Consider the following 288358-nt stretch of genomic DNA (forward strand, 5'->3'; position numbering starts at 1 on the left):
AATATTTGGGGGAAATGGCAAAAAAAATGCAAAGCAAGACCAAAAATTGAATAGTAGAACTATCAGCTTTAAAACTTAAGCAAACAGGAAAGAACCTAGGAACCTGCCACAGAGGGCCTCTGAAAGCCTCTGCCCTGCAGACTATCAAAGCAGATGCTGAGCCTGATGGCCAACTGTCGGGCAGAATGAATAAAATTTTATGTAAGAAGTGGGAAATAGCAAGAGCTGGAGAGCACAGGAACTCCACAAGGAGAGCAACAGAACAAGAAAATTTGAACACAGAGAACTTCCCAGAGACTCATATTCCAACCAAGGACTATTCATGGAGATAACGTAGAACCCCTGCACAGATGTAGCCCATGGCAGTTCAGTGTCCAAGTGAGTTACATAGTAATGGGAAGAGGGACTGCCTCTGACATAATCTGATTGGCCTGCTCTTTGATCACCTCCCCCTGAGGGGGGAGCAGCCTTACCAGGCCACAGAAGATGACAATGCAGCCACTTCTGATGAGAACTGATAGACTAAGATCAGAAAGAAGAAGAGGAGGACCTCCCCTAACAGTGGACTTGGGGAGGGGCATGCATGCAGAAAGGGGAGGGAGGGTGGGATTGGGAGGGGAGGAGGGAGGGGCTTATGGGGGGATACAAAATGAATAAAGTATAATTAATAAAAGTTAAATAAAAAATAAAAAAGAAGCCAAGTCCACATAGAACAATCTAAAAAAAAAAAAAAAAAACAAAACAAAAAAACTTAAGCAAAGAAAACAACTTTTCTCATAAATAACAGAATGATAAACAGAACCCAATTTGGAGTTTCACTACTCTTTGCGTTCAGAACTAGAAATCATATTTGTGTAGACATTGATCAACTTGAGTGTAAGAACTAAGTCAGCACAGCCTTTGGTGTCTGGTGACTTGACAAGACCTGAGAGCCCTCTAAACACTTATGAGCGAGGTCTCACTCCTCCTATAACACATACTTGCTTGTCAGCTTTCTATTACTGTTCTGATTACTATCTTGAGGACAAATCCTCATGCTGCCCTGAGTTACCAACATTTTGAATGAGTGTATAAATGTTCTTCATAATTGGACATGCTTATCTCAATTAAGAGATTTCAGGGTACCAGATTTGTTCTTATGTTTCAGATAACAAAAACTGAGGTACAGAAGGGAGAAATACTGAAATAGTCAAAACAGTCACAAGAAATTAAGGATTTCTGTGTCTGATTCCAGGCTCCATCTACATGTGCCTTCTTGCCAAAGAGATCCACAGAAGCAAAACCAAAATTTTAAACTTATTTAATCAGATTTTTGAACTAGAAAGTCATACCAGTTCAAATAAGTGAATGAAGAAACTTTTCCAGAACTCAAAATCAAACAATATAAATACCAGAGTCAGGGTTAGCATTATTGTTTGTTGTTGTTTATTTTTTCAAAGCAAATACTTTTGTTTCACTCAAATTTTTTCATTTTTCCAATCTGCTGTGTCAGTTATCTCTTCAAACACTCACATTTTCTTTCCCCTTACTATTGAGTTATTTACCTTTCTAAAAGGTTGTAATTACATTCCCTTTTTTTGGAAGGGGCCTATTGAAATAATTTTCTCTGTAACACTTTAGTCCTCTGCCACTGCAGAGCAGCAAAAGAACTATAACTCATATTGTTTAAGAGTGTGTACAAAGTTGACACATGGAATGAAGAAAAGGTTATGAAAAAAATAAGTAAAGAAGGGAAAATAATGAGAAACAGAATACAGTTTTAGTGGGCAATGTTTTTTCCTCCCCTGCACTCAAATTCTACTTTGACGAAAGATCAGAGCTTGGGAGGTATAGATATCTGTCAGGCAGGTGGGCAGGCCATACTGTAAATGCACAACTCTCTCCAACTCTGCTATCACTACCTCAGCACAAAGTTTCTACTTTCTATACTCACAGGACTGCACCGTCCCATAAAAGGCTGTATTTGCCAAACATGGCTTCCTTTATAATTACTGTTGGCAACTTGTCAGGATCTAGAATCATTGCGAAGCATTCTGAGGGAAGTTTTTAGATTAGGTTATTTGAGGGGAGAAAATTCATGCAAAATGTGGAGCATACCATTTCACGAGCTGGGATATAGGGCAGAAGGAGGAGTAAGAGGATGAGGGGGAGGAAGAGGAAGAGAAGGAGGAGGATGGGAGAAGAGTAAGAAAATGAAGAAGGCTGAACACCAGCATCTATCTCTTCCTGCTTCCTGACTAGATACCAGCTACCTCACAATCCAGCTGCCATGACTTTTGTCATCACGAAGGACTATACCCTTAAATTGTGAGCCAAATAAATCCTTCTATCTTAAGCTGCTTTTCATCAGGTTTTTTATCTCACCACAAGAAAAAAAAAAAAAGCTATACACCTCCCATTCTACAGGCTCTTCTAGAGTTTCTTTGCTGCCTCCATTCATGGAAGAATCCCACCCCCTTTCTCTAAAATTATTGTGGTGTATTTATTTTTTCTTATGAGTGATAAAATCCTGTAACTGTCACTTTCCAGGGTGGATGATAAAATGTGATTTTATTTCCCAGTTCTTTCTAAAATATCTACCCCATAATTTAAGCCCTAAGCCACCATGTTAGAATGCAAGCTAACCTCTGGCCATTCTTCAAGGTGCTCATGCCATATGGGATAAACACACACAACTGATCTTATGATTGTCACATTCTCCTACTTCTCTGAGCCAGAGAGTAGCCAGATGAGTGAAGGAGTGTTTACGTGGCTTCCCGCCTGCCACTATCAATTCATATACAACACTAACTGCTTCCAAACCACAAGGCCCCAGGCATCGTGACACAGAAATATGCTTTTTCTGACAGAATCATTCTTTATCAGGAACTCTTCGCTTAACATTATAGCTTTGTGCTTACATCCTCAACTTCATTATGGTTCAGCAAGTCTTTAATTCATCCCAGGTCAGTCATGTGTAATCACTATTCTAGAAACTATTACAGAAAGTTATACTGTAATTGTCTGGTCATAAAGAAAATAACATTTAGGAAAAATTACTTTAACTATTAATATCCCCTCCCACACCTAAACTTAGCCGCACACACATATATCTTTGTTCCTTTCTCTTCAATCTTAGATAAGCACACATTCTCCTAAACCTGCAATGGGGTATGTCCTGTGCTTCCTAATTTTGTTAACTTGTCACAATTTAGATCACTAGGGAAGAAATCTACAAGGAAGATTTCAATGAAAGACTGTCTAGATTAAGTTGACTAAAGAACATATCTGTGCAGAATTATCTTTCTTATGTTAACTGAAATCTGAAGACTTTCCCATTGAGGGTGACATCATGCCCAGGGTGACATCATGCCCTAGTAACTGAATTGCACAAGAGTAGAGGAATCAAGCTAAGCATTGATATGCATTCATTAGTTCACTGCTCTTTGCTCTTGACTGTGGAGGTAGTATTACTAGCTGCTTCATGTTCTGCCATTACAACATCCTCACATCATGGCTATAGCCTGGGACTGTGAACCAGATAGATTCCTTACATTGCTTTGGTCAAGGTATTTTGTCATAAGAAGAAACGAAACCAATGTGTATGCCAGTAACCCATTCAACTTGAAAATGTACATTGAAAATGCACCGAATTTCTCTATCTACTATCTACAATACATCCTCACTTAGCAACAAAGCACACTGTGGATTAAATGGGGATGTGCCTCATAACGAGGTGGCTGACAGGGAGCTTCCACTCAGTGTTTCTTGCAAGAGACCATCCTCAGAGCCAAAGAAGAAACTTCAGAAAGCTGAAGATGTGAAGAAAACAAAAATCTTGCTGAGAGAATCAACCAGCGGTAAGATATGCTCAAAGCAGCAATAGGGGTCATAAGAAATAAGGATCGGGCCAGAGTAACGCCAAACCGGAGCAGGGTAAAGATGAGATTCTGTTTTAGCTTCATATCCAGCATCCAGGGCAGCGTGTGATCTCCAAAAAGGTTAGGTAGCTTGCTTCTACCAGCTGTACTTCATGGGTTAGGTAGCTTAGGTCTTACCAGTTTTACCAGTCTTTGGCGGGGCGGCTTGCCTCAGCAGACTTACCACCTTGCTTTAACATTTATCTTTCTATATAAGCACAAGGAATTACTTTTCTCCATTACATTTACATAAGAAAAAAATCCCAATTTCCATGTTCATTAAGTATAGAGATCTGGCTTTGGAGTTTCTTTCATCAACTCAAAGATATCCCTTTCTGATGTATACATTTGAAAGCTTTTCTGCTTTGTTCTTGCTATTATGTGAAACATAACTATTGAAGTCAAACACATACGTGAATAATACATATTTATACTTATATATGCCTATATATAAAGGAAAAAGCATGTAACAATGAAAATGTAATGGAAGAAAGGGAATAATTAAGAACACAAACTGACTATAGATAAACACAGTGCATCTGGTAGCAACCACTGAAAGAATTTTTAAAATCCATTGTTGTAATTTGTATTCTTTGTTAATTAAACTATCCACATTGTGGAGGTAAACTGATAACTGAGTGCTTCTTTCTTTTCAGATGTTTGCTGTCGTTGGGTATTGCTTATTTGATAAACCTCTTCAATGCTGAGAAACTTGTTTGAGTGTTTACAGTTCATAGGGCTATACCTTAGAATTATCTACCTCTCAATTATTGTCACAAATGCAATTATTTTTGTATAGTCTATAATTTCCTCATGCGAAAATGTTTGCATTCTTCATCTTAGAGCTACCAGAGGTATCACTTCCTATGTCATCTTAAGACAGGTGTTCTTTACAAATTAAGTCCTTGGTGTACATGGTTGGACTTTAGCTTTCTCAGCTATCACTTTTCTTTGATCCCTAGACACACCCAACAGCCAGTAAAGGACTCTGCCGTGACTCATTTATCTTTTGCTGTGTGATTCATGTCGGCCATACACACAAGCTCAAGTTATATTTTTAATATTGGCTTTATTTTGCTTCTCAACAAAAAAATTAGACATTTGCCAATGTCCCTAGTCATCTTTATTTCATTCTGAAGCCTCATCAAAATAGGTAAAGCAAAGGCTCTACCTAGTAGTGTGTCAAAGCAGATGCTAAGACTCATAACCAAACTTTGGGCAGAGTGCAGGGAATCACATGAAAGAAGGGGGGATGGTTAGTAAGACCTGGAGAGGGCAGGAGCTCCACAAGGACCAAATATATCAGGGCACGGGGGTCTTTTCTGAGACTGACTCTCCAAACAAGGACCATTCATGGATATTACCTAGAACCCCTGCTCGGATGTAGCCCATGGCAGCTCATCATCCAAGTACCCTAGTAAGGGGAACAGGGACTGTCTCTGACATGAACTCAGTGGCTGGCTTTTTGGCCACTCCCTCCAGGGGGAGGAGCAGCCTTTCCAGGCCAGAGAAGGACATTGCAGCCAGTCCTGATGAGACCTGATAAGCTAGGGTCAGATGGAAGGGGAGGAGGACCTACCCTATCAGTGGACTTGGAGAGGGGCATGGGAGGAGATGAGGGAGGAAAGGTGGGAGTGGGAGGAAATGAGGGAGGGGGTTACAGCTAGGATGCAAATTGAATAGAATGAAATTAATGTAAAAAAAGAAAAAGAACAAGAAATGTAATAAGGTGGGGGAATCATCAATGAATAACACAGGCTAAAGGAAAAAAAATACATAAAGCAGAAATCCAAGGACTGCTCCTTCAAAGCTGTTGAGACTGTGTGAGCCCCTCATCCTCTTTTAAGTCAAAAAGTCTGAGTCCTCTCTTTGCATCTTCAGTAAAAAATGGCAATGCACCTGGACTCAAGAGGTAACAAGAAACCCACAACAGCTGCTTGCAGGCACTTCAGTCCCCACAGCAAGGGAACTGCACTGATGGCTAAAGGTTGATTCCTTTGAAGGGAGAGTTAAGCCTCCTCCATCTGACACCGTCATGTGACTGTCACCCAGTGCCTGGGTCTCTTGCCATGCAGCTGCTGGAGATAGAGAAATTACGTGGAACCACATGCCAAGAGCATAGACAATGTTAGGGCAGGTTCACACTGTTTGGTTTTTTTCTGAGACTAGAAAGATGTAGTAGCAGAAAAAAGAAATGAAAGTTTGTCTTTTGGATTTGCATGCAGATAGTGGAACAACTACTGATTTGTAAAAGACATGGAAACTTACATACATTTTTTGCAGGCCGTCTGTGAAATCATCACTGAGAATAAGCAGATATTTCTAGAAAATATTAAAGGAAGGAAAACCTTTTATTTTCTCAAAGGAAAAGTCAATTATATAGGTTTATAGGTTTAGCCTATATGTATTTTATATCTTTATTTATATATTTACTCTATTTGTGAGTGTTTTAAACCCAGAAGTTTCCAAATTACTCAGATAAAACATATACTGGTAAAAACTTAACTTTCAAAGAGAGTAATGCAATTAAAACTTTCAAAATGCTTGGTGGCTTTGTGTACAGGGATGCCCCCTCACCATAAATCTTACTGTACTTGACAGCTTAATGACAATAAAGTCAGCTTTCCTGGTTTGTTTTCAACTTTTCTGTGTATTTCAAAGAAATTCTAATGAGATATATGAAATATGGAGAAATAACATGTGTCAAAACTGAGAAAAATCATGTTTTTAGTTACACCAATTATCAAATCTCTAGCTACCATCTTTGTCATTCTCCTTTTCTAGCATTACTACTTTGAAAATATTTGGACACATCACATCTTAATGAAAAACAGAATCATAGCATTGATTTTGAACAATGTAATGTAATACCTGTCATACTGAATGAGGTGTACAGAGCCAGAGGAAAAAAATTGACATTATTAATTTTAGAATAGAAAATGGTAAACATTTGAGGGAAATAGAAGTAGAATAAAGGCATGTCGACACTTGATATGCTCCATTCTTTAACAGATTGCCAGTTTCAGATACCTGCATTTTCACTCAAGCAATTCTGTAACACAACTACCCTCAATGGTAAAATATTGTAAAAAAAAAAAAAAAAAGGATTAATTTGACAAGAAGTTGGAAATTCTGAGCTACTACTTACCTTGATTGGGCATTAATATAATGGTTAGACCAGCCCAAGAGATTTGTATTGATTGGAATAGAGAGAAAGAACTTAGTAAACATACTCATGATTTGGGCTAGATTCTACATGTTAGAATATTTAAATTTGTAATAGGAAATGGCAAATATACTATTTAGATAAATACTGTGTCTAAAATTACACATGCACACCTCTATAGCATCACACATGTATCTCTGCATATACGGATGGCTGGCTGGATGGATGGATCAATGATTCGGGCATGAAGAAAGATATTTGTTTCTAGATATGCTAGGAATGGCACACCTAGGTCCTTGGAGTTGAAAACTTGCAATAGATGCAATAGATATGCATCCTGTGGAAATAAGCACAGGCAGGAGACAACTAGAGTGTAAGGGATTTATTAATTGCAGCTGGCATGTGTAAAGTTGGAGCTATTTCCCAAATACATCCTTTTCACACAAAGTATGAGGACTTTATGCAGAGAGCCTACACATATTCACATGTGTGCTAAACCATTTCTAACTATGCTCAGTTAAAGAGTGTGCTCTTGAGCATGCTCGGTTAAGAAGCTAGAATGTTGTAATTTAATTGTAGTCTCAAAAACAAAATAAAGATATAGAATTACGCCCCTGGGCAAGTGCAGTTTGAAACCATGGTGCAGATGTTTAAGAGGGTACAGTAGCCACCATGAGTGTGTGGGGCATGCTCAGATTATACAGTGAGATATTAGCTGAAAATAAAGGAAAGAACATTTTGACATTAAGATAGGAGTTTGCCCCTGAGGGTGTCTGCCTGGCTTAATGCCTAAAAATCCTTGTTTCTAGATCTGAGTTCTGTCCTTTGCCATATTTTTCAGCATTGGTATACAACTTGACCTTTAAGATTTAGTTTTCTCATCTATAATGCCAGAATTTTATTTACTTGAAGAGTTCATTTAATGAAATTTCAATGGCCCAGTAAAATAGCTTACTTCACGGGCTAAATTGGAATCATTGTTTTATAATATTGGCCATCATAATTGATGCAGAAGGTGGTGTGTGTGGAATGCCAAGGCCTCAACTAAAAATAGTACATTGACAAATATTTTTCCATTTTCTGTGGCAGTATGACTTTCATTATTATATGAAACTCAAACCCAGGATTACTTAAAAGTGAAAATTAAAATATTATAATACTCCATGAAAGAAACTATAAGTGCATTCAAGAGAGTAAATTATGATCAGAGTGAACAAGAATATAGGATAGCAAAGAAATAGACTCAAATACAAAACATCAAAAACATGTAATGAAATGACATGTAACTTCCTAGAGTTGGCTCATCCGAAAATAGTAGATTATATAATAAAATAGACAGTGAATTTGAGAATAAGCAAAATGTCCATCCTCAATCTAAAGCAGAAAGACAAACGAGACTGAAAACAAAATGAACTATGCCTTAGGGAGCCAAGGAACAATATCAAAATTTGTAACGTATGCATATGTATGTATAGTCTGCCTGGGGAAGCAGAAGAAATTCAATAGGGCAAAATTATGCATTAGAAAAATAATGGCTGAAAACTTCTAAAGTTTGATGGAAAATATAGATTTCAGATTCAAATTCTTCAATGAGACCATAGTGGAAAAAAAATCACAAAGAAAATGAGGCAATAGAGGGGGGAAAAAATCACAAAGAAAATACACAACAGTTAAATTTAATGATAAAGAAAATGTTCTGGAAGCAATCCTATTTTAAAAGCCATGTTATACACTGAGAAAGGGAGAGTTAATTAAAAATGTGAAGGACGACAGAATGTATAGAGTGGGAAAATGATTACCAAGTTTGTGCCTCAGGATACCCTGTAGAAACTGACACAACTACAGCTGTTCAAAGTCCACCACAGATATTTATGTTTTAGTCGGCTGCCTTCTAATTTCTGAATTGTTTTAATAGTCATTAAGGATTATTCTCTGTGTGGACTTGCTCATGATAATTTTTAAAATTCCTCTGATTATAGTTACACTGAAATTTCTCATTATTCTCAAAAATATACAAGTATTATGTAAAATGATTATTAATGTGGATATAAATAAATAAAATTAGTATGGTGGCAGTATATTTTTAGCTAGCTAGTCTCCCAAATAACTTGGAGACTATGATTAATTTCATCAGCGTTGACCACAATACTGAGCAATTATTACTCCATCCTAAGCCTCCCAACTAGTCTAACTTCCTCCCAACCAAATTGTGTAATTTTAATCCTCGCCTGGCTCCATTTCTCTTCTGATTCTTCCTGGACCTCCCCATGACATAATCTCCACTTTCTCTTTCTTTCTCCTCCCCCCCTTTTCTGGACCCAAATATCCCACCCTCTTCTCTCTATTGCTCAGTATTGGCTGGTCAGCATTTTATTGACAAGGTAGAGACTAAAAGGTGAACATATTTAAACAAACTTGAGACAGGAGATACTTAAACATAACAAAGCCACATATAGATTGAAACCAAATAGTGGGATAGAGAAATCAACATTTGAATAGTACAAAGCTAACCTATACACATGCAAAAAAACATGATCCAATAATAGAAGTGAGCAATTGGTCAGATAAAGAAGTGGGTCCTCCTTAATTCTATTTCCTTTAAACACTTCACATCAACAATTACTATCTGCTCTATCTTGATAATACAACCCAGATCAAATCTTATGTCTGTAATATCTTCACTAACTCCAGCCCCATCCTTAGTCAGCAAACTGCTTATATATTCCACAAATTACTTCTTTTGCCTTATAGTTGGTAGTCTTTTTGAACATACATTCATCTCAATATAGTTTTACCAGGAAAAAATTAATGGTGCCCTCGATGACTTAACTTTAATAGCTCTGATAGCTGTATTTCCTCAAGACACACAATGCTACAAGTCATAAAAATCAATTAGTAATTTTTTGTCCATCTATCTAATTCTCAAATCCATATCTTTTGATATATTTACTAATTTTACTTAGGACATTTTCTCTCACACATGCTGTCTGATCTATAAATGACCATTGAGTTAAAAGTCCTTGAATAAAAAGAAAAGTATTGTGGCATCAATGCATATATTCCGTTCAAATTTTTTTATTCAAATCTATGATGGGAATTACTATAAAATTTAGATTTAAAATGTCAAGAACATTCTGACATCTAGCCATTTCCTGACAGGAATAATTTAATGTGGTCTTGACAGGACTAAACCTGTGCTGTGATTTTGTTCACACCAGACAGGATCCAGGTCATAACGATTTGAGGAAGTGCTGTTCCTGTAGGATCATATTTTGCCTGATGGGGCCACAGTTTATAGAACTGTTTGAGAATTAGGAGGTGTGGCTTTGTTGAAGAGGCTGCCCTCTTTCTTTTCCTTGTGTCTGGACCAAATGTAAGATCTCGGGTTCTGCTTCAGCATCACGCCTCACGTGCCTCTCATTCCTGCCTACCCTGATAACCACGGACTCTAATCCTCTGGTACCATAAGCACTCAATTCAGTGCTTTCTTTTATAAGCTGCCTTGGCCATGGTGTTTTCTCATAGAAATAGAAAAGTAACTTAGCTACATACTAGAATAAAAATTGTCAAAAAGTCCAGGAACTAACAGCACAAAGACAATAAATCACAATCATAACTCTGTGACTCTTTCTGAAATACATTTTCTCAATGATGTTTCATTTATTATACTTATTTTCTTCCTATCTGCTGTTCATATTTCTTGGTGATACTTATCTAGAAATTAGTGTTAGCTATTACTGTAGCATCATTGGTATCAGTAATGTGATTTATGCCATTAGCAAAATCATAATTGCAACATTGTTTATTTGTTCATCCAGCTATTCTTTATTAAATGCCTTTTCTGCACTCAACACTATGCTGAGCCACACAATGACAATGTTAATATAAAAAGGGATAGTTTACCATTTGTAATGTACGGTATCTAATCACAAAGACAATAGTACCAGAGAATTGTTAATTTTATGTTAGCTAATGTATCCACATCGGTGTGGGTACAATCCAGCATATGCATTCAAGGAAGGCATTTCTGATACTATGATGTAAAAAACAAGGGCTGAAAAATGGTGAAATAGGACAAGGAACAGTGGTGGTTGGTGTCAGGTAGACAACAATGGTAAATTCTTGACAGTGTGAAGAGTTTTCTAGCAAAATCAGAAGCAGGAGCTACAAAATCTAAACCGTAGGAGAGTCAGAAACAGGAGTTTGTAAAATGAACTGAGAGACACGGAATTCGTTGCATTTTGCTAACTAGTGCTTTTTGTTAGTAAACACACTGAGTAATTTTATTCAGAAAGAAAGCATACTCTTTTTCTGTACATTAATTTCTTCACATGTAATTTAAGTAATGTGGCCTCTTGTAGCATTTGAATCCTGTGAGACATAAATAAGAAGTCTTGGCAATTTGAACAGATCACAATTTATGCAGTTATGACACCTAAGGGCCATGGGCTTGGATGACAAAATTCACTACCTAAGATCAGAAGAATGTATGTGGAGAGCTAAGGCTTTTGTGGAGAAGACATTATGGCATTCTCTTATGTTTCCCTAGAGTAAAACCGGTAACAGAACAATGAGGCAATCAGAAGCCCGCTTCCCACATGTTATCCTGTCCGATATCATAATTTATCTGTTAATATAGCACATGTATATTCATTCTGATGGAGGACAAGAGGTTATATCCTTTTATCATCGAGAGTACGAATGCAACAGTAACAATAGGAATAACACAACCATTCGTATTGGGGCTTCTAAATGTTCTTTGTGGTAGACTATCTCATGACCTTAATCACACGTGTGCAAATTTTGAACCCTTATCATTCTTAATATGAAGATAGAAAATCCAGACAGAGCTATTTCTGTTCTCCCAGTTAATAGCGAATTGTGAAGTAAGATTTTACCCTACAACCCTACCTATGTAACACATAGGACAATGCGTTTAATAGCACATAATTCCCACGTGCATCCCTGTTCCATTCAGGTTCTGTGTTGTGGAGTGAAGCACAGGGGAATATAAAGGTGTCCTCAACAGACAGGATTTATCCAACCCCACATAAACACAAATAAGTCTCTGCCTTTATCCAGCAATGCGGCTACTCCCACCTAGAAACAAATGCTATGAAAAGGCACATTTGGAGACTAACCACTGCATTATAATCCCAGTAATAAGACGATCTACAAACAATAAAAGATACACTGAATTTGCATAATATTCAGAATTTTACTCACTAGAATCACTTTCTCTTGATCTGGCTGGAAATCTTTATTCTAACTCCAGGTGCCAAAGCAGCTTTTGTCATCTGAGGTTTTCCTGTGGGTGATAGGGCTGCATTCCAGTAGAAAGCTGGTGGGAGAAGAAGAAATACTCATTAAGAGAAAGTTCTATTCACATTCTCCCCGTGTGTGCTTTCATGCTCACACACTGTAGACTTCCAAGGTAGGAACAAAGATGTCGTGATTGCTTTATCTTTTGTTGTCATCATCCATTCCCTCCTCTGAAAAAAATGGAAGACAGTGGGAACAGTAGACATTTCATGCGTAGTTGGAGAACTCTCTGTTTACACAGTCTGACCATCTGGAAGACTGAAGTGCAACTTTGCCATTTCACATGGTCCCTTCCTTGATTATGAAAATTCTCATGCATCACTAACACTCATGTCTCCTCTACATTCCTTTCCTTCTTAGGGGGGAAAAAAACAACTCACTTAGTATTGGGATGCAAACACGTCTGTCCCAGTGGTGTGATCTGTGCCAGTACAAAAACATTCAAAATTAATGAATGATAAAATATTGATTACTAGGAAGATAATACATTTGGGAATATGCATTTAATTATCTTTAATAAACTGTTGAGAAAATAGTATGATTTGGATTGTAAAATATTTAGAACAGAGCTAAAGTGAAAAATGATATAGCAAATTTCATAATAAACAAAGAATGAGAAATGCATAGGACACAAACACATAATCTCAGTTGCATACCTTACATAAAAGACCAAAAATTAATGAGGTTATTATTCAACTGGCAAAGTTAGACAAGTACTAGAAAACTTAAAATATTAAGAATACTAAAGAATGAACATAATTTAAAAAGTACAGATTACTAAAATGAAAATATCAATACAATGTATTCTTTGACTGGAATAATAAGGTATACAATATCTTATTAAGAAATACAAGTAAGATATTTTTCTATGATGGTTATCCCATAATGGGGAGGGGCATGCGTGAAGAAGGGGGAGGGAGGGTGAGATCTGGAGGAGAGGAAGGAGGGGCTTATGGGGGATACAAAGTGAATAAAGTGTAATTAATAAAAGTTAAAAAAACTGAAGATAGATTCTATATCAGGAATGTTATTCAGACTACAACTATTCTGTTCTGAAACATTATTTACAATGATGGGATACTACCCAGATTCATCTATATTTCATGCAAATCTAACAAAAATTCCAGTGGTGATTTACTTAACTTTAAATCCTTGTACTAAAGGTATTTTAGCAATACAAAATTAACTTGACTCGATAGAACCTGAATAAGAATAAAGAGGTAGAAATGAAAAATATAACAGATAGAGAAAGAAAAACAAGAAGTGACAAGAGCTATTACCAGATGGTAGAATTTTTGAACGTGTATTTATTTGTTGTATGAGCAGGAGTGTCTCTGAGAGTGTATGTGCCCTGTGTGGATGACCAGTGCCTAACAAAGGCCAGAAGAGTGTATGGGCTCCCCTGGACCTGGAGTTTCTGGTTACTGTGAACAACCATGTGAGCAGTTCAGGGAACTAAACTCTGGCTTTCTGCAAAAATGACAGCTACTCTTGATTGTTGAGCCATGTCTCCAGCCCTTAAATATCAGAATTTCTACAAATGAGCAACAACTAGAAAACAATATTCATACAAGTGTAGAGTGGGTTGGCAATCCTAAGCTCTGATCTCTGAACATAGGCTGATTGGTATATAATAGAGTTTATATTACAGATCAATAATATATCAAATAAGAACAAGCCACAAGTGAAAGATAGCTTTAATAATTGCTAAATATTAACCTAGTGAGCAGTTTAAGAGAAGTGTGAGAGCGACTAGAATAAGAACCAATAAGCAGATAAAATCTTTATCAGACAATTTTATAAATCACTAGCCTTCTGAAGATGAGAAATGGAGCTAGAGATGGCCTGGGTCAAAGAAGTTCTTATAAATTATTCAGAAACTCAGAATTAACTCTTGTACTAATGAAAATCATACACCGTATGAGACACGGCTGAAGCAGATTCATTGCCAGGGAATCTTTGCCTGGGCTAGAGCAGAAACGCTACAGCATACTAGTAGAGGAGTGTACTTAGAAGGATGGTAAATAGTTCTTTCCCTGTTAAACAAGGAAAGGGAACAACGCTGAAGCAAACAAACTTGATGTCAGGAGAAGAAGGGGCTCCTTATTTGGATGCAATGTGTCCTTACTAATTGGGTGATGGTGAATAAAATTAATTAATTAGTCAATTAATTAATTAAAAATCTCTACATTTCTGAGCAGTACTTCAAACTGAATTGGAAATAAACAGTATTTCAGATAAACAAAAAATTTAGATTTGAGAGCCACAGTATTAATCTAATTATGACTCTAACTTCTCATCTCTAATAACACATGAATTAGAAATCACTAGTATTATATCACAGTTTATGGACTATGTGATTATGTAATTAGTAACTGGTATTTAAAATCATACCTGACACAGCCATTTCACATTTTAAATAACATATATATAAATATTGTACCAATACATCATATAAGCAAAAACTATAAATTAATATTTTATAGTTCCATACATAACACAAAACACAACAAATACAGTATTTTATCAGTTGTCTATGTTGCTATATAAATTTTCTGAACACATAGGAAAGAATGGCCTATCATAATTATGTATCAAAGTTAATTCTTTCTCTGTTATGTCATGTGTTTATTTATTTATTTATTATTACAATTTAGTTACTTTGTATCCAGCTGTAGCCCCTCCCTCATCTCCTCCTAGACCCACCCTCCCTCTCTCTTCTTCCCCTATGTTCCTCCCTAGTCCACTGATAGGCGAGGTCCTCCACTACTATCTGACTCTAGCCTGTTACGCCATTTGTGTCTACAGAGTTTCATCTCTGATTTAACCGCAGTGACAATCAAATGGTATTCAAAACGCACAAAGTCATGCCTTCTATTTAGTGATGCTGAGTTAAAAGATCTATGTTAAATATCTCAGAACTGTCTGGGCCCTGAAGTCACTCTGGCTTGGATACTAACAAAGCCAACGATAATTTCTTAGTGACTCCATTTCCTCCAGATTGGAGAACTGTAACAATGGCTGGGAATTGAATTTGTGGTCACATACTCACATTAGTATGTATATTCCTTGGCACATTGCAATCACGTAATAACTAGAGAGAAAAAAATCAGCTTACGAGATAATGAAAACAGAATTTAAGTCCAGGTTTTCAATGTTCCCTTGTAGTTCTACACCCTGACTCTATAAAGACATGGGACATATCTGCTTATCTGGAGGTATCTAACCTATCTGACAGGCAAACTGACATTGGACCCTACCACCCCATCCCTGCCCTCAGTGCTTGCCGCTACCAGTTTACCGTGCACATTCTTCCTCTGCCTTCTGCCAAAGACGGTGGAAAATGCCGTTAACATCTTTGTTGAAAGGTTCTATGAACCCTGCATTTCATTCGACATCTGCATAGAGACAAACTCTCATAAAGGACTCTGTCAATGCTATTTTCACCCTCTTCTCTTAAAGCAAGGTTATTCAATCACTTAACCTGAAGCCTTTATGTAGCAGAAAAGAAAAATGATAAATCCAAGTTCTTACAAACAAAACTCTTTGGAGTTCAAGTGCTTGGAAATGTAACACTGTTGGTCTTTTCATTTTCAGCTTCTCTGACAACAAGAGCTGAAGGGCTCTTCAGTCCCTTAGTCCTGCTGCTCTTGGAGTTTGATTTTCTATTTCAAAGATCATAAGAAAACAAAGGAAAACACATTTCATATCTGATATAAAACAGAGAAATGCTTGGCCATGGAAGTTCTATTTCCCCTATCTTTAAAGCATATGAACTGATGTCAGATAACTTCTCCAAAAAACACAGGAAGCCCAGAGGCCACTACATATTTTTTCCCAGCTTGCCTCTACTCCTTTTCTGAAATGCTTTCTTGCACTCCCACCAGAGGTGTCTGATGGAAGTGGTCATATTCTGGCTTGCCTCTGGACCAATGCACTAGATGGTTCCTCTAGCAATGGGAAAAGTTCAGAAAGATAATCATGAACACTTCTTGATGGTTTTCAAGATTAATGTGAGAGATGAAACACCGTAAGTTTAAGACTGAAAATATATGGAGGTAGATACCTTGCATTTATATCAGTCTCTCCACTTAGGAGAGTAACAAGAGCAGATACTGAACATCATAGTCTCTGATTGTTTCATTAATAAAATGTGAACACAAATAAGAAACTAATAGTGGCAACTCTCTCTTGAGAAGCAAGCCAGTATACTTTAGGGGTACTACCGCCCTCTTACATACCTCTCTCCTACGCCATTAAAATTTTTTAATTAATATTTTTTATTTTTTATACTAGTAACAGTTTATTAACTTTGTATCCCAGCTTTGGCCCCCTCCCTCATTTCCTCCCAATCTCACCCTCCCTCCCTCATCTCCTTCCTGCCCTTATTTTGAATTGTGAAAAGCAAAAAAGGTTGATTCGTTTAATGTGGTCGCATTACAAAAAAAGACAAAGATACCCAATAACCACATGCATCAAGGTGTTCTTCCGGGACCTGATGTGAGGGTAGGTTTAAATAGAAAGCAAGAGATGTGCATAACTAAGCAGGCCAGCCAGGGCGTGGTCCCCTGCCTACCACTGTGTCAGCTCTTAGTCTCTCCTGCAAGAATTATTAGACACATTGTAAATCTCTTTCCAGGAGATGATAAGTCCCTGCTCTGCATGGCCCAACACTTAGCTATGTCTTCTCCAGCTGAAGATTCCTGAGAAAATTCTGATTTCTTGAGTTCCATTCTTTCAATAGTCTAATAGCCAAAAAGGGAAGCACAAAGTCTCTTTATATTCATTCCTATGAGAGAGTCAGACCATAAAAGTTGAGTGACTTCATACATAGAACACAGAATAAGCACATACCCTCTCTGTGTGTGTCTTTTCAACTCTTGAAACTGAAAGGAATATATGAGAATACTCAACTTCTCAGATTCAACTCCTCAAACCTAAAACTAAGGACTTACAGTGGAGTGTCCACACATGAATAAATGTGGCCTTGAATTTGGAATCACTACTTCACATATAGAAAATATAAGGCAACAGTAGTAAAGCACATTAAAAAGAAAACTTTCGGGTCAAGGGGTAGAATCTTTAGCCTGGGTGGAGACCTACTATTCCAAGATACCTAAAATATAAAGGAGTTAATCCAGCTAGGACAGGCAACCACCTACCTGAGCAAAGGATTATCCTAGAGGGTGGTATGGTGACTTCTAAGAAGTCATGCTGGGAAATAAAGGAATAATTATCCCTTTAAGGAGCTAATGTAATTTTTCTTTTCAGAATCCCCATCCCATACCTCAGTGCAGTTCATGTAAGCTGCCATGAGGTTTGGCTTGGACTATCTAACTTTCTGAATCCTGATTCAGAACATAATAACAAGTATTTCTTTTATTATTATTATTTGACTCTTTCTCCCTGATGCTGGTAGAAGCCCAAGCATGCATTTCCTGGTACATTGTGTTTCCTTTCTCTTTCTCAAAGTTCCCTTCCCTGACATAGGGATGCTTACCCATCATGTGGCTAACCTTCATAAGAGCTTCACTCAAATGGCCTGACTTCTTTCTTTCTCTCCTCAATTATCCTTCTCCTGCAAGTAGCTGAGATTTAAAGATTGCCTGCTTGCCTGCCCTGGGGTTTTCTTTTAAATGTTAAAGAAGTTGTCCTTGTGAATAAACTTTGCCTTCACTTGGATTTTTAGCTTTGTAACTCTGATAAAATTCTCCTCTTTGAATAAACTTTGGTTTTGCTTAACTTTTGACTTTTCTTGGATTTCAAACTTTTCCTGCCTTTTAATTCTTTAATCATCAGAGAAAACAAACCTTTCTGCACTCCTGGATGTTATCAGGATCATCTAGTAGGCTGGTTAATGAGGAAGAAGTACCTCTTACGAGTGTCCTGTACCCCAGACTTTGTCAAGATTAAAGATGATCTAGTATCTCTCAGACCGGGGCTATATAGCAAGAGAGCACTATCTCAGTGTTCATAGTTGGTCTTAGAAAAAATGCAAGAAAGCCAGGAGTACACGAGTTGGGAAAGGTGGATGAAGAGGGCCCATGAAAGCCAGCAACATCAAGAGAAATACATTGTGCAAGTACTCAGTAGGAAAGCCCCTCCAAAGACAGACAAAAGCACCACAGAAGAGTTAAGCTCATCTGTGCTTCATCTCTTCTGGGCTCAAAATGCCAGAGTCACTTTAGGAGATGATGGCCAAGTTGGCAAAATCATCTAAAGAACTTTCCTTTCTTCATCCTCAACCTCCAGCCCTTACTTCAAGGAAAATAAAGAGAGAGATGAGGGAAAACAAAGAAAACCTAGTGACTTTCCTACTAAAAAAGTCAAGGGGTTTGCTTATGTTTCCAACGCTACTATGAATAGCATGAACATATTTTTAAAGCAAAACATTGACTTTATAGAAAATGTGTAGCTTATTTAAAACTGAGATAAAATTTTATCATTTGAATTTACTTTTCAAATTTACTCTATGTTCTCTCACTATGTGTATGGCAGTGTTTCTTTGCAGGGGTTGTATACATGGGTTTGGGTACCCTTGGAGTCAGGGACATCAGATATGGAGTTATAAGCAGCTATGAGTTACTGGAAGTGGGTGCTGGAATTAAACTAAGGTCCACAGCAGGATTAGCAAGCACTTTTAAGGGCTGAGACACCTCTGCAGCCCCATCAAATTCTATCTTTTACTTTCTTTTTAAATTTAGCTGTCTTGATTCATTACTTCTTAATGATAGAAGAAACTGTTCAGTGGTAGCCTTAATTCTAAAAGTATCTCAGAACAAAGATACAAAACATTGAGTTATATCACACCTTTGCAACAAAAACTCTAGTGGAAATAGTGTGCATACCACAGGGCATATCAAGAGATCATTCTCCATATCCCATAGAGAGTTATATTTTTTAAATGCTAGTTAGCAGAGTAATAATAAAATATTCAAATGAAATCTGTTGCACATATGTAGGCATATGCCTGGAATCCCAGCATTATGGAGACTCAACTAGTGGGGTCATGTGTTCAGGACCATCCTGAAATATGAAGCAAGATATTGTCTAAAAATGTTAAATGAAATAAGTTAATAGTTTATATTTGGCTCATTGAAAAAACATTTTATTTTACAATAGGTCAAATAATTATCTCAGAGGAATTTGCTAAGGCAATTGGATCTAAACGGAAAACACGTAAAAAGTAGATGTAAAAAAGCACCCTGAAGGGGGCGGCAAGATGGCAGCACCGGGAGGACTCTCATTCTGAGCAGCAGCACAGCAGGATCAGCACAGTGACCAGCAATCAGAACTCGCGGCCATAAAACACAGTCATTGTGTTTCCCAGATGAGAGGATACCCCACGGTAGGGGATTCAATCAGCTTTTAACTCATCCTGCTAAACTGCAGAAGAGATCCCAGTTCCGCCAGACACTTGGCTGTCGGCAGCCAGCCCCAGCCCAGAGCCACAAGCCAGTGTCTCTGGTCATGGTCCCAGACTGAACCGTGTGGGCACCACACTATCAGAGACTGGAATTTTCAGTCGAGGGATAACCCCAGGGTATAGGAAACGATTGGGACCGGCCTTAGGTCACCCAGACATCCCCTGGAAAAGACTCGGGTGGGTTCCATGGGCACCCCAGGAGCCAGCCCGGAGCCAGAGCCGGGGACCCAGGTTCCAGCACAGAGCCCTGCCTGCCTGCGCGCCTGATTCACCGCCGGAAATAGAAATGGTGGGTCTAATCTCAGAGCACTCAGCTCACCCCCAACCTGAAAAGGTCCCCGGAAAATTACCCAAGTTAGGGAGGCACTCAGGTTCCCAAAGGCCGCAAAGGCAGACACAGGCAGTTTCTGTGCACCAGACAGCTGGCAGAGACTGAGCCGCCATCACACAGCTGTGCCCCAGGCACAGGCAGCTTCTGCGGCCAGCCAGCTGGTGGACACTGAGCAGTGTGCACCAGGACAAAAAAAGACACTAGGAGTCCGTGTCTCCAGAGAATCCACGGGGAAGGAAGGAAACTGTACTGATCTAAACCACCCAATCCTTCCCTAGAAAGAGTCTAGCAGTCTAGTGGGACCGAGGCACCAGCACTCAGCTGTGCTCCAGACACAAGCACAAACAGTTGAGGCGCGCCTGATGTCCAACTGGGTCACAGCAGCTGATCATTAAATTTACAACAAAAAACCAAGAAACAGGGCAGCTGCCCTCAGGACTTCCCTGGGTGAGAGGAGAACCCTCTCGACTAACAAAGACCACAGTTACCACTCAGGTCTATATCCCTGAGGTGAGCAACTCCTGAAAAAACACCAGCCATCCAGGGACTATACCCAAAAAGCTGAGAAGACATCCTTCAGGAAAAACCAGCTTTCTGCAAAGGGGATTCTCTCCACCACAGGATTCCCAGGAACCACCAGAAAATAACTCCAAACACCTAAGATAGCACAATGGGTAGAGGCCAGCTTAAAAGCTCAAGCAACAAAAGACAGAGCAATATGGCATCTCCAGAACCCAGTTACCCAGGGGCAAGTAGCCCTGGACACCCCAGCATAACTGAAATCCAAGAAGATGACCTAACAAGTATTCTCATGAAGATGATAACAGAGGAAACAAATAAGATATGTAAAGACATAGAGGAAGATAAACTCAAACAGAATATTGCCATCCATAAAGAAATAGAGGAAGCTGCAGCCAAACAGTTTATGGCCTTTAGAAAGGAAATGCTTAAAACACTGAATAAAATAAAAGAAACAGAGTTGAAGGAACTAAAAGAAAAACAGGAAAGTACAATCAGACAGGTGAAGGAAGTAAACAAAACAACTCAAGACCTGAAGATAGAATTGGAAAAATTAAACAAAACACAAATGGAAGAAAAAATGGAAAGGAAGAATCTAGGGAAGAAAACAGGAACTACAGAGGTAAGCATAACCAACAGACTACAAGAGATGGAAGAAAGAATCTCAGCTGTAGAAGATACAATGGAAGAAATCGATGTATCTGTCAAAGAAAATGTTAAATCTGAAAAATTCCTGACACAGACCGTCCAAGAAATGCAAGACAACATGAAAAGACAAAACCTAAGAATAATAGGTATAGAGGAAAAAGAAGACTCCCTTCTCCAAGGCCCAGAAAATATTTTCAACAAAATCATTGAAGAAAATTTCCCCAAGCTAAAGGAGAGGCCAATTAGAATACATGAAGCCTACAGAACACCCAACAAATTTGACCAGAAAAGAAAATCCTCCCGCCACATAATAATCAAAACAGTAAGTATACAGAAGAAAGAAAAAATACTAAAAGCTGCAAGGGAAAAAGGCCAAGTAACATATAATGGCAAACCCATTAGAATCACACCTGACTTTTCAACAGAGACTATGAAAGCCAGAAGGGCCTGGAGGGATATCATGCAGACCCTAAGAGAACACAGATGTCAGCCCAGGCTACTATACCACGCAAAACTCTCAGTCTTCAGAGATGGAGAAAACAAGATATTCAATGACAAAAACAAATTTCAACAATACCTACAAACAAATCCAGCATTACAGAGACACTGGGAAGGGAAAATACAACCCAAGAAAGCTAGCTACATTCAAGAAAACACAGGAAATAAATAACCTCACTTCAGTAAAACAAAAAGCAACCAAGCACACAACCTGATGACCACAGCCAACATCAAAATCAAGAGATCTAACAGCCACTGGTCATTAATCTCTCTCAACATCAATGGACTCAACTCTCCAATAAAAAGACACAGATTAACAAAATGGATACGTAAACAAAACCCAGCAATCTGTTGCATACAAGAAACACACCTAAGACACAAAGATAGACATTACCTGAGGGTAAAGGGTTGGAAGACGACTTTCCAAGCAAACGGACCCAAGAAGCAAGCAGGAGTAGCCATTCTAATATCTGATAAAATAGACTTTCAACCAAAATTAATAAAAAGAGATGGGGAAGGACACTTCATACTCATCAAGGGAAAATTCCACCAGGAAGACATCACAATCCTGAACATCTATGCCCCAAATACAAGGGCACCCACATTTGTGAAAGAAACATTGATAAAATTTAAAGCACATATAGATCCCCACACATTAATAGTGGGAGACTTCAACACCCCACTCTCAACAAAGGACAGGTCAACAAAACAGAAATTAAACAAAGAAACAATGTCTCTGACAGAGGTCATGAATCAAATGAACCTAACAGACATTTACAGAACTTTACACCCAAACACAAAAGAATTTACCTTTTTCTCAGCACCTCATGGAACCTTCTCCAAAATAGACCATATAGTGGGTCACAAAGCAAGCCTCAACAGATACAAGAAGATTGAAATAATCCCATGTATCTTGTCTGATCACCATGGAATAAAGCTGGACCTCAACAATAACAGAAATAACAAAAAGCCTACACACACATGGAAACTGAACAACTTGTTACTAAATGACAGCTGGGTCAGGGAAGAAATAAAGAAAGAAATTAAAGTCTTTCTAGAAATCAATGAAAATGAAGACACAACATACCCGAACTTGTGGGACACAATGAAAGCAGTGCTAACAGGAAAGTTCATAGCACTAAGTGCCTTCAAGAAGAAATTCGAGACATCTCATTCAAGCACCATAATGGCTCACTTAAAAACCCTAGAAAAAGAAGAAGCAGACACACCAAGAAGGAGTAGATGGCTGGAAATAATCAAACTCAGGGCTGAAATCAATCAATTGGAAACAAATAAAACAATTCAAAGAATCAATGAAACCAAGAGCTGGTTCTTTGAGAAAATCAACAAGATCGACAAACCCTTAGCCAGGCTAACTAAAAGGCAGAGAGACACCACCCAAATCAACAAAATCAGAAATGAAAAGGGGGATATAACTACAGACACTGAGGAAATCCAAACAATCATTAGGACTTACTTCAAAAGTCTATATGCCACAAAATTTGAAAATCTAAATGAAATGGACAATTTTCTTGATCGATTTGACTTACCAAAGCTGAATCAGGACCAGGTAAATCAACTAAATAGTCCTATATCCCCCAAAGAAATAGAAGCGGTCATCAAAAGTCTCCCATCCAAAAAAAGCCCAGGACCAGATGGCTTCAGCGCAGAATTCTACCAGACCTTCAAAGAAGAGCTAACACCAATTCTCTTCAAACTATTCCACAAAATAGAAACAGAAGGAATATTACCAAATTCATTCTATGAAGCCACAGTCACCTTGGTACCTAAACCTCACAAAGACTCAACAAAGAAAGAGAATTTCCGGCCAATCTCCCTTATGAACATTGATGCAAAAATACTTAATAAAATACTTGCAAACCGAATCCAAGAACACATCAAAGATATTATCCACTATGACCAAGTAGGCTTTATCCCAGGTATGCAGGGGTGGTTCAATATACGGAAATCCATCAATGTGATCCACCATATTAACAAACTGAAAGAAAAAAACCACATGATAATCTCCCTAGATGCTGAAAAAGCCTTTGACAAAATCCAACATCCATTCATGTTCAAAGTATTGGAGAGATCAGGGATACAAGGCACATATCTAAACATAGTAAAGGCGATATACAGCAAGCCTATAGCCAACATCAAACTGAACAGAGAGAAACTTAAAGCAATCCCACTGAAATCAGGGACAAGAAAAGGCTGCCCACTCTCTCCATATCTCTTCAACATAGTGCTGGAAGTCCTTGCTAGAGCAATAAGACAGTTGAAGGAGATCAAGGGGATACAAATTGGAAAGGAAGAAGTCAAATTATCACTATTTGCAGATGATATGATAGTATACGTGAGTGACCCCAAAAACTCTACCAGGAAACTCCTACAGCTGATAAACACCTTCAGCAAAGTGGCAGGATACAAAATTAACTCAAAAAAATCAGTAGCCCTCCTGTATACAAAAGACAAAAGAGCTGAAAAAGAAATTAGGGAAACAACACCCTTCACAATAGCCACAAATGACATAAGATACCTCGGAGTAACCCTAACCAAGGAAGTCAAAGACTTGTACGAAAAAAATTTCAAATCTCTGAAGAAAGAATTAGAAGAAGATATGAGAAGATGGAAAGATCTCCCATGCTCATGGCTTGGCAAGATTAACATAGTAAAAATGGCCATCTTACCAAAAACAATCTACAGATTCAATGCAATGCCCATCAAATTATCAACACAATTCTTTACAGACCTGGAAAGAAAAATTCTCAACTTCATATGGAATAACAAGAAACCCAGAATTGCTAAAACAATCCTCCACAATAAAAGATCTTCCAGAGGTATCTCCATCCCTGACCTTAAGTTGTACCATAGAGCAACAGTTTTAAAAACTGCATGGTACTGGCATAGAAACAGAATGGTGGATCACTGGAACCGAACAGAGGACCCAGAAATAAACCCACACACTTATGGACATCTGATCTTTGACAAAGACGCCAAAACCATACAACGGAAAAAAGATAGCATCTTCAACAAATGGTGCTGGTCTAACTGGATGTCTACATGTAGAAAAATGCAAATAGATCCATACTTGTCACCCTGCACAAAACTGAAGTCCAAGTGGATCAAAGACCTCAACATAAAACCAGACACATTAAATCGGCTTGAAAAAAAAGTGGGAAATACCCTAGAACTCATTGGTACAGGGGAAAACTTCCTGAACAGAACACCAACAGCACAGGCTCTAAGAGCAACAACCAATAAATGGGACCTCATGAAACTGAAAAGCTTCTGTAAAGCAAAGGACACTGTCATCAAAACAAAGCGACCACCTACAGATTGGGAAAGAATCTTCACCAACCCTTTATCTGACAGAGGACTCATATCCAGTATATATAAAGAACTAAAGAAGCTGAAAAGCAGCAAACCAAGTAATCCACTTAAAAAATGGGGAACAGAGCTAAACAGAGAATTCTCGACAGAGGAATATCGAATGGCAGAGAAGCACTTAAAGAAATGCTCAACCTCACTAGCCATTAGGGAAATGCAAATCAAAACAACCCTGAGATTTCACCTTACACCCATGAGAATGGCCAAGATCAAAAACTCAAGTGACAACACATGCTGGAGAGGTTGTGGAGAAAGGGGAACCCTTCTCCACTGCTGGTGGGAATGTAAACTTGTACAACCACTCTGGAAATCAATCTGGCGCTTTCTCAGACAACTAGGAATAGCGCTTCCTCAAGATCCAGCCATACCACTACTGGGCATATATCCAAAAGAGGCTCAAGTACACAAAAAGGACATTTGCTCAACCATGTTTGTAGCAGCTTTATTTGTAATAGCCAGAAGCTGGAAACAACCCAGATGCCCCTCAACTGAAGAATGGATGCAGAAATTGTGGTACATCTACACAATGGAATATTACTCAGCAATGAAAAATAAGGAAATCATGAAATTTGCAGGTAAATGGTGGGATCTGGAAAGAATCATCCTGAGTGAGTTGTCCCAGAAGCAAAAAGACACACATGGTATATACTCACTCATATAGACATACAACATAGGACAAACCCACTAAAACCTGTGCATCTAAAGAAACTAAGCAAGAGAGAGGACCCTAACTAAAATGTCCAATCCCCATCTGGAAAGGCAAAGAGGATGGACATCAGAAGAAGAAGAAAACAGGAAACAACCTAGGAACCTACCACAGAGGGCCTCTGAAAGCCTCTGCCCTTCAGACTATCAAAGCAGATGCTGAGCCTGATGGGCAACTGTTGGGCAGGTGAACGGAATTTTAGGTAAGAACTTTGAAATAGTAAGAGCTGGAGAGGACAGGGTCTCCACAAGGAGAGCAACAGAACAAGAAAATTTGAACACAGGGAACTTCCCAGAGACTCATACTCCAACCAAGGACTATTCATGGAGATAACCCAGAACCCCTGCACAGATGTAGCCCAGGGCAGTTCAGAGTCCAATTGGGTTACATAGTAATGTGAAGAGGGACTGCCTCTGACATAATCTGATTGGCCTGCTCTTTGATCACCTCCCCCTGGGGGGGGGGGAGCAGCCTTACCAGGCCATAGTAGAGGACAATGCAGCCACTTTTGATGTGAACTGACAGCCTAAGATCAGAAAGGAGAGGAGAACCTCCCCTATTAGTGGACTTGGGGAGTGGCATGCAAGCAGAGGGAGGAGGGAGGGTGGGATTGGGAGGAGAGGAGGGAGGGGCTTATGGGGGGATGCAGAATGAATAAAGTGTAATTGATGAAAAATTAAAAAAAAAAGCACCCTGAAGCACTGTGTACCTGACATGACATTTTTTTTTCACACAGTATTCATGATTACCTCAAAGAGTCATTCAAAACATTAAGCAAGTTAAACTTTTCAGCTTGAATCATGGAGGGATTAGCATGGCTTGCTCCTAGCTGAGGCGCATTGATCGGTGGCTCAGGATGGAGTAAGGGTAGATAAGATCAAAAATTGGTATATGTATGTGTGTGCAGGTATGAAAGTTTCAAAGAGTAAGCAAAACATGTTATTTTAAAAAGTGAACCTGATGTGCAAGCAAAAGTATCTTTTTCAATGACAGGAAAAAAGGACTTAGTGAGGGAAAGATACCAAAGGAGATAGACAGCACACTGATACTCCCGTGTAGGTCCATGCCATAAAGTGTCGTTAGAATCACTTCATTTTACACTTACAAGAACAAAGACCAGGGGAAATAAATTAATTCCCACATGCACAAATAAAATTTGGTAAATTCTGGCATCAAACATACAGCTTTTGATTGCAAATGCCCGAGATACACTTATGAGATAAATCTGCACCTGTAATGTTTTCTGAAGTTCCATATGTCAAAAGTTTGGTCACAAGCCAGTGATACTTAAAGATGTAGTAGAGATGTCAGAAGAAGAGTCTTTGAGTCTCAGGGAGTCTGTTTATGCAGTAGGCTGTTTTATTTCATGTAGTTTGTGGAGTTTTATGTATCTTAGATTATTACTTCTGGTTGTGCTTTTCAGATTTTCTAGTTTTTTTTCTCCTATTTCTAAATTTATTACATTGTGGTTAGGAGAAATATTTGATTATTTCTGGTACCTCCCTATTTATTTCGGTCAGTTCTCAGATCGGTAATCCAGCTCTTTGTGTGTACAATCCTATCTGTGGTTGTCAGAGCCGATTTTATTGTAGTGGTCAAGTAATCTATAGCCTTGGTAATTTGATTGCTTAATCAATATTTATTGACATATGTATGCTAAGTTTTTGAAAATATATTTGTTACTTTTCCAATTTCTTATTGGAATTTTTGCCAGGTATGTGTTGAAGCTTATTATGAGAGCCCTGATAATAAAGACTTAGATTGTCTTTTAAAAATTTTTCCAATTATTAATAATTCTATAATAATGTTTTACATTCTGAAGCACACATGCTTACATGTCAGTGAGATAAAATCCAGAAAAAAAGTCAAACTATTTTCATGTTCTTAAAAATTAGAAAGATTTTTCACCAAGAATCCATCCTGAACTTTAAAAAAAAAAAAAAGAGCTGAAAGGGCCTCATGGGAGCTGAGTATATCCTGAGCACTAATAATGACTATCTTAGGAGAATAAGGACTCAAATCAAACTTGACGATTCCTTGAAGAAAGTTTCGCCATCTACTTTTCCAACTCTGAGTCTCTGCGTCCTGATGGCTAGAGGATCACTAGAGGATTCAGAAATAGTTCCATTTCCATTTTCAGAAAACTTTGGGTTTTGCCCCTAATATATCTATATTTCACCTGTTCTTTTGACATGCATGGTTGTCAGTATAACACAAGTGTATAAAAAAGAGTGAGAACTAGTACCATCTAGCTCACAAATCAGAGCATACTTCTCAAAATGAGAGCATCAGAGATAAACTGCCCCTCTCTTGACAGCCACTGTGAAAAAACACATAATGAAAAAGGATCCTGGAGTCTTTGAAAAATATCCTCAATAAATTTGTGCAAGCTCCAATTTTGATCTTCTTGAGAAATATTACCATGTTCCCTCTGATTCACCAGTAAAAGTTGTTACCTGTGAGTTCAAGGTACCATTTGGTCTATTTGAGGGCAAAGGTTAAAATGCAGGCATCCAAACTATACAAAATGACGGTGTTTTTCTCTTGTGGGCTGGCAGCTGAATTTCTTTTGTTAAAGCAGGAGGTATGGTGTAGAGCTATCATTGATTACTACTCCATGGCACTCATCATAGAGGAAAAGAATGTCTTCTTGGGGCAAAGACAGACTGAAAAGGCAAAAGAGTACAACTTACATTTAGAATTATTTTTTTTTTTTTCTGTGAGGTTTGCTCACCTCTATTCAGTTCGGACAGTAGGCTCACTTTGGAGGTCAGAGTTTGAGAGAGAGAGCATGGTAAGGTGTGTCTGGACAGTGTAAAGAGCCTGTGACTGCTGGTAGCAGCATCTCAGAACCCAGTTTCGAGTGGTAATGTAATGATTGAGTCCAGATACCTCATCATCTGGTACCATAATTCTACTTGAAACAAGGGAGCAACAAGATCCAGACACGCTAGTTGATATGACTTAGCCCACAAACCCTCTGTTCAGCAATTATACCTGAATGCATTAACCCAGGTGTGCTGACACCTAAAACGTAACTTTGGAAGATTTAAACCTGATTTTATGGCTTAGGTTTGATGGCATTTATGTCTTCCTGGGAGAAGGATAGCTTTGATGATAGGGGGTGTGAGGAATGCCAACAATTTATAAAGACAGGTAAAAAGAAACACCTAAGAAACTTTAATACACACACATACCTATGTGCATACACACATATTTGGGTGTGTAGAGTCTTGGTCAGAGCCGTTAGCCACCCTGCTGTTGAAATTTCTGGCATGTTGAGTGGAGATACACCACTTTCAGCCCATCCTTAGGTAAGGATATATGAACATCAAGAATTCCCTGACAGACAGTCAGCAAATGTATAACAGTAACTTTGCCAAGGTGTTGGCGGCAGCAGCCCCGTTGCATGGTGAGAGCACCCGGGAGAGCAGATGAAGGTAGTATGTGGAGTGGCTCGTACTTGGGTTAGCAGGCTTCGAATAAGCCATAGATTCAGAACTGTAGCCCAGAGCAGGCATCGCCAGGCACTTCTCTAACATCCCAGGTGAGCTTCTCTCCTGAGGTGGTTTCTCCTGGGCCCAGCTGTATACCATCTATGAATTGTGACCTCCGGGATACCAGAGAGTTCTTTACAATCCCACATCTTATCTTATGCTCAATCAGATATGAATACGAGAGCCAACGGGTGATGTTTCCTCCATGAACTCAGTCTAGCAATGACAAGAGCATATGACATCCCTCCCCTGCCTAAGACTGAAATTCTCTCTGGCCCTAGTTAATTCCTTCCTGTTTCTTAAGAATTTATCTGGTGAAAAATTCTCCTAGGAGTCTTTACTTAATTTGTTGATGCTTTAATTCCTTCTCCTATGGTAAATTTTATTTAGCACTTTGGCTTGACTTCCATCCTATTATCCAAAAACCACTGCAGGCATGACTGTGCAGGTATTCTGTGGGGTAAAAATCTGTGACACTGTTTAAGGAAGGAAGACTATCCTGCATTATCTAATACCAGCTCAATCTGCTGCGATCTTAAGCAAGAGCTGACTGGTTCTGAAGAAGAATATTTCTACCATGAACAGCAGCTCAAACCTGTGTCTGTGAGATCGGGTCAGCTTGCCCTGATACCCTCCTTCGTAGACTTCAGACTTGCATAATTAGATGTCACAAACTCGTGAAAGAATTAGAACACACAAACAACACACAATCTAGCAATCAAGTGATGCATCAAAGAATAAGTTAATTAATGAGTCAATCCATTAAGAAGCAAATAGTAGAAGTTTCTATTTAACCTTGACTGATAAAAGTTTCCTGAGAGACAAATTAACACTAACATACTATTTGCTGCTCTTAAAAGATAATTATCTTTATTATAATTATTTTTTAGACTAATAGATAAACTCTCCTTAATAAAAGAATGCTTGTCATATGATATTCAACATTCATTGATTGTAACAACTCTTCTTGGTTATCAACTTGACTACATCTGGAATGAACTAAGACCCACGCCACTGGGTACAAATATGAAAGAATCTCCTAATTAAATCATTTGAAGTAAGAAGAGCTACCTATAATCTGAATCTGTTGAGGTGGGAAGATCCACCTTTAATCTGAACCACAAATTCAGGTGGAAGTTTATATAAAGGACATGTAAGAAGGAAGCTCTTGATCTTCGCCTGATTTCTCTGGCGGAACAGTTCATTCCTTCATTGGCATTAGAACCAAATTCTTCAGGATTCTGGCATACATTGAACACCAGCTGAGACATCCAATCTTCTGCACTGGACAACTACTGGATTCTCAAATTTCCTGTTGGCAGACAGCCACTCTGGACTAGTTGGACCATAGATTGTAAGCCACTCTAATAATAGATCCCACAGATGGAGAGAGAGAGGACAGACAGACAGACAGACAGACAGACGGATAGATAGATAGAGAGGATACAGAGACAAAGATGGATTTATTCTATCAGTTTTGTTCCTCTAAAAAACACTGACTTATAAATTGACCTAATTTCATAACTCTTCATGAGTAAATATCTTCTAATGATTAATTCAACAGGACCTAAAATCTGAAAAATATAATGTGGGGTTTTGCCTCTTATCAACTATGGAGCCCTGAACATCTTTTATGCTTTCAGGTTTTAGACTCCTTTGCTATTAAAAAAGAAGAAGAGACAGCAAAGGGAGTATACTGCCCACCATGTAGAACTGTTAGAAGACAAAGAAGTGAGTACATAAAATTCTTTAGTATATTAGCTGGCATCTATTGAGAATGTAATATTTAAATTCTTGTTCTTTCTATGATTTGAAATTTAAAATAAAACTCTGTAGCCTTCTCTTGAGAAATATCCAATTACATATATGAAAACACTCAGCCTGCATACCTCTGCCTCATTCCTAATGCTGAAATGCCTCAGAGAATAGAGGCTTATTTTGGTTGTAGGTCCTGCTGACCTTAAGCTCTCGGATGAACAGCTGAGATCTGATGTGCTCCTTCACCTACTGAGAAATCCATGAATGCATGCAAAGGAAAGTCAGTGAAGTCTCAGATCAGTATCTTCAACTCTTCAAAAAAAAAAAAGCCAAGTCTGTAAAAGGGTAAGCAATAATTTTACACTCAACTGTTTCCTAAAGAGATAAGATAATTCCTTCTTTGTCTCCTAAGAAAAAGAAATAGCAAAAACAATAAGGGCATCCATATTCAGGTGATCTTATATACCTCACAACATGTTCTGCATTATCTTCCTTGATCTTTAGAATGATCTCGCAAGCACATAGGATATTGTCAAGCCACTTTGGATGGTTGATGACATAACTTATTTATGTGTAAATATTTTCTGAATTTGTGAAAGGGTTTATAATCCATGAATTCCAAATGAGAATTTCAAGGACACAGCCCACTTATAGACTGCTGGGGTTCTTTTCCTTAGAACTTAGGTTTTATTTTTGTCCACTTTACATCCTTGTTGTAGCCCCAATCCTCCCCCCTTCCCAGTCCTTTTTCTCCCTTCCCCCTTCCCTTTTCCTCAGAAAAAGGGAGCTCCCTTTCCCATCCACCCCAGCTCATCAAGTTGCATCAGGACTGAACATGTCCTCTTCCCCTGCAGCCTGGCAAGTGAGACTCACATGAAGCCTGAGCCTCCCATCTTCTACATGTTTGTCGGGGGCCTAGATCCAGTTTGTGCATGGTCCTTGGCTGATGCTTCCATTTCATCAAGCCCCTCTGGGCTCTGGTTAGCTGGCTCTGTTGGTCTTCTTGTGGAGCTTCTGTCACCTCCAGGTCCTTTTCTCTTCCTTCCCACTTTTCCGACTCCCTACTTGTCCCCCAGTGTTTGGCTGTGAGTCTCAGCATTTGTTTGAGGCGCTGCTGGGTAGAGCCTCTCAGAAGACAACTCTGTTGGGCTCCTGTCTGAGAGCTTAGCAGAGCATCATTCATAGTGTCAGGGTTGGCACTAATGTGCCTCCACAGACAGTCTTTGACCTCATATTTACAGGAAAGAAATAGTTCCTTGAGCTTGGACACCAAATGGATGAGCTACACATCCATTTTCAATTCACTTAAACTTGTCGGATTCAATTTCTTTAATGGGAAAGTTGCCAACAGTAATATTTACCTGTAAAGGATCATGAGGGTTACAATCATAATAATATTACAGGAAATGTTTCATAGAACTCTCCCTACATTGACTTTCTTTTGAACAGACATCAGCGTACCATGTAAAGAGAATGGGTTGTCCCAAATGCTTATTCCCACCCAAGTTCAACAGGCTGATAAATTCAGCCACAATAATCAATGGATGGAAAGTGACTACAGTAACCCTACGTCTGTGTTGTCAAAGTCCTAGTTACAGAGTCTTCATTTCAGAAACATTTGCAGCAGTAATTAAAGAGGGTATCATTTATTTTTGGCTTTCTCTTATCTAAATCTGTGTCAGCTCACACAGTCTGTATGCTGAGAACAGAGTCAACTAATATAAATATAATTACAAAGTTTTTAAGTAATAGTTAAAATAGTAAAAAAAAATCCCAAATATTTATATCTCCTAAAAACAGAATGAGTGTTTTTTTTTTTCTCTTGAAGTGCTGTGTTATGGTAAGCAGAAAGATGGCTGAACAGTGTAACCCACATTACCATTTTCTGAACTGATCTCTTCATTTTATATCCAAACTTAAAGCTGAGCTCTAAATGACTCAATAAGAAATGATATATAAGACAGATTTGGAGATCTTATTTTCTGGAGACAATAGCATGGCTCATGTCTTTCAGCTGATAATACATCCAAAATTCTTAAAACTCTCTTGGAATGCTAAAGTATCTTTATATACTAGACCATTGAATACATTAAATACATTGTCTTTGAGGAAATTTGGTCTTGTCTCATTTCTACACCGCTGTCTTGAATTACGGCTGACACAGAGTGTTGCACACACTTAATGTCTGCCACATTAAGAAATCAGTGTACAGAGGGTGCTCAGGCCGTAACATTGGCGCTGCCCAAGCATGAAGAAATGAGTTTGGATCCTCAGCGCCCTGTAAAAGCTGTGTGTGGCAACACACACGGCTGTGACTCCAGCAACAGAAAGGCAGAGGTGAGAGGACACATGGAGCTTGCTGGCCAGCAAGGACAGTCAAATGAGGGAGCTCTAGATTCAATGAGAAATCCTGCCTTGAGGCATAAGGTAAAGAACAAGTTTAAAAAATATATCCAACAGCAACTTCTATTCTCTATACACCCAAAAACATAACTCTACATACAGAAACATATACACAGAGAGAGACAGAGCGAGAAACAGAGACAGAGAAAGACAAAGAGAGACAGAGAAACAAATGAACACACAACGAAAACATCAACAAAACGTATGCACAGATATATTCATTTCCTCCCAAGTTTCCCCTGCCTTACTCACCTGTAATTTGTGAATATGTGTATAAAATATTACTTAACATAAGATTAATCCTCCAGGAAATTTCTAAGTATACACACCATTTTATTAACTTAGGGGTTCTCTGCAGTATAGACCCAGGACTCATGTTACATTATGGAATTTTTTACCCCTTAACCAAAACCTTCACCAGACTTTGGAAACCATGGTTCTACTTTCTGCTTCTATGAGCTTGATCGCTTTGGAAACATGTAAGACAACTCATATTACATTTGTTCTGCTGTGTCCCACTTATTTCAATTAGTATATTAGTATAACAGTTATCCAATTAATATATTTGGACACATTTCAGCATATTGTCCTCAAGTTCCAAAGACAGTATTAAAAATAGGATTTATTTCTTTTTTAAGAAATGCTGATATTTTATTTACATTGAGTCATCTGTTTATGAAAATTTAGGTTAATTTATATCATGATTGTATTACTGTTATGTTGCTGTATTGAGTCCCTGAGAGAAGTAACTTTAAAGTAGGGGATATTTATTTTGGCTCCTGGTTTCAGAGATTTTGGTCTTTAATGGGCTTACTTAATTGTTGTGGACCTGTGTTGAGGCAAAATGCCACAACAGGAGCCAGGCATGGTGAATAAAATCTGCTTAGCTCATTATGGTCAGGAAGCTGAGAAGTGAACAAGAAAAAGATAAAGTACAATACATCCTCCAAAGACACAGTCCAACCAGGACCCACATCCTCATAGTCTGTTTGATTTGAACCCATTAATGGATGAACCTGTTGATAACGTGAGTGTTGTTAACACATGTGTGTATGTATGTGTGTATGCACATGTGTGTATGTGTATGCACATAGGTTATAGAAAGAATAAGAAAGTTAATAAAAGAGCAGAGACTACCAAAGGAATATAAAGACTTTCAATACCACTATTAATGAGAGAAAATTAACTTGGATGGTATATTGAGATATTACCAGATCCCAATAAGATATGTAATGGGAACCTGTAATATATATAATGAGAACTCATACTCCTTTAGGAAAATGGAAGAGATGTACAATCACACGACTATTTGTTAAGCAGATTATCAGCCCCTTTAAATTAAACATGAATCTATGCAATGCAAGAAGTACTCAGCAGCTATTGACCAAAGCAAAATGAAAGCCCCTGTCCACATCTAGTCTTTTATGAAAGAGTTATAAAATCTTTAAGTACATATCCAAACAATGGCATAAATAAGCACACACAAAATTATCATCATACTGAGGGAAAGAAGACTAACAAATTAAAGAATATTCGAAGTTCTCAAAAAAATTATACAAAACTACAGCCACAAAGAGACTTTCAAATTTCCATGGGCCTGAAGGTAGGGTGAACAATGAGAGAGGAAGCAAAGATAAGAAAGGGAAGTTTTAGATTAGAGCCTGAACTTACACGGACATTAACCCATCTTTGAATAAAATGTACCCAAATATTAGTGGTCTGCTTTTTGTTTGTTTTGTGAGATAGACTGCCGTTCTGTCCAGGCTGGCCTAGAATATACAGCCCTATTTTTTTTTTCAGCCTCCCAAATGCTCAACTACAAATGTGAAGGATCACAGCTGCAAGTGGAAACTTATTTTGCAATTTCTGATTTGAGAGCGATGGAGGCTATTTACTTGTTCCTGGGCTACTGTGATTGGAAACTCAAATGGCACATGGAAAATAAAACTAACATTTGGAAATTTCTATATGACATTGTATATTGGTGTACCTTATAGTTCAATGGTTTAATTTTCAAATTAAGAAAGTTTTGGACAGGATATAATTATGACTTTATAATTTTTCAATTAAGTATGAATGAAAAGATGAATTATTACTACTGTCCATTACAGTATGTGTTAAGAGTACATTTGTCAAGGTGAAGAAATTATAAAAGCTAAACTTTGACAGAACCTAATTATTGTTTTATAAAATGTACAAAAAACAAATAATTCAGTAAAACATATTATAAATTGTCAGATATGAAAAAATAGAAAGTATGATAGAGATATATAGTCATATATGTCATATGTAGTATGTTTTATATACTCTGTAATATTATAATATATGCTGGTGCTTATCCATACACACATATATTCTTCTATTATCCCCAAACACTACACACACACACACACACACACACACACACACACACATGAATATGTGTATATATGCATATAGAAGATAGAGAAAGAAAGAGATACTTAATAAAAGATCATTGACTGCTAAAGGAACATAAAGAATTTTTAATATATGTTGGGAAAATGTAAGCAATGTACAAAGGCACAAGTATTTGTTAAACTGATCATCAGCCTTTTTAAATTAAACATGAATCAAATCTGTGTGTGTATATATATATAAAACATGAATCAAATATATACATATATGAAATATATAATACATATTACAGTAAGCTGAATCCAAAACGATCTTTCAGACTTAAATTTGCTCAGAAGAAAATTTAAGGGTAAAGGCGTGAGGCTACAAAGTCCATTGGTGGTAGAGGCTAGGAGTCATGGATTGGCTCACTGTCAGCACATCAGAACAAATCTGAGGATTGGTAGATCTGGCTCCTATATATTTATGTCATTCTAATTCCACAATACAGATTTCCAGAATACTGTGTACCCCAAAGGGTGGCTTGAAATTTTGCCCTTATCACTGCTCTAACATCTTGTTAGCACAACTCTTGGGTGTAGTTAGGACACTGACTCATGCCCTATTTCCTATCACTGATTCTGAAATATATTTTCACTGTCTTGCAGAAGACCAAATAACCCGAAGTGATGGATGAGAAAATTCATTCATGGCTGAGTTTACTGTACTGAAAGTGGTAATTGTATTGCAAATTGGATAACTCAGAGAATGGGAAAATTAATCTGCACAAATGAGTAAATCCCTGATAAAAATGCAGATATGGGTACAGAATGCAGAGATGTACAGGCAAAAACCAGAGACACAGCATTATTTTTTCAGATGATAGAATGAAACCCATTCCCCTTCACCAGGATCATCAACTCTATAGTCACTAATGAGATTTTGTTCCAGGGAATTTAAACCTACATCTGTCATGGAGAATGTTGCTGGCTCCCCTGAAGCTGGTATGAATTACTCTCACTAGCCTGCTTTATTAGCCCCAGCTATTTTTGTGCCTGTGTTTTCTGTCAGTCTTTTTGTTAATTATTTCTACTGGAGAATATTATTTCCTGGAATTATCCAAGGAATCTGAAAGCAAAACATTTCCCTGGCATGGCAGATGGATTCTGGTATTCTTCCAAATGTTTTGTCATTTTTATTATGCCTTCCTCCAAGTGCTTATCCTGGGAAATCCAGCACCATTCCTATCTGCAATATTTCATGGGTGCTCTGCTTTCTGGGAACTTCTACATTCAATAATAGTGCTTTTGAAATTCTAATGATTCTCATAGTGTGGGTTAATTTATTTTTATCAGTTATTATTGAAACATTCCAATGTCTTAATTCTGTTCATTGTTAGAACCTCTAATATATATATATATATATACATACATAGACATATACATGTATATGCATATATACACATGTATGTGTGTATATATGTATTTTACTTTTGACAAATTAAATTATTTTTATCTTCTCTTCAAATAATTGTGTGTACAGTGGAAAATCAGATGAACATCCATAAGGCTCAAGTTGCTTAGCCATATTTTTGTTGATAACATTTCATGTCATAAGGGGGATCTTACTGTCTTCCTAGACCAGTGAGATGGCTCAGCAGGTAAAGGTACTTGCTGCCAAGCCTGATGACCCAAGTATTATCTCTGAAACCTACATTATAAAAAGAGGGAATGGACTCTTGCAAGCTATCCTCTGACCTCCATATGCATGCCATGACACATAGATGTAAATTAACAAGCCTTCATGCTTGTGAAAATGCACACATACACAATAATAGTAAATAAATGTTCAAAATATTGATTAATTATAAGTACATAAAGATGGAATTTTATGAAAGAAAGGGAGATAGAAAGACCTAGAGGGGGTAGGAGCTCCAAAAGAAGAACAACAGAGAGAGAGAGAGAGAGAGAGAGAGAGAGAGAGAGAGAGAAACCTGGGCCCTGGGTCCCTGCAGAGACTGATACTCCAACCAAGGACCAGAGAGAGAGAGAGAGAGAGAGAGAGAGAGAGAAACCTGGGCCCTGGGTCCCTGCAGAGACTGATACTCCAACCAAGGACCATACATGGAGAGGACCTAAAACCCCTGTTCAGATGTAGTCCATAGACTCAGTCTCCAAGTGGGGTCCCTAGTAAAAGAAGCCAGGACTGTATCTAGTATGAACTCAGTGTCAGGCTCTCTGTTCATCTCTCTCTGGGAGATGCAGCCTTTCCAGGATAGAGAATAACACAATATAGTCGGTCCTGATGAGACCTGATAAGCTAGGGTCAAACAGAGGGGGAAGAGGACCACCCCTATCAGTGGACTAGGGGAGGGGCATAGGAGGAGAAGAGGGAAAGGGCCACAGCCCGGATACAAAGTGAATAAATTGTAATAAATAATTAATAAAAAAATTAAAACAAAGAATTTCACTGGCAAAGGAGGATTTAGATGAATACCATTTCCAAAATAAACAGATTTGTCTACTTACTAATAGTGGTTGGTGGATTCAATATAATATTTGGATAATTGTAATCCTTTGCTTAAGTGAAGTTGACTGAAATACATATTTTTAATTTAATTTTATTTTATTAATTACACTTTATTCACTTTGTATCCCCCCATAAACCCCTCCTTCCTCCCCTCCCGGTCCCACCCTCCTTCCCCTTTCTTCATGCATAAGGGATAAGGGAGGTCCACTGATAAGGGAGGTCCTCCTCTCTTTCCTTCTGATCTTAGTCTATCAGATCACATCAGGAGTAGCTGCCTTATCATCTTCTGTGGCCTGGTAGGGCTGCTCCCCCTCAGGTGGAAGTGATCAAAGAGCAGGCCAATCAGATTATGTCAGACAGTCCCTCTTCCCATTACTATGTAACCCACTTGGATACTAAACTGCCATGGGCTACACCTGTGCATATTTTTTAAAAATGCCACCAGTACTTCGTAGGATTGTATCTTGTTTGTACAAACCATCAGCTCTCATATCCAGTGCCCCCTCTCTTCTTGGTGACTGTAAACCAATCATTCAATTTCACCACAAAATTTAAGGAGGTTCCTTTAGTAAAGCCTGAGGTATTCCATCTTTATTTGGAATCTATCCCTGGGAAGTAACTCACTAAGTCACTCTCAGTACAGGAGAATGGAGTTTTGATTCCAGGTCTCCTTGCTCCTGTGATATATGACATAAGGAAAATCACTTCACAATATCAGCTTTAATTTCCATCTGAAAAAAATGCAGATTATAAGATATAAGTATACTATTCAATTACAATGAGACATGGAAAGATAACTTAGTCTTAAAACATTCCAAAGCTCTGGCTTCTAGGTTCTGTATGGTCCTCTCTCTTGTAGCTCAGGAGGACCGAAAAACATAAGAAAGAGAACCTTGATTGTATCTGCATGAGACTCAGACAGCATGCACATAGACCAAAGTGGTTGGCCAATTAGCGGAAATGGAAGTGGTGCTTTGGGTACCTACTGGCACTGATAATTTGAGGAACTGCTAAAACATGTTTAAAAACATGTGAGTATACTTAATGATCCAAGGAAGAACAGTAAATGAATCCTTAAACCATCTGAACTTTTAAAATACATGGAAATCTGTGATTAGTTAGTCGATGATGACATGGCCTTAACCATCTTATCACTTAACTTTTCAAATACTGTAACTTACATGGGATTCACAAAAAAGAAATTTCAAAACTATAGGATTCCACATATGCTACCATAAAGAACAGACATATCAGACATATCATTAGCCCTAGTGAGAAAGTATTTGCTTATCTCTCTAGAATAAGGGGGTCTTTTTAAAACTTTTATTCACTTATTTTTATTTATTACAATTTATTCACTTTGTATCCCAGCTATAGCTCCCTCCCCCGTTCCTTCCCAATTCCACCCTTCCTCCCTCATCTTCTTCCATGCCCCTCTCCAAGCCCACTAATAAGGGAGGTCCTTTTCTATTAGATGACCCTAGCATATCAGGTCTCATCAGGACTGGCTGCATTGTCTTCCTCTGTAGGCTGGTAAGGCTGCTCCCCCCTCAGCAGGAGGTGATCAAAGAGTAAGCCACTGAGTTCATGTCAGAGACAGCCCTTGCTCCCCTTTCTAGGGAATCCATTTAGAGACTGAGCTGCCATGGGCTACATCTGTGCAGGGGTTCTAGGTTATTTCCATTCATGGTCCTTGGTTGGAGTATCAGTCTCAGAAAAGCCCCCTGGGCCCAGATTTTTTGGTTCTGCTGCTCTCCTTGTGGAACTCCTGTCCCCTCCAGGTCTTTCAAGAGACTTGATATCCACACTCCTTGTTCCTTTATATTTTGTGGCTACTCATTCATGCAGAACATGAAACCCAACTCAACCCTAAGACTTATGATCTGAGCTTTGGGCTTTTCCATTTGCCTTTTACAGTATAACCCTATCAACAGCCGTCAGTGTAATTCTCTCATTATTAATATGTCCTAATAATAATTGTCTGTTCATATACTGAAAGTTTGAATAATTACTATAACGCTTCTTTATGTTTTTCTGCAGTTTCTTATTTTTTTTCTCAGTGTATTGAAATCCCTTCCAGGATTAGAAGCTTTTCTGCATTGTTCTCATCAAATTGGATACTTCCTTCAGGTTGGGAACGATAAGGAAACAAAATGGTACAGGATTGTTATCCCTATGTTCTGTCCATCAAAAGATAAATAAACATTGATAAGAAAATAAGCACCAATGAGTGGTATAGATGGTAGTTTTTAAGCAAAACTAACCATTGCATCTTTTCTGTAGTTCAACATTTTAGTTACCCAGGTCTGACCTTCAAAGACTAGTAACAGTGGAGTTAAGCTGACTCTTGGGCACAGGGTATCACTGTGAAGTTTTAATTAACATTTTAAATATACTGTTAAGTTGATAAAGCAGTTGCATAGCATTTGTGAAGCTCAAGCTTTGTCTCTGAGCACTACAAACCAGCAGAGGTGACACACACCTGTAATTCTACCACTCTGGAAACAGAAGAACAATGATGCAAAATTCAAGGTTATCATTAGCTATATAGCAAGTGTGAAGACGGCCTGGAATGGATATATGGCACCCTATTGTGAAGGCTATTCTCTTTGTCTGATTTATTTATATTTTCCCTCTAAGAGGAAAACCACTTACAAATTTTTCAATTCATATGTGCACAGAAACATACTGTTAATTGATTTTGTGCTTATTAGTACTGAGAAAACAGTCCTTAAATTTACACACACACAGAGCTCCAAGATGACAGCGACCAATGCACACCTTCTCGGAAGTGCAGAAGATCCGAAACTCCAAAATTGGTGACGGGATGGGCTGCTGAAGCCAGATCATCGACTGTGAGGCTTAGGGGAGAGATTCGATCCAGCTCCTCCCTTCCCTGCCCGGACATCTCCAAGATCTGAGAGTAGCAAACTATGGATCCTCTGCGCTTTCAGCTGCACCTTCCTTTGCTCCACTTGCCCTGGAGGAGCAGCAGCTGCAGGAGTGTATAAACCCAGGTACCATGTGCCTGCTTACTCTAATGGTCAAACCGGTGATGCAAACCTGAGAGCAGAAAACTGTGAGCTCTCTGAGATTACCACATATGCCAGCCAGTGAGTTCAAGGGCCCTCTGTGCTTTCCGCACCCACCTGTGAGGAGTGTGCCCAGTCCCACTGTGCTTTCCACACATGCCTAAGTGAGTGCTTCTGCAAGAGAGTGCTTACAGATCCTCAGTCTGGGGTCCCTCTAGGCTAGCTGCCAGACGTCAGATCCCATCCACCCACATCCCCACTGTGGGCAACACAGGGATCTTTGGGACAGCATTCTCAACAGTGAAGCCCTTGTTTTGTGGGTCTCCAGTAGAGTCCAGTCAAACAATTCCTGGAACCCAGATGGTGCAGCTCAGGCCTGAGTCACTGAAACATTCAGGGCATTAGCACATGCGCACTACACCTAGGGCCAGCAAAAAGCACCTGTACCAAAACTGCACTTGTGCTCTTCCCTTACACTTCGCCCTTCTGGGCAGGCACACCTCCACATACAATCTTGCACTTGTGAGCTTGCACACTTGTGCCTGCGGCCATCCCTTAGCTTACCAATACCCATTCTCAAAGTAGTGGACCTCTCTCATCTTCTGGAAGAATACTCCAGACTTTCGAGACAGCCAGACCCAGTCTGCAGTAGAGGCTCCAAGAACAAACAGCAAAGGCTAATGACTATCAGAAGGCTAGAGGCAGGCAGAGGGAACACATTCAACAAAAATCAGGACATTGTGGCTTCACCAGCAACCCCCAAAATCAACAGATATTTTAACTCATTGGAAAAACAAGAAAATGATTTTAAAGCTATGCTTATCAGGTTATTATAAGCACATAAAGAAAAAAAGTAACTAAAACTCTAAAAGAAATAAAGGCAAATATAGCCACACAAATAGAGACACATAAAGAGGAAATGTATAAAAAAATAGATGTCATCATGGACAGATAGGAATCCACATTCAACAGATGAAGGAAATGGTGCAAGATATGAAAACAGAATTAGAATCAATAAAGAAAACACAAAAACAGAACATCCTGGAGCTGGAGAACTTAAAGAAGAGATCAGGAACCACAAAGGTAAGCATCACCAACAGAATACAAGAGATGGAAGAAAGAATCTCAGGTACTGAAGATACAATTGCAGAAACTGATACTTCTCAAAAAAATAAAGTTGGAAAAGTTCCAAACACAAAACATCCAAGAAATCAAGGACACCATGAAAAGAGGAAATCTAAAAATAATAGAATAGACAAAAAAGAAGATTTCAGGCTCAAAGGCCCAGAAAATATTTTCAAGAAAATCATAGAAGAAAATTTTCCCAACATAAAGAAGATGTGCATAAACATACAAGAGGCTTATAGAACACCAAATAGAAACAAATGACCAAAAAAGAAACTCTTCACATCGCATAACAGTCTAAACACTAAATCTACAAAACAAAGAAAAAATATTAAAAGCATCAAGGGAAAAAGGCCAAGTAACATACAAGGGTAGACAGACCTATCAGAATCACACCAGACTTCTCAACAGAAACCATGAAAGCCAGAAGGGCCTCGACAGATGTCATGCAGACTCTAAGGGAACCCTCCTCCATTCTGGTGGGAATATAAATTTAAACAACCACTTTAGAAACCTATCTGGCGCTTTCTCAGACAGCTAGAAATAGTGCTTCCTCAAGATCCAGCTTTACCATTCCTAGGCATATATCTAAAAGATGTTCAATCATGCAACAAGGACATTTGCTCAACCATGTTCATAGCAGCTTTATTTGTAATAGCCAAAACCTGGAAACAACCCAGATGTCCATCAACAAAGGAATGGATACAGAAATTCTGGTACTTATACACAATGGAATAATACTCAGCAATTAAAAATAAGGAAATCATGAAATTTGCAGACAATGGTGATATCTAGAAAAGATCATCCTGAGTGAGGTATCCCAGAAGCAGAAAGAAACAACAGTATATACTCACTTATAAGTGGGAACTAGACCTATAAGATAGGATAAACATACTAAAATCTGTACACCTTAAGAAGATAAAAAGAAAAAGGACCTGGGGTAAGATGATCAATCCTCATTTAGAAAGACAAATGGGATGGTCATTGGAAGTAGGAGAAAACAAGCAACAGGAAAGGAGCCTACCACAGAGAACACAGATGTCAAACCACACTACTATATCCAGCAAAATTTCAATCAACATAGATAGAGAAAACAAAAAATTCCATGACAAACTGAACTTAAACAATATCTACACAGCAACCCAGCCCTACAGAAGATACTAGAAGGAAAACTCCAATCTAACGAAATCAACTACACCCAGGAAAACAAAGGACATAGATAACCTCACAACAAAATTCAAAAGAAAACAAACATTATCACCATCAATTCAACAATAAAAGGAACTAAAATTCATTGGTCACTATTATCTATCAACATCAATGAACTCAACTCTCCAATAAAAATCACAGACTAACAGAATGGTTGTGGAAACAGGATCCAGTATTCTGCTGCATTCAAGAAATACACCTTTGCAACAATAACAGACATTACCTCCTAGTAAAGAGCTGGAAAAATGTTTTTCAAGCAAATGGACCCAGAAAACAAGCTGGAATAGCTATCCTAATATCTAACAAAATAGACTTTCAAACAAAATTATTCAAAAAGATGAGGAGGGACCCTTCATTGTCATCAAAGAAAAAAATCGCCATGAGGACATGACAATCTTGAACATCTGTGCCCCAAATACAAGAGCACCTGCATTCGTAAATGAAACATTATTAAAGCTCAAATCACACATCCATCTCAACAGCATAATAGTGGGAGACTTTAACACTCCACTCTCACCAAGGGACAGATCATCTAGACAGAAGCTAAATAGGGAAATAACGAAATAACGACACTTACAGAGGTCTTAAATCAAATGAACCTAATAGATGTCTACAGAACTAAACTCAAAAGAGGATACCTTCTTTCAGCACCCCACAGAATCTTCTCCAAAATTGACCATATAGTCGTACACAAAGCAATCCTCAACAGAGACAAGAAGGTTAAAATAATCCCTAGTTTTCTATCTGACCACCATGGACTAAAGCTGGACATCAACAACAGAAATAGCAAAAAGCCTACACAAACATGGAAATGGAACATCTCCCTACTCAATGACAGCTGGGTTAGGGAAGAAATTAAAGACTTCCTAGAATTCAATGAAAATGAAGGTACAACTTACCCAAATTTATGAAAGCAATGGGAAGAGTGCTAAGAATGAAAGCAGTGCTAAGAGCAAAGTTCATAGCACTAAGTGCCTTCAGAAAGAAATTTGAGATATCTCATACAAGCAACTTAAAAGCCCTGGAAAAAAAAGAATCAGGCATATCCAAGAGGGGTAGACAGTTGGAAATAATCAAACTCAGAGCTGAAATCAATGAATTAGAAACAAATAAAACAATTCAAAGAATCAATGAAACCAAGAGCTGGTTCTTTGAGAAAATCAACAAGATAGACAAACCCTTAGCCAAACTAAACTCTAAACAGGCATGTGAAAGAATCGTATGAAAAAAAAAAATTCAAGTCTCTGAAGAAATTGAAGAAAATATCAGAAGACAGACAAATCTCCCAATGCTCATGGATCAGTAGGATTAACATAGTGAAAAAGGCCATCCTGCCAAAAGCAACCTACAGATCCAATGCAATTCCCATCAAAACACCAACACAATTCTTTACAGAAAATAAAAGAACAATTCTCAATTTCATATGGAAAAACAAACAAACAAACAAAAAACAGAATTGCTAGAAAAGTCCTTTACAATAACATATCTTTTGTAGGCATCTCCATCCCTGATCTCAAGCTGTACTATACAGCAAGGGTGATAAAAACTGCATGGTACTGGCATAGAAACAGAATGGTGGATCAATGGAATCGAATAGAAGACTGAGAAATTAACCCACATACCTATTTATACTTGATTCTTGACAAAGAAGCAAAAAAAAAAAAAAAGAAAAACAATGGAAAAAAGACAGCATCTTCAACAAATGGTGCTGCTCTAACTGGATGTCTACATGTAGAAAAATGCAAATAGATTCATATTTATCATCCTGCACAAAACTAAAGTCTAAATTGATCAAAGCCTACAGATTGGGAAAGATTTTTCACCAATCCTATATCTGAAGAGTGCTAATATCCAGAATATATAAAGAACTTAAGAAGTTAAACACCAACAAAACAAGTAATCCAATTTAAAAAATGGGGTACAGAGCTAAACAGAGAATTCACAATAAAGGAATATCAAGTGGCAGAGAAAAACACTTAAAGAAATGTTGAACATCCCTAGTCATCAGAGACATACAAATCAAAACAACCCTGAGATTTCACCTTACACCCATCAGAATGGCTCTGATCAAGTACCCAAGTGACAACACATCCTGGAGAGGATGTGGAGAAAGGAGAACCCTCCTCCATTGCTGGTGGGAATGTAAACTTGTACAACCACTTTGTAAATCAATCTGTCGCTCTCTCAGAAAATTAGGAATAGTGCTAAATCAAAATCCAGCTGTACCACTGCTGGGCACATATCCAAAATACGCTCAAGTACACAACACAGATATTTGCTCACCCATTTTTGTAGCAGCTCTATTCATAATAGCTAGAATCTGGAAACAACCTAAATTTCCATCAACTGAGGAATGGATACAGAAATTGTAGTACATTTACAGAATGGAATACTACTCAGCTATTAAAAACAAGGAAATCATGAAATTTTCTGGCAAAGGTAGGAATTAGAAAAGATCATCTTGAGTGAGGTAACCCAGAAGCAAAAAGACACACATGGTATATACTCACTCATAAATTAATATTAGCCATATAATATAGGTTAAACATACTACAATCTATACTCCTAAAGAAGCTGAACAACAAGGAAGGCCCTAGGGAAGATGCTCAATCCTCATTCACAAGGACAAACACAATAGACACTGGAAGCAGGAGAAGACAGGAAATAGGACAAGATCCCACCACAGTCAGCCTCTGAAAGACTGGTAATCAAGGTAACAAAGGAGAGGCTGGGACTCATAGTCAAACTTTGAGCAGAGTGCAGGGAATCTTATTAAAGAAGGGGGAGATAGAAAGACCTGGAAGGGACAGGATCTCCAAAAGGAAAACAACAGAGGCAGATAGATAGATAGATAGATAGATAGATAGATAGATAGATAGATAGATAGATAGATAGATAGATAGGTAGATAGGTAGGTAGATAGATAGATAGATAGATAGATTAGATAGATAGATAGATAGATAGATAGATAATGAAATGAAAGAAACAAACAAACCTGAGCCCTGAGGGTCCAGCAGAAACTGATACCCCAACCAAGGACAATGAATACAGAGAACCTACAACTCCAGCTCAGACATAGCCCATAGACTCAGTTTCCAGGTGGGGTCCCTTGTAAGGGGAGCAGGGACTTTGTCTGGCATGAACTCAATGACAACAGGCTCTCTGATCACCTCCCTCTACAGGGGTGCAGCCTTGCCAGGCCACAGAGGAAGACAATGCAATCAGTCCTGATGAGACCTGATAGGCTAGGGTCAGATAGAAGGGGAGGAGGACCTTCCCTACCAGTGGAGTAGGGGAGCAGCACAGGGGTTGAAGAGGGAGGGAGGTTGGGATTAGGAGGAGAAGAGACAAGGGAGGGAGCCACAGCTGGGATAATAATTTAATAAATTTTAATAAATGATAATAATAAAAAACCCACAAAAGCTTGCATATTGCACTTGGTTTTAGCCAAAAGGCCAGAAAGCACTGCTAATGGGTATTGGTTTATTTCAGGTGCAATAAAATGCAAGAAAATTGATTTAAAAATTACACACACATGCACGCACACACATGCACGCACACACATGCATGCACACACATGCACGCACACACATGCTACTGATAATGTGCGTGCACACACATGCTACTGATAATGTGCGTGCACACACATGCACGTTTTCAGTTTTGACTGTCTGCTACTTAGATATCTTTGAAGAAGAATTTTCAATAACAGAAATGTCAGAACCAATGTGGATCAGATAATGCTAGTATGAAGCATATGATACCAGAAAATATGTTAAGTGGACTTCTCCCATATTTCTACCTATACCTATTGTCACATAAAAATCTTTGTATACTTTGTATACTTTCTATAGAGTACTTTTAAAATTATAATATTAGTGCAAAAATACAAAGCACGAAATTAACAGAGAAATTCATATTGAAAGAGAAAAAGACCTTTAAATTGAATAATACTAACTAACAAGACTTCATTTAGTGGAGTACCTACTGTGTGCAACCTACTGTGGTCCATACTTCGTTGCTGGCCAATCCTTTGCTATAGGTATAGTTGTGAAAGTGTATAAAACTATTACTGATTATTTGGGGGAGTGTGCCTCTAATCCCTAAACTCCAGTATGAGATAGTTAAAAGTTTCATTATTCACAATAAAATGAGCAAAACAGTAACTCATTATGTTAAGAGAAATAAGCCAAATCAAGAAAGACAAATACATTATCTCTTATACTCAGAGTTTTGAGTTAAAATTATATATATCCTTATTTTGCGGGGGAGGTGGTGAGACAGAGTTTCTCTGTGTGGTGCCTTGGCCCCCCTGGATTTACTTTTGTAGACCAGGCTGGCCTCAGACTCAGAGAGATCCACCTGTCTCTGTCTCCCAAGTGCTGGGATTAAAGGTGTGTGCCACCACTATCCGGACTCATAATTATTTTACTCTATAAAAAATGGCCTTTTTATTTAGACAGAGAAGGGGAATTGCTGGGGATTGGACTGATGCTTATTTTTATGCTAACTTCTGGCATCCTTAAGACCTGGTTACCGCCTGATACACCTATCCTTGTTGCGTAAACCTGCCTAAGACGTGATACCTGTTTGGGCAGAGTGCAGGGAATCTTATGAAAGAAAGGTAAGAGAGAAAGACCTGGAGGGGACAGGAACTCCACAAGGAGAGCAACAGAACAAAAAATTCTGTGCCCAGGGGTCTTTTCTGAGGCTAATATTCCAACCAAGAACCATTCATGGATATAACCCAGAACCCTGCACAGATGTAGCCCATAGCACCTCAGTCTCCAAGTGGGTGCCCTAGTAAGGAGAACAGGGACTGTCTCTGACATGAACTCAGTGGCTAGCTCTTTGATCACCTCCCCCTGAGGGGGAGCAGACTTACCAGGCCAAAGAGGAAGACAATGCAGCCAGTCCTAATGAGATCTGATAGTCAGAAGGAAGGGGAGGAGGACCTCCCCTATCAGTGGACTGAGTGGGGGCATGGGAGAAGAAGAGGGAGGCAGGGTGGGGTTGGAAGGGGTTGAGGGAGGGGGCTACAGCTGGGATACAAAGTGAATAAATTGTTAATAAATAAAAAATAAATTTAAAAAAGTTTTAGGTTTCTATAACCAAAAACAAAGAAACAAACAAAACAAAACAAAACAAAAAACTTAAAGCCTGAGCAGGGCAGGATGGGGTAGATATGGCTAAAGTTCCCATGCTTTGGGAACAAGAGAATCATTGGAAACAGACAGATGGACAGGAAGAGGAGAGGAAGGAGGAAACCAGGATGAGTTAGCATGGAAAAGAAACCATGTGGGCCAAGAGGAAGGACTCCAATAATGGTATGGAAAGGCCCAGATGAAGAAAACAAGCAAGTATTTATAAGATTGTGCATGGAAGATAGCCCAGATGAGGATGATTAAGGAGAGGATGGCACTGGATGCAGGCTGGGAGGAGGATGGTGAGGTTATTGAAATAGCACAGATGGAATTATCTGCCCAGCCCAAGGTGTTTTAGGGCAATTATAAAATCTTTAAAAATTATGTATGGATGTGAAGTATTTGTGTGTGTGTGTGTGTGTGTGTACACATATATAAAGTGAAGGTTAAGAAATAGCATTAAAAATGAGGACTGAAATGGCAGGAAAGTGATGGTAATAGACTATATGTGACATGCAACCAGAAGGTAGAATCTACCTGGTGGGGGGAAGAACTAGACAGACTGAGATAGAGGAACAAGGGGGAGGGGTGCACCCAGGCGAAGGCATGAATGAGGATGGAACACATGAGCAATCTGCATGGCAATGCTACAGTGGATTCCACTAACTTGTACACTAACTTCAAAATTAATTAAATCCGTCTCCATTCTTAAACAATCAGGCTACATCTAACTCTAAAGCCTTGATACACTCACAGGATGTTTATAAGAGTTAAGGTCTAAAAGGCTTGGGAGCCAGGATCATGAGTAAAATGCTGATGTGTTAAGCGTGTTGAGGGTGATATGGTTTCTTTCTTTTGGCTTCTTGAGTTACTATCAAAGCTGTCACATAGCTGGCACCTACTAAAAAATGCATGAATGCATCAAGCCTGTGGGCTTAAAGCATCTTAATATTGTATGAGATGGGGAAAGACAATATATAATCATGATAGAAGTTAGATATATTATGGAGTACTCCTATAAATGACACAGGAGAAGTAAAGCATGCTATTTGGCAAGGAAACAATCAAAGCTGAAGCTGTTCGCAATTCCTTGCAGTGAGAGAACAGGACGCTGTAGAAGAAAGTTTGGCCCGAGTTACAGGGGCTGACTTCTTCAGAGCAGCTGGAAACTCTAGTTTATTATTCAAGGTTTGTAATAAAATTGTCATAAATCTAGAAAGAGACGGGAACATGAGTTCCAGTTCTCCATCTATAGTCCTTCCTGTACACACTCTAGATGGAAAATAGATATTTCCTTTCTAACTAGAAATCAGACTATCACTCTGATTTCACTTTATTTGAAAAGCTTGGTTTGAATAATTTCCAACCTCTGTGTTATATCTCTCACTCGTCTTAGGAAGGTGACTTCCATAACCAATCAACAAGAGTAATTTTATTGAATTTAGCTATTTGACATTTTTAGACATGTATGCAGTACATCTGATTACCTTTGCCCCACACACTTTTTTATTTCCCTTCTCCCTACTTATTACTTCATAGATAGTCACAATCCGTTCATCACACGGGTGGCCATGGTTAAACTAAATGGAACAAAATACCAACGAGGGTTTTGGATATCAAGTAGAGGATCCATGTTTTTTGAATAATAATGCCTCCAAACAGCTAATAGAATCCAGAGACTTGGTTGTATGTGTCTTTAAATGTAGTTTTCAGATTTCTAACTTTGGAACTATTTATGATTTTAGAAAAATCTAAAAAATATTATGATTTTGTCCTCATCCCTTTCATTATATAGCCTTGGCTGACATGCAAACCATAACTCAGTCTGAGTCTTTAATGCTCATAGCCTCTGTTATAATCAGAATATTCTAGAAAAACTTGGGTTGCGTCATTATCCAGAGTCAGTTTTACCTGGGCTAGCCCATATGGTAATAAAAATCAACGATGATTATGCTCCCAGAGACATAGCAAAAAGAGCCATCATGGGAACTTAATGCTACTACAATGGGATCATCAAAGTCTATGGCATTCAAGGCAGAATGAGTTTTAAAACCACTGTGTTTGTGGGACAAGGATGGGGAAAAACAGACAACTACAACATTAACAAAGACATGTAAATGGTTGTTTTCAGAGAGCAAATCACCAAATGACAGTAATATCTGACATGTTCACACGTTTGAAATTGTATATGAAAGTCTTCTAGTCAAATATTCTGAAGCAATGGATGTTTTGGAATTCATTAAACAAACTGCAACCACTTGTAAAATGTATAGGATAAAAAAGACCTTATCTTCGAGAAAGTTCTAGATGAGATATAAATAGTAGAATGAATCTGAAATATCAATAGTTCTGATTTCCCTTCTGGTTGACTCTTTCTAGACCCATGTGTTATCCCAAGGGGGTTAAGATAAATACAAAAAGTAGCATCCTCTATCAGGTTCTATATAATTTGGGGAACTAAGACCATTTGTACCCAAATAAAATAAATTTTTAAGTGTAAAATTGGAAGGTACTTGTGTGCTTGTATGAAACTGAATTTCCCCTTTATTCCAGAAGATTTTTTTTGTCATAGATAATAAGACTGTAAATAACCCTGCTATTGGATGTAGGAATTTCTTGGGAGGCACTATATTTGAAAAGAATCAATTGTTTTAATGAAAACTGTTTTAGGATACATAGATTACACACTTGAACAATGGGCTCATTTGTCAAATGGTTGTTAACTTCCATCAACAAATTTGTCACATAGTGTTCACCAAACCAAAATCACATCATGACTTCTGCCTGTGTCAATACAGTTTATGCATTAAGACACAGTCCTTCTCACTTGTCTTTCTGAGTGAGGACTGATCATCTTGCCCAGGGACCTCCTTTTTGCTAAGCTTCTTTAGGTGTACAGATTTTAGTATGTTTATCCTATATTATAGGTCTAGTATCCACTTATAAGTGAGTATATACCATGTGTGTCAACAGGAAACAGGACAGGAGTCTATCACAGAGGGCCTCTGAAAGACTGTACTCAACAGTATATCAAAGCAGATGCTGAGACTCATAACCAAACTTTGGGCAGAGTGGAGGAAATTATATGAAAAAAAAAAGGGGAGATAGTAAGACTTGGAAAGGACAGGAGCTCCACAAGGAGACCAACAGAACCAAAATATCTGGACACAGGGGTCTTTTCTGAGACTGATGCTCCAACCAAGGACCATTCATGGATATAACCTAGAACCCCTGCTCAGATGTAGCCCATGGCAGCTAAGTATCCAAGTGGGTAAGGGGAACAGGGACTGTCTGACATGAACTCAGTGGCTGGCTCTTTGACCACCACCCTCATGAGGGGTGAGCAGCCTTGCCAGGCCACAGAGGAGGACAATGCAGCCAGTCCTGATGAGACCTGATAAGCTCTGGTCAGATGGAAGGGGAGGAGGACCTTCCCTATCAGTGGACTTGGAGAGGGGCATGGGAGGTGATGAGGGAAAAAGAGTGGTATTGGAAGGGAATGAGGAAGTGGGCTACAGCTGGGATACAAAGTGAATAAACTGTAATTAATATAAAAAATAAAAATTTAAGGTCAAAGAAAACAAAACACAATCCTGTCTTGAACTGAACACCAGAGACCAAACTCTAAGAAATATCTACCTATGCCCCCCATTTCTGAAACACTTCTCTGATTTGTTGAAGGTGGTTCACATTCTTACTAAAATATTTAATGAACTTGGCTGCATGAACAGCAAGCTATCGTAAAGGACCTGTCGAAAAATGATGGCAAATCCTTCACATCTACATTAAAGTTATCTGTAATCTTTCATCTTTCTCACTGTCATGGATAAGTTTAAATAATCATAATGAGAACACAGGAGAGCAAGCTACTGGTGAAATACATAGTAAACTGTAAACCTCCAGGTGTTTCAAATAAGCTTGTCAAGAGACCAGGGTTTTGTCTATAATCAAAAGAGGAATTTTCTCACATATGTGCTTTCAAGAATTATCAACTATCTATGAAAAAATGTGGTCAGATTTTTTATTCAAGTAATGTATTTCCAGTATGAAGTAATAAAGGAACAAGTTTGCAGCATACATTTTATGCTCTCAGTAATTCCTTGACTTTTTTCCATCACCTTCAATACATTATTTTTCTCCTGCTAAACAGCTTCATGATATCCAGGCATCAGACAGTGCTAGCTCTGTTATTTATGGATGTTCAGTTACACTCTGGCTACATTTATGTTACTCAGAAAATGTTCTTTCTCTCCCCTTCCTTTGGTTTTTGTCTAATTTGCCTCTTTTATTGCTAGCAATATATAAATAATGCTGGTGATGTGCTGTCATGACACACTAGTGAACACTTAAATATGATGTATAAATTTGTAACATTGCAAATCGCATATTCATACAAAGATGTGTTGCAATTTTGCATATTCGTGTCTATCCAGCTTTGTTGCACCATTCACCATCATCTACTATTACAGTAACTGCACATCCTAATTCTTCTTTAAAACTTGTATTGAATGATTGATTGATTAATTGATTGATGGATTTGATTTGATTAATTATTTACCTAAGTCTTCTCACCTTGTTCAAACTAATAAATTTTAGTTGTGATTTATCCCAGGAATAATTTATAAACATACTACCATTATAAATTTTACTTGATTCATTATATTTTATTAAGTTATTTATTTATTAATTTATTTATTTATCTACTTTACATACTAATCGGAGCTTTCCCTCCCTCTTTTACTCCTGTCCCTCCCTATCACTTCCCCTCCCCCTATGCCTCTCTCTCTTTCTCCTCGGGGAAGGAGAGACCTCTCACTCCTATCAACCTACCTTAGCATATCAAGTTGTGGTAGAATTGGCACTTCTTTTCTGTTGAGGCTAGACAAGGCTGTCCAGTTAGGGGAAAGGGCTCTATAGGCAGGCAAGAGAGTAAGAAACAGCCCCTGATCCTCCTGTTAGAAATCTGACATGAAGACCATGCAGCATATCTCTTACATGTGTGTAGGGGGCTAATTCTATTACATGCATGATTTCTGGTTGATGTTTCAGTTTCTGTGAACCCCTGTGGGCCAAGGTTAGTTGATTCTGTAGGGTTTCTTGTGGTGTCCTTGACTCTTTCAGTCTCTTCTCCCCCTCTTCAACAAGATTCCCTGTGCTCTGCCTAATGTTTGGCTGTGGGTCTCTGCATCTGTTTTCATCAGCTCTGGGTGAAGCCATTCAGATGACTGTTACGCTAGCATCCTGTCTGCAAATACGGCAGAATATTAATAGTGTCATGGGTGGGCTCTCTTGCTTGGCATAGGACTGAATTTGGGCCAGTCATTGGTAGGCCCTCCCCTTACTTTCTGCTCCCTCTTTATCCCTATGCTTCTTTCAGGCAGGGGAAATTGAGGGTCAAAGGTTTTGTGGCTGGGTAGGTGTCCCCATCCTTCCACTGAAAGCTGTGCCTGATTACAGAAGGTAATGCTTCATGTCCCATATTCCCTATGCAAGGAATCTTAGCTGGGGTCACCCTCATAGATTCCTGGGAGTTTCCACTGCCCTGGGTTTCTAGCTTGTCCAGTGATAACCCTCTCACACTGATTCCAGTTCTCCCCCACCACACTTAATCCCCCCACGTTTGATCCGTCCTGTTCCCTTCCCACCCCTCTTCAACACCTTCTTCAGTTGTTCCAGATTCTGGCTATTACAAATAAAGCTGTAATGAAAATAGCTGAGCAAGTATCCTTGTGGTATAGTGAAGCATCTTGTGGGTTTATGCCCACGAGTGATATAACTGCGTCTTGAGGTAGAACTAATCCAAATTTCCTGAGAACGCACCAGAATGATTTGTAAAGCAGTTTTGCCAGTTTGCATTCCCACCAGCAATGAAAGAGACATCAGAATAGGGAGAAAACAGGACAGGAGTCTACCACAGAGGGCCTCGGAAAGACTCTACCCAGCTGGGTGTTAAAGCAGATGCTGAGACTCATAGCCAAACTTTAGGCAGAGTGCAGGCAACCTTATGGAAGAAGAGGGAGATAGAAAGACCTGGAAGTGATGGGAGCTTCACAAGGATAGCAACAGAACCAAAAAATCTGGGCACAGATTTCTGGGACTGATACTCCAACCAAGAACCATTCACAAAGATAACCTAGAACCCCTGCACAGATGTAGACCATAGCACCTGAGTCTCCAAATGGACTCTCTAGTAAGGGGAACTGAGCTGTCTCTGACATGAACTCGGTGGTTGGCTCTTTGATCACCTTCCCCTGAGGTGGGGGAGGGGGGGCAGCCTTATCAGGCCACAGAGGAAGACAATGCATCCAGTCCTGATGAGACCTGATGGCTAGGGTCAGATGGAAGGGGAGGAGGACCTCCTCTATTAGTGGACTGAGGAAGGGGCATGGGAGTAGAATATGGAGGGAGGGTGGGATTGGGAGGGGATAAGGGTGAGGGCTACAGCTGTGTACAAAGTGAATAAATTGTAATAAATAAATAAAAACATGAAAAAATTTAAAGAAAAAAGAATTCTCTGTTTAGCTCTGTATCCCATTTTTAATTGGGTTTTTAAGTTTGTTGGTGTTTAATTTCTTGAGTTCTGTATACATTTTGGATATCAGCCCTTTGTTGGATATAGGATTGGTAAAGATCTTTTATCATTCTGTAGGCTGCCATTTTGTCCTTTTAATGGTGTCCTTTGCCTCACAGAAGCTTTTTTAGTTTATTGAGGTCCCACTTTGTTGATCTTAAGCTGTTCTTTTCAGAAAGTTGTCTCCTGTGCCAATTCATTCATGGATATTTCCACTTTTTCTTCTATTAGATTTAGTGTGTCCTTTTTTTTTTTTATTTATTTTGAGGTCTTTGATCCCCTTGGACTTTTGTGCAGGGTAATTAATCTGGATCTATTTGCATTCTTCTACAAGCTTCTTTGTCAAACAAAACAAAACATAAAGAAATGTCCACAGGTGTGTGGATTTACTTCTTTTTTTTTTTATTAGATTCTACTGATCAACCTGTCTGCCAATACCATGAGGTTTTTATTAATATTGTTCTGTAGTACAGCCTGAGATCATGAATGTGATACCTCCAGAATTTGTCTTTATTGTACATGATTGTTTTAGCTATCCTGGGTTTTTTATTTTTCTATGTGAAGCTGAGAATTGCTCTTTCAAGGTCATGCTAATTTCCATGTTGAGTGGAGTGGAAAACAAATGTTTTACAAATGTTTGTTATAAGTATGTTTATTGTTACAAATACTTGAGTTTAACTGTTTATAAATAACAGAATTCTCTACACATTTAAATTTTGATCTATAGTTTTTCTGATGGATTCAGAATGAGTCTTTCATGAGGTAAATATTTTGAAGACATTCTTTCTGAGAATCAAATTTGTCTACTGCATTACTTAATAAGGTCTTTGATGAACAAAAAACAAGTTTGACATTTTTTAACCTTTTAAATTGGTGTTGTTTTGAATCCTTTTTAGCAATTATTCACTGACCTCAACATTATAAAGTTATTTTCCTGTTTGAGGGGAAAGAATTTATTGATTTTTATCACTTGTATTTAAGTCTGTAGTTTATATGGATTGATTTTTGCAATTTGAAATGAGATGGAGACTTCTATCATGAAAACTTCCTTGCTAATTTTGCAGTAAACAAACCGTTCATGAGCTCATGAAGACTATGACAGCCCGACTGTAAGTCTCTTTGTCACCATAGACTAACTTGCTTTCACACTGCATGGAAGCAATGGCTCAAATGTCTTGTGACAAAGCAAATACACTCATGAAAATAAAGCCAACACAATCTAAACTGAGGATTCAGATGCACAGATATATCCGTGCTGCCATCTGAAGCCTACTATTTCTTGAAAATTCTTTTTAAAAATTTTAAACAGTTGTCTGCATTTGGTCATGATTTTGTCCTGGTTTACTTTACAAGATTTTTCTTATTAACAAGTGTTAAAGCCTGAATCTATGTGTGTTCCCTCACAAACTCAGCAATGATGAGTTCCTTCATTTCCTGTGTTTTTATGTCAAAAAAGTCTCTCAACATTTCCCACCCAACTAACTGAGATAAATTGTAGAATATTCTGAATATTCTCAGTTGTTTTTTTGGCATCTGAAAAATTTGAAAATTTAAGAATGTATAAATAGAAGAGAATGCATAATTTTTATTACAGAACTTGAGATTTATTCACTTACCTAACCTATAGTAAATTCTGCCCAAACCCTGGAAGATATCACTTTGGAAATCTGTTATATGCCAGAGTCCTTGACAAGGAAAGAAAAAAGGGGTAACTTTGAATACAACATTGTAACTGTTTTCTCATAACCCTTCATTCTTCAATAAATACTGTCTTCTTCCCTGAAACCCTGGGTTTAAACAAGAAATTCATCCCGATATCCTTCTTAGAGCTTCTACTGCAAGTGGAAAATAGGTTGAAACAGGAGGTCGAAAATACAATCACCAGCTGTATGAAGCTTAATAAAGGAAAGAAAGCCACTGAAATAGCACAGAGTCATGTGTTGCTTGGGTTTTAAATATTCCCCAAAAGCTTACATGCTAAAGGCTTGCTTGATAGCCCATGGTGTTATGGAGGTATGATGAAACCTTTAGGAGATGGGCAAAATAAAAGGAAGTTCAGTTGTTGGCAATGTGCCCACAACAGAGTTGGTGACCCTCAAACTCTGCCCCCACCTCTCTGTCTCTCTCTCCTCCCACATTGTATTATTATCCACGATCCATTGTCCAATCAAGGCTCCCAAATAACAAAGCAAACCAACCGTACACTGAAATCAGGAGCCACAGGAGCCATTCAAGCTGATTGTCTCAGGTATTTGTCACGGTCACAGAAAACTGACAGTGTGAAGAACTAGCAAAAATTTCAGATAATAATAGATAATCCAGAGGACCTCTGCAAGATGTATAGAATGCCCAGAGAAAAACTAAAGGAGCCCTAAAAATTACCGAAGTCATGTCACATGTGAATGGCTTACTAAGACAGAGGTGAGAGGGCAAACTGATAGGAGCAAGGTGCATTTCTTTGCTCATTTATTAAGTCTTCAAATATAGGAAAGAGAAAAAACACAAGGTATAGACACAACCCTAAAACACTGTGAATGAAGAATCAAGGTGACCCTACTTAGTAGTCCTCCTCAGGAGACCTGTGATACTATCACAAGAGTCCTCTAAGCTTCTGTGTCTACTAACATTAATGAATAAAATATAAGCCATCCCTAGTGGACAACAGAGATTCAGCTCACTGCTGTAGGAAAACATCCAGGGACTCAGGCCGACGGTTTGGCCTTGTAGACTTTGATGTGTCTGACCCAGAGCCATGGGATATAAAGTATTCCAACTTTCACTCTGTCTCTCTGGCTGGAGTTTATTTTAGCCTTTGCCACTGATGTGGTGTGTTATATTTAATGGCATTCCATGCAAGAATACAGCAAACATATTATTCTTCAAACATGCAGTGGTGGCTTACTCCACAATATAATTCTGCTACTTCAGGTGATTGTGAAGCCCTGTCATCTACTTTAAAAAGAGTTTAATGCTTGGCACTCCACATTATTTTAGAAACAGTGCATTCTACAGGGTGTGTGTGTGTGTGTGTGTGTGTGTGTGTGTGTGCAAGCTCCTTTCTGTAGCAGAAAGAAAGAAGGAAAAAAAAAAAAAAAAACTCCAGGGATGTTTTTTCTCTTTTATTGGGTCCAAGGTAGAAAAAGAAACACTTCTAAGGAATATTTTTTTATCTCCTTTGATTCTTTTTCTGTGAATATTCTGTGCTGCTTCTCTTACAATTAAATAGAAAACACCAAAAAAAAAAAAAAAAAAAAAAAAGCGTTCTTCTAAGAAAGCTCTTGACTCTTTTCACTGGGTAAACTCTGAATTTAAAAGTTGGTGGATGAGGAGACATATAAATTAGGATTTCTGGAAACTAGGTGGTGTGATCAAAACTTCTTGCAGAGGCTGTTTGGTGAGATGACATCTTGAGGACCAGCGTCTAGTTGCGACAGATAAAAGGAATGCTTGCTGAATGGTGGCACTTACTTTCTGCTTCCTCCCGCGAAGGCTAAAATGAGAACTGTCGCTAAATAGATACTGCTCTTTAGGGAATGTGCTGGTTGGGTTTTGTTAACTTGACATACACTTAGACGTATCTGGGGAGAGGAGATCTTGAGCACACGCCTCTGTACATTAGCCTGTAAGGAAGTCTGCGGGTATTGTCTTGATTAATGACAGGCGTGGGAGGTCGAAGCCCATGGTGAAAGGCGGCACCGTGGGCAGGCGATCCCAGATGGCATAAGAATTCCTCCATGGCTTCTTCATCAGCTTCTGCCTCCAGGTTTCTGCCTTGAGTCCCTGCTCTGACTTCCTTTGATGATGGATTGTGTTGTGAAAATGTAAAATAAAATAAACCCTTTCCTCCCTAAGTTGCTTTTAATCATGGCATTTTATCACAGCAATAGAAACACTATTTAAGCAAGGGAATGATATAATCAGCAAACACATAAAGTTACTCCTACTGAATTAAAACTCTGTGTCTTAGAGAATATAATAAGACATATAAAAATGGTTTTAAAGTTCAAGCCAGCATGTAAGATTACCAAGTGCTCCACTAGATTGTACAGAGACATCCCAATAGGTGATAGAGGATAGATCACAATACTATCTACATTAAATACATATACATAAAATCATACAATAAAATGTAAATTCTCAAAAATCTATATATATCGAAGTCCTGATCCTAATACCGCAGAATAGTACTATCTGTAGAAAATAAGGTCTTCAATGGAGTAATTAAGAATAAATATGTTAGCATAATAATTCAGCATGACTGATGTCCTTATTATAAGAGATTAAGACTCAGGTAAGCACACAAGAGGCAACATGCAAAGACACAGAAAGAAATCAGCCAAGGAAACAACCTTGCTGGCTCTTTGATTTTGAACTTGGGACTTAGTTTCTAGAATTCTGAGAGAATGCATTGAACTACCCATCTATGGTAGTTGTTATAGCCCATCTGTGTGTGTGTGTGTGTGTGTGTGTGTGTGTGTGTGTGTGTGTGTGTGAAAGAGTGTGTCTGTGTATATGCATGTGTATACATGCTTGGGTGTGTGCATGAGTGTGAGTATGTTTATGAGTGCATATGTGAATGTATACATGTTTACATACTTTGAATATAAATGCAGGCTACAGATATTTCTTGAGTGTGGGATTGGATGTGTAAAACTTAGAGGACACATCAGTTTTCTTTAAGACATGATTTATTTCTTATAGAATACCTCATAGCTACTGTGGGATTCCGACTATATTTTTTAATTAATTGATCGATTAGTTATTTAACTTTACATTCCAACCACCATTTTCCCTTCCTCCTCTCCTCCCAGTCCTTCCCCACCCACTCCACCTCTGTTTCTCTTCAGAAAAGGGGAGGATATTAACCACCCATGGATATTAACCTGGTTTATCAAGTTAAAGTATATTAGGTGCATCTTCTCCTCTTGAGGCTAGAAAAGGGAGCTCAGAAGGGGGAAAGGGTCCCAAAAGCAGGCAACAGAGTCAGAGACAGACCCTGCTCCCACTGTTAGGAGTCTCACATGAAGACAAAGCCTAGGTCAGTCCTATGCCTGCTCCCTGGATGGCAGCTCAGTCTCTGTGGGGTGCTATGGGTACAGGTTAGTTGGTTCTGTAGGGTTTTTTGTGGTGTCCTTGACTCCTCGGCTCCTACAGTCCTTCTTCCCCCTCTTCTGCAGGATTCCCCAAGTTTCGCCTAATGTTTTGTCTGTGGGTCTCTGCATCCATTTTCATCAGTTTCTGGGTAAAGCCTCTCTGATTATGATTATGCTAGGCCTCTGTAGGTAAGTACAGCAGAATATCATTAACAGTGTCAGGGGCAGGATCCCTCTCATGGCATGTTTCTCAAGCTGGACCAGTCATTGGTTGGCTATTCCCTCAATTTCTACTCCATCTTTACTCCTGCACATTTTGTAGGAAGGACACATTTTAGGTTGAAGTTTTATGGCTGAGTTGGTATCCCAATTCAGGCTCCATTTCCTCAATGCTAGGAGTCTTAGTTAGCCCCCCCCCCCCACCGTCAACACACGCACACTATTAGATTCCTGGAAGTTTCCATTGCCCTAGGTTTCTAGATCATCTGAGAGATGCACTCTATTCTAGTTGTATCTCAATACTTTCTTCCTCTCTCTTTCCACCCACCTGATCCCCACTATTGCCATTCTCACCCTCTGCCATCCCAGTCCATTTGTCTTCCCTGATCCACTAACTACATCTATTCTATGTCTCCTTCTTGGTGAGATTCACAGTCCCCTCACCCCTTGAGTTTTCCTTGTTACTTAACATCTTTGGCTCTGTGGATTTTGGTGTGGTTATTCTTTATGGATAATAGCCACTTATGAGTATATACCATGTTTTTATTTCTAGGTCCGGATAATATTTTCTAGTTCCATCTATTTGCCTGAAAATTTTATAATATCATCCTTAGCCACCAGAGAAATGCAAATAAAAAATAATTCTGAGATTCCATCTTACACCTGTCAAAATAGCTAAAATCAAAAACTCATGCAACAGCTCCTGCTGACAAGAATGTGGAACAAGGAAAACATTCCCCTCCATTGCTGGTGAAAGTGAAAATTTGTACAGCCATTTTGGGAATCAGTTTGGAGGTTTCTCAGAGAATTGGTAGTAGATCTACCTCAAATCCAGCTATACCACTCTTGGGCATACATTCAAAGGATGTTCTGCCATACCACAAGGAAACTTGCTCAACTATATTCATGGCAGTTTTATTCATAATAGCCAGAAAATGGGGACAAAATAGATGTCCATCAACTGAAAATGATTACAGAAAATGTAGTACACAGTGGAGATTACTGAGCTATTAAAAAATCAGAATATTGTAGCATATTTTGAGATTTAGGTTGTAACCATAAATCTTTTGATTTAAACCATAAAGCAGGTTTCTTCATAATACGTGTGGTAGGCAGCAGAGTAACTCTTTTTTTTCCATTAGAATGCCCCCATATTTTTTTAGCCTCCTTCCTCCATGTCCACTGCGATACCCGTGTCCATGATACTATGTTATTCTTCTGTCTCTTCAAGAAGTCCAAGATGATGCCAATGCTGCCAGATAACAGCCTTAAAAGCATCACCCATTTCTTATGTTTCAATTTATAACCCATTCCATTATACAAAGGGCAAATCCACAGATCTGCGCATAAGATAGTTTCCCCTCTGAGATCTGTGTAAGGCTGCCATGTACGTCATCCTTACATTCTTGGAAGCAGAACAGAGGGCCTGTGAGGTGTACCATCGGAATGACTTCCTGCCTAAGAGTTATGAAGCACTACCTTCCAGTGCTTCTAAGATCCCAACAGAATGTTTTATAGTACCTCTCAGAATTCTGTTCCTTACACTCACATTTTCCTGATAGTGCCCTGGGCTTATTTTATCTGCTCTGGGAGAGACTGATGGTGATAAACAGTTGTATTTTCAAACATAGAGTTTTGGGGTCTTTTATGGTTGCTTTAAACAGCTTGAGAAGTAATCCCTTTTCCTGTTTATAGTTTATTTGTCTCTCTGCAGTCATAATGTGAAGGTCAAGCAACCACTGAATGCTTTTAAGATTCTTCCTTCTTAGCCAGATCCTTTTTAATTAAGTATACTTTCTAATATCTTAGTTCCGACTCTTCTGTGTTACTTAGCTTTTTCCTCACTGCTATATAATGCTTGGCACACCGAAAAAAAGAAAAAGCAAAACAAAAAAAACTCAGAAAACTTCAAACATTAGAGCTGAAACTGTTAGAAACAGATGTAGGAGAATGCTTTAAGATATAGGCCTAGGCAAGGAGTTGCTGGGTAGTGTTCTTATCTTTCAGAAATTAATGTCAACAAATGACAACTGGGATCTTGTGAAATTAAACAGCTTTGTGCAGCAAAGAAAACAGTTAATCTAGTGAAGAGAGAGCATGTGGACTGGGAGAAAATCTTTCTCAGCTCTACAACACACAGAGGATTAATATCTATAATATACCAAGAACTCAAAAAAAATTGAGCAAATAAAAAGACAGTTCAATAAACCAATGGACTAAAGATATGATCAGAGAGTTTATAAAGAATGGCTAAAAAAAAAGCTGGGTATGGTGGCATACACCTTTAATCCTAGCACTCAGGGGCAGAGGCAGGCAGAAGCAGGCAGATTTCTTTGAGTTAGAGGACAGTCTCATCTACAAAGTGAGTCCAGGACAGCTAAAGCTACACACACACACACACACAAAAAAAAAAGCCCTGTCTCAAAAAAAAAAAAATCACAAAAAAAGATATTTAACCTTACTAACAGAAAGAAAAAGAAAAATTTTAATTTGATTGAGATTCCATGCATGAAAATGTCCAGTTTCATTGACATTTCAATTAGAATGTCATTCACTAAAAACACACGCAACGAATACGAGCACGCATACAAAGGGGAACTTGAGGGCCTCTGAAAGCCTCTGCCCTTCAGACTATTAAAGCAGATGCTGAGCCTGATGGGCAACTGTTGGGCAGAGTGAATGGAATTTTAGGTAAGAACTGGGAAATAGTAAGAGCTGGAGAGGACAGGGTCTCCACAAGGTGACCAACAGAACAAGAAAATTTGAACACAGGGAACTTCCCAGAGACTCATACTCCAACCAAGGACTATTCATGGAGATAACCCAGAACCCCTGCACAGATGTAGCCCAGGGCAGTTCAGAGTCCAATTGGGTTGCATAGTAATGTGAAGAGGGACTGCCTCTGACATAATCTGATTGGCCTGCTCTTTAGTCACCTCCCCCTGGGGGGGAGCAGCCTTACCAGGCCATAGTAGAGGACAATGCAGCCACTTTTGATGTGAACTGACAGACTAAGATCAGAAAGGAGAGGAGAACCTCCCCTATCAGTGGACTTGGGGAGTGGCATGCAAGCCGAGGGAGGAGGGAGGGTGGGATTGGGAGGGGAGGAGGGAGGGGCTTATGGGGGGATGCAGAATGAATAAAGTGTAATTGATGAAAAATTTACTACCTCCCTGTAAAGTCATCACATTTAAATTGCTCAAGCGATTAATCCGTTCAGTAGGCCAGAGTCTTTATCATTTAATTGTCACAGGAACTAGCGACACAGACACACCCAGTGGTACGCTTTTCTTTTTTTTTATGATATTGAATTTTAGTTTTTTTAATTTTATACTAGTTTATTTACTTTACATCCTGAGGGTGCCCCCCTCCCCTTCTCCCAGTACCCTCACTTCCTCTTCTTCCTTTTTCCCCTCTCCCATTTCTTCCAGAAAAGGGGAGCCCCTCTGTCCTCCCCCACACCCTGTTAACCTTCCCCAGTACATCAAGTCACATTAGGACTGTGCATATCTTCATCTCCTGAGGCCAGAAAAGGCAGTCCTGCCAGATGCAAAAGCAGGCACGTCCACGTTAGAAAGAGCCCCACCTCCACTCGCCAGGCAGCCCATTCGAAGACCAAGCCTGCCCACTGGCTACATGTGCACAGTGGGGCCTAGGTCCAGATCATGCATGCTCCTTGGCAGAAGTGGATGAAGAGAGGGAACTGGGCAGGAGATGGAATGGGGAGGAAAACAAGGGTGGGGATCAGATGTAAGGAGAATCGGGGTGGAAGGTGAGAAGGCCTGGAGCAAGAAGGGAAGCTCAGGAGGGTCTGTCTCTTAGTCAAGCTGGAGGCCTGCTACAGGTTAGGTGCCTGGGAGGACATGGGTTGGACTCTAGCTGAGACTCCTAACAGGGGGGATCATGAAGACTGAAGCGACCTAGCCAGGCAGGACTAGTGGAAGGAGGGGAACAACAACCCACTGACAGAACCTTTGATCCAAAAATTACCCTGCCTACAAAAAGTACAGGTATAAAGATGGAACAAAGATAGATAGAAAGTCCAAACAATAATTGGCTCAACCTGAGACCCATGCCACAGTAGAGAGCCAGCCCCTGACATTATTAATGATACTTGGCTATACTTGCAGACAGGAGCCTAAACGTGACTGTCATCTGAGAGGCTCCATCCAAGAGCAGATCAGGACAGATGTTGAGACTTGCAGCCAAGCATGGGGCAGAATTCTGGGGGTCCTGGGGAAGTATTGGGAGAAAGATAGAAGGACCCAGAAGGGTCAGGAACCCCACAAGAAGACCAATAGAAACAACTTATCTAATCACATGGTGGCTTTCAGAGACTGAAACAAGATATACTATTCTATAACCTAGATGTTTCTCTATACAGTTGATTCGAAATCAAAATAAGACATAACTGTTCTGGTGACAGTGTATAATATTTTTCACTTCTGTATAAAGGCTTCCAGGTTGTAACTTCTCATTCATTTATCACAGCAACAGCTTACTTGAGCTCTGTCAGGGTTCTATCAAGATATCTCCCAAGACCCCTTCCCTAGTTTTCAAACACCGAAGTCTCTCAAAGGCCATGTTAACTCTTCGCATGGAGCTGGAGACACGGCTCAGCAGTTCAGCATGCGTTCTGATACTGCATGGGATTGGAGTCCAGTTCCCGGTACCCATACTCACGGCTTCCCATAGCCCAGCCTCAGGTGGTTCCGATGCCTCTGGCCTCGATGGGCACCTGTGCTCATCCATGCATACCTGTGTGCAGACACACACATACACACACAAAATTAAAAATAAATCTTATAAAACAAGTTAGTGAAATAAAATGACAATTATTTTGTTATGTTCGTAGACAATGTGGGTTGATAATGCAAGCAAAGGTAGTAGGAAAGCCTTGTGCCTTCTCTCTCTAAAGTGCTTACGCACTCAACTGGAAAGGCTTGAACGGCCAGGAATAGCTCAAAGAGCTGGACGCTGCAGTAAGCAGGGCTGAAGGACTCATTTCCAAAGTGCCTTTTCGGTCACATCAGGCACTGGAATAAAATGATCTGGAGATTCTGTATCCTTTGCTTCTTAAGTTGATATTAGAGGTTTTTACTGTTAATACCACAAAGTTTATCCTGGGGCAAGGCTCTCTTCTTGAGCACCTGATACAGCTCATGGGGCATTCTGGGACCCCCTTGATGCAGAAGAGGATAAGAGATAGGAAAGAGCTAGAGTGTTATTTTTCCCACCTCAGGAAGCTGATGATATCCACATCCTTAGCCTAACAGCTTTTCTCCCAGCCTGTCACACTTTCATAGCTTCAGACATCAAGCAGCACCACATCATGTGTTAACACACAAGTCAACCCAAACTTGAGAAAAGACATTCTAAGCCAGCATTCAATGGAGATGTGGCACACACACTTTGCATATGTCCTTACTCTCCAGTCTTTGTGTCTCTAATATATTTTCATTTGACATTTTTGATATAGAGACTACAATAGTCTTTATCTTCCTTGTAGAATATATTGGGGAAAAAAAACCCAGATCATCTTTAATCATCTTTCTCTAAGTAGTGAGTTAGTAACTGCTTTGTAGATGAGAGAGAAGAAAGCAATCAAAAGGAACACGCTGAAGTGGTTTGTCCACACAGTAACATCCACAGGTAGTGAGAATAGAAAATAATTGATTCCTACCTCCTGAAGCCCAGAACAAGCAGTCAAACTCTTGGTAAAGCTACAAACTTGCAGCAACTGTGCCTGTGCCTCATCTTCCCCAGGAGAAACCAGTTGCTGTCATATCTACCATGATGCCAACTGATTCTCTAATTAGTCTGCATTCCTTTACAGATGTTGTATGCTATAGCCCAGGGCTGCAGACACTGACCACCAGTGGCTTTTCCTTTTCTCCTACAGGACAGAACTGTATCCTGGCCTTGATGTGCTTTCTGTAGCATCCACGTGCTGTCCATCCCTATTGCTGTACCACATCCAGCTGCACCCTTCTCACCCTGAGCACGGCAGTGCTCTGACTGCTAGCCATACTCAGTGGCATCTACCCCCCAAGCAATAGCACAGGCCTGATGTGGAGGAGGTGATGTGGAACACCCACCCACGGTGCATGTCCTGCCAACAAGCATGCAGCATGCAGTAAAACATGCACTTTTCGACATCCCAAGTTCTCTGCAGCCCTATAGCAGGGGTGTTCAATGCAACTGAAAGTGGAGTCCCAATGCCTCTTTCCTTCCATTTCTCTGAACAAGAATTTTATGCACAAGTAAACATTTGCAATATTTGTTCTTTACACAAAGACACCAGGAATTTTGACAAGTGTTTTATGTCTTTCTTACGCTATAGTTATGTTTTAAAATAGGTTGCAACTACTTTTTTTTTTCTTTTCTTATGGACAACTTATGGCTTATGGACAAACAGAAAAACATGGGCTTTTACAGTGAATGGATGGAACTGTGTTTAAAATCTACCTCACATGCTTATGAGCTAGCCTCGAGCATATAAGAACACTTCCACATGTACTCTGTCTCTGAAACAGAAATGTGGATAATAATATCACTTCTCCTAAAACAATGCAGAAATAGAAATAATGTATATAAAGCACCAGGTAAATGTAAATTGTAAATTGTTGGGAAATATTCTTTGACACACATATATATGTGTGTGTGTGTGTGTGTGTGTGTGTGTGTGTGTGTTCTTTGGGGTCAAGAGGTCATCTTTTTCCTTCTAAAAACAACACTATTCAATTCTGTTCAATAATTCCCCCATCTTATAAGTTTTTGCTGTAGTGTCACACAGTGGTTAAAGATGGTCCCCAGATCATCAAGCTGTTTGAAGATTACTCTCAGCTCCAAAGCCTATAGTGGAAATTTTAGTTTCTTTAAAAACTCAGGTATGTTATGTAAGCAGGTTTTTGTTTTAATCCCAAGTGTGCGATATGGAGCTGCTCTTAGTTTATCCATAGCTGATAATTCTAACTTTTTCAAAAATTTGCAGCATGCATTGAGAGTAAATCAGAGCACAGCGCTCTTGTTGAACATAAAAGAAATATACACATTATGTATGAATATATATGTAACAATAATAATTAAGGAAAAGATCATTAATTTGAGAAGGAATGGGGGTCCCATGGGAGGAAGTGGATGGGAAGAGGGGTGAAAATGATATAAGTACAGTATAATATTACATGTAATATCAATATAGTATAATAAATGATATAAATACTCACATATGAAATTTTCAAAAAGGAAACTTCTGTAATTAAAAGAGTCCCAGTTCCCAATGGATTCATGAGAAGATGAGCAACCAGAAAAAGACAGTCTCACAGGTGGAGACTGATAAAATAGATCTCAAAAGCATGGTGTGCATTGCTTGCCTTGCAGATTAGGATGAAATTAGTGAAGTACTTTTGATTTCCTGATATAAGGACAAACACCAAAGAAACTGAGGGAAAGAAACAGACAAAGGAGGGAGGTATGGAAGGGAGTGGTGAGGGAAGGGAGGGGCAGCTGTATGCTAAGGTGCAAAGATCTTGTCATTGTCTTTAATGAGCATCTTCAGCCATTAAGTTTTACCTGGACGATGTATAGATTTAAAGGTCCACAGGAAGCTATTTAATACAGGCCAAGTGACTTCCCACTAGTTCACGAGTTGAAAGAAGTTCCCTAAGGTACTCCAGAGGTGAGCTTTACCGATGGCATATAAGTGGGCATTTCCTAAGTCATCACTTCCACGATTCCAAGCGCTCCTGGTTTTGAAGCAGCCTCATAGGAATCTTTGTTAAAAAGTTAGCATTGCTGATGTCGCTTATGAAGAGAGACCTAGCTTCATGGATGAGTCTGGTACTTCATGGAAGCTAGATGGCCCGAAAGGGGACAAATACAGCTTGCTTTGAGGCCTTGGATTTGGCTCAGTTGGAAAAGTGCTTGCCGTGCAGGCTTAAGGACCTGAATTGGGATCCAAAACACCCACTACAGTGTCACGTGTGGCCGTGTGTGCCGGGAGCCCGACTGCTGGGGTTACAGGCGTGGTCGGATCCCGGGTCTCACTGTTCAACCAGCCAAACGCAAACAGTGCGTTTCCGGTTCACGAAGAAGCCCTGTCTCAAAATAATGTGTGACTGTCTCTGGCCTCCGCATTCACATGCACAGGCAAACACTTCCTCACACATGTTCACAGCAAACACGCAAACAGATAAACAAGGTGTGCTCTGACTAGCGGAATCTTGGTTGTGTGCATGCTCATGGCTTGTGTGTGAGGTATAATCACTTCCCCCTGCCCCACCGTCTGTTGCTTGGCTTCCTATGGCTTCTGTAACCAGGTGTCTGAGAGTAACCTTTGCCTTGACCCTTCCAAGAAACCATGCTCATACAGCTTTCATCGTGTGCTATTTTCATGACAGTTCTACTTTGTCTTTAATGCCACTCACCTCCTATTATGCCCTAATTTACAAATTAAACATCATTACAATGGTATATACATGAGAAAAACATGACACAAGGCCGGCTGTTTTTCATGGTTTAGAACATCAGTGGGATTCTCAGAATAAACCTTTTGTGGGTAGGGAGGGATTACTGTGCAATGGGTTTGAAGAAATTGTTTTAAAAAACTGGGGAAAATCAATGATACAGATCTCATAGATTATTACTGAAATTAAATACGATAATTAACGTAGGGCATTTTAAAGTATGTGATATACAATACTCAACAGACACATTTGATTATACTGAAAAAAACTACATATATGTGTTTTTCCTTTAAAAAGACCTTTGACCTCTAAGAACACAGTAAATGAGCATCTGTTAGACCAGTGGCTAATATATCATACCAGGAAAGAGTGGCTAGAACTTTCAGATCAAACGCATACTAAGACGGACGGCATTAGATCTCCTATCTCTGTGATAAAATAGCATGACCAGATTTTTTTTAACCTTGCAATTCTGAGGTCACAGTCTGCTGCTGAGGTAAACGAGGGAGGGAACAGAAGCAAAGGCCTTTGGGGAAACTACTTACTGGCTTGCTCTTCATGTTTGCTTCTCCTGCTTTCTGATCCTGGCATTGAAAGCCAACCCCTCAGAGTGAGTGAGCTGAGCCTTCTCACATCAGTCCATCAGGAAAATGTCCTTGGGACTTGCCTGCAGGCCATCTGGTATTTTTTCTATTGAGGATAACTCTAACTTGTATCAAATTGAAGAAAAAAAAAAGCTAGTCAGGACCAACACTGATGAGAGTTAGAAACTCAGGGCTTCTTACTGTTTCTGCTATTTTCTGATGCTTATTCTTCCAAGGCCACTGTCTAGCTCAGGACTTTCTCGTTTCCAGATCTATGAAATGGGAGTCATGATAAAACCACCACATTTAACACACATGAATGGGAAAATCAAAGGAGATTGTGGATAGATAGGTGGACATAAAACTATAAGGCAATATAAATGTATAAATATAAAATATTTATATATACAATATTTATATATTTTATATGTGAAAATGTAAATATAAAATTAAATATATAAGATACATATTATAAATAAACTTATATAAATATAAATATATAAATATTTGATATGTTTATATTTGTATATTATATTTATTTATAATATGCATTATATATTTATAAACATACATAAATATATATTTATAAGTTTATTCATTTAAATATAAATATAAGCATAGAGATGTATAATATATTTATATATTATTATATTTATATATTATATATTTATGTAAAAATGTTTATATATAAAATATACAAAAATATAAATCATAAAGTATGCTTTGTTTCTTTGAATTAGTTTGTATCAAGGAAGGGGGAATAAAGCTCACACAGCAATTGGTTTTATTTTTATGCTGCAGGGTGTGCATTTTCTTCAGAATGGGGTATTGTTTTAGAAAGAAAACATCTTCACACCCATGGGAAAATGCTAATTAGCTATCTGTAAAAGTAAAGGGGCCTTCCCATTGCGGGAACTCTAGAATTTAAGCCCACACAAGTAAATCTCTGTTAAGCTCTCAGCAACACCATATTGTCTTATTTTATGTTTACTGATTATGATGCTCAACTAAGACGAATGTACAAATGCACGTTGTTCGGGAAAATGTTGTGTTCGTTTAAGGCTTAGTGAGGGTAGGTAGGAGTTTTCTGTTGGCATGGCTATGTAATGTGGCTTATTTTTATGCTCCTGAGAGCACAAGATGCTTTGTTTCTTAAATGTGTGGAGAGGAGGCATAGTGAGCAATTGTGAAATGTAATAGTAAGTGCACATTGTAGCCTTTTCCAAATTCTAATTATCAATTAACATAGAATTAAATGAAAATATGCTAATATAGAAGTTACCCAACATGTTTCCTTTACACATGCTGAGAGTACACGCTCTATAAATTCTCAAATCTGGACAAATATCATGACCATGAGGGGACAATGTAACAAGCGAAGGTGGTATTTTCTGGATTGCTTATGTCCAGTGCTCATAAGCTTGCAATTGCTGACTTGTCCAAAACTCATGCTAATTATGGCCTCTCTTTCCCAGATCAAGAAAGAGAGGTTAAGGTGTTTGTCTGCAAGGGTTCACCATAGGAAATAAAACACAAGGGTTTTAAGCAGAAACAATTTAAAAACTTCTGGCTAAATCATTCATGAGTTAATGAAGAAATTTTAATGGGAATTCACTTTTTCAAATATGAATGGTAATATTATGTACAAAACATGTACAATATTCTAAACACAGTAACTTTAAGATTTTTATACTCTCAAACAAGAAACATTTTAAGCCTCAAAATTAATCAACTAAATAATAACTCTAACAAATTAGTTTATGGGTCAAAAATCATGAATAAAAAAATGCAGTGGATGAAAATAAAACAAAAATTCATAATTATTTTGGAAGTCAAGAGAATTGGCTTTTTCAGCAAGAAAACCAAAATACTTTTTTGGATATATGTTTGTGTGTGTGTGTGTGTGTGTGTGTCTGTGTGTATGTGTGTGTATATGTGTGTGTGTATGTGTGTGTATGTGTGTGTGTGTATATGTGTGTGTGTGTATATGTGTGTGTGTGTCTGTGTGTCATGTCTGTCTGTCTGAGAGGACAAAGGCAACCTTAGTAGTAAAAAGAGCTATTCAGAGACAAAATGAACATGCAGTAAACACCCTGCATGATCTTGGCCTTGGAAACTGCTTTCGGTCTTTTGCCCAATTTCAATAGTGTTATTTTCCCCCATGCAACTGAGATGTTTTACCTTCTTAAATACTGAGGATGAACACTCAGCCCTTATTGAATGTACAGCTTAAAATACGTCTACCCATATTCTCCTCACTCTGTCAATTATGCCCATTACTGTACAGAAGGCTTTCCATTTGCTATCATTCTTTGTTTCTTTGTTTTTGAGGTGTATACTATTTATTTTTTGTTGTTGTTGTTTCTGTGACAAAATAGCTGACTACAAAAGCAATTTAAGGGAGGAATCGTTTATTCTAGCTTACAGTTCAAGGGGATACATTCCACTGTAGCATAGAAAAGTATGGTGGTGGGAACAGGTCTTCAGCTGGGCACACATGTCCACAGGCAGAAAGCACAGCATGAAGAGAGAGCAGGTCTCTCCTGACAGCAAAGCTCTACCTCATGAAGGTCTACAACCTTCCAAATAGCTGGGACCAAGTGTTAAAATGCACAAACCCACTGAAGGCTTTGCATGTTCAGACCACAGCAAGATGCAGATAGACACAGAAAGGGATAGACTCTATCCCTTGTCTAAGAGATAGTGATTGCCTAAAGGGTGGGGTGTAGGACAAGATTCAGGAAGGAGGAATGGGGAACAACTGATTGGTAATGGTTATGGAGTTCCTTGTTGGGGTGAGGAAACATTTTAAAATTGAAGGAGAGGATGGTTCAAGTCTATAAAAAAAACAAAACAAAACAAAACAAAACAAAAAAAAAAACCTAAAAACCAAGTGACTGAGTTGTATACTTTACATTGGTAAATTGTATGATATGCAAACTCACCTCAATAAAACTTAAAAAGAACTACATCCTAATTTTACAGAAATACTTACAAATATAAATAACACCAAAGAAATAAATGTAGAAGTCAGAAAGCTGGCCTCACACATCACTCCATGCTGCTGCCTGTAGCAACCAGGGTTCTTTTCAGAGAGCTCTACAAGAGTGGAACCAGGATTGGTAACTTCACCACGGAAGAAATTTCAGGAACAGGCAGAGTAAAGCACATTCGGAGTTTGTCAAGAAGATATCTGAATGTTTTCTTTAACCAGAATTCAGAATGAAGTGTTCTCTTCTCGTCCCACGCCCCTCCATTTCTCCATGTTTCTTTCTATTCTCATTTGGAAAAACGGTGGATTAAGAAGATGAGCAGTATAACAAGATACAGACTTTCAAGGCCTTGGCTTGATTTGCGTGATTGATTTCCATGTGTTTTACATTATTAACCTTAACTGAATGTGTAAATAAGCCTACACTGGGCACTGGCCAAAGAAAAGAGAATGAATAAGGAAAAAAAAATATATGTACTCGGTCATGAAAACTCAACAAAAACCTTCCCTTCAATACAGTGCAACCAGTCAAGAGTTGGGAGAGTGACCGGAGTGGCCTCCCCGCAGCCACTCCTGAACAGTCAAAGTGATTTCAGTTTCCAAGCAAGTTTTGCCCAGCAGTTCTTCCATCTTGGACCCCAACCATTCAGTTGTCACATGTACTTCAAAAGCAGCCAAGTTTCTGACAATTTAAATAACTTATAACCAAGAAGCAAAGCAAAGCCTGAAAACTTCAGGGCATCTTAAATCATCCTTAAGGTCACATAAGCATAATAAAATAATTTAAGGAATAATTATGAGACATCATGAGCTGAATGAAATCCAGCTAAACAATGGTGATGTCCATATCTTTTTCTTGATTCTCCATCACTGACATAGCATTTTAGCAAGTTAAATCAAGGAGAGTTTAAGCAAAGACCTCAATCAAATTGTCTTCCTAGGCACAGGACATGGATCCAGGACAGAATCCAATATGAAACAAAGAAGAAGATTGCATTTTCTCAAGATGTAATTCTTTTCACTTAGAGGAAATGTCCCTGTTTTATCAAGCTCATCAGCATCTATGAATGTGTTACAGAGTGAGAATGAGCCTGTCACTGGGTAAATAATCCCAGTCAATTTACTTCAGATGATTCTACCTTCCGTGTTATCTTCTCCTAGGGAGGCAAATGGCTGCCCGGCAGGAGCCCCCGCAGCAGCTGCTGTACACCAGGGAGATTATTTCAGTGGAGAAGTAAGCCTGCTAACGGGGTCAGTAAGCAATTTCGAGGCTCCTTTTATCACAGTTCCCTGTACAAGATAAGTTTAAGCTGTCTTTCAAATTACCAAATAGCACATAACATTTAGGTAAGGACATTGTAAGAAAGGCAAAAGAGGGATCCTTGCCAATGCCCAGACATGCATGCTGGGCAGGAGATACAACTGGCATTAAAGCACGTGCTCTCCAACAATAAGAGCAATGTCCTATGTTTCTCTGAAGAAAAATAGAACCACAATCTGATACATAAGCCTGATGCCAGTGGCTCTGAACTGGGGTCAGTGACAATAATAAATACAAAAGACAATTTAAGTCAAGAACAACCATCTGAATCTATTGCTAAAGGCTTTTATTAATTTATGGGGGTTGCCATGGTACATTATAAAAACCAGGTGACTACATGAATTTCTATTATCCAGAAGAATAGCTTTCTACTGGTTCAAGCCACCTGGGTTACCTAGCTCTGAACTCAAAGAGACTAAAAAATAGTTTATTCTGTAGCTGGATATGCATGACCATGTCTAGGGAACAGAGATTTGGGTTAAACTGTAATAGTTTAATGAAGTTTTTATAATAACAGAAAAATCATAAACCAAGGCACTTTTCAAATATATAAGTGAGGATATCAGGCAAGTTGGTCACAGGAAAAAGGAGAAATCTCTGGTGTAAATCTTAGATGTTGTCTGATGTTATTCTTTGCCTTTGAGTTAATAAAAGCTGGATACTGAAAGGTCACATGGATATTAGGTCAAGCACCAAGGTGAGAAATAAATGGCTTCCTAGGACCTTGAATAGCTCAAGATAATTTGGCTCTGGACCTTTCCAGCTCTCCACAGTCTCTGAAGATTTATGCAGTTAATCAGCCTGGTAGAATGTTCCACATATTCTCCTTCTGGATTCCTCACTCAGGGTGATCTATCTCTTCTAGATCCCACCATTTGCCTGCAAAGTTCATGATTTCCTAGTTTTTAATTGTTGAGTACTATTCCATTGTGTAAATGTACCACACTTTCTGTGTCCATTCTTTGGTTGAGAGACATCAGGTTGTTTCCAGATTCTGGCTATTATGAATAAAGCTGCCATTAACATAGTTGAGCAAATGTCCTTGTATATATCTGAACATCTTTCAGATATATACCATGTGGGTTCCCTAGTTAGGGGAGCAGGGGCAGTCACTGGCATGAATTCAGTTGCCTGCTCTTTGATCACCTCTTCCTGGTGATGTGGCCTTACTAGACCACAGAGGAAAAGGATCCAGACAGTCCTGATAAGACCTGATAGACTAGGGTCAGATAATAGGAGAGGAGGACCTCCCCTATCAATGGACTAGGAGAGGGACATAGTGCGGGAAGAGAGAAGGAGGGTGGAACCTGGAGGAGATGAAGCAGGAGGATACACCTGGAATAAAAAGTGGATAAACTTTAATTAATGATAATAAAAATAATGAAAAAAAAAATGGTTCCCACAAGTGTGGCTTCCTTCCCACCCCTGGGAACTTCAGTTCACACTCATCCTTCTCCTTCCTGACTCTGTTTCTCAAGTGGACTTCATCCTGTACCTCTTCACTGATTCCATGTTTTATATCTGTATTTTTACCCCTTCTTACAAAGGCACATGTTATATTGGATTAGAGTTAACCCCCAAATGAGTTTGACTTCACCTTACCCTGTTTACCAACACAAAGACCTGTTTAAAATTAAGTCTTATTGACCTTATGGGAGTTAGAAGTTACAAATATCAGACTCAGTTCATCCCAGAATACTTATAAATGGAAAACTTTGTGGCGAGAAAAAATAAAGAAGTACCACTATAAAAAAGTAAAATTCTTCTTTTGCCCTCGCATCACTCACTCCTGGTAACAATCAGTAGGTGCTTGCATTTTTCAGGGCTCTATGCCTCTGTTCCCCAGGTATAAATGACAGTAACAGTGGCACCAGCCTCGCGGAATGCTTGGGAGAACTAAGTTAGATATACCCAGTACTCAGTACAGGAAAGTTCTTAACATTACTGAGCTGTTTCGGAGGGGTGGGGGGATGAATCCTCCCAGTTAGGAACCATGTCCCTTTTTATGTCTGTACCTTTTGGATGGCTGGCAATAAATATATAAACCCCAAAAGAATTCCAAAGTCCTGAAACTGGAGCACAGGGGTTTCAAGCTCTTTTGTAAACTTTGGATGATAAGAGGTATGAAGCCCCCAGAGATTTAAAATGGAAAGAGAAACTGCAGATAAGATCTGTCCAAATGTTTGTCTCTGAATTTTAAACAGCAATGGCGTATACACAGAAAGAGATCTCAGCCTTCCCATTTCTTTTCCCTCCAGACTTCTCAGGTCTATTTGTCTCTAAGACAAATAGAAAAGAGTATTGCTGTCATGGAGCTTATATCACAGGCCAAAATATAGAGGTGAATTAGTAAGAATGAGAGGTCAGCCAACTATATGGTGTGCAGTGAGTGATGCACTAAGTTTTGAGGAAAAAAAAAGGCAAGATAAGCTGACTCCAGGGACCCAAAGGAGAGGCTCCAGCAGGCTCCAGCACACAAAGCTTTTAGAGAAGTGATATTCAGGCAAAGTTAAAGGAGATTATGGCATTGGTGGCATAGCTATCTGTAGAAACAAACCTGGGAGCAGAGGAATGACCATGGCAAGGGCCCTGCAGAAGGATTGTGGAAGAACAGAAAGGAAGCTGGATTGAGTACAAAAAAGGGAGAACATTCACTAAAGTCACAGGAAAGCTAGGAATTACTTTGTGTACAGCTTCTCTACCCAACCCAAGCCATATCTATGAACTTTCTGGTATCAGAATCTCCTTTCTACTTGTGGTTCTAAAGTTGAATAGTATATCTTATCAACCAGATTGTACATCTCCGGCTGCCAAAACTTCGTGGAGCCCATCCCAGACAGTAATCCAACTTATGTTTTGGCTCTGACCTCTATATTAACTAGACTAGGCCAGCTAATAATATAACATACAAAGAGCGTTAGAATAAGGAAGAGATCCATCACTCACTATAGTAGAAGCTATCTAAAAACTTAATTTCCTTTTCAGTACTATCAAAACAACTTGGTCAAAGGTCAATTTTCCAGCTACACTCCAATCCACTTATTTAAAGTCTCCCTGAAAGAAAGACACACTTATTCTTCTTCTTTGGACAAGTTTTCTGAATTACCCCAATAATGAACTGAGTTTTGGAAGTACTACTTTGGACTGAAACCTTCATTCCAAACGAAGAACCAAAACTCCCAAAGGAATTAAATCATTTTCAAAATGAAATCTCTCTTTTTCCCCCCAAATGAGAAGGGATTTTTTTTCTTCCTTTTTCTTTCTTCCTTTAACTCTTCTCATTTCCCCTCCGATGTATAGGAGTTAGGTGCTTTTGATCAATCTCCGAGAGGACTGGTGACACTTCCTAATCATGTCTCCTAGGAGAAGTGGCTTTGGAAACCTAAAACCATCCCAGGAACTGCTCTATCCTTTCCTCATGAAAAGCTCACCTTGAAACGGTGGCAGCCACTCAACTCCGGGAAGATGATTATTTCTTCTTAATTGGGACCATCTAGAGAGGCTTGGATCCACACAGGCTCTCTTTGCCGAGTTTAAATAAAAAGGCGTCCCTTTGTCCTTGTTATTTTCGAAATGATACATGTGATCTAACGGCTCTTGCACACCATGGGGCTCTCGTTGACTTCAATGGGCATTATGCATGGGAAGGGGCAGCAGGAGTGGGCTCATTATCTCCAGCCCAAGCAGAGAGAAATGCAATAATAATCGTTCTCTGCTTTTCCTCAAGCTTTTAACTGGTGTTGGAAATGTAGGTAACCTTCATGTTTTGGGTTACAGTAAGTATCACCTTGTTCAGTTGGCAGACAAGGTTCAATTCCTGCTGGATCAGCCACAGGGACGGAGGAAAGGAACACTGAATGACTGAAACTATTCTCATCTATAAAGCTGTGCTAGCTCATTCGTCTCTCAGAAGAGCTGTGGCTCTCTGCCAATACCTCCCACGACAGCCAAACCCTCGAGTAACTGAAGGCTTAGGTACCCACAGAATTCCAAGTTCCTATGTCAGAAGTGGCCATAGGGAATGCAGAGCTCACTCTAACGCACGTTAGTAAGTCAAGTCATCTTGTTTGTCAGAGGCTTTTGCTCTTCTCTCTGTTGTACATCTAGATCTTATAAGCCCAACACTCACAGTCAGCTACTTCAGGGAGAGATCTCCAACGTAGAACTGTGAAACAGCAGAAGGGGCTTAATCCTGAAAGGCATTCTGGTTGCTCATCAGCTTCACCTTTTGTTTTTCCCATATCCTTTATGATATCACAAGAAAGTTATCGGGAAAAAGTGTCACTTGCATGCATACCAGCCTAGAGCTGGTATCTAGAACTTACTCACTGCCCAGATTGGAAACTGCATAGTCATTGTATAGATTCCATTTATATATCTCCCTGTCTCTCTATTGCTACCGACTATCACCCCCCTGCAGTTCCAAGCATTTAGATGCTGAGATGCCTCAGGTAGCCATCTGCCTCTCAACATTATCATAATGTTGTTTAATCTATGACATCATATACAGCAGAATTTGATCCTTTTTAAGGATGAACGATATTCCATTGTTTTTATACATAACATAGGTTCTTGTAATAGCCATCCATTAAAAAAAAAAACCTATTGTTTGTTTCTTAGACCTTGTCTCTGGTGGGTCATGTTGAAATGAACATAAAAATGAGATTTTGATTTAATTTCTTTTGAATATGTACTAGGAGTGGAAATTCTGTAACACCCGTGTTACCTTTTTAATAATTTTTTTTTGAGGCCTGTCCATTCTATCTCCCATGATAGCTGTTCCATTTTGTCCTGTCACTAAATGTGTGCAAGGTTCCTACTTCTTCACTTCCCAAAGATTTTCTACCCACACATACTTTAGGTCTTCTGTCAAGTGCAAGGTGAGTCTTTGTTGCGTTTTGATTTGCATCTCTGTGGTGGTGCAGGCTGCTGAATGTCTCTGCACACACCTTCTTGGCATTCGTATTGCTCGTCAGACAAAAATGTCTGTTGAGTCCTTTGCCAGTTTTGTAATTGGCTCACATAAGAACTTGATCTCAGGGGGGAGACTTACTGTGGCTGTCTGTGCAGTGCTCCGGCCCAGTTCCCCCATCATCCATGTCAGCAGCACTCTTTAAAATGACGTTGGTTCCAGCCAGGCACCTCACCAAATGTAATAAATCACAAACTCTGTTAGGAAAGTGAAGCCCACCAAGGTCTCCATTTTCCTATGCTGTTTCCATGTCTCGCTGCCACTAAGAAAGCTTAGTTTGGGTTTTATTTTGGTTTGACTTTAAGCTTCTGGCTATGTTTGACTACATCTTTTTTCAAATTTAGTGAAAGACAAGCAAGTTAGCTGATCTTTGTCCTCCTAGGGCCATGACTCAGGTTTGATTGCCCATCTGCTCCACTATTCCTCTCTTGATTGGAAGACCAGGGTCGCTAAACTACACACCAGGCCCATGTGCTCACAGCTAGTACCTCTCACTTGCTGCTGGCAGTAAACATTCTCACTCCCCAATGCAAGTTTGTACCTCTGGGCATAGACAGAGAGCTAAAAGTACAGTACTTTGTCTTCTAATAAAGGTGGTAAAGTAAGAGAATAAAACCCAAGAGGAACATGGATATTCTGTCTCTGTTTCAAGTTGTCCTTCAAATCTATTGTTATTACTAAACCACATGGCACAAGCTAGATAATTCTATGCAAGTAAAGACGAGAGATAGCAACTGGTCTTTCCTTAGTTCACTGTCAGCAGCTTCTCACTCAGTGCCAGTCATACTGTGAGGATAAACAGATTCTTACTTAGGAGCAGAAAAATGTGATGAGGACTCCAGAACAAATCACATCATTTCAACGATTCTCTTCAACTATGCAAATACTTTCTTAATAAAATGTAACTTCTGAAGTCATAACTGGCCAGTGCCTGGCACCCAAGAATCAAGCAATCAGTCTTCAACACCTTTTGCTTTCTCGGTGTAGTCTTCATGTCTGAAATAAACATGTAACTGAATCTGTGCTGTCATTCTAACCTAAATAGCTCAAGAACTGACCCATCCTGGAGTGCTCTCCTGAAGGACATAGCACCCATTCAACTTCCATGGAACTGAACTTGAATGTCTGTGTTTGGAAGGAGCCATGTCCATGTCTCTGCTCTAGCGCTTGTCTTGTGTTATAGCCATGTTTACTTTAGGATGTAAAACCAACTCTTTTCTCATCTCTCACTCACTTTCCTGGTGGTGCCATTACATTCTCCTCAGATTTTAGTAGCCTTGGCTTTACGTGTTCCAATATCCTGGCCTTCTACAGTTAGCCAATCAGACTTTTAGGATGGTAATAATGATTTGAAAACATTTAATTCCGTATTTCTACTCTCATCCAGTCTTGCCTGTCATAAAGTCATGGAAGAAATCCAATCCAATTGATGTTTATTAAGCATCTTCTATTTACAAACATTAGGGTTACTCGGAAGAAAATATAGATGAATATATAATCTTATCTAAAATTAACAATATTGATGGCCCAGGTCCCATATATAGATCAGATACTATGAAATGGGTATAATTAATTAAATAGTAGCAAATTACAAGCAAATACTCTTTAGTTGATCTTATGAAAATTACATAGCTCCTCAAGAGACAACTTCATCCTATTCACTCACTCATTTGTTATTTTATCCAAAAGTATGTGTTGAACTGTGCTTTCAAGCACTCTTTCAGGCAACAAGAACACAAAAGTAAACAACTTCAAATCCTTATGACATATGACTTTGTAAATAAATAGAGGGGAGGGAAGTAAGAAAGAAGGGAGACAAGAAAGAAAGTGAAGAAAGAACAGAGATAAAGAAAAATAGAGACAGACCAAAACCAGAAGGACAACAGAGTAGAAAAGATTTTACAATAGAAGTCAGTTCTGTGGGAGATCATTAAAATGAAGGCAGTACTAAAAACCAAGAAAGTCAGTTCATGGAACATATTAAAATGAAATGCACACACTGAACAGCTGAGAGGGAAATATGGAAAAGGAAATAAAAAATCAAGGCAACAAATACAACACAACTTTAATTCTGAGTGTGAGAGAAGAAATAAAGGAGAGAGAAAAATTTTAAGTATTCATGAGGATTTTGAACTTTATCTGCAGGCAGTGGAAAACACTGAAGTGTTCTTGCTTATGAAGAACTTGATTGGATACTGAGAGAACTGGAAAGATGTGGCAAAGCCAACAGCTCCATGAAGTGAATTTCTAAGAACAGCAGCCTTTAATATACACAGGAGATGAGAAGGCAGAAAGGAAGGAGAGCCCACAGCATCCGATAGCAAGTTAAACTGAGGCTGAGAGAAGACAGAATAATGAAATCGAAAATATATCCACTGTCCTAATATGCAGAACTTGGAAATCTATGCTCTTATGGAGAAAAAAAGAAACCCTGTTAATATGAATAAAATTATAGATCTTAAACTTGGTGTACACTACATTATCCATGTAATTCTAATATAACCATATGAATCTTTAAGGATGGAAACTTTCTTCATTAGTAAGTATATATAGAGAGAGAAAGGAGGTGGACAGGTCATAGCTCAGGCCTGAGAGGGATTCAATTCTTTATTGCTAGCTTCCTTTATTTTTCTATTTAATCACTTTATAGTTGGATCCCAACCACCTTCCTCCCCTCCTCCCAGACCTATCTTCATTTTCTCTCCTTCTCAGGAAAGGGAGACCCCAAGGGGTGCTAACCCACCCTGGCACTTTGAGTCTCAGCAAGACTAGTGCATCCTCTCCCACTGAGGCCAGACAAAGCAGCCCAGCTAAAGGAAAGGTATCCAAACGCAGGCAACAGAGTCAGAGACTTTGATTGTTCCGGGACCCACATATCTGCTACTTCTGTGTAGGGGTCTAGGTCCAGCCCATGCATGCTCTTTGTTTGGTGATTCAATCTCTCTGAGCCCCCATGGGCCCAGGTTAGTTTACTCTCTAGGTCTTCTTATGGTGTCCTTGAAACCGCAGGCTCTTTCAATCCTTCCTCCCACTCTTCCACAAAACTCCCTGAGCTCAGCCTATTGTTTGGCTGTGGGTCTCTGCATCTGTTTCCATCAGCTGCTGGATTCAGGAGACATTTATGTCAAGCTCCTATCTGAAAACATTGCAGGGTATCATTAATAGTGATAAGGGTTGGCTCTCTCCCATGGGGTGGGTCTTAAGTTGGGCCAGTCATTGATTTGCCACTCTCTCAATCTCTGCTCCATCTTACTTCCTACAATTCTTGTAGGTAAGACAAATTTTGAAGGTTGAAGGTTTTTTGGGTTGGTTGGTGTCCCTCTCCCTGCACTGGAAGTCCCACCAGTTACCCGAGGCTGAAGGAGTGTATGAGCCATCGAGCGCAAGTGAGCACTATTAGTGGTGGACTGCCTTCAGCTTAGAGCCAGGAAGAAAGCAACAACCACAGTTCTAGAGCCTTGAGGAACTGAATTCTGTAAAATCCAACTGATTAGAGGCACCGATCCTCAAAAGTCTTCAAAGGGGAATCCAACCATGGTGACCCCTGGATGTTATCCCAGGGAATCCAATCAACTTCTAAAAACTGAAAAGGCCCACAGTTTAAGCTACTACTTGATAATTTATTAAGACAGCAATAGAAAACTAATGCAGACCTAAAGGTGAAAGAAAACATAATGTGATTCCTGGATGAGAAACTGAGGCCAAAACAAAAGAATTCTCTAGGAAGAGTGAACATAAAAAGTCAAAGAGGTATTGAACCCCAAAACTAGAGACATCACAATGAACAACCACAGAAAAGGAAGTAATCTTGAACTTTAAGTCTTTGTCAAAACCACTGTTCAGATTTCTTAGTGCAACCCTTAAAGGGTACAAAGGAAGAGAAAGCAGTGATGGCCATCAAGACCTGGAGCCTAGTGCTTAACTACAGTAAGTAGACAGGGGTCCTAGGAACAGTTAATGCATTTTCAAGAGATGATTTGTTCCCAGTAAGCCCTCAAAAAGCTAGCTATAGAGAAAGTACAGTTATGGAAATCACCCTGATCTTCTATCAGTCAGTAACTCCATGCTTTGTGAATATAAGCATTATTTATATGTACAACTTTTCTAAGTTCAAAATACCTACAGTACTATTTTCAGGAATAGAGAGGGTGGTGATGTCTTTATTTCAGAGATGTCAGCAGTGGCAAATGTGACTGCCAATGAGTTCAAAAGTACCAGTTATTCACTCTACTTCTGAATACATGCAAACATTTTTTTTAACTTTCTTTTTTATGTATTGGCATTAGCAGTATTAGTATTAGTATTAGTATTAGTATTAGTATTAGTATTAGTATTAGTATTAGTATTAGTATTAGTATTACTAGGCCACAGAGATAAAGGATGCAGACAGTCCTGATGAGACCTGATAAGCTAGGGTCAGACAGTAGAGGAGGAGGACCTCCCCTATCGGTGGACTAGGGGAGGGACACAGGGAAGAAGGAGAGAGGGAGGATGAGGCCTAGAGGAGATGAGGGAGGAGGCTACACTCTGGATACAAAGTGAATAAACTGTAACACATGCAAACATTTAGTGCTCATTTACCTTAGAAATCCCAGAGTTATTTTAGACTTTCATGTGCTACATGCCTGTAGGAACCTGCATTATTCATCTTTGTAACCCCAACACATAAGCACATAATATGTTGAGAATATTTCTTTCATGATTGCATCAGAAAATAAAATAAATTTGTAATAAAGTGAATGACAAATTCACCATAATGTCCAAATTTCCTGTATGGCTTTCAAAGCCTCCTATTACTATGCATAATGTTCACAATATGGGAATTTAATCCTTTTAAAACTTGCAACAACAAACACAAAAAAACTTTACATTAGCATAGAGATAATAGTCAAAGTGCTACGTGCTCTAACACAGCTTTGTTCCAGCAAATAGTTGTTTCCAAAAGTTCCTTATCCAGGCAATGGTGGTTTGGTTCCAATTATGATGTATGTCCTTGACTGCATTCAAGTTCACAGAACAGCTCGTATTTTCTCTTCTGAAATAGCAGAGCATTGTCTTGCCCCAAGCGTCTCTGAGAATACTTGGACCTTATTTGAAAATCATTTTGAGAGCTTTGCACACAGCTTTTTGTAATGGTTCTATAAGTAGGTCTCTAAGCATCCTCTTTGTCCAAATTATACCAACGCTCCTTCTTTCTGAGTATTGTGTCCCAATGAGGTCCTCAAGGCTCCCTAATAAACACCACGACAAAAGCCTGTGTTTATCAGTCTACCCTTTCAGAGTCCCTAGACTGAGAGGGAACTCAGAAGCCAGTTCAGTGAAATATCTGGGTGAAAAGATGGACAAATAGAGACTAGAAACTGAGAAAATTAGGTGAAAAGTCTGAGAAATGGGCTTGTTAGTGGCAGTCAGACATCAGCAGTTATCTTCTGATTCTGACGAATGTTCTTTTGCTAGTGGCATATGAGATGCCCAGACTTGCTGGAGGACCCAAGCATTTTAGGCTTATTTAGGCTTATTTTCCTGGCTACCTTTACTGAATGCTCCCAAGTAATCTCAAAAAATTAGGCTATGTGGTGGCTAAACTTGATTGATTATGAACCAAAGTAAGCCTTTCCTTCCTTCATTTATTTTTGTCAGAGGTAGTTTGTCACAGAGATGTGAAAGGTAACTAGCACAGAAAAATGGTACTAAGAAGAGCAATATTGCAGTGGTAATCTGAACCACATGGTTTTTAAGCATGTATGTGAGAGGTATGGAAACTTGTGCTGCAGGGTTCCAGGAAGCCACTGAGCCAGCCGATGTGTGGCAAAATAAGAATCTCTGCAAAGAGGAACTAAGATGCCACTATGTGGGTCCATTAAGATAAAGCCTAGATTGCAATAGGGGCCCGCAAGGCTGGAGATTTTAAAATCAATTCTTTTCCTTCCCACACATCCTCAGAGGCATGCCAAGGCATCCCATCAGACATGTTTCTTATATTCATCATTCATTGTTTTAGTTATTTGTCACTTATTCACTTGATGAAGAATCCATGTGCTGTTTGTGTTTGCCAATTTGCTTCTAAGCACTAAAAGTGATAATAATAGAGATTACATTTTCATTGTCTTTACATTTTATATTCTATGATTTTAAGCTTATGTTTGTTTTGGTTTATGTGTGATGTTTGAATTCATTCCAGGGTCTCACAAATACATGGTAAGTACTTTCCATTGATTTACACAACAGGTCTTTTAAATGACTGATCTCTTTTCTATGCAAAGTTGGATCCTTGATTTGTATAAAAACTAGAAAATTGAAAAAACAACTATATAGGTACAAACATGAATTTTATTAAGAATGATGAGAAGTTTTAATGAACAAAACATTTTTATGTCTTCCATGAAAGGAATGGGTGAACATGGAGAGAAGTAGGAAAGCAGACCAGCTGTTGTAAAATGTTTTTATTTTTATTTTGTGTTTTCTTTGCGGGAGGTTGCAAGGACAGAGGGTGGATATGGAGGGATGAGGAGATGAGTGGGATTGTGTGTGTGATGTGAAATTAACATAGAATCAAGAAGAAGAAGAAGAAGAAGAAGAAGAAGAAGAAGAAGAAGAAGAAGAAGAAGAAGAAGAAGAAGAAGAAGAAGAAGAAGAAGAAAGAGGAAGAATTATTTCCTTGGAAGCAAAGCACAGTGGTGCATACCGATAGTCAGCACCTAGAACCTAGAAGGTTGAGGCAGGATGGGGTTTCAATTCCTAGCCAGCAGGGGAAAATTGGCAAAAGCATCTTGTGAAACAAAAAATTTCTTTGATGACTGGTACTAATCTGGCTATGAGAAAAGAGCTTCACACTGATGAATGTCACTGTCTTCCCTGTGTCAAGAAAAAGGTTTGGTTTCCTCCTGCCAATAGGTAACTATTTAACTATTTAAAAGTGATGATGGCAGGTGAGGGGGAGATGGGGAGACAAGAGAGAGTAAAGGAAGATGGAGATGAGAAGAAGATAAAAAAGAAGGAGGGAGAGTGTCATTCCTGGTTTCTCTTCCCCACCTATAATGGCATGACCTCCTGTGATCACAAACAGGGTGGGTTCTGAGAAGGGGGAGCAAGGAGGGAACAGATTGGGGGGATGGATACCTCAGGCCAGTGGTGAGTGCTTGTGAAACAGACTTCTCCAGCGACACTCATCAGTGAGACAACCTTTGTTTTTCCCAATTAAAGAAGGGAGTGGATAGAGGCTTTCAAGATGAGTATACACCATTGGGGAGGGCTAAGGTCCCGGGAATGGCTTATTTGCATGAAGAGGAACTCTGGGTGCTTGCTGGAAATGACATTATAAGGAGAGAGAAAGCTTAACCTATAACCTGACCACCAGGCTATGTGACCACCTCGTTCGGTAGAGGTAAGGTGTGTAAGGCTATTTGTACTGGGACATGCAGGCCCAGGACAGGGAGGGAGAAATCCTACTCCTGCCTGTCTCAAGATGAAATTTTCAGGGTGTGGACATGCCTACACCTCAATCTTTCTCTAGTCTGACTCCCCTAGTTACACAGCTTCTTGGGGTCCCAACAGAAGAATAAAAGGAAGAGAAGAAAAACTAAAAACTGATTCCAAGCCAAAGACCAGTTAGATGATTTTTCTCTTTGTTATACTTAATTAATTGACTTGTTCTTTACAAAACATAAAATATAAAAAGTTCCCTATGGTTTCTGCATGAATGTTCCCTCGGCTCCCCCTTCTAGTGTCCTGCTTTGAAGTAGTATGTCTAGGCCACCAAGGAATTTGCCACATTACCCACACTTATGGATGCTCTATCTTACTGACCAAGCACACAGTTATGCTGAAGCTTGGCCACTGTTTCCTAACATAGATCCCTCTCTTGGTGATCTCTGCTCTTGGAATGAAATCACCTGACCAACATCCTCAGAACAGACCTGAGGCTCCTCTCTCATTACCATGTCTCTCCTGCTCATGCAGTCATGCTTACATCTAGGCTGGGAGCATCCGTATGTCAACTCTTGGTTGCCTCCTTTGTTGTAGTCAGAGACTTGAGGAACAAATCACAATCAAAGAAGCTTCTGCACAAACAAAACACTGATAGTGACTAATACCTCCACCTGTCCCAACAACTTCTTTTACTATATTCTTCTATATACTTTAAAATTCAGAGTGAACAAGAATCTTTCTACCCCTTATCTATCTTAGGAGAAAAAAGTAAAAAAAAAAAATATTGTTCACAGCCATGTTTGTGCCATGATACAGTCAATGCTTCACAAAAGGGACTTAAATAAATAATAGAGTGGCTGTATCCAATGATGCTTTTTCTATTTGTGGGTCTTCTTTAGTTATTAAAAAAAAAAAGACACTACAATTCTGACTGGTATGAGATGGAATCTTAGAGTCATTTTGATTTGTATTTCTATGATGGCTAAAGACACTGAGAATTTCTTTAAGTGCTTTCCAGCCACTCAAGATTTCTCTGTTGTGAATTCTTAGTTTAGCTTTGTACCCCATTTTCAATTGGATTATTTGATTTGTTGATATTTAATTTCTTAAATTCTTTGTATATTTTAATATTATCCCTCTGTCTGATATAAGATATAGGCTGCTGTTTTGTTCTATAGATAATGTCCTTTGACTTACAGAAACTTCTCAGTTTTATGAGATCCCATTTATTAATTATTGATCTCACAGTCTGTGCTGTTGGTATTCTGTTCAGGAAGTTGTCTCCTATGCTGATAAGTTCCAGACCTTCCTTCACTTTGTCTTCTAATAGGTTTAGAGTCTCTGGTTTTATGTCACGGTGTTTGATCCACTTGGACTTGAGTTTTGTACAGGGTGATAAATACGGGCCTATTTTCATTTTTCTACACATAGACAGTTAGACCAGCACCAATTGTTGAAGAAGCTTTCTTTTTTTTTTTTTCCATTGTATGAGTTTGGCTTCTTTGTTGAAAATAAGTGCCTGTAGGAGTGTGGGTTTATTTCTGGGTCTTCAGTTTGGTTCTATTGACCAACCTGTCTGTTTCTATGTCAATACCATGCATTTTTATTACTATTGCTCTGTAGTACAGCTTGAGATCAGGGATGTTGATGCCACAAGAAGTTCTTTTATTGCACAGAATTGTTTTGGTTATCCTGGGTCTTTTATTTTTCCATATGAAGTTAATGGTTGCTCTGTCTAGGTCTGTAAAACTCAAGTGACAACACATACTGGAGAGGATGTAGAGAAAGGGCAAAACTCCTCCATTGCTAGTGTGAGTGCAAACTTGTACAACCTCTCTGGAAATCAATCTGGCAGTTTATCAGAAATTTGGGAATAGTTCTATCCCAAGACCCAACTATACCACTCCTGGGTATATAACCAAAAGATGTTCTATTGTACAAGGACATTTGTTCAACTATGTTCATAGTAGCTTTATTTATAATAACCAGAAACTGAAAACACCCTATATGTACCTTACCAAAGAAATGGATACAGAAATTGTGGTACATTTACTCAATGAAATACTACTGAGCTATTAAAAACAAAGAAATCACAAAATATGCAGGCAAATAGATGGAACTAGAAAGGATCATCCTAAGTGAAATAACCCAGACCCAGAAAAAATGCATTGTATGTACTCACTTCTATGCAGATCTTAGACCTATATAAAGGATTACCTTACTACAATCTGCAGACCAAAGAAGTTAAGTAACATGGAAGACCCAAGGGAAGGCACCTGAAGGTCTCTCAGAAGAGAAAATGGAATAGACAGCAGAAGTGGATGAAGAAAGGGAACTAGGAAGGAGATGGAATGAACAAGGAAACAGGATGGGGATCAGACATGACAGAACAGGGTAAGGAGGTGAGGGGGCTGGGAACAACAAGGGAAACTGAGGGGGGCATCTCTTTATCAAGCTGGAGGCCTGCAACAGGGTAGGCTCCTGAGAGGATATGGGTTTGTGACTCTAGCTGAGCTTCGTAACAGGGGGAACATGAAAACTTAAGTGACCACCTCCTGGCCAAGCAGGACTAGTGAAAGGAGGGGAACAAAAATCCACTGACAAAACCTGTGATCCAAAATTGACCCTGCCTACAACAAGTGCAGGGATAAGGAGGAAACAAAGATTGAGGGACAGTCCAACAAATAATTTGCCCAACCTAAGACCCATGCCACAGTAGAAAGAGCCAGCCCCTTACACTGTTAATGATGTCTGCTATGCTTGCAGACAGGAGCCTGACTAGACTGTCAAATGAGAGGCTCCAGACAACAGCAGATTGAGACAGATACTAGGATTTGCAGCCAAGCTTTGGACAGAGCTCTGGGGGTCCTATGGAAGTGTTAGAGGAAAGATGGAAGGACCCAGAGGGGACAGGAACCCCATAAGAAGACAAACAGAGACAACTAACCCAGTCCAATGGGGGTTTTCATAGACTGAGACCTCAACTAAAAATCATGTATGGTCTGTAACTAGGCACCCTGCATATACGTGTCCAGTGGATGGTTTGGTCTACATATGGGGCACCCATTGAGTGGAGGATCACTTCCTGCTTTTGGATAACTTATCCCTGGAAGGGCTGCCTTGTCTGGCCTCAAGGTATGAAGATATGGTCAGTCCTGATGTGACTTGATGTGCTGGGAAAGGTTGATATGGAGAGAGGGGGCTTACCTTTTCTAGGAGTAAAGAGAGAGGAAGGGGGAAAAAGGTAAGAGGGACTGAGAGGAAAGGAGGAAGGGGGTACCCTTGGGTTATAAAGTAAATTTTAAATAGATTTGTAAGAAACTAAAAATAAAAAGATTATAAAACAAAAAGAAACAAACAAAAAAGACATTACCAGAAAGAGAAGCAAGCATGATTATTCTCTGAAGACAAGTAAAAGGTTGTTATTTTAACAACCTATTCATGCTTTTGCTTCCTCATGTCACAATTATATAAACTATCTTTCATAGGAAAAAAAGAGGTGGATAAGTCACATAAGAGATATTGTGGTGACATAGGGACACTGCTGTGAGCTAGTCAGTGCCATTCTCACATCCTCAAGTTTATATATTGAAGCCATATAAACTAAGGGCATGAATAAGGTTAAACAAGGACAAGGGGTGGGTCTAATCCATCTCAGCAAGAGGAAGAGATACCCGTGGCCCTCATCCATCAAAGCTTCTGGTCTTAGAACACGAGGAAGGGACACCAGAAGTGCCCCATACTTTCTTCTTTTTGTTCTCCCTCCCGTCCTCTCTTCTTCCATCTCTACCATACAAGGACACTATAACAAGTTAGATATGTCTAAACTAAGAAAGAAAAAAAGTTTCACAAGGAGACCTGTTTTGCTGATACCTGGTTCTTGGAATTCCAAGCTAAAGAATAGAAGAAATGTATTTCTGTGGTTTAATAAACCCTGACTGTGATGTTTTCTTATGGCAGCTCAAGTTGATTAATTAACAAAACTAAAAATGTTATCAAATCTTTTTCCAAATCAAATAAGCATCAGCAAAGGCCAGAGGCCAAACCTCTGCAGACATAGAAATACACAAAGATGTCTCTTAAGAAAAAAAGAAAAACATTAATTATTTGCCTTCAGTTAATTTCCCATTAGATAACTTTTCTTGCTCTTACATATTGATTAAAATATATAACTCTAGATTTTCTTAGATTAATTTGGAAATTCCTACAAGTTTTATCAGTGCCCAAATAGTATCTCAAAGGAAAAACATATTACCAAAAGGAATAAAGCTTTTGCTAACAACGGGAAGTTTAATTTAATAAAACTATGTGGGTAGGGTGGAAGAAAAGGGTAACGCATGAAGATGAGAAGTACCGCTGTGCAGACGTGTAGAAGGGGGGAGGGAGGCTTTGGAATGCCTCTAATTGCTAGCTTATTTTCCATTCAATTAAAAATAAGTTTAACTGTATATTCATGAATGGGAAGATGTCAGGAAGTGCCTTATTCTTCCATGGACACATCTTCTCATTAATAGTGAAAGTAGTCCTTTATCAGTCATAAAGCAGGGATGGGGGCTTGTGAAAAGGGAAGGCTCCATCATAGACGTCAAATAAAACCTTACAAACCATCAGTGGCACTCTGAAGCCTGAGGGTTAGACTGCCTTCCAAAGACATTTACATTAACGGCATTTACATTTTGTTCTGGGATTGATTTTTGTCAAATATGGCTCTTAAGAGTCTCTGAGATTCCTAGGGTACCTGGAAGATGATGGGACAGTACAGGTATCTAATATGCCCTTTCTATTATTTTGCAATGTGATGCTAAGCAGGAAGGGAAGCCTCCAGACTCCCAGAGATGTCCACGGCTTAGCGCCCAGATTCTGGGCATAGGTTGTCTTGTAGACAATGGTGGCATGGTGCATGAGTAAAGATTTTTTTGAGATAGACCTTAATTTTGAGAGAGGAAAACACACAAGGAAAGCAGACATCTGCCAGAAAGACAGGGAAATCTGAAGAATGTAAACCACAGGACATCACTTCCTTATTCCTTCCAGAGGGACTTAGCCCGTTCACACCTTCATTAACGCCCACAAGCAACCCATTTCAATCAACGAATTTGTTAGAATTTTTTAGAGTAACAAAGGAGAAAAGATTACATCACAGGGTTAAAATAATTATTTCTAAATCCCCATCAGTTTTACAGGGATATTTGTCAGGAGTCAATTTGAAAAAGCTTCACTCCCTCAAATGCTAATGGAGGTTGTCTGCCTGGAAGAGTAAGAATTTGAATTTTTAATGAACACATCCCTCTCCTCCATGATTCTGTCCCAGTGCTTCACAAGTCGCATTTTGAGAGACACTAAATAAACCCAGATTCACCACAGACAGTTCTGTAAAAAGGAATCGGAAACGGTAGGTAGAATCAGGTTGCAATAAGTTCCCATGAAACTGTCACCGGTTGTCCCCAAGGAGGGACACTATCCGAATGTGTAACACTGTTCATTGGGTCAAAGAGTTTCAGTAGCATGTATAATATTTCAAAGCAATAGCAAGTGTGGCAAAGAAAAACAGAGGACGAAGGGATGACTCGGGCAATAAGTTACTCAACACAGAAGCTTGGTGACCTAAGTTTAGTGCCCTAGCACTTATATACACCAGCTAGGTATGATGGAATACACCTGTAATACCAGAACCGGGGAGGCAGAGACGGGAAGAATCTTGAAGTGTGTTTTCCAGCCAACCTAACCAAGTCTTTGAACAATGAGAGAGCCTGTCTAAAATAATAAGGTGAAGAGCAAGTGAGGAGGAGAGCCAGTGTCGACACCTCATCTCCATACGTGAAACACACGCATGTGCACACCTGTCTACATTCACACACGCACATACCCACACAAACACGTATTATCACATTAGCTTATTTTTCTATTGCTATAGTAAAAACTCTTGACAAAAACAATGCCAGGGCAAAAGGATTTATTTCCACTCGCAGTTCACAGGAATAGTCCCATGGCAGGGAAGTCAAGGCAGCAAGTGTTTAAAGCAGCTGTTCACTTCTGTTTCATGATCCTGAAGAGAATGGTGAGTGCTTGTCCTCAGGGAGCTTCCTGCTTTGTATGCAGTTCAGACTGAAGCCAGGGAATGGCGCTGCCCTCCTTTAGGACGGGTCTTCCCACCTCAACCAAGATAATTCCTCACAAGCATCCCCAGTGGCTCCCTTAAATATTCTGTGAATATTCCCTCGCAGATATGTCTTGAAGCTTATCCCCTAGGTGATTCCAGATGTCAAACTGACAGTCATTGCCAACCATCACTCACAAACACACACACACACACACACACACACACACACACACTCACATGAAAGAATGAGTCTGGGTCTTGTAACCCAGAAACCTAACTCAGTCACTTTAGGCTTTGCCTAGATGTAAGTTTGTGTGAGACTTTCCCATCTCTGGATCTTAGTTTCCCTATAAGTCAAGAACTCATATTGTAACCTAAGCTGGCCTGAAATTCCCTACGTAGATCACTCTCTCCTTGAACTCTCTATTTTCTAGCCTCAGCCTCCTGAGTGCAATTATGCAACACCATATTCAGATTTAAAATATATGGTTGAGCTACAGAGCCTCTTCAGATCCTTGCCTAACAAGATCTTCTAAGACAGTAGCCCACTTGAGTTAGTCACCACAGATGACCTCTGAAAGACTCCACTGATCCAGGTACCGAAACAAAGGCTGAGACTCATGTCCAAACTCTGGGCAGAGTGCAGGGAATCTTATGAACAAAGGGGGAGACAGAAAGACCTGAAGGGGACAGGAGCTCTATAAGGAAAGCAGCAGAACCATAAAAACTAAGCTTTAGCAGCCCTGAAGAGACAGATAGCCTAACCAAGGACAATGCATAGAAAGGACATAAAACTCTGGCTCATCTGTAGCCTATAGACTCAGTCTCCAAGGAGGGTCCCTAGTATGGGGAGCAGGGACTTTCTATGACATGAACTCAATAGCAGGCTCTCTGATCACCTCCCCCTGGGGGGTGCAGCCTTGCCAGGCCACAGGGTAAAACAATGCAACCAGTCCTGATGAGACCTGATAAGCTAGGGTCAGATGGAAGGGGAGGAGGACCTAGCCTATCAGTAGACTTAGGGAGGGGTATGGGAGGAGATGAGGGATGGGGCCACAGTCAGGATACAAACTGAATAAATGGTAATAAATGATAATTAAAAAGGAAAACAAACACAAAAGGCACTAGAACTGACCTTGTTCTTCACCTCTAATCAACTTGGTTATTTGCTAAAGACATTTAAAAATGCAAGGCTTTCTTTTCCACTTTCAGGTCTCTATTTTCCTGAGAAAATTACATCCTTGCAAATGGAGGAACAGGTACACCCAGAATATGCCCAGTTTCAATGCTTGCTTCTGCACAGCCACAGCCTCCCTCCAAATCCAATTTAAATAAAAGCATGATGGCAATGATCCCAGCACACTGACAAGCAAGAAGACATTGAGTGCTGGTACTTGTCCCCTCCCATCCCCAGCCTGCATTGTGCTCATCCCAGAGGCTCTGGACAGGCACATAAGGCTCCACAACAGAGATCCTAAAAATGCTGCCAGAGAATGTGCTTTTTTTGAGCTGAGTTTCTGACTGGAACCATCACTAGGGATTTCTGCAATAATGCCTTGCTCCTGTGCTTTCTACCTGCCAACTTCCCGTTTCAGCCCTTACACATGTAGGACTTGCCTCTCTACCTGCCAGACACAGCTCTTTCAATTATTCCAGGCTCATGAGCCACCCTATTAATCATCTCATCCCTTTGTTTCCCAGCCTCTTTCTCTGGCTGCCTCTGCCTTATCAGTTCTTTAGCTTGGCATCACGTCCAGGACAAGCTAAGTGGCAACCTTTCTCTTCTCTGAATTGTTCAAGCCAAAACTACAACATTCTGCTCACTTTACATGGGTCAATGAGTTATCTCATCTCATAAAGGAAATTACAACATAGAGTGAAGAATACGTACTTGGAATCAGTAGACATCAGTTCAAATCCTGGCTCAGCCAACCACTAGATCTGTGGGTTTGATGGAGCTATTCATTCAACTTTATTCATTCAATACAAAGAACACTGTACTCTATCTATAAAACAGAAAAGACACAACGTAACTCAGATAATTTTGGATATTAAATATAATATTTGTAAGACACTCAGCACATAGTAAATGTTCAGTGTGGCAGCTTTTATTGCAATGATAATTATCAGCTAACTTCAAGGTCTCCAAAGCAATGATGCATAGGATGGCTAGATTAAAAATCACATCACCATAAGCACAGGTGCCATTGGGGATATTTAGCCTGGAGGAAGAAGGGAGCAGACAACAGGATAGCTGTCTTAAAATTTATCTTTTCTTCCAAAAAAGAAAGGACTTCACATATGTTTCTCTATCCAGTGGAAACAGGCCAATAGCATGAACTATAGAATTTTTATGACTGTTTAAATACTCTTTAAGTTTAAGATATGTGATTCTGTGATCATTACCAGCCCCAAAGCAGATACCAATGGAGAGCTGCTTTTTTTTTTTTTTAAGGTAAAAGGAATCTGATCAATTTGGCTTCCTTCTAGCAATTCTTGAGAGAGATAAATGAACTAAAGCTGTTTACAACATTAGTAAAACTAAGGATTGGGGATTGCAACACTGGGCACCTTCCCATTTACCATAGCTCTTAAATGTTTTTTCTCAGCTGCACATGTGTAATGCCAAGTTCATTATGTAAACCCTGAGTGGACGGATACTTGTGAAAGACTCTTTAAAATGTTAACTCAAAGCTAAGCCCATTACATGGAATTATGTCTACTTAATTAGCTGAAGGCTTAGAGGTAGTGAAAACAAGTAAACCATCTTCTCTCCAGCTGAGGACATAAAGATGGATGTGATGGATGATAAGGAGTAACCGAGGATTTGTAAAATGTCAACAGCACTGAGCTAGTGAGCACTAAAGAAAGGTACCTGCAGACGTCTTTGAAGACTTAATAAAGGTTAGCAAATTACTCTCTCAGTAGATTGCTCAGCTCCCTCAAAATGGTTCAAGAACCTCTTGTGGAAACAGGAAATTAGTTGTCTTGTAACCGAAAAAAAAATTGTAGTAAGCACATTGGAAAATATTTTTTTAAGGAGAATACCCAACAGAAATGTTAAAACAAGCCTGATTTTACACATAGAAGGAGCAATTTCACTCACAAAATTAGAGATAGTAGTCGCGCACTAAGACTACCAAAATCTGACCATGCTTCCTCGTCTTGACACCAGTCTGGGACCAACCTCGCTATATTATTCCCTTAGCAATTGTGTATGGCTGTGCCCCACAGTTTGCATAGAGCTATTTCACTTTAGCATCACTGAACCACCTCTTAGGTTACAGGGCAAAATTTAAGTATCACATATATTCTTTCTTCTATATCTAGAAATTTGTCACATATACATACACAAACACACACACGCAAACACACACATATATACACACAGAAAGATAGAGACAGACAGACACACAGACACACAGAGACAGAAACAGAAAGAAATATAAACAGAGATACAAAAGACAGAAACCCATAGACACACAGAAAGAGAACAGCTACGAACACTTATGAAAACATTAAAAGGCTCAGCCTCCTAAGATGCTGGCAACTTGGGGTGGTGATCATTTCAAGGACATTTCACACCCTCATATATGCCAACTTTAGAATGAAATATTTCGTTTTCTGGGTGCTATTTGAACAAATTTAAATGGCTTAAGTGTTTTTCAGTGGTGACATTTATTCTTTTCAGTTTGTTAAGTGTTTAAAAACAACATGTACACAATAAATATGAATTAAAAATTGCCCATTAGGGCTGGAGAGATGGCTTAGCAGTCAAGAGCAGTGGCTGTTCTTCCAGAGTTCCTGAGTTCAACTCCCAGCAACCGCATGGTGGCTCATAACCATCTACAATGAGATCTGGTGCCCTCTTCTGGCTTGCAGGCATACATGCAGGCAGAATACTGTACACATAATAAATAAATAAATCTTTTTTAAAAATGCCCATTAGGGCCAGGTATGGTAATTCACAGCTATAATCCAAGAATCACGGAGGCAGAGGCAGAAAGATCTCAAGTCTGAGGCTAGCCTGTGCTAAGACTTTTGCTTGAAAAACAACCACAGTAGCAGAACTTGACTGGAACAGGAAGTGTTGCTATAAACAGCATGTAATATGAGGACCTTAATAAAGCCCCATGACCAGAAAACAACAGAGCTGACCTCCTTTGGCGAGTTCAGATTGAAAATAATTTAATCTTTTAACTCAGGGGCTGACATTAGGCCTGATTAGATACAACAAAACAGGGTCATAAGTGGTATCACAGGCTTAGAAAAATGACTGAACAGACCAGTCAATATGCTATATTGTCACCAACACAAATGACTAAGGAGCAAAAGAGCTCTGTGTGTTTCTGCTGCATGAACCAGTAGGGCTGACTGGCATCACAAACAACCAAGAAGAACCAAAAGCTCCCCAAGCCTATGAATCAGTCACCCCCTGATAGCTCATGGAATGAACTAAAACGTAGACTGTTTTCTCTCAAAGGTAGTTTCACTTTCCAATTAGCATTCTGTGGAACAGCACAAAATCTTTCCTACCATTACTAGCAACAATATTATTTAACATTGACAGAATATGCACCATATTTAGGAATTAAAATCTGGTGCTAGTCATAATAACATTTCCTGTTCCAGTCAAAGGATACTTAGTATAGCATGAAAAAGAACATGTTTAAGATTTAGGCAGCTGCCCTGCATCATCACAAAGCAAATCTTAGGGCTGAGGCTGCAGCTCTGGCAAGAGCAGCTGCCTAGTATACATGAAGCCCTGGGTTCAGTCTCCAGCATCACATAAACAGAATAGAGTTCACACCTACATCCTAAATACTGAACAGTTGGAGGCAGGAGGATCAGAAATTCAAGGTCATCCTCAGCAGAGTTGGCTAGAGAGAGCCTGGACTAGCTACATGATGTCCTAAATAAATATAAACAAATGAATTGATTAAAAATTAAGAAAAGAAACACGAAAAGGCATGCCAACAAAGAGGATCATCCACTTCTGTTGAATTAAAGCAAAAGTGCTGCCTCTCCTGGAGCCAGGAGAGCTGGAGAGGCAGCAGCAGCTTCAGGACCAGGGAGAGCGACAGGGACTGCCCGCGCAGCTATGACACTCCATGGCGCTCTGTGGTAGTGTGAAGGAATTCTCAACCCAGCCACCCACAGTGCAAAGCTAACACTCAGCTCTGTGCAGTGTGCCCAGCTCCTGGTGTTTCCCCATTCAATAACTCGAATGTCAAGATAAAGCGTTAATAAGGGTCCAATAATCAGAACTTGAAGACAAACCACTATATTTAAATAGAGATACAGCCCTATGTATAGACATGGAGTCCGTGAGAGGCAGAGCTGCTTAATATTTCTCTCTTCACAGGCTTCCAAATCCCTACTCATTTTGCATCAGTGTGCTTTGTACAAGTGCCAATCCCTTCCAATTCAGCCCTGATGTCAAGTGACAAAAGGAAATACTCCCACTTGAACTCTGCCTTTCAACTTCTTTGCTTCCAGTCTGCTTCAAACAAAGGCCTTGCCTCTGATTCCTGGCTTGAGACCACTTTCTTAGATGACACATAGCCTGTGTGGCCAAGCAGTTAAAAATAATAAATAAATGGAAGGGCAATGTGTAGATTTCCCCCACGATGTAAATTAGAGAGCTGGAGCTCCAGGGAGGTCTTCCAACGATGTCTCCCACAGAGTAAGGAACTATTGGATTTCCATCTGTGTGTCTCATACCATTGGTGGCCATTGTTTAAATAAACATTACTTTGTATGGCTTCTTAAAAAAAAATTCAATACATGTTGATGCCTGGTTAAAAGGAAAGAAAATTGCAGTATTAAAAGACTAGTATTTTCAGAGTCTTGTGATGTAAATTGCTAATTTAAAACCCAAAATATTGTTAAAGTGTCTTTATTTAATAGCAGGTGATTGCAAGCTGTAATTTGCAAGCTGTAGATGCAGATGGTAATGTTTTTTCTCCCTTTTCAGCACTGCAGTACAGTATTTACTGCAGATCTATGCAGACGGGAAACAGCCAACTGTGAAAGAAAAACCGCTCTGGAGAAAGAAGACGAAGGCTAAAGTTTGTGAGGTGAAAATGAGCTTGGAGACCTGCTCAAGCCTCAGCCAGAGGAGGCTCCTCCTCTCCTCCTGCACCACAGGGTGTCTGCTCAATAAAAGAAGCAGAAGGTGCCATGCTGAGGCCTTCCAGCTGTTTCCAGATGTTAGAACATGGGTGAGAGCCTAATATTTAATTTGGCTGATTTATTTATTTTTTAACTAGAGGGCACCTAGAGGAGTGTGGGGTTAGGATGGACAAATAAAATGTGCAACACCAAGTCAAATTTGAAATTAAGATAAACAACAAACTCTTCGCAGAATAAGTATGCTTCATGCAATTTTGGACTTACACAAGCAGATTGAATGGGCATTCTCATACCCACTGGGAATCGTGTACTTTTAATCATAGCCTCACGTGGGGAGAAAGTTCACTGTGGTGGCAAGTAGAGAACAGGGGTTAGAGAATGCAGGACACAGCGGTTGAGCAGTGGCCTATACTCCCCCACAACAAATGATCAGGCAGACTTTGTTGTGCACATTTCAAAGAGCATAATCAAAACTCTGTCACCTTTGGTGAATTTACATGGTTTTGTCATTCACTTTGCAAGCGGTTTGAAGCTGTCAAATTTGCAAGTTATAGATTTGGTAGCCAAGCTCTCCAGTGGAGTTGAAGCCTCAGTTCTATCCAGAATACAATGATGTCCCATCTCTGCTCTTTTCTCTCCTATAATGTTGAGGAAATGTAGAAGAAATCCCATCTGCCAGTGATCTCCCAACTACACTCACCATACACCAAAGCAAACCCACAGGGGACAAGGAAACCACCCCACCGTCCCCCTCGTTAATTATCTCCTTCCTCCTACTCAGTGCCAGTGGTAAATGAAGGCATCGCAGGCCTGCTGAAGAGGAGCAATTCACGGTCTTCTCTCATTCGTATTATTCAAGCAATTTCTTCATAATCCCCACAACTCCTTTTATCTTATTGCAACCCATTCACAGAACACATGGAGTGGGGTGGACTTCTTTGCGTGTTTGCCCTTATTTGTGAAGAATTCTGGGAAGCTGAAACACAGAACTCAGTCAAGAATAGGGAGAGGGGCTGGAGAATTCACTTGGGAATCAGATTGTTCTTTTCTGCTGGTCAGTTCTTGTTGGTTCAGGGAGCAGCTCCTGCCTTGAGACTTTTAGAGTGTAAAATGCTAACCTTGAACATTACATCCTTGTCCTATTTAACATCTTATTAATATTTATTTTCAGAAAAGTAAAAATTGCTATTCTTCATCTACTGAAAGCTATTATCTGAAGCAATTAAATGTTATATTCTCTAGTGCCATCTAGGGGATATTACACTAAGGAAATATGTGGGCATAGTTGGGAGAGAAAAGCAAGCTGCGGCAGAAAAATAATTCTTATCCGTATCTGACCATATTCGGGTTTTATTTTAGCTTGAATAGCTGGGCCAGGTCACACAGGTACTGTGTCTGGAGAATGTATAGGTGAGTAAAATGTTATTTTGCCTCTGCTTTGTGGCTTGTTGTCTAGTACTGTAAGTGTCACCTCAAAGGGCAAAAAATATTTCTTCATTGAAATCATGTCTCTTTCTCAAATGAAACCAGGCAGTATTTATCCGTGATTTTTTAAAAATCTGTTCTCTGAAAACCCAGCATCCATACGTTCAGTGCTGATAGGTATGAAGCCAAAGGGGGTGGGAAAGAGTCCCATTTTTCAAATCTTCTGTGTCTGCAGCCTGGGCCCACGGCGTCAGTCTTCACAGACAGGTCACTGCAGGTGTTCCCTTCACCAAACCAATGGTACTGATGGATGGCATATGAGATACACTTTTCCTAGGGTCACATGCCACTTAATATAGAGTGCATCAGGGTGCACTCTGTTAACCTGAACAAGCACATAGTAGGGCAGTTCGCAGTCTGCTGTTGGACAGCTCTGTGAGAGGCATTTTCCCACAAATTATTACAATAATTCTTCTCCCCAACACCTTTATCCCTATAAACATGTATTTCTCACTATAGATTAGAAATGTAAAACCTCTCAAGCCTGATAAGCAGGCTTACAACCCACACTAGAGCCCCAAATGGTGTGTTTCTGCCACTGAAGAACACTTTCTACGCTATAGTTCAAAGTGACTATAAATGTCTTACAGAATATTTCAACAAAGAAAGGGGTACATACTAGGCCGAGCCATATGCAATTCCTGACAGTCATTTTTTAACTATTATTTAAAGCGTATGTAACTTACTGGGTAAAGTACTTTCTGTGAAGATATAGGGACCTGAATTCAGATGTCCTGCACATCCAAGTGAAGAGCAGTGTGTGAGTGTATAACCCCAGCAGTGGGGAGGGGAGTAGGGAATCATGGATCTCGGGAGCTCAGAGGCCATACATACAGTACAGCCAAAATGGTGATTCCAAGTTCACTGAGAGACTCTGCCTCAAAAAATAAGGTGGGGAGTGACAGAGGAACACACATGATGTCAGCCACCTCCACCAACAACATATCCACACATACAGGTGCACACCACGTATGCTCACACACACACACACAAACTCAGATGTGCATACACAGGTACACAAACACACATACGCACATACATATTTGCAATTTGAGGAAATACAGTTCCTATTTCAAGTCTACTTCCTTTAAGGGCTATAGAAAGAAGCTTTTGTTGTGCATCATTTGCTTAGCTGTGAGTTTTTCATGGTCTCTCAGCTCCTGCAAACACCAGGTAATTGAACTTCCAAGGAGAACAGCACTTCCTCGGGTATACATACGTGAGCATCAGGCCCAAAGCTCCTCACACATCACCGCTTGTGTTTCTGACAGTGGGCACGGGAAAGGATGCTTTAGCGCTGTTCATTCTCAGCCACTTTGTTTAATGTCTGCCTTGAATTAATGTTCTTTAGCAGTTGGCTCCTTTGGTTAGAATAAGTCCCCATGCCCAGATAAAGAAAAGAGGATTGTGGGTATCAGGAATGTATGATGGAGGCGGGTAGAATCATCAAATAAGAAATCATGGAACCTCCTTGTTTTATAAAAATAAAATGCACCAGTTGTTTTACAACTACTATCGGGAAGCCCAGATTCAACCTCTAATGAACTCTGCAAAAACCATGGGCCAGAAAGTAAAGATTAGATTTATTAACTGGCTTTTGTTTTTCTTTGCCCCAAAATATCTTTTTTCTACTCTTGTATTCCTATCATAATAAGGACAAAAGTCAGCACTAAGCAAATACATAGAGGTTTTTTTTTCTTTATCTTGGCTCATGCTCTACTCACCGATCCAACTTAGGAACCATTTGAAGTACAAAAAGGGGTTGGGAAAAAAGCTGGCACCCACAAAAACGAGTGCAGATATAATCACATTGAAAACACAACTATTAAAAGAAGAAAAAGTGGGCCATGTGGGGAAAGTCCTAGAGAGTCAGTGGCGGACAAGGGGTGACAATCTTGTCAACTCAAATGCTGCAGGTCATTGGGTAAGAGGCCTTTAAGTATGCTCTGGGGTGAGCTGGGGACCCAGAATTACTCCCTTCTGCTAACATGAGCAATAAGAGCAATGGCTAATGTAATTTTCTAGTGTAGACTGAAACAGGATGTTGCTGCCCTTTCTCATCAGCATCTTGGCAGTTGTGGTTTAACTTGAGTTCTTGATTCTGAACCCTGTGAAGCATCTTGAAAATACATGTCTCCACTGCTCTGGCACATCCTCTACCTTCAACTACTCCTCACCCCAGTATCTCCTTATGATACCAACTCTGACTTCCTTCAGGTGAAACTAGGGCTCTAAGAGGCATTTACACAAAGTCACACAACAACTAGGATTACAATTTTACTTGACTCTGTCTAATATAAAGTACCCATTTATCAGTGCCAAAATAGCTATTAAATCACAGAAATGCTAACCAAGCTTAAAATCTAGTGATTCCCTCCTCAATGGTGGTGAAACCCAGCAAGAAAGGGCTTGTGAGGTTTGAACAGCTGCTTTCTTGGTCTAAGGAGGTTCTTCTCTTTGTAACCTACTTCCTCATAAGCCTCTCTGCATTTGTTTCTTTCCTTTTATTTTCCTATTAATACTGTCTGAAAGAGAAGCACTGAAAGGAATTTGAAGATCTTGTTTTAACTTTTAAATGCCTAATATCACTTGATTTTGATAACTTGATTCACAAATTTTGGAAACTGAGGTTAATAAACTTGTCCAAGCCCTAATTTCCCGGTAGACAAAGTAAGGATTCCAATGTGCCTTCTAATATGGTCTTCCTAGACCCCTGTTGACATCAGAGAAGCATGTTGCTCCAACCAAAAATGGCTAATAGATTGCAGACATTAGATAGTGTATTTGATTTACAGTAACTTGTCATGTGTTTGCAATATAATACATTCAGGGATAACATGAGACTTGTCAAAAAGTTCCTGGGAAGGGCAGTTTCCGGATAGTCTACCATTACTACTTTTTATGCTTCTGTCTCTATGAACTTATGTAAGTAACAATTTGCATGAGCATAGTTGTCCTATTAGTAAACTGAAAATACAAACATTATATTGCTGAAACTAAAACAATGAGGGAAAAGGTAGGGCAACCTCAGAGGTTTACTATCCACATAATGGAAATCCTTGTTCACTCAGCATGAGTGAGGAGCGCCTACATACAGCCTTCCACACAGAGACCAAGAAACTAACGCCTCTGATAGCTTTCGGATCTACTTATGAGTAAAGGCCCAGACAGCAGATATTTTAGACTTGATGGGATATAAGTTAATATTCTTTGCATGTTCAATTTTATTGTAAAAGCAATCATTGAAATTATGCAAATAAGTAGCATGGTTGAATTCCAATTAAAACCTTTATTGACAGCTCAACAAATTTTTTTCCATAACTGACAAGATAAAAAAATCAACATGAATCCATAAGCAACCACACTTGTTTGGGTGCATATGTGTGTGTATTCTTGTATGTATATGCACATGCATACGCAGGTGAACCTAGATGTCTGGTTCGGTACAGGTGAATATAGGCACAGAAGCCGAAGGTCAACCTTGGATAATATTCCTTAGCTGTTGTTATTGTATCTGCTGAGATGTTCTCTAGCCTGAAGCTCACCAACTAGGCTAGGAGAGCTAGCCAACAACCCAAAACCTCACTTCTCAGTCTTCCCTGCACTGGGACTGAAGTGCCAGCCACCGCACTAGGGCTCGAGGAGTCTGTGGGTGAAACTCAGGCCATTGTGCCTGGGTGGCAAGCACTTTCATCATCTGAGCTGTGCCCCTCAGCACATTTGAAATTGTGTGTTTTGAACTTGCATAAGCTAATCATACGAACTATAACATTATCTCAAGATAATGATGCCAGTAAGAGCAGGCAGCAATAGCTTCTAGTTATCTGTGCAATGGTAAATGCAAACCACATTCTGCTTTGTTTACTATGCCATGAACTATTTCACCCACTTATGACATTTTGGTGCCTATCTGTCAGCTGTATTAAATTCACTTTTAACTGAAAATATTTTCATTAATTACAGATTTATCTGCATAAACCCAATGTCATCTGTAGACAAAAAGAAGTAGTTGGTAGCATTTAACCCAATGGCCATAATCTTTAACATCTACCTTTGCTTATTAATGCTCTCTTTCAGGTTATTTTAAACTGATTGGTTAATGTGGGTGATTATAGGTAAGAGCTTTTAAAAAGTAAACTGAAAAATAACATGTGTCACTTCTACCTGTTCCATAGACACAGTGCACTCCAGCGAAGCCTGGAAAATAGCTTGTGTTTACTCAGCAAGGAAAGAAAATAGAGCCTGGTGAACTTACAACAGTCTCTGCCAAAAACACTTTCTTCAATGGTTGTAGAGAGAGTTACATGAGATAATGAGTATGCAAAAATACTTTGTAAATTATAATCTGCTATGCAAATTTGGAGTTCTATTTTTATTATAATTACTATATGCAATGTCTCTATGAATCCCTCAGCACCAGGGAATGGTAGACCTTTTATAAATAGGAGGGCTTATGGGTAGAAAAGGCACTTAAATTTTTTGGACCAAGCTGATTATGACTTTCAAGCTGGGGAATCATGATCCTTTCCTCTAGCTTAGGTGCCTTGAAATGCCCTAGAATCATGCCTCACTCTGTGATAGAGAAAAGTTTCATATGCAAAGAAGCAACAATTGAGGTACTTTCCAGGTCGTTTCCATACTCTGATTAATCATGGGAAAACAGAATTCTTCTTATGATACACTTCAATGCCAGAAATAATAAATTGGAAATATAAAAAGTGAAGCTATCCATAGTATTAACTAATTAACTAAAACCCTCGTTTAATATTCTTCAAGAGTAAAGCTCTATGCTAGGGAGATAGGATGCATCAGACAGAATATAAGCCAAGATAAAAACAATTCTCACTGTGATCCCTTCAATCAGATTTTGAAGGTCTCACTTCTAAACCACTTAATGTCTAGGATAGGGTCATAGAATATTTTTCAAAAAAATCTAAGAGCAGCATATGCAATTATCCCACTAATTTAAAAAAATAATGTGTCTGCTTTGGTCTTTAAAATGATAGATTTAAACATGAAGACAATGAAAATGTGAAAGATTAGAATTAGTTATATTGACAAAAAGGATAAAGCTGGGATAATTCACTTATTTATCTAAATTTTAATAAAGTGACAAATTGAAGGAACTTCCTATGAGGCACTAATCTGCCTATCATTTGTTATTTACAACAAAGCAAGTGAAAAAAACATTTTAATGAGTTTGTAAAGACTTCAGGGAGTGTGAGAGATGGGATATGGGGACACTTACTGACAGCTGTATTGGTAAATAGAAACAATCCTTATTTGAAACAATGGCCTAGGATGATGTCTGTGTCTCCTCATTCTATACAATTTCCCCACTTCAGAATACCTGAGGATCATTATATAGGGTCTGTGTAAGATCCATTTTACTCTGTTATCCCATCCTAATTGTTAATAGTGCCCTCATTAGTTTTTCAAAGTGTCTCTGGTTTAGAGACTATACTGTAAGGACTTGTTACCCGTGGATATGTGGTCATAGGTTTTGTCCACACGTATATGGTCATAGGTTGTTCTCCACAGACATCTGGTCATGGCTTGTTCTCCAAGAATATATAGTAATGGATTGTTGTGCAGAACTTAGTGAGAGATCGTTCAGGCTGGCTTGTAATAGCCATCTCCAAGTCTGGAAACTAGAAAATGTTCAGACATAAAGAAGCAAGCAACAGGATCAGCGTTCCATGGTCCCACAACTAAAGATAGGGTTGCTTGTGACTATCCTCTGCCATGCACCCAGGGAAAAACTTAAGTATCAGTACAGTGACCAGGAGGAGTACATTGTAAGCTTCAGAGTACTGAGTGTAAAGTATCTTGGGAATCTCTGTGAGCTTTAGTCACCATTGAGGGGAAAAACTGGACTTTAGCTCCTAGAATATATTCTGGGTTTACAAAACTTCAGAACTCCTCCTCTCTAAATGAACAATAAAATGTATCTAAATATATTTTCAACTTAATCATTTTCTTGTATTTGCTGAGATGAATGTTCCTGAATATTTGCTGCCTCTTGATTGATTATTAGTTAGTAAACTTAATGATCACATTTCAGGTGACAGGAGGTCATAATGATCCCATAACACAGAATCTCCACATCCTCAAGATGTAGTATTCAATGAGAATTCATGCCCTGATCCACAAAGTGAGCCATTTACAAGCACAAAATGACGGCATTGCAGTCCCATACTCCTCACTGATACTGTTGCATCCAGCATCCAGATCATCACACACAACAACACACACCCCAGATGTCACCAGCCCCTGCAGCTCTCTCGTACAGTGTATGCTAGCAAGCTCAATGATTTCCCAGGAGACTCCATTCCCTAAGAGATGGAACAGGGAATGGCTCCATATCTTCTACAGTAAGCTTTTCTTTCTGACTGTAAAGGATATGAATGCTTTCCTTTCCAACCATTCTCAAAACCCATCCTCTTCTTGCATTGGACGGAAAAAAAAAAAATATCTGAACAGTAAGAAATTATCCTTAAATATGTTCACTCTTCTGCTGTAGAATCTAACCTATATTTGCCTTCGTAGGCATTTGTGAATATATTCATACATTAAAGGTAAATGAAGAAGATCACAAATATCCTGATAAAATAATAAGAAACAGTTGAACTATACATGCCCAAGAGCCAGGATAGGGACTGCTTCTTGCTTCTCTTCAGGATTTCTACATCTTGAGCAATCAATGAAGAATGTGTTCCTTGAAGGACTAACAGCTTTCCTAAAGAAGCAAGCTAAACAAAGAAGGAAAGGTTTGCAGAAAAGTTGACAACACTACAAAGAAAATAGACTCCATTCTGGGATGCATTGGAAAAAGATGCAGATAGTAGATTGTTTACTGGGGGAGGGATAATAACATTGAGGATATATAAGCATTAGGTGGAATCCTGGCAGCTACAGCCAATAGGAGTATTAACTCAAGCTGGCTTCAATAAGAAAACAATCTGTTTTCCGTCATAACTGGCTGCCCAACATAGGCAGATAAATAGGGTAATGTAGAGACTTAGAACTTTACTACTGTGGTTCACTGTTCCTCCTTTGACCTCGTAGAGCCCTCAGACAGAATGGGTGGCCTCTAAGTGGTAACACAATTTAGTAGTCACGGCCTGACACTAATGCCCAGAGCAAGAGGACAGATGATCTTTCCCTGCGACTCTCTCCCCATTTTATTTATGTATGTGTTGTTCATTTACTTTTGAAGAATGCATGCTCTTTATTACTATTAATGAGGCTTGTAGTCCCCTGACTATAGTATTCTCCCTGAACCTGAGCAGATATATTGTTTGTTTATAGGCAGAGTCTGCAGCTCTACTTCAGCAGTAAGAAAACTGTCCAACGGGTTTCAGAATCTTTCCTCCCACATCTCGTTGACCCAAGTCAAAATTCTGCGTCTGTTCCTAACACATTCCTCACAGGCAAACTGGGAATTCCCATGCCAGCCATATAAGAGCTGAGCTGTACTATGTCTGTTGCAGCATGTGGCTACACAGCGAAGAGTGGACACCTAAAATGTTAGGCAGGGAAGTAGGAGCAGAATCTGTCATATGGGCAGTGATGAGTTCTACAGAGGTGGAACATAATGGTAACTGAGCAACCATGTTAGCTCTGTGATATGAAGATATAATGAGAAATATATATATGGAATAATATATGAGATATAATCAGGAATCTATATTACATATATTCTTCTATATATGAGATATATATCTTTACAGATAAGAAAACTGGGCTTCTACTGACTGCTATGCTCCTGAGAAAATAAAGGCCAAGTATAGGTGGAAAGCCAAGCACTTAGTGACCGGCTATCTGAAAAGAATATTGCAAGTTACACACCATCTAAGGAGGTTGGATCTCAGCACTTTGGATGCTAGCCCAAGAGCGTCTTGAGTTCCAATCAGGCTCAGACCACACAGTGAGGACTTAACTTAAAAAACAAAACAGCATCAACAATAAAGTTCCAAGTCACAAAGTTTCCCGGAGAAAGTTCCAAGCACACTGAATACCTTAGAAAGCTAAGTGTTAAATAAACTTCTCTCACAATAACCAGATTCTTTTCATATATTTTTCTCCATTTCTTTGCTTACATGTTTATTCATTAGGTTATGTGTGTCAAAAAATGTTAGATACCCGAGGCTAAGGAGATTTAAAGAGTACCTCAGCTATGCCTGTACTCCTAAATTCATAACACACCAGATGAGACTAAAAGTTAGCAGCCTATTAGGTAACATGTGAATAATATCGAGAAGAGACATGTGGCATTTATAAAATGCACATACATTTCAGAATCTGCTGCTCCAGATAGAAAAGACAATGTGAAAAGGAGATGTGTAGAAGCACAGCATAACCTGCATTCATTAACAGGGCACACACGACTGACATCCCAGGAAAATGGAGGGTGAGGCGTTACAGCTTGTCCGAGTGAGTGGAGAAACATATGCTAGGGTTGTCAGGGTTGTCAGGAGAGAGGGGAGCTCATGAAGAAAGAGCAACACGAGCAAGACCTGGCTGTGAGGCCACAGTAGGAAAGATATTGTGGCTCTTTGTTTTTTTCAATGCAGTTTATTCAGGAACCTTGAACAATCCTCGGACCCTGGGGAAAGCCAGCCCACAGCTTAAATAGCCTCTGGGTAGCCAACCCAGGCGTGCCACGTGGGCTATGCAGATAGGTCCACATACATGGAAGCAAGCCAGATCCTCAGCCTTAGCCAAATGTGCAGTTGTTTGTGACAGAGAGCACTCACCATCGGGAAGGTGGAAGGCGGAAACCAGCTCCATCTTTAAGGCACGGCATTCCGCAGCTCTCTACAGTTCCCCCTTTTTGTTTTAGTCGCATCAGGCAAGAGTAGAGGTCTGATCTCTGGTATTAGAAATAAATTGGGACTTTGTACTGATGTTCATTTAGGTGTCATCCACCCAAAGAGCATCAGACCCATCCTGCTTCAATGGCTGTAAAGGCCTGAATGGTCATGGCTGCATTACGCTGTTGTGAGACTCTAATCTTGCATATACACCACAGGCAAACCAAGGAGACCAACACCAGAAGGCCTGCTAACGCTCCCATGCCCGCCCATTCCTTCAGATGATTCATGGCTGCAGCAAGTGGATTATATTCAAAAGATGACTATCCACTCAGCTACGAGGAAGCCAGGTTCAGTCAGGTGCCAACATATCCCCAGTGTTCAGAAGGTGCTATCAGGAACCCAGGAATGTTCTACGTGCCTGAATAAAAGGAACAGAGGTTACCAGGGGGTATGGTGCTGACGAGGACTCTGAGCACTCTTCTGAGGACTGGCCACTAAGAGCTGGCTGTGCTGAGGGGGAGGCAAGAAGACCTTCTGCATCATGAGGAGGATCTATAGTGCAATGCTCCTTAACAGAGGTGAGATGGCACATCACATTATCTAAGCCATAGGTCCAACTTAGAGTCCCAAGTGAGAATCTAGCCAGATACTGGCAGAGAGCATGGCTCAGGCCACTGCCAATGCACGGAGGTCAGATCTTGCAACAACCAGCCTTGATCAATGTTTGCACTGAAGACCAACCTCATAATGACAGCAGATGTAGAAGCTAGTGGAATTTCGGGTTTAATGGACTAGGCATTAAGTTCTTCTAAATATGTTCTTCGCAAGCCTGCTCTCCACCGTCTCTCCTGAGATGATGCCTTTGTCAAAGTGATTGGTGGCCTAATAAGGAGGTCACTCAGAGCTTCTCACCTTCTTCCTGCTACAACAGAAACACAGAAACTAGATGGGAGTTCCCCACACACTTTGTGTTCCAATGCCTCGAAAATGAACTGACAGCCTCCAGAACAAGCATCATGTTGAGGGACTTTGTTTCAGAACACCAAACAAAAACACAAGAAAAAGCTCAAGGGATATATATCAAATACTGGGAACAGAAATGACATCAGCCTGTTAATCAGAAAGCTCACACACGTTTGCAGAGCATGAATGCCAGAAGCAGAGACTGAGTCTGTTCATCGTTTCCAAAAATTATACTTCTAAAGAATTTTCACATTTCTTTTTTTTTCTTTTGTTCCTCACACCAATCCAATGAGGCCTCCACAACTGTCAAATAAGGAAACTGAGGCCTTGAGAATAAAACTTATACTGGCTCACTGATGGCCTCTTCTTCTCCATCAAAGAATCAGGAGAGAGAAACATGGCTACTGTGCTAAGCGCATATGTTCATTGGCAAGTGATGCAGATGTCTCAAGTAGAGACATGGCCCCAGAGCTGGGGAGACCACTGACTCTAAGAGGGTCTTGGTTTTTATGTGGATTTTGGATGTTGTAAAATCCAGTGATCTCTTCCCTCCCTTTTTCATCTGGTATCTGTATGTCCCTTCAAGCTTAGACCCCTGTCTTTGTCCAAGAGAAACAGAATTATTGATTGGTTATGGTAATGGTGGGAGACTTTGTTCTACAGACAGACTCACTACAAGTGAAGGGAGATGGCATATGATTCAAATATATGGAAACTTACTGTTGAAATGAAAAGAAGCCACTAGGAAATAGAACTTTACTGTCTATTTGCTGAAAATTTACCGGAAGGAGGAAGCAATAAAATATACTCAAACTGGGATTATGATGGCCTATACCTTCTTCCAGCCTAAGGACCCAAAGGCCTGAAAACTGTCTTCATAGGTTTAACTACTCTCAGCCCATATCCAGGAGCTTAAAGCTCTTGTTCAGCATCCTCTACAGACCATCATGTTATAGAATCAATAGGCAAATCAGGATTTTTGCGGTTGCCTAGAGCAATCTCTAGTGAACTGGTCTTGATAATGTGTGCACACCAATATTCATACAAACAGTATTAGACTTAATAAAATTATACTTAAATTTATTACTGGCAAGATTATGTATGTAACAGCTCACCTGACTACGTTCTTCCAAGGTTAATGTCTGGCTGTTAATAAAACAGTAGTAGCTAAAGGGTCAAGGCAACCTGGGTCACATTTGGTTTCACATTTAGGGCCCTGAGCATCTATCATCAGCACCTTCCTTTCTGGTGGAATGTACTAGGCATTTTTAAATGTCTCTGTGGTTAAATAGTGCCTAGCAACATTATCCTCCAGACACTCTTCTCTTACAGCCACAATTAGCCTTTTTCAAGGATTCTGCTCAGCTCAGATTTTACTGTTTTTTAATTATGTATTTTATGATATTTTAATTTTATGTTTATTCATTATTAATCATCTTTATTATATTTTAATTGTCAATGCAGCATCCTAAGCAGGGAGAGGGAGCACTTCACAAATAAAAATATTAATTTATATGCCTTAAAATAATAATTAGGATTTTAATAATAATTACTTCCTTTAATAGATCTCTATGGAATGTAAATCCCCACCCTCTAATGAACTAATGAGCTATAGTTGAACCTCATTAAGTAAGCAGTGTGCTCACGTCCAACTGGAAGATTTTAAACAGAAACAGTCAACTTCCAGAAGCAAGCTGTAGCTTCCCTGTAGAGGGCTGTGCACAAAGTCAGGGCACTGTCGCTTTATCCTGTGGCTTTACTCACATCTCTCCCATGCTGACATCTGGTGGGAGAAGGAATACTGTTAATTTCATGGTCGTTTCCAGAACTACGTTGACCTTGATTCTGTCCATTATTCCTGCTGTATAGACATCTCCTAGGGAAGGAGGAACAAATCTCTGTTGACCACAAACAGGGTACTGAGTACAGGGCAGAGAAAGTGCTCCCCACGAGTCGGCTTGATGGGCCAGAGAATTTATGGTAAGAATTTGTCAACCCATCATGGGTGATGACTTTCTAAAGTTGCATCAGGACAACGTTCAGGCAGCTCAGCCACTTGGGAAATTTTCTCTCCTGAAACTGTTACTGTTATACAACTTGAGAAAAGGACTTGTGAATCTTGTACATTTCAGGAGCTTCCTGTGCCCTCTAAAGTTCATTTACTTACTGAGTCTGATGAGCCACCTTCCTCTATCCAGAAAGGTTTGTTTCGGTTCAAAGGAAACTACTAGACAACAATGAGAATGGAGCTACCTCTAAAAATGCAGCTCTGAATAGCATCCTGGGAGCCACTCAAGGTACATACCTATCAGCCATTATGAAGATCACCTTCTGTCCAAGATTCCCACAGTGTTGTCACAAGGTCCCTCACCAGGTCCCTGCACATGGATGGCAGTGCTGTTTACCCCTTTAGATTGAGACATTGAAGAACCGAGAAAGGAAACAGCTTGTGAATTGGCTTTGGTTTGGTTTGGTTTGGTTTCACAGCAACCATGAAAAACCAGATGGAGGTGGAGCATACCTGATTTCCCTGACACACAGACCACCTTAGAGACTGCTAGATTTGTCCCTGAGTTTTTGTATTGTGTGTTCTTTCTGATGAACGCACTTCTCTGAATTGTTGACAGTGTTCACTTATAGCACATCCACTGATGTATAGCTTTCTTGTCAACTGACAGTTTTAATAATCTGTTCCCTTTTTGTAACCTGAGGAAGTAATTATTGGTTTTGGCAAGTCTTCTTCTAAGCAAAGGATGCTATAGCCATTCTAGAATTAATCTTGGATTCCACCAGCATCATTTTAAAATCGTGTTATTACAATAGATATGAAGTATATCTGTTACTTGCAAGCATTCAATGTATTCCTGTAAGGAGCATTAATTTTCTAAATGCAAAATGTGGTTTTTAATCCCACAAAAGAAAAACAAAAAAGAAACATGCACACACAAACACACACATACACACATACATGCATACACATATGTGCACATACATACATATATAGGTGGAACATTTGAGGGTTATTTATTGTTAGATTATTTTTTTATTAACTGTTAAGACAACTTCTTTCTAGACTCTCAGCTGTCCTCAGGCTTGTCCTCCAGGCCTCAGGAGCATACTCAATGAAGGAGATGTGACATAGGCTGACCTGTCAGGCCTTTTGGCCTCTCAGGTCTGAACTTGATCCATTACTTTCCAGCCCAAACTGTTCCTTTATCTTATCTACTGTGGAAAAGATCAGGTATGAACAAATACCAAAACTGTGGTCTACATCCATAATAGGGGGTTTTGTTGTTTGTTTGTTGGTTTTGTTTTCTCATTTTGGTTTTTTGAGATATGGTTTTTCTGTGTAGCCCTGGCTGTCCTGCAACTCGCTCTGTAGACCAGGCAGGCCTCAAAATCAGAGATCTGCCTGCCTCAGTCTCCCAAGCACTGGGATTAGGGGTGTGAACCACCACCTGGAATACAATAGAGTTTTATTTATCAATAAATTAGACTAAAACTATACCATGTTAATGAAAATGGCATGGTTGGAGTTTCTGAAACTACATGAACTAATTACAGAAAGACAGTTATCACATTTTTTTTTCCTCATACGTGAAATCCAGAGAGAATGGGGAAAGGAAAATGAAAGTAAAGAGGAGAATATTAGTGATGTGGAAGGAAAAGGAGGTATCAAGGAAGGAGTAAACATGAACAGAGTAGAACATATGTTTATGTGGAAATGTCATAATGACACCCTTACTTTGTACTGCCAATGGCTGTTAATAAAAAGAATCATGAAAATTTCACACCAAAAGAATTCTATGCTCTTAGCTTCACAGTCTTATATTGTCAATCAAGGGGCAAAGTCTGCTGAGTCCCAAGGTCATGACAAAGCCTTAACCACCAAATGGGCAAACCTGGGAACAGCAGGGCAAATGCAGGGACAGGGCATGAGATTCTCCTTAGTACTAAACACAGGCTGGGGAGCATCCCAAAACACACAGAAACTGGCTTATTAATTATTTCTTTCTTTTTCTATCTATAGGCCAGTCATTAACTCTGAGAGGAAACCAGTTAACTAAAATGTCCCAACAGGTTGAGAAATGGGCAAGGTAATGGGCAAGGTAAGAAATGGGCAAGGTCCCAAATTCTGAGAATTCTGGAACAAAACCAACACAAGAGATATAAGCTGTATAAAGGATGCCTTAGAGACAAAGAATGTGGAGGTAGGTAAATTGGTAGGAACATCAAAAGGATGTGACACAATAAATGAGGAAAGAGAAACCAGTGAAGAGATGCCAAAGCAGTTCCTGCCCCTAAGGAAGAGTCCAATGCCTCATGTTAGTAGTGGAGGGACCCTGATGCCTGGCTTTGAGCCCCCACCCCCAAACCTTGTGTGCCCTTCTTGTGGAGAAAATACCCGAGCTATCTTAATCCCAGGTTGGTAAAGGTGACTCAGCCCTACCGCTCCTGAAAGTAGAGGACTCTACTTTCTACTTGCTCATGCACATTATAGCTTTTCTACTCATAATATCCAGGTCATAGACTCAGCCTAAATTTACTTCCACAGATGAGTGGAAAATGAAATTATGGTATATATAAACAATTGAATTCTATTCAGCCATAAAGAAAAAAAATAACAGTTGGAAAAATGCAGGACAACAGAGGTAACTGTAGAACATATTAAGCAAAGTGATCCAGGCTCAAAAAGACAAATACTGTATGCTCTGTATTTGCAGATCCTAGCTTTTAATTGTCAAATTGTCTGTGTGGGAATACATATGAGTAAAAGACAGAAAAGAATAAAGGGGGCTAAGAGAGTCTTTAAGGGAAGAAGTGAAGAAGGTAACGTAACACATGAAATATGAAAATGGAAGAGGGAACCCAGAGTGTGGAAGGATGAGAAAGGGGGACGGCTGAATGGGGAAATTGAGGCAGGAGCTTGGAAAAATACTCTGTCAACACCAAAATTACATATGAAGAAACTCTTCCCTGAAACTAACTCCATTTACTCCATTTTTGCTCCCTAGGAAGTTTGTTCAATTTAAATTTACTCTCAGATTTGCCAGCATTCTAGTACAATTATATTGGTAGTTAACCTGATCTTGGCCAATTATTCACATTGACATTCTGGTTGATAGTTCTTTGCTTGTGATAGTTCTTTGCCTTGTGTAATTTATTGCATCTGAATCTAGTTTATAGGAACTACTGAAAAAAACTCTATGTGAACAGTTTAAGCCTCAAGCTGCATAAGACCATATTCCATTTTTCTCCTGCCTCTGCTCAGCATCCTTGTTTTCTCACTGGATACTTACATCTCTGATAATGGCTACTGACTCCTTATTTTTCATTATTACTCCAACTATGGTTATGGGTCCATTCAATGCAATTCTCTAGTCTGCTTTGATCAGGCGGGTAATGGCCACCTAAGCTTCTGAAAAGGGGAGTACAATAGAGTACATAAAAGCAAGAATCAGTCCCCACCACTGTGCCCTTCTTTACCAACCTCTTTCCCAGAATTAGCCAAAATATTTCCCGTTAACCACAGAAAGTCACCAACTTTACCTCCTACCACATCTATCAACCCTCCTATAATCTTAATAGAAAATGATGTCTTTCTGTGTCTTGGGACTTCTTCATAATTCTTTCATTAGCTGAATTTATCAGTGTAATCCTGTAATTCCAGAACTGGGGAGTCTGAAGCAGGAGGGTCATCAACTCCAGGCTTGCCTAAGCTCCATAAGAAAAGACTGCCTCCAAAATAAACGTCTACCATCTGTTACAACAGTAGAGCCTCAGGACCTTTACATTGCTTAGCTGGTAGATGATAACATACTTTCTGCCACTCTATGAATAGTATGCTGACAATAAATCCAGCACGGAGGAGATGGGTCTAGATCCTGGAAATAACATCCTGACGATGTCTGAGGGATACCTAGCCACAAGTAAGCCTGAAACTGGGCCCAGCTCTACATATAAGAATTTCAGGTGCATGAGTAGAAAAGCATTTTTGCTTATAATATTTTTACCTATATTTTTTATTTTTATTACTTACAGTTTATTCACTTTGTATCCCCCCTGTACCTCCCTCCCTTCTCCCCTCCCAATTCCACCCTCCCTCTTCCCCACCCATGTCCCTCTCCCAGTCCACTGAAAAGGGAGGTCCTTCTCCCCTTCCCTCTGATCATAGTCTATCATGTCTCATCAGGAGTGGCTGCATTGTCTTCTGTGGCCTGGTAAGGCTGCTCCCCCCTTGGCGGGGGTGATCAAAGACAGGTGAATCAGTTCATGTCAGAGACAGTCCCTGTTCCTATTACTATGGAAGCCACTTGGATACTGAACTGCCATAGGCTACCTCTGTGCAGGGGTTTCAGGCCATCTCTATGAGTGGTCCTTGATTGGAGTATCAGTTTCAAAAAAGACCCCGGTGCCCAGACTTTTAGGATCTGTCGCTGTCCTTGTGGAGCTTCCGTCCTCTCCAGGTCTTACTATCTCACACTTCTTTCATAAGATTACCTGCACTCTGCACAAAGTTTGGCTATGAGTCTCAGCATCTGCCTCAATACCCTACAGGGTAGAGCCTTTCAGAGGTCCTCTGTGGTAGGCTCCTGTCCTGTTCTCTGTTTTCTCCTTCCTCCTATGTCCATCCTCCTTGCTTTTCTGAATGGGAGGGGCTTATAATATTTTGAAGTCTGCCTTTCACCTGGAAGCACAAAAGCATATGATGCAATGAAGAAGTCTGTACCCTGGTTATGGAAAAATGATGGCCACTGTGAGCCTCAAAAGCAAAAGCTGCAGAGCAGAGTTTCCTCAACAGAAGCTCAAAGTCAGGACCAAGATCTGGGAAGGAAGCGTGTGTCTTCTCTGTAGCTCAATGTTCAATTTCTATAAATTCTGTAAATTCAATGTTCAATAAAGAAAATGTCTTTCTCAAAGGCAATATTAGTATAAGAATGCTAAATGATCAGTATCTGCCACTATAATATGTATATAATACTGCATCTTCTGATACTAGACATTGATTAGAAATGAGGATTTAAATTTAATTTAATTTGTGAACCTAAAGCATGGGTTTTCCTTAAGCCTCATAGGCCTCATTACTGACAGCAAGCTACACCAAGAAACTGAATGGCACCACCTCCTGGGAATGGATAGAAGAGGACATGTGAAAGGCTCTGAGAGTCACATGGAGAGTCCAGTCTTCCAGGACAGAGGGAAGACTGCATACACACGAGCCTTTGTGTATGCATTTGAGGTTGACTTTTTAGATGCTAGAAAATTCAGACTATATCAGGCTATGACAGCCAAAGTTGTAATAGTGGCAATTTAGTGATGGTAGCATGCCTCCACCCTAATATCTAGGACAATGATCTTCCTGGTTTTAAGGAAGTCACTTGCCTGGGGAGAATACGAGCCAGAAAGCCTACTGAAAAAAAATTCTGCTACTGAAAGAAAATCATTTCTTTATGGGAAAGCACTCAGTTGTGGGAATGAGTGCCCAAGATTGTTTTGAACTCTGCCTCTTCTTTGTTTGTGATATGCATAGACCTTGTAATTAATCACCAACATGAATAATCTATGATTTTTGGAAGTAAGTCAGAAGTTCCAAGGGTTTTATTCTCAGTTTCACACATGGCTCTTCAAGCAAACAACAACCCATTTTCAGCATGTCAGAATATATGGAGATAGAAAGGTTTGGTCCTGGAGGTCTTGCAGTTGGCTCATTAGCAAACAGATTGTGCAATCAGTAAGTGACTGACCGAGAGACTAAAAGTTTCTTATCTTTGCCTTCATATGCTCAAAATATCTTAGAAATATTGATGAGTCACTCTCTCTCTCTCTCTCACTCTCATTTGCCCTCCGTCCCAACTGTCCTCCCTTCCTTCTTCTTTCCCTCCTTCACTCCCTCTCTTCCTCTTTCCCTCCCTTCTTCACTTTCCCTCTCCCTCTCTGCTTACCTCTCTCCCCTCCCCCCTCACATGAATGTCACAATAATTAGTCAGAATGGAGTTGAGTTTTGCAAGGATATAATATTCTCTTAAGCCAAAACTTGGCTTCTAGTTCCTGGCCCTCTTTTCTCATGTCACCATCAGCTAAAGGTTCTCATTTAAGTGACAGGCCATCTTAGTAATAGGCTGAGGCTTTGCAGCAATTTGGAGATTTCAGGTAGGACATCCAATACTGCAAGGCATAATAAATGTCCAGTTAAGGATGGAGTTTGAAGTTCTGTACGGTAAATGGATATGGTTGAAACAATGGGCATTCTTTGTGCCAGCATTTGGCTAAGTTAAAAACGGTGACAGTCACTTTTTATGGCACGCTCATGAAGTATCCTTTTTTTAAATTTTTTTTTCTCATCGTTGACTGAGGAAGCTTGGTGGTAGATTGCATGCGTAGGCTAATTTGGTAGACCAACTGAATCAAATAGACTGCTAATGGATTATTAGCATGCTTGCAGGTATGAGGGAATAATTTTGGCTGATATTCATAACCTTCTGATCCACGCTCTTGCTAGTATGAAGGGCATGCTGGAAGAAGGGACACAATTGTTTGCTGTTTGGGATGACAGCTCACCAGCACTCCTGGTTCACGCTATACCTTGTGTTGGAGACCTGCCTCCTCTCAGTCACACGGAAGTAGGAGGGAAAACCACTGCATGTTGGTGGTTTCCTTGGCAGAAGGAAAAATCAATGAAAACATAGTTCTTTCTCCCTCCTCAATGTCTCCAGGGGGCAAAAATCTTATAAATCAAGAGCCACTAGAAGCAGAGACCTCGGCAGGTCCCAGCTCTACTATCCACTCACTGCTTTCTCCAACAAACCATTTCAGTTCTGTAAAACTCATTTCTTCTGAATGTCGGGCTTAATAAGGACTATCGCTCATGGTTCCTGGAAGAATGTTATATCAAGTGACCGACATTCAAAGGAGACTAAAAAGTAGAAGCTACTAATTAAAAAAAAAATCAGAGAAAGTAAAAAAGGGGACAGCAGAAGGGACTCCCTTGGCAAAGTACTTGTCCCACAGCATGAATACCTGAGTTCAGATCCCAGAAACCACATAAATTCCACAGCACGTCTGCAATGCTAGCCCTGGCAGTGTGGTAGGCATGGGGACAAGAGCACCCTTGTGGCTGCCCGCCCTGAGTCAGCTGGATAGGTGAGCCGCAGGTTCAGCAAGAGACCCTGCCTCAAGAACTAAGGTGGAGACCCCCAACATCAACTTCTGCCTTCACACTCAGTGTACATGTGTGCATGAGCTCCTGCCCCTCTCCCACATAAACACATACACAATGAAAACACAACAAACAGAAAAACTGAGGAAGAATAAAATAAAGTAAGCAAGAGCTATGGCCAGTCGAGTGTGTTAAACATGACAGTGGGAGGAGCATTGCGTGATACCAGCAGTACTGTTTAAAATTAACTTGGAGATTCTTTACATTGCCTGAGAGGTGAGCTAGCTGCCCATGACTCCTGCTCGCTGAGTGAGAGAAAAGTTTCCACCGTGCGGCTGCCCACAGGACCAGCATCACCCTTCTCAGACAGAAGGGCTGTAAATCCCCAAAGACTGCAAGTCCCCAGATGCTGGAGACACTTACAAACAGCAGACTCCAAAGCCAGAGCACTTGCTCTTCGATGGTATAACTGTGCTGTCCCAAAGAGCACACACTTGTCCTTTGTCCCCGTGAGCCGGTCAGGAGAGCACAGTGACAGAGGCACATTTCTTGACTTGAGGTGGCTTGTTCAGGAGTATGCCCTGGTTCTCCACCAAATCTCCTCAGGGTAATGAGAGGCTTCTCGCTTCTTTTCTCCCTGACTCTCTTTCTGTGGGTTTTCCCAGTTGGCACCTGCTCCTTCACCTGCACACTGTGATTCTGGGGAATTGGTCTGGAGTCTATTACACAACTGTTTAACTCTCTAGGTTTGTTCCTCTATCAATCTCAGACTGTGTCCTTGAGTTTGACTCCTATTGTCTATCATTAAATGTTCCCTGCACAGAGCTCTACTAACCTCAGGCAGGCAAATTAATTAAACACTGTTTCTACCCCGGAAGGCTCCGGCTTCTCTCATCCTTATGCTGTTATCCCGTACCTGTAGCAGAAAGAAAAGTGAGCACAATGTATTTAGTAGAACGGAACATAAATTTATTCTCAATAATCCCTGTGTCATCCATTGATTGAGTGTGAATTATGAACCAGGCACTCTACTGGCCACTTTATAAACAATGTTTCACAAAATCTCAGACTAATTTCTGATAAAAGAACTGCAGTTCAGAGAGGTTAAATCGCTTGCCTGAGGTCACACAGCTAGTGAGTGATGAAGAAGAGTCTTGAACTTGGAATAATAAGTTATCCTGATTTTTAGGCAACATGAATAGCCAAAGGGAAATGCAAAACAGATGAATTGGGCTGGACGGAACACCAGATCAGTCAGTTTTTCTCCAGTCACGAAAACAGCGCCCAAGGACCTGGAAGTCTGCCTAGGCGTCCGTAAATGGCTCACTTATTTTCAAGGAGGGACTCAGTCATTAAGTGAGAAATTGACATACACAATAGCAGACACACAAAGCTCTCTTGAAGGGACCTTTGTCCGCTGGCCATCACGCCTCACACGCACACTTAAGGGTCCGTGACATACAGAATCTGAAGGTGTCAGATGAGCCTTTGCATAGAGAGGCAGAAAGGCAGAGTCTCTGAAACCATGTCAAAGTGCACAAAGTATGCAAAAGGAGACAGCTGGTTTAATTCAAGTTTTGCATCAACTTCTTTCCATAGTCTTTCAAATACTTACTGTTTCCAGGACTCTATGATGCCATTCCCTTAAAACAGCCCAAAGAAGGAAGGCAAGTAATTGCTTATTGCCATTTGAATGTGTTTTACAACTCTATTAATGATGTTGCTATGATCAAAAGGCTTATGTTGCCCAAAGTGAGCATGTGTAAATGTTATTCGGACCTTGCAGGTATTAGGAAATGGTGCCCTTAGAAGGCAGTCACATTAGGAGGACCCAGTCTCCACTATAGGATTAGTGTCCTTAAAAAAGAGATGCCAGAACCTTGAGCTCATTGGCACAGGAGACAACTTCCTGAACAGAACACGAACAGTACAGGCTCTAAGAGCAACAATCAATAAATGGGACCTCATGAAACTGAAAAGCTTCTGGAAAGCAAAGGACACTGTTGTCAGAACAAAACAACAGCCTACAGACTGGGAAAGGATCTTCACCAACCCCATATCTGACAGAGGGCTGATATCCAGAATATATAACGAACTCAAGAAGTTAAATAACAACAAATCAAGTAATCCAATTTAAAAAAAATGGGGTACAAAGCTAAACAGAAACAGAGAAATCTCAATAGAGGAGTATCGAATGGCAGAGAAACACTTAAAGAAATGCTCAACATCCTTACTCATCAAGGAAATGCAAATTAAAACGACCCTGAGATTTCACCTTACACCCATCAGAATGGCTAAAATCAAAATCTCAAGTGACCATACATACTGGAAAGGATGTGGAGAAAGGGGAACCCTCCTCCACTGCTGGTGGGAATATAAACATGTACAGCCGCTTTGGAAATCAATCTGGTGCTTTCTCAGACAATTGGGAATAGCACTTCCTCAAGATCCAGCTATACCACTCCTAGGCATATATCCAAAAGATGCTCAAGTACACAACAAGGGCATTTGTTCAACCATGTTTGTAGCAGCTTTATTCATAATAGCCAGAAGCTGGAAACAACCCAGGTGACCCTCAATTGAGGAATGGATATAGGAATTGTGGAACATTTACACAATGGAATACTACTCAGCAACTAAAGACAAGGAAATCATGAAATTTAAAGGCAAATGGTGAGAAGTAGAAAAGATGATCCTGAGTGAGCTATCCCAGGGGCAGAAAGACACACATGGTATATACTCACTTATAAGTGGATATTAGACATATAATATAGGATAAACATACTAAAATCTGTACACCTAAGGAAGCTAAGCAAGAAGGACCCTGGGTAAGATGCTCAATCTTCATTCAGAAAGGCAAATGTGATGGACATTGGAAGAAGGAGAAAACAGGGAACAGGACAGGAGCCTACCACAGAGGGCCTCTGAAAGACTCTACCCAGCAGGGTATTAAAGCAGATGCTGAGACTTAGCCAAACTTTGGGCAGAGTTCAGGGAATCATATGAAAGAAGTGGGAGCTAGAAAGGCCTGGAAGGGTCTGGAGCTGCACAAGGAGAAGAACAAAACCAAAAAATCTGGGCCCAGGGGTCTTTTCTGAGACTGATACTCCAACCAAGGACCATTCATGGTACTAACCTGGACCGCCTGCACAGGGGTAGCCTGTGGCAGCTCAGTCACCAAATGGGCTTCCTAATAAGGGGAGCAGGGAATGTCTCTGACATGAATTCAGCAGCTGGCTCTTTGATAGTCTCCCTTGGAGGGGGGAGCAGCCTGACCGGGCCACAGAGGAAGACAATGAAGCCAGTCCTGATGAGACCTGATAGGCTAGGGTCAGATGGGAAAGGGAGGAGGACCTCCCCTATCAGTGGACTGAGGAAGGGGGATGGGAGGAAATGAGGAAGGGAGAAAGGGTAGGATTGAAAGGGCACGAGGGTGGGGCTAAAGCTGGGATACAAAGTGAATAAATTGTAATATATAAAAAATTATATTAAAAAAAAGAGATGCCAGACAACCGTCCTCCCTCTTCCACCTACAAAGGAGAACACACGAACACTGCCCTCACCAGGCACCAAATTAGCTGTGGCTTTGAGTTTGCACTTCCCACCTATATTAATCAGGATTCTCTAGAGTCACAGAACTTATGGAAAAAAATGTGTGTGCATGTGTGTATGTATGTATATGTGTATATATGTATATATGTATGTAGGTATATATATATATATATATATATATATATATATATATATATATGTATGTATGTATACATGGGATTTATTGGAATCTCTTACACGCTGCAGTCCAGCTAATTCAACAATGGCAAGTATTAAATAAAAAGTACAAAGATCTAGTAGTTGCTCAGTTGCACAGGCTGGATGTCTCAGCTGATTTTCAGTATATGCTGGATTCCTGAAAGAAGTAGGCTCTAATGCCAGTGAAGGAATGGATGTGCTAGTAAAGTGAAGTCAAGCAGGCAAAGACCAAAAGCTTCCTTTTTCTATGCCATTATATGGACTTCTAGCAGAAGGTATGGCCTAAATGAAAGGTATTTCTTCCTTAATAGCCAGATCTAAGGTATATGTCTTTCTGCCTCAAGATCTTCATCAAGATGTGTGTCTTCCTACCTCAAAGGTCTTGATTAGAAGTGGATTCACCCACTTCAAACCAAACAGAAAATTTCTCATGGGTGTGCCCTCCATTCTGGATGTAGCTCAGACCAGATATAGTGAAGCTGACAACCAACAACAGCCATCACACCATCTCACAAAATTGAAAATAAACAAGGTCCTATTGTTTGTAAAGCATTTAGTCTCTGTTATGTTACGGTAGCTCAACATAATTAGGACAGCTGGATTAACAGTAAAGACACAGATGAAAAGAAAAGGAAGAAGGAATGCACATTTGTTCACAATGGACGGTACGCTGAACTTCATTTGGGAATATAATTTCCTGAAGTCTTGCGATTCCATGAAATATTTATAATTACCTTGGGTTTCTATCATCTGAGTCCACACCCTAGGACTGTCATGTTCCTCAAAATGAGCGTTCTTTGGGTTTTGGCACTGATGCTGCCATGGTGGGTATCTTTCTCTCAAGTCTCTTGCCTGGGACTTTCCACATAGTTCACTGAGGGAACTTCTTCCGAACTTCAGTTCCAACCTCACAGAGAGCTGAGGGTGAGAATCTGGGAGGAGTTTCTGTTTTCATGGCCTAAATAAGTGAAGAGTGGGAAATACACAGCCTCTCTGAATTAGAGGAAGTATCATAATGCTCTTGTCTTGACCTTGGTGACTACAGGTGGTCCCCTGTGTCTGCAATGTTCTTTTCCAGCTGTCTACATAGTAACAACCCCTGTGTTCCTGAGTTCTCACTCAGTTAAAGGGCCATTTACTTAGAAAAGAGTCACTGACCACTGTATCTTGTCACAAACATACACACACACACACACACAGCAGCTAATCCTAATCCTCCATTACTTTAGGAAGCCCAGTGACTATAAATTTCACTCATTCATTTGCTTCTGTTTACTCCTTCCCACAGAACCTAAATTCTTTGAAAACAAGAGGGATTTAACTCATTTCCTCAAGAGACAGGAAAGTGGGTACACCAGAATTATTTGCTTTGTAAATAAAAGAATAAGCTAAACCCTGCTGAGTCTGGTACGGAGCCAAGGAGTCACATGGCTGAAATATTCTTATTCATTTAGTGTAGAAGATTTTGAAATGCCCACTGTCGAGGTCAGACAGCGACAGTGGTTTTACTGCTGTGCCCTCTGGCCTCACTTTCTAAGGCAGTGTCCAATGACTGATTTATTGCAACTTCAGGGAGGCCGGCCATATCTTCCAACATACAAGGGTATTGTTATATTATCTTGGATTCTAAACAAACACCCTCCCTTTCTACACATGCTACAATGAGAGGAATCTTGAGAGAGGTTTTTCTCAGTGGAGCAGAATGATCCCAGAGAGGAGCCTCAGGAGTCAGAGCTAAGAGAAATCCAGACCCTGACTCCCACATCTTCCAAATCTCACTCCTGCCAGGGTACACACACTTATTCATTGTTTTACATGTTGTTAGATGAGGAAAGGACTGCTGCAGGTGGAGGACACACACACACACTCACACACACACACACGCCTGTCTACCTCAAGTTCACTTCATTAGATTATTCACTAATTCCACATAACTTAAATCTTAAATTGCCCAGAAGAAGGTAATACCTGAGGCCAGGACACATTAGAAAAAGTCAATTCATTAGCTCACTTTCCTCAGGATGTCAGAGGAGTCGTGGCTCTTGGCAAGGGACAAGATACAGGGCAGTAACCATGAAATGAATAGAAAAGTTCTCAAAGTGGAAAGAAAACTGCACTGGAGACCATTGACCTACTCCAATGTCATCCTGAGTTCACAGTGGTCATTGGATAGCATTGCCCTATGTGAATTCCCCTGTCCCTGAACAAACCAATCAGCCTAAAGCTGTTTATGAGCTGGCAGCCAGCATGGCTTCTCACTGAAGACTGGCATGCACTCTGCCAGTAGAACAGATTTTCAATGGTCTCTGTCTGTGGGATATTGCTATCTATTCAGGGATAAATTTCCAAGCAGGGCAAGATAATGATTCCCATTAATGTTGATATTATTCATGCAGCTAAAATCCACATGCCCCCAGCTAAAACATTCCCCCGTAGAGGCTTCAGCCCTTATCTACTCAGAAATCCTTCATTACAGGTAGGTAATGTGTTTGCTCTGTACAGGAGCCTGATGCACTGTAATAGTTTCCCTTCTTGTGCCTGTGAATCCTCTAAAACACTGGGGGACTTTTACGTGTGCATTTAATCACTAAGCCCAGACTTCCACTTTGGAGCATCCTGCTACTGGGACAGATGTCAAGAACTGGTACTCTCAAGCTCAATGTGAGAAAGTATAATCCCTTGCAAATAGCATCCCACATAAAACAGGGCTCCTCCTACACAATGTTGCTGCCATTTTGAACCAGATAACAGTTATGCAGATGATAAGAGAGCTATCTTGTATGTTGCAAGTTGTTTAGCAGCACAACTGGCTTCTACCTGTGGAGACCAGTAGTTTATCCTTCTAGTTCTTTTAATCAAAAATATCTGGGGAACAGCCTTACCAGGCTACAAAGGAAGACAGTGCAGCCAGTCCTGATGAGACCTGATAGGCTAGGGTCAGAGGGAAGGGAAGGAGGACCTCCCCCATCAGTGGACTTGGGGAGGGGCATGGGAGGAGATGAGGGAAGGAGGATGGGATTGGGAAGGGATGAGAGGCTACAGCTGAAAGGATTAACCATAGGAATTGATTTGGCAACTATAGAAGATATAGACACTCAGGATTTGCTGTTTGCAGTCTGGAGAACTAATAACAATGGTGGTGGGAATCTGTTCAACTCACAAGTCTCAAGAATCAGTGGAGAGAAGAGAGACACAATGAAAATCTTTGTGTGCAAAATCCCAAGAACCGAAGGATCAATGTTGAATGGCAAAGAAAGTTGTTGGGGGTTGGTCTGGTGCTATGCACTCAGTTGTTACACACTGGCCCCAAAGATCTAGTTATGGCCCAGAGGAACACATTCTCACATAACAGGTGATGTTGTATAAACCTTGCTCCCCAATTTAAAGTTGGTTGGTTAATAAAAATAGGTAGAAGCCCATAACTGGACAGAAGAGGAGTAGATGGAGCTTAGGCTACAGGGCTTGAGGTCAGATGGGGACCACAAGGCAGAAAAGAAAGCAGGAGAGGAAGCTGGAGAAAAGGAAATCACTATGGAGCAGTATGGACCATGAGCATGTGGCCGGGAGGGCGGGTCTGATGGAATCGAAGCAGCCCAGGCAGGGACAATTATGGCAAGTAACATGTGCCATATAGCTGGAAAATAGCAAAATAGCTTTGAGAGTTGATATCTGCCTGTTTATGGTGTTGTAAAGCTTTTCTAAATCTAAAAGGTATCTATCTTGATTATTTGGGAACCGCTAGGGTAGAGAAGTTCTCAAGGGTCTAACAAAAATTCTACAATAGAGAGTAAATGTCTCAGCTTGAGCAAAGAATGAGCTCAACTCCCTCTCTTCCACCTTTTGGGCCTATGGAGGCCCTCAGTGGATTGGGTAACACTTGACCACATTGCTAAGAACTATCTGCTTTGACTGGTTCACTTTTTCAGATACATATCACTTCAGAAAAGATCCCCTTCGTCACACCCAGAAAGAGCATAGCTGTCTGGGAATACCCTAGCCCAGTTAAGTCAGCATGCAAACCTCACCACTGCACAGATACCATGACACATATCAACTGGAATGTTTGGAGAAGCTACTTGCCCATGGTCATTATGCTTCTCATATGACTAATAACTGTGTCATTGTTTCAGAAAACATCCACTCTAATTAGACACACACCTAAGAGACAAGTTCAGACTTGAGCATCATCTTGGCTAGATGCCCATGTGTTATAAGAAACAAGCTTCTTAAATGTCCCTGAGGCTAATTTTCTTCATCTGTACTGAAAGGATAATATTATAAACCTCTTGGATTTCCTCCTGTGAATGAATGACTGCCTGAATGGAAGAAAAAAATTGATGGATGCAAAATGCTCACTAAGCATTAAGTTTGACTCAATAAGAAAGATGCTTTGTTGCTGTGTTTATTACTGTTGCTTGGTTAGGAATAGCACTCGGGAGAATCAGCAGGACCTGTGTACCCTTCAGAAATACCCCTGTGAAGGATGAGGAAAGTGTCCTGGGCTGATCTCCACAAATGTCTCTTTCTCTGCGCCTGACAAAGTTAAAGCTGCTTTCTCAAAGCGCCCTGGTCCCCAGGGGCCCTTACTTACCAGCAGAGCCTGCTGCCTCCCTCCTGTGCTCTGATCCCTCCCACTCCCATCTGCACCAATTAGCAAGGAGCAGATTGCTGGAGACCCAGGAGAGCACCTTGAGGCTAGGAGTGCCATGCCAGGAATAGGGAGCCTTCACAGTCTGTGCAGGTAATGGGGTCGAAAATGAAGATGTATTAGGGAAATAGGAATTACAGGTCTGCTGATTAAGTGATGAAGTGAATGAAAATGAACAACGTGGCATAAATTATTACGGAAATGCTAGCTACTCCTGGCAAAGGCGTCCAATGGAGGAGGAAGGAATTGGCAAAGGTTAGACAATGAACCAGCACCCATTACCTCAGGGTCCGCTATGACACAAAGCTGAGAAATTGTATTTTTCTTTCCTTGTTCTTTAAGGGTTTCTATGTTTTCAAAGATGTCTTTAGTTCCTTAGTTATGTGGTTCTGCTCACTGAATAAATACTATAAGAAATGACTTGATATTAACATATAAATGCACACGCGTTTCTAATCAGAATAATTGAGCTGAAATATTCAGATATGCTATTTGGATTCTAGACAGTAAATTTCAAATAGCGGTTCAGAAAGCTGACCTCAGAAAGCTTTTCTAAGCAGCTTTGCAGGATGGTGTTCTCTGAAACCACTGTGGTAAAACAAGCCGAATCAGAAGGGAGAAGGAGTGAAGGGGGTACTGGGAGGTGGATGTTGGTGTGAATTTTGCCCCTGTAGATACAGCTGTGAGGAAGTCTTGACATAGTTTTCATTAAGGTATTGTGATAGTGCTCTCCAGTCCTTTCGCCCCTGTCCACAGGCACATGGCTGAACTGAATCCTCTCTTTTTTCCCTTTTCCTCCAATTCACCAGAAACAGTCTCTGGCCATTTACTAGAGCAAAGATTTTGTGGCATAGAAGGACTGGTGCGCATCATGTGAGATACAGTCAAAAGCAAAGCAGACAATGGAGAGATTCTTGCTCACCTGAGTTTGGGGACAGCATTCCCAGCTGCCTCAACCCAGCTCCTAACAAGCTAGTGTATTTCCTTTTTTGTTAAACGATTACAAGAGATCCTGCCAAGCAGTTCTCTTATCCTTGAACTAACATAAGCAAGGATCCCAAATTCCACAAGATGACAAGCTGGTACTTGAGACTTGATGTCTCCATCAGCCTCCTGACACATAGTCAAACACACTTTACTTGAATACCTCTGGGGACTGCAAACTCACTTCCCAGCACTACAGATCATGACATTTCTGAGCAACTCTTTCTAGTCATGTGCACATGTAGAGGTGGCATGTGTATTCATGAAAGTGAGCCATCATAGAATAAATCAATTAATGTCATTAAGTCAAGCCTGAGGATTCCTAACGGGCCAGAGCGTTAAAGAACACTTGCAACCCTGCTAAACAGCCTTTCCCCAAACCTGCTTGCATGCAAGGCAGGAAGCCATTCGTTCAAAGAAAGATCAGAGGAATGGAATAAAATTCAACACCTTACTGCTTGTCTCGGATTTGGCCTCCTAGAACACAGGAAAATGGAGATAAGAAATTATTCATAAAACAACAGAAAGACTTGTATCTGCCTCCTTTAGATTATGGTTGAGAATCTAAAAATTGCCTTTGTGGCTTTTTGTTGTTACTGTTCGTGTTGCCTTGTATAAATTGTGTTTTTATCCTAGTGACAGAGGTAATATACTTTCACTATAGAAAAATCTCAAAATATGATAAAGCCCACAGAGGAAAAGAAAACCCCTCACAAGTTCACAACCCACAAACGCACATGTCATTTTACCATACCTTCTTCCAAGGACTTCCAGTGTTTTGTTTGTTGTGCTCCATAAATTGGATTATATTTTTCATAGTGTTTTATAATTTTCTTTTATTTCAGGTAACATTCTATAATTTTACTAGTTATTAAATATCTTCTCCCTGTTCTTTAATAGATAGTGTGTTCATGTGCATATATGTAATAAAAACATTTACCCTACCACGTATGAGCTCTGTGATGATTAGCTTTAGCTGTCAACACAACTTAGACTCATTTGAGAAGAGAGACTTAATGGAGGATTTTTCTATGTCAGCTTATGGGCAAGGTTTGTGTGGTATTGTCTACATTAAGTTAAATGATATGGGAAGTCACAGCCTACTATGAGAATAACCATTCCCTAGGGAGGAAGTGCAGATCTGCATAGAAGTGAAGAAATAGAGCTGAGCACAAGAAGTCAAGCAAGCAGTAAGCCAACATGCACACTCTTAAGTCTCTCTGCCTTTGCCTGTGGATCAAGCTCTGTCTCTGCAACTTTCGCACCATGAGTGACTACAACTTGGATTTGTGAGCTCAAATAAACCCCTTTTCCTTGAAGTTGTGTTTTGCTGAGATATCTTTAGCATAGCCACAGAAATTAATCTTAGGACAGACACTTGCGCTGTCTGCAGCTCTGTGTCATTGACATATGATAGGGAAACACTGCCTGTACTAGGCCCAGACAGGAAGAACTCAAAGGATTTCTGGGAGGAAGAAAGTATTGAATGGTACTTTTCATAAGTCATCAAAGCCCACTGGATAATCCTTAAAATAGGCCAAGGTGAACTTGACAACATTTCTCTCCATTTCTTTCCTAACTTCAGAGCAGTTTCTGACTCTAAGCTCTGACCACCCTTCTCTTGGAACATTAAAAATTATCATGATAAGTTGTCTTTGCCCCTTTAACACACAAATTGTTTTTAAAACTTTGCATCCATTTTACAGTACTGAAGTACCATTCTCAAGAATTTAAGAGACATATTCTGGAACTGCAAGCATGAAGGAACACAGAATCCATACCTATTGGGCTTTTGTGGGTACTAGGAGTCTAGCTTCAGTAACTAACATGACCCAATTTATAAAACTACATCTGGCATGAAAACATAAGGTTTGTTTTTCTAATGTGTGAGGTCAATCAGAAAACACTGATAGCCTTCCATTCCTCCTTCCTTTTCTCTGAACATCTTCGGCCTTTATTTCTACATAATTAAGTTCAAACTGTGGCTTGGCCTGTCGTCCATATTTCCAGAGTCTCGAAGAAAATCCCTCCTGACTATTTAACTTGATCTAGCACATTTTTTTTTTTTTGCTTTAACCCCTTGAAAGTCTTAATGGATTTCAATTCTTGTTATGCAGGTGAGAAAAAATCAAGACAAAAGAGAAGTACTCAAGCCAGGAAGCCCAGAGCTTTGAGAATTGATATCGGTCAAATTTTCTTCTCTTTGAATTTTAATGTGTTACACTGATATAAAAGGTCAAGTGGTTTAATTATACTATTGAGAAGCATGTTGTTGAATGGCTGGATCATCTATGGCTTCTTCAGCTAGGAAATGGAACTAATGACCTGCAGGTTCATTGTGAAGGTTAAGTGAAGTAGGAAACGAAAAGTGTTGGTTCCCAGCACAGGAAGACCTCTGTTCTTAACATGCTTGTCTTTGTTAAAGTGGAGGAGCACTGGCCTTAGAGTTAGCAAAGGCTGGTAACAAATTTATCACTTGCAGATTGACTTAATTAGGTAATGAACTTATGTCATTATACATCATCCAAAGGTTTCAGCAGCAGATACAAGCTGAAGGCACCACTTGGTTCCTCAGTGGGCAGATTACATCATGACCTTTGAAAGTTTCTGACCAATAGGTATTCAGTCAAACACGGGTTTAACAGATTCTATGAATGAATATTCCAGATAGTAATTAACATCCTACAGACAACAAATTTCAGTATTATTCTACATGGGCTAGTGGGATCACATTTGAGCTATTTCTCTGTCTCTGTCTCTCTGTCTCTATCTCTCTCTTTTTCTCTCTCTTTCTCTGTCTCTCTAGTGCGCTACTATGTGGACACACAAGGATGCCAGGCATTCTTGTCAGGATGTCTTCCTCAATCAGTTTTTCTACCTTTTTTCTTTATTTTCACTTGCCTCAAAAAAGATTTTTAAAATTTTATTGAGAATTTCATGAATGCTTACAACGTGTTTGGATCAAATCCACTACATCATTCACTTTCCTCCAATTATTCCTCTTACCACAACAATTTTTACCTACTGAGTGTAGTTAGAGCTTTCTGTATGTACATGGGCACACGACCATCTACAAAAACATGGATAGCCTTTCCGGGCCCAAATTCCTGGAAAACAAACAAAAAATGCAAACAAATGACTCCTCCTCCATGAGCAGCCATCAATTTACAATGTGTCTTCAGCTCATGGGGGAATGTTATAAGCACCCTCCCTAACCACGCTGGAATTTGGGGTGCTTGTGTGGTTCTTGCACATACAGTCATGGCAGCACTATGAGTTCCCATGAACAATTGCCCGGTCCAGCAAATAATATTTCCGTGTAGATGTCTAACATTTCTCATTCTTTCAGCCATTCTCCATATTCTTCTGTGGTGACCTCGAAGCTTTGGAAAGAGAGAATGTGGTATAAATGCCCCTATTTTCTTCTCTCTGTAATAATCCAAAGACCCACAACTGGTCTCTCACTGAATCTGAGGCTGGACACTTCAGCTAGACAGCTCGTCCCCACCTACCAGCACTGGGAGAGCGCATAGGCACTACAATGCATTTACATAGATAGTGGAAATCTGAACTCAGGCCATAGCACAACACTTCGCTGGCTGAGCTGTTTCCCTAGCCCCATTTATACCCCTTAAAGGCAAAAAGGGTTTTCTGGTTGGGTCCAGAAGCCATAGTCAAAGAGATTCCAGAGTTCAGCATACAGTTGATATGTTTGAAGACAGACAGGGAATGGTACATGAAAGGGACCCAGAAGCAGCCTGAAGGCACCGAGGGTTAGCCCTGCTCAATATCCAGCACACAACTTACTAGCGTGCCTCAAGGAAGCTGCCTCCTAAGGAACCAGATTCTGGGAACCACCCAAACAAGTTTAGAAGTGGGTTCTTCTCCGCATATTATATCCAGTACTTTGTTCTGGGACTTACAAGATGCCGAGCAAAGAAGCCAACAGGCTCACCCCAACTTCTGACCCAAAGAGTGTGAGGGATCCAGCTGCTGCATTTGGGATAATTTTCTATACATCAATAGAAAACTAAGACAGACCTTTTATGATACATGCAGGTAGGATTTTTTAACCTCATCCTTTTCTACTGCAAATCACAAACCAGTGCTAGATGCAGAAGCAACGACACAGCTCAATTCATTTGTGTGTCCATATACTCTGGCCCAAAGTCAAAGCATGACATTATCCCCTGAGGACCACCACACTACCTGGAAAGACATCCTGGTTAAAAGTCTAAAAGCCTCAAGAGCCCCTTTGGAAATAGACCTGCTTTTCAGGCCTCTGCACCAATGCACTGAAGAGATCAGACTGGTTTTGAAATTGAGAAAAGCAGGCAAGTCCATTCGGACCTTTTTATTGACATTTCTGACCTTGCTGGAAAAGTGTTGTGCTTTGCTATAAAAATTATTGAAGAGTGCAGCTTGCTGAGTGATATTTTATATTATAGGACAAAGCACTCCAAGCCACCCTCTTCAGAGTAGTGGAGCAGCCCTGCAAAATCACCAGGATCTCAATGAGATTTTATTCTTTTAGCACTGGGTCTACAACGCTAGCTGATCCTCAATGTTAACAAGAGATCTTGTTGATACAACTATTGTGTGCTATTTCCTTGATTAGTAAATCAATCACTCCAAATTCAAGTTCACTTAGCTTCAGCCAGATCTCCAAAGTAAGCTAGAAGCCCTAGGTACTGTGTACCCACATGTATGCATACATGTACAAAACATATACATACACACATACATATAGACACAATTGTTAAGAGCTTTTGGTAAATATTGGGAGTACCTGTGAATGCTGTCAAAAAACCCTGATTCTTTGACAAAATTTTTAAAACAAAAATAAAGCAAAATTCAAATCAAGAGCAAATAGGTAAATCAAACTCTCGGCTCCAAATTATGTAGTTTAGGAACCTTTCCTCAGAGAGATGGCTTTGACAACACAAAAAATTCAACTACTTATTCATATACATTAGGGACAAGAACAGAGTCCTAGAATAAAAGTGAAGGAGTCATGCCCATGCATTTAAATATGGAGGGCAGGTTATAGGTCGTGAGTAGGAAACTGCAGCCTCTAAATATCCTTTCCTACACTTGGGTCACAACTGACAGGATAATTGGACAACTAGCTGTCAGTATCTGAACCTGTACTTACCATGTGTACACCCTTGGCAGCCAAGAACAGCTAGAGAAATTATCTTTTCTTTATTTTTTTTCTTTGTCTTTTTCGTTGTTTAATGAAACTTGTCCTACTGATTTTTGTCCTTAAAAAATTACAGCCAATGTTATATTTGCATTTACTTATAAATTAGTGAGAGTGATTTCAAAATAACATATGGTATGGGATGAATCAAAATTGACAAAAGTCAAAGTGCTTTACTCAGCTAAATTTTTCACTTCTGGCAGTGTAAGATTTCTTTTTAAGTTGTTTCTGAATTTCAAAGTGGAATATCACCTTAAAATGGCAATGAATACTAAAACCTGGGTTTGTTTTTGAATCAGAAGTGTGTTAAATGTGTTGAAGATGTTTTTTTTCTATTGTTTTCCATTCTTACGACTATCTAATAGAGCAAACGTGATGATGGTACACACCACTTGATGACGTTATCAACTTCAGAAGACTAACCACCACTTTCATCACCACATGATGCCTGGTTCTGAGAAAAACTTGTTCTCTAACATGAGGGCTCTAGCCTGTGTTCAGCAATTTCCTTCAAACTGAAGAATATTTTTACATTCATATGTGTACATGATGTGTGCCTGTTGGCATGGGTGAAAGGGCAATGGCCCGTACATGGAGGTCAGAGGACAACTCAGGAACATCTGTTCTCTCCTTACAGTGAGTGCGAGAAATCAAACCTGGGTCTCGAAGTTTGCCTTTACCTGCTGAGCCATCTCTCTGGCTCCTTTTCTCTTTTTATATCCTCATTAACCTGATGAAAATTTACTCACTGTGGCTAGAAGCACTTTTTATTTTCTCTCTTTTTATTTTTAATAAGCTGCAAGTGATATGCAGCACTGTGTTATAAGAGAAGATTGGTATTAGATATTTTGTTCATGAAGGTTAATGGAAGGGTTTGTTTTTTTTTACTTTCTTAATTTTTATTTTTTATATTAATTACAGTTTATTTACTTTGTATTTCAGCTGTAGCATCCTCCCTCATTCCCTCCCAATTCCACCCTCTGTCCCTCCCTTATCTCCTCCCTGCCCCTTTCTAAGTCCACTGATAGTGGAGGTCTTCCTCCCTTCCATCTGACCCTACTTTGTCAGGTCTCATCAGAACTAGCTGCAATGTCCTCCTCTGTGGCCTAGCAAGGCTGCTCCTCCCTCGATGGAGGGAGGGGGAAGTCAAAGAGCCAGCCATTGAGTTCATGTCAGAGACAGTCCCTGTTCCCCTTACTAGGTTACCCACTTGGATGATGAGCTGCCATGGGCTATATCTGAGCAGGGGTTCTAGGTTATATCTATGCATAGTCCTTGGTTGGAGAATCAGTCTCAGAAAAGTTCCCTGTGCCCAGATATATTTGGTCCTTGTGGAGCCTCCTATCCTCTCCAGGTCTTACTAATTCCCCCTTCTTTCATATGATTTCCTGCACTCTGCCCAAGGTTTGGTTATGAGTCTTAGCATTTGCTTTGATAATACCAACACAATTCTTTACAGACCTTGAAATAAAAATTCTCAACTTCATATGGAAAAACAAAAAACCCAGAATTTTCAAAATGATCCTGTACAACAACTGATGGTCTGGAGGTACCTCCATCCCTGATATCAAGCTGTCCTACAGAGCAATAGTAATAAAAACGGCATGGTATTGGCATAGAAGCAGAATAGTGGATCAATGGAACCAAATAGAAGACCCAGAAATAAACGCACACACCTATGAATACTTGATTTTTGACAAAGAAGCCAAAAATATTCAATGGAAAAAAGACAGCATCTTCAACAAATGGTGCTGGTCCAACTAGATGTCTACATGCAGAAAAATGAAAATAAATCCATATTTATCAACCTGCACAAAACTAAAGTCCAAGTGGATCAAAGACTTCAATATAAAACCAGACACACTAAATTCGTTACAAGAAAAAGTGTGGAAAAGCCTACAACTCATTGGCACAGGAGACAACTTCCTGAACAGAACACCAACAGTACAGGCTCTAAGATCAACAATTTAATAAATGGGACCTCATGAAACTAAAAAGCTTCTGTAAAGCAAAGGACACTGTTGTCAGAACAAAACGACAGCCTACACACTGGGAAAGGATCTGTACCAACCCTATATCTGACAGAGGGCTAATATCCAAAAATACATAAAGAACTAAAGTTAAAAAGCAACAAATCAAGCAATACAATTAAAAAATGGGGTATGGATCTAAACAGAGAATTCTCTGGAGAGGAATATAGAATTACAGAGAAACACTTAAAGAAATGCTCAAAGTCCTTATCAGGCAGATGCAAATCAAAATGACCCTGAGATCTCACCTTACACCCATCAGAATGGCTAATATCAAAAACTCAAATGACAGCACCTGCTGGAGAGATTGTGGAGAAAGGGGAACCCTCTTCCATTGCTGGTGGAAATGTAAACTTATACAACCACTTTGGAAATCAATCTGGTGCTTTCTCAAACAATTAGGAATAGTGATTCCTCAAGATCCAGCTGTACTCCTAGGCATATATCCAAAATATGCTCAAGTACATGACTAGAAGTACTTTTAATATCTATTATTTCATGATATAGCAACACCAATCTCAATAAAACATGAATGCATCATTTAAAATTAATTTGAAAATAAAAGCTAAATTAAAAAATGTAGCTACTGGAATAAAGCATGACGTTCTTTAAAATTCCAACTGAGCTTTATACCACCCAAGGCAATAACACATCACGTTATTTTCACCAACCACTTTAACATATGGCTAGAGACACAGTGAGCCCTTCCATACATTTTTTGTCAAAGATCTTCTTGCCTAAATTTGTGCAATATATTACCATGTATGTCTCAGGCCCACTACATCTATTGAACATGCTGCTTTAAATAGAGAAAGAGCCTACAGATTTAGGGCTAGAACATATAGCAAACTAACCCAAGCTCTGGGTCTAATTTGGCCATCTAATGAAACATGCGACCCCCATCAGCTCCTCCCCAATGTTCTGTACACCTGAGAATAGTAGCTCCTTCATCAGAAAGATTTTAAGACAAAGACATTCCTGTGAAACTATGCTATTTTACCTAAAGAGGGGTAGGAGGTTATGGCACATAAAACTTTCAGTCAAATATTTAAAAACATGAAAACTTTGAGAAAGAGCAAATTAGTTTTCTTACTTACAAAGTATAAGCGCAGGCAACTGATTGACAAGACTATACTATCCCTGCCCTTTATTTTATTTTTCTTCAGAAAATAATACATTCCCTGCTTGTACAAACATTCCCAAGGTATCTCTTCTTAGGCAGGCATTGGGCAGGTTGTGAAAGTGCGTAATACATTCAGTCCCTAAGCTCAAGTGACCCACAACCAAATTAAGAAGAATCATTAGCTGCTCTAACTTTCACATCTGTGCCTCTACTTACCTGTTGATAGGACCTACTTTCTTCTGTCACTGTGAGAGGAAGCCTAAATGAGAAAATGCACATTCAAGAACGAGTACAAACTCCAGGCAATTTCAGATTCTTCCAGGGACAGGTGGATACAGTGGCTTCAGCCCCTCATAGTACTGGTACCTCATACTGAGAAAAACAACTTTCCCAAACATTGATGTGACTGACAATGTAACAAAATATGGCAAGAAACGTTATCACTTTTTATAAAGAACTGAAGAGATCAAGGCAAGAACCAAAATAAGTTCCCTTCGTGAAAACCAGATTCTTAACCATTTTCTACTTCAGACTCATCAGTTCCCCCTTGTAAATGTTCTTCTCTTCTTGGCCATCATCTGCCTCTGGAGTAGCTCTTTAACCCCTTCCTTGTTAAGTGTCCCCAAGTCACCATGCACTTTGGTGTCAGGAGAGAGTGCTGAGAAGAGGGTAGAAAGAGCTGCTCTCCTCCGATAGAGGACAGTCCTTCCTATGATAGATGGTACAGATGTTAATCTAGGCATAGAGTTCTGTAGAGAGGAAAACACAAACAATTCTGGGTGTATGTAAATCCTCCTGGGTCTACTTTTCCCTGAGACTCTTCTGTTTCTCCAAGAGCCAAATACTAAAGATTCATTCGCATTCTTTGTCTTGTTCTTTTTTTTCCTTTCATGTTTCTTTAGACAGGGTCTCATGTATCCCAACACAGACTGACCCTGAATGCACTATATAGCTGAGGGTGACAGTGAAGTTCTAATGTCACTACTTTCCTCCCCTTGGTGCTGGGATTACAGGCGTGTACCACTGTGCCCAGATGATGAGGTGTTGGGGCTCAAACCTAGGGCTGCATACATGCTAATTAAGAAACCTACCACCTGATCTACATTCCCAGCCTTGGAGAGTCAGTTTCTAAATACTTCTAAAAACTACCCCATCTCTCTACTCTGCATGAGGCTGGACTTGTGCAATAGATTCAAATTTACACCTGTCTTGGGCCTTCCCTGCTGGCTTCCCTTCACCCCTCATCACCCATTGGATGTAGCTCAATCACACCTCAGTTTATAGAAACCTGAGATAATTCATGTAAAACCATAAGCTTAAAATCAATCTCTAAGATGTTATAAATGTTTCATAAACCTCCATCAGTTACTATTTTTATTTATTATATTGCGATTGGCATTAATACCAGTAATTTCACCTTTGCTCACCCTTATGTCAAGGGAATTTTAGGCCAGGGGTTATCAGCAAAATTTTTCTGAAGCCAGTTAGACTCTGAAAAGTCACAGCAGCCATCTCATAGTCTATTGTCCTCTTCATCAAGCCAACCCTTATATCTCTGGTTGCCTTATCAATGCTAAGCCACTAGGAAGAAAGAAACAGAGTGTCTGGTTCCTTGACCACATACTAGATGTCAAGTGTTACAAAATGCAGTGTTATCCATCATTGCACAATGATAAGCCATAATGAAATACAATTTCACTTTGTACTCAACCATGCATTTTATGAGAATCCCATAAAGTTTTACCATCAACCCCAAAAAGCAATAGTAAAGCCTTATGATTCCTTATGTTTTACTTTCCTGGGTGCCTTCAACAAAGAAAACTATTGATTTTGAGTTGTCAGAAGTACACTCTATAAAAAATTACCCTCAGACCATGGCTTTCTTTTTTACTAGGCTCAAACTAGGAGAAAATAGGAGATCCCACAGAAATGTACATGAAAGGAAGTTACATGGAATCTTGAGCTAATGACACCTTCATTTTAACTACACTCAAACTTGACTGTAAAAGCTGAAATCTTGAGTGATACCTGTTTCACAAAAATTCTATATTCCTTATAATAACATACCAAGTCACACAGAGGCAAGGATATTGCAACAGAACAGAGAACTTCTCTCTACAGGTTTTTAAATGATTCATTACTGTGTCTGATCCTTACAACACTCTCAGACTGTAGCAATTAGTCCTATTCCACAGATAAGCAAGCAGAGGTTTAAAAGCTGTTTAGGCAATCTGACATGATGAGAGTATCTTAGGGCAGTGAATAAACCCTCATTCTTCTGTGAGACTCCTAGAACTTTGTTCATTCCCAAGTACCAGCTCTTTAGTATGTGATGTCAAACTCAGGATGTGCCAGAATTGAGGGGCACATTCTGAAGAATCCAGGGCAGAAAAGCTACGGGATGGAAGAGAGAGACAAAGAAGTCCAAGGGCTTGAAAAATTACATCACAACTACAGTTTAATCAAAAATCAATGACAGGGAATAAAGCTGGAAAGGTTAACACCTTTAAAAAGTAAACAGGAGAATTTACTTCTGTAGTATCCAGGTTTGATGCCCTATTCTGGTCACGCTGCTACAACAGGCACCTGTAGACAATGTGGCTCAAATAACAGAGATTTGTTTCTCCTGGTTTGAAGGATTAGGTTCAAGGTCACTATAGCACCAAAACCAGATCTGCTGGAGGCTCACTCCCCACTTTGAGTCAATATTGTTGCTGTGTCTTCACATGACTGAAGGGGCAGAGTTGGTGTTTATTACCATCACACTGCAGATGAAGTTACAATATATAAATGTGGGGTGGACATTAGCATGCAGCTAATGTCCATTCAGGTGTGAGTATCACAAACACGCCAATAGAGCCAAAAGCCAGATCATCCAGACTGGGTCATACAACAAACACTATCCAAAAAGAGCTTGAGCCCTGTGGTATGTTATTCTGGATACTTCAAGGGGAAGGATGATCCCCACCCCCATTCAGTAAGCTGGCTAAAGTAAACTGTAGGTAAAAGTTCCAAATACTGTTTTCCCTCCTGCTTGTAGCCTGCCTGAGGTGATGGAGCCCTGTAGAAGATAGCATGCATAAAATAGAGTGTTTTAAACAGTGGGGTTCATTTCATTTTCTCCTTTATTGCCCTAAAATGTCTGCAGCAGAAAAAGAAAATCACCGTCTGAACAGCTGTGGACAGTTCACGAGGAGACACTTAGCTCTTCTTAGCTGATGGGAATTTATTTTCAGGTTTTAATTTCAGACGCAGATCTGACCCCAAACCCATCATTGCAGTCGCATGCTAATCCTTCTGAGATGTTGCATTTTCCTCATTGCTACTTGCAGCTTTTTTTTCTTTTGTATTTTCCTTTCACTCGCTGCTCAAACTCGATGTAGGGTATGGGTTGGGTGCTAGTGGGCACACATAGAGACATATGCATCACACCTGTCTCACCTATAACACCCATATCTCCAAGCCCATATCCAGATACAGAGTTAGTAAAACATCCCCAGGAGGCACAGGAGCTGCCTAGCTTTCCTGGAATCATTCGTGAATAGCTTTGCCTGTGTACATAGACACAGTTGCTTGGCTCATTTGCCGCCTCCCTGCTAACCCAGGTTCGTTCAAATTGTCCTTTGAAAATACAAGTTCCTCCTGAGCATGCATTACCCAAAGAATAAATGCTGTCATCTGTACAGACATGTTTGTATTCCAAGACAATAATAAGAAATGACGAGAAGGAACCAGTGGCAAGTCAAAAGCAGCGGATGGCTTTTGTATAACCTGTCTCAGGCAATTTGGTGATGGTGATTTCAACCCACACATGGGAGACATCAAGCTGGTAAATAGTCTGCCCCAATCTGCATCAGATCTTTCTGGCAACGGCCTCTCCCTGCCCCAAGTCATGCAATTGAAAAAGCAAGTTCCCACACCTTTGTCATTAGACCCTAACTGCGGTGCAGTCCTGTCTTAGTACCTGAACTCCTTGGTTTCAAGCCCAATATTAGAAAAAAAAAAAAACAAAAAAGGAAAAGGCTGCTTTCACTTTTCATTTGGGCTGTTATTGGAGTTTTTAAAGCCTCTTTTCTTCAACAAAGCCCTTAGTGGCTTGAAAAATATGATGTGTGAACGGGCTAGGACCTCATTAGAATCATCGCTGCTGAGATGCTGAACTTCATATACAGAAAGTCATTACAGACCTTACTTGATCACCAGCTCCTGGGCGGCAGGGGCACGCAATATTCCAATATGCACTCCCCCAAAAACAGGGGTCTACAGGGCATGAAGGATGATTTTCCAATTGAATCAAATACAAAAGACTTTATATTGAAATGACAAGAGAAGGACTCTCCTCCTAAAGGGGTCTTCTGGGGGATTCTCATTTTCTCTTTTGGCTTCTCCTATCTTTTTTTTTTCAAGTATTCTGACACGAGGACTTATTACCTTCATTTATTTGAAAATAAGTTGCTTAAAAATGAAGTCTCTTCAGAAGATCCTGGGAAACTGTCCACAAAAGGGTAAATTTATTCTAAAAAAATGCAGCCTTCCTCATGATCACTGTGAACTTAGTTTCACAAAATTATTATTAGGATGGGTGAGGAGAGAAAATGGGAACCAAATTTTACTTGGTTTTGCAACTAGCAAGGTAATGGTATGTAGCTGATGTATCTAGAAAGTGCACCTTATCCGTTGAAGGTATTTATGTAGGTTCTGAGAAGCTTTAACTATAGCTCCGGGGTGTTCATGGACACATCTAAACTCCGTTTCATACCTAGATAGAAAAGCAATCTAAATCTAGATTCTAAAGATGTATGTAACCTTGACAAGACCCCCATTGCCATTATTGCTAAAGCCCAAGGTTTTGTTTTGTTTTTTTTTCCAAGAACCAAGGATTTTTTTTTTCCTAGCAAAGTAGAGGAGATGGCTTCTGAGCTCTCCCTGCTGCAGTGGCCTCTAGCAATTGCCCTGTGCCATCACTGAGAAAGTTCACTGCTGCTTTGCCTTCGAACCTCTCCTTGTAACACTGGATTTTTCCTGCAGGAGTTGCTACCTAAATACACACACACACACACACACATACACACACACACACACACCACCACCACCACCACATACCACTGACATTTTTGCCTGTCTTAGGTTATCAGTGGACTACTAAAACAGACACTTGCTTCACCCCTGCCCTATATAATGTTCTCCTGTTCTGTGATCAAGAGTAATTAGTATCCATCAAATTATTCTGAAAAAAAAAAAAAAAAAGCTGTTGGCTTCTCCTGTCTTGTCTCAGTCTGGACGCTTGAATGGTGCTAAGAAACCCTGATGTAATATATGTTTCCTATGTTCTTGCTAATATTTCTCTTCTATTTCTCTTTTAATTGAAAAAATATACACGCAGGCAGAAAAGGATTCACTTAACCTTCATCTGTCTTTTCTTCTATGGAACAGCCAGCTCAGCTTGTGCCCTTCTGTAGTAGTTAAGGACTAATCTGAGAGCTTAGAAGAACTCCCAGCTTCAAGAACCATGGTGGAAACAACATGGAAGGCAGGGGATAGCACTAAACTCTGACTCAGTGAATAACACAAAAGCAAGAAAATAGAAAGAGAGAAATACAGCTCAATACAGGCCACACCCTCTTTTTCAGAGTTCTGGTTCTACCCGAGTACAGGCCAGTTTTCCTCTGTCTCTAGAGGCTTTGCCCTTGGAGTTCTAAGATCAATTCTTCAATACCCCAACTGCTTTAGGAGGAAAATCTTGGGCAGGGTCCTCACATCCTGAGGACTTAGGTTGCTCTAAAGTTAGTATTCGAAATTAAATGGATGACTATCATCTCAATGTGAACCCCACCACAATATTATGGAAATATTTTTAGCATGACCCTGAAGATGGAGATGATGAGGCTGTGTAGACTTAAATGATTTTTATTGTGGCTCCAAGTTGAGAAATGGGAACAGAGGTGACTGGGTACCGGCTGAGAGGAAGAGCCAGAGAGTAAGGATGAGTATGATGCAGTTGTTCAAGTCAAGACACTCTTTCCAAAGCACCTTTTACTTCCTACCTCATTTATCCTTCTAGAAACCTAATGATCTGGCTCCCCACCCCCATCATCACACTGCAGAGAAGAAAGTTGCTAGAGGACAGAAGACAGTAGCCTGCGCCAGGGAGCACCCACATGACTCAGCCACACATGTACTCTAAACTACTGACCAATGGTACTATCCTCTGTGCCTAAGAATCCATCAGAAAACACTTTGACAAATCAACTTCATGAAATAACAATGGTAAGCAATGTAGAACTAAATGATAATTTGAACAGGACAAACCATAAATTCTACAGGAATCTAGAATGGGAAAAACTTAGACCACAAGAACCTTCAGAAAATATTTCATATTTGAATATGAAATATTCCTTTTGCTGGGCTCCAAAGGATGCAGAGGAGTTAGTTAAACAAAATGATGAGGTAACATTTAAGGAAAGTGCCAAGGTAACAGCATTTAAATGTCAGCATTAATGACATAATAAGCAAAGGAATGCAGTTAAGAATAGTAACCTTGACATTTTGGAGGATGGAAAGAAGGAAATGAATCAGAAGAGAAAGGCCAGTCTTTGAATCTTCCTTGTCTTCCAATCAATTTGTCTTATTATTGTCATCATTATTATCATAATTCAGAATTACTTTCAGTATCTGATGAAGGCTAATGGTTTATCTTTTCCTATTAAGACATGTATACATCCAAAGTCGTCTTGGGTTCAGTATACTGTCTATAAAGACCTTTTTCCTGATGAGGCACATCTTTGATCCTCTGGCTCCCAACTCCTAGCCAAACTCTCAGACATTTCTAGGTCACATAAGCCCAAAGATGAGGTAGTCTGAGGTCTACCTAGGATTCTAGATGCTGCTAATCTCAGACTCAGTCTAAGAGTGTCGCTCGTATTCTTGAAGTACACTCTCCTTTCATGTGGAAAATGTTGTGACTGGCAACAAACAGTCTCAGGCCAAGCACTGCAGAGACTCGGGCCTTGGTTCTCCTCTGACCCTTTCTCCTTGCCATTCCTTTTGATTATGTCATTGCTAATCATTTGCAAGACTTGCACTGTTGCTTTGGCACTTCCTTCCCAAAGCCCATATACTTAACACACCTCACAATGGCCCATTAAATAAATCTTATAAAAAATAAGTTCACTCCGCTCTCTAAGGTATCAAAACTACTACAACTTTCTCTTGATGTGACCTCTTTCACTGTCCATCAAGAAAGTTATAGGGTTCATTGGAAGGCTGTTACCTTTAGAATTAAAAAGCCTAAAACTTTTTTTGAAAGCCTAAAATTTATATTTCCAAGCTAGAAAGTTTGAGAAAATAGAAAATTCTGTGGCCTAAGGTTGTGGATCCAACAACAACAAATCACAGTTCAATATTTCAGAATTATATTAAAAGAAATAGTTTATACATAGTGTTTAGCTAACCCTAGCATATATCTAGTTATTGTAATAAGTATAGTATACTTATTTTCTATTCTTATTGGCATATGGATTACATTTTAAATGATTCATGAGTAAGATATACTGAATTTTTTTAATTAAAGTTGGAGTGATCAGTCAAAGACTAAAAGTATACATTACTCTTGCAGACAAACTGAGTTTGAATCTAGCATAGCTCATAACTGCCCATAACTTCAGCTACAGGAAGATGGCTCAGTGGATCAGATCTCAGTACCCACTCAGGTGGCTGTCTGCCATTTATAACTGCAATTCTAGGGCATCTGATATTCTCTCTGTCTTGCACAGGCACTTTCTGGTTTCTATACACATGTGGAGTGCACTCACACAAAAACATACATACACATGAATAAAGAATAGAAAAATAATTCTTTTAAAAATAAGCAAAGCTAGAATCCCATTGTTATTTAGTTCTGGGAAATGAAATACGCAGGCAAATTCTTCTGTCCAAGGAATAATTAGTCGATATCTTCATTATGTAATACGATATTTAGTATTATGCCTGATTTCCACTATTGCCTGAATTCAGTATTCTACTTCAGATGAGAAACATGTACCAATTATTTGGTTAAGCATGCAATGAGAGACTTTTTTTACTTTTAAACATTACTTATGAGTCCCTGTGTTGCTAGGGATAGATTTCAGTGCCAGGGGACCTTGTTAGATCATTTCTTGTAATCAATTAGTGGGTGTATAGGCAAGGCTATAAATTCTTTAGCTTATCCTCTGCCTCTGGTCTTGGATAGCTTCCTTTCTTCTTTTCATTGAAGATAAGACACCCAGGAAACACCCTAAGCAGTTGTCACTGCACTTCAGATAGTTTAAAAGTTATATCCTCCCCTGGCTCAGCTTCTCACTCTGATGGAAAATGAGGGTCCACTCCAGCTCTCCCCACCTAATGATGACAGGCAAGCCCACTACAGGCTCCCTGAGGATTTTCCACAAAGCGCACAGTGCCTTGGAAAATTACTGTGGATGCAAAACACCACCATTAAAAGAGCTATTTTAAACTAAATTGATTCTTTGTTCTTTAGCCAATTGGCTAATCCTCCTCTTGAGACATGCTTCCATTAAGGGAAGCTTAAAAACACAGCTCATGACTGAGATGCAGAGGAGGCAAGGGAGATGCTGACATAGACATTAAGTAGGATAGAGCCAAGAGGGCAGCTGCATTCTGATGAGCTGTTTGAGAATTCTTCAGGATCTGTCATCCACTGTGCTAGGAGTATGGCAATTGGAGTGGGAAGGAGAAGCCAAAGGAAACTGGAAGAGCTGGTCTTGGTGTGGGCATTGGTGATGATATCAAATCCAGACAGTCTGGACACTGTATGCCAGCATGACCCTTGTTCCTGGGGGCTCTGACGTAGCTCAGCCTACCTTACCTCCGTGGAAGAGCTCTCTGATCCTGATTAAAGAGATCAGACCTTTCTGATCTACACAAGATAGTCATGAGGAGATTCCTTAGGAATGGAGAGCAAACCCACTAAATACTCCACTAAGCTCCAATGAGGAAAGAAGCCAGAAGTGGAATAAGCAGAGGGAAACACAGAATAGGAAAAACAGGAGCCTGGGAAGACAGATACATACATGGCCTGGGCCTTTAATAAATACCTCTCCAAAACATAACATTGGGGAAAAAAAACTTTCTTTTTTATATTTAGCTTTTATTATTTCATTTTCTTTCTTTCTTTCTTTTTTATTTGTTCACTTTACATCCCAATTGTAGCCCTCTCCCTCCTCTCCTCCCAGTCCCACTCACCTTCCTTCTTCTCTGTATCCTCCTTCCTTCCCCCTCAGAAAATGGGAGGGCCCCTCCCACCTACCCATCCCAGCACATCAAGTCATGTCAAGACTGAGTGCACCTTCTACCAGGATCCAGAGGGAAGTGATCAAAAAGCACGCAGGAGAGTTCTTGTCAGAGACAGCCCTAAACTTCTGTCTGTCATCAAACTACTGGCGAACAACTGCTTCATGGGAAGCACAAAGAGCCAGCTGATAGAACCCTGGTAAGGAGAGCTCAAGGAGGAGTAGAGATGCTCCCACTCCGTCCTGGAAGATAACCCATAACCGTGTGAGAGTCAGAAAGGAGTCCTCCAGCAGAACACAGAGCTTAAGCCATCAGTGTTCCCACTCGCATTCTAAGGTGAATGGTTTTGAATTCACTTTTCAGCACTGTGGGCTTAAGACTGCCTGGGTTGGATGACTGAACTGGGGAAATAGTGAGGTGAGTTGGTGAGTATAACTCTCTCCAATTAAAAAGTGTCATCCACAGAGAAAATAAAAAAATTCAGCGGCTTCTCAGGGATGTCAAATGTCAACTGGCTCATAAGTGACTTAAATGAATCGTTGAAAAAGAATCCTTTAATCTCCTGTATAGCAGGTCTCTAAAAAATTAATGTTGGAATCACAATTGCATTTTTAAAAGCCCAGCAACTGTACTAACACAAGTGCTTGTAACTGACAATGGTGGCTTTGGTGTGCACCACCCCAAGTCACAAGATGTTCAAGGATATAAGCTCTATCATACATGTGTAATAAAGCACACCCAGAAACATAGACGTGCCATTATCTTTCATGCAAAATGACAAGATTTAAATGAGTTTTCATCTCAAAGGAAAAAAAAGGATAAGTAAACAACCTTTAGATTATTTGCCTTCAGTGTATCTGAAATGGTACAAACACAAGGCTTGAGAAGAACTCGTTGGGAGTTGTGGTTGGCCTCAATTAATTAGGCTTTCCCAGAGATACTTCTGCTTTAGTCTCATTAAAGATGAGACTAGGGCACCTTCTGACGCCTTAAACGTGTTTGTGATGGTGCTCTTACAAAACAGACATTGAGGTCATGCCAATGGCATGGGCCAGAGACTCTCAGCAGTCACATGATCACATGAACTCTATCTGTAGCTCGTTCTCAGTGTTTAACACTTTAAAATCTCCTTTTGTTATGCCTGGCATGGTCATGCTCTCCTACAAGTGTTTATTTACTAAAAGAAATTTAAGGAATTCTTGTAAGACTAACCTTTAAGGTTCAAAAAGTTCTATGGTTCAAAAAGTTCAAAAGTGCTGAGGCAGCCTTGGCTCTAGGGTAGTCAAAGAATTTTGCTTCTGTTGTCATAGAGTTTCAGTAATATCTGTGTTGACATTAGAAATCCTTGGATCAGCTTCCATCACTTTGCAAAGAAACACAATGGATAGAATTTTTATGGCTGGCCCTAACCTTACAGTGATTGTTTCTTTTACTATATCCTGGTATCTCATTATTTACAATGAAGTGCTAACATTGTGCTGTACTAGAGGATGAGAAGTGACCAAGCATATCTGTGCCCATATCTGTGTTTGGTAATTCTTAGATACATATGAGTGAAGTTGGTTGTAGTGAGAGGATTCATACCATAGAAATTGTCAATTTTGATTTTTTGTTGTTATTGTTCTTTGGAAATTTCATGCATGTATATACTGAGTTCTCATTCCCTCATTCCCGTTTCTCATACCACACCTCTCTCCCACTAAAACCCGTTCCCAGTAAAACACACTGCTTTGTTGTTTTGTTGTTTTTCTTTTGAACCACTAAGATTTATTATGGTTTCTTGTGTGAGCATGAATAGAGGGTTATGTACTGCAACATGGCCAATTACTAGTGGTTCTACCACCGAAGAAAGTGATGCCCCTCCTATAGCAGCTCATTGTCTCTCATTGAGAGGTGGGCCTCTCAGAGACCTGCTTTCTGTGTGTGATAAAATGATGATGGGTTCAGTATGGTATGGTGGGTCCCATGCAGCCAGTCACAGCCGCAGTAAATGTGTAAGTGCAGTGGCCATGTCATGACCGGAAAACAATCTCACAGCACTCCCTTCCAAACTCCAGATGCTCTGAACCAGATCTGTTCTGCCTGTTTGTCATTTCTCAGCAACTGCCAGCTTCACACCCCAGCCAACAGCCCAACAGTTCACCTCTTCTTGAGCAGCAAGTGGAGAGGCCAGCCTCTGTCCACACACAGGTCTGCTCTTGGGAATATTTAAGAAGTATTTCTTTACTAATTAATAAAAGACTAATCTTAGACTGTTGAATGATAGGCATTGTCTTCTATCTTAAGAAAAGTCTGAAACTCTAGTTATAATTCGCATTTTTATTATAACATTCCCAAGACAAATTGACTCCTTGAACTCGCACATAAGTTCAAATGAGGAATTAAATCAGGAACCCTTGAGCAACTTATTATAAATTGTTCAAACATCCATTTGTCAAGCTATTGAGGTTTTCAGAATAGTCCTGACTCCTGGGTTGTTCATGTTGGCAAGAAGAACATGTCTACAAAGCATGACCCTGAAGCCTGGCTTCCCTAAACACTCAGTATCAGCTCTAGGGTTTGGTTCATATTTTACAAACTCCATGGTCAGATTCTAAGTGAGGGTTTCTCTTCTGTACTTGGGAATAGTTTCTCTCCGTGCGAGTGCAATAAATGCCCGCTGTTCATAATCCCACAGATCCGGAATTGACAGGACACAGGTTTAACGTTGATGGCTCTCTCACACCAGCAGGGTTTATGGCCCTATTAAACTCTCAGGATTAACATAATGCAAACTTTGCCATACTAACTTACATAGATCTCAGCACCTTCTCTGCCAGTGTGCTTTGCCATATCTTTTTGACTCTTTTCTTTTTTCATAGTAAACAAGAATAGAATAAAAATCAAAATCCCTAAGAAATACCTAAAATATCCCAGTAAAGACAATTGCTCACAAAAGCTTTAGAAACCAAATCCCTCTCTGTGCTAGTGCTTTTACAATAGACACTCTAAAACACAAGGCAGATGATAAAGAATTTTTATTTTTTTTTTAGTAAAAGAAAACAGGACTCTCAACTCTTAGTATTCTGAGTTCTTTTCCTCTTGATAATAGGTCAGCTTCAATAGGCACCTCTCTACTTGAACTCCAGTCATCTGTTCTAACAAACTAGAATAATCATAGTAGCAACTAAGCACAGAGATATTACAGGCTTAAAATTTCTCATTACTCAAGAAGGCTTGGATTTTGATGCATTTCAGATTTGGGATATTCAGACTAGTGATTTTCAACGGATAAAGTATATGTAAATGTTCTAAACTTTCAAAAACTCTAAAACATGTAGTACTTCTGAGCCCAAATATTTTGAGGTCCTATACCCAAGTCTTATATTACAGTTCTGAAGATCCAAAATTTATCTAACAAACCTAAAATCAAAGTATTAATGGAATTATATTCTTCTAGAACCTCTTGGGAAGGGAACCCTTCTTCCATTTTCAAATTCATTAGCCAATTTCTTTCTCTCTCTTTCTCCTCTTCCTATTCCATTTTAACTGCCTTCATAATTACATTTCTCACACTATATAACCCAGGATAATTTCCCCAGCTCAACATCCTCAGCTGTTTACATGTCAGAGTCTTTTATGTCCTGTACCTCAAAATGTTAAGATTATGGATCTGGAAAGATCATTGCTACAGACCTGTGATAGAAATCAGATAGTGAAACTGTTGCCTACCTTAGTGTAAAAGAAAGAGAGCGGATTTGTTCCTCTAACTAAGGAGACTTCCAGGCTGAGTATCATGTGCCACTGGCTGCCTTTCGTCTTAAGGAAGTGAAAGAGTGACTTCAGAGAGAAAAGTTAAATTTGTAAGCAGAATTTCAAGGAAATATATATATTTTTTAATTCAGTACTTTTACCTTTTTACTTTTATGTGCTGGGTTGGAAAATAAAACTGTTTCAAATCTTCAATATCTTTAGTCAGTAAAAGATGTTAAAATAAGAAGTAGCCTTGGGATTGAGATCAAATCAATGGTTTGTCTCTAAGACCTTTTGTTAAGACTTCAGAAAGACTCAACAGCACACCTAGTTAGAGCCTCCTAACTAGACTAAAGAGTTACTTAAAAATCTTAAAGCCAGTGTCCTACAGCCTAAAATAGACAGAGGTCTGTCTTAAAAAGAATTATGGAATGACTTTAGGGGCACAAAGTGAACCCAGACAAATTTATAAAATTCCTACTGAGTAAGATATATAAAGTTTTGTACCATCCTGAACTACACAAAGCAAAGAAATTTTGTGAAAAGAGGTACTGGACCCCCTAACATTCTACAATCAGGAAGCAGGTGGAGAAGAGCAGGAGACTAGAAATGCAAGCCATTAACTTTGTGCAAAGGAAGAGCAGAGGGAGAGCTAAGGGCCACAGAGAATAAAGAAAATAGTCCTAGCCAGTAACATTCTTTCCGCCAGAATGAAAAGCCCCAACAACATTACCCTGTGAACTTGAGAGGTTGGATGGACCTGTAATTGTCATGTGCCTTCTTCTTTATAAGCAGTGGCTAGGTTATTAACCTGACTTTATCTTCTATCTCCTCAGCGTCTGTTAGACAGAAGGCACTGGACACATTTTAGTTCAGAGGTCTCAAGATCAAGACAAACTACAACAAAAGCCCACATCCATACCTACACATGATTCATATCATAGAATCCACAAACATCAAATAAAGTTAGGTAAGACTTTGCTTATCACAGACATAAACGCACAGGCCTAGAGATGAAAACAGTAAACAGTTAGACCACGTTAAATAACTACACTGTATTCCCATAACCACACTTGCCGAGTATACTGCCACACTGACTCTGAGACTGAATTTCTTTTATTAATAAGACTAACAAACACAACATGTGTGAGTTTTCTTTGAATAACGTAGACAGACATGTATTCACCCAGAAAAGACACTACTAAAGACCAAATAATAATAATAATAATAATAATAATAATAATAATAATTTAATCTCACCTAATTTTAATTAAATTAACCAGTGAATTTGGTGAGGCTATTTTAGTGATAGGGGTGAGTAATTAGTGATAGGGTCATGGGTAATTCAAAAACAGCTTCATCAGCAAAAGCCCACACCCCAGCATGGGCAACAACTCAAAAATGTGCATCCCTAGAGCTCCCACAGCTCCACCTGAAGGAATCTTATTGCCCCTACATCTGATTATTGATTTTATAACCTTGCAATGGGCATTTTAAAGTTACAGGACTTTCCTGGGACATGTGTTTGACTTCCTGGGTCTTACGAGTTTGCTTTCTTTAGAAAAGAATGTTTCAACTCAGAGGAAACATCTAGTTACACAATATCCCAGACTTCCTCTGGCTCTTACACTTTTTTCTGTTCCCTCTTCCTAGATGTTTTCTGAGCATTAATTTAGACGTCTGCTTTTTTTTCCTTCTGGGCTTCTGTCAGCCACAGACTTGCCATGTTTCATATTAGATGTTAATTTTTCCATGCGGAACAGGCCACAAATCCAGTAAGAAAGCACTTGGTTGACCCTGTAACACCCGTGCCACTGTTGTCTAGAGTAAATAATTTTGAGGTATGTTGATACCAGTGTGTATATACCACTGTGGATATTCCGTAGTCACATATAAATGTTGGTCACAGTCCACCCTCAACAGGAAGTGTGGTGCCTTTCAGAACTATGAAAGCTAATGAACAGCAAGAGAGCTTTCAGGTCCCTCACAGCCTTTATTGCCCCATGACCTGCTTTCACAGTGTGCGGGATTCCCATCTGATATGCAAATGGGAGTCAGTCTTAGCAATAACTTCCTGAGGAACACAACAGGGATTTCCTCAGGCAACAGTTCACAGGGAGGCAGCTCACTCTGGGGCGGAGATTTTTTTTTTCTTTATTAATTACACTTCATTCACTTTGTATATACCCCCTGTTGTTCTCTCCCTCCTCCCATCCTAATCCCTCCCTCCACCCTCTGCATGCATGCCCCTCCCCAAGTACACTGATAGGGGAGGTCTTCTTTTCCTTCCTTCTGATCTTAGTCAATTAGGTCTCATTAGGAGTGGCTGCATTGTCTTCTTCTGTGGCCTGGTAAGGCTGCTTCCCCCTCAGGGGGAGGTAATTAAAGAGCAGGCCAATCAGTTCATGTCAGAGACAGTCCCAGTTCCTATTACAATGGAACCCACGTGGATACTGAACTGTCATGGGCTACATCTATTCAGGGGTCTTAGGTTATCTCTATGCATAGTCCTTGGTTGGAGTATCAGTCTCAGGAAAGACCCCTGTGCTCAGATTTTTTGATTCTGTTGCTTTCCTTGTGGAGTTCCTGTCCTCTCCAGATCTTAACTGTTTCCCACTTCTTTCCTAAGATTCCCTGTACTCTGCCCAAAGGTTACCCATAAGTCTCGGAGATTTTACCCTTACGACTCACAGGAGTGCCTTTTCCCATTCACGTCATTAAATTCCTTAACTGTTGTCTCTACTGTTCTTTCTTTCAGACGCTTTTGAAAATCTGTAAGATACTCAAGATTTAGCATTACATAAGAAGCTACTTCCTGAAGCAGATGGGAACAAATCCAGAGACCCACAACCAGACATTAAGCAGAGAGTGAGACCTTGGAACACATGACTCTAAATGAGATATCATAAAATCCCTCCCCTCAGAGCTTGTGGAACCCCACAAAAAAAGGAGATGGAAAAAATGCAAGATCCAGAGGGGATAAAGAACAGCATGAGTACAAGGCCATCTAAATCAACTGAGCATGACAGAGTTGATGTTTGGTGGTCCGCTTATTGAACTCAGTAGGACTGTGTTCACAGGCGGAATGAGAAAGAGACTGATTCAACAGGGACATTACATTTGGGTCGGTATGGAGTTTGAGTCTTACCCAACTCAACAAACTAATCATCAAGCATCATCTCTATCATGCTCAGGTTCCTTAGTAAACCTTATTCTTCCTCTGTGGCTTTCCAGTCCTGATGTCCATGAGAACCTCAGACAGTAACCTTAACAACCGTTCAGTATCCCTAATAATTTGTATGACCCAGCACATTGTAGACTAACATGCTCATATTTTTGCCTCAGATTATGAAGCCTTTAGCTCAAGGAAAGATAATTTTCCCATTCTTTTTTTTCTGATGACTCAGATGATAAATTAGTAGCTGGCAGCTGCCTGTCTCTTTGCTGTTTAATCCATCCCTTGTGTGGGCATTCTTTTTTTTCCTGGATATTTTTTATTTTATATTAATTACAGTTTATTCATTTTGTATCCAAGCTGTAGCCCCTTCCCACCTCCCCTCCCAATTCCACCCTTCTTCCCTCATCTCCTCCTATGTCCCTCTCTAAGTCCACAGATAGGGGATGTCCTCCTCCCCTTCCATCTGACCCTAGCTTACCAGGTCTCATCAGAACTGGCTACAATGTCCTTCTCTGTGGCCTGGCAAGGCTGCTCCCTGATCCAGGGAAGGCAGTCAAAGAGCCAGACACTGAGTTCATGTCAGAGACAGTTCCTGTTCCCCTTACTAGGGAACCCATCTGAGCCTCTGTTTCAGGTCTTACCACCTCTACAAAAGGCAACAAACCTGATATTACAACCTTCTAATCATCTCTTTCTGTATATGTTACTTTCAAGGTTGCAATATATTCTCTGCTATACCAGTCATTTGAATGCATCCTTCTATGCATGTGGTGGAATCCACTCACCAGAGAAACTTTCCATCACATACTGCAGCCACACTGGGCACGTACTCATGGATATCTTCTTGGACACACTTCCATGTTTGATCACCCATTAAACAGATTGTGCAGACAACCACTATAACAAGACATGCCATCCCATAGTACATGTGGGAAGAACAACTATGTCAAGATTGGTCCTGTGGATGCTCCCTGCAAAGATGGATTATCCTCAGTTACATGCCTTATCACACATTACATGAATCATTCAACTGCTCCTCCCCAGTTAATACTTGATTCTATTTGTTCCTCCCCAGGTGTCAACTATGTGTGTGAGCTTTCCTGGCGGAAGCAAATGTCTGTTCATCAAAGACTGGGCAGTGATGACAGACCAATCAAATTCTTCCACCAAAGTCTACTTAGTGAGCCAATGAGTATGCTGGGATTTTTGTAGAATAGGTGAGGCATTTCTTGTTGAAGCATAGCTGCCTTAAAGACAGGCTTGTCCCAAGCACGGGTGATGAGTCATAATATCTTCATCCCTGGAGTTCCCTTTAACTCAGATGTTTGTAGTGTTTCCTGCTTTTATAACCTAGGAAATTAATAACGCAAATTTTGTAGGTTTGGGGTGCTTCCTAAGTCTTGTAGATGTCATTTACTTCTTAAGACTTGCATATTTCAAAATGTTTACTTCCAGAATCTTATGAGTTTCACTCTTCCCTCCGTGAGGTAATATTTCAATTTGGAGAAAAATAGCTACAGAGTACACTATTACCAGGGTTTTAAATAAGCTTAAAGGTTTTTATTATTTATTTTATTTCTGAGATTATAATATAATTTCATAATTTCTCCTTCCTTTTCTCTCCAAACTCTCCCATATGCTCCCATTTTATCTCTATCAAATTCATAGCTTCTTTTTAATTTATTGTCATTACTTGCATATATATATATATATGCATATGTGTTCTTAAATATAACCAGCCCAGTCTATCTAATATTACTTGTATGCATGTTTTCAGAGCTGACCATTTCACATTAGAAAATGAAATGGTGTGCTTTTCCCCAGACACAGAATTCCTCCAACTCTGAGAAATCCTTAATTTCGTGTAGTTGTTTGTGTAGGACTGAGGCCTGTGGGCTTTCCCCAGTCAACCTTGCTGTACTTCTTCGGCTCATATATAGGCTGTCATATTGATGAGACTGAGACTTTTTGTGTGTCACTTCTGACACTACTAAGTTGTAAGTTCTCCTCTAAGTTCCATGAGTTCACCAGCCCTAGGCAGTCAGTTAGGCCTCCAGTACCAGGCATGTTTGCCCTCTTTCTGAGCAGGTCTTAATTTTAATTAGAGACTTTTGTTTGCCACCAAGATACACATGCCACTATTGGACCCTTAAGGTTATCATGCATGTTGATCATCCTTGTGGTTCATAGGCATTGTAGTTAAGGACTGTTAGTTGTTTCCCTCCTTTGGAAGCTTGCATGGTGTTATCTGATACCATGAAAGCTAACCTACAGGGAGGAGGCTTTCACGTTAGTTCTAGCTCAGAGGTTTCTGGACCCTTTGTCTGAAGTAGATAAAGGTTTAAGCAGCAGGGACTTAAACTTCCACTTCTCAGGAGCAACCAAGGGCAATAGCAATCACCTAGAGTAATTTGGGAGTATCTTGGACAACTTGTTTTATCCTTGACAAACAACTCAAAAAAGGGCTTCTCAGACCTGATGTGAGGCTTTTCTTAATCTGGTCTCTGGATCTTAGAGAAAGCTTTGTCAACCCAGATGGGAACTTTTCTTTTGAAACTTCTATATGTTATTTAACACAGACTTCTATGTATTACAGGGTTTTTTTTCCAGGTAGTTAATATGATTCCTTATAAATTTTTCAGACATCTTTACTGTTATTTTACCCTTCATCCTATTTCTTCCTCCCTTTCCAATTCTAGTTTTTCCCCCTTTTCTCCTTTTTCTCAGATTGCTTTTACCTGCTTTTCCCCTTCCCTTATTGCTCCTTCAACTCCTTATCCTGGCAATGGTCCCATTTTACTTTTCTTGTTTTAAAAAGCGCTTACATATATGAGGCTTACCTCCTTAGGATATTTTCCTGACACAGCTCAGTCTAGATTCTCTTAGGTTTAAAAGGAATAAGGAAAAAAGACTCTAGTCCTCCTTGTACGAGCAGAAGCAGGCCTCCGGTCAACATTCCCACCACTGAGTACAAGCATGCAGTGACAAACCTGCAAATAATTACACAGTAAGACAACTGACATAAGAGTTTAGGAAAATCACGTTTCCAGAAGTTACTGTGAACAATTAAATTAAATGTCAGCTTAATTGCTTCATTTCTAGCACCTGAAGCCAGCCTACCGCCTCACTCACTCTAAGCCAGCCTCTCACTGTAGCTTCATTTCCATCACTACCAGCTTGCGTCTCATAAATCCCATTCCTCACAGCCCCAGCCTCACTTGCCTACAGAACAAGACTCATGGATTAGTATGCATGGATTGTGGGTGATGAATGATGTTACCTGTTCAAAGTGGAATGAGTTTTTAAAATATCATCAGCCTTTCCATGATGAGTCCTTACTTCCTCTGTATCAAACAAACCCAATGTATAAGGCTGTGTGTTTGCCATGGGAATAAAACTTCATCAAACTAGTGTTGTGTCTTATTTTAAGAGACACTTCTCTTCCTCAAAATAGTTTGTCTTTTTGTGAAAAAAAAAAAAATAAGCAACTGGTGTTATTTGAAGCATATTTAGTTTTCCCTCCAGGTTCTTGCTGAGCGTGGACTCTTAGGCAAAGACTCAAGAAAATTAGAAACTCTCTGCTTCATAGATTGATGAGGCACATCCAAGTGCTTCCGTGCCTGAGTCCCTCCTGGGAAGTCACTTGCATGCATAGAGAAGGACAGTAACTCTTCCAAGGTAGCAGCTCACTGTATTGACTCCTTGAAAATGAAAGAAGGCAATGAGCCAAAAAGGCTCCCATACAGACTGCCAAGGACACTGGGGAGAATCATGCTTCTTCCTGTGTAATAAGGCTGCTTCTCTCCCCAGACCTGCAAGTGGACAGCCCTCCTGTGAACACAGAAGAAAACTGAGACTCCTGGAACACTGTTACGGGACAGGCTGCCACAGAATTCGTACATGGTAGGACTTAGAGTTTAAACTCCAGTCACTCTTTGGCAAAATATTCTAGTGATTGTTGCTTTTTTTAAAAAAAAAAAACAAAAAAAAAACTTTATTTTATGTGTACTAGTGCAAAGGTGTCAAGTCTCTTGGAATTGGGGTTGCAGACAGTTGTGAGCTGCCATGTGGGTGCTGGGAGCTGAACGTGGGTCATTTGGAAGAGTAGACGATGCTCTTAACCACTGAGCCACCTCTCCAGCCCTGATTGTTGCTTTGTTAAAGAGGCCTGGACCTAAGTCATTCATGTCTCCCTCTGCATTGCATTTGTGACTGGCATGTAGTTATGGATGACAGTAGTTGGAATGCAGAATTGGGAGAACCAGATGGCAAGAAGGAGAGGAAAGCAAAGGGACAAAGCACTGAGCTAGAACAGTAGGGTTCTGATCCCAGGGACTTCGAAGCTGCATAGTCAGAGGACAGCTGATTCGCTGTGCCTTGACTTCCATTACTTCACATTAAAGGTACTAACAGCAGCCTTTCCGAAAAGGATCTGGGTGACAAGATGCTAAATAAAGCTGCTGTGGTAGTAAGACTAATAGTTGGTATCAGCTCTGATGTTGAGTGGAATTCAAATGACTACCAGTCCAGAACACTTAAACAGAACCACGATGCTCTAAAACTTTAGAACTCACAACTTTCCTCTGATGTCCAGTTTCTGAATTCCTTTCAATTGACATTGTCAAAAGAAAAAAGAAATCTTTTTCAGTAAGATGAATGGGGACTTTGTCTTTGCTTTGTTGAGACACAGTGAAATTTTTTTTGTCACAGTTGTCTGTATTAAATAAATTATTTACTGTGACAGAGGAAAAACCTGAACATTTAAAAGAAAGAGAGAGAAGGGGAGGGAGAGAGACAGCCTCAGACTCACTCAGAAAGCGCCACGGTCCCCTGTGGAACCCAGTAGACACCAGAGGGATCAATGTCTCAGGGAACCCAGACAGTACGTCAGCCATTCAGCACACTGTGTCAGCATCTCTGACTCAGAGCCCTGAAGATGAAGGGGAATCAATCCAAAACCATGAATAAATCCTGAGGCCGAAGACAGTGGAATTCAAAAATACAGACAGAAGTCCAGAGGATAGTCCAGGGAGACCCATGCTGTGCTTGTTTAACCCTTTCAATTTGAAACATATGGCCTCTAGCAAAACAGAGCCCGACAGTGTCAGAAAGAAGTAGCTGCACACACAATTCAGTGAAGAACATCCTCCCGCCCCGACAGTACGCTGGGAAAGAGACCAGCAGAGACTTTTCTCTGCAGCCGCCCAGCACATCCCCGAAAGTGTCTGGTACAAACCACAGTGAGAGCAGAAGCTAAGCACAGCCGCTTTTTATAAATCTGCTTCCTGGTCCCTACCAATGTCCTCCCGTGGTGCTCAAGCAAAGGAAAGGACGTGTGTTTCAGCAGTGTAGAAAAAGTCGGAACAATGTTTGGCCCCGCTGAGTGCAGCCTCAGTGAGGAGGAATTGTCCTGTCAGGTGCAACTGCTGTGACCCCAAAGTTTACTTAAAAGCATGTCCTTTCTACACCCTTGATGTAAGTGGGGAAGAGACATTCCAGCCCTTCTGTAACACAAGAGACCCAGCCTCTTCTTTCCACACTGAACTTAACCGGACTGCATTTTGATGAGCTACAGGATTTTAATATTGTGAAAAAGAGGAAAACTGCCCCACCTTTCCTAGCCATGATTATGACTTTACCCCATACAATTCATTGTTTCTACAATCACTGGGCTTCCCCTGTGATGCAAAGAAAAGAGAGATGTTTGCAGTAGACCCAGCAGAGGGAAGGACTTGGAGAATAATTTAGCATAACTATAGCAATGTGCTTTTATCTTCTGATGTGAAGAGAAAAGTGTCTTCTAATACAGTCAGTGTGTTTGAAGTTTATCTGGAACTCATTTACATGGAATGGGCGAGGGTGTTGCTTTCTCTAGGAAGCCATGTGTTGTTGTGAGGGAAGGCGTGCACATAGAGACCTGTCAAGACAGAACTTTTTTTTTTTTTTTTTATGTTCAAAGCAGCTTTATTTTTTTTTTTCAATGCAGTTTATTCAGGAACATTGAACAATCCTCGGACCCCGGGGAAAGCCAGCCCACAGCTTAAATAGCCTCTGGGTAGCCAACCCAGGCGTGCCACGGGGGCAATGCAGATAGGTCCACATACATGGAAGCAAGCCAGATCCTCGGCCTTAGCCAAATGTGGAGTTGTTCGTGACAGAGAGCACTCACCATCGGGAAGGTGGAAGGCGGAAACCAGCTCCATCTTTAAGGCATAGCATTCTGCAGCTCTCTACAGTTCCCCCTTTTTGTTTTAGACGCATCAGGCAAGAGTAGAGGTCTGATCTCTGATATTAGAAATAAATTGGGACTTTGTACAGATGTTCATTTAGGTGTCATCCACCCAAAGAGCATCAGACCGTCCGATACCTTTTTCTCAGAGGCGGGACCTGGGGCATCAACCCGCATGCAATCAGACATGCTCTTCTCTGGGTCCAAAGCAGCTGACCCTGAGTGCAGTGCTTAGCCTCGCATCCTGAGCGTATCATTTTAGCTTTTTATGGTATCCAACCATGCTTGGGGAGAATGTCCTGCTTCAATGGCTGTAAAGGCCTGAATGATCATGGCTGCATCACACTGTTGTGAGACTCTAATCTTGCATATATACCACAGGCAAACCAAGGAGACCAACACCAGAAGGCCTGCTAACGCTCCCATGCCCGCCCATTCCTTCAGATGATTCATGGCTGCAGCAATCCATGTTGATAATCCTGTGGCTAGTCCTGCGAGACAGAACTTTTTAACACTCGAAAGAAGTAGGCATATGCAACTTTGAAATTAAAGTAAATCTTCTTAGGCTTGAAATTTTATATATATAAATAAAAAATATTGCATTCCCTTCATTCATCTATTTATAGTGTATTACATTCAGATTTTATTACTTGACAGACTCAACCATCTGTGTAGCGAATTCCCTTCTCTCACCCCTTCACTCTCCTGCAGAAATCCTTTATCTCAGCAAGTCCCTCTCCTGTGCTCTTGTCTTCACGCATGTGACCCACTGGGTTTTCTTAGGAGTGTGTAGCTGGAGTACTGGTTGGATGTGCCTGACTATAGCTTTTGCCTAATATATGTTAACAACAACAAAAGAAACAGTTAAACCAGTGAAAACAGAAAAGGATGCTGGATTGACAGCTGCTGGATTCTATTATATTACACTACATTGTATTACATACAGTAGCACGTTCTGCTACTCTAGAAACTTAACACACATGGTCTCATTACGATGCCCCTGGGACTGGACAGAAATATCTAACACCAAAGAGTTTTTTTTTTTCATATTATTCAGTTCTAAACCACAGATCACAAGAAAGCAGCTAGCTTCAGTCTCATCCCACAATCATTTTACTAGGATCATGCTCATTAACAATAAGGAAAATGAGTCAGAAGTACAAAGATGCCCTGTAGTGGGTGGTGACTGCCTTAGCTAACATCTCAAGCATCCCAGTGATACTGCATTACCCTTTCTAGGGCAACCAGCCTTTTGTTCTTGACGATTGAAGCAAAGTAATGTCACATCCTAACCAAAATCAGAGCAAAGACTTTAAAGACTCAAAATGCTCAACAAAGCTAAATCGAGAAGTGTAGAAATGTAAAGACGTGTCACAGTGAGAGAGGTTTTAGGGTGCCGAGGAAACTGCTGCACACTCAGCATGCAGGAAGCTCTCTGCTTGGTGTATCAAATTTTCAGGAGTGTCACCTGTCCTTCTGAAGAGCGGCAGCCTCCACCTCCTCTCCGCCTCCGGGAACCAGCAACCAGAATGTGCTGGCAGCGGTACATCAAAAAGACCTGAGTAAGTGGAGATTAACTTTCTGTCCCTCTGGCAGAAATACGCAGAGTGGTCAAAAAGCAAAAACACTTAGAAACCCCTTACCACTTTCATGCAATCTTTCCCCCAGATTTTCCAAGTCTACTTCGCAGCAGACAATGGCAGTGTGCGTTTTCGTCCCTGACCACAGAGGAAAGACTTCCTCAGCAAACACCCTGATTTTCACACACCTTGGTTTTCCTCTCTTATATTTTTCAATTTTCTAATCCATTTCTCCCAACAGCTTTCAAGAGAAAGAGTGGGGGAAATCTTTCAAACTCTAACAGTAAAAGTACACAAATGAATAACCATAGGCGTGTGCACTCCTGTGCGCATTTAACTGAACATTTCAATTCCGTTGACAAAGCACAAAAGGAACTAGATTCCAGAAAATAAATTCATTCCTCGGGCATAATGCAGGCCTTCCAATATCAGGGAGAAGTTCAAATTATTTGATTATGTGAACTTGATAAAAGGTAACCATGTGGTGATGGTCAATTACGTGCAGGAGCGGCTGTGCCTCTGTGTGGACTCTTATTGCAATCTACAACGCAACATTTAGATAGTGAGGATAGGAGGAATACTGTACTTTACACTGGCTCTAAATAATAAACTTTCTGATATACAGCTGATTTCAGTGCATGACAAATGGATTTAAACGTCCCCAATATCCTTTCAAGCTAAGTGAACTGTGAATTCTTACTTATGACAAATGTTAGTCAATAAATTAATTTAATGAGATAAAGTATTGGTCAAAATCAAGGCAACTTACTAATAACATAAAGTACCTTGGTGTGACTCTAACCAAGCAAGTGAAAGACCTGTTTGAGAAAAACTTCAAGTCTCTGAAGAAAGAGATCGAAGAAGATATCAGAAGATGGAAAGATCTCCCGTGCTCATGGATTGGTAGGATTAACATTGTGAAAATGGCCATACTGACAAAAGCAATCTACAGATTCAATGCAATTCCCATCAAAATACCAACTCACTTCTTTACAGACCTTGAAAAAAAGATTCTCAGCTTCATATGGAGAAACAAAAAACCCAGAATCTCCAAAACGATCCTGTACAACAACAGATCATCTGGAGGTATCTCCATCCCTGATCTCAAGCTGTACTACAGGGCAACAGTAATAAAAACTGCATGGTATTGGCATAGAAACAGAAAGGAGGATCAACGGAACCGCATAGAAGACCCAGAAATAAATCCACACACCTATGAATACTTGATATTCGACAAAGAAGCCAATTCCATTCAATGGAAAAAAGACAGCATCTTCAACAAATGGTGCTGGACCAACTGGATGTCTACATGCAGAAAAATGAAAATAGATCCATATTTATCACCCTGCACAAAACTAAAGTCAAAGTGTATCAAGGACCTCGACATAAAACCAGATACCCTAAATCAATTGGAAAAAAAAGTGGGGAACAGCCTAGAACTCATTGGCACAGGAGACAACTTCCTGAACAGAACACCAACAGCACAGGCTCTAAGAGCAACAATCAATAAATGGGACCTCATGAAACTGAAAAGTTTCTGTAAAGCAAAGGATACCGTCATCAAAACAAAACGACTGCCTACAGATTGGGAAAGAATCTTCACTAACCCTTTATCTGACAGAGGACTAATATCCAGTATATACAAAGAACTAAAGAAGCTGAAAAGCAGCAATCCAAGTAATCCAATTAAAAAATGGGGAACAGAGCTAAGCAGAGAATTCTCGACAGAGGAATATCAAATGGCAGAAAAACACTTAAAGAAATGCTCATCCTCATTAGCCATCAGGGAAATGCAAATCAAAACGACCCTGAGATATCACCTTACACCCATCAGAATGGCCAAGATGAAAAACTCAAGCGATAACACATGCTGGAGAGGTTGTGGAGAAAGGGGAACCCTCCTCCACTGCTGGTGGGAATGTAAACTGGTACAACCACTCTGGAAAGCTATCTGGCGCTTTCTAAGACAAATAGGAATAGTGCTTCCTCCAGACCCAGCTATACCACTGCTAGGTATATACCCAAAGTTTGTTCAAGTACACAAAAAGGACACTTGCTCAACCATGTTTATAGCAGCTCTATTTGTAATAGCCAGAACCTGGAAACAACCCAGATGTCCATCAATGGTGGAATGGGTACAGAAATTGTGGTATTTTTATACACTGGAATACTACTCAGCAATCAAAAAGGAGGAAATCATGAAATTTGCAGGCAAATGGTGGGATCTAGAAAAGATCATTCTGAGTGAAATATCCCAGAAGGAGAAAGACAAACATGGGATATACTCACTTATATAGACCTATAAGATATGATAAACATAATGAAATCTATACACCTAAAAAAGATAATCAATTGAGCGGACATGGGGTAAGATGATCAATCCTCATTTAGAAAGACAGATGGGATGTGCATTGAACGTATGACAGGAGTCTACTGAGCTCATCTGAAAGACTCTAACTAGCAGTGTTGTCAAAGCAAAGACTCATGACCAAACCTTTGGCAGAGTACAGGGAATCATAAGAAAGAAGGGGAGTTAGTCTGATGGGGAAAGGATAGGAGCTCCACAAGGACCAAATATATCTGGGCACAGGGTCTTTTCTGAGACTGACATTCAACCAAGGACCATGTATGGATATAACCTAGAACCTCCACTCACATGTAGCCTGTGGTAGCTCAGTAACCAATTGGTTTCCCAAAGTGAGGGGAACAGGGACTATTTCTAACAGGAACTCAATGACTGGCTCTTTGGTCTCCCCACCCCCGAAGGGAGGAGCAGTCCTGTTAGGCCACAGAGGAGGGCTTTGCAGCCAGTCCTGAAGATACCTGATAAAACAGGATCAGATGAATGGGGAGGAGGTCCCCCCTATCAGTGGACTTGGAAAGGGGCACGGTGAAGATGAGGGAGGGAAGGAGGGAGGGACTGGGAGGGAATGAGGGATCGGGACACGGCTGGGATACAGAGTTAATAAAATGTAACTGATAAAAAAAAATAAAAAATAAAAAAAAAATAAAATAAAAAATCAAGGCAACTTGGTTCTAATTCAAGTGTTTTGACTGTGAGTTCTCATCTATTAGTGCATGAAATAATTACATTTAAAGATATAACAACAGAAATCACTTGATATTATTCCATCTCTTAGATGGATGAGTCAAAATCAAGTTTTCTAATAAGACTATAATCACACGCTGGCAGGGACTGGAGTTACAGCCAAAGCATTCAAGTCTGGCCCTTGATAGTAGGTCTCAGCTGGAACATCACGAGGTGTCACCAATCTTCTTCATGTGGCAAAACCCCAGTGAAGCATTCAAAAGCTGGACCCTGTCTGGAATGCTGGCTTTTAAGACCTATTCAGGGACACTACCGCTCCATTTCATTCAGGATAAGCAAATATCTCCAGTTGTGTCCGTGTTCAGGTGGAGAAATGAAATGCAGCCACATTTCTTGGTAGGAGGAGCATCATAAAATTTACAGCATGATTTTTAAAACCATCACAATTGCTTTGCTTCAATTAAAGACACAGGGACTCTTATACTTGTCCTTCTTCCTGTCTAAAAGTCATCAGTAGAGAAGCAATGAATGCACCTACATTCCTCCAAATACTGATTTTGTTGCTATTGTAGCTGTTGCTATTGAGATGGAGTCTCATATATACTTTCAAAATTGGCTTCCAATTTTCTGTGTAACCAAGGATGTTAATCTAGTTAGCATTAACTGTTAACTTGACACAGAGCTTAACACACTGAACAACAGCATCTATTGAATAGTCTTTATAGTTGCAATTGAATCTGTCTATGGACGTGTCAGTGAGGGATTGTCTTTGTTGATGTAGGTGGACTCAGTCCACTTTAAGTGAGGACATCTCCTTAGCAAGCTGTGCAGAAGCCTGTGAGTTAGCCAGAGTGAGTCAGAGCATGAGCCAGCAAGCAGTGCTCCTCCATAGTTTCAGCTCCGAGTTCCTAATTAGCTTCCCTCTTTGGTTTCCCTCGGGGATGGAATGTGTGACCCAGAAATGTAAGTTGAAATAAACCCTTTCCTCTCCAAGTTTATGTCAGTCACAGTGTTTTATCATAGCAATAGAGTGAAACAAGCCCCTTGAATAATATCTGATTGTTCTGCCTCTACCACTCAAACACTGAGGTTGGAGACATGCATCACTTTACTAGCTTTACACCTTGCTGAAAAGGTGTAAAAATGATCAGACGCAGCGCTTCGTACATAGAAGCAAGAACTCTACCAACTGAGCTCTATCCCAAGCCCTCACATCCTTGAATGTCCAAGAGAACAACATTAACAATAATGGTCACCATTTACTTGCAATTACTACATTAACTGCCTTAATTATGTTTAACAGCCCTTATGTAATGGATACATTTACCAACCCCTCTAATGCCTATGGATGGAACTTCATCTCTGAGTAATAGTTCTCTTAAGCTAACAAAATCCATGTGTGTTATTCCCCATACAAAGAAAGGTCACCAGCTCTTTTATTCAGTTTGTTGATAGTAATATTATTTTTGTTTAAGACTATCTCCAGTACACTGGTCACTACCAGGGAAAGTTGCCTATTCTTTATATGAATCATCTGTGATGGAATAGCCTTTAATCAGAGAATGCAGACATGTTAGGCTTTGGCCTACAGACCCTGTCAGGAGCAATCTCAAAACTACACCTAAGTAAACTAAGACAAAAACAAAACACATCCCTCAACTAAAGCACTCAGTGCTCAGGGCAGGCAGGCTGCTCTTAAAGTCTGAAAGCAGAACTTTATAAAATACCAGAGGCCAAGCCCAAGAATTGCTGATCACTGAAGAAGCCTGTGCTTTGCGCCAAGCACTCTGCCCTGACTGCTCTCATTATTTGAAAGCACGGCCACCGGTTTAACAAGAGGAGCATGTGGAGGCTCTGCCTGGCATGATCAGGACCTCGACTGCAGAGTAGTGCAGGGGCCAGGGGTGAAGAGAGACGAGCGAGCACCCCCACTGATTATTGACATATTGACCGAGGCAGAACAGCCAGAAAGTCAGGCCATCCCTGAGTCTTCTGAACACACACTACTTTATCATAATGGAAAAGAGCTTTGCAAGGCAGCCTAAAAGCACGGTGTGATGGAATCAGACAAGTATGGGCCCAGGTGTCGCTTATTGGTCATTGTTTCCAAAAGACCAGGATGGCAATTTGGAAGAAGTCAGGCTTAATCCAACACAGTCACGGACACAGAGCCTGGACCTTGTTCTACATTACCCTTGAATTTTAAAAGAAAAAAAATGAAGAAATAATGGGAAATGAAAATAGAAAATTCTTAAAGAACAGAAAGCAAAGGACAGATAGTGTTTATCTTTGCTCTCAGAATGTATTCTGTTATAATTTTCCCATGCACAGTCAGCACTTAGGGGCATGAGGTTTTCCTGGACATCAGTAAAGCAATAAGTGCATGCAAAAAGTAAATCTACAACTGAGGTTGCTTCAGTGAAAATATGCTTAAAAAGAAACAATCAAACAGCCTCCCAAGAAATGCAGAGAAGGCCAGATTTACTTAATAAAAGGGATTATGGGAACGGCTGCTGTGCTGTTAGATTTTTGCCAGCTTAGTTGTAGTCACTGCTATGTTGTTGAATTTCTGTGCGGTAATTAGTTCTGACTGTTGTTGTAAGTTCTTCAGAGGGTAGTTTGTCAGACTTGGGAACTGGCCTACTTCTCAGGGAGAACAAGGGCATGAGTGGGGTGTCTAGGCTGCAGCACTGTCTTTGGTGGTGGGGGGGAAAACAGGATCACATTACAGCACACAAAAATAGATCTTAGGGCTAGACAGGTACCTCAGCAGTTAAGACTGCGCACTCCTGTAGCAGAGGACATGGGATGGGACCACCCTGCTTCCAGCGGTAACAACTAAAGTGAAAACGTGAGAAGCCCGTAACAGTGTGGAGATGGATGAGTACTGAGCTATTCTGCAATCGCTGTCTTTAAACTGACCTCTCCTCGGTACCTGTGGGGTCAGGTATCACTTCTGCCCTGGGAAAGCCCCCCCCCAACATAAAAAAAGTCAGCTTCCTTAGAGAAGCTACAAGGATGTAAGTACACATTTTAACCTTCTGTTTCCTGATGAAATGGATAAGGGCTATAAATGTTTATGACATTTATAAATTCAGACACGCATGAATTTTTCAACTAATCTCACATGCAGGAGGGACCACCTGAGGCAGTGTAGATAGCGGGAGAAATTGGTATCTTCTAACTGTTATCTGGAGACAGTTTCCCAGGCCTAAGATTCCAGTCATTTCTAATTGATAGCAATGTCTTTCGCCACTAGCAAAACCACTAAATTTTTTTTAAAAGAATGCATTTGCCTTTGTTACCTCCACCCTAAAATTACATTTCCAAAAATATTGCTAGCTCAGCATACGGTGATGGTGTGCAAACTTTAGATAGGAGGTTGAGAGTAGAAAGCACTAAAACTCCACTAGCGATTCCCTTTGGATGAAAATCAAATAGGGCTTTGGAAAGAATTAGAAAGAGAATTTTTTAAATGTTGTCATGACCTCAGACACCAAGATAAATATTTCTGGAAGATGAAAATGTGGGGAAAGAGTATACAAAGGGAAAATGCACTTCCTATTTAGGTATTCATGCTAGGGAGATCATGTGACACAGATTCTGCTTATAATCACCACATTTCCAGATTGTGGATTTGGTTTTGTTGTATACCAGTAAGACCCTGAGCCCCAAGATTTGTCCCATGTTCCTGGACAGACGGGATTGTGACCTGAAGGAGTCAGTCTTCTATAGGAGCTGTAATCACCTAGGTAGAATGGAAGCATCAGGGCACAGATACCAGAGGGATATACAGGACAACAGCTCCATGAAGAGACGCAGCTTGGGGTGAAAGCAAAAGCTCTAAGTGGGGAACAGAAAAAGAAAAGCAGAATGAAAGTATTTTCACCAGGAAAGTAGAAAAATGCTGTCAGACACAGAGTCACTAAAATGTTAGTAGGAAAGGCAGTGCATCGGAGGGCACCGCTGTGCGGTGCTTACATGGAGGACCAGCCCTGTGCAGATAAATGACAACCACACACCTTGCTGGAGGAAGTATGTCACTGGAGGCAGGCTTCACTAGTTAAAAAGTTCATGGCGCTCCAGGTCACTCTTACTGCTTCATACTCTAGTCTTCCTTGCTCGAGCCACCAAACCTACAGTCATGCTTCCATGATGGACTCCTATTCCTCTGAAACCATGAGCCCAAATGAACCCTTCTCTCTGTAGGTTGCTTTTGGTCAGGTAACTAATAATGCAGCTAAGGAGGCCATGGGCCCTTAGCAAGGCATCTTCAACTGGGATGTTTTGACAAATGGAAATATTCCCAAACTCCCCTTTATGTGTTTGCGTTTATATCTACAAGTTCATGCTGCTTTCAGAGTTACCCTGAGAAGCGCTCATTTCCAATGGGCAGCAGTGAAGGCAGAAACTCCTAACAGGTCCAAGGGATAACAATAGTAAGTTACTCTGCTGAGCTTACCTCAAAACAAAGTATCTATGTCACCTCTTCGAAGGCTCAGAGCACATCATAGAAGAGGGAGCAGAAAGAATGTAAGAACTGGACCAGAGAAGGTATCGTGAAACATTGTCTTCTAGATGTAACAAAGATACTGTATCCAAGAACTCATGGCAGCAGAGGTTACACCCACAAAACATGTGCGAGATCGGGCCCTCTAGCATGCAATTATAGATCAGGAAAGGGTTCATGAGGCTCCAGCCCTCTATGAGGAGCTATTGAGAGTTAATAGTTGCTGAGTGTTCTAGTTTGGTTTTTGTTGCTGTAATAAAACACCATGACCAAAAGAAATGTGGGGAAGAAAGGATTTATTACGCTTCAGGTTAAAGTCCATCACTGTAAGAAGACAGGCAGGAGCTCAAGGTAGAGATGTGGTAGAAAATACTGAAGCAGAAACATAAAAGGAAGTGATGTTTACTGGCTCCCTCTCTACACCTCGTTCATACTTCTGTTATACAGCCCAGGACTACCTGGCCAGGGATGGACGGCACTGACCATGGTGAGGTGCCCAACTGTTAATGGAGAAAATGCCCCCACAGATACGCCCACAAGCCCGTCCGATGGAGATAATCTTCTAGTGACATTCCCTCTTCCTAGGTGACTCTAGTTTGTGTCAGTTTGACAAATACTAACCAGTACGCTGAGGTAGGAGACATTACATTCCTCAGTGGGGTGGCCATTAGGTATTTGCCCTTGTTCAAATAATAACTTCCTACTCATGCTCATACAAGCAACCCTAACTAAATGCAGCAGGTCCCCACACGCACACACACAAAAAAACCTCTTAAAAGTAAGAGGACTTACTGTGGAAAGCAGGTTTGGTGAGAGTAGGGACATAAGAGAACAGGGAAGGGATATGATCAAATTAAGTGTCTATATTCTACACCATGTAAACATACATGCATACATGTCAGATATACATGACATTGCTAAACAATAAAGAAACAACCAAAGACATCCTTCCTCCTGACTTTCACTATCCCTCTTCTTTATTTTCTACAATCTCTTATTTTCTTTGGTTGTAAAAAAAAAAAAAGTCTTGATATATGTACAACCAATCAAAACAGAACATTTACAGAAAATTTCAACATATGGTGCCTGTTCAGTCTAATGCTACCTCAAAGAACCTCGTATTAGTAGCTTTATGTGTTTCATTCTACACTTTTCCCATTACAGTACGTGCCAATCTATGCAATACTGTCAGCATAACCTGAAATACGCCTGTGTCAACATACAGCGATCATGTTTCTTACAATTAATCTCTATCATATATATTACTCTGAAACTTAATTTCTTTCATGTGCTCTCTAGAGGTATGTTCTTTAATTCTCTTATTCATTCTATCCACATTTGTGCCATATTCTATAAAATATCATAGAGCAGAATCCACTGGGCTATAGTACTCTGGACAAGTTTAACTTGATCCTCTTTCTATCAAGTTTTACTGCTACCTAGCAATTCTCATTTTAAAACATATTTTACGTATTCTACAACAGAGTGTTTGTGATGGAGACTGCAAGGCTTTAAGGCTAATTTTCTTAATTTTTCATTTGTCTTTTTATGAAAAGAAAACATCTTTCCGTATGTCTGTTTTCACTGCATTTTTTCGGCTGAGTTTCCAGTTCAATTTCGCTGAACATTTTTAATATGTTGGTAAGAGAGAATGCACACAGACACTAAAGAGATGATTAAGCATGATTTACTCTGGATACTACTGAAATTACCTGGAGTCTTGGCTCTCAAACTTCTGAGCTGTGCTATTGGATGTGACACTGTCTTTCTCTGTGCATCAGATTCCATTAAACTGAGTGTTAATGATACTTGGAATTATTAGAAAGGGACAGCCAGGAATGTGGTGATAAATATCCCTGTTATTCCTTTCTCTTCCTAGCATTTTTTAAGCATCTGTCTCATCAAACAGTAAGAGCTTTTCTCAGATCTTTACCTCAAAATCATTAGGATTTTCTGAAACTGTCGATATGTGGCAGCCTCCACGGGAGGGCAAGGCAGCACACAACTAATTGGAGCAGCATATGCTGATGGTGAGATTATGGATGGTGTGAGAATAAATATTGTATTCCCTTTCTTTTCGTACAAGCCTCTATATGTCAGCTGAAGTATGTGTGGATCTTGCTGTAATGAGTGAGGTTTCTGAAATGCTTCAAGAACAAGCTTTTTACATCAGCCTCACTGTACAGAAGAGGGGAGAGAGTCCAAACTCTGCTGAGCCTGTGATGTAGAAGGTTGATCAGTGAGCACTAAGTAATAGAGAGTGTGGTGGTTTGAATGAAAATGGCCCTCAGAGTCTCCTAGGGAGTGGCACTGTTAGGAGACTTGGCCTTGTTGGAGTGGGTGTGGCCTTGTTGGAGGAAGTATGTCACTGGGAGTGGGCTTTGAGGTTTCAGAGGCTGAACTCAGACCCTGTGTCTCCCTCTTCCTGCTGCCTGCTAGTCCTGATGGAGAACTTTCAGCTACCTCCCCAGGACTATGTCTGCCTGTATGGCCTAATGCATCTCAGAGCGACAATAATAAACTTAAACTCTGATCCTATAACATACCCCCAATTCCCCAATTAAATTCTTTCCTTGTAAGAGTTGCTGTGGTCATGATGTCTCTCCACAGAAATAGAAATTCTAACTAAGACAGAAGTTGGTACCAGGGCCCAGGGTATTGCTGTGATAGACCTTACCATGCTTTTGTTTGGAGCAATGTAGACTTTGGGGCCTTGGATTAGGAAAGCAGCAGAATGCTTTTGTGGGGCTTACTGGGCCGTACTTGTAGGAGCATCATGTGATTGGAACTATGGGGACCTGGCTCAAGTGGGTTCAGAAAAGAAAAATATTAACACATGGCCTAGAGATTGTCCTAGTGATATTTTGGTGAAGGGTGTGGCTGCTGTCTGTCCTTGTTAAAAAAAAAAAAAAAATCTGCCTGAGACTAAATTGAAGAGTTTTAGATTAACAGCTTTGGCAGAAGAGATTCCCACACAGGGTGGTATTACTGTGTTGTTTGGTTATTAGTGGCCATGCAATACAGATCTATAATGAAAAGGAGTAAGTTAAGCAAGAAAAAACAAAGTGTGCAGTTTGAGGAGAAAGGGGACACCAGGAAGTATAAGCAGATTTTTTTCAAAAGCTAAGTGGAATAAATGATGATCTAGAGCCAGACTCCACCCAGCTAAGCTCCTAATTTGTGAAAAAGAATTAAAGAAAAGTGAAAGGAAATTAAAGAAATGCTTAGGGGCTTAGTGGCGGTGTTCTCTTTTAATCCCAGTACTCAGAGGGCAGAGGCTGGGGGATCTCTGCCTTCAAGGCCAGCTTTGTCTATAGAGAGAGTTCCAGGTCTACCATGCACAGACAGAAAGCTCATGGAGATGTAACTGAAGAAGGGCCAGGGCATGTTTCAGCCCTGGCAAGCAGGAGAAATTGGCAACTTCGGCCACATACTTCTGGATTTAGAGTCAAGGATAGAGGAAAGAATTTACAGGGTCTCCCTCCATGGTTAATGAAAGCAGCTGAGGCCAGGCATGTGTCAGGACTGTCCCTGCATGGAGGCCCAGAGAGGCCATGTGTGATGCTGTGAGGGTGAAGCTTGAACTGCCTGAGAGACCCCAAGATATTGGAGATGACAGAGTTGTGACATAATGCTTGAAGAAAGCTCCTAAGACAGAGTGGAACCAGACCAAGACCAAAAGTGTGTTGCAGTCAACAAACCTGAAAGGAGTTAGAGATCTGAAGAGCTCTTTGACATCAGACATAAGATGCAGAATTTGGAGTTCACCCTGCTAGTTTACAGTCTTACTTTGGTCCAGTATTTCCTCACTATGCTCCCTTTCCTCCTTTTTGGAAGAGAAATCTATATTCTATTTCATTGAATGTTGCAAGTATGTGATCTGCTTTTTAATTTTAATTTTACAGGGGTTACAGTTATGAGATTGTCATAGTCTCCAAACAGTGTTGAGACTGATCAACTATGAGACTTTTGAAGTTGGACTGAATGCATTTTTGCATTACAATATGGCTGTGATCCTATTAGGGCCAAGGAGTGGTACGTGGTGGTTTAAATGAAAATGGTCCCCATAGGCTCATAGGGAGTGGCACTATTAGATGGTTTGGGCTTGTGGAGTAGGTGTGGCCTTGCTAGAGGAAGTGACTCACTGGTGGGCTTTGAGGTTTCAAGTACTCAAGCCAGGCCCAGTGTCTCTCTCTCTCTTCTTGCTGCCTGTCAATTCAGACATAGAAAGCTGGGCTCCTTCTCCAGCATCATGTCTGCCTGTGCACAGCCATGCTTTCTACATGATGATAATGGACTAAACCTCTGAACCTGTGAGCCAGCCCCAATTAAATGTTTCCCTTTATGGTCATGGTGTCTCATCACAGCAATAGAAACCCTAACTACAGCATCCAGGAAGGAATAACAAGTCCTGGTGCACAGAGTATGTGGCTATAGAGAAAATGATATGCTGTTAGATGAAAGGAGCTGATGTGTTTCTGAAAAACACATGATAAATATTTGAGAAGATAAATGTTTTTATTCTGATTTGAGACATGTACAATATATCAAAATAACACATAATATCACATAAGCATTTCAATTGTTTTATATTATATGTCAATTCACATTTTAAAGAAATCAAATGAGAAAAAAATTGACAATAATTATGCCCTAAGTTTCAGATTTTCTTCTCATCACTCTTATTATCTGTATCTTACATTGAACTTTATGTTGATGCTGCGTGTACACATCTTATCACAGCTACTAAAATGTAAATAGCTCAATGATAGACCAAAGATCAGCCTCAGGCCTCTATCCTTTATAACATCAAGCAAAAGTGTGCTACAGAATCAGAGATTCATTAAATAGTAACTGAAGTATCAACTGTCACATGCAACTTTTTTTCTAATATGAACAAAGCAAAAAAATGGGAAGTTTTAGTAAATTCAGTACTTTGGCTACTAGGTTCCAATTAATTGAAGCCCTTTGGGTTTGGGAATCTCCATAGCAGAAATGTTTCTTTCATGAGAAATCATGAAATCAAACAGAAAAAAAAAAAAAAACAGAATTCCTTTCAGTGTCTTCATTTAGAATTTGTAAAATTTTAAATTGACTATATTTCTATTTTCAAGACTTGGGTTTTTAAAGTTGAACAGAAATTATAGTGATTAAAACAACACCTAACAAATATGTTAAACATATCAGCCCTACCCAAAATATTATGAGTTTGGCATTATTCTCTTTAATAGACAAAGAATCCATTTACAAAAGATGACCTAACTTTTCCCATGTCACCCAATTAGGATATGATATGCCAGGGCTTGAGCCTCAGTTGCATGGTCTCAGAAATGACACACTCCTCTCTACACTGCAAACATAGTAACAAAAACTAACAGCCACTAACAAAGTCTCCCAGAGGCAAATTACGAACAGAAGGCCTGACTTCTGATCACACCAGAGTAAGACTCAAGAATGCCAAGCTTTCACACTGGATTTACAATCATCTACGGGGAAAATGTCAATCCAACAATCTCTTCTCCAACCTGTTTTCCTCATGTATAAGATGGAGCTTGCTGGGTCAATACACCGTATCGTCACTGTTACAGGTAGGTGAGAGAACAACTTAAGAAGCACAAAGTTTCCTGTTTGTTCATAGGTTTTTCAAGGTTTCAGTTCATTATCAGTCTCCTCCATTGCTATGGGCCTGCTGTGAAGTAGACCATCGTGATGATAAATAAATGGAGCTCACGGCATCCAGGAAGCAGAAAGAGTAGCAGGAAAAGGGTAAGGCGAGGATATTTCTTCCAAAGCAGTGCCTCTGGTGACAGACTTCTAACCTTACCTCAGGTTCCATGGTCCTGCCACCCTCAAATAGTCTATTCATAGTTTTAACCCATCAATGGGTGGAAACACCTCCATGATCTAATCTTCTTACAGACCCATGCAGGGATGTGATCTACTGAACTCACCACAGTTCTCAATTAAATCAGGTTCGTAGTCAAAATTAACTATTGCAGTTTCCTACATTACAACGAGACCCTAGATAGTTCCAGCGCTTTCTAAAATATAGAACAAACCATCAGGATCAGGATCCAAATATACTGGAATTGTGAGGCTACTATGGGTAATGTAGGGAACTGTATGAAGCATGAAGGGAGTGGTACCCCCTGGCCTACAAAATGTAGGTTTCAACAAAGCATAGAATGGCATTTATTTATGCTCTCAGATCTATGCATTCAAGATTATTCAGACCATCCAGAGACTGGGCTGACTCATACATAGCCCATTATCGCAATTATCCTCATTTCATTGCAATGATACTTCAGGGATTATGAGTGGTGTTATAAAATAAGATTAATGGTAATAGCCAATTTCACCAGAAGGTCTAAAAATAATTTTAAGTATTTTGCCAACCCTACAAGTTTTTAAGCATCTTTAAACTAGAGCTTACATAAAAGAACCTTCTAAAGTTAGAATATGCTACATCTGTATGGTGGGAGGGAGAAAAGGATGAACTTGTCTGTAGTTGAGTGGGAGGATAAAACTCCATGGTTAATTTCTCTTGCAAGTCCCATGTCCTCATCTAATCTTAACATTTCATTGAAGTCTCTGTTTCTCCAGCACCTTACTTCTACCTCCTCCTTAAAGCCTATGTCCATACAGAATTTCTCTTCTAGGTGGAGAGACCGAGCACTCACAATAAGACCCAGAAACACCATGGTTTGAAAAAGGAGAAAGTTTATGATGCCCTGCGTAAGAGCCTTTCAACAATCACTAGGTTGATGAACAAGTCCTCTCTATCCAGTCATCTGGAAAACCATATTCCTTCAAAATTTTGTCTCTGCTGTTCTCTGGGAAACAATCCTCCATAGAGTTGGAGCTGGAATACAGAAATGTCTGCTTATAAAAGTACTAGAGAAGGGAAAATAGCAGAAATCTGATGGAAAATTTCTTTCTTTTCAGCAATAGGGGCAAAACTTGAATTCAGTGATTTCTGTTATAATCTACTACCCAGGACTGTTCTTTGGCCATACCTAACCAAATGAAAAGCAGGAAGCTGTCACTTCTCACCAAAGGAAGGGGAAAATGGGATTTTTAAAGCAACCCATTTGTCTCTACTTGAGGTTCACATGTTACTTATGATTGAGCGCTTTGAACAGGTGTTTAATTTTCTCAACCTGAGGCCATGCTGAACAAAGAAGTCTTTGGGGGCAATATTTTTTTGATTTCATGACTTTTCTATTAATTACAGTTTATTCAATTTGTACCCCTCCTTTATTCCCTCTCAATCTCGCCCTCCCTCTCCCTTCTCCACCCATGTCCCTCCCCAAGTCCACTGATAGGGGAGGTCACCCTCTCCTCCCTTCTGATCCTAGTCTATCAGGTCTCATGAGGAGTGGCTGCATTGTCTTCCTCTGCGGCCTGGTAAGGCTGCTCCCCCCTCAGGGGGAGGTGATCAAACAGCAGGCCAATCAGTTCATGTCAGAAACAGTCTCTGTTTCCATTACTATGGAACCCACTTGGACAGTGAACTGCCATGGGCTACATCTGTGCAGGGGTTCTAGCTTATCTCCTTGAATGGTCCTTGGTTGGAGTATCAGTTTCAGAAAACACCCCTGTGCCCAAATTTTTTGGTTCTGTTGCTCTCCTTCGGAGCTCCTGTCCTCTCCAGCTCTTACTATCTCCCTTTTCTTTCATAAGATTCCCTACACTCTGCCCAAAGTTTGGCTATGAGTCTCAGCATCTGCTCTGATACCCTGCAGGGTAGAGCCTTTCAGAGGCCCTCTGTGGTAGGTTCCTGTCCTGTTCCGTTTTCTCCCTCTTTGCCTTTCTGAATGGGGATTGAGTATCATACTCAGAGTCCTCCTTCTTGATTAGTTCCTTCTTTTCTATGTAGATTTTTTTAATTGAATTTTTATTTTTTAATATTAGTTACAGTTTTTTAACTTTATATCCCAGCTCTAGCCCACTGTCTCATTCCCTCCCAATTCCACCCTCCTTCCCTCATCTCCTCAGCCCCTTTCCAAGTCCACTGATAGAAGAGGTCCTCCTCCCCTTCCATCTGACTCTAGTTAATCAGGTTTCTTCAGGACTGACTGCAATATCCTCCTCTGTGGCCTATCAAGGCTACTCCTCCCTCCAGGGGGGTGGAGACAAAGAGCCAGCCATTGAGTTCATGTCAGAAATAGTCCCTGTTTCCCTTACTAGGGTACCCACTTGGACACTGAGCTACCACAGGCTACATCTGAGCAGGGGTTCTATACATGGTCCTTGGTTGGAGATACAGTCTCATAAAAGACCCCTGTGCCCAGATATATTTGGTCCTTGCGAAGCTCCTGTCCTCTTCAGGTCATACTAACTCCCCCTTCTTTGATATGATTCCCTGCACTCTGCTGAAGGTTTGGTTATGAGTCTCAGTTTCTTTAGATGTACAGATTTTAGTATGTTTAGCCTATGTTATATACCTAAATAAAGTTTAAATAAATAGAATCAAGATAACAAACAAAAGAGTTGTTGAAATAGTTCAATTAGAAGAGTGCTTGCTTAGCATGCTCAAGGCTCTGGGTTTGGTCCCTAACACTGCATAAAATAGAAATGGTGGTGTGTACACTCAGGAGGCTGTAGACTGGAGGATCAGAAGTTCAGAGTTCTCTTCAAGTATGTAGAGAGTTTAAGATCAGAATGGGCTACGTGAGACTATGTTCCCAAGAAAAACAAACAACAATAAAAATCCATAACCAACCAAACAATGCTACTGCTACTAATAATAACAATTGACAAAAATGTCAACTCTTAGAGGTTTCCTTTGTAATCTGTCCCTTTATTGTTCCACCCACACCCTGCAAAGTACCAATCCCAGGGTCACTGCTGATTTGACTTTTTTCAGTATGTAATGTCTTGAACTTCTAGATTTATATGTAAATATAACCACACCATGCACACTGTCTCTGCATAGTTTCTATAATTTGTCATAATTATCTTTATGTTAGTTCATAAGAATTAGCCAGAGCTGGATGATAAATCCTGGGTTTGAATGATTTGCTTTGAGTAATAAGATAAATAGCATGTCTTGGGAAAATGAGGATCAGAATTGGGAAAGCAAATCTGTAGGAGGTAATGGTAAATTCATCCCAAAATGCCTGAGGTTAAGGTATTTCTAGATGTAAAACTGGAAGCATTTAAATGTAAGCTTTGGCTCATTCATTCAAAAGAAGTATATTAACAAATAGCAATTATTTAAGCCATGGTAGGAAACAGAGCTTTGTGGTGTCAAACACAGACTAGAATCAGAGATAAACTGTCTCATTAATAGTCAGTTAATTAGTTAAATGGCCAGTTTTGTTTGTCTAAGACAGATGTCTTTAATGTCTTGCTAAGTCTTCTGTAAAATAATATCATTTTTGAACACTTACAGTAAAGAACAGCATTATGTGAGAATACGGGATGACACAAATTAGAAAGAATTAACTATATAAAAAAATGAATACAATTCTGGGGTAGGGAAGAATGTTTATTCCCAGTGTTCCCACTCCATCTGTAAACAATAGTGATGGCAGTCTTGAGGGAATGATCCTAGTGTGCACTTTCGTGGATCAAAGGGAAATCCATGCCACAGTGTGCCAGTCATGGTTCATGAAGTAGAACTGGAAAACTTGCTCCTTCGTCTGAGAAGCTAGTGCTCACAGCTGATAGATACTTTCCCAGTATCACTGTATGACTCTGAAAAACAGTCACATGACTCAACCATAAGAACACTCGTCTCAATGGGAAGACAATTTTCTAGGAATAAGAGGCCCAGAAAGCCAGGCTAAGCACCACCACTTACTAGTGAGGCAACCTTGGGCAAATCACTTTTTATCTCTGGTTCTTTCTTTTTTCTGTCAGCCAAGGAAGGGCTTCGCTGATTTGTACCATGCCTGCCATGTCTCCCAGTGGCTGCCTTTGGAGGCACATTGGACCATGAAAGGAAAGGAAGCTCTTTCCTTTTGCTGGTAAATATAGTTTGTTTGCTCAGCAAGATTAGCGAACATAATAAATATTCAAGGCGTGCAGTGTTCGGACTGTGACACAGTTTAACAATGCTAATCTGCCTCATGGCAGTCAATGCTTACATCAGCTTCACATATTTATAGAGATGTCCTTATCACCAAACGCTGGGGTCAATTTTAAACTCATATTTTCATTCATAGCTCATATAACCACTCCTCTGCCACTGGTTTGTATGCTGGGTCTTCAGCCCTTAACAGAGGTCATGCAGGCAGGCAAAGAATAAATGTCTGCATTTGGCATGAGACTCTAGATACTATGTTAGGACTACAACAGGATGGCCCAGGTGATGTTTTACTGATCTTCTGAGACTAGTGTAATTGCTCTCCAATGCTTGGCTGATTTTGCTGGGATTTTGTTGTTATTGTTGTTTTGTTTTGTTTTTCAACTCAACACCCTGGACAGTTGTACCAGCTCACGTTAAGTTGGTAGATGTGAAGGTGAGATGCTTGAAATCTATCACCATGTACATTGCAGAAAACTGCTTTAAAACTTAAATAGGGCAGAAGATTTTTTCAGGCAGTGTGGTGAAAAGCTACTAGAGTGAAATGTGCATGCACGGCAAACAGGAGGTTGCTGTTTTCCGAAGACGAGCTCATAAGTGAGAGGAGAGGGAAGAAAAAGAAGTCAGACAACTCTCACCACTATCTATTACTGTAAAATGCCAGAAGCAATTATGATGTCATGTGTTGTCTAAAATTGGAGCAGTGAGACAGCTTGAGATGCAGCAAGAGCTAATAAACCAAACAGAATCCACCGAGTTTTACTGCTCCGTATTGTTTCTTTGCGCAATTATGGGCAGCGAGAAAGGCATCTGCCACATTATCCTCGATTTATTCCTCCTTTATTTTCTCTCTCCCTTTTCCTGCCTTTGTTAAAAAGAAAGTATGTCAGGTAGAGCTCGTTGAGAATAAAGAAGAGAAATGCCTTTTGGATAGAGCTAGGGTAACTTACTGTTGCATGCCTTAAAAATATCCCCTGATTAAAATAAGGTTCCCTGCCTTGCATCTACTCTAACATTAAACATCTAGCAAAGGAGCAAAGAATTCCATCGTTACGTGAGAGGGGTAAAATAAAAAAGAAGTGAGCTACTTGGAATTCTTCTGATCAATTCTACCTTAGAAAATCTAACACTACAAGGCTGATTTCTAACATAATTCCTTAAACACTTTCATAAATCCAAGCTGACACATCTTTAATTCCTTTGGACCAATGGCATAAAGTAGAGGAATGTCAGCACCTTGGTTTTTGTTTGATTTTTTATTTCAAATACTATAAAATAATTCCACTCTACTTATAATTTTCAGATGTGACCAATCCCTTTATTTCTCTCAGATTGTACTGAGAGTTGAGTTACAGAGTTGGGACTTCAGGACCCAGAGAGCACAAGTTATTCTCCCTAGTATCCAGACAGCCATATTTGACAAATTACAAAAGGAGCCAAATACACCATTTCTTCCAGATCAGTCTAAGAAACTTATCCAGAGAAATGTATGTGTATCTGTATATGTGAATACATGTATGTATGTGTATATGTTTTGTATGCCTGTTTGTAAATATCAGTACATGTGTGTATGTGAGTGCATGTATATTTGTGTGTATACTGTTTGTTTGTGTGTATGTGTGTAAGTACATGTGTGTATGTATGTATGACTGCATTATTTGTATATATATATGTATGAAAACGTACATGTGTATACGTGTGTGTGTGCATTCGTGTGTCTGTGTCTGTGTGTACTGATTCTTCTCCCCAATAAGCTCTAAAACCTTCTCATTTTACCTGTTAAAAGAAGAATACATCAAATGGTACCCAAACACAACCAATTATTTCAACAGGACAATAGCCATCCGAAATCACTGTTCTCTTCTGCCACAGGGTTTTATACTTTTATCCATCTCTCTCCAGCCCTGCCTGTGGTGAAGAAAATCTTCATGCAAGGCAAATCTCGTGTTATTTATGTGAACCACATCTGCACACAGGTTACAGAAGCTCTCAGACCACATCTGTTGAATGTCAAGGCCAGAACCACCCAACTCCACAGGGACGTTGTTTGCTGTGCCCTTTTGGTCATCTGCAGATTGATTTTTATGTTTCAGCTAAACAAACAGTTAGGAGGGCTGAACATTGTTTCCTGCTTTGCACCGAAGACCCAATTAGCAAACACGGTCAGGAAATATGTCGAACGTGGAGGTTCACATGGGCTGCTAGAGGCCAAGCAACTCTGTCAGAACAGCTTCTCAATGACCTTTGTCCTCCTCACAGGTGATCTCCCATAAAGCATGTCACCAAGCTCCATGGTCCAAGTCAGAGAATATAAAGCATGGTTTATACATATATCATGTGTCATTTGGTCAAATCAAAGGGCCTATTCCTGATAAAGTATGAACTGCTGGCAGATAAATATAGAGATATTGGTCAGAAAAGGCTTTGAGCAACAGAGGCAAACAAATACACAGAAAATATTTAGACAGCTTGTGTTAAAAGCAAGTTGCATAGGATGTCTCAACTCATGATGAAGACCAGCTCTGTGGGTTTCAATATGTTGGTGATCTTTTCTCACTAAGTGATAGGGACACCTTGTCATTGATTACACTTTTGCTGCCACTATAAATTCCCATCAGATTTATGATTTGCTGAGTCTTCATGGCACAGTTACAGGCCAATAACACATCAGGAATGGCAATCTGGCTAACTCTTTTACCCATCATACATTTGACAGATTTTGGTCTTGAAGTCGCCTAGGAGCTGTGAGATCCAGATAATAAATCCACCAGGAATGAGAGCTGTGGGGCTCATGTTTGACAGCTCACCATAAAACATGTTTGCACAGTTGAGGACTAGTGCAGTTGGATAGAAGACCCCTTAGTATGAGAGCTGACCAGAAGCAGAAATAATGAGCCTCAAGGGCACCCAACCAGTTATTTTTAAGGTCAGTCATGGGCAGGTGTGGTCCAAAGTCTCTGCCCAGTAGTTGTAGCTGGAGTGATCATCACGATGACTGCCTCAGTGACATTTGGAAAAAATCTACCAAAGCAAGGAATCCCTCTCTCCAGGGTCTTTACTGACTCTAGTGGCCATTATCTTCCAAATATAACCCTTCTAAGACACTGCCACAAAAAAAAAAAGATGAAGGTTTGAAAAACTCCCATTAGGAGCTAGAGAGATGGCTCAGTGTTTAAGAACAGTTACCACACAATCCAGAGTACTGGAGGTTTGTCTCAGCACCAACATAGCAACCAGATGTCCTGAGCACCCCAGTAATTCCATCTACAAAAGGGAAAGAGACAGGGAGTCTCCACAGCCTTCTGGAGTCCAGGCTACATAAGAAAACCAAGTTCCATGTTCAGGGAGATTCTCTGTCTCAGTGAAACAGGCAGAGTGGCGGGAGAAGTCTCTCTGGCCTCCACATCTAGGCAGAGGTATTTGCGTACCTCCACACATGCTTGTTTGCACATTTACACACATATATGTCACATATATGTGACACAGTGCACATGCACACACACATATATATACATATGATAGATAGATAGATAGATAGATAGATAGATAGATAGATAGATAGATAGATAGATGGAATGTGCTTTCATTAAAAGACAAATGTTTTCCAAAATCTGGACCCATTCAATTAAAATCATCTATCACCAATTCTAATCAATAGGAAAAAAAATTGAAAATACTAAACTCTACCTTAACCTTAAGACAAACAGCGTAAGTGACATATGACACTACCACCTAACCAATGGTTTGAGACAGAGCCCTGAGACCCAAATGGAATTTTAATGGTTGTTGATTTTAACTCTAACTTTTAAAAATCAGAAACCTCCTGATTTCTCACCATCAGTAATTTATATGTACCTGACCTCCACATGTCTTCTGCTATGCTAATCAAGTGAGCAAGATGAAGCCAAGTAGCCCTGCCTGAATTCCATCTAACACAAGGCAAAGGCCAGGTCCTCTTCCCAGAGATATCAGTAAGCTGGTTTACTGAGAAACACTCTATCGCTCCCTATCTTCCAAGCCAGAGAAGAGTGCCCCACCTCCATCCCCATGACCCCTTCCCTCTCTGGAAAGAACTCTCCGCACTGGCAATAGTGCTGTGCCTACGATGGCTGAGCAGCCCAGGGACAACTAGTGTCCCGGTTAGCTGATCTCGTTATCCTACCTACCACCCCCATCCTCCACCCTGAATGTCAGTGAACACACCAAATCATCGCCCTGCTTCCCACCTTCCACAGGAGTCACCCATCCTCTTCATTCCTCTCTCTCATGCAAGAGACTGCTTATGGTGTAGCTGGGCAGAGAAGAAAAGGTCTCTTCTGGCTCTTACACTCTCCTATTTGCAGTTTTCTTGCTGTAGTCTGCTTCTTTTAGAACTGACTTCAGAAGTCAGAAAAGCAAACTGGACTGTACTTTGTCATTCCTAAAAGTAATGCAAATAAACCTCTGATTAACAGAGAGGTGATTACCATAGATGGAAGTGAGAAAAATTACTAGATGTCAATTCTTTTTAACAGCCCCGAAGACCTTAGCACACTGACGTCTCCTGGGAACCCTTCATAGTCCTAGAAAGGAAGCCATCACAACCTACTGGTGATCTTGAACAATGATCTTGGACAGGAAACTGAAAAACAGCTAGAACCTGGGAAGTCAGATAAATTTACTATCCAAATAAACCCCTGCCTAGAGTCACCCATCCCACCAGCCCAAACATAGGATATTTGGATTGAAGTTAATTAAACAACTTCCAATCTCCACTTCAATCTTGACAATTGTAAAGACGACCAATCTAAGATCACCCCGGCATGGTGGTCCTCTGTGTTCCTAAAGCTGTGACCCTATAACATGGCACCTCATGTTGTGATAACCCCCAACCATAAAATTATTTTCATTGCTATTTCATAGCTGTAATTTTTGCTACTGTTACGAACTATAAAAAACTGTGATTTCGGATGGTCTTAGGTGACCACTGTGAAAGGGTGCTCCATGTCCAAAGGAGTCATCACCCACAGGTTGAGAACCACTGTCTTGGAGGATCTCCAAGAAAAGGGTTCCTGCTTAATGTCCCCAGGGTACATACTCCTGTATCCATATACAGCAGACTAACTCCAGGAACGATGGTCAAGTGTATTTCCAGACCCAGAGACTACTTGGTTTGCTTACACTAATGGCTTAACCAAGTATACATCTTCTGAATTGTTTACACTAGGGGACACACCATGCCTCTCCATTCTCATGTATGTCATAACACATATACACACACATACACATATGTGTGTCATTATGTATGTATGTTATAGATGAACCTATGAAGATATATATGTATATATATATATAAACATATATATAAGTATATATATGTATGTGGGCAAGGCCCACCTAAATCTAGATTTGAGGCTTCCCTGAGCCATGCACAGTGGCCTTCCCTATTCCCATATTCCTGTTGATGTGGGCAGACATAACAGGCTCTGCTGCATTTAGAACTATAGCCCTAATTGTGGGGACAAAAGTTTTAAGGAACTCAGAGCTCAAGTAGACTAGACCTGGACCATTTAGAAAATGCTATTTCCTGTCTGGAAGCCCACATAGACTCCTTAGCAGAAGTTGTTCTTCAGAATCGCAGAGGACTGGACCTCCTCTTCATAAAATAAGATGCTGGGACAATCTTGTTGCTTCTAGACCTACCAGTGAGGGGTAATTAGAAAGATCTGGAAAGGACAGGAGCTCCACAAGGAGAGCAACAGAAACAAAATATCTGAGCACAGGGGTCTTTTCTGAGACTGATACTGCAACCAAGGACCATTCAAAGACGTAACCTAGAACCCCTATGCAGATGCAGACCATGGCAGCTCAGTGTACAAGTGGGTACTCTAGTAAGGGGAGCAGGGACTGTCTCTGACATGAATTCAGTGGCTGACTCTTTGATCACCTCCCCCTGAGGTGCAGAGGTAGGGGGTGACATCCTTACCAGGCCACAGAGGAAGAAAATTCAGTCAGTCCTGATGAAACCTGATGGACTGGGGTCAGAGGGAAGGGGAAGAGGACCTCCCCTATCAGTGCACTAGGGAAGGGGCATAGGAGGAGAAGAGAGGGGGAGGGTGGGGTGGGGAGGGGACAAGGGAGGGGTCTACAGCTGAGATACAAAGTGAATAAATTGTAATAAATAAATAAATTAAATTAAAAAAATTAGCCATGGCCAGAAATAACCTTAAGGAAAAATAAAAGAGATGCCAAGACTGATAACTGTGATCAAGTTTTGTACTTCCTTCTTTCTAGTCGCCCTGGTAACTCCTCTACTTACGGCCTTTGCTGGGCCATTGATCTTTTTGTTCCTAACTCTCATTATAGGACACTGCTTGTTCAGCTTCGTACTTGACTATGCAAATTCTGTTAAACGTTAGTGCTAAGGGGACAGTACACTCTCTGCCCCAAGGTGAGTCCACAATTTGACTCATGCACGTAGAATGACTAGCCCTGGTCCTTAATACAGCAGATGAGGTTTTAGATACACTGTTTGACCTCAGAACCCAGCACATAGGCCACAACACCTGCCAAAATGGCAACAGAGACTTAGTCAATAGTTCAAGAAAACTCATGTACAAAGTCCCTAAATGTGCAAACCTTGCTTCTTGGCTTCTGTAGTTCCACTTCTTGCCAACTGAAGTTTGTCCTAGCCAGGATATGGGTTTTGTCCATAAAAGACCAACTATAAGATTCGGGATTGCATAATTTGGACAAGTTCCCCGTGTAGCCATTGGCTGGAAATAAAGACTTTCTTTTTGGCTTTCCGAGTGCCCCTGTCGTGGTCTCTGGTGAACTTAGCTCACAACAATTTCAAAACACCATCTTATTTCTCCAAGTAATAATGGAATTCTTCCAGGAAATCAAAGGGTTGTGGATTTACTGTTTCAAATACTGGAAGATTGCCGGCCTCATAGGTCTTTTGCAGGACTAAGATGTCTGTGAATAATTTTACATACCGCCTACCATGCAATTACTGTGTGGTAAACACTAGCCATTGCTAATAGTATCAGAAAAGGGGGAAGTGAGTTATAAGCCAACTGTGGAAGATTTTTTTTAATTGAAAAAAAATTCTATCAACTATTCAATTGTTTAAGGGCCAAGTAGACCATACCCCTCTTTCCTGATTTCTCCTCCCTGCCAGGCTCTTCTTTGACTCAGCTTTTCTTGTACATTGGCTGGGATTCTTTATTATATTCACCTGCCACAAATTATCATTCTACGAGAAAGCCCACTTATCTGCACTCAAACTCTGAGTTAATTTTCTGGCCTATTCTTTGAAAATTTCCAGCAGGGATTTTTGCTGTCTCTATAATTATATACAAACACTCTTACAAAAATTCAACAGCAGCCTGATATTGTGGTTGATAATGCCCCTTCAGAGTGGCACCATTATGCCTCCAATGACAGGATGCTGGCTGAAGGGTCCTCTCCAACCACAAACAGGGACCCTTTGACAACAGGTAAACACTACACAACTAGTCATTAGGACCTGAATGTAGCACACCACCACCACAGGGAAAGTCAGCTTAAAAATCATAACTGTCAAGACATAATTAGCTTAAAGGTCAGGTTTAATTACAATTGTTGAACTGAAATATGGTAATTACCGAAATAATGTCGGAAAATTATTTAAATGGTTTGAAATGTTTTGTTGATGCCTTTGTTTCTGTGAAATGGTGGTTCTCAATGCTTGATGAAAAATATAAATAAAAGTGAAGGGGTTCTGCTTCTTTGGGTGGATCAGAGGGCAGGGAATAAAACAGAGAGCTGATTAAAATGTCTAAACACCCCAAACAGTTCCACAGAACAGGTGTTATTTTGGTGTTATTAATCATATTTTGGTGTTATTAATCATTGTCTGATAATCGCGCTTTGGATGTAATTTTAAGGAAGCTCTCAGGAAAGCTCAGTGTGGAACACTGTAACAACCACGAGTGAGTACACTCATCATTTGGTCTGTTGGTTTAATGGCAAAACAAATCAATAAACAAATAACTAACGAGAAAGTAACTCAATAAATAGAAAAGGTTATTTTACCTGTAGGAATTTTAAGATTTCTAATGGAACTATTTATTGGCTAACATATCTATTTTTCTTGTGTTTGTGTTTATTATCATTATTATTATTATTATTATTATTATTATTATTATTATTTCCTTTGGGCTTCCAAGGACTGGAAGGTTTGAATTATCTTTCATTTAATTTCACATTTATGTACTTTTTGTTTCAGAATAAGTGATAATAATGTTCAAAGTTTGGCTCAGTCTTAAAAACAAAATACAAATAAAAATCCTAAGCAATCTAAGTGATATGATGATAGGCGGCAAGCTATCCCAATCTCCCCAGCCTTGGTTGAAAAGAACAAGTCCTTGGGAAGATTTATTCTGAATACTGATGCAGTCCCTGGGGGAAGAAAGGAAGCCTTATCCAGTGCAGCCCTCAGATGAAGATTAGCGCTCCTGAAGAGAACTAAAACATCAATTGCTAGAGGGGAAAAAAAATGTTAAAATGAGGCAGAAACCTACAGAATGTGTTTTGTCAAAATGGAGAACAAAGAGCTAAGGAAACCATGAATCCCTACCTGAAATACACACTGAGGAAGACAGTTTTCGTTAAGAGAAGAGAAACTGCATGACACCAAAGCATTCAAATAGCTCCAAAAAAGCCCACTGGTGACAAGAGCCAGAGCAGAGCCTTCACCACAGACAACTCGAGCAGAGCCTGCATGCTGCTGCAGTTCAATAGTGGAAAGAGAAAATGACATTTAATTAAGAGTTGCCTCCCTTCCAGGTACTTATGACATTGGAATCAGTGTGGACATAAGGCACTAAAGCTGACATCAACATAGTTCACCCAAGAAGTCATTTTCTTAAGATTTACAGCCCGCTGTAAGAGAAAAGTGAAAATTCATGACAGCTTTCCATCTGGCAGACTGTATCATTGGTATTCATACTGATAGCGGAAATGATTTAAATTTCATAATCTAAGTGAAGATGTGCATCAAAAAAATTCTTCTAAAATATGTCTAATAGCTCTAACTGATTTCTTTATTAGATGCTGCCTATGAGAAAAAAAATGTCAGATAGCAATGAAGAAGTCATCAAATGTTAATTTGGATCTATTCCACGGGTAGAAATCCATAATATAAAGTGGCACCGTTGTGGCTGAAACCCCCACTCAAGCTCTCTGAAAGAGATGTAGTAAACTAACTAGACTTCATTGCTCTCTAAAATGAAAGCTGATTGCCTTGTTTGATCTGGTTATAGCAGCCATTTCCAGTCATAATGATGATTATTTATTAAATACCAATTGCTATTTTGGGGCAATGGGGGAAGGAGAAAGGGCAGCCGTTGGCATGTGTTGTTCAGGGTGGAGGAATAAATCCTGTTAACAGAGAGCAAGAAGTAAGCGTAACTCTCCCCGCACAGGAGAACGACTGTGCCATCCATTTTTCTGAATTAAAGTGCACTGTCATTGCAAAATGCCCTCGTGCTGTTGGAACAAAACTGTATGTGAAGATAAACCCTTGAAAGCATAGATCGAGAAATGTTTAAAACAAAAAGAAATGTGGCTTGCATGTCAGAAAACAAGCATGAGACCTGGGCTGCCCTCATACCGTAGTGAACACCATTTTTAAAAATATGTTTAATTTAAAAAGAGGTTAATACAATCCCAGAGGTTCTTGTACAATGCTGCAGAAATAAAGAAAAGAGCAAGAGTTACCGATTCAGAGGATGGGCTGGAATTAAATTTAGCTGCACCACATTTTCCCTCTGTGACCTTGAGCAAGCTATTTATCCTCTCTAGTATGCTATTTCCCTGTCTGGAAAATACCTAGCTCATGAGGTTGTTAAGACTCGAAGTGGGATGCTATATGTGAAGCTCCCAGCACAAAGAGTTTTTAGGTATGCAGACATTATGGACTTTCTACAGAACTGAAAATATACAGTACTTTGTGCTGCATCTGGACCCTCATCCCCACCATCATGGCTGTAGGAACTGAAGGAATAAGATATGACAGAAAACAGTGTCCAACATTGACCCATTTCTTCTTTACTAAGAAACAGCAAGTTACCAGATTGGTTACATCAACTGTGTTCAGTTAAATAGAGCCTTTCATAATCCTGGGTCAGTAACTAAAACTGGTTTCACATTGGGTATATGTCATCCTAAGAAATGCTGTTTGCCAAATGTTTCTGGTCCTCTGTCATCTGTACACAGGTCTTGCACTTCTGGGCTTTCCTGGGTGTCAATGGGATCGTGTTATCAGTTATAATTAACGCATCAGGAATGTCCATGATGCTGGGATTGAACAAACATGGGAGCTAGTCCCCATGCACATTTAAGACACTGGATGGTTTCTTATCCCGAGTGTAGAGAAAGACCTGAGCCGATTTTCAATAGACAAGGAACATGGCAGTAAGAAAGCCTGTTTGCTACAAGCCTCTCACATTTGGAAATAGTTGGTTCTCACATCAGGCATTGAACTATCCTGACCAATGGTGACAGGATAAAGGAATAAGAGACAAAGAAAGATGCCTCCATTATTGCAAATGTTTGTGTAATAGTGTGAACCCTCACTTGTACCTGAGGTGGAAATGGTTATCAAAGCAGACCTCATAGAAGACTGAGTGCTTTAACTGAATCGTACTCTTAAAATATCTCAGACTAATGGGGAGTACAAGCTATAAAAAACAAAAACATTTCTTACAGAAAGAAGATTAAAATCTCAGATGGCGGGCAATGGTTAGTATCCTCAGACTCTTCTTGAGAGGCAAACAAATGAGACCAAAGATGTCTGCATGGAGTTTGCCTGCATGAAGTTAACTGCCAGGACAAAGGCTTCCCAGTAAAAACCTGTGTTTTGGTAATGAAATGCAGGACATCCTGACCACTCTCAAGTCTTGGAAATAATGCTGACTGATACGTCAGGTTCTCAAGAGAAAAATACTGAGGGAGTAGAGAAAGGACAGCAAGGTTGGAGTGAGTGAGCTGGCCCAACTCCTTCACTTATTTTTTCAAAATACAATCTACACGGATGCCTCCTCCTAAAGATCTTTTCCAAGGGGCTATAAAATGTACAGTTGACTATAAAACAAGCTGTAAAACACACAGTCTCACCCTCACAATTAATTCATAGAATATTCAGAGAGGCATAATCAGTTTCCCTCCCAGGAAACAGGCTAGAATAATCCAGTGATGACATACCAAGCTTACTAGAAATTTAATGTGTTCTAGATACCATTCTAAACACTTTGTATATGCTGTCTAAGACAAGAGAAAAACAAAAGTGGGCAAGCTTAAAGGCATTCCCTTCATTTTATTTTGTCTCATTCGTAGTATTTCACTTTTGTTTCTCACTTGTATTTGTTTGTATTGTATTATTATTAGCCCCACGGGACTCATGGCAGAAACCAAGTTTAGTAAGACTAAGCAACATGCACTCATTTCATTTAAGAAACAAATTAGGGACTTCAACTCATCTGTCTGGTTTGAACGTAAGTCTCAGTAACCATCCTGTTCTGTGGTAGCTCGCAACTCTCACTGTTGAAACTACAAGCCGCAGTTTTAACTGAGTGGGGCTGTGAAGAGCACATTCCCCGCATGTCACCGCAACACTTCTGGTTAGGGACATAAACTGACAAGTTTCTGACAATGAGCTCCGCTCAGCCATCCGCCGTTTAACAGCTACCAGTGTCTTGTTATGTGTTAGCTGACATGAGCATATAAAGGGCTTTATGAGGTCTTTATTGACCTGTTAATGTCAGTCTGAGCACTAATGGGGCAGTACAGTATCCTCAGTGAAACTGTGGAAGCCTGAACCCAGTAGCAGTCACCTGCACTAACTCAGAAACATAGTTAACCTGGGATGGCTGCAGTCAGACAAATAGGGCTCTGGCTGGTTCATCTTCCCAGGGCAATGACACAGATTTAGCAGGACTCTGGGGGAATGATTTGTTCCCTTTTTCAAGAAGCGGACAACTCTCTTAGTGCTTGATATTGTGAGGTGAATGTGTCTCATATCAGGCAAGATATAGGCTGTTCTTCAAATGTGCTTCCTCAACCCTCAATGCTTGCCACTTTAAACCAAGGGGAAGAAAAAGTCTAGCAAGATTATCTGGGAGAATGAAAACTATTACAGCATTATGAGTCTTACTCCAATGATAAATAACCAAGCTTTTATTGAGTGGATGTAATTAGAGACAGCTTGGGTACAGCTGTTTCTGACCTCCTGGCTTCCAACTGTTGCTGGACCATTCTGCAGCCATTGGCAGTATAACCCATTGGTTCCGCCTCAGTGCACCCAGCTGACCTTCTCAGAGATGATGGGCCTGACTGTGAAGACAGTTCAAAATTCCAAAATAAGGTCCAAAATCTCAAGGCACCTTACAGTCTGCACTCTCGGTGACACACCTTTTAGGGTCTGCCTTATGTTAGTGGTTATTCTAGGTGTGTGTGTGTGTGTGTGTGTGTGTGTGTGTGTGTGTGTGTGTGTGTTTAAAGGCACTTGAGAAAATGTTCCCGAAGTAAGCATGGCACCTCCCCATTACTGTCATGGATCAGCTTTTGCTTCTTCTAGAGATCACAAGGAATTCAAGAATAGTATGCATTATCAGTTTTATGTTTCTGAAGGAAAGTATACAATGACATTTATAGTGCTGAAAGAGGTTTTCTGGCCAGGACAGAAAGACAGGTGCTAGAGAATGTCACTTACATGTAAAATCTAAAAAGTTATTAACTTACAGGAGTAGAGGATGGATTGGTGGTTACTACAGTTTGGGGGCACAAAAGGGGGGCTGGGGAGATGTTAAATACATTTATCCATATATGCATATACACATGAAACCTGAAACAAAAGGGATCGTGTGTAGCTACTCAAAGCCCTTTGTGTTTTGAAGCCACTCCTGCTTATTTTATGGAATACCTGAGACTAGGAAAATGTAAAAATTATGAAAACGTAAACTTGTTTCTGATGTTATAAATATAGTAACTTGATACAGTGATGACAGAGGACAGTGGATCCAGTCGTCAGTGCCTTTGGAGGACGGTTAATGTACTAAGACTATCTGCACAAAGCTTGGCATGGTGGAGCAATGCTGAACACCTCAGCACTCTGGAGGCAGTCAGGAGGCTCACCACAAGTTCAAGCCAGCCAAGTCTGTATAATGGGCTTCAGGTCAGCCAGGAAAACACAGCAAGATCCAAAACCCTGTCAAAAAAATCTCTGTCCCCTAGGTCTGCCTCTAGTATGCTGTTGCCTTTACAGGGGCTTGGCAACAAGCTCTGGCTATGCTGCTGTGCACAACTGTAACACAGAAAAGCCCCCAAATTCTTCAAGTCAGGCGGTCTCACCGGAGCCTTAAGATAGCTAATATTGTCAACGTGATAGGATCTAGAATCATCTAGGAGAAAATTCTCTAGACATGGCTATGAGGGAGTTTCTTGATAAGGTAATTGAAGTGGGAAGACACGCCCTAAAGTACATGTTGCTATTACATGAGCTATGGTTCAGTGCACAATCAAAAGAGAAATAAGAACAAACACAGCATGGCTTCTCTTTCTCTCTCTCTCTCTCTCTCTCTCTCTCTCTCTCTCTCTCTCTCTCTCTCTCCCCCCTTTCTTCCATCCCCTATCTGCTTCCTAATTTCCTAATTACATGTGTACTGGGACCAGTGCCTCAAGCTCTGGCTACCATAGCTTCTGGGCCCCGAGATACTTTGCTGTTTTACCATGAGACAAAATAAGCACAGCCTTTCTTAAGTTGCTTTTGTATCGTATATGGTTGTAGCAATAAGAAAAGTAACTAATGCAGGCCTGAAGCAGCACATAGTGTTCTATCTATCAGGACACAAAGAACTGAAATCCCTGTGTTTGCCTCTTGCTTCTGCAAGGCCAGCACCCTGTTTATCAGCAACAACTGCACACCATCTGGCCATGAGAAGGCAGGTGGAACAAATTTGGGCAAAGGCTGAAATAACTCATCTCTACCCTACATTATGAGTGACAAAGGATAGGAACTGGTACCTCAGCCACAACCCTTGCTTCACAACATTGAACATGGAACTGATCTATACAGTTGCTCCACAAACACCAGACTGAACTGGAGGAGACATCAATTTGCCAACTGTCCTTTCCTGGCTTTGGATGTGAACGGTGTGATGTGGTTTTATTAAGGCTCTAAAAGCAGCCATAGCTCTGTTTTCAAGGAAGCTACAAATAGAATGGCTTCTTGATTCCACTGGAATTTCAGTCTTAAATTTGAAAGGACCGAAAATAATCACTGTCCATAGAGAAAACATCCATCGAATGATAACAGAATATCTATCTATCTCAATAGGTTGCTCAGTCAGCATTCAATCCATTTATGCCAATGAAGGCCTCCCCTTTCTTTAACTCAAAAGGCATTATACTTAAATAAAAGTACATTTCTTGCTATTGCTACACAGCAAATAACTTCAGATTCAGCAGCTTACCACAGGTTATCGTGCCACACAGTTTTTAAGGGTCAGAAATATGCAAGTGGTGACCTGGGTGATTATATATCCTTACATATCAGCAGCCAAGCTGCTGACTGAGGTTTATATGATCTGAGGGCTTGACTGGGACTGGAGGGCCCACTTAGGAACCTTCTTGTAAGTCTGTTGGTAGGAGGCTACATCTGCTCACCACATGTGTCTTCAGTAGGCTGCTCACTGGACAGCAGGTGGCATATTCAAGAATAAATGTGGAAGAAGGAGGGAGAGAGAGAAAGACACAGAGAGAGAGAGAGCTATGTTTCTGATATGATCTTAGAAATCACACACTCCCATGCGCCATGCTTTCACACCGCATTCACTAAAACCAACCTTGAGACAACAGGCAAAATAATCACAGAGTCTGTTGCTAGGGCATTGTCACGTCTTACCACGGAAGCCTCAGCTGTTTCAGTGTGCCCTCGTGCCCCTTGTGCTCCACATAAACTTTGAGCACTCGAGTCTTCCCTCCCTTGGTGCCTTCTCACTCTGCTCTCTCCTGTATTCAGAACGCTTTTCATCCGGTCCTTAAATATCTGTGCATCTCAGCATCTCAGCTCAGGTAAGCCTCCCAATCCTCTCCTTTAGACAACCTACATACATACATATATATATATATTTACATAGATTTATTTTTTCACAAAAGTCTTGTATTTCATTTTTTTTATTTATTACAATTCATTCACTTTGTATCCCAGCTGTAGCCCCCTCCCTCATCCCCTCCCAATCCCACCCTCCCTCCCTCTTCTCCCTTGCCCCTCCCCCAGTCCACTGATAGGGACAACCTCCAGCTTTGACACATGACCATTTCTTCCTTGTATTGTGTATATTAACTTCTGTTCATTCATATATTCACATTCTTATTGCCTTTATCTAAATATAAGAATCACCATAAAGACAGGCGTCCTGCGTGCCATGATCACTATTTGTTTCTCTGAATGAAAAAGACGCAGTCAACAGTTCTTCCTCCTCACCCCCTTGTATTCTAACAGGCTCAATCCACATCTCCACTATGGAGTAGTAAACATTTCCTGAGTCAGGCATCAAGACAAGCTTTGCAGCACCTAGCCCTACCACATTCATCTATCTGACAGTTCAGACATGAAGGGTCGATCTTGTTTAATGCAGCCGTAAGACTTTCTTCCCACAAGAGCAACAGGCTCTCTATAGTGATAACTCACAATCTTCTAGCTCATCTAATTTTCCTTGTTCTTCTGTACAGAGTTTCTATGCAGTTGCTTCACACTCAGTGTCTACTGCTTGAACCAATACCTTCAGTTAGACGCATTAGCATATTATGGCTGTGTGTACTTCCACAGTCAGCATCATCATTGATGAATTTTTGGGCTCCATTGGCTTCCTATCCTGCAGGTTTGTGCAAGGCTGACTCCAAATAACATCCAGCCAGACTGTCGGGACTGTATTATGGTACAGCACTTACATGAGTCTAAATTTAGACAATAACAGGAATTTGTATCATGGGCTCCTTGTTTTTTATGTGGCTCCTGGTTTTCTAATGTTACTGTTATCATTTGAAGCAAGGTTTGAAATTGCTGAAATTCTGTTTCTTTTTTCAACTATATTTAGAGCATAGTAGTTTATACTATTCATGCTCAGAATATGTGGAAACACTTGAATGACTACTTTCACACTTAATTCTAACTCTGCACTATAAATGAAGTGTGGCAGTGGGTCTGGATTCTGGCTGAAACTCCAAATTCATGCTCATTTTTCATGACCCATACAGTAGCAGCATTGGCTTCAGGGCTCTGAGATTCTAGGATGAGTGTAACAATACAAAGGCATACAGAGGCTTCCTAATTGCTTTCCTGTGTTCTTCCAAGGACAATGGGAACCCACTTATCAGTGTGTCCCCACCTTTCTAAACTGCTGTCAAATTCGCAAGAAACAGAAGGGTTTCTCTGTTGAGTTCCTAGGTGCTTCCAGGGCCACAATGACAAAGAAGTTAGGAATCTTTTTGTCTGTTTGTTTGTTTGTTTGTTTATTTTCTGTTTTTTTCCTCATGCAATAGCCAACTTTATTCAGAGCATCACACAATTCATACTGTGAGTTTTAAACAAGAAGTGTCACATGAGTAAAGTATAACACTACAAGGACAAGCCACAATGGACAAAAACATGTTTTTCCATAAACTAATATAAGCAAATAACAATAGCCAGTTGAATAATCTAAAGTAAACTCACTCTAGGCCACTACATCCGGGAGGGACATAAAGGCACATTCCAAGAATATTCCTTGTTTTTGAAGAAATGGATGTCATGTCTACAACTCATGTCTTGTTTGGTTTTGTTGTTTGTTTGTGTCTCTCTGTTTTTTTTTTCTTTGGAGTTTTCTGACTCCAAAATTCACTCAGAATTCCTCTTGCACAGCTCCATTTTTGGACTGTGTTCTGATAATTATTACTGTGTGTATACATGTATGATGTGTCTGTGTTGGTGCACACGCCCTAGAATTCATCTGGAGATCAGAGACAACTTTGTGGAGTTATTTCTCTTCATCCACCTTTAAATATTTTACTGGGATTGAAATCATGTCATCAGGGTGAGTAACATGCGTTTTTATGCACCAAATCCCTCTGCTGGGACCCACATTCCAAAAAAAATTTGATAATTTACACGAAATTTGATCAATAAAAATCCTATAAAATGGGACATGTCTCAGTGAGTAAGAACATTTGCTATGAAAGCATGAGGAATTCAAATACAAATTATCCATCAAAAACCTTTGTGTGGCTACACACATGCTGGTAAGTCCAGTGCTGCTATGGGGGGAAACAAGAGGTTCATTGGTACTTCCTGGTTGTTAGCATTGCTCCAGATTTAGTAAGGCCAAGAGTGTTAGGGCAAGCAGAACCACTATTGTCCTGCTCTGCCCTCTGTGCTCAGATGGATGTTCACAGCCATATACATGTATGCAATACACTAGCTAGCTGTTTTCCATAGTGATGAAAGATGTCATAAAGGCAGTAAGGGGGAAAAAGCATCAGCAATCTTGCCTCAGACCTATAAACTGTTTATCCACTTGTACAATAATGGCAATGACTATTTAGGTGCAACTAACCACTTGGAGTCAAGGCCCACTCCACAGGAAATCATTCATTCCTACTACTATAAACTTGGGTAAAGTATTGTTCATAGTGTCAGGGGTTGGCATTCTCTAATAGGGTAGGTCTTTGGCTGGGCCAGGCATCCACTGGGCATTCCCTCAATCTCTGCTCTATCAGCTCTGTCTTTATCCCTGTACATGCCATAGGCGGGGTAAATTTGTTATTGAAGTTTTTCTGGGTGGGTTGGTGTTCCCCACCCTTTCCTAGAAGACTAGTCTAGTCTAGTCTTCAGTCTTCATGGCCTCTGTTACTAGCAGTCTCTGCTTGAATCCACCTCATATCCTCCCAGAAGCCTATCCTGATGTAGGCTTGTCACAGAGATATCCCCACCCTCAATTTCTCTTTTCTCTACAGGCCTTCTGTAGAGAAATTAAATTTTGTTCTCCTCCTGTCTCTCTTTTTTTAATTATTTTTATTTTTATTAAGTACAGTTTATTCACTTTGTATCTCCCCTGTACCTACCTCCCTCCTCCCCTCCCAATCCCACCCTCCCTCTTCCCCACCTGTATCCCTCTCCCAGTCCACTGAAATAGGAGGTCTTCTTCCCCTTTCCTCTGACCCTAGTCTATCATGTCTGATCAGGAGTGGCTGCATTGTCTTCCTCTGTGACCTGCTAAGGCTGCTCTCCCTCAGGGGGAGGTGATCAAAGAGCAGGCCAAGTGGTTGGATTTTATCAAATGCTTTTTCAGCATTTAAGGAGATAATCATGTGGTTTTTCTCTTTCAGTTTGTTTATATGGTAGATTACATTGGTGGATTTCCATATATTGAACCACCCCTGCATGCGTGGGATGAAGCCTACTTGGTCATAGTGGATAATGCAGGTCACAGGTATTTTGTTGAGTATGTTCATAAGGGAGATTGGCTTAAAATTCTCTTTCTTTGCTCTTCATTTCATTGATTCTTTGAATTGTTTTATTTGTTTCTAAGTTATTGATTTCAGCTCTGTCTGAGTTTGATTATTTCCAGCCATCTACTCCTTTGGTGTGTCTGCTTCTTTTTTTTTTTTCCCTAGGGCTTTTAGATGAGCCATTAAGTTGCTTGAATGAGCTGTCTTGAATTTCTTCTTGAAGGCACTTAGTGCTATGAACTTTCCTCTTAGGGCTGCTTTCATTGTGTCCCATAAGTTTAGGTACGGTGTGTCTTTATTTTCATTGAATTCTAGGAAGACTGTAATTTCTTTCTTTATTTCTTCCCTGACCCAGCTGTCATTTAGTAGCGAGTTGTTCAGTTTCCATGTGTGTGTAGGCTTTTTGCTGTTTTTGTTGTTGTTGAGGTTCAGTTTTAGTCCATGGTGATCAGATAGGATACAAAGGATTATTTCAATCTTCTTGTATCTATTGAGGCTTGCTTTGTGACCAACCATATGGTCTATTAATGAGGTGCTGAGAAGAAGCTAAATTCTTCTGTATTTTGGGTGTAAGGTTCTGTAGATGTCTGTTAGGTCCATTTGATTCATAACCCTTGTTAGAGACATTGTTTCTTTGTTTAATTTCTGTTTTTTAATTGCTTTAATTTAAGTCCGAATTATAGGTAAATTTACCTCTTTTACTCATTACTAGAATACACTCTAAGGACATTCTAAAGACTTACTTAAAATATTTTCAAGTCTTTTACTTTCATGATTAACAAATCAGAAGTCTTGTGTGAGTTTCGGACTCTAGGGGTCAGTGTTCAAACCATACTCAGACTTTATTAAATGTCTACTGAATAAAAGGCAACAATATTCTCTACATAATGAATTCTATGTTTTCATATGAGCTTCCTCCCATGTATGCTAGGATTCCCGCAGATCAAAAGACACCATACTGACTTTTCTAGTAAGCAAATTAACCAAATATCTCCTTGATAGTTTTTAACATATTGTATCTGAATCACAATATATATACATACACATACAAAAACACATACATGTACATGTGTATATACATACACATATATATACATATATACACATAAACACACAAATATATGTGTATATACATGCACATGCACACTCTCTCACACACACACACACACACACACACCTTATGGAAACTATTTCTAGATAATAGCTCTCATGGCCATACAAACATAGTATTTTTTAATAACAAAACCGTGATAGTCAAGATTAAAAATGGTAATTACTCTTTCTTTAGGTATCTTGGAAAACTTTTCCAGTTGGTGAGAGTGATAAGGGGTTGGGCTTCTTCAGTCCACGGCCCAGTTTCTCTACATTCTCTTAAAACAACTTGTGTCAGAAAATATTTCATCCTAATCTTTCTTATATTAAATCCTCACTGATATTTTTCTATAGAGAAACCCAGAAATGCAGCTCAGAGTCCATGGTTTAAAAAGCACTCTTATGCACGCCCATCAGAGGTTTTTAAACTAAGAGGATTTCTTCCAAGCACGTCCTCAGAGTCTTTAGTTATGCAATGTACAGAGGGAGAGAACAACGTGCCAGAATTATCTCGAGTACTTGTCCCTTCTGCTCCTTGCCATACCCTGTAGCTGTAGTGCCATCTGTTAATTCACCATTAATTATTTAACTTTTCCTTTGGGGTTGTTAATTGTTGTTAATCTGCCTTCAAAACAGGTTAAAATTGTGCAAGTAAATGAACAACTCTAGGCAGTCACTACATCGCACAAGCCTGCTTCATTATTGTCTTTACATATTTTAAATAAGACCATAACTTCAGGATTTGGCTTTAAAAGACTAAGTAATATTGGGAGACCAAAGAGACTCAACAGCTAGCTCTCCATGAAAAATGTCACTTGCTCAACCTTCTTGGTGTTGTACATAGATCTATAAAGAGAAATAGACTATTATGTTTCTAAGCAATGTCTATTTTCATTAGAGTAAAAAATTTAAGCAAATCCTATTTTTGTTGACTTTTCCTAAGTAAAATGCCAAGTATTTTACGCTGAAAGGGGCTAATGAGAATCAAATGGTTAACAAAAACAACAACAACAAAGTTGGGGGGAGAATTAAAATCTTAATTTGTTGGCTCTGTTCCAACCTTCTCTCCTGACTCTCCTATAAGCCTGAGCTAACATATGACATGTGTGGTGTTGCACTGTCCAAAAGGCTCCCCCCAAACTCAGGTCTAGGTCCTTCTCTCTCACTCTGTAGATATGTCTCCACGTCCATTGTGTCTATGCCTTAAAGCTCCACTCCTACATCCTCCTAGACAGGCATCTACTGGAATGCTCTTCCAGGAAATTGTGAACTTACCAAAAGCCAACATTATCATGTCTTTTTCAAATGGACTCAATTTCTAACTTTCCAGCCATGAGCATAGACTTTCTAAATTGACATTAAAAAGAATAATTTTCTCTTATTCCCTCCCATTGTCTACATATAGTTTCCAAATACTACAGGCCTTCAGAATATAGCTCTTCCTAATTCATTTCTTTTTTGGTTTAAGTCAGCAACACAACTAGATTATTTTTTTGTTTTGTTTTATTTAATTTTGGAGGGGCTTGTTTGTTGTTTGTTTTTGGTTTTTTTGAGACAGGGTTTCTCTGTATAGCCTTAGCTATCCTGACTCTTTGTAGACCAGGCTGGCCTTGAACTCACAGAGATCTGCATGCCTCTGCCTCCCTGAGTGCTGGGATTCAAGGCATTTACCACCATGCCTGCTACAACTAGGTATTATTATTATATTAAACCCAATGGTTATGTTCTGTTCCAACCAATACACTCACATATGCTTACCCATAAGACTTGTCAACACGTGGAAGCATGTATGCAATTGCCCTCTAGGGAGACACTTTCTTCCTGATTTTCATTCAGTCTTATGGAAGTAGCACACTGGGTCCTTTTCTGGAAGATGCAGTGAGAGGATTTTCCAACCCTTCCCAGTCAAATGGAGACCATGTGACTGAAATCTAGCCAGAGGTATAGGACTAGGACTTTCCTAAGCATCCTCCCTGCCCGGTCCTGACAAACATCACACATGAATTTGCACTTCCTTTGTGTCATACTGGAAGCCACCTGTCCCTTAAGTGTAGTTAGGAGGGAAAGGAGTTGCCTATATTAGGCTATGATGAGAAAAAAAAATGGACAGAGAGAGAGAGAAAAAAAAAAGAAGAAGAGAGGGGGTGGTAATCAAGTTCTGAGCCTAAGAGTTGACTGTCTCAAGAAGCGGAATTAGATACTGTCATCTCACTTTACCTCTCAATATCCAAGCCCTTAAGTAAGGGAGTCAGACTTTGAAAAACCCGAAGGAGTAACTGTATCTATATTCTTGCTACATGACAGGTAAATCTGAGGAATGAGGCAGGCTATCAAAATTTATCTGCCACAAGGAATGACAAGGATAGATGATGGAGTAAAGATGCCACAATGTGAGATATGAGACAAATGACTCCACTGAATCATTTCTACTAAGGCTAAATTGGTCTCCATCATTTCATACATGAATCTGTTATTTCCTTAACAGTGAAGCAGGCTGCTAATGTCTTATAATGCTTACCATTTCTGCTCAATAAAAATTAATAAAACATCTACAGAACTCTCCCCATCTTCTAATTGGAATAATATGCCTGAGCACTAGCCCTTCACAGTCAACTCTCTTCCAGTTCCCTTCAAATAGTCCAGTTGGCTTGGTCTTTCTTTTGGATTTGGATTTCAACTTTCTCTGACCTTCAGTTCATCTTGAGCACCAGGCTCACACAACAGGTCTGTCGTTAGCTCCAGTGCTCATAAATGATATGAGAACTCCAGCCAGGACTCAAAAGCTTTCCCTTGTGAGTACCAAAGAACCTCAGTTCCCTAACCCAGCCACACTTTTATAAACAGTCTGATCATTAAATCGTCTTCAAACTACTGAGACTGTGCTGTCTGCCAAATGCATGGCCAAAAGAAGAAACAGTTGAAACAATGTGATCTTTGTAGATGTGGCCACCATAAATTTGGAGACATTTTAATCAGACAATTCTATTTAAGAAACAAAACTACAAGTACCAAAATGATTAAAAAGTGGGTCAGACACATTTGCAATCTACAATACCAGATACAAGTCTGAGAGGAAGCCAGGAGTCACACATGGTGGCTACAGATGCAGACTGTTTGACATGAGCTCTTTGCTGCCCCTGAAAACTCATCTACCAGTGAAAGTCTACATTTTGAAAAAAAAAAAAAATAGCAGCATAAAATTAAAATTAATATCTTCTTGCTATGCTAAGTTCAACTGCTAAATCAAAAGACTTTATAAATACCCACAGGATAGCCACAGAAAGGGCTGCTTACAAAGCTGGGTTCTCCGAGTTCTTGAACCAAGTCCAACTACAACCATGGCTGGAAAAGACTATCTACAACCAGAGATTGCTTACTATTGCTACATTTCGTTTTCCAGAGTCTCTAACAGCCCTTCTCCCTGAAGAATCTTCTTCGCAACTGACACCACAGATTGGCCTGCATATGTTATCTACCATGAAAACAAAGCAGGTTTGAATTGTTCAAAATGCAGCACGTTCCACATAGGGCTGTACTTCCAAACACAGTATCTCTCTGCCAAGCAAACTACAAGAAGCCATTTGCAGGGTCTATTTGCAAGACAAGGGGTAAAATCGTTTTTTTGCATGTAGTTAAAGCCAAGCAATGAGTCAGTGAAAAGTACCCAGGAAGTGGCTTTTATACATACTCGTTCGTTGTTCATAAAAGCATTTATCTTAAAAGGATGTGTTCATCTGTTCCACTCACTAACACTTATACCTAGTCAAGCTACAATTAAGTCCGATTGAAATTGTATTTGCATGGTTATTATGGAAGTTAATCATGTTTATGAGTAAAGCCAGTTTAAACACTTCAAGCACGTATATCTTACAGAGTAGGATACATCACCGTGAACCAACAACAAAACACCTTCTATGCAAATAACCTCCACAGTCTGGCTCCAAAGCAATGAGGAGTCAATACTCCACAAGTAAAAAGAAAGGGAGAGACAAACACACAAATAGTCTTGCTTTCAAGAAACAGTTAGAGGGATATTAATATGTGTGTGCATCTGTGTAAATACATACATGTATGTACACATACCTTTGAGGGAAGGACAGACAAGAAGTTAAACAATCTGTGTAACAGTAGTCGCTCCCCATACAAGGCTAATATTGAAATAAATGACACTGAAAGTTGTAGATTATCCTGTTGTCAGCTCTCTATTGTGAGAACAGATGTTCCCTGAAATTTGCTAGAAGGAAGAAAAAAAGAAAGAGCATTTTTTTGTAGGATCCAAAGACAGGAAATTAAATATAGTTGGGCCTCTGGAAATTTTAAGTATAGACCTGAGAACCTATCTTTCAGTTCTTGAGAGGTCTGTTTCTATCTCAGTTAAATCATTCATTGTTTTTCTCCCTACATTTCTGTGTTTATTCCTGTTCTGTGAGCTACAATAAAGAAACCAACCGCTTGTCATGGTTCAAACCCTTATTATGTATCTTAGCCTAAATTCCTGAGAGATCTGATTCGCTACAAAGAAAACAAGATGCCGCTGGGAGGCAGGGAATGACGACATCTCAGCTTCCCCTCACAGAGGGTACATGCCACTCCCTGGCTCCCACCAAATTCTGGAGCCCAAACAAGAGGCAGCGGCCTAATCATGATGCTGGACACAGGCCTGTTATGAACCCAGTGGTTCAGGAATGAGTGAGGCAAAAGGGATACCTGACATCCTTTCAGGCCCTCGATGTTTTCCAATCATCAAAGGAAAATGGGCAATAAATATCACTATGTAGATAATAATGTTTACCCCCTTTTATCCAGTCTATCTCTACAGGACTTGCTGTCTGCTTTTTCTGTAAATCAAAGTCTATGGTAAAGTTTTGGCATTATGGTAGGAAACTAGGACATTTCACTTACATCAGAAAGAGAACAAAAACTAAAAATCATGTACCATGAAATAAAACATCTAAAATCACTCAAGGTCAGGAAGACTTCTGAAAGTCTTTAAAAATCAAGAAAAGCAAACAAAGCTTTGTATAGTATATCTACAGGCTGTAAGCTTGATTAAGTAGTTTTCAAAAAAAAAAAACTCAAACTAAGTTCTTATTTAATAGTCTTTGTATTATATAATTTCATTATATAGACATTAGTGAATATAAAGAGACAGCACATGAGGGGGCTAGTGTGTCTGAAATGCAGTTTACAGCCTCTAAGCTTATGCTAAATTCGTAACTCTTATTTATTTTTTATTTCAGACATTTTACAAATTCTTAAACTGCACCTTGAACATATACCATTCTTTGTACTTTGTTCTACACTTCACAGTAATACAGGCTTATGTGTACTTTTTTTTTTGGGGGGGTGAGTGATTGTATCCTCATCTCTACCTGGTTCTACCCTCTCTCCCTCTTTTCCCCATGCCCTTCCCCTAGTCCACGCAAAGGAGGACGCTTAAATATTATTCAAAATGGCAAACAGGATAGACACCATAAGCAGTAGAAGAGAGGGAACAGGACGGGAGCCTACCATAGAGATCATCTGAAAGACTCCACCCAACAGGGAATTGAAGCAGATGCAGAGACTTACAGCCAAACTTTGGACAGAGTGCAGGGAGTCTTATGGAAGAAGGGGGAGATAGAAGGAACCAGAGGGAAAAGGAGCTCCAAAAGAAGACTAACAAATCCAAAATTCTGGGCTCAGGGGGTACTGCAGAGATTGATGTACCAACCAAGGTCCATGCCTAGAGATAACCTAGACTCTCTGCTCAGCTGTAGACCATAGGCAGCTCAGTCTCCAGGTGGGACCCCAAGACAGGGAAGTAGGACTGTCTCTGACATGAACTCAGTTGCCTGCTCTTTCATCACCTCCCCCTGGCTACTTGGCCTTGACAGGCCACAAAGGAAGACCAACAAGGAAGTCCTGATGAGACTTGATAAGCTAGGGTCAGACATACGCTTTTCTTAATTCACAGAAAGAAAAACAAGAGCTTGAATAGAAAAATATGGAATTTAACTATCATTTTTCTCTGTCTAACATTATTGCGTGTGTGCATGTGCCTGTATATATGTTTTTCATGTGCCTGTGCCTGTGCATGTTAGTGTATGTGCGTGTGTACCAGGGGCCAACCTTTATCACCATTCCTCAGGACATTGTCGCTCTTGTTTTCTGAGGCATGGTTATTATTTCACCAGGAACTTGAAGTTTCAGATAGTCTTTCCATTCAGGAACATGAGGAATCCACCTGTCCCTGCATCCTCAACACGGGATAACAAGTACCAGGTTTATTACAAAGGATTAGGTATGAGACTCAGGTCCTCATGATTATAGAGTTAGCACTTTATAATACTGTCAGAGCTACAACCCAGCCTCTGACAGTATTATAAAGTTAGATGGAACTCTATCTTTGACAAATAAAAATGAATTAATAAATAATAAAAACAAGTTAATTTAAAAAATAAACTTCTGTCTTTTTTTGATTCCCAGCCCCTAGCTGACTGGGCCATTGCCCCCATTCTGATCCTCCCCATTTAATGTCCCTGAAATTTAATGATATCAAGTTCACTCTCATTTAAGCCTCCCTTCATTCAATAGCTGGGGAAATTGTCATTGGTATGCAAACTGGTCTCAGGCAAGGAACATTACTCTTTAATCTCCTAATTTTAATTGGTATGCCATCATGCAAACTGGGCCTGCTAATGGCTTAGTTTGTAGATTAAGACCAACAGACCTGAACTGTGTGTGCCATTAGTTACAAATAAAAGAACGAAAAACACTGAACAATGATAAAAGGAACCATTCCAAATCAGAGGGAAGATGATTCCTCCTCGTCTTCTCCAAAGTTCATGACCCTAATTCATGTCCATTTGTACCATGATTCGGATTAATGCTTTCTGCTTGGTCAGATAATTTCAGAACAGTTGGTAAATTGAGATGATTTGCTGTGCATATACCAGTGTTGTTGCTAGCCCAGGAAATGTTCCTAAATGGTTTGCTCACAAATGACAGGGCTTCCGCTGATAGAGCTGTTTCTTTCACTAGAAAACTAATATTTTAAACAAAATAAAAGAATCTGTATATTTTCTTCAACAGAATGTATTTACATAGTTTTCACTGTCTTTTCATTTTTTGGTAAGTTGAGAATCTAAAATATATTAATTTCCAAAGAGATCACACACAAGTCTGTTGCCTGTGAAGAAAATGGAAACTTCAAGTGAGGAAAAAAAAAAAAAAATTTGTTTAGAAGTTAGAAGTAGAGATGGTATGGTAGATAGATATAAAAAAATGATAGATAGACAGATGATAGCTAGATAGATGGATAGATAGATAGCAGATAGTAGATAGATAGACATCATTAGGACAGTCTATCTAGTAAGTCCTTTCATCTCTCAGAAGAAACAGATATGAGGCATAGCCGTGAACAAAAGAGCAGACACAAAGAAAAAAGCTGGATTGCCCTTAAAGAGAATGAAGGAAATACAGTACAGTTCTGTGCTGATGCCTGCTGTGGGCTCCATGGTCTTCACAGGTATACCAGAGCCCACACAGGTGCCCATAAATGTTGCCTTACGTGGGAATAAAGTCTTTGCAGATGATCATGTTATGATATGGTCATGCAGGTGGGTTGTGATCTCATATGACAGGTATCCTTACAATAAGAACAAATTTGGACTCAGAGTCACACATGCACATTGACAAGGTTGTGTGAAGACACACATATGGCCATATGATCAGAGCAACACACCTATAAGCTAAGGTACTCAGAGAATTCCCACTGAGCTTTATACTCAGGCATCATTTTGGACTTCTAACCTCTAGAATTAGGAGACCATTTGTTACTTGTTACCCCTCTGGCTTGTAGTGCCTTGTTACAACAGCTCGCTAACTAACATGGTATCTTCCCAGTTGCTGAACATACCCTAGCTACCATTCCATCCTGTGCTACCTCTCTGCTAAGGGGGACAGTTTCACAGAAGCTTAGAGCAAACTCCGAGAGAGCAGCTAACAGCTACTGAAGTCCTTCGTCATTTTCAATCTTTAAACAACCCCGAAGGTGCATGTTGTCATCGTTCCTCGTCCAAAGGGAAGACTGCAGCTCTGGCTCACTGGATATCTTTTCCCCAGAAGCATAGCTGGAAATTAATAGAGCTGGGGTTTGAGCCAGCACCGAAGCGTGCTACTATACGAAGCTCTCTACCATTTCACACTGCCTTTCACAATTTTTCAGGGTGAGTAAAACAACGGGGACATATCTGGGAAGATGAATGAAGTCTCTACCAAATGACTGCATCATTGCAAAGCTGAAATCACTGTAATCATGATTGGTGTGTTCTGATGACTAAAGAGGAGTGTTGTGAGGACCCAGTGACGGGGGCGGATGAGACTGTCCGCTAGAGTCTCTTCCTACTGTGCTGGGGACATAACTGAACAGGGAGGACAGATTGCTGCTGTGCTACAAAAATTGTTGTGTTCCTTCCTCAACTGCCAAGATCCACCTCAGCAACAGGGAAAAAAATAATCAGAAAGGTCAGTCTTTCAGGGCTCAGCCTCAAGTCAGATAACTGAGCCCTTTGGGGAACTGACCCCACAGACAGTAAAGCAGATCCAAGCACTGCCCCTTTCTGCACAGAGCAATTGAAGGTGTCAGGATAGTGAAAAGGTAGAGGGGGAGATTAAGGGCCACGAAGCAGGGGCACGAAGCACATCATTTCCCTTTGTCAAATTGAAAAGGCTTCTTGCTCTGCAGGGGAGGCATGCTCCATGTCACCAGAAGAGCCTCCAGAGGCTGCCTGCCCCTAGGGGAGAAGGACCTCTGTAAACTACCCTCCTTTCTGTCGACACACTGCTGATCACCGGCATAGCATCGGGCCTAGAGCACGGGGAGGTCATTTACTCTCTGCTTAATTTTGTTTTGTGTCAGTGATGATAGTTCCAACCCCTGTTCTTCTGAGACATTCTCCAAAAATAACAGATAATGTAAGAAAAGCAATTAACCTTTGATATATATGAAAGAACAGTAACCCCTCTCTCTCTCTCTCTCTCTCTCTCTTTCTGTGTGTGGGGGGGTAGGTGGGATTTTTTTTTTGGTTGGTTTTTGTTTGTTTGTTTGGGTTTTTTTTCTTTTTTTCTTTTTTTTTTTTTTTGAGACAGAGACTTTCACTGATCTGAGATCACCAAGTAAGCCACTGGCTGATGAGGGAGCCCCAGGAAACCTGTCTCCAGCTTTCCAGCACTGGGGTTGCAATCATGCACTACTCTGCCTACATTTTTCTGTGGGTACTGGCGATCAAATTCCTCTCCCCCTGCTTTCACAGCTGGCACACAAAGTATTTTACCAACTGAACTATCTCCCCAATCCCACCTACAGTGACTTCATGACTAACAATAACCATGGCATACTTTGTGACTGTTACGTTCATAGCAAAACCTGACATAAGTGCTTTGCCAGTGTTACATATTTGACAATTACATAGACTTAGCAGTAAAATCTAGCAAAGCAGATGCTGCTATCCCCATTCTACAAAGAAGAAACTCAGGTACAAACTGAAAAGTTGGACTTACTCAAGTCAAACAGCTACAAAATGGCAAGGCCAGGAAACATCCCTGAGTTTATTATGTCTCAAAAGCCTACATTTCCTTCCCTACAGACAAAGTGGTGGTCTTTGGGTGGGCAGAGCCAGATAAGGGTATGGGGTGTAAATCTCTCCCACATGAAGCTCCATATTCCGGTTTGCAGATGTCAAGACACTGGGCTATCAGGGAGAATCAGAAGTACACAGATGAGAAGGGCAGGGTGATAAGGTAAGTCATGAGCAGAAGCAGCCTCAGAGGACCAACTCCACAGAACCAGACCCTTGGGGGACGCTAATATACGCTTGTGAAAAATGGTCGTTCCCCCAGAGCAAAGGCATGCGTGTGACCACTTCGCCTAAGGATATAGCAAGAGAGACCCAGCTAGCTTCCTCACCCACCAAAGTGTCTCTGACAAGCCTGCTCAGCACAAGACTTCCTCCTGAAGAGATCTTGCTATTGTAAACATGTGGCTTTCAGCCCTTTCTCACAGTTATCCAAAGAGATGCTTCATGAACAGGTGGTGACAATTGCTTCTAAACAGTCACATGCAGATGGTGAGGCCCAGGCCCCAACAGGGACTGAATTTGAGAATTGAAAACTGTTCCTTGTTTAGATTCTGAACAAAATCCAGGCCATAAAGTATATGCTTAGCCAACCATTGATAGCTGGATAGTCCAGAGATCTAAGTTAGAAAAAAAAATCGATGAAATGGTTGCTAATAATAATCTTCAATACTCATAGACTGGAGCCTAGCCTAACTGACATCTGAGAGGCTTCCTCCAGCAGCTGATGCAGAGACCAACAGCCAAACTTTAGGCAGAGAGGTATCCCAAATGTAGAGAACTCCATCAGCTCCCTCAGCTTGGAGCTCCAGAAATTCTAGTGGAGAAGTGGAGGGAGAAATTTAGGAGCCAGAGGCCTCAAGAACCCCAAGGAACCACAGCCCACAGAATCAACTAAGCCGGGCGCATGGGGCTTCCAAAGACGGAAGCAGCAAGCCTGGCCGCGTATATGAGTCTGGACAAGGTCCTCTGCATATGCCATGATTGATTGCCTGGTGTTTTTGTGGGACTCCCAACAGTGGGAGTGGGAATGTCTGACTCTTTTGCCCTCTGTTGCAACCCTTTTCCTCCTACTGGGTTGCCTCACCCAGCCTTGATATGAGGGTTGGTGCCTAGTCTTATTTTGTCTTGTTATGATGTGTTTGGTTGATGTCCCAGGGAGGTCTGGAGAAGGAGGGAATCGGGGGAGATGGGGCGACTGGGAGGAGTGAAGGGAGGGAAAACTGCTGTTGGGATGTAATTTCTGAGAGAATAATTCAAAAAATATGCTTAGCAAGCTTTTATTGCAAAGGCGCATTTATGACTAGATGGTGAATGGGTCAAAAGTACCAAACAATAGCAAGCTTCCTAAGTCACCATTGAAATAAGGCAAGAACTAGGGAAGGAGATGAACTGCCAACAGGACAAGGATTGTTGGTAAGACGTTCTGAACTCTTCTTACCTTATGTTAAGCACGGTCTAAGCATTGAGGATAGAGTAAAAATCTCTGCCCTCAGAAACCAATGTAGAGATGTCTAACTGGTCAAAATGCTAAGATTGGAGACTAAGTACTCAGCTCTAAGTAGGACATCTTTAAAATGGCCTCACCCCGCCAAGGCTCTGGGAACACCAAGGAAGAGCGGTGGAAAAGCACCAAAGAATGGGCAGGAGGGTAACAAAATGCTGCCCAATAACCATGGTACGGCTTTTGTGCCCAGGAGCTCACAGCATATGGGTTATCTATACTAGATCCAAGAAGAGGAAAGAGAGGTGCTCTCTAAGCCCTACTCCTTAATGAGGAGCTGTTAGCGGCTGAAGGCTACTGGGGAAAGAGACGCCTTCTTTTGTGAGTGTGTTTGCACTGGTCAGTGTTCCGTGCTCACACCAATGCACCTATGGATAGCACTACTTGGAATTGGTGTATATGTGTGTATATTTAAAATATGTGTAGGTAGGTATATATATTTATGTAGGTGTATATACATATCATGTTATCTATATTATGTGTTTTACATTATCTTGTCAATAATTGAATCAATATTCAAAAAGTCAATTTCTAGAATTTTGAGAGAATTTTGCATCGAACCTATAAATCAATATCAAATTGAGAAAATTGATATATGAATATTAATCTTCCTAGCCACAAACAAAAAATCTCTAGCTTTCTCTTAATTTATTGAACATTCCCATGACTTCAGCACAATTTTGTAGTTTCTGCCATAAAGATAATGTATATGCTTTGCTAGATGGCTATGTGGTGTTTCACTTTAGAGAAAGTGAAAGTAAATAGTACTACAATTTTTATTTTACATTTCACAGTATTTTTGAGCTAAAGGAAAAGGATTGATCTTTGTTAATAACTTTATAAAGAATAACTTATTATATATTAACCATACAAAGGACAAAGAAAACAAAATAAACAATTCTACTTTTAAAGGCTTGAATAGATGCCTCATGATGATGGGCTCACTGCTATTAAGCATGTGAAAGATACTTCACATTATATATTATCAGGAAAATGCAAAATAAAATTCTGATGGAATCTCTCTACATAGCTCTTAGAATGACCAATTTCAAAATATGGACAGCATCAAAACTCACTGCACAAATAGTCATGTCAGCAAAAGAGATATTTCATTTATATTTTTCAGTACATTGTGTAGTATTACTTCTTTCCTCTCTTCCTGTATCAGTGGGAATTTCAGTATGTGGTTGGAAAGGACAGTGTGGAGAAAAGACATCCTTCTGTGCCTCAAAACCTGAGCATTCTTGCCACTATGTAGGATGTCAGTTGCTGGCTTTTTAAATAGTTCCTTTACCAAATTCAAGACAGTATTCTTCATTCCTCATTTACTACTTTGTGAGTATTTTTTCCCCCATGGGTGATACTGATTTTTTTTTACCTTTTTAAAAATTTATTTATATTTGTATATATTACAGTTTTTTCACTTTGTATTCCAGCTGTAGCCCCTCCCTCATCCCTTTCCAATCCCACCCTCCCTTCCTCATCTCCTCCCATGCCCCTCCCAAGTCCACTAGTAGGGGAGGTCCTCCTCACCTTCCCTCTGACCCTAGCCTATCCAGTCTCATCAGGACTGGCTGCATTATCTTCCTCTGTGGCCTATTAAGGATGCTTCCCCCTCAAAGGGAGGAAATCAAAGAGCCAGCCACTAAGTTCATGTCAGAGATAGTTCCTGTTCCCATTACTAGGAACTGCCATGGGCTACATCTATGCAGGAGTTTTAGGGATTGCAGGTTATCTCCATGCACATTCCTTGGTTAGAGTATCAGTCACAGAAAAGACCCATGGGCTCCGAATTTTTTTATCTGTTCCTCTCCTTGTAAATCTCCTGACCCTCCAAGCATTTCTACCTCCCCCTTCTTTTATATGATTCCCTGCACTCTGCCCAAAGTTTGGCTATGAATCTCAGCATCTGCTTTGATACACTGCTGAGTAGAGTCTTTCAGAGACCCTCTGTGGTAGGCTCCTGTCCTGTTCACTGTTTTCTCCATCTTCTGATGTCCATCCCCTGTGTCTTTCTGAATGAGGATTGATCATCTTATGCAGGGTCCTCCTTCTTGCTTAGCTTCTTTAGGTGTACAGATTTTAGTATGATTATCCTATATTATATGTCTAGTATCCACTTATAAGTGAGTATATACCATGTGTGTCTTTCTGCTTCTGAGATATCTCACTCAGGACGATCTTTTCTAGTTCCCACCATTTGTCATTTGCCAGCAAATTTCATGATTTCCTTGTTTTTATTTGCTGAGTGGTATTCCATTGGGTAAAAGTACCACAATTTCTGTATCCATTCCTCAGTTGAGGGACATCTGGGTTGTTTCCAGATCCTGGCTTTTACGAATAAGCTGCTATAAACATGCCTGAGCAAGTGTCCTTTTTGTATACTTGAGCATATTTTGGATATATGCCTAGGAGTGGTATCGCTGGATCTTGAGGAAGCGCTATTCCTAATTGCCTGAGAAAGCACCACTCTCTTGCCTTCAGATTTTTATGTGAAAACAATATTTCACGTTATTTTATATATAAAAAAATCTTGCATCCACCTCTGAATTTATTCACTCTTCATACCTTCCCAGAAACCCCAAATGAAAAGACTGCTTCTAATTCCTAATTACCAGAACTTAAACATCATCTCTAACATCTCAATGACAGTTCCCTCCTTCAGTCTGACAACTGGACTCTGACTGCTAGAAACATGACGCACGCCCCCTCTAAAAACCCAGAACCTTTGTTATAAATCCCCTTGCTTTACCGGGTAGAGCATCACTCACCTACATATTTTAGAACTCAGAAGGCTGACACAGGGGAGTTGAGAGCTGGAAGACCAAGTTGACCCATATTAAGAGATCATATCTAAAGAAAATACCTGTGTTCTTCATCACGGTGCTACTTACAAATAGGAGGAAAGAAAGCGTGGCTTCAACATGCTTAAGTCCCTCTGGGAAGATCTAACATTTATTCTTATGTCACAATCTGCAATGTGAAGAGAAATGGAGCAAAGAAATGGAACAAGTCAATCCATTCTAATGAGTAAAATTTTATTATGAGAAAGAAGAAACATAATCAGTTAATTCATTTTAAAATAATGACCAGGTGCTCCGTGGACTCCATACCTCCAGATATGACTACTTATTTTTTTCTTTACCCCACAAACTCTAGTTACACAAAAGCGATTATGAGCAAATGTGCAATAAAACAGCAGGTGATGCTGAACGGAACTCAGAATACTGCCTGGGGGTGGGGAGTCATTCATTCTTAAGCATCCCAAAACACTATACTCTGGGAAGCGTTCTGAATATTAATTTTAAATATTTAGAAACTTCAGGGTGTCTTAAATACAGATATTCCCCATTTTACAATTGGGGAAAACTGAGTCAGCACTCCTCAATGGCTCCAGATTTCTGCAGAAGGTAACCCCAGAAGGGCACTCAGCACAATTTGATTAAGAGGCATAATTAGGAACCCTTCTTTTACTTAGCTGAGTCACCTGGTGTCTTGTTGCATACTTCTACCAAAATTAAATGCATTAATTTTTAAAATTGAGTCCTGGAGAGTCTCATCTGAAAGGTAATCAAAGTAAATTATATTATTAAGTGTTAGAAGGTCCAAAACACAAAATAAAATAAATATGTATAAAAAGCTAACAATGCTTTAGGCAAAGAATGAGGAAATTGTTGGTCATATTATTATTGAAGCTGCTACCAGCGTTAGGCAGAGTCAGAGGCTACAAATACTTTCATTTTCCTAGCAGATAATTTTCTCCAGCAAGAAAGAAAGCACACTAAAAATAGAGCTGCTAGCTGGCTATTTTATGTGACCATGACATAAGCAGATAACTCTTTTGACTACATTTTTAGAGCTGAATGGAAACTCTCTAATAAAGAGGAGAAAGATTGTGGGGGAGGGGCGATCATGAAAACTTCACATTCTTATAAGATCTCATTGGGTATATAAGATGTCTCGTAAGAGCAATCATCTGCCACTTGTGTTCTGTGTTCTGTCCGTATCAATGAAGATATCTTCCAGAAGAAGAACTCAAAAGCCCTGAGTCTTCTGGGACAGCTCTACAGTAAACCTTTGGCCAAGGTATCTTCTGGAGTCTAGAGGCATTTTTGCTCAGGAGTGAAGAAATTTACCAAACTTGTGGAGCTCCCAAGGGAAATTGGCCCCTGCCCCCTAAGAGCACATAACAGAAACCACAAGAGAAACCTTGGATATAAAGCAAAGTTAATGACTTCCTGAAGCAAGGAAGTTGATAACAAAGGGGAAGTGTCAAACATTTGGTAGAGAAAGAAGTAGGCAGAATTCAGCAGCACAAGAACTCCAAAGGGAAAAACAAAACGGAAACAAGTTTTTCCGGGCACACAGTACACCAGCGGCTAAATGCATTGGAGAGGTTTCTTGGGGTCATAAAGATTATGGAATATTGCATCAGCTCTCTGTTTCTGTTGCATCAAGACAGCTTTCTTACTATCATTTGGCATAGTCACTCTGTGATCTCCATACAGGGAGCGACTCTAGCTGTTACAGCAATAGGAATTCCTCAACATATCTGTGGTTCACAACAATTCAGACAAGGAACTGGCACTCTGTAGCCTGCAGGCTGAATCCAGCTAGGTGCCTAGAAATAAAGCTTTATAAAACTTTATTGGAACACAGTTATATCTGTTCATGTTCCTAATATCTATGGCTGCAATCAAGCTAGAGAGGTTTCAAAGCTCCAAAGAACAGACATAGTCATAAAATTAGAAGTTCAATATAGCCAGGCATGATGGGACAACTTTTGCCTTTAATCTCAGCACTCCAGAGAGAGAGGTAGGAGGATTTCTATGAGTTCAAAGCTAGCCTGGTATGCAGAGTGAGTTCCAGGCCAACCAAAACTATATAGTGAGACTGTGTATTAAAAATAAAAAATAATAAAGAAGTGGCAGAAAAAAGAGACATTTTTCAATATGATTTGAGTTCAGATTTGCAAACAAAATGTAGAGATTAAAAAGGTGTGTCAGGTCATGTAATGCATATTGTTTGAATTTATATGCAAAATCATGAGATGCTTGAGTATTTGGGGTAAATGTAAATGAGTCCTTGCAAACAGTTTAGTCACATTAAGCGAAATGGATAATGCACTCACTCTAGGAAAAGGGGTCTAATCCAAGGGAATGACAGTGAGTGTGAAGAGATCCACAGGTTTTGCACAGCATTAGGAGAAGCCTTTAGGGGCTCACACAAGAAAGGATTTAATTTTTCTCCCATTATAAAAGGCTGGTAACAGACTAATTAGATTCTATCTATTGAGGGGAGCCCTCAAAGATCATCTCCAGCCGTCTTTATCCCCACTCTGCATCTAAATTCATATCACATTATTCTTATCACCATGGTTGAAACACAGGCATTCTATATGAAGATGTTATATCTATGTGTAAACAAAGGAATGAGCAGAAAAGGTAAAAGTGGGAACGGAGGACAACTCAGTGGATAGGGCGCTTGATGTACAAGCATGAGGACTGGAGTTCAGATCTCCAGAACTTATATAAAGCTGGGTGTGTTAGCACTCATCTGCTTCAACCAAGGTAGAAGCAAGGGCTGATGCCCTAGATTGTTCTCTGAACGCCGCATGCTCTCTTTGTCACATTCCTGCCTGTGCTCACACATCACACACATGAACACACACATGTCAAAAGAAATAAAGAAGTATTAACTAGTCTGTTTATATAGGGAGAATAATGTCATTCCGTCATTCCTAGACATCTTTGAGACTTCCCATCACTAATCATTAAAAAATCACAGTTGCCTCTAGAGTAGAGTAACTCAGTAACAGTGTTTTTATTGGAACACTTTGCAAGACTTAAGCAAAGTCAGGATTCTTAATTATAAAAAGTGGAGAAATGAATTTGGAGCAAAGACAAACTGTCTGCTATGGAGAGTTATTAGCTTTGATGACAAGGGAATCAAGATTATTGTCCAGGCTTCTAATCAGACAAGTATGTGAATGTTTATTCTAATAGTTACCTGTGTGGGAGGAGAAAGAGCTAGATGAAGACATTGAGACAAACAATAAGTGAAGTATGAGCTAGGCTTAGGATATGTTGACTGTGCAGTGCCTGTGGGGAGATTATTGATCAGGAGAGCCTGGGGATAATGAGAAAAGCCTGAAAAGATGACATAATGCAGAAAGTGCTGTATGTCTGATTCAGATGCCTATGACTTTCTTCTGTATAGATGGCTGATCATCATCTCTTCACAAGCTTTAGTCTTTAAAAAGATGCCAGCCATTTATGATGTTTCAATGACTCTCTCTCTGAAAACGTAAAGGTTTTTAATTAGCCAGTGAATTTGTTTGATGTTCACGAGAATATAAACGAAAAGCAATTTTTATAGCCTCCCAGACAATTTTACTCTTATTTGCTAAAAGATATTTACCTTGTGTTTGGTTTATTTGGGTTTTTCAGAATTATTCATGACAGAAAAGACACAAATAGGCAATTATATTCAACACAAGCAGCTGCTGGGAGATGTCCCTGAACTGTGGAACTAACATCTGATGCAGCAATGACACTGGGTGACAATGCTCATCCTCAGAGTGGACAAGAACATCTGTAACCTTACTCAATCCAATTACGAACAACTTTGTGTCATAATCTCTTCCACTCGGTATTTTGGCTCCTTCAATTAGATAATTGGATAAGATTAGATGAATTGGATTCGCATGGTTTCAGGTAATTGTAAGACCATTTCACTTGACCCCAGGGCAACCACTGTCTCTCACTGCAGTCTAGTCCTGGTTAACTGCAAGGTTCTTAGAACGAGACTCCTCGTAGAGAATCTGGGATGGACAAAAATTTAAATCCAAACAAATGGGAAGTTCACTGCGCAGTGGTTCTTTTGTTAGCTTCCTGTCACATGAGAAATCAAACTGAAAGAGAGGAGAATTATTTTGGTTCAGGGTTTGAAAGGTTTTGGCCCACTGTGAGCTTGCTTCTGTGGTTTCACAGCCACAATAAGAAAGAACCTCATGATGGAAGGGCCCAGCGGAGCAAAGCTGCTCCAGTCACAGCACCTCGGAAGCAGGAAGAGTGAGCGTGAGATGGGCCAGGAACTAGATATATCTTTTAAGGGTACACCCCTATTGACCTATTTCTTCCAATAAGCTATCTTACAGTGATCAATTTCAGCCGTGAACTCAGCAACGGATTGAGCCATTAGTGCCGACATGATACAAATCACCTTTTAATCACCACCAATTGAAGACAGAATTCTAACACATAGGGCTCTCGTGGGAGTGGAGAGAGAGCTTCATATCCAAACCGCAACACTACTCCGTGAGGAAGTGCTAAGGGAGCAAGCCACACCTTCAGAAGATCATCTGTAGGGAAGCACAGGGTTTCGACTGAACTCAGGCTAGGTGAAGGTTAAGGCTCCCAGAGTGCAGAACGACACAGGAATCTTTCAAAATACACGTGATTCTAAGTTCTTTTCGGTATAAATATCAAAGAGCACACTCCAAATTATTTGATTTTTTTCTTTTGGTTGGTTGGCTGCTTGGCTGGTTTAGTTGTTTGGTTTTCATAGATCATGTCTATGCAGCCAAGGTTGGCTTGAAACTCATGATTTCTCTGCCTCTGGCTCCTAAGTGCTAGAATCTAAGCATTTGCCACTCAGTGTGAATTCTGTGGTACTAAAGTAGATAAAATAAAGTACAGGGAATCCTCTAATGTGCTCTACAGTGTCTTTGTCTCATCTCTATTCTTTTGTTCTGAGAATCCCTTCAACATTCTTTCTGGTAACTGCCAAATCATAACACTTTAGGCCTCAGATTTTAGCTCTACACCTGGCCTCTCTGATAAAGAAGGAAGTGTAGAAGTCATGAATACTGAGCTAATCAGCTTCGTATTATAATAACAAATGTCTGAGATAAGTCAGCATACAAAGAGGAGAAGTTTCTCTGGACCCATTGCTTCAGAAGTGGCTAGTCCATGCTCTGCCTCACCACTTGTGCTCCTGTGCTGAGGAAGTATATCATGTCAGGAGCACATAGTGGAGAAAGAGTCTCATCCCATGGTGGACAGAAAGCAAAGTGGAATGAGGGGCTTAGGTCCCAACACACCATTTAAAGGCATAACTCCCAAGGATTAACTTCTTTCTGCCAGGCTCCATCTCACAAAAGTTTTACCACTGTATAATAGAAGTATAGGCTGTTGGATACATTTTCAACACATACGCCTACAGGGAACACTGACCCAAGCTAGAGAAAACAATTTTTATGAAGTATTCATGGCTTCTGTCTTCCCATCAACTTGTCATTTGTAGGTTCACATGACTTGTTCCAGCAAGAGCATCAAAGAGTCACATGTAATATCAAAAGAAATGTGAATCTCCTGTATACTGACTAATTGTGCCAGGCTCTGACCACATTTAAGTCACTGGGTCTTTACCTGAATAAGAAGACCAAGGACCTCTGTGAGCCAGTCTGCTCTCCAAAGCAAGTCCAGGACCGCCAAGGCTACACACAGAAATGCTTTCTTGAGAAAACAAAAATAAATAAACAAACAAAAAGGAAGGCCAAAATCCCTGCCTTCCATTCAAAATATCATGATGGAAATGAAAGATAATCCTTTAGATAGTTAAGACAATGAGTAACAAACCTCGGGCCCTTTGGTACATCCCAACAAACACAAAGGTCCATTTTTATTAAGTACTCAAGTAGTGTTTCTTTGTGCACTTCTGTCAAAAAATATGTTTAAAAAGCATTTTAATAAAGAAAAACTATTGTTGACAACAATCCAGTAAGTGTGACCTTAATTAGTGTAATTGTTAATATTAGCATCTGCTCAACTCTAATAATGACAACAATGCTGCTTTAATTTATCAGGAGGGTTATATTCACATTAATAATTCTTCCTGATTCTGGAAGTAAAACATTTCTGAGGAAAATACAGACATATAAAAAGAATAGAATTTCCCCCATGGAGATGAATGGGAATCTGGTAAGGAGTGTCACCCAGATCCACAGAACAAATGACGGATTTATGAAGGGTCATGAAAGGAGCTTCTCCAAATGAGTTTTCATCCTCTCTATTAAACAGGTATTGCTTTAGCTCTAAAATAGTTTTTTATTATTATTCTAATTGTGTGTATGTGTATGATGGTGTGTGATTGTATGCCTGTGAGTGCAGATGCCCCTGGAGGCCAGGGGAGGGCGTCAGATCCTCCACAGCTGGAATTACAAGTGTTGTGAGCAAAACAACAGAGGTGCTAGGAACTAAAACTTGGCTCTTCTGGAAGGGCAGTACGTGTTGAGTACCACTAAGCTGCCTCTCCAGTCCCAAGTTCTTTAATGTTCACTTGTACTTTGTAGAGTGCACCACTTCCTGTCATTCTCTTGTTAACTGGAAGAAGAGACAGAGTCAGAGGCCATATATCATCATCAACTTCAACAAGACAGTGCTCCCCCAAAGGGCTATTTTTAACAAGTGTAAACCACTCTTTAGGATGCTAAAACAAAAATGTATTTAGTTTACCTGTCCACAGAAAGATGAAAATTATCCATGCCCTGTGTCCCATAACAAGGCAGCATGTCCAGATTCTAATTGGTGCCAGTAACATTCTGTAACTATTCCCTCTAACTGCTGGCTTTATTAGGCATGCACTCACACAAAATATAAATACTAAATAATTTACTGAAAGAAAGTTTTTATTGGAGATCTCATGCACGGCTAATTTGTCCATGATAGCGAGATGTAAGCTGAATTGTTTTCATCTAATTGATGTTCCCCTCAAATGCTTGTTTTCATTAGTAAGTGCTTGTCCTTGCTTTTCCTTATGCAGAGTAAATATTGTAATGATTCGGAATGTCTGTGTGCTTGCAATGAGATTTGCTGCCTTGGATTTCAAGCCGGGGCAATGTCATAGACAACCCCGTAAGGAATGTGAACTTGGACCTTACTATTCACAAAGTAACCAGCCAACTGGTTTCCCTCAAGACCTTGTTAGAAATAAGGAAGCCCTCAGTGAGTGTGTGCACATAAACTGAAAAAAAAATCTAACCTAGAATATGAGGAAATGCTCAGGATTCCAAATATTGCACTCCTTTCATTATTCCACAATGACATATTGGGGGCTAAGCCACTGTATGTACAATGTTCAGTACAGAAAATAAGCTCGAGATATTAACATTTTTGAAGAATTGCTGTTTTACTGCACCTGAGCCTGATTTCCTGTGAGGATCTGTCGTTGACACCTAAGCAACAAAGTTAGAATAGCCATGTAGGGCAGAGCCAACTTAGGACAGAGTCAAGATTTTACGTTTTGTTGTAGAATGTTGAACAAAAAAATGCCCAATGTGAGATATGTTTTTTATTTTTTTCATACTTTCATAAAACAAAATACCTTTCAGATGAGAAAAGAAATGTTATGATAGGTAACATAGATGACAAAGCTATATGATACAGGCAATATGGATGATTAATAAATGGCATTCACTTATTATTAAATATTATTCATAACTGAGTTGATGATTTTTCAGAGATACTCCTGCTTATGTCCTCTATCTGTAGAACTCTACAATTCCAGGTCCAGAAGAGTTCTCAAAAGTCTCCTCAGTCTTTCCTCTACTTTCCACTTCTAACCATGCAATATTTGCTTGAGAATCCTAGATTATTCAAAATTCACTATACATAGAAGGCAGCCCATTCTGATTTATGAAAATGAAAACAAATATATGTAAATATCTCCCTTCTTCACAAATAAGCCTCTTTGTGCCTTTTTACCAGAGGCCATCTTTGGTACTGACAGAGTCCACATCCTAAGTCTCTGAAGCTACTCCTCTTGCTTTCTCTACTCTGTCCTCTGACTGTGCTTGCGCTACAGCTCTAAGTAGCAAGAGTGGAAAATCACTACCATTAGGATTAACGATTGCTTATGGCTTATAGTTCTCAGATCCGCCTTCTTCTTCCTGAAATGTGTTTACACATACATCAATTTTGTTAGAAAATATTATTGAATTATAGGATGAGTGATTCTTGAAATCTAGGCATTATTGTAGGCCCTAGAGGCATAGTAGCAGATATAGAAATCTCCTTGCCCTTATGAAGTTTTTATTCTGACAATGAGAGATTACAAAATAATACCAATAATACAAGATGATGATGATAACAATGATGATGAGAGCAATAGCAATAATTGTTGCTCTATAAGAAGTAATATAGTGATGTAGAAGGGAGTATTATTCAAGGGGAAAGAAACAATATTTGAGCAGAAAACTGAAGAAAGAAAAAATATTCAGACTTGGGAAATAATACTTCAGGGAAAGGTGACAAATACTGAAAAGCCCTGAGCAGGTCAAATGCTTAACTTGAGAGGGTCAACAATGAGGAAAACATAGTTGGAACTCAGTAACCTCAGGAGCAAAGAGCAAAATGCTGCTTATACAGATCTGTGGCCATTGGAAGTTCCAGCCAACTAGACTGGGAGAGTTACTCTCTATATGAAGCCAGTGCAGAGATATTGACAGGAGTTTTGTTGTTGTTGTTTATTTGTTTTACAAATACAAAGAGTCCAACATGTAGAAATAAACCCTAAATAAATGGAGATATGTGGAGTATGTAATAAATAATTAAAAATAACCACTATAAAGATTATCAATGAGCTTAAGAATATGATATGTAAATAAAATGAAAATACAGACTAACAAAGAGATAGTAAATATTAAAAAGAACTGTAATTGTGGATCCTGGAGAATATAATACCTGAAAAATTTAAAATTCACTAAGGTGATCCAAGAACAAGTTTGATTAAGTAGAAGAAAGAAAATATAGTGACTGAAGAAGCATTATTTAAAATTATACATTCAAAGGAGAAAAGAAAATAAGAATGAAACAAATACATAAATGTGTAAAAGACTAGGAAAGGCCTGGGGGGATTGCTCAGTGAGTAGAGAGCTCACAAAACAAGCATGAGGACCTGAGTTCAAATCCCTATAAGGCTCATTTCAGATACCTGTAATCTTAAAACTCAAGAGGCAGAGAAAGAATCCCCAAGGCAAGCTACCTCGCTAGACTAACTGGAATTGGTGAGGTCCAGGTTCAGCAAGGGACACGAGACGTCACTTGGATGAGCATAGCAGAGAGCAATCAAGGAAAACAGTCAATGCCGACTTCAGAGCACAGAACCTGAATACACAGTTCTTTAAAGACTATACACCGTGCAGCCATTTTTTATGACTACACATCCAACATGACTAATGGCCAGAGAGATACAAAACAAAACCACAATGATTCTCAGCTGTTAAGGTGGAGTTAATGTTCTCAAAAACAACTGTCAAGCACTGGTGAAAATTTGTGTGGAAGAGGATGGAGTAGAAAATAATAAATCCATTGTGCAAAATAATTCAGAAGTTCCTAAGAAATATGTGATCTATGAATAGCATTTCTTGGGATTTATCCAAAAGAATTAAAATGAAGACTTCAGAGATTTTCACTTCATGTGCATTGGTACATATTTCACAATAGCCAAGAGTAAGAATATAAACTCCCATTATAGGTGAAGGAATTTTTTTAAATTAGTATACACATATAATGGAAAAAATGTTGCCATTTGTTATGGCATGGATGGGTAGTCAGACAGTTTTTCTATATAAAAAATAAGCCAATTACAAAAGGATAGTTCGCTATTAGTCTACTTATGTGAGGTATTTAAGGTAATCTAACATATAGAAACAAAATGGTGGTGCCTGTGGGCTACGGAAGAAAGTGATTAAGGTGTTGAGGTTTAATGGAGTTACAATCATATAAAATTAGCATGTTCTAGAGAGCTGCTATTCAACAAGTTACATGTAGTTAACGTTACACTGCATGAAAATGAAATAAGACTGATTCCATATCATGGTTTTTTATAATTAAAACCATTAGCAGGAGTCACACACATGTGCTTTATCTACCTTTTGCACAGTCAACACATCTAAATTAGACAAGCCATTTCGGATGAGGGTTGTGCCTTCAATGCAAAGTGACAACTCTTTGTTCCATGTTCCTTAATGAGCCAATATATAACTGTGGATGTTACCTTTTCTGGAGTCAGAATCCTCAGTTTAAAAAGGCTGAAATAAATGAACTCTATAGTTGGTCCTAAATGTGATTTGTCAGCCTTTACAGCCCCATCCAGTTTGATTCTGTATGACTCTAAGTTTTTCATTTACTCAGTAAAACCTGGATATTAAAAAGCAATGTTGTCAACTAACTGTTTTTAGACCAACTTAATTTTACATTGTCAAGCAGCTCATTGGGTGATTTTTTTCCTTCAGTCTATTCTGTGCTGAATTTTATAAGTTGGAAACTCAATATATCTATGTGCCTCAGGCACAACGGTTGACAGCAACCCATGAACCCATCATGCCCCCAGTCATAGGATGTGATTACCAATAATCCTAATTCTGGGATATAGCTTGCTTGCCAGTAATTACAGCTGTAGCTGAATGCTTGCAGCGTTAGTATTAGCCTGGAGTCGCAGCTCCCACCTCATCTTAGGGAAACGGAACAGTGAGTTGGTTTCAAAGGAAGGTTTGCTGCTATTTTGCCTGGAACGCTTTTTAATTGGGTATCATTTAGAAACTTCTAAATCCCATTTTGGAGCTTCTGGTCATTGCATTACCTATTGAAGCCCTAAAAGCTAGTTATGGGGCATGCCTAAACCATGTGAATGTCAAAGCAAAAATTACTATCATCTCTGCTCTCTTCAGAGAATGAAAAGAACCAGCATCTTGACCTTTTTTAAAAATACATACTACTAGAAACCAAAGATAGCCAAGCTGCATGAGAAAGTTCTTGTGAATTTGGGGATGAAATTGCACTTCTAATTTAAGAACTTGCCATCCAGTTAGCTAGATTTTTACTTCTTAGAGTTTCCAGAAGTGCATGCACTATATAAATGTTCAATTTTGGTTTCTCCACCAAATCCCCAACTGGAGACTAGAAGAAACTCTACCTTAACCATCTCCTCCCCACCCACATTCAGTGAGTCAGCAATCCACACATTCCACTTCCTAATGGACCTGGGACCTACTCTCCCTCCTGCAGCACCATCACTGCAAAAGCAGCTAAAGGTCTCATTACTTAAGTGGGCAAGTGGTTCACCTGTCCCTTGTTCAGCTACTTTCAAGCTCTCCTACACCCAAATGTAAGGGAGGACTTTACCCGAATACAAACTGAAGACTTCCTTCTTCCAAATGCATAATGGCTTTCTGTAGAGCATAGTACACTCAACTTTAGCTTGCCACTTTCTACCTCTTCAGCGTTGTCTCTCAAACTTCCTCCTTCCCTTGCAACCACGGGAGCCCACAAAAGGCCAATTAACCTGTTTCCAAATGCTCCACACCCTTGCAAATGTTTCTATTCCCTACCATGAATATAAAATGATATGTACATGTATCTATTATTAAAAATACTGTTCACTTTTACTCTGGTGCTCAAGCTCTGTTTTCTACGGCCCTTTGGAAAGCACCCATCATCTTCCCTATGTGCTTTCTTAGAACACCACCAAACTCAGACAACCCTTTTAATTCACTCACAAAATGTTTGAAAAGCAACTGGAGATTTTAGCATGAATAATGAATCATCCGTCTTACCCTAGGGAAGCCCACATTCCTGTGGCTTTCGCGTCCCATTTCATTTTCTGGACCACAATGTCCTTGAAGAAGGTGATTGTACTCATGATGTGTCAAAAGAATAAGTGACTACAAACTAGCTTTTATTGCAGTTCATTGAAATTGAACTGGATCATTGCTCACTTGGGTACATGATTACACAGATATGTAGACAGTCAACTAAGTGGGTGACATCTGTGCTTTAGTAGCCACGTTCTGTCTGTCCTAGGTGTCCAATGTGTGTTCCAATCACTCCTTTTTTAATGTTTTAATTTTAATTTTTATCTTCACCATTTATTCATCATATATCCCAACCGAAGCTCCCTCCCTCAGCTCCCTCCAGTCCCCTCCTCCCTCTCTTTTCCCCCTATCCCCTTCTGCTGAAAGGCGGAGTTCTCCACTATTGTCATCTGCCCATAGCCTATTAAGTCTCATGAGTACTGCCTGGATTTGCTTCCTCCATGGCCTGGCAAGGCTGCATCGTCAGGGGTGAGTGATCAAAGAACAGTCAACTGAGTTCATGACAGAGGCAGCCCCTGATGCCCTCACTCAGAGATCTACATGGAGACTGAGCTGCCTATTGGCCACATCTGAGAAGGTGGTCTAGTTCCTCTCCATGCATGGTTCTCTGTTGGTGCATCAGTCCCTGCAGGAGCCCCTGGGCTCAGATCTTTTAGCTTTGTTGGTCTCCTGGTGGGGCTTCTGTCCCTCCATGTCCCTCTATTCCCACCCTTCTCTTCTTCCATAAGATTCCCTACACTCTGCCCAAAGTTGGGCCATGAGTCTCAGCATCTGATTTGATCCCCTGTTGGGTGAACACTTTCAAAGGACAGTCTATAGTAGGCTGTTTCCTCTTTTCCACCACTTCTGGTGTCTATCCTGGCTTCAATCACTCTTAAAACATACGGTGCTAGTATGAATGGCTCATGGGCATTAAGGGATCTAGATGCCATACAGAAGCACTCGTTGCAATGACTGTCACAGAAAACTGTTAACACATGCAAATCTGTCTTTGGGTTAGTCTGTGCAGAACATCACTTTACAGATACAAGAGAAGCTGGCAAATGCTGGAGTCTGGTAGACTGTTCAAGTAGGGACACCCAGCAGAGCAAGAATTTCCATGTCCCATCTTCCCAGTCTTCCCAAAGGATTGTCATGTGATCTGAATTAGTGATTGCATTTTTCTAAATTTCACTGGGAAAAGATGAATTGGGGGGGGTTATCCTAAAAATTCCAGCTGAGTGAAGGGAGGGCTTGGTTTTAGAATAATGATGTCTGGAGACTCACTTCATTTCTCGAATGTTTAATTTTTTTTCTATCTGTTGGAAATGATGATATTACTATCACTTTTACACGAAGAGTGTAATGGATACACTTTTACAGCTAAAGACATGTTATGGATAGAAATTTAATTCCTCTAAAATTATCCAGTAGAGAGCCAGAAGCTTTTACCTGATGTGAGGTGATATTTGTAACAAATAAAAACTCACAAAAACACCCTTGTGAAAAGCCCTCTCTCAAGGAGGTCCCCAAGTATATATGAGGCTGCTGGCTAAATTGATAAATTTATGGCTCAAGTTTTACTGGCAATAGAGAATAAATCTTCTCTGAGTTCTCCTAGGAAAGATAAGGAGCAAGTATAGCCAACCTTGGGTGACCTGTGATGATAAGGGCACAGATAATATGGATTTCATAAATTACCCAAAACTGTAACTCTCACCTTGTATGAGCTCTGAGCATTGCAGAAATTCCCTAAAAAAAACCAAATTGCCTCTACCTGGACTAACAACCTCTGAGAGTTTCACCACCAGTCCCCACCCGTGCAGAGGCAGCGACAGAACAACAGCAGAACAGTGGCAGAAAGGCTTCAATAGCTGCCATAGTGATCTACGCTGTAGCACTCAGGACTCTTTGCCCCTAGAGACCTAAGAGGTGCTGGGCAGGTCTCTGTCCCCTAGAGGCATCTAGTGTCTGTCAACTAAAAGAACCCTGTTAGTGACCCCACACTGTGTATGTTTCCCAGGCTAGACCTCAGCAGATCCCCTGAGGGCAAAGAAACCAAGGGCTTCAATAATTCTGAGTCCAGAACTTTTCTCTATATATTTTCAAAGTTGGGAGGGGAACTGGCTTTGAAAGAAGCAAATCTGATCTGTGAATTATTTAACAGTTCTTTCCCCGACAGCTCCCACTCGGGAACTGGCTTCCTGCTCTCGCACACTATGATAGGTCTTCTATCCCTTCTTTATGCCACTTCTGATGAAATACTGGGGAGGTGATACGAAGACACTGAAAATACCTTGGGAGGACAATCACCATAGCAGCACGGGTTATATGCAGTTTAATCTTACCCCGCCCCCAAGCCAAGAATAAAACTCAAGCAGGTGAAAAAGCAAAAAATCATTGACACCTTCTCGATGGAAACCAGAGTGACTCTGAGAAAAATTGGTCTTTGTGTAGCTTCTGTTTCCAGAGACTGCATTCACTGATCATTCATTCAGCAAGTATGTGCTGAGTGTCTGCTGCCTGCCACATAAGTCAAACACAACACTTAGGGTGCACCAGCTCAGCTCCCAGAATGTTATCAACGGCTTCAGCCTGCAATTTCCCTCTAACTGTGTTGCTCTTGCAAACCATCCACTGAAACACTGTACTATCAGAGTTTAAAGCAGGACACTTAGCCTCCTTGAAACCATGGACTCTCAATTTAAAGCCTGGAAAGTTCTAGACAAACAGGAATTTGACCTTTGACAATTTTTGGGTGCGCTTTGGTGATATTTTTTTTTTAATATTTAAGCCTCAGTTTCCCCGTCTGCTGGGTAAAGTTTCAAGACAAGACTATCTCTAAGGATTACCTTTCAGCTTTAGAAGTCACTGAATAAACTGAGCATCTTTTTATGATAAATGAGATTTTTTAAGGGGATCTGAAGGGAGAGGGACAGCCTTCCAATCTTCCCACAGATAAAAGAATTACCAAGTCAAAAGCTGTGAGAGCCCTAAGGACTGCAGTGACCTCACCTAACCTGATTCCCCTCTTTTAGTTGTCCTGGGTCTCTGCTTCAGGCCTTGGATTAACTTGGTCCTTCATGAAAAGGGGCTGTATTCAGAATCCCAGACAGTCCTCCGAGAGTCTCTTTTGTAAACAGTTCAAAGTGTCTTCAGCTCGACTACTTCAGCAATTAAACAGAGTGGTGGTAACCTCACAGGCTCTCAGGTGAAAGGGACCTTTGTTGCCACTCAGTGCCCCTGTACAATGGGAGGGATTGCACAACGAAGAAGAAACGGTCACCACATGAGCAGACCCAGCTTTGAAAATCTTCAGTAAATGAGTTCAAGAGATTGGGGAAGAGGGGTGAAGAGGAATGAGGCCTGACCCCAATTCTAATGTTAGCTTCAAGAAGTACCTTGCTTTTTCTCCAATTTTGCTAACCTCGTCTGGAAAATGGGCAGTAAAAACACCTTTGTTTAAGTGGGCGTGGTTTTTTCTTTCTTTTCTTTTATAATAAAAAAATTTATTCACTACATCCTTGTTGTTGCCCCATCCCATTCTCACCCTCCCTTCTTGTCCCCTAACCCCTGGCAGTCCCACCAGGGGAAAGTGACCAAAGAGCTGGCAAGAGAGTCACTGTCTGATGCAGTCCCCACTCCCCTTACTAGAGGACCCACATGAGGCCTCAGCTGCTCATTTGCTGCCGCTTTGTAGGGGGCCTAGGTCCAGCTCCTGCATGGTCCTTAGTTGATGTTCAGTCTCAACAATCCCCTCTGGGCCCTGGTTAGTTGGCCCGCTTGGTCTTCTTGTGGAGTTCCTGTCACCTGCAGGTTCTTTTGTCTTTCCTCCTACTTTTCCACAAGACTCCAGATACATCACCAATGTTTGGCTGAGTCTCAGCCTCTGTCCTGAGGTGCTGCCAGGTAGCGCCTCTGAGAGGACAACTCTGTCAGGCTCTGTCTCTAAATTTAGCAGAACTCTGTTCATGTGTCAGAGGTTCACATTCACCAACAGAATGGGTCTTTGGTTGGGTCAGGAATTGGTTGGGCATTCCCTCAATCTCTTCTCTATCTGCTCTAACTATATCCCCGCACAGCTTGTAGGTAAATTTGGGGTCGAAGTTTTTGTGGGTGGGTTGGTGTTCCTTACCTGCTAAGAGACTAATCTAGTTAGTGGGTGTCCTCTTCAGTCTCTATGGCCTCTGCTACTAGGAGTCTCTGCTTGAATTCCCCTCATAGCCTTTCCGGAGCCTACCCTGACTTTGGTCTCCAGCTTGTCACAGAGATGTCCCCACCCTCAGTTTCTCTTTTCTCTTCAGCCCTTCTGTCCTCTCGCCGTTGCTCTCCCCAGGTCTGTTCTCCACCCTCTTGAGTCCCTGTGTTCCCTCTCCTGCCTTGTTCCCTCTCTCTCTTCCCTTCTGAGTGAGACTGATCCACCCTCCCTTGAATCCTCTATGTTACTTACATTCTTTGGCCTGTGCCTCTTAGTATGCTTATCCTATACTAGATGGATAAAGATGCTTATCCTATACTAGATGGATATGAGTACATACCGTGTGCATCTTTTTGGGTCTGGAATACCTCACTCGGGATGATCTTTTCTAGTTCTCACCATTTGCCTGTACTTTTCATGATTTCTTTGTTTTTAATTGCTGAATAGTACTCCTTTGTGTACATGTACCACAAGTTCTTTATCCATTTTTCAGCTGAGGGACATCTAGGTTGTTTCCAGATTCTGGCTATTGTGAGTAAAGCTGCTATGAATATGGTTGAGCAAGTGAACTTGTTGTATGGTGGAATATCTTTTGGGTATATACCCAGGACCCAGCTATACCTCTCCTGGGTATATATCCGAAAATGTGTGTGCTTTTATGCTTCTTCACCTTATAGTGCATATTTTTATAAATCTATCTTTACATTTTAGTAAATACTAATAGGGCTTTATATGTCTAGACACTATACATAATGGGTTTATACGAAGTTTTACACATGTAACTTTTATATGCTATATATACTATATCTAAAACATAATTTATAAAAAGGAATATTTGCCACTTCTGATGGCGCTCCTATTTAAAACAGAGGTAGAGGGGATGAAGTGGCTATCCTAATGCTGCAAACTCCTAGAAGCTGCCTTGTGAGAAGGAAGGCATTTTTTTCTTTGTTTTGTTTTGTTTTTTCTTTAACTAAGCCAACACAAATCACCCGGACTAAAATGTGAACATCCCTCCATGACTTTGAATAGCTTGCACCATTGTGTTGCTGGAACAAACGTCAATATAAGATCTCTTCAACCAGCCTCCCCTACTGAGAAAGACCTTCAGAGACACTTTCTCCAATTTGAACTAAAGCTTTCCAGGTCTATGTATAAGCACAAGCAGGGACAGAGATTACCCGTAAGATCACTCCTGCCGTTTTCTTTTCTCATTGTAGCTCCTCGCACTCAGCTTCTTAATGAGCCTCTTGAGCATGTTCTTCGGAGTCTTACCTGTGCCCCTCCCCTCAATTTCTTCTTCCTCCAAAATTGCTTGCTCAACCTAATCACCATGAGTATTTGCTGAAACAAGAATTAAAAAGGTTTTCCCAAAGTCCCATAAGACTGACAGACTGATTCCCCTCTGGAGACGAACAAACAGTACAAATTCTAGAGGCGGGCAGGAGAGTTGGGTAGCAATTTGGAGTCAGAATCTGACTGGTATTCACGACAGAAGAGAGGAGGCCCTCCCCTGGAAAACTGGCAAGAAGCCCGAGAGCTGTACAAACCCCAGTCCTCTGGTGATACTCTGCGCTCTCCCACTTCTCAGAGCACTGAAGTTGCAGAGCTGTCCTGAGTTTGATTTAACTTCCTTGCCAATACACATAGCAGGTTGTTAGGAAACAATTATCTCAGGACCTCCCTCAAAACTGTGCTGTTTTTCAACCCCATTAGTGTTGAGATCGCAGCATGATTGCAGGATGATTTATCTCTCAATACTGATCTGTTCTTACATTACTGGACATTTCCTCAGAACTAAGTCCATCAATCACGCTATCATCTGAACATCTAGCAGCCAGGCTTGCCTGGTGGAGCCTGGCTCACTATTTATCTTACGTGCTGTCTCCAGTTCTTGTCAGTTTTAATTCTGCTCTGCTCTCATTCTCTTCTCCTGTCCCCTGGGGGCTCTGTCTGGGACATATTATTATTCAGTATTTACAGGAATGTCACTTGAAAAATGTCACCGTCACAAGTGACAAAAACTTGGGGTTTGCATGAAATCATCGGTGCCCAAGCGAACATTTTGGATCTTTAGACCATGATGTAAATTTTGCATTGACCCATGAATTTCTAGAACTATTGTTGACCTACTTCAAAAGAAGCCTTGGGACAGGAGTGTGGCATTTCTGAAAGCCTTCAGGTCTAATTTTAAAGTTTCCATTAGGAAGATAGGTTGTTTAATTTCCCATTCTCAGAAAAAAATAAATAAAGATGCCCCCCCTGTTATCGATGATATGCTATCATATATGGCAAAATGCACAGTCTATTTTTAAGCCATGAAAACTTACAATTTTGAATTTTCTGTATTTTACTATTCAATGTGTTTCTTTTTCAGAGGTTGGATTTAGCTTCTTATTTTGTCTTGTACCCACACAGCATTTCTGATGACCCAAGATCTGTCCTAAACATGCAAACACACAAATATTCACCCTGAAAACATGTTTCCTATTACTGACTGTTGAGGTGAGTTGTTTAAGTAGAACTTTGTTCATTAACGTAATAATAGGCAATATCTACTTAACTGTAAAAATTCCAATCTACTCTAATTTCAAAGACAAATACAGTTATCTGTGGTTCACAGATAAGAAAGCTAAGGTACCAAGAGTTCAATCTACTCAGAGAGGCTGTTCAGCCAGTGACTTCATGCCCCACTATGCCATTCTCTGTCTTTACAGAAGAATCAATGAGCCAGCATCTTAGTTAAAATGTCTATTGCTGTACTGAAACAGCATGATAAAAAGAACTTGGAAAGGAAAGGGTGTATTTGGCTTACACTTGCATATGGCTCTCTCAAGGCGGGGCAGGAACCTGGAAGCAAGAGCTGATGCGAAGGCAGTGGGGTAGTGTGGGCTTACTGGCTTCCTTAGCCTGTTTTCTTATGAACCCCAGGAATGTCAGCCCAGGGATGTTATCACCTACAATGAGCTGGGCTCTGCCCACCAATCACTACTTAAGAAAATGCCCGCAGCCTGATCTCCTGGAGGCAATGTCTCAGTGGAGGTTCCCTCCTTTCAGATGAGTCTACATGTGTCAAGTTTACATGTGTGAAAACAGTCACGCAATATTTGGTCTGGTATATCTTCAGGAAAACCAAAGGCCAGCCATATCTTTTTATATTGGTCTTGGTGATTTCATTTGTCCTGGTTCATCATGAATTAGGTAGAAAATGTTCTAGCTTTCGCCAAGATTGCAACAGAAGCAAACCGAAGTTTTGAAGTCTTCATTGGATTTACATTGGTGCCAGGCCACACAACCCATCCCAGCTAAACCGCTGCCTGAGTCACCGGTTTCACCAGAAGTGTGAAAGCCAAGATCCAGCTAAAACTAAAAAAGCTTGGTTAACTTGCTCTGCTAAGTTTGCTTGGTTCCCTTAAAAGATAGCTTACTGGACTCGTAGTTCTAAAGACTAACAAGCTGCTGAGAAGCAGCAAGCACCTATAGGTCCCCTGGCCAGTCTCAGCATCTGACAGACAGTTTGAAGATGTTCAAATGGGCAAGAGGAGGCAAGGATGCATGCCAAGGCAAATCATGAGAACAATCCAGGCAGACCATCTGCCAGCAGGGAGCTCCAACTACAGGAGCCAGAGGGAAGCCTGGAGGCTGGTCTCTAAGAAAGTGGAGATCTTCAAGATGTAGTGGTACTTACAGGAGATCCAGACATGCTCTCCAGAAGCAGCTCTGCCATGTGTCCCATGACTCAAGGAATATGTATGAAGAGCCAGTCTCTGAAGTTCAATCTTCTGGACACACGCTGCTAACACACAAATAACAATGAGTTACTCTGTAGTAGGTGCTTTCACTTTCTATGTTACTAACTCTTCATCTTCTCCACAATGCTGTAAGGCAATGCTATGTTTGATGTATGTATTTATGTAAAGTTAGCCAAAATCATGTAGCCCATAGTCAAATGGACTGAAACCCAAAACCTTGATGTATGGGTCCTGGAAGCTCTGCTCTTAACAATACTCCCCGCCCTACCCATTGCCAGCCCTTGGTGTCTATGTGAGGATTATGTGTGAGCACATATGGGCTATAAACTAGTGGAAGGTACTTGTTCAAATACATGTCATCTTCCCATGCTGTGATTGAAACCGTCTGTATTATTATCAGCAAATGGTTATGAAAACAGAAGCCACTTTACCTACTCTTGGTATTGATAATTCTAGCACAGACCTTGTACCTTTACATGGTCTTCCGGAAATCCCGGACAGCAGAGCTCCAAGGAGAATACTAGGACCTTCTCCACCTGCTGTTCCTATGTAAGAGGGTCTCAAAACTCTCCAAGGCTCACTAAACACCTGTAGAGCCCTGCGGGAGAAGTCATGGGCTTCTCCTACTGCAGCTCTGAGATAGAAGGTTCTCATCCGAAAGCTACATTGAACACACACATCTACTCACTACCTTCTTTGAAGCATCACCCCTTCTCCACTTCTTTTCTTTTTAAAGTTCACACACAAAATACCTCTCCTTCAAAGAATTTGGAGGACAAATATAAAGCTCTTCAAATTGCTAGTGTCTTGTGCTGCCACTTACAAATGTGAGTGAGCGCGAGCATGTGCAGAAATGAGTGTGCACACTCGTGAACACTCAGCCAGCAACTGAACTGCATTTCCATTGGTGTGATTAATGGGACCGAGTACCAGGCACTTCATCCCGGCAATCTCTGTATGAGTGACTGAAATTACTGAAACAGCATGCTCTCGTGCACCCGCAGCCCACTGAGAAAGGGAGGCAGAATGAGAGCTGGACTCCCGGGCTTCGGACTGCCTGGAGTAGCCACATTGCACGTGCGGCCTCTGATTCCATCTCCGAGTGCTGCCGGGAAGACTTCTCAGTAATTGGAGAATGCTTCCCAAGCAGAAAGTCTGGCTTTCTTAATAAACAGTGTATCTGAAGAAGTTCAAAATTACCAGAGGAGAAACACAGCACAGTGGAAGCGTCAGAGTTCTAGAACTGGCTAAAACCGATCTGAGCTATCTGCCATGTTGTCTCTTACAGATCTTTTAACCATGCAATTAGGCAGTTAAGTACATGCAAAATACTTAAAATTAAGCATGCTTCTCATCAATTCAGAGATCAAAACTGTGGAGTAAGTGATCAATTCGCCCTTTCTTCATCCCTCATCCCTAAAAGAACACCATCACTGTTAAAGAAAAAAAAGAAGAAGAAGAAGAAAGAAATAGGATGTTTATCTCAACTCAGCAATTTCATGATTTCTATCAGATGGTAGAAGCAAAAATAATAAGTTGGAAGATTTCAAATGAAAAGGCTATAGAGCAGAGCGAAGGAATGATCACGTGGTTAATAATGTATTTTGCAAATGTAGGGGGGAAATTATGCATGAATACCAAATTTCCATGATAGCAAGGTGAACAGCCTGCTTAACGACTGCAGCTTCAAAGCTGGAAATCACATCACTCTGAGCAGGTATACAGTATTATATTCCGACTGAGAAAGGAATGCTGTGTGAATGCGCCCAGCAAAAAGGTAGCGGAGGAATATTGCATCTTTAATAGGATTTTTGATTCAAATGTGCTGAGCCAAACCATTTAAAATTGCATTTGAATAGTAAATAGATAACATCATCATTTTTTTTAAAACCCGCACACTTGTGCCAGATCAACAGAGAGCCTGCAAAATAAAGACAGGAGAAGGAGGTATCAGCTCTGAATAGAAAATAAAATTAAATATGTCTTCTCAGCCATGAGGCCTTCCTCGTCATCAAAATGCTAAAGCATGCTTAACTCCCTCTTTCCTCGGCACCACTGCAAGCAGGTTCCTCAGCCAACAGAACCTCCACTTCAAAGTAGCTTTTGCAAACACTGATTTAATTTGGGGAGAGGTTGGACTTGGCCTTTCCATTAAATTGCTTATTTTATTAAGCAGTTTGCACTAATAATATTTAGTACATGACATTGGGATAAGTTTTTGTTTTTTGTTTTGTTTTATTTTGTTTTGTTTTTTTAAGAAATGCAACCAGAAAGCAGCTCCACAAAATTAGAATGCCAGCAATTCAAAAACAGGGTACCCTGAGGAAGACTATGAACATCACCCTGCCAGGAAGGCAAGTTTTCCAAAATCCTCCCAATGAATTCTGACTCTTAGTCAAGTTTCTGTGTAACCGAAAGCAAGATTTTATATATGTAGAGTTTCCTATCGAGATCACTTTTTAAGAAATCTTTTTGTAAAGACATTTCCTGGGGCTGGAAAAATGGCTCAGTGACTAAAGCACTGGCTGGGCCACATGTGAAAATTAGAATTCAGATCCTCAGCCCATAAGCATGGAGGATGACCCTTGGGAGATAAGGAATCCCTGATGCAAGCTAGCTCACCAGATCAGCCTTAATCTGCTAAAACCAAGTCCATTGAGATACCCTGCTTCAATATATAAGGTAGAGGGAGATCAATGAAGACACTGGACACTAACATCCGGCCTCTACACGTGTTCACACACATGTACATACAAACCTGTACCCCCTCACAAAAATAAGAAAATGCATATGCACATACATACAGAGAGAGAGAGAGAGAGAACTACTTTTCTTCTGAAAAATAAAGTAGTAAATACTTTAATAAAGTCTGTTTACTTTTGACTACATTTTTGTCTTTCTGTGTCTGGGTTACTTCACTATAATGTTTTATTCATTCTTAGAAAATTTCACCCAATGTGTCTTGTGTCTTGTTCAGATTTATCTCCTTCCCTTCCCCTCCCCTTCTCTCAGATCCAACCCCCTACCCATTTTGTGTGGTTTTTTTTTTTTTTTTTTTTTTTTTTTAGAACAGACTGTGACTCTCAAAGCAAATGTCCTGGTCCTCTGGCTCTTACAGTCTTTCTTCTCCCTCTCACAGGCTGTTCCCTGAGCCTTCAACATAGGGGTTGTGTTCTACATATATTAATTGGCTACTTTACTTATTGTGATTTGATATTAATTCATTTGGAGAAGAAGTGAAAATAGAAACATCTGTAACTCGACATGTAAACTGAACAATCCCTCACATTCTTCGCAAAGCTTCTGGAACCAGGAATCTTTGAAATGTCATTTTTCATTAGTCTGTGGAATATCTCACCAGGTTGCCATACAGGTTTCTGCACGTTCCTTTCTCCTTGAAGCAGGCACCTTCATTAAAGGGCTGAAGTTTTGCCTGCAAAGTCTGAGCCGGAAGTTTCTGGTGTCACGCAGAGGAACCCTGCGGCTGTCCAGAAACCCAAGCTGAGCTCACACCATGCAAGAGCTCTCAGTGGCCTAAGAAGCAGCAGAGATTGTGACAGGAATCAGAGAACTGGAATGGCAATTGCAGGAAAACCTGAAAGATTTTCTTGTCACAATAGCCCAGCAGATTTTTAAATTTTATTTATGTTTTAAATACAAATGATTAAAAGCACCAAGCAAAACAATAGTTATGCAAGAAAAGTTCTTCATTTCTGTTCTTGTCATTCCACACACTAGAGAAGCCTTCACAGATGTTCTCTTATTCATCTTTCCAGACGGTTGGGATGAATGCATTCCTGTGGTTTCCCACCTTCATCAAGGAGCTTCTGGACTGTGGAGTCATGTCTTCTCTGGGACTAATTTGTTTTAAGAGTTAACTTTTTCTGTGTGCATAATAACCATCTTCCAGGAAGTGAAAGATAAACTTTCTATTCTAATTCAAGAATCACCACTAAGGTATCTAAAAGGTTTCCATGGCCAGCAAGTTGGCTCAGAAGCTGCCATGGCTGACAACCTAAGGTTAATCCCTGAGGCCCACATGATGGAAGGAGATCATGAGCTCCTGCAAGCTATCCTCTGACCTCCACAAATGCACTGTGATACATGAGCTTCATACACACACGCTTCCTAGGCTAAATTCCTTCACTGTGTTGGATTTAGAAACCTTTTCTACATGTAAGTTCATGTTTCTGAAGTGAACTTTTAGTAATGACAAAAAAAGACAATAACACCAGTCTTCTTCTTATTCATATTTTAATGAGAGTCAAAGGTAGAATTTATTGGTCCTGAAAACGCAGGTAATGTTCATGTTTACTATTTTATTCTCTTTGTGCAAAAAAAAAAAAAAAAAAAAAAAAAAAAAATCTGTGGGTTTTGGTGTTCAACGATAATTCCACTTTTGTTTTTAAATCTTGTGTGTGTGTGTGAGTATGTGTGTGTGTGTGCGTGTGAGGAAATGCACATGCAAACATGTTCAGGCCAGAGGTAGACTTCAGTTATCTTCTTCTACTCCTCTCCACCTCAGTTTTGAGTCACAGTCTCTCCCTAAACTTGGAGCTCACTAGTTGTGCTAGACTAACTGAGCAGCAAACTCCATAGGATCTTTCTGATTCTGCCTCCCTAACACTGAGATTACAGATGTTTTCCTTTTTAATTAACTTAGGTATTTATTTATTCGCTTTACATACTAATTGAAGCCTCCTCTCTCCTCTCCCCCAGTCCCACCCTCCCTCCATCTTCCTCCTATTCCCTTTCCCTTACCCCTCAGTAAAGGGGAGCCCCTCCACTACAATCTACCCAGCACATCAGCCATATCAAGATTGAGAACATCCTCTTCCTCAGTGGCCTGGCAAGACAGCCCCGCCAGGGTAAGTGATGGAAAAGCATGCAGCAGAGTCCTTGTTAGAGACAGCCCCTGCTCCCTTTACTAAAAGACCCATGTGAAGACCAAGCTGCCCATGGGGTACATATGTGTAGGGGGACTAGGTCCAGTCCATGTGTGGTCCTTGGTTGGTGTTTCAGTCTCTGCAAGCTCCCCTGGGCACAGGGGAGTTGACTCTGTTGGTCTTTTTGTGGAGCTCCTGTCCCCTCCATGTCCTTCTATTCTTCCTTCCACTTTTCCACAGGGCTCCCTACATTCTACCCAATGTTTGGCTATGAGTCTCAACTGTTTCAATCCATTACTGGATGGAGACTCTCAGAGGGCAGCTATGCTAGGCTACTGTCTGCAAGGTTAGCAGAATGTTGTTAATAGTGTCAAGGATTGGCTCTCTCCCTTGGTGTAGGTCTCAGGTTGAGCCAGGCATTGGTTAGACATTCCCTCAATCTCTGCGCTAGCTTTATCCCTGCACATCTTGTAGGTAGGGTAAATTTTGAGTCTAAGTTTAGTACCATGGAGAGCCCAAGGAAGGATGTTTGAATCTCACTCAGAAGGCGAAATAGAATAGACAGCAAAAGTGGTTGAAGAAAGAGAACAGAATAAGAGAGAGAGTGCTGAGGAAAATGAGGGTGGGGATCAGATGTGGGAAGAGCTGGGATGGGTGAAGGAGGACAGAGAGCCTACATGAAGAAGAAAAACCATGGCCAGGGCAGGGCATCTCTAAGACAAGCTGAAGATCTAAGACAGGTTAGGCTCCTGGAAGGATGCTGGGGTGACTGACTCTAGCTGAGACTCCTAGGAGCTGAGTCATGGAGACTGAAGCAGCCACCCTCTAACCAGACAGAACTAGTGGAGGGAGGGGGCCTACCACCCACCCACAGGTGTTCTCTTCTATGAAGGTACTGGGAATCAATCTCAGGTCCCCATGGTTGCACTTTATCCTATGAGCTGTCTCCCCAACCCATTCCTCCACATTTGGCAGCTATGCCCTATTTTCAGTTGAAGAATAAGAGCCATTCTCATCCTAGATGCTTAAGTTTCAGTAGTATAGTCAGCAAACTGCAAGGAACATGCAATCCTCTCCAAGCCAATCAAAGCCAGATTTATCTGAGCATAGTGGTTGGTCCTAAAACAATCACATGACTCAGTCCTGCAACTTAGAACTTACACTAGCTCTTTTCTTGACTCCTGGGAGACCAGCACCTTTTGTGCTCTGAAGCTCCAAAGCTCTCAGAGGCCAGGCCAGGCCACTCCTAGAGGACTCAGGCTCAGAATGAAGTTATCACAGGAGACAGAACTGAAAAAATGGAGGCAGGCCAAAACTGGTACATACCTGGGTCTCTTCTTTTCAAAAAATGTGAACTAACTGGTCTCCTTTCTGTTAAAGTCATTTGAGTTGATTTTCTGTCACTGACTAAATGAGTCTGTATATAGGATTTAATTGCAAGCACAAAGACCTACACTTATTCTATTTAAAACTGATAATTGGTCTGCTCATCCCACCTACTCTTCCACGAGATAGAGTACACACAGACAGAGAGAGAAAAGAACTCCCCAAATAGCACTGCTTACCTCTTTTTATAGATACAGTGCTCAAAATATCCTGGCCAACCAAGCACCAGCTGCTGTGAGACACTCAGCTAGTTCAGAAACCTGATGACCTTCTAGCAGGATTAAACCTTTAGGTCTTAAAAATATATATCTTTCAGGAGCTAGCACTTGTAATCTCAGAAGTTCATCAAGTCACTGATTTCTATTTCAGGGTTGTGGCCCCATCTGACCCCAGAATCAGAACCTATAAGAGTAAGTCTCAGGAATCCTTATATTAATGTTTCAGACCAGATAAATTTCCCTCAGCCAATTCAAATTGCAGTAACAGAATACTATAAACTGGGTAACTAGCTTATAAACCACAGTGACTTATTCTCACAGCTGTGCAATCTGGGAAGTCCAAGATGAACATAATCAGTCTAATGACAGCTCTCTCCCTGATGTGTGTGTGTCCAACTTCTCACCATGGCCACATATGAGTAAAGCAATGAACATTTTCCTCAGGGGCTCTCTTACAAGGACGCTAATCTCACTGAGTGTGGTAGTGTAAGCCTCTAATCCCAGAAGTTGGAACACTAAAGCAGGAAGATCATGAATTCCAAGAAAACGACATATTCATAGAAAGATCTTCCTTCAAAACATACAGAAAGGACACTAACCTCATTCATAAGGGCTCCAACCTCAGGAGCTAACCACATCTTAAAGGCTTCAAATCCAACCACCGTAACATTAAGGATTAGAGATTCTGTATATCATTTTTAGGGAAAAGAACATGAGTTCAGTCTATAGGAGGTCACTAAAGACTCCTGGGGGGGGGGAGGGTTCTGATGTGTCCAGCCCAGCATGAAACCTCTGATTTATCATAGCATTTCCCACTTACCAGCTGAACCTCAACCATTGAACCTTATATTTGCCTCCATCCAATCAAAACAATTATTTCTAATATCTAAATTCCTTCTGATGCTGTTCCTTTTTGGTCTGACTCAACAAACGTACAAGCTTCATTTACAAGAAGTAAAAAAAAAAAAAAAAAAAAAACACTTTGAAGATAAATCTCATCAACTCTGACCTGCAGCAGTGTTCAGGAGATCAGTAAAGCCCTTGTGCTTTCGCTGACATTTCTACTTTCAACATTTAAAGGCTGGTTATTTAAAGTCTCTCTGGGCCTGGAGAAATAGCTTAGCAAAAGTGAAAACTGCTCAATACCCAGCACTCACATCAGGTGGCTCACAACTATCACTCCAGCTACAGAGGATCCAATACCTCTCAGCCTCAGGCACCCATGTTCAGGTATACATTGTCACACATACACACACACATGCACACACACATGAGAGAGTGGGGAGGAAGATTCTCCTAATGAATTTAGGACAGATAGATGTGATTAAAATTATAAAAATATTTAGATTTTTAATAAATAAAATAGTTTCTCACTAGTAACTTTTTAAATTTATTTATTTATTTATTTATTTATTTATTACAGTTAATTCACTTTGTATCCCAACTGTAGCTCCTTCCCTCATCCCCTCCCTATCCCATCCTCCCCCCATCTCTTCCCATGCTCCTCCCCAAGTCTCCTCCCCTTCATTCTGATCCTAGCCTATCTGGTCTCATCAGGACTGGCTGCATTGTCTTCTCTATGGGCTGGGAAGGCTGCACCCCCCTCAGGGGGAAGTGATCAAAGAGCCAGCCACTGAGTTCATGTCAGAGACAGTCCCTGTTCCCATTACTATGGAACCCACTTGGGCACTGATCTGCCATGGGCTACATCTGTGCAGGGGTTCTAGCTTATCTCCATGCATGATCCTTGGTTGGAGTATCAGTCTCAGAAAAGACCCCTGGGCCCAGAATTTTGGTTCTGTTGTTCTCCTTGTAGAGCTCCTGTCCTCTCCAGATCTTTCTATCTCCCCCTTCTTTCATAAGATTCCCTGCACTCTGCCCAAAGTTTGGCTATGAGTCTCAGCATCTGCTTTGATACACTGCTGGGTAGAGTCTTTCAGAGGCCCTCTGTGGTAGGCTCCTGTCCTGTTCCATTTTCTCCCTCTTCTGATTTGCCTTTCTGAATGAGGATTGATCATCTTACCCAGGGTCCTCCTTCTAGCTTAGCTTCTTTAGGTGTACAGATTTTAGTATGTTTATCTAACTAATAACTTTTGTCAAGCACCCCGACATACAGATGGAGAAGCAGAGCTTTGTCATCAAACTCATCACTGTGCTCAACTCTGAAGACAATGTTCCATTGCTGTCATTAAATACATGCTCTCCATAAGAGCGAATTTCAATAACCATTTGCTGAGCACAAACCACTGTCAGTTTAACAGAGATATTCATTGTATTTAAACCATAACACATGCTCAATCATCTCTAATCTGAAATTAAAGGTATTTAACATGAGTTCACTTAAGGAAACCATTGAAGGAAAAGGGTACTCAGAATGCTATGGTCACTGAGCCTAGAGCGCTCACAGACAACAGGCTCTACTCAGAATACTTCAGAGGGCTCAGAGAGTCTTTATTTCTAGACTTATAGACCAGAGATTGAAAAACCAAACACCTACAGGGTTAGGACTCATACAGGAGGCAAGCAGAGGAAGTGAGAGATTTTAAGCTCTTCCTGTTGGGGCATGTTTTCTTTCTAGTCCCACAAGATGCTCTGAGTCATGGTGCTAGAAAACCATGTTGTTAAAACAGTGTGCATTCTCTAATCCTCTATAGAGGTGATGTCATTCCCAAGCAGAAATTGTTTCTCAGAGAACGCAAAATCCTCAGATAGTGCAGGACTTTGTGCTTCTCCAGCACCATTGTGCAGGAACAAAAGTAGGTGCATTTAGGGAGGGAAAGAGACAATAAAGGTAAACTGTGCCTGAAATTCATTAGGAGAATGATATTGCTCAACACATTGAGAATTGTGAGAAAGCTGAGAATTTAGAAATCACATACAGGAATGATGGCAAGGACCTGTCATGCCAGCACTAGCGAGGCTAAGGTGGAAACCTGGCAAGCTTGAGGCCAGATTGAGCTACAAGCAAAACTTGTTCTAAATCACTGGTTCTCAACCTGTGGGTTACGACCCCTCTGTTATCTACTGATCTTTTCACAGGTTCACCTATTGACATTATGATTCATAACAGTAGCAAAATTACAGTTATGAAGTAGCAACAAGAATAATTTTATGGTTGGGAGTCACCACAAGAGGAACTCCACGAAAGGGTCACAGCTTTAGGAAGGTTGAGAGCCACTGGTGGAAATAAATGCGAATGTTGTCTTTTTCATTCCAACTGATTTGTGGCTGTATGACAATATGATATGAGCATACATTTAAAAAGCAATTATAAACCTAGCTATGAGGAAATTTTCCCAATTTTATTATGCTATTTTTGTTGTATTTTTTTTTTCTAATCAGCAAGAGCTCTGTGCAGATCAAATTATATTTCCAAGGTCATGTGGCCTGCCAGCTGCCAAGAGACAGTCAATCTTCTCAGTGGGAATATGAAAGAATTGTTATGTCCTTGGAGCATTTGGTGGCCCCTAATTAGTTAAATTGGACACAGAGCAAAGGCATTTTTCATACTGTAACCCTTTAAGAAAACTGCTCATCATTTAATCCAAAAGTGGAATCCTTTGCCCACTGCCAAATTTGAGAAATGTTTTTCTTTCTCTTCAATATTAACAAGGTGTCAATAATCTACAAAAAAGGGAAGCCTTCATCATTCCACAGCTATTTTTAAATGAACAGAACAATTATCTCATGGAAAGTGCTCTCGTGATACATTGAGGCTTTAAAAGTTGAGCCTTTCAAACTGGCTAGCCTACTTCCTGCATAAGCAGAGATTTGTTTATTCTGCTTATCTCAAGCCACAGTGAACATTGTCCCTGTCTCTAAATGGTCAGACTCCTGCCTCTCGCATCTTAATTCTGCCTTGGCGAGATAACACCAAAAAGTTAGCAACCGTGTTTACTAAGCTTGCTTTCCTTACACAAAAGGATGCTAAATATTTGATGATAATCTCCCTTTCTCTGAATTAACAAGAGTGCCAATCTAAAACAGCACATGTTGAACAAAAAATTTATTTTAATTGCATTTCCCATGCTCCTTTTCCCTTCACATAAATTGTAAGAATAAAAATTAAAGTCAGTTCTAAAAGTATGTCTTCTTCCTCTAAGTGACATGAAGGCATTAGTCTCACCTTAATCACTTTCGTTTGAACGGCTTGGGAAGGCTCAGCATGAATTTTTTATGCGTGAGAATACAGTCCTCCACCTACCCAACCCCTCCTGCTGTTTTCTGCATTCCTCTACTCTATGCCATTTATTTCCTTCTAGGTCTTCTGCATTTTTATACTGTACTAGTACCCCAAGGGTGATAAGACAATATCATGGGGATGCTCACCCATTCCATCGACAAAAAAGGGAACAAAGTGTCACAGTCCTTCCCCATGGGCTTGGCTAGAGGAAGCCAAAACGGCCTGGGAAGCATTTTTATTTTCAAGATGGGTGGGAACTGGGTTATTTGCTGCCTGTACTCACCTGGAGAAGCTAAGTTCAGAAATTAAAATTTAATGAAGAATCAAGTTTGAAATTCCGTACCAGTGCACAATGCTTATAAATACACCACAGCAATGCTACCCGGGTATTATAAATAATACATGCAATGTTGATTAAAATTTTGATGTAAATTTCTAAAAACTTTATTAAAGTTGTAAAAATAACTGACACATGTTGTTTATAGTGGGCTGACAACTTAATTAATCAACTGCAGGCGCCCCTGAAAATGCAGATGAGAAGTGTATATTCTCTGCTTTTATTTTCACCCCTGAAGAATAAGCCAGAAAATACAAAATTATCTCCCTTTCAAAACACCAAATTATCTCTCTTTCAGAACAGTCTGAGTATTAATTGTGAAGCATGACAGCACATAGTCTTTGCCCAGACTAATAATTAATCGGGAAAATACAAATCTTGACATTCAAATGGTGGCAAAACGAAAGCAGTGACTGCAGGGCATATTCTTCACACTAAGTCTGCAAACAAGCCCTCTTGTCTTGGTGCAGAGAAAATTTTCAATTTTCAGGTCGCTAAACAATTTAATTCTTTATTAGAGATAAAAAATTAAATACAAAAAGCATCACCACTGAAAATAAAATTCATATATACACATATATATTGCATGCCGGTTATTTTGGGATTCTAGTTTAATGAGACTTATCTCTTTGTAAATGAGAAATCCCAGAACAATATTGAAAATAAATAAGATGATCGCTAAAGTAATATCTTAGATAGTCAGTCTTTTATTACTTTATTATTGCTTTTCTCTAAGAGTCTCATAGCAGATGAAACACTATTGGAATTATAAGATGCTGGCTCTTAGGACAGTGTTTGTAATCATTAATGCATGCTGTTGACACTCATTCATTCACTCAACAAATGTATTAGCTACAGGGCCCTACGGTAAGATTGTGATAGGTTACAAAGGTCAACCAGGTGTAAGTCCATGGAGCTTACAGTGTATCAGAAAAGACATAGTTTATACATATAGACTAACTTCGTAGCAAGGATCATCCGAACAACTATACCAGCCCCCTTGATCTCTCTGAATGTATGTATCTATAAAACGAGACAGTGATATTCTTGACACCATAAATATGCAATGAGGAGTCAATGAGGCAACTCCTAATAACTGTGTAAAATATACAGTGAGTTTTCTTTCTTCTCCTGTGTCTGCAGTGTTGTTAATGCTGCCATTATCATCATCCCTATTACTGTTGCCATCTTCCCAGAGAATAATCCCCACGATATGAGCTCTAATACAACAGGAGAAAACCACTCATCATGCCTAAGACCTGCACACTTTCGAGTCCCCTCAGACGCTGAGTGTTCTTCTTTTCTTCTAGGCACAGCCATGAACCGTAAGTCCCTTAAGCCGTGCTCCCAATCTGATCACGTTGCTAGCTCCCTGCACTGAGTGCCAGGCCTAGATTAACCATCAAGCAAAACACTTTATGTTCGGGGAACAAAGAGAAAGAAATGGGTAGCTGGAAGTACTCTCCCTAGCTTGTGTGCCCTGAGCTTCTCACTGGCACATTCAACCTTAGCGGGGTCTTTTCTCTGTGTTTGACTTAAATCCATATTACAGGAAGAGTGAGAAAGTGAGAGAGAGAGGAGAAGAAAAAGAAGAGAGGAAGAAGCGGAAGAAAGAAAGAGGGGGAAGAAAGAGGAAGAGAGATATTTCTTGGACATGACGTGTGGTTAAAGTTTAAAATCTTGGTTAAGGTCTTATCAGACAACCATTGACCTCATGCACTGACAGTTTCTACTTCATTGTCAGTGTGTGTGCTTTCTTTATTCAGACACTTCTCAATGGCCTTGATCAATTCTTCCTTGTCTCCCTAACATCTACATTCGAGGGTGGCCACAGCAGTCCTTTAAACTTCTTTAAAATCTCTTTCAGTCTCACAGCTTTCAATAGCTTCTTGCTGAAGGCATTTAACTCATCAGACGACTACTGTAATACACTCTTATTTTAGACAGTGGAAGCACCTAGAAGAATACGCTGTTGGTGGGCTGTGCATAGGTTAGCAATTGTCCTCACTTTGGCCTGTTATGTACTCACACGCTGTCTGTCTTGCAACTACCATGCCAATAATTTTTCCCTATAGACTTGACTCTTGATACATGAACAGAGGACTGGAGTTGACCATTTTTGCCAAATTCAGCTCTTAATGTTATCAATCTAACTTTTGTGAGAGGTATGAATCCCCCTGCTCCAGTTAACTGCCCGAGAGAGATTACTGCTGCTTCTGCCATAACTGCAACTTACTGCCAGACAGCGCTTTGAGCACGTCCAGGACAACCCAGACTAATTCGCACTGTCTTTATTGGCTTAAGTGTTCATCCCTTCAGCATCATACCCCACTCCCTTCTGTCCTCATCAATAGACTCAGAGTCATAGCAGATGCTCAATAAACATTTTTGAATGGATGGATCTATAATTAATGAGAAAAGAACTGAAACATAGTTAATACTTTCCTAGGAAGGTCCTAATTAGGCTGCGTTCTAGTGGCCTAATTAAGCGCACAAGTATGCTCTTAGCAGAATTCTTTTATCACAAATGTTCCTAAACCTGAAATTCTAAATTAATGATGAATTAATTTTAGAGGGTTAATAAAGAGAACACAAAGGGCATTCAGTCCTCTCAAGAAACATGAAAGATGATTGAAGCGTTCTAGTCTCTTGCATTTCCACCTTCAGCAGCAACTCACTTCAGTCATTAGCGAGATACCAATGTTCCTTGAATTCTCATCCTCTGCAGGCACTAGATAATTGTTGTACCTCTTCCAGAACAACATTCAGTATGATCATCTATTCTTGCAGTCTCTGCCCATTCCCCATGTACTTGTCAATGGGTGGTTCTCTTTCCTCATCCTAACATTTGACATTGAGCCATTTCTCAATTGCTGAATTGCATTTATCAACCCTTCCTTGTCTTCCCATCCTCTGAGCCTCACAGTAGTCTTTAGAACGACTTCAGAAACCTCTACAGGCCTCACAGTTGTCTCTAATACCAACTACGGAGTAAAGGCTCCTGATACAGAGTCAGTGTGACCATTCCTCACACATCCATGCATTTGAGCACTCGGTTCCTAACACTGTGGACGGACTGTGAAGCCTGGCTGAGAGGAGTTACTAGGGATGGATCTAGTAATGTCCTACTTCCATCTCATTCTCGCTCTCTGCTTCTGATCCATCAACATATGGCCAGACCACAACGCAAGCATCTGCTTCCACAAACAGAGCCTCATGAAGGCCCATACCTTTCCTACTAAGATGAACTGATATTCCCTGAAACTGTGAACCAAAATAAGCCTCTCCTCCAATAAGTTGTTTTAGTAACATTATTTCCTGACAGTGATGAGAAAAGCAATAAACACAACTGCACATCAGTATCTCTAACCCCAAAGCCCTAACTAGTTCTGGGTAACTAGTACTGCATAGAGAACTCCACCTAGACTTCCAATAAGCATTTCTAACCAAACATGTCAAAAACTGAATTATTATTATCCGGACTTCCCATAATAAAAACTGTTAGCTTTCTATGGTTACTCAGATCCAGCTCCTTGGAAGCCTCCCGACTCCCTCTACTACATCCGACATGCACTTCGCCTGTAAGTTCTACCTTCAGAATGAATCTACAATCCAGTCATGGCTCTGTACCTCCACTATGGCTCTGGACAATCATCTTTTGTTTGTATGATGTTTTTAAACTTTTTTGCTTATTTTTATTTTGGGGATGTTTTGTCTGCATGCATGAATATGCACTCTATGTGTACAGAGCCGACAGAGGCCAAAAGAGGGCATCAAATACCCTAGAACTGGGGTAACAGACAAATTGTGAGCAGCAAGGTGAATGCTGGAAACTCAACCCGGGTCCTCTCGCAAGAGCAAATGCTCTTCACCATCTGTGCTATCTTTCTAGTCCCTTTTGCTTGTGTTATTACAAAGTTGTCTAGTTAAATTTTTCATTATATTCCCTTCCTCTACAGTCTATTCTTAACGCACTAAGGTAGGAATCTTGAAAAATGGATGACGGGATGTCTGTGCTCAAATACTCCACAAAACCTTCAAGCCAAAGCTGAGGATGCTACAGTAGCACACAAGTTCCGCGGGGTGTCGTGACGCTCTATGTCTCCATCACCCCAGCCCCCTTCTTACTGCCTCCTGTTCATCCACTCCCCTCTAGATACAGCTTATCCCCAAAATACCACAGGGTGAGTACTAAACAGCTTCCTGTGAAAGGAATGACAGGTAGGAGTGCAGGGAAGAAAGAAAAGACAAATGGCTAAAATAATATTCAAAGCAACTTGGCTGTTTAAAAAAAATGATAGTGGCTATTATTTTCACACTGTTATATCTATTACACACTATAGAAACTCTCTGTAGAATATTCCTCACTAAAACATGGGTTTAAGTGCACGTTTTAAAGCTAAATTGTATGTACTTAGTTATTCTTACTATTCAGTATTTTTAAGACATTATCTAAGTGACCATGGGTAAAAAGAATGGATACGTTAGAGTCCAAAGGTTGTTTCAGAAGCAATCCAAGCACTTTGCACCAAAGAAAAGGTGTATGTTCTGGAGTGTTTCTCAGAGGAACACAGGCCTTTATTTCATGGACAAATCAAAAATGTAACGCTGAAGAAATTGATGTTATGCTAGAGAAAAATATACAACTTAAGATGAAAATTGGGTTGAAATAACAGAAGTGACCAACCAAAATATGAGATTTAAAAAATTCACAATTAAGAACCCATAAGCTCGTAACAGACACAGTTGTTCAGCACCTCACAGATCAATTCGAAAGCATTCACACCAGGCTGCAGAAACCACAGACCTGGATCTGCAAACCTTCAGTTAGTGACATTTTAATACCCTTGATATTGTTTGAAGAAAAGCTTTCATGACCTCAAAGTCCTCAGACTATGGAAGCAAAGTAGGTGTGAAGTCTGAGCTATGAGCCGAGAGATTCTTCAGAGACACCCAACAGGGTAAAGGGGTCTCTGTGGACAGAGAAGCAAAAGCCTCCTCTTGCCCCACTAAATTAAAAGTGACTCCTCAATATTTGATGCAATTGCCTAGGATGCCACCAGCTATGATAAAGCATTTCAATAGCTCCTTTCGTCTACGTCTACCTGTCTTGTCTACCTAAGTGATTTATCCAATATCTAAGGCTTATGTGATTGCTGGCTTTTTCTTTAAATATGCCTAGGATGCATCACCTCCCTCTCTACTTTTTTCCCATTTTTTAATTTAATCTTCTCTCAAATATTATACCCTGACTGAAGATTATACCCCCTTCGAATCTCCCAGTCCCTCCCCTACCTCCCCTGTCCCCCAGATCTACTCTGCCTCAGTTTCCCTTCAGAAAAGAAGTGGGCTTCCCAGGGATATCAACTGATCACGGCAAAGGAAATTACAACAAGACTAGGTACATTAAAAAAAAAGTCAACAAAATGAATTGTAATGATATTCTGGTATACTGACAGAGCAGAGCCTAGCCCAGTCATCACGGGAGAGACAACTGATGGGAGCACATGCAGAGAGAATCCTAATGATATTCTGGTATATTCTGGTATACTGACAGAGCAGAGCCTAGCCCAGTCATCACGGGAGAGGCAACTGATGGGAGCACATGCAGAGAGCCACAGCCAAAGAGTAGGTGGCGCTCAAGGAATCCCGCAAAAGAGGGGGAGGAAAAAAAGTCAACAAAAAAAAAAGTCAACAAAATGAATTGTAATGATATTCTGGTATACTGACAGAGCAGAGCCTAGCCCAGTCATCACGGGAGAGACAACTGATGGGAGCACATGCAGAGAGAATCCTAATGATATTCTGGTATATTCTGGTATACTGACAGAGCAGAGCCTAGCCCAGTCATCACGGGAGAGGCAACTGATGGGAGCACATGCAGAGAGCCACAGCCAAAGAGTAGGTGGCGCTCAAGGAATCCCGCAAAAGAGGGGGAGGAAGGATTGTAGGAGCCAGATGGGTGGAAAGACCCCACCTTTCTACTTTCCTAAAGCAGAGCTTATTGGGTCCAACTTAACTTATTTCTGATGGTCCAGCTGCTGACAGCCTGTAGGATGTACAAATTGGACTTTACAGGCAGAGCAACATAAAAAATAACTAGCTCTTCCACTGGAAAGAGTTTGACATTACATAAGGTTGCTTAGCCTCCCTGTGCCTTAATGTCCTCTTCTGGAAAAGTAGCACACGAACACTGTCACTGCAATGACTCAATGGAACATGCACAGACAGACTAGCCAAACGTGCTTGGTGACTCATTTCCTCCTCATCCTAGGTGAGAACGCAAAAGTCTGCATAGCCATAAATGTCCTGCCCTGGGCCTCAGAACCGTGTGCTGTTGCAGGCCGCCTCACTCCCAGAGCCATGCTTTTCCTTGCCTCTCCTGTGTGTAAATCCACCCTGGCCCTATGCATACCGAGAAGCTATGATTCACAGTGTCCCATGAAGTTTCTAGCTGGCAACTGCCCACCTCAATGGGTAATTCTACTTCAATTCTGCAAGCCTCGTCTTCACTGTTAAGCAGCCTTTTATGAAAACCAGCACACCATTTGGTCTTCAAAACCAACCAACGCAGACCAGAAAGATAGCAAGTCTTCCTGGACTGGGGGGTCCGGAAAAAGTTCACACACTATCACATTGATGACAGGGTGTCCTCAGATAGCAACCACACAGATTCTGACTATGCTTCCGACCAGAAGTTTGCAGGAAACATGACCAGAACTGAGAAGCATTCGGTAGCGGTTTTATTTAGCCAGTTCTCTGATATCTGCCTGCTGTTCCCTGATCTTCTGGTCTTAGTGTACTTTATAGAGGAACTTCTCTCTCTCCCTTTTTTGTTAATAACAGCTGAGAATGTCATCTCTAAAACTTTTCCCTCACCCCTACTTTGACCAAACAATGCATGCTCCCAACATCCTCCCGGGCACTCAATAGCATATATCAGATTCAAATAAATCACAGTTGACTTTCAAAGCCTCCAGCAATTCATGTCCACCTACGTCACCTCCCACACTTTTCAGACGCTCTTGTCGCACAAACCTTCTCTTTCCTCCACACTGGCAATTCTCCCTTCCTCACACCCTCACCCACCTGCACCAACCTCCCCACACTAACTAAACTGCTGAGAGGTAGGAGAACAGGTTGAGTCAGGCATCCTGATTCATATTCTCCCCCTCCTCCTTGCTGGCTATATGACCTTGGAACACAGCAGTGACTGCAAGGTTGACAAAGCAGGCATTTATCAGGCCCCTTATGTGTTAACCCTTTTAATGCCAACAGCAAATTCATGAAACAGGATCCACCAGAAGGTGCACTTTAGGAATGTGCAAACCAACAGACTTTTCCTACCCCAAGTCTCCTTAATTAGAAGCTGGAAAGCCACTTTGCAAGCATGAAAATAAGGAGTTTTATAGAATGCAGTCTACAGCTGTGCCAATTTCCCTTCTTCTCATCCACATTGCTAAGAAGACGTTTGCATCATTTCTCATAATTTCTCTTGCTCACAAATCTCCACTCCGCTAAATAAGACTAGCATTCCCCCTCGCCAACAGTTAAAGACTCTTTCTTCATTCTCTCACAATGCATCCGAGATAAACAGTTAGGTTTTTTCCAACTTTTATTTTAGTTATTACATCTTCTTTGCCCTAGAAACATGCTGAACTTGAGCTCAGAGTCCCTGCTCTATGAAGCTTAGCTGAAAACACAGACAAGACTCAACCTTTAGGAGGGGTTATACCTGCTCACTGTACAGAAAAGAAAAACACATTTCCACCTCTGCACTGAAATTCCTTCACCAGAGGTCAAGGCTTTTCATCTCATGAAGCTGAGTTTAAAATGCAGAATGTCCCTAGACAAGCAGATATTTGGATGCAACTCAATTTACTGTTTCAGATCTTGTCTTATCAGCAAGTGTTGGCAGAGATGGCAAGAATTCAAGGGAGGACAGAGAAGCAGACATGGAAATGGTTGTGTCCAGCTAGTTTTTGGCCCATAAGCAGCATCATTCCTCATCATGCCTAAAGCAATGGCCAGGCTGAAAAATATCAGTGTCCATGTAACTTTGAAACAGAGAAGATGGATAAATTCTGATTGCACTCAATTTGCAGTTAACCTAGAAAAAGTATCTCAGTGACTAGGTGGCCCATTTTGGTTTTGGTTTTATACCCTTGAGTTGATTTGATAATTAATATCCAAAAGTCCACGGTTCTGTAAGCCAAGGAACTTATCAATATTTCACATATTGCAAGGTAAGACTGAAATCTACCATCCTTAAATAAATGGTGTCTCCCTATAAAGGTGATCTGTCCATCCCAGCAAGATGCATTCAATAATCTCTATATTCATTTTTCTAAAATAAAGAGAGTGAAGAAAAGTTCAGTGGTATAATAGACAGCTCCAAAGATGCTGGAGAGATCGTGCCTCCTTGTTTTCACACTGAAAGCAAGATCCTCCCATGAAAAGCCATCGGGACCTGCTGGTTTACTCTAATTTATAGAATACATAAAAGTCCTGGGCAGTCCCTCTGAAATCAGTTGCCAGAAGCCCTGGCTGATAACTTGGGTATCCAATTCTTTTTCAGAGCTCTCTCGAGCCCTCAGAGAAATTCTATGGCCCTGTTTTGAACTACCCTGTGTTGTCTACATGGCAAGGAAGTCACAGTGAGCAGAATATTAAGGCCCTCATTCTGAACAGCTATCCCAACCACATCCTTCCAGGAATCACATGGGTAAAGGCAGGAATGAGTCCTCTCCTCGTTGAGGGGAGATGGTCTACTGAGATGTCAGCTGTGGCTGGCACTGTGACTGCGGCCACATGACCTTGAGGCAGAGACACTCAATAAAACATGCCCAAAATACAGTTCTCAGGAACTGCGAAGTACAGGATGTGCTTAGGGTGTTGCTACTTGGGGTGGTGGTGACAGAGATCAAGACAAGTTTAAAGCGAGAGTCTCTTGAGTTCCTTTTGGCAATCTCAGAGGATTTACCTGTGAACTTCAGGGCCACTAAAATTGTACATATTTTTTAACTCTAGTATTTTATTTAATTTTAATGGAAATTTTTTATTTTCCATAGACATTCAACAAATAACAACATTCACATTCTCTGAAATTTTCTAATGCTAATGTGAAAACAAGCATTACAATATTCGAGCTTTCAGCTCCTAATTTTATGTTTATTTTGGAATTAGGACATGATTTAATTTGGTAGGCTTTTAAATTCCAGGTTAACAATATGCCCTTCTGGTCATTTCCACAAGCTGTCCTTGGGCACTGCATCTCTTCTGAGTCACGATGTCAGTTAGTCCAGTTGGAGTTTAAGCACCCTGAACCTGAGGAACCAGGGTGCTCCCAGGAAGAGATAGAATTGGCATGTGACAGAAAGCCACATTTTCTCACTACAGACCATTACTCTTTCTATCTCAGCATACTGAAAACCAAGAAGGCATAGCCAGTTATAATAATCTTGTCTATTTTACCAAATAAAAATGGACCATCCTCGGAGAAAAATTAAAATGCCCTACAGCAATGAAGCGATCCCGGATTCCTCATCCTCTTACATTTACTTTGGCATCTCAAAAGCATGCAGCTAATTGACTGACCAGTTTATAAACAATTCTGATTTCACAAACAAATTTCAAGTCGAAAGCTCTCTTTGGGGTTAACTTGCTCTCTGCATAGATTAATTTAAATAGCAGCGAAAGTTTAGCTTGAAAGGATAATTACAATATTTCACCCCCTTTTATCTCAGGTTATGTAAATGAGGCTTTAATCTTTTCACAGTTCATATTATATTAATACAGGGAATAAAAAGACCTCAAAATATCATGTACTGTCAATCATTCTAGAAGAATATGCTCACACAATTGTAGTGAGTACAAATTGGACTAATTCCCATAATTGTGTGCTGTGCGTATTATCAACAAGTCAACAGATGGGCTTATAGCTTGGCAGAGTTCTCAGCTGGGCAGAGTAAACTGCCATTTTTACCAGAGTGCAAGGCTTTGGGTATTTTGGGGGTTTTGATTATTTTGGTGGGGTTTTTTTTTGACATTTCTCCAATATCAAGAGTATTTATTGAAAACCAAGGGATAGCCCCAGAGAAGCAAATTCAACTCATGCCCTCTTTTAACCTACAATTTTCACACCCTGCCAAAGGTAATGAAAGCCCTAACCCTGAGCGACAGAGCTCAACTGCAGCCTTATCCTCTACTTCACACCCGGCTCTTGTGGGAGGCTCTGTCACTCACAGAGTTGAATAGTGAAATGTGATGCTTAGAGAAAGGGGGCATCATCGTCGAGTTTAATAAATATCAGAAGGAGGTTAGCAGATATGCTTTAACCCCAGGGCATTAAAAACACACACGCACACAATCAAAATGCTGCTTTCCACCCACACAGTACTAACTCAACACCATATGTGTATATTAGAGTTGAGAGAGAAACAGAGAGAGAGAGAGACCAATTTTTTCCATTATGCTTCAAGGCCAAGTTCAAAGTCTAACTCTCCCAGGAATCCATTCATGCTCACCTTAATTCCAAGTAATTACCCCTTCAAGTAAGTGAGCACAGACAGCATAAGGCATGTAGTATGTATGTAGTATGTATGTAAGTATGTAGTAATGGTTAACACGTATGTAAATAGACTGGATGACCTCAGATTCCTGCTCTTCTACTTACTAGCTACAAACTAGGAACACACATTCCACTCAGAAATCCAGAATCTCAGTCTCCACTAAAGAACATAAAGCAGAGTCTGCTCTGTTGTAAGATAGTCTTTGGAAAAATTACAATCCAAATATATACATATATGAAAAATGTCACAATTAAACTCAGGATCTGTGCAATGTAAGTATGCCAGTGTTTTCAACCAAACTGGAGTGGCATGCTAAGGAGTAGAACTTGAGTGTTCAGAGCATGCCAGTGAGGCCCACTGGCCAGTTTATCCTTAAGTTCAGTTTTCATGAAAACCATCTGAATGAGATACAAGTGTCATCACTTCACATAAGGAAAGACCGGGGCTCAGAGAAATCAAACATAGGAGCAGATTTCACCACACTATCGGTAAGTCTCAGAGTAGCTGCCCAGCTGTAGCACTGCGGGACACAAACTTCCATGCCACACTCCTATAAAATATTATCATTGAAATATTTCTAAAAGGTACTGTCTTCCATCTTCAATGTTTAGTACGCCTGAATGCATGCATGCCTCTTGCCTGTGCTACTCCATTAAGCATCCTGGAACGGTAACTGTTACTGATTTTTCCTAGCTTCCCAAAGTCCCGCTTAACATTTAACCTCTAATAGATGTTCAAGATAATTTCTTAAAGTTACTTGAGAAATCTCAGCTTCTCACAGGAACTATTACCTTCCATTAAGGAAAGCTGCCTACTCATAAGAAAGGCCACATGTCTCCTTGAGCAAAGAAAAATGTTGAAAGATGAGGGTCTGAAGCTGTCAAGTGGAAATGGAACTAAGATCCTGCCAGAGGCACTCCAGCCCATCAGTCAGCACACACATATTGATTATCTTCTAACGCTAAGCTAATCCCAAGTTATCAGCATCAGCGGCTGCCAAGCCATGAAGTCAAGGTGACTCCTGGAATTCTTCAGGAGCTGTGTGAATGGCTATCTAACCCTGAAGAACACTGGGAAACCTCTATTCCAAGTTGTACATAAAGGTTAATAACTCTCATCATGGTTTAAGTACCCTTTAAAAAATGTATTTTTAGCCATGTATGGTGGCACACACTTGTAATCCCAGCATTCAGGAGGCAAAGGCAGGTGGATCTCTGTGAGTTCGAGGCCAGGCTGGTCTACAAAGCAAGTCCAGAACAGCCAAGACTATACAAAGAAACCCTGTCTCAAGAAAACAAAAACTGTATTTTTTTATTCCTATCAAGAGAAAGAAGTGTAGATGTTAATTATCTCTAAAAAAAAATAATGATAAATATCAGATATGGGACCATTAAACACTGGTAATCTCATCTTGCCTTGTTTTTTTCATGTTGATATGAATTCATTTGTTTGAAGACATGGGGGAAAGATGGAAAAATACTTGTGGTAAGAATAAAGAATCAGTTGATAAGGACAACTCTCTGCACACAAAGGAATGAACCCCGCCTCAGACCAGTCACAAAATTAACTGAAAATCAGTGAGCTGAGTGGAGAAGCCAAGACTGTTTAACTTCAAGTACAACATAGAGAGACATGAACTTGTGTTGGGGGCATGAATTCGTCAATAGGAAAATAAACGTGTGAGTAACAGTAAAGGAGGCAAAACTGACTTTACAAACAAAGTAAAATAAAACACACAGTGGAAGAAAGCAAGTGCACCTCAAGTGGGTCGCACAGGCTTAGATCCCAAATATATTGTTGTAAAACATACAAAGAAAAGAACCCCTTCTTAAAAACAAGACAGAATCCCTACAGTGTTTAAAAGGTGCAAAGCTCTTGGGTAGACAAGGTCGTCAAAGAGCTAAGAGTCCCCACAGGCAGAGTTAACAACGTCAAGCATTTAGAAAATGCAAATGAAAAGCAGGAGGAGCCACCGCCTCACACTGATCAAAATGGTTTTACTGAGATCAATTGTTTATGAGACAAAAAATACAGACAGTGAGTTTTCGGAGAAGTGGGAGCCCTGTGTGGCCGGGAGGATAAAATGTGAGCCAGCTCCAGTGAGCAGCTGAATGGGTCCTAAAAAGAACAGCAACCGCATTAGTGTGTGCCCCCAGCAACCCCTTCCTGATTACTCACTCTAAGCAACTGAAAACAAGGACAAGGGTGCAAACAAAAAGTCGTAACCCAACATTCAAAGCAGTATAGCTCCCAATAACCAAAGGTCAGAAGCACCAAGCCCTGATGCAAATGCCTGTATTGGAATATTATTCAACTGCACAAAAGAATAAGGTCCCACCACGTAGTACCAACTGGAAGAACTTCAAAGGCGTTATGCCATGTGAGGTATACTATATACAACAGAAAAAATATTGTTTGGTTCTATTCGTATGAATTATCAGAAAGTTCACAGGAAATAAATTAGAGATTAGCAGGGTCTAAAAGAAGCAGGACAGATGGACAGCTACGCCTCACCACACACAGAGCCCTGAAAAATGAAAGGGTGATGAAAAGCTTCAAGAGCAGGGGTGGGGGTTACCCAGCTATGTGAATGCAATTAGTGCCATCAAATTGTATGCCTAAAAGTGGTAAAAGTTTATAGTTTATATTTCATATGTATTTACAACAGTAAACATTATTTATAAGGAAAGCAAAAAAAAAAATCAAAATCAGTGAGAGGAATGCTGTCCTTCCCAATTCAAGCAGTGATCTCAGCCAACTTTCATAAACACTGGTAAAATATCACCATGGTGCTGTACGTGCCAGGAGACCTGATAGGTCCCAGTGGTCCTCTCTATGGCCTTTTTCATCACTTCCCTCTTCCCCCGTGTGAGCACAGTACCCTGGCACTCAGCCAAGAATCCGTTCCCTGTCTGAATTTTCTCCCTGATGAAAAGGCCACAAAACTAAGTTCAATTGAGACTATTTCATGAAATGACAGAAAACAAGTTATCATCAGTAGAGTCTGATTCATTCAGGAACCTACAGGGTAAAAGAACGCCATCAGAATTCCACTCCAAGGTTTGCAATGAAAATGGTTTACAGCAAAATGTTATTTTCCTCATGGGGATCAATCTGCTATTTGCTTTCAATATCTTACATAAACTTCCCCCAAGCAAGGAGGTAGCAATTGTAATAAGTAGGAGCATATATTTAGGCTCTTAAATGTCTCCTCAAAATGACAAAACATTGACTTTTGCTTTTAAAAAGATAGCAGGGCATTAAAAATGTCCTTGTCATCCATGATGGTGGCCTTAAACTTACCATTTTATCTTACACAGTCACATGACAACGAACAAGACTGTAAGGCCATCATGACCACAGCCAGATGAGATCCCTGGGAAACACTTGTAGACCATGTCAGATGAGCAATACCTTTAATCCCACTGCTCACGCTGGGGGACAACACTTAGAAAAGGCTTGTTATGGGAGCCAGGGAGACAGCTCAGTGGCCGAAATGCTTATCGATCCCTTGGGCATAGGTGAAAGTCAGATGCCGTAGCTGCATGTATGTAAGCCTCGGGCATGCCTAAAGGGAGGAGGGAGGTAAAGACCGGCGCACAATGGTACCAAGAAGGACTCTCTCAAACAAAGGGAAGGTAAGAGCAGTGCCTGGAGATTGGCCTCTCACCTCCACAAATGTGCTGCGGTGAGACTGCAGTTGCACACGCATGCGCGCACACATAATGCAAGCAAGCGCACACACAAAGAACAGTTTTGTTAGCAGAGTTTACTTGTAACAAGGATATTTATACATACAGCTCAAATCCATTTTTTTCCCTTTGTATTGAACATAGCTTTTTTTTCCTCTCATAATATATCTTGATTACGGTTTCCCCTTCCTCTACTCCTCCCAGTTCCTCTCCACCTCACCTCCCACCTGAATCTGCCCCTTTCTGTTTCTCATCAGAGGTCAAATCCATATTTTAAAGGACACAAACAAGAACCAATTCTTGAGAAATTTCAGTTATTTACCAACAAACAATTTTGAACATTATTATGTGTGAGGCATTTTAAAGAAAAGAGAGTGCCTTTGGTGACTCCATCTTTGTCTTAACAGCTTTCATTTGCAACATCACCTCTTTTCCTCACACTCTCTAGGCTCAAATTTTCACTCACTCATCACAAGTATGTATTCTCTCCTCCAATGAAGCTACAAAAGCCTGTACCTCCAAAGCCTCAAGCAAAGCTTGACTTGTAGTTTAAATGTTTATAACACATTGATTGAAGAAGAATGATCAATACATATTTGCTGATGGATCAAGTCGAATAGCCCTCATTAGAATAGGCCTTATTCAAGTAAACAAATACAAATTTACCTCTAAGTTCTCCAAGTAACCATGAGAAATAACAGTCTCCCTCTCTAGAAGAAACCCTGGAAAGGGAGTGAGGTTAAGCTGAAAACACAACAAAGGTGCTTTCTCGTGGCTGGTTTTGGCATCTATGCTCTTTTGCTTTCCTTTCACCATATTTTGTATCAGCTCCACAAAGATATAGGACTATAGGACGTGAATATTCTACAGTGCCTTGAAATGGATAACATGGCATCACACACTTGCTGCACAGCACATTTGTTTGCCTTTGTAATCACACTTTAAGTGAGCATCTTCTCACTGACATATTTACCAAGGCTGTCCTGGGCTTGGATGCATTATTGACCCTCACTCTCATAGAAATATTATTTGATGCTGACCAAAATTACAATCAGCTAATGAAGGAAGTTCTCACCAGAGAGAAGTAAGCTAAGCCACATCAGACTAGCCCCAGCTGATCATGGGGGCTAGAGGGAAGATGCTCTCTGAACACAGACAAGGTGTTCAGAGGGGCTTCCTGCAACTGCAGAATCTCCTCGGCACTCAGTGCTTCTGAGAACCAAAGCCAATTGCTAATTGCTTCCAAGTCAAACATACATGTGAATTTCAGTTATTTCTAACAATAACAAGGAATAATTTTCCTAAGCAACTTAGTTAACCTTCCTAAGTCGAAAGATCCTCAACTCTTCAAGAGCTTGTGAGGGGATTGAAGATTCAGCTCAATGGTAGAGCGCATGTCTAGAAGTACAAGGCCCTGGGTTTAGTCCTCAACTGAAGTGTGGACTTTAAGTGAACATTCTTAAAGTGTGATTACAAAGAAAGGAAGAAGAAGAACAAGAAAAAGGAGGAGGAGGAGGAGGTGGAAGAGGAGAAGGAGAAGAAGAGGAAGAAGAAGACAAAGAGAAGGAGAAAGCAGCTTGGCTTGTGTGAGGGAAATTCCTGACACAAGTAAATACTCCACAGATGTTAGCAACTGCAAAAATGGCCCTGGAGGATGTGGTGGCCAGAAAGTGTCAGCAGGCATGGAATTTCAGGGTCAGTGCACAGTTACGTGTTCCTTCAGAAAACCTTGGCCTGGTGAGTGGAAGCATGGCAAGGAGGGATAGAATAGTCTTGTGTAGCTCAAGGCAACTACCATGTTCCCAGTGCACGCATATGAGAAAGTCAGTTACACCCATTTCATGGGTGAGGAAATGAGGCCCAAAGAAGTTTGGCATCATTTGTCAAAAGCCACTTAGCTGGCAGGGAGGAGAGTTGGCATTCCAATCTCCTTGAGACTTTGTGATTCCAAATCCAGGGTCAATTTAACATCAAAGCCTGGTTGATAAGTCTAGCTGATCTTTCAACATAGTTCTAAATCCAATCATTATAGTGACCCATTCAGGCGGGCTTCACAAGGAAAAAAGATTGAAGTGCTATAAATTCTTTTTAATGGCCAATCAATCATGGCAGCCTTCTGTGGCCATATTATCACCATCTTTCATGTTGCACTCATACACACAGGCTTCCCCTCAGCCTTCCTCAGCAGCCAGAAGTCACTCTCAGATGATAACATTCAGCTTCATTGACATTATCAGGGAGCTAGTGACATTCAATTAGCGAAAGGCTGGGCTCTTCTATTAAAAATGCTCCAGGAAAGATCTCTAGATGACTGCACAGTGACCACAGACTTGAGTGGCATTTATACTTGTGCTAATCTAAACAGAGCTTTACACTTTGTGTTTTGGTTTCTAGTGTCCAAGGTAAGGGTCCCCTGATGCCACTGTTCATGTCCTGCCATGTTTATAACTTACATGGGCTCATGTGAGTTGTGCCAGGCTCTCAGAGAAAGAGCTACCACGCCCTGTGAGAGCTAAAGTTCTGTCTTAGGTTTTAATTTCTGTGCCTCAGAGATTCATAAAACAAAAAAGCCTCTAACCTGCAATTCCCTTGCCCAAGGTCAAGGACTTCCGGAAATGCTGGAGGCTATTGTTTATGGAAGATAACAAGCCACGTGTTTTTGCTCCCCTAAACAAGTTTGTTTGACCCAACCGTTTCGGATGTTCCTGATCAGATGTAGGTGGGAGGTAGGAAGGCAGGAAGTAGGTCAAGATATATGCTTGCTCCTGACTGGACCTCATGGGAAACACGCAGCCTTTAGAAGCCTTTGCAAAATGTGACTTTTCGTCATTTTCTCGGAAACCAGGAATGTATCTAGCCAGAGTCCATCATCTTGCCAATGTTTAATTAAAACTTGCCTCAAATTGGGCTCATAATTGTGGTAGTAGTCTCATTCTTGCCCAGTGGGATTAAGAACTCCAAAGAATATATATATATAGGTCAAAGTATGTAAATGTAATTGAATCACAGTAAGAAAACGTGGGTTTGCCAGGAGATTGAGATCAGGGGTGGAGATCTCCTGAACAAGAGCTGCGAGACCAAAATTTCCCTTTGGGTTTGTGAGTGAGTGAGTGTGTGTGTGTGTGTGTGTGTGTGTGTGTGTGAGCACGCGCGCGCGCCCCATAGGTACGGTGCTTGTACACATTTGAGTGTTAATGTATGTGTCTTCACTGCATACAGCACAGGTCACAGAGGACATCTGGTGCCCTGTTTGGTCATTCTCCACCTCGTTTCTTTGATGTCTCCCTGAACCTGAGGCTAGGATTAAGAGCCAACAAGCTTCTGCCCTGTCCTCTAACCCCGATGGAGTTACAGGCATGTGTGGCCACACCCAGCTGCCTATTCGAGTACTGGGATCCAAACACAGGGCCCCCTGCACACACAGCAAGCACTCTGCCCACTGAGCCATCTCTTGTTCCAGAATTTTTCTTTTTTAGATAAGTTGATTTGATTATAATTTCTATGTTGTATTTGTATAATTTCTATATTCTATATTGTATTTGAGGAAAAAAAAACAAAATACATAGTAAGTCCTCACAAGAAAAAAAATATTTCTGGAATTCTTGAATCTACATTAAAGCTCTCTTAAAGAAATACTATGAGAATTACATATGCAACTTTAAATGTTCTAATATTTTCTAATGGTTTGTAAATGACAGTAATTTTATTAACATTTCATTTACACCAGTATGTCCAAAATACTATCATTTAAGCATAAAATTAATATACACAATTATTCATGAACTGTTTTTATTTTTATATATCAAGTTTTCAAAGTATGACATACATTTTTACATTCATAGTACATGTCATTTGATATGAAAGTTGTCATGGGAAATAATATTTCTGTATTTAGATTCCATAAAATGAAAACGTAGAAAAGGAAGTTCCGGTATTCCGGATGCTCTAGCCTAGCTGAACTTCTCCAATGCCAGTTGTTCATCTTTAAGCCTATGTCCATAAAACACTAAATAAAACCCAATTTCTCAGTCAGTGGATCCACCCGAAGCTCTCAGTAGCCAAATGCCAACAAGCATGGGTCTGCATGTGAGGTCTTCTGTAGGTCCCTGTACAGAGGGCGCTAACTCAGAGTAAAGCAGGCTTAGGCCCAGCTCTGCGTGGCTTCAGGCTACTCCCTGCCTACATCACTTCCCATAGCTGGACACTTGATTTGAAGACCAACAAGATAATACTCATAAGCAAGAATCCAAAGTTCAGGAGACATTTTTCTTGATCACTTTAAGAAGTCCAAAGTCAAGAGCAGGAGCCGGGGGCTGCCTCTGACTGTTGCCTGCCTTTGGATCCATTTCCCCTAACTGGGCTGCACAGCAGCAGACCATGCCTGTGCCTAGTTCTGCAGCTTGATATGCCAGTGGGATGCCTCCCCTTTTCTGAGGATAAAAGGGGGATGGTAGAAAGGTGGGGGAGGGAAGGGAAAGAGAAAGAGGAAGGACATAAAGCTGTGATCATGATTAAAGTTAATTCATTAATCAATTAATTAAATAATGCACAGATTAAAAAAAAAGGAGTCCAAAGTCAAGCAGAGATGAAGAGTCCAATACTATGGTTTCCCCTAGTCATCAACATCTCACATCCTCACCTGCAACATATGGAAAATGTTCACATTGCTTCAGTAGTGAAGTATAAGACTTTGTCTCTCGCCATCTACTACCCTCTAAACATACAGTATGAGAGCACTGACATGGTGTTTACATTGTAGTAGCTTGCAGTAGCTGTTCAAATAACCCGGAGGTGAGCTAAAGAATGCAGCACAATTGTAGAGGTTCCCATGCAAACAGATGAGCATTCTGGGATGTTGGGATCCGCAGCGGTCCTAGAACCAATGCTCTACGGATCCTGGGGACTACACATTATTTAAAACAAAAAGATATATATATATATAGATAGATATATTGCATCCTAATTTGTTCTTATCAAGTCACTATAACCTTCATGTCAGAATCTAAGGACATTTCAAAGATTTTAAAAAATACAAATTAAATTACGTTGGAAAATGTCAAATTTCATGTGTGAAAAGATTCAAGGATTTGCCGGTGAAATGCTGAAAAGCCTTTACACTGTTTTCTTCTACATTCTCTCAGCTCCTTGGTCCTGCTATAGAAACAGATCACCCAAAGCTACTTATATCAAAAGCCATGTCACAGGAAACTAAGCTAAAAAGTGGGAGAAAGAGGAGGCTTCGTTGGAATTACCAAAATTGCCCCCCCTTTCTCTAATTTACATGAAACACGACAGACTTGCCTACAAGTCAGACTTGGGAGCTACCATCTGGCTTAGTGAATTGATATGTCTGTGACTGGTGGGCAATTTCACTGAGTAGGGTCTCCAGAGAAGATCTGTAATGTCTCTGGTAGATTTCCCAGCAACCAGGGTATTCAGCTACACTGTGGGACATGCAAAATAAATAAAGGTTAAATGATTATCAAAATGTGACCAACATCTGTGCAAACAGCATGCACCTTCACAGGAGGGATATCAGTATTAAGGCAAAACACACTTGACTTTAGAAGTGAATCTGTGGGAGACAGCTGCTCTGCACTCCTTGTGGGGACCTGCTCAGGAGGATCAGTCCAGAGCGGTCCCCCAGCACCTGGCCCAGCCTTCTGGAGCTGGATATAACCACTTGTGGCCTTTCTTGCCCATCATCACTCACTTTCATGTCTATAAATATCAAATAGCATGGTATTTGAGCTCCTACTTTCCCTTTGGAGGGGATTAGACATGAAAACAACAGTGTTTGTGTAATGCTAGGATGAGGACTCCGGAGGGGAGGATGTTTTCTCTGTTAGCCTCCGTTGTTAAGCATGGTCGGAGACATTTAGGGCAGACAACACTGAAAGCAGGAGAGCTCTCCTAACCACAGTTAATGGAGTCGACTTACCGTATGCCAAGCAGTTTGAACAGCCTGGATTACCTCATTTAATCCACATAAGACCCCATGGAGTCAGCCCTTTTATTAACCCTGGTTTTCAAATAAGGAAACAACGATATTGAGAACACAACTTGCCCAAGGTCATACAGCTAAGAAATGGGGAAGCCGAGCTGGGTCCAGTTGGCTCTAGTAACTCTCTTAACAGAAGTGCTACAGTGCCATCCTCTGGTCCTCATGGCAAAACATCACTCGCCAACAAAATCCAGTACCACGGGCTGAAGGTTTGTGTTCCCTGAAAAGCTACCTGTTGAAAAGTAATCCCCAGGGAGAGACTATCTGGGAATGGGGCCTTGGAAGGTGATTAGGTCAGAAGCTTATGCCCTCAAGAGTGGGAATAATGTACAGACAGCAGAGACATCAGACAGGTCCGCCTGCGAGGGGCGTTACAGTCAGGAAACAAAGCCCTTGGGTGAGGAAGTGGATTGCCTCCAGTTACTGGATGTACAGGCTCCTTGAACCCAAACTTCCAAGACTGTGGGAGTTGAATGCGAACAATAAAGATTTATGGTTTAAGCCCCCTAGTCTACGGGGCTTCCTTGTAACAGCCAGAACAGACAACATGCCAATCATATTATATAAGCTAAATCAAAATTTAAGCCTGTGGAATGAAAGAGCTCGCTAGAGAGGATGAGTACTGACTTCATTTAAATGTGAGCATTTGAAAGTTACATACAAGGCAGGAAATGAACCTTGAGACTGAGTGCTATACAACTAACAAAACCTAGTGGATAGAGAATGCAGTGATAAGAGAAAAAAAAATGTAAGCATTCAGAGCAGCAGCTAAAATCCAAATGTAATTTTACAAAACAGTAGTACCATATATACAGGTAACATTACACAGACAGAGCAGATCGTATTTATGTGTTTAGAAATATATGTGTATGAAGATACATACATGTGTATAACAATGAAAAATTTGAAAGAGAACATAGAGTGGCAGATGGGAGGGTTTGGAGAGAGGAAGAGAAGTAGGAAATTATGTAGTTATATTATAATCTCAAAAACAAAAAAAATACATAGTTTTTTAAATGGCACTGCAGTCAGATCCTGTCAACAGCTGCATCTGTCAGCACAGTACTTCTGTGGCTGTCCCTGTCTTCCTTTCTCTTCTGGAAACAAGGCTTCTGGCATGGCTACCTCAGGTGGTGTCATCAAGGTGTTCACTGACACGAGGGTCTGCAAGCCCTCAAAGCTGGAAGCAAAGAAACTCAAGAAGACAGTATTCTTCTGCCTGAGAACAGGAACAACATCCTGCGGGAGAGCAGGGAGCTCCTGGGAGGAGACGTGGGGCAGACTCCGCAGCACCTTGGTCAAGATGCCAGCAGACAAGGACCGCAGCCATGCTCTCTGCGATGCAAGCTAGAGACCAGGGAAAGCAAGAGGGGGGGCCAGGGTGTTCACCCTCTGGACATCTGACAGGGCACCCTTTAAGGGCCTAGGGCTCTATGCCAGCTCGAAAGATGCCAGGAAGAAGAGGGTGATGGGGATCAGGCATGAATTACAAGCAAACTGCTACACCCTGGCAGCAGAACTAGGCAGCAGAGCAGTCATGTGCCCGGAGGGCCAGCCTTTAGGAGCCACCTTTAATCCCCCTGCCTGGAGCATCTAGAAGCCCCACACCTGCTCTTGGGGGCTACAGGTTGCCCATTTCTTGCCAGACTGGAGAGGATGGGGGATCCTAGTAAGGGAAAATCAATTCTTTCACCCCAGTTGCTTAACATTCCCCAACCCACTTCCCAGGCCATCCTATTTTCTTCATCCCTGCTGGTTCTGGCCCTTCCCAACTGCTTCTGATCTTCTGATTCCTCTCAGGTTGATGCAGATCAAGTCCCCTCCCATCATGCAGTTTGGGAAGGCCTTATTTTTAACAACACCTCTACTCCTCATCTCTAACTATCCCATGCTGCCAACTTTTAAACACAATAGTGACTCTGAGTTTGTCTCTTTAGTTCTTTGTTTAAATGGCCTGTAAAGAAAATGACCTTCCCAGCCAACTGGACATCCTCTCTTTCCTCTTGGTCTTGGCCACTTCTGGAAGCAGGACCAGTAAAATACCTTTAATGTAAAAGATTTCTAGGAGATAGTGGCCACATGCCTTTAATCCCAGCACTCAGGAGGCAGAGGTGGGTGGATCTCTGAGTTTGAGGGCAGCCTGGTCTACGGAGTGAATTCCAGGACAGCCAAGGATGCACTCCAACAAAAATAAATAAATAAATAAATAAATAAATAAATAATTGACAGTACCTTCAGCTACTTTAGTGTTTTTGTAGTAAGCCCATAGTGAAGTCTTTGTGGTGATCCCGAATCTTACAGTAAAAAAAGTCACTTAAATTTTCACATTTTCCTTTGTTATCAAGTCAAGTTAGAGCTAAATTTGTAAATTTTGACTTTTAAATATTGTACAAATATTCAACATTTACACTTAACTTTCGTCTTTACTTACACTTTCATTGCACCTTAGTTACTTTCCTCCAACAATTCTATTTTACTTTATTAAAGAATCCAAAGGAAAATGTCCGAAGTGATGGTCACTGGTGCTAATGCCGTCTGTTTCTGGAAGGCAGCATCTGGGGAGTTACTGTCATCATTAATAACTACTATTATTATGCTTCTTTCCAGAAGGAAAAAGTCATTTCTTTAATGGTCATACTCATAGGGCCAGACATGGAGGTGCACACCCTTAATCCCAGCACTCCGGAGGCAGAGAAAGATGTATCTCTGTGAGTTCAAGGACATTAAGGCCAGCTTGGTCTGCAGTCCACACAGTGAGTTCCAACACAGGCAGAGCTTTGAAAAAAGATCATATGAGACACACGCACACACACAATCACATACATAATGAGATAATGAGCACTTACAGGATGACAAGAATTCCTGTTGGAACCAAGCATGCTAGCTCACACCTGGAATCAAGACAGAGCCACGTGAGGGCCTGAAGTACGGTGGCATATTAAAGTCCCATAGCGTAACGCATTGGAAGCGATCAAACGTGCTCCTTTAATTCATTTTCATTTTTCCATGGCCTATTGTGTCGACACCAGCCTCACTTGACAACCTCTGTAGACTTATGTCATATATCTTAGACTTAGATCTGAGGTAACCTCTCAGAACAGCAATTGCCCAAGTGGGGCATGTTAAATGCTTGCTTGACTAATCTAATGGCGATGTTGAAAGTTTTATTGACATTAAAGCCTTTCAAAATTATCTGGCAACCTGGCTAAAAGAATATATACTGTGTGAATCTCCTTCATTAATGAGGCAATTAATCGTGAGAATTAGCAAACTTCAGTAAGAATTGAGTTTGTTGCTGTGAAAACACAGCTCCCGGCCTCTCCCGAAATCCCCAGTCACAAAAGCAGCACCTCGGAGTGGAGGAAGCCTACAGTGATTGACAGCTCTGGTTATTGATTCTGAATTTTGAGAGCATCTCCCAGGGGGCTGGTATCAGTGAGGCAGAGGCAGAATTTGATGAGGCAGATGGGACCCTGAGGGAAAACTTCATAAGGCAGAGTGTGGAAGTGGCCTTTCCCTGACCCTAGCGGGCGTGATAAGAGATGGTCTCTTTTTCATTTTAACAGGGATTCATTCCCAACAGGCTGCAACTACAGAAGATGACAGCCCAAGAGAGACTAGGTCTTTGGGGAAAGCAGGGGGAAAAGCTTCTTAAGTGCAAACTTTCAAATGGCCACCCACAGCATGTGCTTTGTGGAAGATGGTAGGTACAAGACACGTGGTACCCAGGGTCACCAGAGACCTAGGATTTGGGTTGTGTTACAGGTGCTAAAAGAGGTGTTCTCTAGCCAGCTATGATCTGCCTTCCTCTGTGTGCGTTCTATCTATCCATGTATCTATGTCTATCTTCACGCGTGTGTGTCTCTCTGTCTGTGTGTTCTCTCTTTTGTACGTCAACAGACCATATTGGTCTTTGTAAAGGAGTACCCCCTCACCTAGAGTCTTCACAACTACCAGCAGGGACAGATGGTGGGACAATGGGAAACAAATGAAACAGCAGGTTGTCTCTGTCTAAATCCACAGTTTGCAGACACGCTCAGCTAAGGAAGCACCACAAAGTCATGAGGGTTTAGCTACATGTACAAAATAATGATGTGCTTAACTTCATCCCGTTTTCTCTAGCAGAAAACAGGAGCACCTGACATGTGTATAAAGTAAACTCACTACCGGAAACACAAAGATATCTGGGGGAGAGTTAGCCATGGAACCAGGAGGGTGGCATGCTTTTACTTCCAATATCCTCTGGACGTGTGTTCAATGACTCTCTCATCTCTTCACATCCTGCCGCACTGAAGCATAAGCAGGTGCCAACGTTTTAATTAAAAATTATGACAGGATGAATTTAAGTTGTAAACATCCCAATCCAACTGCTAAGTAAATTGCTCTCTGCAAATTAGAAAGGGCCCCATTGTGTGATGCTAGGAGTACAGCCCCCATATGGTCTCTCCCTAAAGCTCATGCTAACGTTCAATTCCCAGTGCTGCCGTGTTGAGAGAAGGTAATACCCCTAAAAGGAATGGGTTCTATGGGCTGCTGCTACATGTGGGGATTGGTGTGTTTCCTTAGTGAGTGAGTGAGTTATCACAGGAGTGAGTGTGCTGCTAGAAAGCCAGGCATCGCTCCTCTTTTCTCTTTTCTCACACATGTTCATTTCCACCTTCAGGCCCTTGTTAGCAGCTGAACAGACATAGATACCACACTCTGAAGAACGATGAGCTAAAGAAATTCCTTTTCCTTATAAATTACCCAGCCTCAGGCACTGTGTTATAGTTACTACAAATAGACTAACATACACCCTCTGTCCACTGTGTCAGGAGGACCACTGTTAGCACATACCACTGCCCTCCATGCCTCAAAAACCTTCCCTCTTACTTAGACGTCCCTCCCTACCCCAAACAACCCCACCATCTTTCCTAACAATCTAAAACTGGAGTAGAGTGATTGTGAATGTAAGTTGTCCACCAAATCCATTCTGCCAAGCTTCCAGATTGAGTTGGATTCACTTGAAAACCTGGATCTGCAGGCTGCTGAGCTATCCTGTGTTTCCCGGCCTCACATTGCCCTGTTGGCCTGGTTGTAAGTCACAGAACATGCTTGCCTACCCCACCTGTTCCTGATGGCTGGAACTTCCTGGTGAAATCAGTCTAGCTTCAACCATTCAGAAACTGACAACACCCAAGACAACCACAGATCAATATTTTGGAAAGCAAGGTTGCCATACTACCAGCTGAGAGTCTGTAGGCCAGCACAGTAGCTCTCTAGTGGGCTGTGATGTCTAGGGACAGCAGTAGGAAGCCAGGGTGTTAGGGAGTAGATGTAGCAACTGTTTCTTACCCTATTGCATGGTCTTGTCAGAAAGCTAGTTTTGATGCTTGATTTATTTATGTGCGCCACAGAGGATTTTCTACAGGAGCTCTAGGGATCAAGCATGGGTCCTCATGCTTGTGCAGCAAAACTGTGGACTGAGTGACCTCCCCAGCCCCTCTCTAGCTCCTCCTGAGTTTGGACCACCTGTCTTCTGATGCCTTCTGACACAGGATCCCCTGGTTCTCAGGCCTTTTGGGCTCAGGAACTTACAACAATTCTCCCTGGTTCTTGGATCAAATTATATCACCAATTTTTCTGATTCTCTAGTTTGTATGTGGCCGATCATGGACCCTCTGGGCCTCCATAATCACATAAGCCTTTTCATGCAGTCTTCTCAGTGTGTCTGTCTGTGCCCTGGGGTTCTGTTTCCCAGGAGAATAATGAGTCATATATTCCATGAATATGCAGCCATATTCATGGATGATATGTGGCCAGTGATTGCTGCAATGCTCTTAGCTCCTTCTTTAGTACTATTCCTGTTTGCTAGTCTTCCCTTTCACCTTCTAAATCCCCCTCCTTCCAGCTTTATCTCAAATACCACTTCCCCCAGGATGAGAGCCAGCCTAGCCTACCTGTAGTCTGTTCTCCAGAATTTTGTGATTTCAGCTAAATGCTGTGCAGAGCCTGTCTGCAGAAGGGGCACAGTAAGCCCCCATCTGTGCATTGTTTACCCTCTTCAAGCACAGAAAAGGAAGGCCCTCTTGGGATCTTAAACGTAACCTTGGGAGCTATGGCCTGCCTGAGCCTGCAAATGGTGGGCTAGTTAAATAAGATGAGGAACAGAACGACTGTGAAGAGAAAAAGAAGTTACCTAGAAAAGTCTGAATGCTGAGCATTCCCCCAGAAAACATGGTGTCCTAGGAGAGAAGTAGAAAGACTCTGGGGGCTGGAGAGACAGCTCAGAGGTTAAGAGCACTGGCTGCTCTTCCAGAGGTCCTGAGTTCAATTCCCAGCAACCACATGGTGGCTCACAACCATCTGTAATGAGATCTGGTGGCAGGCACACATGCAGGGAGAACACTGCATAATAAATAAATAACTAAATAAATAAATAATTAAATAAATAAATAAATAAACTATCAATCAGTACCAGGTAGGTAGAGGAGGCAGAACTTGAAAGAAGGCGGAGGAAGGAAGCTTGTAAGGTTATAAGCACCAAGACCACAGGCCCTAATAAAAGAATATTCATTTATAAATAAGCATGTTTTTAACAGAACTGATTTCCAAATACCATGAGCCATCCACATTTATCTCTATGTACCTTTGGGTTATTTTATCTGAAATGTGTAACTGATAAAGTATTCCCAAAAAAGATTCTGTGAGCAACCCAGTAATCCTAGAACCCAGGAGGGTTCTTATCCTTGATGCTCATTGCTATTCCCGCTGCTCGATTGCTTTCTCTCCTTCCCTCCCACTGCCCCCACCCACACACGCACACTATCACTCCTCTGGGTCCACTGGACTAATGGGGCTTGCAGCAGGACCCTACGAGGAGCGGAAGGGAAGCTTCACGTGGAAGTTGGGAAAAGCTTGAACCACAGTGTCGTGGATCAAGAATGGGTTTTCATCAAATCAAAAGACTTCTCTTAGTGATGCCACTAGACACAGGCTCCGATCCCATTCTTCTGGGTTTCAGCCTGAGAGGTCTGTTGTCTACTCGCTTTTTTAGTTACTCACATTTTTATCAAGGACATACTGCACATCAGATACTGTACTTGACATCAGAATACTTTAGCTCTTTTCTTTAAGTTACAAAAGTAAAGTTTAGCTCCAAATGTGTCCTCACAAAGGATGCTTTTAGGTGGGTAAGTCATTCCTGGAAGGACAAAGCAGAGTCTAGGCTACACTACTTGAGAATCCTTTAGAACATTTTATTCTGATGAATTAGTCTTTCTTTTAATATCGCTTGACTATGAGCCATTTCCAAAGCACAGTGTTGAGATTTGGAATAATAGAGAAGATGTGAGAGCCTACACTGGAATGCCTTATATTAATGTTATTAAGCTGACAACTTAATAACATTCATTGATTGCACGTCCTGACCCTACGATGTCAATACAATGACAATCCGTATAATGATGAGAAAAGTGATTCTACAGGTAACAGCAGGCAGAGACCTAGCCAATGCTGAAGGTTGACTTCTTAGAACCCAAAGAATCTGTGCTTTCCAGGTTTGTTGAAAGACTTTGGCCACTGTTCATAACATTGAGACACAGTTAAGCCTAGGAACTGGAAAACCACTAGGACTTTGAAACCATTGGAAGAGAATATTTTATCTTAAAGGATTTATAGGAACAAAAAAGCAATACTGGGTATCCTGAATTGTGCCTTCAACTCCAGCAGTGAGAAACTAAGTTAAGAAGTCTCAATCTGGAGGCCACCTGGATTATACCATGATATCACACACACACACACACACACACACACACACACACAGAGAGATAGTGGATAGAAATGTAGTTTAGTGGTAAAGTTCTTATGTAGCATATGAAAGGCCATAAGTTCAAGACCCAGTACTACAGAAGAGAAGGGGGAGTGGGAGGAATAGAGGAGAAGGGGGAGGAAAAATAAAGAGGAAAAAATGAAGAAAATACTGGGACATGTTATAAATAATAATAAAGATATCACAAAAACATCATTTGTTAGAAATAATAAATAAGTCAATGAACATACACAGGTAAGAAAATGAACCATGAATAGACTGTAGATAACTGAAGTATGAGGCAACACAACCTGAATTTATCCCCCAGGTCATTCACTGAAACATTAGGAAGCCATTGATAGTAGCAGAGCACTATTGCTGTGTGTGTGTGTGTGTGTATGTGTGTGCCTGTGTATGTGTGTGTGTGTGAGTATGTGTGTGTGTGTGAGTGTGTGTGTGTGAGTGTGTGTGAGTGTGTGTGTGTGTGTGTGTATGTAGCTGCACATGTCTGTACGTGTGTAAGCAGAGACCAGAGCAGTACCTCAGATAACTTACTTGATCAGTCTCTTCCTTATTCCCTTGAGACAAGGTTTCTCTCTGAACCTGAAGCTACACAGGCAGACAGAAGTCCCCGGGGTCCTCCTGCCTCTGGACAGCACAGAGATTATCAGCATGTGTGGCACTGGCTGGCTTTTATGTGGTGCTGGCATCCAAATGCTGATCTTTATCCTTGCACACTAAGTACTCTTACTCATTGATCCATCTCTGCAGCTTCCAGCACTTTCATAGCATGTACAAAGAACCAGATTTGCCTCCCAGCACTGATAAAACACAGCTCAAATGGAGTCCACAGTCACTAAATCCACAGGAATGGGATAATCATTACTTTCTATTGACAGCCAAGTGAGTTCTGAGTATCCTCGCTTAGTGTGGTAGTTTTAATAAAAATGGCCCCCGTAGGCCTATACGGACTGGCACTATTAGGAGTTGCAGCCTTGTTGCAGTAGGTGTGTGGCCTTTGTTGGATGAAGTGTGTTGGAGGAAGGACTCAGCTTTGAGGTTTCAGAAGCTCAAGCCAGGTCCAGTCTCTCTGTCTCTGTCTCTATCTCTGTCTCTCTCTGTCTCTCTCTGTCTCTCTCTGTCTCTCTCTCTCTCTCTCTCCTTGCTCCCTGCCAGTCCACATGTAGAACTCCCAGCTACTTCTCCACCGCTGTGTCTGCCTGCATGTCACCATGCTTCCTGCTGTGATGATAATGCACTAAACCTCTGAACCTATAAGCCAACCCCTACTGAATGCTGTCTTTTGTAAGAGCTGCTGTGGTCAGTCTCTCCCCAGCAATAGAACACCGACTGAAATACTTAGTAAACAACAGGTTCAAATGTTGATTGTCTTACTTGTGGCTCTATTGCTGTTAACAGACATCATGACAAGGGCAATATAAGAGAAAGCATGTAATTGGGGTTTGCTTCCAGCTCCGTGAGCATGGTGAGCATGGTGAGCATGGTGAGCATGGTGAGCATGGCAGCAGGCAGGCAAGCATGGTGCTGAAGCAGTAGTGACAATCTTACATCTGATTCACAAGCCAGAGTGAGAGAACCAGGAATGGTGTGGCCTTCTGAAACCACCCCGATGACATGCCTCCTAATCCTTCCCAAACAGCTCCACCAACTAGGGACCAAGCATTCAAGTGGGGCTGTTTTCATTCAAACCATCATGTGGATCTAATTTCATGTCTGGTTCCTTTTTGCTGATCATCTCTTTCATGATTCCTGGGCTCTGTAATATTATATTATCGTAGAGAGTTTTCATTTCAGCAGTCAAAAATTATAAAGCTTAGAAATGACTGTGACCTGATCATGTAAAACTTGAAAGAGGCCCAACTGAAAAGTGAAAAGGATGCATAGTCCTAGACCAGGCAGTTTATTTATGGATATAATCTACTTGGGTAAAGTTAGTTTGCTGAATTCTCAGCTTGTACAGATTGGACAGAAACCATCGTTTGACTTCTGAATTGCAAGAAGCTGAAACCCAGACTATTTCAGCTCAGATTACTTGTAACATGCTGTCCTCCCCACACTCCACACCATAAAAAATATTATGGGAATTCATTGGCTTTTATACTAGAGTTTCAGAAACAGCTAAAGTCAGGTTAGAGCTGTGTTCCAGGCCATGGCTTACACCACCAGAATGCCTATCTGTTTCTACACTCATACACTTCTCCTTGGCCATTTTTCCCCATCTGGTTCTCACCACATTATGATAAAACAACCGTCATCAGAAAATCTAATTCATACTTTTACCAACATAATGACCCCAAAAGAGAAAAAATAGTTTCTCCAGATTCCAACACAGATAGAGGGCTGAGTCAGAATATCTACTTATGCCCATCAGTAGATCAGTCATTCTGACAGAGCTTGGTCATGTCTGATGAAAAGTTGATAGAATCAAAACAGGTAAAAATTCCAGATCAGGCAAAAATAACAGGTCACCATCCATCATATGAGCCTAACGTGTCCTTTTTCAAATGTCACACAGTCTCAGGACAGATCAATAATGTTAAAGGCTGAATTGTGTCCCAGTTCCCCAAATGCACATTTTGAAGTCTTGGCTCCGACACCTCAGAAGACAATACAGGCTGGTGATAGGTCTTAGCAGTGTGATTAAGCTAAAATTGGTCATTAGGGTAGGTCCTAATGCAATTTTCGGTTGACCTCCTCATAAGAGGGAATTTAGACACAGGGAAGTACACACACATGTAAACAGAAAAAATACCATAGGAACACAGCAGCCTGCAAGTCACAGAGGCTGGAAAATGAACCAAGAGTGCCAGCACCCTAACCTTGTACCATCATCCTCTAGAAACGTAAGGAATTTTGTTCCTGCTGACTAAGCCTCTGCTTCCAAATCTGTGCTTCTTTGACAGTAAAAATAATATATTGGGGAACTGTGGTAAATTATACATCGATGAAAGTTATATCATATTTCTCCAATCCAAAGGAGCCTGTGCCCCTACTGGAGGCTTGGTCTTCCCTGTAAAATGTAGTGGGTGCGACATTAGAGCCCAGTGGCCATGTAAAGAAAATGGATCGGCTTCCTCCAGAAAGAGAGACTTTTTGATAGTGTGCATAGAGACATTCAGCCATCCCAGGTACTCCAGCCAGACCTCCTGTGGCCAGACGTGACAGTGAGCTGGTCTTGTGACTTACTGTAGAAGCAGGAATTTTCTGAAGCTACATTGGAAGATTCTGGCATCTTCTACCTTGTTCTTTGAGATGTTAACCACTTGGCCAGAAGGCAGTCACCATAGGAAAAGTGTAGGTACCTGAGAGCATCCACACAAGGACACCCAGGAGAGAAGCCACATAGAAAGAGATGCTCCACTGTCTCTCATCTCCTAACAGGGCTGACGTGAAGAAGCCATCTTGAACAAGTGAACTCCTAATACAACCATATGCCACACTGGCATCTGGTTGTAACTTTGATCTGATGAGATATGAGGCAAGCATTGCCTAGTTGAGACCTGTTAGCACAAACATGTACACACTCGCACGCACACACAGCCCTAAGTTTACATCTTAGGCAAGTAAGTTTTGAAGTGGTCTGCTACCGTCCTTACAGCTTCTGAAATTATCCACAGGAAGCAGTAAGTGACTCATATCCGCTTTCCTCTGTGACAATACCACATCAATCAAATATTGAAAGCACAGTATATTCATTTGTTATGGCCATTATACCAAGTTAGCACACACTGTGCAGCTTACACAGTAGAAATTTATTCTCTGAACAGTCCTAAAGACCGCAAGTCCACAGTCAAGGTTTCCACAGTCAGTGGTTTCCTCTGAGGCTTCTCTCTTTTGCTTACCATGGTTACTTTCCTGCTGTGTCTTCTCATAGCCATCTATCTGTACACACACACACACACACACACACACACACACACACACAGTACATCTGGTTTCTTGCCCTGTATCTGAATCTCTTTTATAAGGACACTAGTCAGAATACATCAAGGCCGACTCTCATTTTAACTCCATCTTCAAATATAGTCATATTCTGAAGTAATGGGAGTCAGGGCTTCAACCTATGAATCCAGAGGGAGGCATTCACAGCTCAGTGTGAAATACTTTGTACTGACCAAAGCAAAGTTGCTCAAGGCTGTTTCCACTTTGAAATAGGCTTCTGTCATCTATAAATGAACCTGACTCAATAAGCAAGTGAACAGGGAAGGGATACGGGGACTTATTTGAATCTGAAGAGGATTTGCATGGGTGACTCAGTGTTGAACATGTGGAGTGAAATGCCTCCATCCTTTTATGACTCCCTACGGCTGTTTCTGTCTATCCTACAGATACACTTGCTACTTCTTGTCACTGTCACTCTAATCCCTAAACAGGGAAGAGATTGAATGGCCATTCATTCCTCTGCAGGCCTGTTCTATCTGTGGACATGAACCTGGCACTGCTAGTGATACAAGGGAGTCAGGACTAGTTTTCATTTGTCTGCAGTGTTCAGAGTCCAAAAAGGGCATGTTGGGGTTATAAAAAATGCTGAAGAGGAGCAACAAAGTAATAAATATAGAAAGACCTGTGGAATAGAGTTATATGTGAGAGCGAGCGCACGCGCGCGCACACACACACACACACACACACACACACACAATCTCCTGTCCTGGGAGCATGTCCATGACTCTTGCTCTCCAGGTAATACCCAAGTCACCACTACAAGCCCACAGAATTATGTGATTCTGTTGCCAGTATCCGTATTGATTTACTCGCTGCCCTGAGAGAAGCTGTATAGCCTCCTGGGGACATAATCTCCCATTTTCACAGAGGGAAAGGCCCTTTTTGACAGAGGCCTGGGGAGAGTCTATTAGCTCACTGTCGCAGTGGGGGGCTGCAGACCAAGCCCAGACAGCTTAGTTTGCAGGCTTTACTTGCCAGCTAATAAGTCCGCAGCCTGGACTGCAGGCTTAAGTTCTTCACCCCTGGTTTAACTCTGCCCAGACACTGGGTCTTCTGTAGGCACTCTAACATGAAACAGCCCAAGCTCCTTGACTTAAAGCTGACTTCTGTGAGTTTCCACAGCACTCTCCTACTGAGTCAGCAAAAGATAGCTTACCATTCTGCATCTCTGTTCTTGTGCCAGGAGGAGACTGCTGGATGAACCGATATGCATGCTCCTGAATATCATTTCAGGAGCCAAACTCGCCACCCTCCCCCTCCACTCCCACGGCAGTTAACTAAAGGCCTTTTTCTCACTCTGCTGTTTGTGGAAGAGGTTGGAGAATCATCTGCCCTCTCTGCCAGATTGTCATTCCCACAGGAACACAGTGAGCACTGTGGAGGCTCCCAAACTTCACCCAAGGGAGGATTAGGAGATAATCCACTTGGAAAGAGGTTAGGGACTTATTTTGGCATTGCATTCTTTAGCAACTTTTGCTACCAGTTTTTGGGTTTATTTAGAGTTGCTTGAAGCTGTTTGCACATCAACTTCCCTGATCTTCTTCCTTCATGTGCCATGAACTGTGCTGAGAGCCAGTACCCCAAGTTCATACACAGAAAGCGTTCAGAAGGTAACAGGATTAGGTGCAGTTGTGAGAACAGAATCCTCATGAGTAGGATTGGTCCCTTCTCCACCACACGCAGCAGTAGAAAAAGACTTCTATCCATGACCCAGCAAGCAAGCCCTCCCCAGACTGAATTGTCCAGTACATTGAGTTTGGAGTTTGTGGTCTCCAGACCTGAGTAAGCAAACATCTGTTGTATAAGCCTCAAAGATCTTCGTGTTTTGCTACAGTCACTAGACTGACTATGATAAAATTGATTCCACAATTTGGATGCTGCAATAACAAACACACGCAGATGTGGAAGAAGCTTGGAAACCCAGTAGAGGATAGAACCCTAGAGAGTACTGAGATGTATTCTACAAGCCACCTGTGTTTCCACAGACAGAGATGATTCTGGTGAAAACTTAAAAGGGAAAGGCCAGAGGAATAGTTTCTGCCTTCCTGGGAGAACGCACAAATAATCACAAACAGAATGTTGGCAGAAACATGGACAGGAAAGATCATTCTGATAAGCTCTCAAGAGCAAATACAAAATATGTTATGCAAGACAATGGACAGAAGATAATGTTGCTCTAAGTGGCAAATTTGAGGCTAAATTGTATTCATGCTCTAGGCATTGTAGTCGGTAAAATTTATGAGCAATAAAATTAATTTATTTTTATATTTCTGGATCTCAAATTCAGGGCTTTGTACATGTTGAGTAAGCACTGTATCCGTGAGCTATGTCCTCAGATCTGAAATGAGAGTTTAGCTGGTGTCATTTATATCTCTTATTTGTTTGATAAAAGTTTCACAATTTCTACGTCTCATGTCCACTCATGAGTACCGCCCTTCTGCTCCCACTAGCAGCCCTCACTCTGTCTTCCACCTTTCTTTGTTATTGAAAGGCTGATGATAGTTCTAAGTCAGCTGCTAAAGGGACTGTGTGGTTCCCCTTGACTACATTCAGCAAATTGCAAGAAGAGAAAATGAACCGAGGACAGATTATAAAGCAGAAGAAACTAGGACTTAAAAATGTGGAATCTCTCTGCCTGTTCACATTGTAAAACATAAGAAATCGTGTTTGGAAGAGAACACGAAGTGCATAGGAAGTGGCCGTTTCATAAAGCAAGAAGTGTGGGCATGAACCTGCCATTTAATCAGCCAGCCCAGCAGGAAAGACTGACCTGAAGTAATATCGGAGAGAATGAAAGGAATCTACCAGCCTTCTCAGCCTTTCTAGCTCCGGACTGTACAACTGTTTGGCTTCAACTTGACCTATTGGGCCCAATGGGTAATTTAGAGGCTTCAAGTCTGTCTCCTCAGTTTCAAGGATAACACCTCTGCTGGGCTTTTAATAGGCCGGATAACCTCTTTCCAGCCCTACGACAGTCTATCCATGCAAGCAGTGTTCAAAAACAACCAGAAGTATGGAATGATAACAGACCCCTGTAAGTCAGCCCTCAAGATTCCAGCGGCTAGAATTAGTCTTGTTCATAGTCATCTTTTTCCTGACACAGACATACAGGAAATCAAAATTTGGCTGCACAATGCCATTGGGTACAGCCAGGGGGAAAAAATAACAGAGCAAACCTTGAGAACACACAACTGGGCCTACTGTTAGCTCAGACCCTCCTGTCACAGCTAGGCAGTGTCTAAGGAAACCACAGGAAGACCTAAAGAACAACTAAATTCGAAATCGAATTAACCTAGTGCTAACAACATTCTCCCAGCCTCCCCTAGAAGCAGGCAGTGGCTCACCTGTAGGCAAGCACTCTGACTACTAAGGAAAAACATTAGCCAAGTGGTCATCAGGCAGCAGAGCGCATTTAAGTTCCTTATGCTCAGGAGTGTTAAGCTCTCTCCATAGGCACCTTGCCCATTAGCCAGCCTGTGCCTTGATCCAATACCCTTGAGGGCTCTGAGCAGCAGCTTTACAAGGGTAATTGAAAGGGTAGTCCTGGCTGTCTATTTATCATCTCTTGATCACCTAACACCATGGTACCTATTAAGATGAGCTAGGAGACACTGAGCTAAAGGTTACCTCAGCTGGAAGCTTTTCGGGAAGTTATCCAACAGGAGACAAACAAAGCAATATGCTCCTTAAATCCTCTCATTTTGGACCAATCTTATGTGATAATTAATCACGATTACTCTCTATAGTAAGCATATTTGAGGAGATGAATTTGCACTAGCCTGGGGTAGCACCCTAATTAACAACATGCTGAAGCAGCAGTCTTCTTGTGAGTGTAAATGCAGTGTTGCATCCATTTGCAACACAAGAGTGTGGCTATACGTCACATAAGCACACTAGTGGATACTGGACTGGACTGTTAAAAACTTACTGTCCATTGACTCCCACCTCAGCTCATTGATCTCCTACTGCCAAGTACTAATGGAGTGTGTTTTGAATTTTCTTAGGGTATCTTTATCAAGGAAATAAGCTGATAAATAGATGTTAGATAGATGACAGATACATAAGTGAGGATTATATAGGCAATGATAGCTGATAAATAGATAAAATGATAGATAATAGATAGACGTTAGATAAATAGGTGGAGATAGATATAGATAGATGATAGATAGATAGATAGATTGATAGATAGATAGATAGATAGATAGATAGATAGATAGATAGATGATAGATGGATTGATAGGTAGGATACTTAGACAGACAGATAGATTATGACCAGAAAAGAGCCATGAAAAAAAGGAAAGCCTCAAGATCAGTTGCCCACAAATTTTCACCAGTCTTTTGAATTGCTAGCTCATGCAGATTTAAACAAGAAATGATAGATAATGTATACCATGTCCTCATTTGGTTTGTTTATTAGTAAGTACATAAAAAATGGAGCCATCTAAAAGAATGCATGACCATCTCCCATGTCTATCTAAACCATGCCCAACTTTGGCCTTCCCACTCCTACTCTATGCACTAAAATTTCTAATTCCGCAGAGAACTCCCACATCATGGAGGAAACAGAGGAAAATAAAAATAAATAAATGTTCTCATATGCCTACCTTAAGCTTAGCTCAGTTTTTTTGTTTGTTTTGTTTTGTTTTATAACTGCTAACCCTAAGTCTGTTGGGGGAAAGGGAAATTTTGCAGACTGAGTTGAATGGGGAAGAGGGTTGGTATTGGCATGTGATTGTTATTGCAATTACAGGCTAGGGTACACATAACAGAAGAATACTTCTGCCTGAATTCCTCCAAGAAAATCAACAGAACGAATATGAAATAAAGGGATACTGGTCACAGAAGTTACCTTATTGGAGGGAGAAAGGAAGGGGAGGGGAAGAGAGGAAAGAAGTGAATGAGCTAGGAAAAGAGGGAAAGGAAAGGAGAGAGAAGGGGGAAGAATATAAGATAAAGGGAATGCTGATTTGGGATACAGACTCAGCCAACCAGACACAGAGGGCTGGTGCCTACATAGTCATGCCTTCAGACTGTAGGACTTTCGTGTTTTGAAAGGAAATATTCTTTACATAATCTGTTTCAGGGCATCTTCTGAGGCATGCCGACTCCAAGGCGGAAACCAGCATGTCCTCTCAGAACAACAGAGGAGAAGAGCACAGGGAAAGTATTTTCAGCCTAGTATCATATGTAGATTTGTTTGTGGGGATACGTTATTAGTGTCTAGTGTGTGCCAGGCATGAGCTGCTGAAGGTCCAACAGGGTAATCTCTTAAATCCATGTCCTCTTGGAGCTTTTGTTCAAGGAGAAAAGACCAAAAGTCAACCAACAAGCTTGTGTCTACACTGTCAGGTCGGATACCTCCAGTGTCACAAAGCACAACCAGGAGGCAGACTGATGCACATGGTGACCTCAGACGAGACCATCGAGAAAGGCCGCTCTGACAGGATGATATATGAATGAAAACATGAAAGAACTGAGGGTGACCCATAAAAATATGCAGACGGAGAGTATGCAAGGAACAATTTGCAAACTATGTCCAAGAAATACCTCTCCAGGACTCCATAATATGCCTATCCCTGAATTTGTTAGTCTATATTGTAAACCAATGAGTGTTCAGGATGTTTTCAAGTTCTTTCCATTGCAAGACTACTTCAAAACCATCTCTGCATACATTAATGTTTACTGTGATTACTATGGAATGATGGGGGTCAGGAGGATCTATATAGCAACAGCTGCTAACCTGAATCCAATGAAAAATTTGAAATGTCCTATTTACTCACATCCCCACTTTTTGTTACCAACTTAGCATAATTACTTTGGCCAGATAAAAAGCATATAGAATAGGTGGTTTCTAAACAATGCAAAATTATTATCTCATGGTTGTTCAACATCAAAGTGCCAGGATGGCTTGGTTCTTGAGAAGGTCTGCTTCCGGTTGCAGACAGGTGAGTTCTCCTGGTCTCCTTTCACAGGGATGGAGAGTACTGATCTCTCCATCCCCTTATAAGACCCTGTCCATGACCCAGCCACTTCTCAAAGCCTTCCTAATCCTTTCATGGGGGAGATTTAGTCTTCAACACAAGGAGTTTGGAGAATCATAAACTTGCAATTCATAACAAAATATTTTAAACATTTTTCAGTCTGCTGCCAGTACAGGTACTTCATTCTCTAATTTGCATTTCCACAGCTAGTGGGGACAGGGAGTAGCTTTTTCCGTTCTGGTGTTTGCTATGAGTTGTTCGTTCATGCCTTTTGCAACACTGCACCTGGGCTACATGCATTTTCTCTGATAATGCAAGAAGCTTTTTGCAGGTGAATAGTATTAACCCTTGTCATTCAAATATATTGCAAATATTCTCTGCCAAGCTATTGTTTGATTTTTATGCTCTATGTTTCATACATTATTTTCTTCATTGGTTAATAAGTTTATAATTGTATAAATTCATAATTTAAGAGCTCAAATCTGTAATCTAACCTTTATGTCTCATAAGTAAAGATAAGTATAAATATGATCATACTTGAGAATTAAAGTTTAGGAAAATTCTCATAGATTTTGAGATTGAGAAATTAAGATCATATAAAAAATGGAATCTGAAGAACTTAGATTAGAATTAAACTGGTCAAGTTATTAAAATATATTTTATATTCATCAGAATAAAATAATAAAGGAATCCTAATTATCTTAGGTTCGCAACAATGGAGGCTAAAGTATTAATCTCCACTTAGCATTCTTGCTTGAAACTTGAGTGTTTCTTCAAATTTCAGTGTGGTGATTGTCAATTCCATTTAGTTTTTCCCTCTGCCTGGTTTCCATTCAAATGCTCAATGCCTCCTTGATTGCATGACTCAGAAGCAGCTTCCTACTCCCTCCCGACCACATGCCTGTCAAATCCTCTCTCACAGGCAGTCACTCCTCAACTCCTCCTCACAGATGTCACCTGAATACTGCTCAGCGTTTACTGCACTTTCTCATCCTTTGTCTCCCCAAGGATTCACTGCAAAAATCCTCCAGCCTTCCTCTGCCATCTGCTTTACCTCTGCTTTCTATTCCCAAGTCCCAATTTCCTCTTCTTCTAATTATCCCCAGCAGAAGTGACTCACAATTCTGTTTTTCTCCAAAACTGAAATTCCAGCAGTTACCAAGCAGGTGTGCCGAGGTAGATTTCCCTCTGTTTTAGTATGTTTTGAAGTTGGGAAATGATTGCCACATCTGACTGTGGTTTGGAAAATCATAAGCAGGGTCACTAATGTGAAAGATGCTGGTCTGCTTTGATACCAATTAGTGTAAAGATGTGAACGTTATGTAAGCTTGACATGAGCTAACAAAACAATAATGGGTGACATAGAATGGAAAAATTCATACATGTCAATATAAATATTCATTTAAAGCGGAAGAAAGGTAACCCCAAGTACTATCTTTAGCATCCTTCATCTTTCTAAACCAATCAGACAATGAAATCGGAGACAGAGATGATTTACTTAGACCAAGCTAATTGTTGGTCCTCTGGTGTCAGAGGCTGAGGGAGGGCCAGTATCTCCTGAAACACATGGCTCTGGAGGAGCAGAGTGAAGTTACGGCATGCTGAGGGGAATGCCTGCTTCCCACTCTCCATGCTTCCCAGCATTATGTGGTGGTTCTGAGTTTACAGAACTGCTGGACATCTGAGGCCCCAAATTCATGGAAATTTAGGTTAACAGGAAAGAGTAATGGACACGATAGGTTTAAGAAGGTGGATTGACTAGGCGATTCACAACACCACACTACAACCCCTTCCTAAATTGGAACTGTGCCTCAACTTCTCCTAAGCAGGAATTAGTTGGCATGGGCCAGGTGGCCCAGAAGAAAACACAACACAGAGTTTCCTGTTGACAATGTATGGTAAGTGCTTCTGGGAGAGACTGGGGAGGGATGATGGAAAAGGAGAGCCAGCAAGGGCACGGTATCTGCTCACTGCTGCTCTCAAGGCCATTGCTAACAGTCCTGACGAAATCACTTAAGTAAGCCACAGCATAATGTGTCCACAGTATATGTGTCTGTTCTGTCAAAGGCAAAGATGCCAAAGGGCTAAGGTCTGTAGCACAAGCATGGAAGTTAACACTCTGGTAAACCTATGGAGGTATAACTATGTCTCTGATCCTGACTTTATATAATATTTAAGGGCAAAAGAAATTCAAGGGATCCGAGTCTTGGGATCCACTTCCCCCAGGCATTGAAAACTCCCTTGGCTTTAACTGAGAATTAAAAATTGACAAAGTGGATCTCCAGCAGCCTGACAATGTTAATAATGGTTCTAGTAACTTTGACAATGGAAATTAAACACGAGGATCACTCTGATATTATATGAGACCATACAATATGGATATAGCTCTAACCTCATAATTTGAGGTATCATAAATAGTGCCATGGGCCTGATAATAGTACAGGTATAATAGTCTTATAACCCAGTATCACAATTGCAACCAATCAGCCTAATGCCATAATTGATTACCATGGGCTATATCCTGTTACAGCTGATGCCGTAACTCTGATATATAAAAAGCCCCACAGTGAATATGGATTGCACAAGAAAGAACTCAGTCCCTGGAAACATCATGAAAGAGTTCTAGCGGAGGTGGACTCTCTGTACAAACACCATGGGTTGACTTTCCATTGTTTTGGTACTTGGCCAAAACTTCTGCTTAATTCAGACATTTCTAAAACAAATTTAAAAGAATACAAGAAATAAAATTTTCATCTTAACTTTGGTTCTAGTTTGTATGAAGGTACAAGAATTGTTGTGCTTTCAAGTCCCAAAATTATGTTCAACATGTTATATACATATTCTTTCATTCATGCATGCATTTATTCTTGAAAAAATATTAATTTTGCACCTGATGCCTGCCAAGTACTATATCATACTCCAGGGATGTTACACAAACAATATAGAGTCATTTCTCTGAAAAGTGCAGATTTAGCAAGAGAGACAAAGCAGAGAGACAGATTCCTCAATGCAGAGTGTCAAGTACTATGATAAATGTCTGAACAAAGGGGCTGTGGGGATGAGTTATTTCTTTGCTTGCTAGAGGCAAACGTGCAAATAGCAGCATGTTCTGCAAGAAAAAGACCCTGTGTTCTCTCACTCAACTGTGAGAGGCCTCCAAGTCATCAGTTGCATGTCACAGCTGCCCCTTCTGATAGTAAAGGAAGCCCCAGAGCAATCCTGTCAGCACAGAGTGAGTGAAATCGAGGCTGGAGGTGGCAATGGGGTAGAAAGAAAACATCACCCATACACACACTCTCATAAAAGACTGTTAAAGGAATTGTGGACACATGTATGTCCTTAAAAAGAATCTTTTTCATTTTGCCTTTATCTTGTTTCAGTGCATCACTGTGATCTAGGCTTTTTGTTTTTTTCCCCAAGAAGATGTCCTTATAAACATTTATCCAAGATTGAATCTTGTCTTCTAGTTTAATGTTGTCAAACCTGCAGTGAGTTTACATCTAAATGGTAGCACAGCTATTCCCAGAGATGAAAGGAGGGGTTTTTTCCTGATTTATTTTCTCTAATTTCCTGGAATTATTCTCTCAGAAAAAAAAAAAAAAAGTTATTTGTTATCAGTACCAGACAGATGGCAAAATGTAGGGAGTTCTCTGAGAAGAGGCTTTCCCAAGACAGAATAAGAGAGAGTGAGCCATGGTGTTTTCCCACCCAGATATTTTTCCTTAGGTCAGTCCACACACCCACTGACGGGCAGGAGTCAGCTAGAGAGGGTGCTGGCTGTGGACACCACCACACCACCGTTCTTGTCAGTCAAAAGTGGATCATTAGCCCCAAGGAGTGACAGACCACACACACTTTTAACAGTAAGAATATAATGCTCAGAGTAGGAAAATTAACAGTCTGTCCTCTCTGTGTGACTGAAAAGACCATGAGCAGGCTTCGGACAGCACACTCTCCAGAATGTTCCCACTATGACGTCCTCTAAACCAAGTGAGTGCTAACCCCTCTCCTAGCCACATTTCCCCCCTTTCCTTTATCCTAATTTCTCCACCTGCGTAATTCTTTCTCTAAGTCTTCTGCCTTCATTCACATGGGGTGGATGTGAGACAATGAAAAAGAGAGCAAAAGCAAAAAAGCACAACACAAGAGATATGAAAGTAGAATGTGTAATGATGAGCCTGCTGAGACTTTGCTGGGACATTTGGGGGACCCCGCTCTCTCACCATTGTGATATTAACCATCTAACCTAGTATGAAGGACCGTGTACAGCAGCAGGCTGGGGAGTGTGTGGACGGATACCTAGGCAGTTTACATTAGTCATACTTACATATATTATATATGTGACATGTGACTTGTTGGCAAGACTGACATTCTGGTTAGGGCATACAAAATTGCAAAGGGATATTTGTGCCCAGTCTTTAAAAAAAAAAAAAAAACAGGTAGGCTAAAGGTCATGTCTTTAAACATTTAGAACTAAAACTGAATGGCATCCAAATTAGTGATGTTCTACAAAAATGAGATGCACTTCCTCAGAGACAAAACCCAACAGCTGCATCCTCCTTGGTGGTTGCAAAGGAGAAGCAGATGAATTGGTAATAAATGGATATAAGGAGAAGCCAGAGGAACCAGCTATAAAATTGTACTGGTCATTGCTGTGGTCTAAGAATCTCCCAGAATTCATGGGTCGTAATGAGCACAGCAGTGTTGAAAGAAAGAACAGGCCGTTGCAGTTCCAAGGGCTTGGCTCTCTCGTGATGGGTTAATCCACCCATGAACTAATGGATTAGCTGGCTACCTAGGGTGTGGCTCTCTCAGAAAGCAGCTTCTCTGGCATACCTCCTTTGCTTTACCATGAGAGGACCTAAAGCACAAGAAGGTACAAGAAGGCTTTCTATCAATATCAGAGACATGTTCTTGAAATTCAGAGCCTCCAGAACCATGAGCTACATGACCTATTCTTTATAAATTTTCCTGTCTGTGGTATTTACTTAGAACAATGAAAAACGGACCAGATAACACACGTTAGAGATTAAGATCTGAAGGGTCTCAAGTAAAAGTCTGTACTTCGGCAAGTACAATGATGGCCTGAAGTAGAGGAGGCAGACAAGATATGGCCCCTAGATAAGGAAAGGTTGAAGGCATTACTTCAGATACCAGTGCATTGCAGCTGCCCCCAAAGCTGAAGGACCAACCAAAAAAAAAAAAATGTTTTTTGCATAAATCCAGTAAACAGGACTAAAACGAGAGGAAAACTCCCATGATCTAACTTGGCAGCCACGTTGTACAACAGAAAAGGGCTGACGATAGTTTGGAAAGCTGCTAGCTATGCTATAAGGTATAAAAAGATTTACCAGAGTCTGTCTGCTTCTAAAATCCTCACGTCAGCAGCCAGGAATTGCTGAACCTGTGGTCAAATCATATGAAGCCAGAGAAAATTTCTTTACACACTAATGTTTGGGTTGCTTTGGTTCAGTTTCTATTGTTGTTGGTTTTGCTGCTGCTGCTGCTGCTGCTGCTGCTGCTGCTGCTGTCAGGCGGGCCTTGAACCGGCCATGTAGCTGGACTTATGAATGACTTTGAACTCTTGATCCTACTGCTTTGACTTCCCCAAAGCAGAGAACTATCGGTACACAGCTCTGAATCAAGCTCCGTGGTGTTTTAAAATGTGTTGAGAATTTCATATGTGGAGGGGGCACATTTTGATCTAACCTGACTTCGCTCCCACTTTTCCTCCATCTCAAGTTCTCCCACACTCCACACCCACTTTTCTCACCCAGCATGGCAGCTGCTCTTAAATCCACTGAGTCCACTTAGTGCTTCGTGTCCTTAAGACTATCCCGGGAATGTAGGCAGCCTATCCAGAGCTTCATTGCTGGAAAGAACTGAGTCTCTTGCTCCCCCCTCCTCCCGAAACCATCAACTGATAAGAGTTTCTCAGCTAGGGATTGCACTTCATGAGGCCCTCCCTACCCATGCTATAACTTGATCTTATGAAATATTGAACTTGCAGCCATAGGCCCTATGAGTCCATGTCTGCAATGGCTCTATTGTGTCCAGAAAACACTGGTTTGCAAGAGTCTTCCACCACCCCTCTTCCAACCTTCCTGAGCCATCTTCCGCAAAGATCTATGGGGTAGGGGGAGTGAGAAGTGCTATAATGGTCCCATTTAGATCTGAGTACTGAGACCTCGTTCTCTGCATGTTGACCAACTGTAGGTTTCTGTATTCACTGCCATCGATTGCAAAAAGAAGTTTCTCTGATGAGGACTGAGAGCTGCACAATCTGTGAATACGAAGATAAACATTTAGCAGGCAGTTATGAAATCTGCAGGTAGATGGCTCCTTACTATTACCCTCTGATATGGCCATTAGAGACCCAAAACAATGAGTTCTTCTGGTCTTCTTTGGAGCCTCTAAAACTGAAACAAAAACAACCAAAATAAACATTTTTGCTTTAGATGTTAATTGTCTCAGGTATTTCATTACAGGGCTGTAAAGCTGACTAGTTCTCTTGTTGTCCATTTCTTTTTTACATTCTCATAGGAGTTTCTCATTGTTTCTCTCTTTTACAGCTCTGCTTTTCAGAAATCGCTCTCAGAGAACGTTCAGTTACCCACTTCTACACTTAAAAAGAAAACAACAAAAGCACTTTTCCTATGGAATTCCAGTGAATTTATCTACCATCACCTTTATCCTCAAAAGAATTTCTTCAGTGAGTTATAAGAGAAAGGATAGTTGACCCTTTCTCAACCCAGCCCCCAAGACCCTACCTACCACCAGCGCCATAGTTTGCTCTATCTGTCAGGGCAGAACTTCAAAGAAAGACATCAAGAAGCACAATCCCAATAATGGCCATTTTATCTAAAATAAGCACACATGCACACACACACATATGCACATGCACATTCACATAAATCTATACATACACACACATGTGCACACAAATTCACACATACCAGCATACACATTTACACACTTGCATACCCATACACTTAGACATGTATGTACATGCACATATACACATAGACAGAGGGCATGCATGCAGACACATGCACACCACAAGCATTTACATTTCAACACACATACATGCACATATGCATACATACAGATGCATAAACGTTGACACATGCACACATACACAGCATGTGCATACATACATGCACACACACACATCGTGAGTAACAACTCACAAACTTTCAGCAGCAGTAATTGCTGAGGGGATGGAGGATGCCAGGAGAACAAACCCCTCTGAATCAACTGAGCAAGGCACATATGAGCTCACAGAGACCGAAGCAGCGATCACGGGTCCTATTGGTGTCTACACCAGGTCCTCTGCATACATATCATAGCTCTCAGCTTAGTATCCTTATGGGATTCCTGAGTGTGTGAATAAATGGCCCTGGTTCTTTTACCCACTCTTGCATTGTTTTTCTTCTGTT

The 288358-nt window shown here is 40.5% G+C and overlaps 1 long non-coding RNA gene across 1 annotated transcript; it reads right to left on the reverse strand.

The window, feature by feature from the left end:
• Nucleotides 1–12314: 12314 nt before the first annotated feature.
• On the reverse strand, nt 12315–231953 carry LOC132646716 (uncharacterized). Its single transcript, XR_009584966.1, has 3 exons — nt 231846–231953; nt 65524–65598; nt 12315–12406 (listed from the first exon to the last, which is right to left on the reverse strand). It is a non-coding gene; the product is annotated as an uncharacterized LOC132646716 (long non-coding RNA).
• Between the last annotated feature and the right edge of the window lie 56405 nt (nt 231954–288358).

This window comes from Meriones unguiculatus, chromosome 12 (assembly GCF_030254825.1).
Source record: "Meriones unguiculatus strain TT.TT164.6M chromosome 12, Bangor_MerUng_6.1, whole genome shotgun sequence".
Taxonomy (NCBI): domain Eukaryota; kingdom Metazoa; phylum Chordata; class Mammalia; order Rodentia; family Muridae; genus Meriones; species Meriones unguiculatus.